This window comes from Pan paniscus, chromosome 18 (assembly GCF_029289425.2).
Source record: "Pan paniscus chromosome 18, NHGRI_mPanPan1-v2.0_pri, whole genome shotgun sequence".
Lineage (NCBI taxonomy): Eukaryota > Metazoa > Chordata > Mammalia > Primates > Hominidae > Pan > Pan paniscus.
In genome coordinates this window covers 67,684,724-67,913,370 of record NC_073267.2, presented here as the reverse complement: position 1 = coordinate 67,913,370, position 228,647 = coordinate 67,684,724, and the positions used below count along the sequence as shown (strand labels likewise).

Below are 228,647 nucleotides of genomic sequence, written 5' to 3'. Positions count from 1 at the left end.
CACATCCTTAACCCATTCAGTCCTCATAACAGCCCCGTGTGATGGCTCCCATCATTGTCCCCAGTTTACAGATTAGGAAACTGAGGCCTAGAAAGGAAGTCACTTGCCCACTCGCATAGCCAGTAATTGGGTCTGAACAAAGGCACTGTGGGCCCAGGGTCTCTGTTCTTTTTCTTTTTCTTTTTTTGAGACAGGATCTCCTACTGTCACCCATGCTGGAGTGCAGTGGTGCAATCATGGTTCATTGCAGCCTCAACCTCCTGGGCTCAAGCCATCCTCCCACCTCAGCCTCCAAGAGTACTGAGATTACAGGCCTGAGCCACCACGCTCAGCTGTGAGTCTCTTAACTACTATGCTTTACTGCCTCTCTAGATGGAATAATAATTATATCATAATTATATATCTGTTAATGTAATAGTATAATAGTACAAACATTTAATAATTAGAGTACCAAAATATGCCATTTTAGCACATTGGTTATTTTGAACTGAAGTCAACTGAGAAGAAGCAGATACAAGAAAAACTCTCTGGCCTCCCCCTATTTGCCTAAAAGCAGGATATAAATTTGTAAAAGTAGCTCTTCTTCACTCTCTGCCAGGAAGAACAGAAGTTAATCAACATAGACAACTTTGGACCTTTAGCCCAGAGAGGGCACCAGAGGAATCTACAAAACAAACCTGACTCACCCACCCTATCTTCCCTTAGCTTCTCCATACATTTACCCTCCCACAGCTTGCCTCCCTAGAAGCTCTAAATCCTTTCACTTTGTCTTGTCACTTCTCTAATAATTTATTGTTCTTTTGTCAAGAGGCTGTATAAGCCCAAGTTCTAGCCACTCTCTTGAGTTACTCATCCCTGAGTATTTCCATGTGTATGCATGATGCACATATTAATAAACTTCTGCTGGTTTTTTTTCTTGTTAATCTGTCTTTTGTCAGCCTTGTTTACAGGACCCCAGCCAGAAAATCTAGGAGGATGGAAGGAAAAGAAATCTTTTCTTCCTCCCCTACAATACCATCTCCCATTTGGATCAGGCCTTTCTGTTTATGACACATTCTCCTGTTTTCTCTTGTCATCCTCACAGTGGCTGGTTATGATGATGAGTGCCCTTGGCTCACATTTTGGGAAACAGAGCCCAGAGAGGGAGACACCCACCCATCCACCATCCAAGATGAGGGTGGGATTCCTTCTGGGGTCTCCTGCCTCCAAGTCCAGAGTCGCCCACTCCCACCGGCTGCCCCCGTCTTGTCCTGGTGCATTATTTATGGGCCATTACCCACCTCCTGCAGGCGTCCAGATGCTGCCTGCCAGAGCTGTGACCTCAGTGTCCCCTGGAGAAGATCGGTGGTGCCCCCACCAACCCCCTGCCAGCCCCACTCTCTGCTCTCCTCTCCAGCTGCTCCCTCTTTGGGTCTCTGCAGGCTCCTGGTGTGTGGCACAGCCTGTCCCCTGTCCCACCCACCAGAACCACCTTGTGAGCACAGATTCCTCTTTGCCAAGCCAGCTGACATATTCAGCAGGCTCCCGACTTGCTGAGCAAAGCAAGGGTAGTGGTGAATTCCAAGCTTGCCGTGCCCTCACCCTGACATGTGCAGGGGTGGCATAGAGGGTGTGGATGGTGTGTGTGCATGTGTGTGTATGTGTGTCTTGAGAGGAGGGTGTGTGTGTGTTGTATGTGGGAGGGGTTGTTTAAGCACTCATGGTTGAACCCATTTGCATTGCCTCTTCTGGGTCTCATAACTGAAAGTGTAACCAGCAAGGGTCATTTTCTTCTTCCCTGTCACCCAGGGGGGTGGGAAGAGGTGCTTAGATCTAGAGTTAAGGTTGGGAGCAGGGCCCCTGGGAACCCTGGGATCCCACAGCTTTGGAGCTGTGTGACGTTGAGCAAATTGCTGAATCTCTCTGAGCATTATTTTCCTTCTCTTTATATCATTGAATCATGATGAAGATTAAATGAGAGTGCATAGAACGCATTCAGCACAGAGCCTGAGGGACAGCAAACACTGAAAATGAGCTTTTGACGATGCATGCGTTTGGATCACAAACTTGTGGAAGAAAGAACACTAGGAGGAGAGGAGAAGCCCAGGGTTCCACAGGCAGAATTTGTTGGGCTTTAGGCAGGAGTTTGGTCATCTTCACCTCAGTTTCCATGTCTATAAAATGGGCAATAGCTGAATTGAGCAGTTGCTTAAAGCCATGGCTAACATTATGGAATTCTAGAAAATAAAAGTGAAAACCCCAGGTCATTGCCGAAGTTTTCCCTTCTTGAACTCTTCCCTCCCATTTCCTCAGATTTGAAGGCATTTGGCAAGTGTTAGCACATAAAGCCGAAGGACAGGCATCTTGGTTTCTCCTCCCTACTTTAAAGCCCCTGGTTGAAAGTCTCAGAATCATCTGGAGACCTTGTGACTCACAAAACCCCTGAGTCCTGACCCTGGGACCCTGGTTGGTTGGGGACAAGGGCACCAAAGCATCTGTATCCTTAATAAGTTTCCTGAGTGAGTCCAAAGCAGGTGGCCACTGTGAGAAATTAGAGACCAAGTGCTCTGTTGGGGATTGTCCAGATACCCCTGGGAAGAGTTCTAGACTTCCAGAGTCCTGTCTCCAGGCTCCTTCTCCTCCATCCTAAGACCCTGAGAATTAAAGGAAGGAGCTTTCCCAGACCTCGCCGTCTCTCTCTTCCTCCTATTGAGCATCGTTGATCTCTGTATTTTGATCAATTTCCAATCACCATAACTGTTCTTGGATCCAGGTCAATTGACGTTGGTTCTGCAGATGCCTCATCCTGGAGGCACAGGTAAGTGATGCTGGATCTACATCAAAGTCTTCCCCAGTCTCGGGAGCACAACTTGAAAAGTCTGCTGTTAGGGCGATGAGACAACTTAGATAACAGTGTGATTGGTGTCCAGGAAGCCACAAGCCCCAAGTGCCAGCATTTCGTCATTGCATCCTGTGCCTTGTTGGGCTAGTGGATGCCTGGTAAATAGGAGGCAGAGGAGGAGAATAGTCTTGCAGCAATAGCTAACTGGTTTACCAGGAGCACTCCCCCACCCACACACCGCTGCCTTTTATTTTTTCTTAAGAGATTCTGGAGGCTGGCTTCATCTGCTTTAAATCTCATTGTGTGATTTCTTTCCTATAGTGAATCAGCAAGAGTCTAAGGTCTCAAGTGATTTCAGTGACCTTCACCACATTCAATGCCCTCTTAATCCAGAATCAACTGTGCCCCTTGTGAACACACACCTGCCCTTCTTCCATCTCATTCTTCATAGGAACAAGCACAATCATCATCAGCAAGTCTCGAGGGCTCACCATGGACTGCGAATCCATCTGAAAAGTTCTATATAGTTGTCACTACAATCCTATCAAGTAGGAATTTAGATTATTCCCATTTTACAGATGAGAAAACCAAGGCTTGAGGAAGTTAAAACTTAACTTGCTGACAGTCTTAACTCAGCTGGTCAGTGGTGGAGCAAAGACTCGAGCCTGGATCTCTAAGCCCACACCTTTAACCACTCTGCCGAGAGCCTTTTCATATTAGTAGAAATGCCTGGTTTCATAGGATAGCCCCTCACCCAAGCCCTCTTCTGTACACCCCTTCCCCAGGGCTGCCTTCTAGCTAGCAGTCCTGCAGCCGTTCCCATTTGCAATGAATGTACTCCATCCCTACTGCCCGGAGTTAATTATTTCAAAAAGACATTTGGAAACTCAGCCCTGCTGTCTAATATGTTCCCTTTTGCTAATTCAATAATCCTGTTTTTCAAATATGAGTGTGTTTTTTAAACTTGTCATTGGACTGATTACTCAGCAGATATTATCTGATCATTGTTTTCTTCTTTGAACTCATGCTCACACAAGCCCGATGGATTTCAGAGCGGAGACCTGTGATTTATGACTGGGGTGTCTATTTACCAAGGGCAAGGCCTTGGCTCTCTGTATGCTGAGGCTCAGCAGTCAGCCAGGACATAAGAGAGCCAGTCTGAAACCCTGAAAAATATAACCTACCAGATCATGGCAGAAAGAAGCAGCTTGAGCTCCTACTGGTGCATTTGGTTCACCAAATGCTAAGAGTGGTTATATCCAGGTGGTGGATTTTAAGGGAATTTTTAGTTTCTTCTTTATACTTATCTGTTTTATTTTCCACTGTAGTTTCCAAAGTGTGTATAATTTTAATAATAAAATAAGAATACATTTATTGTGATTAAGGCGGGCGCAGTAGCTCAAGCCTGTAATCCCAGCACTTTGGGAGGACAAGGCAGGCAGATCACTTGATGTCACGAGTTTGACACCAGCCTGGCCAAAATGGTGAAACCCTATCTCTACTAAAAATACAAAAAAATTAGCCTGGCATTGTGGTGGGCGCCTGTAATTCAAGCTACTCAGGAGGCTGAGGCAGGAGAATCACTTGAACCCGGGAGGCGGAGGTTACAGTGATCCCAGATCGCGCCACTGCGCTTCAGCCTGCGTGATTCTCAAAAAACAACAACAACAAAACCACAAAAAACAAACCAACATTTATTGTGATTAAAAATAAAGTTAATTCAATAAGATAAATATTATCCTTTAGGCAAAGCCTCAGATGAGTCTGGCTTTTATGAACTTGTTAAAGCCATTCCCAGAAGCAGACCCCTGTGAAAATGAGCAAAACTCGATGCCAAAAGAGAAAACAAGACCATGGCTATTAATTATGTTCATATATTTCTAAAAATAGAATGAAACTTGAGCTTTTAAAATGTAAACTTTATCATTTGTTAAATCTTAGACATCACTTTTGTTTACCCTCGGGCATGACTTACATAAATTTGCAAGTGGACTGTAGTGTGGATCTGTTTGTGTGTTTTTCATTCAACAAACATGGATTGAGCTTCACCCTATACAAGTCAGTATTCTAGGCTTCAAGGATTCGAGAAGGAATGAGGATGGAGCCTCAGGATTGAGCACCTCCTAGTCTAGGGGGAGACAGTTATGCAAACAGTTACACAATTTGACAAGTGCTCTAGGAGTGCAATGGGGAAGACCAAAAGAGGCAATCTTTGCTCTGCCTGAAGAAGTCAAGGAAGGCTTCACAGAGTAGGTGACTCACACTTAGAATAGGAGTTTTCCAGGTAGAGAAGGTGGGGAAGACATTCTGGGCAAAGGGAAGAAGATATGCAAAATTACCTGGGGATGATGGTGATAGGAAAAGCTTGTGTCCATGAAATAGCAAGTTGCTGGTTGTGATTACAATTTAGAGTATATAGCATGCATTTGTAGATGTTGGTTGGATGGTTAGGAGCCTTGAATGATGGACTAAGAGGTTAACTTGAAGATAGGGAACTATTAAAAGGTTTTAAGCAGGGGAATGGCATGATTAGATTTGCCTTCTAGAATGGCTGCTCAATGGATACATCAATGAAGGTCCACCTGGGAGACAGAAATCACATCAGTTATTTGGACAGAGGGAATTTAATGTAAAGAATTATGAACTAGGTCAATCTATCTATCGATCTATCTAGCTATCCAACCATCCATCCATCCCCCTATCACATGTCATTCATTAAAGCTCACTATTTTTTCAGTTTTTTCTTTTTTTACTTTTATAAATTTAAGGGTACAATTGCAATTCTGTTACACATATATTTTGTACAGTGGTGATGTCTTGGCTTTTAGTGTATTCATCACTCAAATAATGTACCAGTTATTGTACCCATTTTTTTCTTTTAATATGAACTTTACAAATAAATGCAAAAATCTTAAATATACATTTGCTAAGTTTTGACAGATGCATACACCTGTGTAACGAAAATTTATATTGAAATATGAGACATTACCATCACCTGAAAAACATCCTTCATGCCCATTCACAGACAATCTCTGCTTTCACGGAGACAACAACCACTATTCTAGTTTTTTCTACCATAAATTAGTTTAGTTGAGGTTTCTCAACCTCAGCACTATTGACATTGTGGCCCAAATGATTACTGCTTGTTGGGAATTGTCCTGTATGTTATTTAGCCTATCCTAGAATGTCATACAAATGGAATATACTTTTTTGTTTGGCTTTTTTCACTTAATGTAATGTTGATGAGATTCTTCCATGTTGTTTTGTATATCGCTGGCTGTTCCTTTTTTTTTTTTTTGAGATGGAGTCTCGCTCTGTTGCCCAGGCTGGAGTGCAGTGGCGTGAACTCGGCTCACTGCAAGCTCTGCCTCCCGGGTTCACACCATTCTCCTGTCTCAGCCTCCCAAGTAGCTGGGACTACAGGTGCCTGCCATCACACCTGGCTATTTTTTTTTTTTTTTTTTTTTTGTATTTTTAGTAGAGACGGAGTTTCACCATGTTAGCCAGGATGGTCTCTATATCCCGACCTCATGATCCGCCCACCTCAGCCTCCCAAAGTGCTGGGATTACAGGCATGAGCCACCGCGCCTGGCCTGGTCCTTTTTTATTGCTGAGTGGTATTCCATTGTATGGCTAGATCACAGTTTGTTTATCCATACTCTTGTTAATGAACACCTGGGCAATTTCCAGTTTTTTCTTATTATAATAAAGCTGCTATGAACATTCGTGTACAATTTTCTTTGGTGAGCATATGTTTTAATTCTTATTGACTAATTAGCTAAGAGGAATTTCTGGGTCATAAGGTATAATTAGTTTAGTTTTGTTTTGTTTTGAGACAGGGTCTCGCTTTGTCACCCAGGCTGGAGTGATCCTGGCTCACTGCAGCATCGACCTTCCAGTCTGAAGCAATCCTCCCACCTCAGCCTCTCAAGTAGCTGGGACTACAGGTGTGCACCACCACTCCTGGCTAATTTTCATATTTTTCTAGAGACAGGGTCTCCCTATGTTGCCCAGACTGGTCTCAAATTCCTGGGCTCAAGTAATCCTCCTGCCTCAGCCTCCCAAAGTGTTGGGATTATAGGCATGAGCCACCATGCCCAACCTGTAATTAGTTTTATAAAATACCACCACAACTTTCTCCCAAGTGATTGAACCATTTTCCATTCCCATAAATGAGTTCTGAGATTTCCAGTAGCTCCACGTCCTTGCTAACATTTTGTCTTGTCAGGCTTTTTTTTTTTTTTTTTGAGATGGAGTCTCCCTCTATTGCCCAGGCTGGAGTGCAGTGGCGCAAACTCGGCTCACTGCAACCTCCACCTCCTGGGTTCAAGCATTCTCCTACCTCAGCCCCCTGAGTAGCTGGGACTACAGGCGTGCGCCACCACACCTGGATAGTTTTTTTTTGTATTTTTAGTAGAGACGGGGTTTCACCATTTTGGCCAGGCTGGTCTCGAACTCCTGACTTTGTGGTCCCCCTGCCTCGGCCTCCCAAAGTGTTGGGATTACAGGCATGAGACAATGTGCCTGGCCTGTCCGTCTTTTTAATTTAGCTTTTCTGGTGAAAGTAACATAGTTTTTTATTATGGTTTAAATGTGCCTTTCCCTGATGAGTAATGATGTTGAACTCTTGTCTATATTTGCTATTCATAGATCTTCTTTTGTGAGTCCTTTGTTCAAATATTTTCCTCATTTTTTACTGGATTGCTTGAGACAGGGTCTCACTCTGTCATCTAAGCTGGAGTGCAGTGGCATGAACTTGGCTCACTGCAGCCTCAGCCTCCTGGGATCAAGCAATTCTCCCTCCTCAGCCTCCCAAGTAGCTGGGACTACAGGAACACACCCCCATACCCGGCCAATTTTTGTATTTTTTGGCAGAAACAGGGTTTCACTATGTTGGCTAGGCTGGTCTTGAACTCCTGGGCTCAAGTGATCTGCCTGCCTTGGCCTTCCAAAGTGCTGGGATTACAGGCGTGAGCCACTGTGCTGAATAAAGAGCCTTTTAAGTTTTTAAAGCCTTTTACATTTTATGATTAATCCTTTGATCCATATATTCCACTTTTTTTTTCTAGACAGGGTCTCTCTCTATTGCTGCAATGCAATGGCGCAATCATGGCTCAGTGCAACCTCAACCTCCTAAGCTCAAGCAGTCCTCCCATCTCAGCTTCCTGAGTAGCTGGGACTACAGGTATGTGCCACCATACCAACTAATTTTTAAATTTTTTGTAGAGATATGGTCTCACTATATTGCCCAGGCTGGTCTTAAACACCTGGTCTCAAATGATCCTCCCACTTCAGCCTCCCAAAGTGTTGGGTGACAGGCGTGAACCACAGTGCCTAGGCCATATATTCCACTTTGTATGTCCCTCTTGGTTTGAGCCAGATCCAAGAGCACAGGGACTTCTGGGTCAGGCATTTAGGTGGTGTCTTAGCCAATTTTCTGTTGCTATAACTAAATATCACAGACTGAGTAATTTATAAAGAATAGAGGTTTATTTAGCTCATGGTTCTGGAGGTTGGGAAATCTAAGGGTGTGATGGCAACTTCTGGTGAGGGCTTTGGTACTGCATCATAACATGACAGAAAAGTGAAGGGCAAGAGAGCATGTGTGAAAGAACCTGCAAGAGCTAGCCAGGCTCATTTTACAACAATCCACTCTTGGGAGAATTAACTCACTCCTGCAATAAGGGCATTAATCTATTCATGATTCATGTGGGCTCCACCCTCATGACCCAATCCCCTCCTAAAGCCCCACCTCTTAATATTATTACATTGGCAATTAAGTTTTCAACACATGAACTTTTGGGGGATGCATCCAAACCACAGCGGGAGGCATCTATCCTCCCCCCACCCTGGGTGAGCCTCAGAGCTACACAGGTGGCTATGTCAGGATGTCCTCATTCTGGAGAGACATGAGCATTCACCTGAGTCATCAAGCTGCAATTATGTGTCCACTCTGAAGGGACAGAGAATTGGTCTGCTCACCATTGACCATCAAACCCCCTCTCTGGCTTCCAGGTCTGGTAAAAAACTAGCTTTTGTCCTAGTCCTTATTAGACCTTGAGAAAGTCTCAGCCCTTATCTGAGCTCCCCAATCTGTAAAAGGAGAGATCTTTGACATGAGGCAGCTCAGCCTAGCGATTAATCATGAGGCTGTGGGTTCAGACATCCTGCCTGGTTCAAATCCTGCTCTGTCTCTGCACCCAGTGCAAATGAATCCATCTTTGTGCTTTGGTTTGCCCATCAGCGAAGTGGGATTAACAACAGGGCCAACTTCGGAGATAAGACTCATATAGCTCTGGCTCGCAGCACTCAACAGTTTCTAGCTGGTTCTCTTGCCTGCAGCATGTCCTTGAATGAACACAACAGCCCTGGGTGGTCAGAACTATCATTGGCCTCATTGTACAAGTGAGAAAATCCAGGGTTGAGAACATTAGGGACTTATCCAAAGTCCTAAGGCTAAAAAATGGCAAAGCTGGGATTGAACTTCAAAGGTTATGAAGCTCTTGGGGAAAAGAAATCATTGAAAAAAGCTGTGCTGTATTATCCCACACCCTCTCCTCACTCCCTAGAATATCACAGCCAACTGAAAATTAAGCCTAGAAGAATATTTAAGGTTTAATTTCACAGGCAAAAGAAACAAGCCCAGAATCAGAGGAGCCACTGTCTCCCACAGCAAGATGAGGGATGCTCTGGGGATGAGAAGGACCCTGGGGGAGCCAGACAGGCTGGGTGGGGACAAACCAAGGCAGAGGCTGCCAGCTGGTGGCCCCAAGTCTGTTGCAATCCAGGGATGCATTTATTTATTTATACAATTAAAAAAATTTTTTTACTATTAATATATTAATCTGCTTTACTCAAAGTTAATTTTTTTTAAAGAATCGCAAACATTAAAAAATCAAGATTTCTCTCTGTCTCATGTACATCATATGCACATGCACACACACAATCTAGATCTCTGGCTTCTCATGAAAGCTCAGAAGATTTGGCAACACTGGGTAGCCACTAGCTGGAGCTGACAGCAGCTGGCTTTATGAGGCATGAACACCTGGGTCCCCACATTCGCCACCCCTTGCTGTCCTTTATACCTGGCTCACCGATGTCATCCACCTGACCCTGGAAGGCACTGGGTTTCAGACCTCTGACTCTCAGGTTTTAATGCTGCCATTCTCAGCTGGGGGCTTTCTCAGATAGGGTTCTTACCCTGGTGGCCACGGGTAAAAAGTGAGGGAGCCTGTGAATTTGGATGGGTGTACTAATCACATGTTTCTGATGTTTTGACATCTGAGACTTTCCTGGCCCTGGAGAGACTCCCCCTTGCAGGGCCAGCCAATTCCTAGTGATAGTAAATGACTCTCCTAACCGCCAGAGCCCGAACACCACAGCCACCTGCTGCATTGGGCTTTTACACACTGGGCCACTCTTCTCCAGCCCTAATCACCTTCAGACAACTAGAGACAGCCCCTATGCCCTAGTACCCCCTGAAATTATTCAAACTGGCAAATTCGAAGCCTGTGTACCCTGTCTCACCCATTCCTTCCTGCAAAAATCACAATAAAAGCCCTGGCCCAGTTTTCCTCCTGTTTGCTTTGCTTCCTGACAAACCCCATGTTGTCCTGCGTGGCGTGGTGTGCCTCCTCCTCTGGGATCTGTGAATAGCAAGCTATCATTTCAACAGCAGTCAGCCCCAGCTCTTGATCTGTTGGGGTCACCATAGCTAAATGATAATAAAACCTACGTTTAAAGCAAGGGACAGAAAAGTGTCCATCTTTCTTTTCACTAACCTCTAACTGCAACTGAGTATTTCCTTCAATTATCACTGTAGCAACAAACTACAGTAGTGTTAACAGTGTCAGCTGTAAGAATTAAAGAAAGAGGAAAGAAACATGAAAGGTGGCTTGGCAGTTAAGACAAGTTTATTTTAGAGAAAACAAACCTGAGAGGGGTGTTTGGCCAAGTTAGGTTAGAGGCACACTTTTTTACAGACTAAGAGTTTTTAAGGATTCAGGTTAGGAGAGTTTATTACAGGCTCGGACTGCTTTTGTGTTTTTTTATTGTGCTTATTCGGGAGAGAGAGTTGTGTGTCTCTTCCCATACATCTTTCTGCAGCTGCAGACATACCCACCGAGTCTGCCTTTACCATCCCTATTTTAGTGCACCTGAAGGGAAAGAAATGTACTTATTAAGGCCCACTGTTTTACTGGAGCCCATTGTATGAGGGTGAAGTTTAGCATTTACCCAAGAGACTTTCCCCCTACCTCCCTCTGTGCCTGAGTTGTTTTATCTGTGTTTCACTGTTTGCTCTTTCTGGCTGCTTGTAGTTAGAAGGGAAGTGATTTCCTTAAAATGCATAAGGCTAAGAAGGGAGCTGGAGCTTAAAGTGGCGGTGTTTGTCTGAGATGACGGTGCTCCTGCTCTGTCATCTGTGTCTTTGCTCCATTAGAAACCATAAATCAGCCTGGCACGGTGGATCATGCCTGTAATTCCAGCAATTTGGGAGGCTGAGATGGGAGGATTGCTTGAGCCCAAGAGTTCAAGACCAGCCTGGGAAACATAGGGAGACCCCATCTTTACAAAAAATAAAAAATTAGCTGGGTGTGGCGGTGCACGCTTATAATCCCAGCTACTTAGGGAGGCTGAGGTGGGAGGATCATTCGAGCCCAGGAGGTCAAAGCTGCAGTAGGCCATGATTGTGCCACGGCACTCCAGCCTGAGTGACAGAGCAAGACGCTGTCTCAAAATTAAAATAAATAAATAAAAATAGGCCAGATGTGGTGGCTCATGCCTGTAATCCCAGCACTTTGGGAGGCCAAGGCAGGCAGATCACCTGAGGTCAGGAGTTCAAGACCAGCTTGGCCAACATGGCCAAACCCCGTCTCTACTAAAAATACAAAAATTAGCCAGGCATGGTGATGCGTGCCTGTAGTCCCACCTACTTGGGAGTCTGAGACAGGAGGCAGAACCCAGGAGGCAGAAGTTGCAGTGAGCTGAGATCACACCACTGCACTCCAGCCTGGGCAACAGAGCAAGACTCTGTCAAAAAAAAGAGGAAGAGGAAGAAGAAGAAGAAAGAAGAAAGAAGATGTCAGTAGATGTAGAGGAAGATCAGAGATTACAGTCAGGAAGAAGGCAGACACCCTGTCCTCCAAACATACCAAATTTCCTAGAGGAAACAGGCACAAAATTCATGCATTTGATCATTCATCCATTAAAAACAAAATTGGGCTAGGCACGGTGGCTCATGCCTGTAATCCCAGCACTTTGGGAGGCCAACATGGGCAGATCATTTGAGTTCAGGAGTTCAAGACCATCCTAGCCAATATGGTGAAACACCGTCACTACTAAAAATACAAAAATTAGCTCTCATGGCAGTGTGGGCCTGTAGTCCTAGCTACTCAGGAGGCTGAGGCAGGAGAATGGCTTGAATCCAGGAGGCGGAGGTTGCAGTGAGCCAAAACTGCACCACTGCACTCTAGCCTGGGCAACAGAGCAAGTCTCTCTCTCTCTCTCTCTATATATATATATATCTCTCTCTATATATAGATATATATACACATATACATGTATACATATGTATGTATACATATATGTATATATATACGTATATGTGTGTGTATATATAGATATATATAGTTAGTGACAGTGAAGTAGCATGGAAATGTGGCAAAAATCTGAATGACAAACTTGGGGTACACTCTGCCAAATGGCATCCCAAAGTCTTGAGAAACTCCTGGATCATAGCCATCTCTATGCTGCTCCTCTGAGAGGTCTACTCGTTCCTTCGTTTGTTCTTTTGTATGTATGAGAGCACCAGTCTATTGAGCCCCTATGGGTGCCAAGTTCTGTTACTTGACTAAGAACAGATCTAGCTGCTTCCTGCCACTCCCCATCTGGACATGAAATTCCTTCTGTCACTCTGCCAACCTTCTCTTCTTTCTTTGCCCCTCTCTTGATCTAAGAATCCCATTCCCGGGTGAGTTTGGTGTGTTAATGCTGGGTAAGTGAGCCTGCCTGGACCTATGGCCATCCCAGACAGCTGCAGGGGTGGGGGTGGGGGGCAATCGAAGGTCTCTAACCTCAAAGGTCCCTCAGAGGGTGCATGGGGGCATCTCCCCTTGGGGTTCCCAAGGACCAATCTGCCAGCTTGTGCAGCACCCTCAAAAAGGAAGGGGAAAGAAAAGGTCATGCTCTATCTGGTATCCACAAAGCCACTTAGATGAGAAGCTCTTTTGTCTGCATTGGATAAGCTCCAACAGTAATCACAAATCTGCCCCTTATCAACAAATCCCTCACCTACCACAAGTAACCAAGTGCAACCTAGAGACGCCGTTGTCTTTTGTTCACACCCTATTTTTTTTAGAAATCTGCACTTGGTTTGTGTATGAACATGTATTACAACTGTTGTATGTGATAAAAATTTAAACTGGCTTATACAGAAAATAGTTTTTTTTGTTCTGTTTTTTAAAAAAGGTCATTTACAGCCAGGCACGGTGGCTCACACCTGTAATCCCAGCATTTTGGGAGGCCGAGGCGGGTGGATCACAAGGTCAGGAGATAGAGACCATCCTGGCTAACACGGTGAAACCCCATCTCTACTAAAAAATATTTAAAAATTTAGCCAGGCGTGGTGGCGGGTGCCTTTAGTCTCAGCTACTTGGGAGGCTGAGGCAGGAAAATGGTGTGAACCCGGGAGGCAGAGCTTGCAGTGAGCCGAGATTGCTGCCACTGCACTCCAGCCTGGGCGACAGAGCAAGGCTCCGTCTCACAAAAAAAACGTCATTTACTCAGTGAACTGAGAGGCCTGGGGATGCATCTGTTTCAGGCACCGCTGACCCAGAGAAGCCTTGGTTTCTCATCTCTGGCTCTTGCTTCTGTTGCGTTCACTTCAATTTCAGGCTCCATTTTGTGGCCAGATGGAGACAGGCGTTCTAGTTCCTACTTCCTCTCTGGTTTCAGGTCCAGTGAATTTGCTCGTGTCAGGAATGTGACCAGTGTTCTGAACTGGTCACATGCCTGTACCCACCATGGCTGGGAGCGTTGGAGTTATTGATTGGCTTGGGGTGAGAGGCATCATGGGCTCCTCCCCCGGAACTTATCAGCTTCTCTGGGAACATGTGAACCAATGGGATGGATCCCCAGAGGACAACAGGGGTATGGTTCCCAGAGGGATAGAAAACGGATGCGGGCAGAAATAACAGCAGATGTTTTTGGCCTCGAGCAGATGCTAAGTGGAGGGGCTGGGTTGCACCTGGGGTTGTGGACCACTAAGCCCCCATGGCCTGTGGCCTGTCTATATCCCAGAGCGCCTGCAGGGACTGGTAAACAGCAGGCCCTTCATTCATTCATGCCTGCTGCATGAGTTTCCTGTTGCTGTGCTCTGCACACCTGCTTATTGGGAGACCCTGTTTTTCTAGCTCATCCTTCTGGAGGGTCACCCATTCCCTGGCCTCTCCCCCTCCAGAAATGAGGTCTCATTTCTGTGGGTGAATCTCTTTCTGTCTCCCTTCATCTTTTGCAGCAAACCTCAGTCTGAAGTGAAACATCAGGAAATAATTCAGCCTTTTGTTTCATGGACACATACACAGAGTCTGCAGGTTCTGGACACATTCCTTAGATGAGTGGTAGTGGTGGGCAAGGCTGCAGGCATCTGTGTCATATCTTTGGGGCCTGGAGGCCAAGCAGCAGCTTCCACTGGATGCTTCCCCTAGATCAGGGTACACGGGAACAAACCTGGGTTCAAGATCCCCCGTCAGCTCAGGGCTGTGCACAGGGAGTCTGGTAACAATTGGCAGATGAGGTGGAGGAGCTGGGAGCAGAAGGGCCCTGGAGGGTCAGTCACTCCTTGGGGAAGTGCAGACAGGGGTGGTTGCAGCTCCCTGACTGATAGGTGCCTGACCCAACCTAATGATGGACATGAACCAGAGGCTTCAGAAGTGCATGCCATCACTGCTCCTGCAGCTATGCTGCCCTAGCTCAGGCTGCCATAATGAAATACCATAGACTGGGTGGCTTAACCCAAGAAGAATTTCTCACAATTATGGAGGATGGGGTGTCCAAGATCAAGGTGCTGGCAAGGTAGGTTTCATCCTGAAGCCTCTTCTTTTGGCTTACACGTGGTGGTCATCTCATTGTGTGCCCATATCACCTTTTCTTTTTCTTTTTTTTTTTTTTTGAGACAGAGTCTCACTCTGTCACCCAGGCTGGAGTGCAATGGCATGGTCACAGCTTGCTGCAGCCTTGACCTCCTGAGCTCAAGTGAGCCTCCCACCCCAGCTTCCCAAATGGCTGGGACTACAGGTATGCACCACGATGCCCAGCTAATTTTGTAAACAATTTTTGTAGAGACAAGGTCTCATTATGTTGCCCAGGCTGGTCTTGAACTCCTGGGCACAAGCGATCCTCCTGCCTCAGCCTCCTAAAGTGCTGGGATTACAGGCATGAGCCACTGCACCTGGCCAACATGACCTCTTCTTTGTGCATGGGAGAGAGAGAGAGAGTGTGTGAGTGTGTGTGTGTGTGCGTGTGTGTGTGTGTGAGAGAAAGAGAGAGAGAGCACATGCGTGCAAGCTCTTTGGTGTCTCTTCTTATAAGGGCGCTAATCCCATCATGAGGGCCCCACCCTCATACCCTCACCTAGCTATAAGCACATTCCAAAGGCCCCATCTCCAAATCCCATCACACTGGGGGTTAGGGCTTCCGTATATGAATTTTAGGGGAACATAATCCAGTGCATAGAAGACGCTAAGTCCCTTCTGTCTGTCATTCAGTCTGACCTGTCTGGCACTCTGTGCTGTTTTACAAATGGAGAAGCTAAAGCCAGAAGGGCAGAGTGACTGGCCCAGGTCTCAGAGCCTGGAGTGGTGGAGACAGGATTGGAATCCAGGGTCACCTGGCTCCAAAGTCCATTCTTTTAATCGTTGAGCTCTGCAGTTTTCCAAGGGCCAGAAATCTGAACAGACAGTGGGCTTCTGAAAGACAAATGAGGATGCAACAGATTACAGAAAACCACCACTCATAGGACATTACTAATTAGGTCAGCTGATTTGTTTGAGACAGAAAAACATGGGGCAGTTATTTCAAAGAAAAATAAAGCCACGAAACAAAATGCTTATATGCTCTCCTTTGTTACTGATGGGGCAGGAGGTCCTCCCTTGCTATCATTGCATTTCTGATGCCTCTCACTGGTACAGGACATACTTAGTGCTTGGTCAATATGGAGAAAAGGAGGGATGGATGGAAGAGGGAGGGAATCAGGAGGATCTTGTACCACGTGCTCCTGGGCCAGAGCCAACTTTTCTTTTCTTTTTTTCTGAGATGGAGACTTGCTCTGTTGTCTAGGCTGGAATGGAGTGATGTGGTCATAGCTCACTACAGCCTCTAACTCCTGGGCTCAAGCCATCCCCCTGCCTCAGTCTCCTGAGTAGCTGGGACTACAGGCATGTGCCACCATGCTGGCTAAGTTTTTAATTTTTTGTAGAGGTGAGGTCTCACTATGTTGCTCAGGCTGGTCTGGAACTCCTGGCCTCAAGCAATCCTCCTGCCTCGGCATCCCAAAATGCTGAGATTCCAAGTGTGAGCCATCATGCCTGGCCCGTAGCCTAATTTTCTTAAACTCTAATTCAGGCTTAAGGTCCAAAGAATTTTGTTTCACACTATTTTTCCTTACTTCCCCCACCCCGCCACGCTCAACTTAGAAAAATTGCAAACACAGAAAACTATAAAAAGCAAAAAACACCCACAGACCATAGCTGTCAAAATCTGTGGTTGTTTTTCCTTCCAGTCTTTTTTAAATGCCTCAATTCATTATTTTTGTCTATAATTTTAACATAGGTAGACGCATATATGCTCCATGTTTGAAGATACAATTGCTGCCAAGAGCATCTTGCCTTTCATTAGTACACCTTGCAAACTGCCAAAAGCAGCGTTTCATCACCTTCAGAAAACACTTGCTGGACTACTTCTCTGCTAGGGGCAGCAGGGGCAAAGAGCAGAGCCCAGGCCCAGGCCGGGGTTATCAGCTGGAATCCTAGTATGAGAGGGGATCTTGGTGTTCTTTGGGTTCAAATCCTTGTTTTACAGGTGAGGACACTGGCCTGAAGATTTGAAGAGCTGGGTTCTGGCTGCTCACCAGCCCTCTGGTGGCTCTCCTAGCTGGGTTTTACATGCACAGTGCCATCTGCCCAGACTTGACTGTTCTCCATTTGCCCCTCTCCACCTACCAGCTTCCCTTCAGCTTGCTCCGAACCCTGGATGGCTGACCTGGGGGTGCCCTATGGCCTGGGATCCCTTACCCTGTGGCTTCTGGTTGGCTTCAGCCAATGGGAGCACTGGTGGGAGACTGGAGGGAGGAGGAGAGACGTAAGGGTCGTTCCCCTGATGCTTTTCCTTCCAGGCCTTCGTTCCTCTTCTGAAAGTGTCTTTGCCTGTTGGGGGTGCAATAATGAAACATCATAGACTGAGTGGCTTATACACAACAGAAATGTGTTGCTCACAGTCCTGGAGACTGGGAAGTCCAAGATCAAAGCACCAGCAGATTCAGTGTCTAGTGAGGGCCTACTTTCTGATTCATGGATGGTGCCTTCTAGCTGTGTCCTATGAACTCCCTTGGGCCTCATTTACAAGGAACACTAATCCCATTCCTGAGGGCCCCACCCTTACATCTCACCCCTCAAAGGCCCACTTCCTAGTACCATCACATCGGGGACTAAGTTTTGCTATGATTTGAAAGTGTCCTCTCCAAAATCCAGGGGTTGAAACTCTTTATTTTAGAGACAAGGTCTCAGTCTGTTGCCCAGGCTGGAGTGCAGTGACATGAACATGGCTCACTATAGCCTCAACCCCCTGGGCTCAAACGATCCTCCCGACTCAGTCTCTGGAGTAGCCAAGATGACAGGCATGATGCCACGCCTAATTTTTTAATTTTTATTTTGTAGAGATGGGGTCTTGCTATGTTACCCAGGCTGGTCTTGAACTTCTGGCCTCAAGCTATCCTCCTGCCTCACCCTCCTCAAGTGCTGAGATTACAGGCCTGAGCCACTGTGTCTGGCCCAAGTATTGAAACTTAATGGCCATGTGATAGTATTAAGAGGTGGGGCCTTTAAGAGGTGATGAGGCAGTGGGGCGCGGTGGCTCATGTCTGCAATCCCAGCACTTTGGGAGGCTGAGGCGGGTGGATCACGTGAGATTGGGAGTTTGAAACCAGCTTGACCAACATGGAGAAACCCCGTCTCTACTAAAAACACAAAAAATTAGCCGGGTGTTGTGGCGGGGTCAGGGAATGGGTGCTGGTCAGGGGGATGGGTGCTGATCAGGAGGATTCGGTGCAGGTCAAGGGAGATAGGTGCTGATCAGGGGGATGGGTGCTGGTTGGGGGAAAGGTGGTAGTCTGGTTCGGGGGATGGGTGCTGATCAAGGAATGGGTGCTGGTCAGGGGGATGGGTGCTGGTCAGGGGGATGGGTCCTGGTTAGGAGGGATGGGTGCTGGCCAGGAGGGATGTGTGCTTGTCAGGGGGATGGGTCCTGGTCAGGAGGGTGGGTGCTAATTGGAGGGAATGGGTCCTGGTCAGGAGGGATGGGCGCTGATCAGTCAGGGGATGGCTGCTGGCCAGGAGAATGGGTGCTGATTCATGGATGGGTGCTGGAATGGACTGAATGCAGCAGTGAGGGTGAGCTGCGTGCCAGCCCCAGTCTTGCGTGCCTCGCTCACATGCCTGAGGTCATGAGACCAGTACCATGGAAGAACCAGGACCTGAGCCGGGGCTGATCGTGGAGCCCTGACCTTTAGTCACCCTTACTTCAGAATAGATGGCCCGGGCTTCTGGGCAGCCCAGTAATTATGGGAACTGCCAGTTATTTGTAATCTCAGACTGACAGCCTGCTGGGAGGGAACCCACTCAGACTCACCTCCTCCCAGCCATGTGACCCTTGCAGCCCGGGGAGTCCTGGGAGTGGGGGTGTGGGTAAGGGTGGGGGATGAGGGTGTTCTCTGTTCTTAGACCAAATGGAGAAAGGCGGGAAGCCAGAGCACATTAGGCCAGCTTTCCTTGTGGGCAGCGCCTCTGGCCAGCCCTTGCAGACTCTCCCCGAGGGCATTGTGAATGCCTTTCCTGGGCTGCAGAGACACCTGATGGTGCCCCCACAGCACATCCCAAGAGGGTTGTAGGCACTTATGGCATTGAGAGCTCTGGCCAGTTCAAGACCCTGGAGCATTTGACTCCCAAGTTTGAGCTAGATTATTCTGACTCCAGGCCACAAGGCACTAAGGAAGCAGGAAGCAGTGAGGCGTCCAGGTCCAGGTTCTAAATCCTAGCTGTAGAGACAAGAGCAACTCCATCTTGGATGCATCCCTAGGTTTGACTTCTGATTAGCTTAGTCCTGTGAATGCCTCCTTGTTTCTACTTTATTTCCTGTCCCTAGTGTAAGAACACATCAACCTTGATGTTATCGCATAAATTGTGGGCTGTGACGCACGCAGCGTTCTTGCCTGTTCTGGAGGGCTGCCTGTAATTTTCTTGCTGGAACACATGTACCCTTTCTCTATGGTATACAAGCCTGAGGTCTTGGGAGTAACAGTGGGAGATCTACCTGTATTATGGCCACCCAAGACCACGCTTCTGTCTGTGAGTTCCCCCAATAAATCATCCAATTCTGACAAACAGGATTTGTCTGCCTCCTTTGTTTCTCGGCTCCTTTGGCATTTGGGGATCGCTTTGCACATATGGCTCTGTGATAGTTAATACTGAGTATCAACTTGATTGGATTGAAGGATGCAAAGTATTGATCCTGGGTGTGTCTGTGAGGGTGTTGCCAAAGGAGATTAACATTTGAATCAGTGGGCTGGGAAAGGCAGACCCACTCTTAATCTGGGTGGTCACAATCTAATCTGCTGCCAGTGAGGAAAGACTATAAAGCAAGCAAAAAAAAAAAAAAAAAAAAAAAAAAAATGAAAAGACTAGACTGTCCTAGCCTCCCAGCCTACATCTTTCTCTCATGCTGGATGCTTCCTGCCCTCAAGTATCAGACTCCAGGTTCTTCAGTTTTGTGACTTGGACTGAATCTCCTTGCTCCTCATCTTGCAGACAGCCTATTGTGGGACGTTGTGATCATGTGAGTTAATTCTTAATAAACATATATATATATATCCTATTAGTCCTGTCCCTCTAGAGAACCCTAACTAATATAGGCTCTTTCACGGAACACCAGCTCTGCACATATCGGCTGTGGGAGATCTTTAGCCAGTCACTTGGCCTGCCTGGCCCTTGATTTTCTCATCTGTAAAATGGGGATAATAATAACACCAATGCTTCCGGGTGGTTGTGAGGATCATATAGGACAATGCAAGTGGGACCCTATGGAGGTTTTGAGACCCATGTGGTCCAGTCTCGGGGTAGAGTCTAAAAGAACAACAGCCCATTGGAATTCCAGTGAGTGCTCATGTCTCCTGAAGAACATGATGGGGGTCTAGGCGTATATGCCACAGCCACTCTGGGCTCGTCACCGTCCTCTGTAACACATGCAACTCCCATAAGATGCTTATCCTCCTCTACAGAAAATCTCCTTCTTCTACTCATGTCTGCTCCACCCCTGCCACCTTGCCAGGCCTCTGCCCTGCAGCCAGGGGCCCAATTACAGAAGGCAGCACTCATAGCATGTTCAATGGGTGAGTCTGCATGCAGTCCTGTTGCCACCTACCATGAGGTGTACTGCCTTTGACCTTGCTTCCTCGGGACAGTTCTTTCCCCTTCTGTCTCTCAGAACTTGTCTGGCAGTGGCAAGATGCTTTAGGGAGGGCGTGGAAGCAAACAGTAGGCAATGCCAGAGCCCTCTTAAGTGGGCCTGGGACAGCTGGGAACATTCCCACCTTCATACCTGCGCTTCTATTACACAGGGGAAGCACTCAGCACAGGTGCAAGCTCTTAGGAGGCATTTTTAGAACTGCCCAACGTAAAAGCTCTGCTGCAATTTTCTATCTAGGCCGAGAGTGGGCTTGAGAAATGCATCCAGTCACAGATGAAAGAACTTGGAAGGAAGCAGTCTGGGCTGCCTTCCCTGCCCCTGCAGAATGGATTAGCCTGAGTGGCCACACACAAACAGGACAGGCTGGGTCTTGATGTTTTCCAGGTGACAGATTAGGGTACATCTGCAAACCTTGACTGAACTAAGTCGGAGGAAGGATCAGGACAAGCAGCCCAGTGGCAATGTTTTGAAACCAGTAAGCACCCAGGCAGCAAGGCCCTGGACATGGTGCAGCCTCGTTCTCCAAGGCTGAGAGCTGCAAGCCCGAGAGCTGCCTGGGAGGCCAGTCAGTAAGGGGCACCATGACATATTGGAAATGCCATGAGAAGGAGGTGACCATGTGAATTAATCAGAGCTCTTCTCAGGGAAAGCCGTGTGTGGGGTAGGGACGGGTGCTTTGGTGAGCCTCTTGGAGCGAGGGAGGAAAGATGGCAAGGATGTGAGTAAGTAGTCATGACAATTGCTTGCTGGACCCTATGGCAGGTGGCTGAAGAACGCCAGGGCTTCTTTTTTGCTGAGTTAGGGGCTCAGGACAGTTGAGGAAAGGCTGGACCTTGTACCAGCCACTCCTTCTGCAAGCTCTGACTCAGGGACAGCCTCTTACATGCCCATTAAACATCTGGCCCAGGGATACTAGTTTCAGGGTTGCCTGTCGAGGTACTCCGCAGGATCACCAGGCTCTGGCTAAAGGAACCAGTGTCTCTGGGCCTTTGTTACCAGCTTCATTCTGTCTCCTGGTAGAAGGTGCTTGTTATGGGTTGAACTGCATCTCTAAAATATATGTTGAAGTCCTGGTGTGGTGGCTCATGCCTGTAATACCAGCACTTTGGGAGGCTGAGGTGGGTGGATCATCTGAGGTCAGGAGTTCAAGACCATCCTGGCCAACATGGTGAAACCCTGTCTCTACTAAAAATACAAAAATTAGCCAGGCACAATGGCGCATGCCTGTAGCCCCAGCTACTCGGGAGGCTGAGGCTGGAGAATCGCTTGAACCTGGGAGGTGGAGGTTGCAGTGAGCTGAGATCACACCACTGCACTCCAGCCTGGGTGACAGAATGAGAATCCATCTCAATAAATAAATAAATAATAAAAAATATATGTTGAAGTCCTCACCCCCATATCAGTAAATGTGACTTTATTTTGGGAATAGGAATTTTACAGATGTCATCAATTTAAGAAGAGCTCATTAGGGTTGGCTGTAATCTAATATGACTGGTGTCTATAAAAGGGAAAATTTGGCCACAGAGACAGACATGCACAGAACGAAGAGAGCACAGTGACACACAGCAGAAGACTGTGCGTGACGATGGAGGCAGAGATCAGACTGACGCAGCTGCGGCCAAGGAAACCACCAGAAATTAGGAAGAGGCAAGGAAGGATTCTCCCCTAGAGCCTTCAGAGGGAGCGTGGCCCCGCTGACACCTTGATTTTGGATTTCTAGCCCCTAGAACTGTGAGAGAATAAATCTCTGTTGTTATAAGCCACCTAGTTTGTGGTGTTTTGTTACGACAACCACAGGAAAGGAATCCAGTGCTTCTGACGCAAGAGTAGGGGAGCATTGTCCAGAAGCGTTCCTGTCTGGTAACACACCTGCCATTGGCCAGAGTAAAGCCTGCGCACAGAGCCCGCCCATGAGGAGGTTCTACAATGCACAGCCTGGTGAATTCTGGAGCCGATGACCCAGCCTCGGTTTCTGTCTGTAAAAGGAGGGGCCGGGATGGAATTAGCCGTCTTCAAATTCTAACTTGTTTCAGTTTTGTAAGACCTCCTATTCCTAGTCAGGACATAAAGACCCAAGGGACTGTCAACCATTGAGAGCTTGCTTGCCCTATACTGGGCGGGGTCCTAGGGGACTGATGGGGGCGTCTGTCCCATGGGGATGCAGCCTGTGGGCTCCCAGGACACCTCCTCTGCCTGCACTGGAGGAAGCTGGCAGCATCCAAGTGATATTTTGGTGGTTTGGCTGCTCTGGAACTAATGACAAAATAGAATTCCCAACATTAAACCAGTCCCTGCTGAGCTGGACTGTTCTATGGAGCTTTCCTGTATAAATATCACTTCTGATCAAGGTGCGGTGGCTCACACCTGTAATCCCAGCACTTTGGGAGGCCGAGGCAGGCGGATCGTTTGAGGTCAGGAGTTTGAGACCAGCCTGGGCAACATGGTGAAACCCTGTTTCAACAACAACAACAACAACAACAACAAAAATTAGCTGTGTGCGGTGGTGTGTGCCTGTAGTCCCAGCTACTTGAGAGGCTAAGGTGGGAGGATCACTTGAGCCCAGGAGGCCGAAGCTGCAGTGAGCCAAGATCGTGCCACTGCATTCCAGCCTGGACGACAGAGTGAGACCCTGTTTCAAAAAAATAATAAAAAATAAAAAATAAATATCACTTCTTAGGCGTTAAAATCCCTGAGGTTGAGCCATTTCTGATATGGAGGCTTTTACCCTCTCTATTATTTATGATGTTGTTTCTATTCACTTTCTTTTTCCCTATGAGATTTAAGGGCCAAATCCACCTGCTCTTTCCATTCTCCAAAAACTCATGGAAATGAAATGGCAACAAAGAACTACTCAGTAATTTGACACTGAAGATTCTCATCTCTCCCCATTTTACTTAGACAATGTGAAATTTAGGAGGGATAAAAGTAAAGTTCTGCCCCAATGTCAAAAACAAACCAATGGCACGAGAACAGGACAGCAGAGGCGTGACTGAAGACTGAAGCGCTCAGGTCATTTCTAGCTGAATGAGCACAGCTTAATGTGCAGTTCCCAAGGATGCTGATCAAACCCAGCAGAATGCTTACTATGCACGGGTCAGCAGTGTGTGGACAGGCAGGTCGTTCTGGGATTGACATTTTGAGAAGGTCATAGAAATATTAGACAGCAGCTGGAGGGCAGTGAGCGGGATGGAAACCGTTGTGTGTATGAGTGATGGTGCATGAATTTAGAAAATGAATTTAGTCTTGAGCCAGTGCTTCGGTCTGAAGGTTTACGTCTCCCCCAGCTCTCGTGACAAATTCATATCACCAAAGTGATGGTATTAGGAAGTGGGGTGCTTTGGGAGGTGATGAGGCAGAGCCCTCATGAAGGAGGCCACAGAGAGCTAACTAACTGCTTCCACCATGGGAGGACACAGCCAGAAAGTGCCATCTATGAACCAGGAAACAGGCCCTCACCAGACAAGGAATTATTGGCATCTTGATCTTGGACTTCCCAGCCTCTAGAACTGTCAAATGTAAATTTCTGCTCTTTATAAGCCACCCAGGGTATGGTGTTTTTTATAGCAGCCTGAACAGACTAAGATGCCAGCGATTTCATTTCTAGGTCTCTGGCTGAGTTTGCATCTTATTTTGGCGATAACAAATCACAATAACGAATTGGGCAGGCTAAGGAGCACAAATTCATAACCTCATAGTTCTGGAGGACAGAAGTCCAATGGGTTGGCAAGGCCACAATCCTGGAGGCTACAGGGAAGACTTCATTTCCTCGCCTTTTCCAGCTTCTAGAGGCCTCCTTTGGCTTGTAGTCCTTTCAACAATGGCATCACTCTGGCCTCTGCTTCTGTCACTGCATCTCCTTCTTCCTTTCTGCTTCTGCATCACATGGCCTGCTCTGTGACTCTCTTGCCTCTCTCTTACAAGGACCCTTATGATTATTATGGGCTTACCCCACAATCCAGGATCACCTCCCCCCACCTACCGCAAGAGCCTTAATTTAAGCACGTCTGCAAGTCTCTTGTCATGCAAGGTAACAAATTCACAGGTTCTGAGCATTAGCATGTGGGCATCTTTGGAAGGCCATTATTCTGTCCTCTACACTTGCCTACAGAATACACAAGTGTGCAAGGATGTAGGAACAATCATCTCAAATAATGAAAACACAGAGACAGCCTAACATCTGACAACAGGGTTCTGGTTGGATAATGATGCAGCCATTCTATGGAATATCACACAGCCATAAAAAGATGGAGGTAGGTGACATGGAAGGATGTCCGCGATGTATTATTTATTTGTTTATTTATTTTGAGACAGGTTCTTACTCTGTTGCCCAGGCTGGAGTGCAGTGGCGTGATCTTGGCTCACTGCAACCTCTCCCTCCTGGGTTCAAGCGATTCTCCCACCTCAGCCTCCCGGGCAGCTGGGATTACAGACTCATGCCACCAAACCCAGCTAATTTTTGTATTTTTTGAAAGAGACGGGGTTTCACCATGTTGGCCAGGCTGATTTCGAACCCCTGACCTCGAGTGATCCACCTGCCTCAGCTTTCCAAAGTGCTGGGATTACAGGCTTGAGCCACTGTGTCCGGCCCATGATGTATTTTTGAATAAGAGATAATTTTCAGAAATTCATAATTTATTTGTTCAAGAAATGCTTTCAATGCCTACTATGTGCCAGGGCTGAGAACACAGCAGTAAGTTAAACAGGAAGAATTCATATTCACTTTCTAAAAACTGTATACAGAAATATGTGTATGCATGTGGGAGAAAAGTCTTACCTGGAAAGTAAATGGTAAGTTGTTAATAGTGATTCTCAGGAGAGGAAGAGTGGGGCATGGAGATAGTGAGGATTTGCCAGGTTTATTTTGATGTTTTCATATGGTTTTATCTTTTCAACAAGCACTTGTTATTTCTGCTAAAAATGAAATTGAACTAAGGTACAGTTATCAAGACAAATTATTATGTGAACTCTAACTTCTTGATGATAAAGCTGTACCAATCTGCAAAAGAGAAAGAAGGAAGGAAAGAAGAAGAGAGGGAAGGAAGGAGAGAGAATGGAGACAAAGAAAAGGGGAAAGGAAAGGAGGAGAAAAAGAACAAGCTGATAAGTGTTAACTTGGAGAAGGGAAGGCTTGAGAGGCACTTTGCCAAGGCTCTTGTGGTTCAGAGTGTCCCTCCGTCCCCTGCAGGAACTGGCAGCTCCTCCAGATATATTTCTTTCTATCCTCTCTTTGGGCACCTGGCCCTGTGCCTGTGCACAGTAGGTGATCAGTGACATATTGTCGACAAGCAAAGCAACAAATGGAAATGCTGGTAATAGTGGAGAAGCCACTTCATCAAGCCAGGGCGCATTTTTGACCCCCTAAGCCATCAGGCACATTTACCAGCCTCAATTTTTTCTTTTCTTTTCTTTTCTTTTTTTTTTTTTGAGAAACGGTCTCGTTCTGTTATCCAGGCTGGACAGCAGTGGTGCCATCATAGCTCACTGCAGCCTCATCCTTCCAGGCTCAAGCGATCTTCCCACCTCCGCATCCCGAGTAGCTGGGACCACAACCCCAGCCTTCATACTATACCAATATTTGCTTCCTTTCTTTTCTTTTTTTTTTTTTTTTTTTTGAGACAGAGTCTCACTCTGTTGCCTAGGCTGGAGTGCAGTGGTGTGGTCTTGGCTCACTGAAACCTCCAGTTCTGAGAGTCAAGCAATTCTTCTGCCTCAGCCTCCCAAGTAGCTGGGATTACAGGCACCTGCCACCACACCCGGCTAAATTTTATATTTTTAGTAGAAACGGGGTTTTGCCATTAGCCAGGCTGGTCTCCAATTCCTGACCTCAAGTGACCCACCCTCCTCAGCCTCCCAAAGTGCTGGAATTACAGGTGTGAGCCACCTTACCTGGCCCTCCCCTCATTTATAACCATTTCAGGTCAAACTCTGGTCCTTCCCAAGCCCCTGGAACTTCCTAGTTTCTTCAAGGCACAGATTCTGCTGTTTGGGGAAGTGGGTGGAAATTTTAGCTCACTTATTTCAGCCACAGTGGTCCGCCAGATGAATCTGTGGTTTGCTGCTTCCTCACCCTGAACTGTAATCTCCGAGCTGGCCTTTCTGCCCTCTGCATGTGTCTCTGAGACTGAGGCTTTGTGGTGGGACGTGTGGCAGGAAGAGGAGGGATGAGGCCTTGGGCACGGGTACCCTCTATCATGGGCACTGTGATCTCAGCCCTACATTCCCCTGATAGACACTGCCTCAGGTTGCATGCCTGGCAGATAGTTTTTCTGAGACCACCACCCAGTAACAAACAAAACAGGCGTGTGTCTTTTCATTTTACTCTTGGTTCTTAGTGTTTTAGGAAAAAAGTATCTGGACTTGAGTATCTGAAATATTCGCATGTTTTACTGAGAAAACAAGGAACCTCTGATTTTCTTGGGAAACAATGAGAGTCGTCACTTCCTTTTAGTGCATTTAAGCACAAGTTGAAACAAGGAAAACACAATTTTGATTAGTTCTCATTGTCTCTTTGAATGCCTGCTTCACCCTTTCTAGAGCTACAGTGGTATGAAATTAACACTGCTCCCTCCCAGCACTTTGGGAGGCCAAGACGGGTGGATCATTGGAGGTCAGGAGTTCGAGACCAGCCTGGCCAACATGGCGAAACCCCGTCTTTACCCAAAATACAAAAATTAGCCATGTGTAGTGGTGTATGCCTTTAAGTCCCAGCTACTTGGGAGGCTGAGGCACCAGAAATGCATGAACCTGGAAGGTGGAGGTTACAGTGAGCCGAGATCGTGCCAGTGCACTCAAGCCTGGGCAACACAGCAACACTCTGTCTCAAACAAACAAAAAAAGTGTAGCTCGATTCAACCCACCAGGCCCTCCATGACATGTCCCACCCCTTCGCTGCTCTATCCTCTTCTCCTCCCATCCTCCCCCCTCCACTCAGGCAAGTTCCTGCCTCAGGACCTTTGCACATGCTATTCCCTCTGCCTGGAACACTCTCCCCTCAGGCGTCTGCATGTTTCCCTCCCTCCTTCAAGTCTTTGTGCTCCAATGTCACCTTCTCAGGGAAGCCCCCCTGACCACCCTCTGTAGAACTGCAGCCCCCACCCTGTCTCAGCCCTCCTAAGCCCAGCCCTGCTTTATTTTCCTCCATAGCACTTGTCACCTCCCAATAGATCACATTTTCAGTTTGACTGTCTACTCCCTTTCTAATGGAAACTCCAAGAGGGCAAGGATTTTTGTGCATTTTCTTTACCATTGTTAACCAGTCCTAGAACCATCATTGAATCTGAGGCTTTAGAGAAGAGTTTTGCATCATGTGTCCAAAATCTTATAAACATGGCCAGGCTCAGTGGCTCACGCCTATAATCCCAGAACTTTGGGAGGCCGAGGCGGGTGGATCATTTGAGGTCAGGGATTCGAGACCAGCCTGGCCAACATGGCGAAACCCCGTTTCTACTAAATACAAAAAAAAAAAAAAAAAATAGTGGGGCATGGTGGCGCATGCCTGTAATCCCAGCTACTCAGGAGGCTGAGGCAGGAGAATCACTTGAACCCAGGAGGCAGAGGTTGCAGTGAGCTGAGATTGCGCCACTGCACTCCAGCCTGGGCAACAGAGTGAGACTCTGTCTCAAACAAACAAACAAACAAAAACCCAAACCAAATCTCATAAACATGCTCATGATTCCACCCAGCTATTCTACATCTAGGAATTTATCCTTTGGAAGTAATCACAGATGTGCACAAAGATATGGTCAGAAATGTCACAAGGGCAAAACACTGGAAATAATGAGAGCTGGCATTTAATTACCACTTACTGTGTGTAGACCTTGTTGCAAACATTTTATGTGTATGAACTTATTTAAACTCCACAGCAACCCTAGAACCTGCTGATTATTGTCTGTATTTTACAAGTGAAGAAACAGGCGGAGGGTTTGAAGAGTATGTAGTAAAGCCAGGATTCAAAGTTGTGTTTCTTGTGTCTGAATCAAGAGCCCATACTCTTTTTATTTTCGAGAGAGTTTTGCTCTGTTGCCCAGGCTGGAGTGCAGGGGCGCAATCCCAGCTCACTGCAACTTCTGCCTCTGGGTTCAAGCAATTTTCCTGCCTCAGCCTCCTGAGTAGCTGGGATTACAGGTGCCTGCCACCACGCCCAGCTAATTTTTGTATTTTTAGTACAGATGAAGTTTCACCATGTTGGCCAGGCTGGTCTCGAACTCCTGGCCTCATGTGATGCACCCGCCTCAGCTTTATCAGGTTCTCAAAGACCTCCAGGAACCAGAGTTGTAGAATAATTTTCCTACATAAGCAGTTAGGAATTGTCAATGCTGCTTTTAGCATAGTCTTAAAAAATTTTTTTACCTTCCTTCCTTCCACATAAGCTTCCCTTTTCTTGTCCCTAAATGATGTTAAGAATCTGGAATGTCACCATAGATGTATCTTTAGGCCAGGTGCAGTGGCTCATGCCTGTAATCCCAGCTTTTTGGGAGGCTGAGATGGGAGGACTGCTTGAGGCCAGGAGTTCAAGACCAACCTGGTCAACCTAGTGAGAGCCCATCTTTACAAAACAAAACAAAAATAAAAACAAAATCCAAGAATCTTTAATGACTTGGAACGAGCTTTGTTGCATATAGTTAACTGCAAAAGGCAGGTTACTAAAGAGTCTACGTTCTGACCACATTTTCATTAAAAATTTATCTCTACCTATATGCATGGTAAAATGACTCAAATTGACTATGTATGTTAATATCGCCACTTCTAGGTAATGAAATTCTGGGTGTTTTAAAACTTATTTTCTGGTCTTGTTTGTATTCATTACATGTTTACAGGAATGTTACTTTTGTCATTAAACATACTTTTTGTTTTTAGAAAAAGGCAGACTTTGGGCAGAAAATTTGGTAGTCCCTATCAGAATTTTAAGAGATGGGGGTCTTGCTATGTTGCCCAGACTGGTCTCGAACTCTAGCAGTCCTCCATCTCGGCTTCCCAAAGTGCTGGCATTATAGGCATGAGCCACCGCGCCCGGCCCCCTATCAGAATTTTAAATGTACTTACTCTATGCTCCATCAATTCCACCTTTCCAGAAGTCTGCACTACAGAAATCCTTGCACATGCGGCTGCATGTAAGTCCTGTGACGTTCACCGTTAACATTGTGAAAATTTATGAACAGCCCAAATCCTTCAGAGAAGTTGAGTGGTTAAATAGAATATGATCTTTCCCTACTCTGAAAACCTCTGTGGTTGTTAAACAAGAATAAGGTAGATAGATCTCCAAGATATTGTTAGGTAAAAAAGGGAGGGCACAGAACAGAATGTATAATAGGATCCAACCTACATAAAGGACTACATGTGAGCATGAAGGCGTTGAAAGGGGCTGGAGGGAAGCCATCTGTTTGTTGATGTTGTTACCTCCCGGAGCTGGGTGTGGGTGTGGGAGGCGATGGTGGAGGGGACTTGTTTTGTTCTGGTTACTTGAATCTTTCAGAAGTCTGTACATGCAGGACCATGTATTATATATGTCATCAATTTAACACGGTAAAAATATGAAAGTTTTAAAATAAAAGCCCCTAAACTCTAAAATGTTTTCCCCTTACTGAACTGCTCAAGGACTCCATTTGCAAACTGATAGTCTTAGGAAACGGCCATGGGTTTTGGTTACTGTCTAGATAGAAACAGGCTCCATCACTGGGCCGGACACAGTGGCTCACATCTGTAATCTCAGCACTTTGGCAGGCCGAGGTAGGAGGATCATTTGAAGCCGGGAGTTTGAGACCAGCCTGGGCAACATAGCAAGACACTGTCTCTATTTAAAAAACAAACAGGCCGGGATTGGTGGCTGACACCTGTAATCCCAGCACTTTGGGAGGCCGAGGCGGGCAGATCACTTGAGGTCAGGAGTTTGAGAGCAGCCTGGCCAACATGGTGAAACCCCATCTCTACTAAAAATACAAAAATTAGCCAGGCGTGGTGGTGCATGCCTGTAACCCCAGCTACTCAGGGGTGAGGCAGGAGACTCACTTGAACCTGGGAAGCAGAGGTTGCAGTGAGCCGAGATTGTGCCACTGCACTCCAGCCTGGGTGACAGAGTAAGAGTCCGTTTCAAAACAACAACAACAACAAGAAAAAACTGTAAAAAAAACAAACAGGCTGTGTCTCCAGCAAAGGACAAATGTTATGTAAACAGTGATGCAGCCATAAGGGGCACTTTTTTTTTTTGAGACAGGGTCTTGCTCTGTTGCCCAGGTTGGAGTGCAGTGGCGCCATCACGGCTCACTGCAGCCTCGACTGCCCAGGCTCAAGCAATTCTCCTACTTCAGCCTTTCTGAATAGTTGGGACCACAGGTGCTGCCACCACACCTGGCTAATTTTTAAATTATTTGTAGAGATGTGGTCTTACTATGTTGCCCAGGCTGGTCTCAAACTCCTGGCCTCAAGTGATCCTCCCACCTCAGCCTCCCAAAGTGCTGGGATTACTGGCATGAGCTGCTGTGCCTGGCCTGGGGCACACTCTTATGTCCTAAGCAAGAACACTAGTTGTGAATATCTTGGAGCGATGTGGAAAGAAAGGGACAAAAGTCAAGTGGGAAATTATGCCAGTGCTGCTGGGCTTACAGCCAGGTGGGATGAAGCATGCCCCGGACAGAGGTAGGAGGGCTGCAGCGCACAGCCAGGTGGGGCTATGGCATCTTAGGCCAAAGCTGTTTCTCCCGGGGCTTTCTCATCCCAGCTCTGAAGCCACAAGCCTGCAAGTCATCTGGAATCCTGTCGTCACCACATCCTCTTGGCTCCCTTCACTTCTTGACATCCCCACAGTTCTCCCTCTGGCCCCAGGCACCTTCATCTCTCACCTCCTTTATCACAGAAGCCTCCCAAGGGGGGTGTCCTGGTTTCCCAAGGCCATCTGTATTAGTCTGTTCTCACACCGCTATAAGGACATACCCGAGACTAGGTAATTTATAAAGGAAAGCAGTTTAATTGACTCACAGTTCAACATGGCTGGGGAGGCCTCAGGAAACTTACGATCATGGCAGAAGGAGAAGCAAACACATCCTTCTTCACATGGCAGCAGGAAAGAGAAGTGCCAAGCAAAAGGGGGAAAGCCCCTTATAAAACTCTCAGATCTGTGAGAACTCACTCACTATCACCAGAACAGCACGGTGAAAACCGCCCCCATGATTAAATTACTTCCCACGGGGCCCCTCCCACCACACGTGGGGATTATGGGAACTACAATTCAAGATGAGACTCGGGTGGAGACATCGTCAAACTATATCACCATCCTTCTCCAGCCTGGAATGCTTACGCTGTTCCCCATTTAAAGATTTAACTTCCTGGCTCCCCTGCCTGGATGCTCCAGGCCTCTGTATGTCCGGTGGCTCCACAGACTACCCAGAGGGCCCTTCTTACAGTGCGGCCACCCCTCTTGCCTCCATTATTTACCACCTCAGCCTGCTTGTCTTCTTCATGGTTCTATCCCTGTCTGAAATCCTCATTGTTACTTGTTTATTCCCGATCTCCCCCACTAGCCAGCATTACTCAAGGGCTTAACATGTGCAGGACACTGCTTTAAGCATTTTACATAGAACCCATTTAGTGCACCTCAAAATCCTACCAGGTGAGTATAATCATGGTTCCTGTTTTACAGATGAGGAAAGTGGGGCACCGAGCTAAGCACCGTACTCCCACGTCACGTGGCTCCAAAATGGCAAAGCTGGGGTTTGAACTTGGGGGCTCCCAGCCCAGAGCCTGGACCCCTAATTACTAAATGATCCTACCTGAAACTACAGATGCACTAAAAACGGACTTTTTTTTGAGACAGCGTCTTGCTCTGTCGCCCAGGCTGGAGTGCAGTGGCGCAATCTCGGCTCACTGCAACCTCTGCTTCCTGGGTTCAAGCCATTCTCATGCCTCAGCCTCCTGAGTAGTTGGGATTACAGGTGTGAGCCACCATGCCCACCTGATTTTTGTATTTTTAGTAGAGATAGGATTATGCCATGTTGGCCAGGCTGGTCTTGAACTCCTGACCTCAGGTGATCCACCCTCCTCCATCTCCCAAAGTGCTGGGATTACAGGCGTGAGCCACCACACCTGGCCAAAAAACGGACATCTTACTTACTTTTTGAAGATTCAAATTATCTTGAGGGGCAGCCAGTGTCCTGCTCACTCCAGTGCTGGGGAGCAGGACCGCGGGCACCCCTACCCCTACCAAGCTTTTATTGCCTTTAGTGATTTGGGGCATGTGTCTTGACCTGTTTTTCCCTGGACCTAGGATAAACCAGGCTGTTGTTGACAGAGTTCTGGTTTTTGTTGAAGCTCTCAAAATATCGAATCCATAAGCTTGTTTTCCTTATTTAATTCTCACCAGGGTCTCATGGCATGGAGACCCCCCTAGCTAGCACCGATGGCATTGAAACTGTGGCAGTGCCTCTGGTTGCAAAAAACAGGGGATCAACGCCTATTTGGGTTCTATTTTTATTAAAACCCCATTAGCTTGTTTCTATCGGAGCAATTAAAGTGTCGAGGCCTGATGCTCTGCAGGGGCTGTGGAGGAGGCGCTTTCGTGAGAGCAACTGTTCTCAGGCGGAGAACTTTCTTTTCAAAAGGCCCCCTGGGGCCTGAAGTCTCAGGCTTATTCTCAGCCCCAGGTGGGTTTTCTTAGTGGATAATTTGGTAACATCCTCTGCAGCTGGGCTTGAGTTAATGAGGTTGAAGATCACCTAATTTTCCCCCTTCCTTTTTTTTTCTTTCTTTGCCTGATTTTGTAACTCACAGTCTAAAGGCTTCCAACCTGTTCCAGCAAATGTTAATTCTGTTCACACCTTGCCAAGTGTGAAATTTCACCCAGCACAGCTGTGCAGACGCATTTCTGTTTCTACCCTGGCACCTTAAAATCAGCTAAACCCACTCAAGCTGGGCTCTGTCCTCATTCCACACCGGGGTGGGCACAACCTGCTGGCTAGGTTGTGTCCCCATGACACGACTCTGTGCATCTTAACACGTCAGCACACTCTGGAACTTGACAACTTGCAATTCGGAGGCCATGAATACAGCGCGTGTTAGGCTCCGTGCTCTGTGCTCTGGAGGACTCAGTAGGTCTGGGGTGGGCGCTGGAATCTGTAGTTCTAGCAAATTCACAGGTGGTGCTGATGCAGCTGGCCTGGGGACCACACCTTTGAGAACCACTGTGGTGGGTTTATTTATTTATTTTTTTTGAGACGGAGTCTTGGTCTGTCGCCCAGGCTGGAGTGCAGTGGCACGATCTGGGCTCGCTGCAAACTCCACCTCCCGGGTTTAAGTGAGTCTCCTGCCTCAGCCTTCTGAATAGCTGGGACTACAGGCCACACCACCATGCCTGGCTATTTTTTGTATTTTTAGTGGAGACGGGGTTTGCCATGTTGGCAAGGCTGGTCTCGAATTCCTGACCTCAAGTGATCCATCTTGGCCTCCCAAAGTGCTGGGGGATTACAGGCATGAGTCACTGCAGCCAGTTCCTGTTATGGACTTTTGCTTAAAAGTTACCTTCCCCGGAGGCCCTCCAGTCACACTCAGCCTGACTTGGAAGGTGGCCCTGCCAAAGGCTCTCAAGGCAATGTGTATGGCCCATCCTGGGCTCACACTTGTGATGATCTAATAATGTCCTCCCACTCCCTGACTGTCAGCTCCACCCCTACGGCCAGCTCTATCATATTCATGCCTCAAAAGATCTGCTCTCTGCCTCCTCCTCACTCCCTCATCTCCTGTCACTCTCATCCACACCTCTGCCACCCAGGCCTGCTTTTGTTCCTTAAAGCAGGCCAACCAAGCCACACGCTTCTCACCTTTTCCTGCCCCAGGACCTCCTCTCACTGCTTGGAATGATGACCTCCTCTGAGCTCTTCACCCAGCCAGCTCTGCATCTTTCCTCAGAGAGCCCCTCTTTGGACTCACTAAAGAAGGTCCCTGAAAGCCGGGCAAAGTGGCTCACACCTGTAATCCCAATCTTTGGGAGGCTGAGGTGGGATGATTGCTTGAAGCCAGGAGTTCTAGACCAGCCTGGGCAACATAGTGAGAACTCCTTCTCTATAAAAATTAAGAACAAGAAAAATTAGCCAGATGTGGTGGCGCACACCTGTAGTACTAGCTACTTGGGAGGTTGAGGCGTGGAGATCGCTTGAGCCCAGGAGTTCAAAGCTGCAGTGAGCTAGGGTTGTGCCACTGCACTCAAGCCTGAGTGACAGAGCGAGACTCTGTCTTTATTTACACATGCCCTTTAATTCACCTCACAGATCTTATTGCAATCCCATTTATAGTCCGCCTTGCCCTTTACAGTGTAAACTCCACAGGGCAGTGAGGGATGACCATTCCACTCCCGACTTCAGACCCTCACTGGAGGGGCGAATGAATGAGTGAATGAGTGGGATTAATTTCTGCTGTCAGTGAAATTCCCAGCAGAAGAAGCCAGAAAACAGCCAAGCCTGCCCTGCAGGGGACTGGTTGAACTGTGTAGCCTCTGTTTTCTCGGATTCCCCCTTCCTCCGGACCAACCATGAGCCACCCATCACCTGTTTTGAGCAAGGCAGTTGGGGGTGAGGCAGAGAGAAGGAGGCAAGGGAGTTTTTGCAACAGCCAGAGCTGCAGATTAGACACATGTAATCAATCCGGAGAGCCACACGGTGTTCTGCCAACTGAGATACCCAGATTAAACAGACCAAGGGCCCCTGAGGCAAAATGCCATGCAAAATAACTTTTCAAAAATAGCAGCTTGCAATCTCGGGAATGAGCACGGGTTGTCAATGACATGAGCAGTCTTTTGAAACAGAAGGAGGAGTCCTGTTTTTACTGCAGATAATGGTGATATGACATAGGCATAGGTTGGGCCAATTTTGCCAAAGGAGACACTTAGAAGGGATAGCGAGTCCTATAGAAATGGCGTTGGGAGGACCAGGACTGAAGCGAGAGATGCCTGATAGTGCGGTGGGAAGAGGGGATGGCGAGTCCTATAGAAACGGTGTTGGGAGGACCAGGACTGAAGCGAGAGACGCCTGATAGTGCGGTGGGAAGAGGCTGCCGTGGCCTGCTCTGTTGCTCATTGCACAGTGCAGCAGAGCAGAGAAGAGTCGGATCTCAGGATCAGCCTGACCTGGGTTCCAGCCCTGGGCCCAGCACTGGTTGCTGTGTGACCTTCAGCACACACTTAACCTCACTGAGTCTATTTCTTTATCTGTAAAAGGGGGATAACAATAATTCATCTCTTAGGGTTTTTGTGGAAATTAAATGAGATAATACATATAAAATTAGCTGGGCATTGTGGCAGGCGCCTGTAATCCCAGCTACTCAGGAGGCTGAGGCAGGAGAATGGCTAGAACCTGGAAGGCGTAGGTTGCAGTGAGCTGAGATGGCACCACTGCACTCCAGTCTGGGTGACAGAGTGAGACTCTGTCTCCACAAAAAAAAAAAAAAAAAAAAAAAGAACACCTGTAAATCAGTAAAAAGATAAACAATCCAGTAGAACAATGGGTAAAACATGTAAACAGGCATTTCACAAAAGAGGAAGCATAAATGGCCAATGAATATATTTTAAAACCAGGGCCTGTTGTGGGGTGGGGGGAGGGGGGAGGGAAAGCATTAGGAGATATACCTAATGTAAATGACGAGTTAATGGGTGCAGCACACCAACATGGCACATGTATACATATAACAAACCTGCACGTTGTGCACATGTACCCTAGAACTTAAAATATAATAATAAAAAAAATACAGAAAAAAAAAGAAAAAAAATTTAGCCAGGTGTGGTGTTGCATGCCTGTAATCCCAGTGATTCAGGAGGCTGAGGCAGGAGGATCACTTGAGGCAAGGAGTTCAAGACTAGCCTGGGAAATACAGCAAGATTCTGTCTCTAAATAAGTAAAAGAAGTCAGGTGTGGTGGCATGTACCTATAGTCCCAGCTAGTCGGGAGGCTGAGGTGGGAGGACTGCTTGAGCCTAGGAGTTCAAGGCTGCAATGACCTATGATCCCACAACTGCACTCCAGCCTGGGTGACACAGGGAGACCTTGTTTCTAAGGAAAAATAAAAAAAGATACTACAAAGAAAATTAAAAGACAAGCTACAGAATGGGAGAATTTTGCAACACAGATAACTGACAAAGGATTAGTATAAAGAACACCTATACTGGCCAGGCGCGGTGGTTCATGCCTGTAACCCCAGCACTTTGGCAGGCCGAGGTGGGTGGATCACCTGAGGTCAGGAGTTTGTGACCAGCCTGGCCAACATAGTGAAATCCTGTCTCTACTAAAAATACAAAAATTAGCTGGGCGTTGTGGCAGGCACCTGTAATCCCAGCTACTCAGGAGGCTGAGGCAGGAGAATCGCTAGAACCCTGAAGGCATAGGTTGCAGTGAGCTGAGATGGCGCCACTGCACTCCAGCCTGGGTGACAGAGCAAGACTCTGTCTCCAAAAAAAAAAAAAAAAAAAAAAAGATCACCTATAAATCAGTAAAAAGAAGATAAACAATCCAGTAGAACAATGGGCAAAACATGTAAACAGGCATTTCACAAAAGAGGAAGCATAAATGGCCAATGAATATACTTTAAAATGTGCAACTCATTAGTACTCAGAAAAACGCAAATCAGAATAACATTTATATATATAAATTTATATATAAAAATTCTTTTGTGATAGAGTCTCATTCTGTCACCCAGGCTGCAGTGCAGTGGTATGATCAAGGCTCACTGTAGCCCTGAGCTTCTATACTCAAGCAGTCCCCCTGCCTCAGCTTCCCATGTAGCTGGGACCACAGGTGCATCCCACCATGCCTGGCTTTTTTTTTTTTTAAAGTAAAGATGGGGGTCTTGCTATATTTCCCAGACCGGTCTCAAGCAATCCTCCCACTGGCTTCTTAAAGTAGTGAGATTATAGGTGTGAGCCACTGTGCTCGGTCACAGTGAGATATTTTTTAATACCCATTAAATTGGCAAAAAAAAAAAAAAGAATTCTAATAATGGAAACTCTTATACACTGTTGATGGGTGAATAAAGTCGTGTGATTTGGTGGAAGCTTGTGAAGTAGAGCACTGGCAGACCCTATAAGCCAGCACTTTCACTTGGGCGTTCATCCCAGAGGAATGCGTGCTGTGTAAGAATCCGCACAGTGACAATGTTTGTAATAGAAAAAAAGCTTGGAAATGGACCAAATGTCTGCTGATAAGAGAACACTTATAGAAGTTGTGGCATGTTCCCACAATCGAATAATATACAGCAGTAAAAATGAGCTGCGATGACATGATTGAAAATTAAAATTGAGTGAAAGAAGCAAGATGCAGCTGACTGCATGCAACAGGAACTTAGTTTTACAAAGTTTGAAAACAAACCAGTCCTGGCATGGTGGCTCACGCCCGTAATCCCAGCACTTTGGGAGGCCAAGGCAGGTGGATCACCTGAAGTCAGTTTGAGACCAGCCCGGCCAACATGGTGAAACCCCATCTCTCCTAAAAATACAAAAATGAGCCAGGCGTGGTGACGCACGCCTGTAATCTCAGCTACTTGGGAGGCTGAGGCAGGAGAATCGCTTGAACTCAGGAGGCAGAGATTGCATTGGCCGAGATTGCGCCATTGCACTCCAGCCTGGGCAACAAGAGTGAAACTCTGTCTCAAAAACAAACAAACCAAAAAACAAAAAATCAGGCCAGGTGCAGTGGCACATCCCTGTAATCCCAGCACTTCGGGAGGCCGAGGAAGGTAGATCATCTGAGATTAGGAGTTTAAGACCAGTCTGGCCAACATGGTGAAACCCCATCTCTACTAAAAATACAAAAATTAGCTGGGCGTGGTGGTGTGCGCCTGTAATCCCAGCTACTCGGAAGGCTGAGGCAGGAGAATCACTTGAACCCAGGAGGCAGAGTTGCAGTGAGCCAAGATCATGCCACTGTACTCCAGTCTGTGTGACAGAGCAAGACTCCATTTCAAAACAAAACAAAACAAAACAAAACACCACCAAAATAATATATTCACTAGATATAAAAACTAAGGAAGTAATAAATATAAAATCCAGGATAATGATTACTCTGGGGGTAGAGGGTAGCAGAGAAACTATGCAGGAGGCAATGATCATGTTCTCAACTTAAATTAGTGGAAGTTGGTTGGTGTTCATTGTATTACACCACTTCATAACATACAGATATGTTACATATATTCTTGGCAAGTATCAAATGTAAAATAATAAAAAGTATATATATGTGTATATATATGTGTGTGTGTGTATAGATATATGTGTGTGTGTATATATGTATGTGTGTATGTGTGTCTGTGTGTATATATATACACATATATTTTAAGACCGAGTCTCACTCTGTCATCCAGGCTGCAGTGCAATGGCGCAGTCTCGGCTCACTGCAACCTCTGCCAGCCAGATTCAAGCAATTCTCATGCCTCAGCCTCCCAAGTAGCTGGGACTACAGGCGCAAGCCACCACGCCCAGCTAATTTTTGTATTTTTAGTAGAGACAGGGTTTCACCATGTTGGCCAGGCTAGTCTCGAACTCCTGACCTCAGGTGATCCATCTGCCTTGGCCTCCCAAAGTGCTGGGATTACATAAGCCACCACGCCTGGCCAAAAAGTATACATATTTTTAACAGCCCTGGAATAGTTCATCCTTCTGGGCCCCTTCGACTCTAGGCTATGATTTCTGAGCCGCTGTGTAGCCGCTCTCGGTTTAGGGAGATTTGATAACATCTCCACAGCCTCCACCATGTGGCTACCCTTGTATCAGTTTATTTGATTTTGCAGCGAATGACTGTCAGGGGCTTGAAGATATAACCTCTTTCCTGTGAGGTTTGCTCTGAGACGTGAATCCCTGAGGGACCTTGCCACATCATGTGGATGACATGAGGAGGTGGGTATGCATGAGCTGTAATTAAGCAAAGCAATAGTTTCATCTCCATTTAACTCAGCTGAACACTTTGTTCTTTCCACAGATATGTATACAATAACCTGTGACACATTGTTCTTCTATTTTTTTTCTATTTGAAGTGGCAGAAGAACCCTTTAAAATCACAAAGGCTCTTTAATTTTTTTTTTTTTTCAATTAGCCAGCCATGGTGGCACATGCCTGTAATCCCAGTGACTCCTGGAGATTGAGGCAGGAGGATCCCTTGAGGTCAGGGGTTCAAGACCAGCCCGGGTAATATAGCAAGACCCTGTCTCTAAATAAATAAAATAAGCCAGGCGTGGTGGCATGCACCTGTAGTCCCAGCTAGTCGGGAGGCTGAGGTGGGAGGATTGCTTTGTCTATGAAAATTAGAGTCTTTGAAAATGGAGTAAGGTTTTAGTTTTTATCGATTTCTTTTGAAAAAATGCCTTAAACATTGGAGAACTGGATTTTCAATCCTGGCCATACACAAACATGATGTGTTATATGGATCCCCACTCCCTAAAAATCTTTTAAAATGATCTAGGAATTCAGGCGGTAGGATCCTCTGAAATGTTGATGAAGGTCTGAGCTGGCTCAAAACCTGGGAAAAGACTTCTTAGACTGCTGAACTATTTAAAAAGAAGCATGCCGGCACGGTGGCTCACGCCTGTGGTCCCACCTATTCAGGAGGCTGAGGCAGAAGAATCACTTGAACCTGGGATGTGGAGGTTGCAGTGCACCGAGATCGCGCCACTGCACTCCAGCCTGGGAAACAGAGTGAGACTCCACCTCAAAAAAAAAAAAAAAAAAAAAAAAAAAAAAAAAAAAAAGTAAATAAGTCAAAATAAATAAATAAATAAAGAGAAGCACATTACTGCATGTTTACCTAGCATCTCAGATAGAGAAATCAGAGTGAACATGAAATGCTAAATTAGAAAACAAGTGTCCTTTGAAACAGTTTTTAAAATGTTCTGCTCCTGAACCAAAGAGATAGCTGAGTGCCAAGTCCTCTCGGTCCTATTAAGATAAGGCCACTCTCTGGGAACAACCATTGCCATCTCTCTCCTCCATGACTGGTAATGCTGGCTTTTAATACCAGTGTCTGCCTCCAGTCTAACAAGCCTCAAAACAAATCCCAAGCACACTTTCTCTTCTTCTTCCTCTTCCTCTTCTTCTTTCTTCCTTTTCTTTCTTCTTCTTGTTCTTGTTCTTCTTCCTCCTCCTCTTCTTCTTCTTTTCTTTCTTCTTCTTCTTCTTCTTCTTCTTCTTCTTTTTTTTTTTTTTTTTGGAAGACTAACTCTTCCTCACTCTGCGGCCCAGTCTGGAGCTCAGTGGTGTGATCTCTGTTCACTGCAACCTCTGCCTTTCAGGTTCAAACAATTCTCGTAACCCAGACTCCCAAGTAGCTAGAACTACAGGCGCATGCCACCACGCCTGGCTAATATTTGTATTTTTAGTGGACACAGGGTTTCACCATGTTGGCTAGGTTGGTCTCAAACTACTGACATCAAGTGATCCGCCCACTTCAGCCTCCCAAAGTGCTGGGATTACAGGTGTGAGTCACCGCGCCTGCCTACTTTCCCTTCAATGAACGGCACTTTCTTGTATGTGCCTCATTTGCTGCACTTGAATCTATACTCCTTAGCTACCTGTTTGCTTTCCTGTGTCCAAAGAAAAGAAAATGCCCTCAAGGAAGAATTTTGGTGTACAAAAGGAGACATACAAGTCACGTGAGAATCAAATAAACTTTTTTTTTTTTAAACCTGGAAATAAACTTCTCTCTCAAGGGTGATACAGGAGCAGAAAGCGCTGTAAAGGCTTGAAACTCTGGGTTCTTTCTTCTTTTTTTCTTTCTCTCTTCCTTCCTTTCTCCCTTCCTTCCTTTCTTTTTCTTCTTTCCCTCCCTCCCTTTTCTTTCTTTCTTTCTTCTCTTTCTTTCTCTCTTCCTCTCTTTCTTTTCTTTTTCTTTCTTTCTTTCTCTCTTCCTTCCTTCTTTCTCTTTCTCTTTTTCTTTCTTCTTTCTTTTTTCTTTCTTCTTTCCTGTTCTTTCTTTTTTCTTTTTTTTTTTTTTGAGACAGGGTCTTACTCCCTTCACTCAGGCTGGAGTTCAGTGGCGCTCTCACTGCTCACTGTAGCCTCAATTTCCCTGGGCTCAAGCAGTCTTCCCATCTTAGCCTCCTGAGTAGCTGGGACCACAGGCATGAGCCACCACGCTCAGCTAATGTTTTATTTTTTGCAGGGGCGAGGTCTTACCAGGTTGGCCAGGCTGGTCTCAAACACCCAGGCTCAAGCTAGCCTCCTGCTGCAGCCTCCCAAAGTGCTAGGATTATAGGCAGGAGCCACCTCGCTCGGCCTGATTTTTTCTTTGTCCTGAGCCACGGGTGGGAGATGTTTGCAGGATGAGCTGATTCCATGTGCACCATTATGAATTCTGAAACACTGGCAGTTCCCAGGCACTATTTTCAGAGCTATGCTGACACTTAATCATGTTGGTGTAGAAAGCCATGCTTGTTTTAAACTCATTTAGACACAGAGAAAATTAGCTAGAGAGTGCCAGAAGAGAAAGGAGAAGAAAATCAAGTTATTGCTGTCAAAGAGAAAGAATGCTAAAAGTTCTAAGTAAAATCAGAGGCCTTTTCCCGTCAGTTGCAAGTACTAGGGGAAAAGTAAAAATTTCAATGAAAGGCAAATATTCGACCAGGCACAGTGCCTCACACCTGTAATCCCAGCATTTTGGGAGGCCGAGGCGGGTGGATCACCTGATGTCAGGAGTTCAAGACCAGCCTGGCCAAGATGGCAAAACCCCATCTCTACTAATAATGTTAAAACTAGCCAGGCATGGTGGCAGACACCTGTAATCCCAGCTACTCAGGAGTCTGAGGCAGGAGAATCGCTTGAACCCAGGAGGCAGAGGTTACAGTGAGCTGAGATTGTGCCATTACACTCCAGCCTAGGCAACAGAGCAAGACTCCATCTCAAACAAATAAATAAATAAAAATAAAAAATTAAATTAAATTAAATTAAAAAGAAAGAAAAGCAAATATTCTTTCTCTTCTTGATGAGCTTACCAGTAGTTTCATCCTATGCAAGCTCCAACTGGCCCCAGTGCGCCTGCCTTAATGCAGTGACACCTTTCCAATAAGCTGAGCTACTGAATTAACGTAGCAAAGAGTCTGATGCAGTTTTGCTTTAAAAAATAATTGCCCTCTAAGTGCAATGTGGGACTTTGGATTGGATTCTGAAACAGGAAAAGGACATTTATGGAAAATCTGTTGAAATCTGCATAAAGCCCATGGTTTAGTTAAAAGTGTTGTAGCAATGTTAACTTCTTAGTGGTGATAAATGTACCATGATTATGTAGGACGTTAGGGAAAGTTGGGTGAAGGATATATGGGAACTCTCTGTCTTACCTTTACAACTGCCCTATAAATCTAAAATTATTTCTAAAATAAAAAGTTTGGCTGGGTGCAGTGGTTCATATCTGTAATTCCAGCACTTTGGGAGGCCAAGATGGATGTATCACTTGAGTTCAGGAGTTTGAGACCCATCTGGGCAACATAGCGAGACCCTGTCTCCACAAAAAATAAAAAAAAAATTAGCCGGTGTGGTGCCGCATGCCTGTAATTCCAGCTACTCCAGAGGGTGAGTGGGAGAATCGCTTGAGCCTGGGAGTTAAGAGGTCAAAGTGAGCTGAGATTGCACCACTGAACTCCAGCCTGGGTGACAGAGCGAGACACTGCCTCGAGAAAAAAAAAAAAGTTTAATGAAATCATGCTTACTTTGTTGATTTGACTTGATCTTGAAAAAGCAGATACAGAAAGGAGACCTCTGTTTCTGGGTGTGTCCTCATTTGCAGCTTTCCCTAGACCACAAGGCTGGCAACGGGACAGCGTAGCCCGGGAGGAGAATGCTGCTATGCTACAGTAAGGTTGCTTGGCAAGCAAGTTGTGTCTGGCTGCACTGTGTCTCCTTTGATTAACTAGGCAGAAAAGCAGAAGCCTAGAAAAACAAAATGAGCTCAAACAAAAGCAGGCTGGGCCTGTCACCTATATTAGTCATTTGCTCTCAGGAAAAGAGTGACTCTACATTTTTCCAGACTTGTCCTTGATTCACTGTACATTTTATTTGTTACTATTAACGATGAGAAATTTTCTCCTCCTCATTCAAAAGGATAATATCAAGAGTTAGCAAAACACACACACACACATACACACACACACACACACAGACACAGATTTAGCAACAGAATTCCAGCTTTCAGATACCTTTCCTTAGGTTTAGAACATTTACTTAATTATCTTTCAAACAACTGTTTCTATGTGTACTCAATATTAAAAATTTATCGGCCGGGCACGGTGGCTCACGCCTGTAATCCGAGCACTCTGGGACGACAAGGCAGGTGGACTGATTGAGCTCAGGAGTTTGAGACCAGACTGGACTACATACTGAGACCTCGTCTCTACAAAAAATACAAAAATTAGCCAGGCATGGTGGCACATGCCTGTAATCCCAGTTACTTGGGGGGCTGAGGTGGGAGGATTGTTTAAGCCTGGGAGGTCAAGGCTGCAGTGAGCTGTGATTGGGCCACTGCACTCCAGCTTGGGTGGCAAAGTGAGACCTTGTCTCAAAAATAAAATAAAATGACCTAAAAATCTGCCTTCACTAGATAAGGAATGTTTAAATTATATTTCTTAGACTAGTTCTTACAGTTGGCCTGGTGTGGTGGCTCATGCCTGTAATCCCAGCACTTTGGGAGGCCGAGGCGGGTGGATTACGAGGTCAGGAGATTGAGACCATCCTGGCTAACATGGTGAAACCTCGTCTCTATTAAAAATACAAAAATTAGCTGGACGTGGTGGCACACACCTGTAATCCCAGCTACTCAGCAGGCTGAGGCAGGAGAACTGCTTGAACCCGGGAGGCAGAGGTTGCAGTGAGCTGAGATCACACCACTGCACTCCAGCCTTGGTGACAGAGCAAGCTCTGTCTCAAAAAAAAAAAAAAAAAAAAAAAAAAAAAAATTCTTACAGTTAAGCATCTACCTTACATTTTATAGATTTTTCTCCTGAACACAAAAATATCTGTTTGAGAAATATATATACGGCCTCTGCAATTATTTTCTTTTCCAAGCTCAGTTTAAAATATTACATTTTCACGTAGACACAATTGTTTCGAGCATAAAGAACAAAAGCTCTCTTGGGGCCGGGCGCGGTGGCTCACGCCTGTCATCCCAGCACTTTGGGAGGCCGAGGCGGGTGGATCGCGAGGTCAGGAGATCGGGACCAACCTGGCTAACACGGTGAAACCCCGTCTCCACTAAAAATACAAAAAATTAGCAGGGTGCGGTGGCGGGCACCTGTAGTCCCAGCTACTCCGGAGGCTGAGGCAGGAGAATGGCGTGAACCCGGGAGGCGGAGCTTGCAGTGAGCCGAGATCGCGCCACTGCACTCCAGCCTGGGCGACAGAGCAAGACTCTGTCTCAAAAAAAAAAAAAAAAAAAAAGCTCTCTTGCGGTTTCTTGAAGGATGGGAGGGGGACAGAACAAACACACACAGAGTGGAACTGACTGCTGTTTGAACTTGAGTCACTCAGTGCTTCTGCATGCCAGTTTCACTAGTTCAGGCACAGTATTCCAGAAACCTTGGGTTCAGAGGTGCTGAGAGATTAGTGAGAAGCTCTGTAAGATGCTCAGAATTCTTAGGGAGAAGGTGGACTTTTTATTTAAAATAAGAAACAAATTATTTCTGCCATGCAAGCAATAAAGAAATTCAACATCAGATTAGCAGGGTAAAGATGACTTTTTTTTTTTTTTTGAGACGGAGTCTTGCTCTGTCACCAAGGCTGGAGTGCAGTGGTGTGATCTCAGCTCACCGCAACCTCTGTCCCCTGGGTTCAAGTGATTTCCTGCCTCAGCCTCCCGAGTAGCTGGGATTACAGGCGCCCACCATCATGCCTGGTTAATTTTTGTATTTCCAGTAGAGACAGGTTTCACTGTTGGCCAGACTGGTCTCCAACTTCTGACCTCAAGTTATCCACCTGCCTCGACCTCCCGAAGTGCTGGGATTACAGGCATGAGCCACCGCACTGGGCCCAAAGATTAGTTTTTAACAAAGTGTGCTGGGATAACTGGCTATCCTTTTTCTCTGAGATGGGAGGGTCTTGAGCAGAGAATCAACAAGATTGGATATACTTCTTAACAAGAGCACTCTGGCTGCTATGGTGAGAAGAGTCTGAAGATGGAGTGGAGGGTGAATGCAGGGAGGCAGTTAGGGGGTGACCCCAAAACTCCAGGAAAGAAACGGTAGGGGCCTGGCCCGAGTGACAGCACCACAGGTGATGGGGAGGTGGCCGGATGCTGCAAATGATTTGACGGCAGACCCAAAAGATATGGAGCGTGAGAGGAGGAAGGTCAGGGGGGACATAGCGTTTTTGTTCTAAGCAATAGGGAAGGATGGAGTTGTAAAAAATGGAGATGGGAAACATCAGAGGAGGAGCAGGCCGCGGGGAAGTAGAAACATCAAGCAGGGGATTGGATACAAGTCTGGAGTTGGAGAGAGCGATCTGAGCTGGAGATAGGAATTTGGGAGCCATCTGCGTGGAGATGGAGAGGCATGGACAGCCCAGAGCCACCCAAATCCAGAGGTCACGAACAGCAGGAGGAATCAACAGAGACAAAGCCTTGCCCCACTGCTCCTGGCAGCCCACACTGTCCCTGGGAAAAACCTATATATACTGAGGTCTTCTGTCTGTAAGGCCACAGTCATGTGGGAACAGAGTGCTTCAGGGGAAAGGGCACATCTTTACTCCCTAGAGTTTGACAGCAATTTGGTATTTGAGCCCATTTGTTGTGTTTTTTGAAAAATTAACCTCTTGAAGGGACCAAATCAAAATCTAAACGACTAACTGGAGGGCTGCTGGGGAGAGGGGAAGTCCGACAGGCTTGAAGGCAGATCTGTAATTGAAAATGAGTTCAAAAGCTACATGTAATACAATCTGTTCAAAACGTAAAATAGAGGCTAAATTTTGGACATGAATACCTACATATTCCTGACACATGGCCCCTGAGGAATTTCTTTTTTTTAGGAAGTAGGAAAAAATGGCAGCAGACTTAGAGTTGACTTTAAATATAAAGCTATGTGTGAAAAGAATGATGCCAAAAGTTAAATAATATGCTTTTCTCGCTCTATGAATGGTTTCTCGGGCCCTGGCTATATATAAATGCTGCGGTAGTAATGGAAATCTCATCTTCCTAGGACACAGCACCCTCCTACAGAGAATGTACCTCCTATTTATGTGTACCACACAAGCAAAAGAGCAGCTGCTAAAACATGGATTTATTTGTGCATTACCGTCAAATATGACCAAAGACACAATTCTGATAGCTTTGATTATCTGTAGTACTAGTGACAGAAAGAGCACTTGTACAGAACATATTCATGTACAAAGCCAATCATTTATTTAGCACTAAAATCAAATTATAAAAACAACAATTCCATCTTAAAACAGGCATTTTAAAAGCATTTCTGTGGTTCTAAGTTTGCATCAAGACAGTCTTAAGTTTGCATCTGCACAATCTGGATACCCAAATCCCTCTATAATTTCCAAAGACAAAGACAATTTTTGCTAGTTGTGAGGTGTCAGGGGGAAGCAGTGATGCCCCGCAAACAGTCTAATGGGCCCAGGGAACCCTGTTTCTTTCTCAACCTGAGGTTGCATCCTTGATCTCCAGGAAAAGAGATTAGTGCTTGCTTAACCAGGTTCCTAGTAAATGGTCAGGGATCTTCTATGCAATAATGTTGCAAAAGTTACTGAAGAGGAAAAAAAAAGCACAACGGAGGCTTCTTGCCCATTTACACTTGCAATGTTAGATTTTGAAAACAGGGCCCTTCATAGTCAGCAACCAAGTCCTGACTTCCGGATGTAATGCAGGCTGGTTAACAGCCCTTAATAACTACATTGCAATTCCAAACGACTCCCTGACAGCTTTTCTAGACAGGGAGTAGAATTAAGTGTGTGGGTGCTCTTAGGCTCTCCGAGGCAATAACAAGCTCAGTTTAACCATTTCCCTTCTGGGTTGACTGCTGAGTTATGCAGATTCCAGTTCATTAAGCCCTGAGTATAGAGTATGAGGCCAACATCTTTTCTTTAGTAAAAGCCATGCCATTCGTCTGCCTTTCCCTTTTCCTCCTTTATCTGGGCGACTGTTTTTGGAAACTGGGGTAACTCCCTGCAGGCAGGCAGCAGGAGATATCTCCAAGTCAGGCTGGCATGGTGGGGTGCTATCCTCTGTACAACCATGAGGAAGATGAGGCAAATAAGATCAAGAGAGCATTTTGTGAACAGGCGATGACCCAGTTTGTACCTGTGCTTTGTGGCTAGTGAAACTGTACATCTGAAGCTGTCCAAACTCCCAGCCACAAGGAATCTCAGTTGCAACTCTACTGTGATATATTATATGGCAGTGATTCTTATTTAGGAAGGACTTTGATTTCTCCTTGGCCATGGGTTCTTGGGTTAAAGGGCCTGGGCTGTGGGTCAGCAGGGTGGGACGGTCCTGGAAGACTCACAGAGCCAGGGACACCCACATCCTCCAGCATGTCCAGTTCCCTATAATTCTCTATGGCCACAGGAAATAAGCCATGAAATGGGACAGGATTCTGGTTCTGTACAAGGTCAACCAGCTCCTATCAAGGACACACGGAGGGATACGTGTGCGAGGAGCCATTCTGTGTTCTTCCGGCCTTCAGTCTTCCATATCAGTGAATTTTCTCTTCTTGTAATTCTGAACGAGGTTGGAAGCTGTGATCTGAGAAGCCTGCCCCTTCTCCCAACACTGAAAGTCATTCAGTCCTTTCTGCCCTGTTTGAAATAAGCCCCTCTCCATCTCGTCTAGCCTGGCTACCAGGGCTGAAGTGTCTTCGTTGTAAGCATTCTGTGAGGAGTCCATGATGCGGCGAAAACGTCCGATAAAAGTCTGGGAAACAAGGGAGTGAGACAAGTCAGGGTTGACCTCACACCCCACAAAGTCATATCCATTTTTATCTCAGAACATTTAAATGGCATGAAAAGAAAGAATGATGTGTAGGACTCAGAAGGAGGTCTGAATTCCCTCTAGCACCCAAGTAAGTTATTGCACATTGCCACGCCTCAATTTCCTCATCTGTGAAGTGGATTGTTATGAAAATCCAGTAAGTTGTTAAGAAAACCAATGAATACATGTAATGCACCTAGCAAATGGCTAGCACACAGCAAGCTCCTTGAGAAGCATCACCTATTATTGTCATTAGTAGCAAATGCTTCTGTCCCAAGAGGAAGAAATGATGGTTTCTTCTAACAGTAACAGAATAAAAAAGTAATTATGAAAAATTAAAATAAGGTTATACCATAAAGGTTGGGAACAGATGTATAACATTGTTTTGTCCTGGAAAAGTAATAACAATATGAGTTATTGTTTATTACACGGCATTACATAGTTTTACCACAACTCTATAATTTTGGCACTATTATCATCTCCATCAATTCTTACAGGTGAATTGATGTCTAGAGAGGTCAAGTAGCTTGACCAAGTCATATTGCTAGTTCATGGCAGGGCCAAGCCCTAACCCCAGAACAAAGGAAGGAAACAACCCAATAACTCTTGTATTTCCAACAGGAACCCTCAGGCCAGGCCTGGGACTGTGTATCTAAGTGCCTGTCACCTGTAATGCACCATCGCCCTTTTTTTCTCTTTTTTCTTTTTAATAGAGATGGGATCTCACTATGTTGCCCAGGTTGGTCTTGAACTCCTGGGCTCAGCGATCCTCCCGCCTTGGCCTCCCAAAGTGCTGGGATTATAGGTGTGAGCCACCATGCCTGGCCATCATCACCCTTTTCTCATTTCCTAGAGTTCCTGCTGGCCTCAACTTGTAGCAAGCAAATATGAGGAGTGGCAGACAAGTCATATTAAAAAAATGTGTGTGTGTGTGTGTGTGTGTGTGTGTATATATATAAATATATAAAATGGACAGACAGTGTAACTGTAGGCTGACCTGGAATAATAACAGACTAAATTTACAAGTCATACACTGTCCTGGGTAAAAGTAGTATCTGTGGCTGGCTCCTGAGACAAGTGCAGCACCACAGGTTTTCACACCCATTACTTGCCTGCAGCAGAGACTGGGAAATGTCTGCATTCTCGGGACTGTCAAAATGCAGGAGCTGGGAGCCAAACCCGTAGAAATGGGGCCCCATTTTGTGGAGGTCCACCACATTGGGATCTGCACTGAACACAGTCCTCCAACCCTCTTGGTAGATCTTGGGGAGTTCCACAGAAAGGATCCGTCGCTTGTTGTCAAAAAGTCCTTTTGCCAGCCACAAGGGTAGTTCAAGCTTGGAACCCTGCAGCATGCATGAATGTAGATTTTAAAAACAGACAAGTAACATAGCAAATGTGTGTGACGAAAAGGAAATATACACATCGCCTGCGCAATACTGCCTTTTCTCTTTGGGGGAGTGGCTGTCAAGCACAGAAGACCTGGTCGTGACTCGAAGCAATGAAGTGTGTGGGCTGAAGTTTTATGTGATGATGGAATGGAGAGAGAAAATGGATTTATACAACAAAAACATGGTGAACAAAAATGTAGCATAAGTGAGAGTTTTCTAACTAACACATAAAAATTGTCCAATTGTAGACACTTCAGAGCTATAGTAAACATTTCCTTTTTCTTTGAATATTCAATATTTATTCTAAATATCCACTTGCCGAGTGCCTGCTATGTACTAAGCACCCTATTGGATGCTAGGGGTCAGAAAGAAAAATAAGATCAACCTGAGCTTGAGTGGCAGCCCCTTTCCATCCCACTTCACAGCTTCAGAGATGACAGCACACATGTCTCTAGTTTTTAAAGCCTCAATAGAATTAGAAAACAAGATGAGGTGGTCATGACAGACCAGAAATTAAGAGTCATAAATCTCCAAAAAATCAAAGGCAAACAACTGGATTGAATGAAGCAGTAAGAGCCAAAACTCTCACAAGGGAGAACTGTTGCAAAAAGATGGGAGCAGCTTTGTGGGTGTGGAAGCAGAGCTTTTGGCAAACTGCACAGGACTAGACAGACCAATATTGAGTTCAAGGCTACCAACACCACCAGGACATGAGGGCCTAAGATCTGAGAAAGAAGGGAGGGAAGTAAGCCCACTATTTGACACCGAATAGCAGAGAAATTAGGCGCCAACTTTAAGATAAACTTAGAAATCAAATGGAAATTCCAGAACTGAAAAATACAATAATTGAACCTAAGAAGTCAATAGATTAAATCAAATTTAACATGTTTACTGGATTGGATTTGGATGAAGAGAGGACTGTGAATGAGAAAAGGTCAATAGAAAATATCCAGACTAAAGTATCTAGAGAAAAAACAGAGAAGAGCCTAAGAGATGTATGAAATAAGGTGTAAAAGAAAGAAAAAGTTCAACATGCATGTAATTTGATGGGCAGGAGCGATAGATTGAGGCAAAATAAATGTCTGAAGAGATAATAGCTATATATTATCCAAAATTAAAAAAAGGTATCAAACCACAGATTCAAGGAACATTATGAATAACAAGTATTAATAGAATAAATACTAATAAAATCACAACTAGGCATATATTACCTGAATTACGAGACCAAAGACAGAGAAAATCCTAAAAACAGCTGTAGATGGGAGTGAGGAACACACTGCCTTTAAAGAATGAACATTAAGAGTTAAACCCAACTTTTTGGCCGGGGCCGGTGGCTCACGCCTGTAATCCCAATAAAAGGTGAAGCTGGCTGGGCTTCTGGGTTGGGTGGGGACTTGGAGAACTTTTCTGTCTAGCTAAAGGATTGTAAATGCACCAATCAGTGCTCTGTATCTAGCTAAAGGTTTGTAAACACACCAATCAGCACTCTGTAAAAACAGACCAATCAGCACTCTGTAAAACGGACCAATCAGCACTCTGTAAAATGAACCATCAGCTCTCTGTAAAATGGACCAATCAGCAGGATGTGGGTGGGGCCAAATAAGGGAATAAAAGCAGGCCACCAAGCCACCAGCAGCAACCTGCTTGGGTCCCCTTCCACGCTGTGGAAGCTTTGTTCTTTAGCTCTTCACAGTAAGTCTTGCTGGCTGCTCACTCTTTGGATCCCCACTACCTTCATGAGCTGTAACACTCACTGCAAAGGTCTGCAGCTTCACTCCTGAAGCCAGAGAGACCACAAACCCACCAGAAGAAAGAAACTCCGGACACACCACCTTTAGGAACTGTAACACTCACCACAAGGGTCTGCGGCTTCATTCTTGAAGTCAGCGAGACCAGCGAGACCAAGAACCCACCTGAAGGAACCAATTCCAGACACACCAATAATTTGAGAGGCCAAGGCGGGCAAATCACATGGGCTCAGGGGTTCGAGACGGGCCTGACCAACATGGTGAAACCCCGTTTCTACTAAAAATACAAAAATTAGCCAGGCATAGTGGTGGGCGCCTGTAATCCTAGCTACTCAGGAGGCTGAGGCAGAAGACTCGCTTGAACACAGGAGGCAGAGGTTACAGTGAGCCGAGATCACACCATTGTACTCCAGCCTGGGCGACAGAGCAAGACTCCGTCTCAAAAAAGAAAAAAAAAAAAAGGCAACTTCTTAACAGAAACTGTGGAAGCCACAAAACAATGGAAATGGAATTTTTTTTTATGTGCTAAAAGAACATAACTGTGAGTGTAAAATCTTATACCCAGTGAAAATGTCCTTTAAAAGTAAAAGTGAAATAAAGGCATTTCCATAGAGAAAGTATGCAGGAAAGATACACAGTAGGCCTGAGACTGCTATCTTAGCAAGGCCTGCTGCAAGGTTGGCCCTTGGTTGGCATTTGGGAACTTGGATTTCAGGAGGATTCTCACCCGTCCTAGAACTGATGAGAGTGTGCCTGAACTGTTTGCGCAAACAATGTGATTCATGTTGAACACCTGCTTTCCCTCTGGAAGTCTGAATTTTGGTCTGTGCTAGACAGAAAGTGCCACATGAACAGCCTCCAATAAAACCCTGGGGACTGAGTCTTTAACAAGCTTCCCTGGGAGACAGTATTTCAAACATTTTATCAGAATTCAAATTACTGGAGAATTTAAGTGCATCCTGTGTGACTCCACTAGGAGAGGACTCTTGGAAGCTTGTGCCTGGTCTCCTCCGGACTTTACTCCATGCAACCTTTCCCTCTGCTAATTTTGCTTTATATCCTTTTGATGTAATCAATCTTAACCATGAGTGTGACTATATGCTGAATCCTTTGAGTCCTCTTAGTGAATCATCAAATCTGGGTTGGTCTTGGGCATCTGTGACACAGACAGAAACTGAGACTTATCACCAGAAGATCCAGAATAAGGGAATTCTGAAGAGAGAATGCAAACGATTCCAGAAAGAACTACGGAAATGCAGAAAGGAAAAACAAGTCATGAAAAGAATATATAAGTGGGTATATAATAATAATGTTTTACAGGGGTTTTCAATGAGTCAAACTAGAATACATCATAATAACACAAGAGAAAAAATGGGTTTAAGTGTTCTAAGATTCTAGTCATTTCTGTGAAGTGGTGAAGGTAGTAACTTATATAACATTCTTTTTGGTCAGAAATGATTGTGTAATATATTTAAGGTAGCCACTAAAATAACAGAAGAATATATAACTAAATAAACTAATAAAAAAGTAAATGAATAATAAAATAAATTTGATTAATGCAAAAGGAAGTCAAGAAAGGATAGAAAAAGAAAGCTAAAACAGATGGGACATAAGAAAATAGTAAGAAGGTAAAAATGAATACAAATATGTCAATAATTAAATGTAAATGGATTAAATATAACAATTAAAAATCAGCACACTGCACACAAAACAAAACCCAACTATATGCTGCATAAAAGAGACATACCTTAAATATGAAGGCACAGAAAAATTAAAAATAGGATAAAAAAAAGTCATGTAAACACAAATCAAAAGACAGGAGCATTAGAGATAAAGGGAGACATATGACAATAATAAAAGGGTCATTATATCTACCAGAAAATTATTAATATATGTCTAAATTAACAGAAGTAAAAGGATAAACAGACTAATCCATAATCATAATGAGAGACTTTAACATTTTTTTAATCTTTTTTTTTTTTTTTCAGAGAGGGGGTCTTCTTCTGTCACCCAGGCTGGAGTGCAGTGGTCTTCTAGGCTCAAGTAATCCTCTTGCCTCAGTCTCCTGAGTAGGTGGGACTATAGGCATGTGCCACCACACTCAGCTAATTTTTCAATTTTTCCTAGAGACAGGGTCTTGCTATGTTGCTTAGGCTGATCTCAAACTCCTGGCCTCAAGTGAGCCTCTCACCTCCACCTCCCAAAGTGCTAGGGTTACAGGCAGGAGCCACCATGCCTGGTCCACATGTTTTACAGGATAAAAAAAAAGGTAGAAAAAAAAAAATTGCAAGGATAGAGAATATCTCAACAAAACAATTAACAAATGAGCTAATTTACACATACAGATTATTTATTGCACACTATGACTTCCCATAGACATCTTTTCAAGTCCACACAGAATGGTTAAATTGGTCTTATGCTTTGCCATAGAGCAAGTCTCAGCAACTTTCAAGACTGAAATCATGTAGACTATGTTTTCTGGCCACGGTGGAATTAAGCTAGAAATAAAAAATGGTAAATGACCAAATCTCAAAATGTTTGAAATTAAGCACTAGTCTTCTAAATACCTACAGGTCAAAAAAGAAATCACAATTAAACAGTATTTTAAACAGTATTTTAAAACACAAAATTAAACAGTATTTTAAAATTTTTATTTATTTTTTTTTGAGACAGTATCTTGCTCTGTCACCTAGGCTGGAGTGCAGTGGTGTGATCACGGCTCACTGCAGTACTGACCCTCCAAGGCTTAAGTGATCCTCTTGCCTCAGCCTCCTGAGTAGCTGTGACCACAGGTGTGTGCTACCATGCTCGGCTTTTTAAAAAAATTTTTTGTAGAGATGGGGACTCACTATGTTGCCTAGGCTGGTCTCGAACTCCTGGGCTCAAGTGATCCTCCTGCCTCCACCTCCCAGTGTTGGGTCTACAGGTGTGAGCCACCATGCCTGGCCTAAAAAGTATTTTTAGTTCATTGATAATGAAAATATAACACATCAAAACTTATGAAATGCAATTAAAGTTGTGAATTGAATAGAATAATTTCACTTAAAAGAAATGAATAGCTATGAATGTATAAAAGAAGATTGAAAAATTAATGACCTAGGTTTCCATCTCAAAATGTGTGTCTGTGTGTGTGTGTGGTGGGAGAATTAAGCCCAAATAAAGTAGAAGGAAAGAACTAATTAAGAAATTAATGACCTAAAAAACAAAGGTACAAAAGAGAAAACCAACAGAGTCCTAAGTTAGTTCTTTTAAAAGAATAAAGAAATTGATAGACTCCTGGCGCAAGGGTAATCAAGAAAGGGAGAACACAATTTATTGATATTAAAAATAAAAATAAGGACACCACTGTAATCCTACTGACGTTAAAAAGATAGTAAAGGAAATTCTGAACATTGTACTGATACCATTGAAAATTTAGACAAAAAAAAAAATACAAAAATTAGCTGGACATGGTGGCATGTACCTGCAATACCAGCCACATAGGTGGCTGAGGTGGGAGGATCACTGGAGCCTGGGAGGTCAAGGCTGCAGTGAGCCATATCACACCACTGCACTCCAGCCTGGGCAACAGAGAAAGACCCTGTCTCAAAAAAAAAAAAAAAAAAAAAATTAGATAAAATGGTCAAAGTTTTAGTTAAAAACCAAATATACCAAAACTAACACAAGAAGAAGTCAAGTCTGAATAATCCTATAAATGAAATTAAATGTCATACAAACCTTCCTACACAAATCTCCCATGCAGAAGGATTCTAAAGATTTAATGTAGACACTCTGCACTCAAAGAAGTGGAACATGACTCCCTACTCCTTCAGTGTGACAGTGATAATGACTTCCATCCAAAGAGTACAGTATGAAAAGGTGGAGAAACCTAATGAACATTACCTCTGCCAAGGTTCAAATGAACAGTAAAAAGTCCTGTTGATAGTGGGCACCCTTAATATGTGATGAAAATGGCACTTTACCTCTGTGGTCTTCCTCCCTAAAGCTGATAATCAAGTCTAATGCTGAGAAAAAAAGAATAAAAAACAAAAACAAAGAAGGCTGGGCGAGGTGGCTTACGCCTGTAATCCCAGTACTTTGGGAGGCTGAGTTGGGTGGATCACTTGAAGTCAGGACTTCCAGACCAGCCTGGCCAACCTGGTGAAACCTCGTCTCTACTAAAAATACAAAAATTAGCTGGGTGTGGCGGTGGGCGCTTGTAATCTCAGCTACTTGGGAGGCTGAGGCAGAATTGCTTGAACCCAGGAGGTGGAGGAGGCTGCAGTGAGCTGAGATTATGCCACTGCACTCTGGCCCGGATGACAGGGTAACTCCATGTCAAAAAAACAAAAACAAAAAAAACAAAACCAAAAACAAAACTACCCCCAAACCAAAGATTTCCAACTGAGGAACATTTTACAAAATACCTGACCACCACTCCACAAAACCGTCAAGGTCATTAGAACAAGGAGGTCTGATTAATTGTCACAACCAAGAGAAGGCTAAGGAAACATGTCTACTAAATGCAGTGTGGTATCCTAGGTGGAATCCTGGAATAGAAAAAGGGCATTAACTAAAAACTAAGGAAATATGAATTAAGTATGGGCAGCATAGCGCCATGTTTACCAGTGTGTATGGGAACGAAATCCTCATCTGCTAGGATGAAAGTCAACAGATAATGTCTACATTAAAAAAAAACAACCCAACAAGGTAAGTTTAAGAATATTATTTAGAAATATGAAGATGAATCTTGAAGACACCACTAAAAAAGGTACATGAGCCCTGTGGACTTGGAGGGGGAAGTGGGAAAAGGAAGGCAGGACCTGCTATTTTTTTTCTTATAAATCTTTTGGTACTATTTGACTTTTTTTTTTTTTTTTTTTTTTTTTTTTTTTGAGATGGAGTCTCACTCTGTCGCCAGGCTGGAGTGCAGTGGCACAGTCGCGGCTCACTGCAACCTCTGCCTCCTGGGTTCAAGAAATTCTCCTGCCTCAGCCTCCAGAGTAGCTGAGATTACAGGCGCCTGCCACCACACCCAGCTTTCTAGTAGAGATGGGGTTTCACCATGTTGGCCAGGATGGTCTGGATCTCTTGACCTCGTGATCCGCCCGCCTCAGCCTCCCAAAGTGCTGGGATTACAGGCGTGAGCCACCGCATCCGGCCTATTTGACTTTTAAAACGTTGGTTATGTATTACTTTGATAAAAATTAACTTGAAACAAACAGACCAAACAAAAAACATCGTTCTATACAAAACTTAGGTGAAACAGGATATCCAAATTAATCATTACAAGCCATGTTCCTGGGACAATTTTATATTTGAAGCCATATGGCCTTGGTTTCCGAATCCCAGCTCACCACTAACTGAAGCCCTGGCCAAGTGACCCAACCTTTCTGGTTGTTGAAGGATTAAAGGGAAAAGCTTACTCCCCACACCCAACCATGCTGCCACTAAGTAAGCCTCAGTAGGGCTTACTGACCCTGTCATCATTATGCAGGAATGAATTTAGCAACTTGGGGTTCCTACTTATCACATGCTCTTACAGAACCCAAAGCTGTTTTAAGGCAAACATGATCAGAACTCTAATTCTTAAGTATTCAGCTGGAGCCAATCTTTAAGCATTCAACACACGTTGCAGGGGGTAAGGGGAAGACACTAATTTGGACAGTTTCAAAAAAGAAATCAATGTTGGAGGCTGCCTGGCGACCTAGGATAAATGTAGTTTCACCACAGATGGCGAACAAGAAGTCTGGAGACCACCCCGAGCGCGACGGGACCCCCGCGGAGTTTCCGAGAAGTCGTTAGCGCCTTCGGCCCTGGCTCCTCGAAAACTACAAATCCCAAAGGGCAGCGCGCCCCGATGCGGCGTCCCAGGGCCGCGGGGCCCGCCGGGAGCTGCAGTCTTTCCGGGCGGGACCCCGCACCCAAAGGCTCACCTGTGGGACCGCGTTCTCAGTCTCGGCGCCTGCGCTCCGCTCCAGGAAGAAAGCGCCAAGGCGAGGCATGGCGGTCTCCGTGCGCACCGGCAGCTTCTCGTGGGACATCAGGATGTCGTCCAAAGAAAGAAAGTTCTCCTCAGGCCCCAGCGCACCCGACTCCACTCGGAAATAAGCCTCCGACATGGCGGCCACTTGAGCTTCTCCGCTTCCACTCGCGTGATTCGGAGGAGCCTCAGGAGTTAGGGGTGTACAAGACGGGGAAGCGGAGACTGGGCAGGATGGTTGGGGTCAGGAAAGTGGATTGAAATTCGTTTCCCGCGCCCGGGGACGCATCAGACAGGAGCAGTCGATTCGGGCGGTACCGCCCAGGCAGAAGCAATCGATCAAGTCTGCAGATTTAGAGCAGCGGGGCACGGCTGGGGAGCGGTAGGTGGGGGCGCCGGAAGTTTTCTTCCCTCCGCTTGTTGCACGGTGTGGGAACGTTACGAAGAAGCTGGAACGCTCGTTGAAGCTCCTGGACCCATTTGTACTGGATTGTGTTCATGTGATCCTTAACTATTTATATGAAATTAAAAACACTTTGCAACACTTTTAGGGGTTTAAAATAAAAGCATCTTGTGCCCTTCACTCCAGGCCTAGGTCCGACCCTTTCCTACAGTTTTTTTTCACTATGCAACTCCGTTAATCTTAGTATTTGAAAGAAATGTTAAACAAACAAAAACTACCAGCACTATCCCCAGCGAGTTATTATGGTCTAGATGATGAACTAGTGTGTTGTATTTTGTTAGTATTTTGGTGGGGGTTGGACGGGGTGGGTAGAGGGGTGGAGCACTAGACTGCACATGGCTTGCTAAGGTTGTGAGTATACTTCAGGGTGTCTTAGCTCATCATCAACTGACAATCTCCTTTTGTGGCTCTGAATTTAAATCCCTGAAAATGGAAATCCAATTGGTCCAGTTTATTGATTGGTCCAGGTACGCCACAATGGTCATAGATCTCCAGCCACCCTGTAGATGGGGGTGCCTGTGTTGGGTGCGATCACTATCCAGTGACCAGGGGAAGGACCATGGTCGCATAGTACCAGGTTTGGTGGCTCTCCTAAGCCAGGGCTATGGGTGGCGGCATATTGTTGAGAGATGCACTACAGAACTTACTTCGTCTAGAGCATTTCTGGGGCTACTGGAGCCGGGAGTAAAGGGTGTGTGTGAAGGGAGGTGTGTATTAACCATGGATTTTAGTTTCGGTTTTCTGTATTTTATGATGCTTTGACATCTTGGGGCCTTGGGGACCTGGGGAGGAATTGCCCCTTTCAGAGTTAGCTAATTCCTAGAGATAGCAAACAACTTGCTTGTGAACACCCCTTTCATATACAAACCAACCAACCCAAGCCTATATCCCCACACCATCTTTATGCATCTCACACACCAATATTTTCCCTGCCCCAAGTCACTGTAATAAACCACCCCATGGCCAAGTACCAGACAACTAAAATTCACCTCTATATCCCAGAGCTTGCCAACATTATTCAAATTATTCAATCCTAAGCTTGCTCAGACTTCCCTTCCCTGCTTCGCCCATTCCTTCCCACGGCAATAAAGGCTCTGGGCTTTCTCCTCACTCTCTCTACCTCCTCATTGACCATAATACTTTCTCGTGTGGCCGTAGGCACAGCCCCTTCTCTTGAGAACTATAATAAAATTTTCAAAGGCATTGGCCACTAATTCATTGATTGTCATCACCCAGTCACCTTTATAAATGAAATTCTGAGGACAATGAAAACAAGGTGCAGTGGGGTGGAAAGGAATGGCCAAACTGGAAAATCTTGGTACCATTCTAACGAGTTAGGCCATTCCATAGAAAATGGGAGGAAAATGTAAGGTTTGGGGGCAAATAATAACATAAATCTGGGCTTCAGGAAGAGAATTCCAGCAGTAGATAAAGAAGAGAGAGATTAGATGCTTGGAAGCTGTTCAGTGGGCAGTATTTGGCAACCAATTGGATATAGGAAGTGAAGTATAGTGAGTAGTCAAAAGATTCAAGTTTTGAACGTGGCTGACCAGGTGGATGGACATGTCATGAATAGATACACAGAACACAGGAATAGGGGCAGCTGGAGGGAAGGGATGAGTTCAGTTTGGGACACATGGTGTCCAGGAGCTACTAGACAGGAAGGTCTGCAGCCCAGTGGAGAAAGCAGCCTAGAAGCTTTAGAGAGGAGGCACACTGAGAGGCAGTTATATGAAGGTTTTTTCCTTTTTCATATTTTAAATGTTCAGTTTGTGATACAGTCCAATGTAAAAATAAACACAATCTGCAGTGATAATTTAGAATTTCTCTGATGACATGCATATATGGTACTGGATGTAGTTTGAGACAGAAATATGATTTGGCTAATTGAAGGCAATGTTATTTACTGCCAAGAAGAGTAAGCTATTTTTTATGCTGATATAATTAAGATAGATGCATACTGATTTATTGATGCCAAAGAAAGGCATTATTTTTGTACAAAGACCACAATACTGGCTCCAAACTCAAATACCACTATTATTTTAATAATACAGTAACAGGCCAATGTTTAACATAAAATCAGATTGCCTTGTTTGTCTTACTTAATGTCTTGGCTCATCATGAAACTATCATTGTGTATATATTGTTCTATTTAAACTGTCCTCTCCTTGAACTAATAAACAAGTGAATAAATCAGAAAAAGGTGAAATTAGTGAATGTTTGAGCTTATGATGCTGAACTGCATCAATTCATTTAACAAAAGTGGCATGTGGTTTTCAAGCATAGATATGTGTTAATAGCTTAAATCCTAAGAACCAGGAGTATTTCTGTTCTCTGAGAAAGCTGTGTTCCTTGGCACCCAGCCAACCAATCAATGTACCAGTATTATGCTGAACAGAATTGCATTATACAGATAATATTCACAGTATATTTGGTATATTTACAATATACAAAATTTAGTATTCTGAAAAGTGACTGCTGGATTCTTGAAAACAGAGTATTTTTTCCATTGTAATCCTTTCAAGATTTCAGAATCATAGAACTACAGTGTTTTAGAACTTAGAACAAGTGTTTTGGTGAACAGGGCAGGGGCCTCTTTAGCTTTTATGACTTGCCCTCAAAAGTCATAGCCTCCAAAGAACACACAGGCTTTAGATGAGCAAAACCTCAAGCAGTTTTACATCTGTTCTTTTGAATACCAGTGCTTTCTAAATTTCTTCCATTGAGTGGGGAGGTTGTGGTGCAAGTGACAGAAATGCAAATCTGGGGGTGGGGAGAAAAAGAAGAAATATGAAAAACTGTACACATGGTTCATTGAAAGAAAAAGAAAGAAAAAAGAAATGTATTGGGCGCCATCCTTCCAGTTGCTTGGTCAGGTCAAAATTTGGGGGTTTTCCTTGATCTCCTCCCCTAACCCTTACACTTTGTAATGGCCCATCAGCTAAATGGCCCATCAGCAAATGTTGACTTAACATTCATATTTCTAGAATCTGACCATTTCTCATCATTCTGGTTTAAGCCACCATCATCTCTTGCTTGGATTTTTGCATTAGCTCTCTAGTCCTCTTGCTTCTGCCCATGACCTCCCTATTGTTCCTTAAGCATCCCAGACACACTCGGGCCTCAGTGCTTTGCCTTGTTTGTTCCACTACCTGAATTGTGTTTCTCTTGGATTTCCACATGGCTTGTCCCTTTCAGGTCTTTACTTAAAAGCCACTGTCTCGATGAGGTCTTCCCTGGCCGCCCTATCTAAAATTTTAACTATTTAACAACAATTTTAACGACTCACACACTTGATATCCCCTGCTATGGTTTGACTGTATCCCCCAAAATTCATGCATTGGAAACTTAATCCCCAATACAATAATGTTGGGATGTGAGTCCTAATGGGAGGTGTTTAGATCATGAGGGCTCTACCCTCAAGAATGGATTAATGCCATTATAGAAAGGGATTGGAGGAGTGGGTTCTCTCTCTACACATGCCATGTGAGGACACAGAATTTGTCCCATTGGCCCTTCTGACTTCCACCATGTGAGGACAGCAAGAAGGCCCTCATCAGACACTGGTGCCTTGATCTTGGACTTCCCAGCCTCCAGAATTATAAGAGAATAAATTTCTGTTCTTTAGAAATTACCCAGTCTCAGCTATTCTGTTACAGCAGCACAGAATGGACTAAGACACCCCCTTTTCCCTTCAGTACTGATCAGTCTCTAACTATATATTTTACTTATCATGTTTATTTTACTTTATTATTTTTCTTTTGAGAAGGAGTTTCTCTCTTGTTGCCCAGGCTGGAGTGCAATGGCACAATCTCTGCTCACTGCAACCTCCACCTCCAGGGTTCAAGTGATTCTCCTGCCTCAGCTTCCCGAGTGGCTGGGATTACAGGCATCAGCCACCATGCCCCGCTAACTTGTATTTTTAGTAGAGACGGGGTTTCAACATGTTGGCCAGGCTGGTCTTGAACTCCTGACCTCAAGTGATCTGCCCACCTCAGCCTCCCAAAGTGCTGGCACTACAGGTGTGAGCCACCTTGCCCGTCCTTTTATCTTGTTTATTGTCTGTCACCCCTACTAAAACATTAGCTCCATGAGGGTGGGGATATTTTTTAGTCTCTTTTTCACTGCTATATCCCCGCTGCCTAGTATGTATTAGGCACTTTGTAAATATTTATTGAGTGATTTAGTGTCTCTTTATTTAGAGCAGTGATATTAAATTTCCTTTAAAACATTAAGTAAAAGTTTTAAGTAAATAATAGTACAGATGATATGTAAATATTAGAGTGGTTACAAAATGTAGCAGTAAAACACTGAAAATACTAAGTTAAAGTGGCTAAAAAATAATTTGCCGGGCGCGGTGGCTCACGCCTGTAATTCCAGCACTTTGGGAGGCTGAGGCAGGTAGATCACAAGGTCAGGAGTTCGAGATCAGCCTGGCCAGCCTGGTGAAACCCCTCTCTACTAAAAATACAAAAAATTAGCTGAGCATGGTGGTACGCACCTGTAGTCCCAGCCACTTGGGAGGCCGAGGCAGGAGAATTGCTTGAACCCGGCAGGCGGAGGTTGCAGTGAACTGAGGTCATGTCACTGCACTCCAGCCTGGGCCACAGAGGGAGACTCTGTCTCAAAAAAAAAAAAAAATTGTTTGCCAAGGTACATGTTAATCACAATATAATTCTGTAGATCCATGCACGAGCTTAAGTCATTAGTATCATGGTGAAAGTTCATTGACTGGGCTCCAGTAATGCAGATTTTGAGTTTTGGTAGAACTGTACTGAATTTTACCTTTATATCAACTATAAAAAAGGAATGCTTAAGCAAATAAAATTTTAAATGGCTTAGTTCCCTACCTATGAAGCATTTCCAGCAGCTGTTTCTACTCAATTGCTGTGTTACTTCAGGAAGCCAACAGGCCTGAGTAGGGTCCAATTTTTACCACTTTAATTGGCTTTGTAACTTTGGGTGAGTTACCTCTCAGAAGCTTCTGTATCTGTAAAATGGAGATAATGATAGTAGCTCACAGAGTTGTGGTGCAGGTGGGACAAATAAGCTAATACACAGTTGGCCCTTGAACAATGAGAAGGTCAGGGCACTGACCCCTACACAGTCAAAAATCTACATATAACATTTTAAATTTAAAAAATTATTTTTAAAATTTTTATAGAGGTGGGATCTTGCTATGTTGCCCAGGCTGGTCCCGAACACCTGGCCTGAAGCAATCCTCCTACCTCAGCCTCCCAAAGTGCTGGGATTATAGGTGTGAGCCACTGCACCTGGCTTACATATAACTTTTAACTTCCCAAAAACTTAGCTACTACTAGCCTGCTGTTGACCAGAAGGCTTATTGATAACAGTCGATTAACAGATATTTTGCATGTTATATGTATTATATACAGAAGCCTTATTAAACAGTTGATTAACAGATTTTTTGCATGCTATATGTATTATATACCGTATTCTTACAATAAAGTAAGCCAAATAAAAGAAAATGTTAAGAAAACCATAAGGAAGAGAAAATACATTTACTATTCATTGAATGGAAGTGAGTCATGATAAAGGCCTGCATCCTTGTCGTCTTCTTGTTGTGTAGACTGAGAAGGAGGAAGAAGAGGAAGGATTGGTCTTGCTATCTCAGGGGTAGCCAAGGTGGAAGAAGTGGAGGACCTGCAAGGGGAGGCAGGAGAGTCAGACACACACGGTACAATTTTTTTTTTTTGAAATGGAGTCTCGCTCTGTTGCCCAGGCTGGGGTGCACTGGTGCAATCTCGGCCCATTGCAAGCTCCGCCTCCTGGGTTCACACCATTCTCCTGCCTCAGGGTCCAGAGTAGCTGGGACTACAGGCGCCTGCCACCATGCCTGGCTAATTTTTTGTATTTTTAGCACAGACAGGGTTTCACCATGGTCTCGATCTCCTGACCTCGTGATCTGCCCACCTCGGCCGCCCAAAGTGCTGGGATTACAGGCATGAGCCACCGCGTCCGGCCTAACCTTTGTATTTTTAGTAGAGATGGGGTTTTACCATATTGGTAAGGCTGGTCTCGAACTCCTGACCTCATGATATGCCCGCCTTGGCCTCCCAAAGTGCTGGGATTACAGGTGTGAGCCACCATGCCCGGCCCATGGTATAACTTTTATTGAAAAAAGCTTCACGTATAAGTGGGGACTCATGCAGTTCAAATCAACCAGTGTTATTCAAGGGTCAACTGTATACACAGCACTGAGCTCAGGGCCTAGCCCACAATAAGAGCTCAATCAATGTCCTTCTTATCATCATTTATTCATATGTTTGTTTAGTGCTGCATCCTTAGCACCTCAGAGAATACCTGGCACATAGCAAGCACTCAAGGAACATTTGTTAAATAGCTGTCATTATTGATGATCATCCTTGGTCTAGGCTTGGCTACACTTGTCTCCCCTTCAGTTCCAGTTACCAAATATACTTGAAGGTGATAAAGTACTGTTCTCCAACTTTTTCCTGTGAAAAATCAGGTAGAATTTACTATAGATCTAAATCATTGGAGTTCATTTTTACATAACTTAAATGTTCTTTTAGTTGAGCTATTTCTTGAGCACTGCTCCAAAACGCCTTCCATGAGATCAAAATAAATTGATGGGCATGATGCGACCTTGTGTGTGGGTAGCACCAATTTTAGATTCTTCCCACAGTCTTCAGCAGCACTAACAGGAATTGTTAACCCATCTTATATATTGAGAGATATTGCATGTGTGTGTATGTGCGTATGTGTGTGTGTGTGTGTGTGTCCCTCTTAACTTGCAAAGAAGTAGCGATTGCATCATTATAAGAGAGGTACCTGTTAATTCAACTTCATCAGGCAGGGCTAGTTTCTCTGAGGCCTCTCTCCTTGCATGCAGATGGCTGTCGTCTCGCTGCATGCTCACATGGCTGTTCCTCTGTGTGCATGCATCCTTGGAGTCTTCTCTTCTTCTAAAACACTAGTCATATTGGATTGGAGCTCTACCCTTATGATCTCATTTAACCTTAATTACCATTTTAAAGGACTCTGTATCCAAATTTAGTCACATTAAAGGTTAGGGCTTCAAACTATAAGTATTGAGGGGACACAAAACACAGTCCATAACCATCTGGTCTCTATCTTCATGTTCTGAAACTTTTTTAAAGTTTATTTTTGAAATTTTAATTGGCAAATAATAATGATATATATACATACATATACATATATATGTATAGTGCAATGTGATAACTTGATACATGTGATATTTCTTCATCGTTGCCTTGAGACATAGTTTCCCAAGAGCAAAGGTTGGCTAGAGGGGTCTGACTGAACACAAGCACACACACTACCTCCCTACTTCCTGCCTCAAATCTCCTTACACAAAACATTCTGTCTCTCAGTGGGCATTTGATATGTACATATGAAACCCACAAAAACAGGAACACAATAAAGAGGGCCACCAGAAGACCAGAAGGATACAGGAATTCCTGGAGGATAGAAAGCAGACGGATCCGATTGACAGCAAACCTGGGGCAAAGACGATCACAGCTTAACCAAAGGTAGGCAAATGACCACCAAGGAAGTGAGAGCAGGTTAGGGATATTCCCAGCTTAGTCAACAGATACCTGCAGCAGGAGCAGGTGCTGGCACAAGAGATGAAAGAGCTGTATTCACAAGAGCCAGGTCAGGACTTGCTTCCACAGTACGAACTAAAGTGGGAAGGATACTGCGATGATTAGCACAGCCCCTGTACTAGAATGACATGAATCTGTGAGGCATTTTGCATTTTTCATAGCACCACCCCACAAATCCCACGCAAATCACAAAGATCCCAAAGGTGAAAATGTACATTTTTACAGTGGAGAGATCTGGGGTCACCACTCTATGCAAGCAAAGAAACCTAACCTGTTAATAACAGGACAACCTGACATGATGTACCTATAGATATCATGCAGTATGTACACTGAATCACCTATGAAGTATTTGTACCTAAATATTTAACCTGAATCCAATTAAGCATCAAAACCTAATTTTACATGGAATATGAAGGTAAGGGAGGGGGATTTGAGAAGAAGTTCAATGTCATCAAGAGGAAACAAGCAGACAAAATCAGAATGTAGAGTATTTTACAAGGGCAATGCTAGTAAAATATTATCTCAGGGAATCCATAACTGTTAAGACCCTTGTTAATGACCTCAGAAAGATTTAGGATGGTGCTGTCTTAGTTACACAAAGGGCTAAGAATCTAAAGGGCATGACTCCTAGCACCTCTCAGCTAAACAGCAATGCTTCGAGGACTCCTGAGGGTGTAGTTGTACAGCAGCTTCACAGGGAGCCCAAGAAGGGCAGATCTCAAAGAGCCCGGTCTGATCTCACAATGGGATAAGACCTCAGCAGAGTCTTGGAAAGGGGTGCACGTTTTGCATGTGAGAGAAAGGCAAATTATCTGTGGCCAGAGGGCAGACCATGGCAGTTTTAAAAACAGGCCGGATATGGTGGCTCATGCCTAATAATCCTAGCACTTTGTGAGGCAGAGGTGTGAGGATCGCTTGAGCCCTGGAGTTCGAGACCAGCCTGGGCAACATGGTGAGATCCTGTCTCTACAAAACATCCAAAAATTAGCCAGGTATGGTGGTGTGTGTGCCTGTAGTCCCAGCTACTTGGGAGGCTGAGGTGGGAGGATCGCCTGACCCCAGAATGTTGAGGCTGCAGTGAGCTGTGATTGTGCCACTGTGTTCCAGCCTGGGTGACAGAAAAACCACAAAAAAAAAAAAAAACCCAAAAATCAAAAACATAGCTGCAAATTCTCTGAATCTGGGTGGGCTTTGTCACAGAGCATAATGGGAGCGACAACAGAGCCTGATGGAAGTGACGCTGTGTGACTCCTGATACTGGGTCATAAAGGTAATGCAGCTCCTGTCCTGTTCCCCAAAACACTCCTCCTCAGAGCCAGGAGTCAGGATGTAAGGAAACTGACCACTCTGAGGCCATGCTAGCCAGGGAGGCTACATAGACATGCTCTGGTGGGCAGTCCCAGCTAATCACAGCCTTCCTGCCATCCCAACCAAGGTCTCAGACATGAGTGTACAGAAGCCATCTTGGAGCCTCCAGACCAGTCCAAATGACAAGTAGATACCACCAAGTGACCCTGTCAATGTCATGTGAAAAAGAAGAATTGCTTAACTGGGCTCTGCCTGAATTCACGATCGACAAAATTGTAAAATATAATAAAATAATCGTTTTAGGCCAATAAAGTTTTGGAGTGTTTTTTTTCTTAAATCTTTATATAGACTTCTAGAACAGAATTTGGCTCTCCAAACAGTCAATGTCATGGGTGGGGGATGGGGAAAATGGCGGGGGGGGGGGTTGTCTGTTTAAAGTGCTGTAACAATCAAATGCAAGGATTTGGCCTTGATTGGCTTCTGGTTCATAAAAGTAGATTACAGGTACTTTGGGGACAACTGAGGAGACTTGCACACAGACCATTACATAGTATTTTTAGGAAATTACTGTGAATTATGTATTAGCCTGTTTTTGCACTGCTATAAATAACTTCCCTGAGACTGGATAATTTATGAAGGAAAGAGGTTTAATTGACTCACAGTTCTGCATGGCTGGGGAGGCCTCAGGAAACTTACAATCATGACAGAGGGGGAAGCAGTCACCTTCTTCACAAGGCAGCAGGAGGGAGAAGAGAGAAGGAAAAAACTGTCACTTTTCACACCATCAAATCTTGTGAGAACACACTCACTATCATGAGAGCAGCATGGGGGAAAACTGCCCCCATGATCCAATCACCTCCCTTCCTTGACCCATAGGGATTACAATTCAAGATGAGATTTGGGTGGGGACATAGAGCCAAACCATATCAATTGCGTTAGATATGATCATGGTTTTATGGTCACGTAGAAAAATGTCTATTTGTAGGAGATACTGGTGTATAGGTCAAGTGTCATTATGATTGTAACTTACTTTACAATGGATCAGCAAAACAATTATACACACACACACATACACGAAGCAAATATAGCAAAAAGCTAACAACTGTTTGAATCTAGGTACTAAGTATACACATGTTCACTATGCCAGCCTTTCAACTTTTCTGTGGGTGAAGATTTTCATAATAAAAAGCTGAGAAAAAAAGATCAGAGAAAATTAACTCATAAAAATGTTTCCAACTTCAGTAGTCATGAAGACAATGTAAATTAAAACCCAAATTCAATACCACCCACCAGAATGGCTAAAATGAAAAGGACAGAAAAGCGTTGGCAAGGCTGTGAATCAAGTGGAACCTCCTCACAGAAGTGTAAAATGGTCCAACCACTGTGGAAAACTGTTGGCTGTGGCTACTCAAGCCAACATATGTAAACATATTGCATCATTATTATAGAGGTACTTGTTCATCCAAGTTTTGTTTTTCTGTGTTTTCAATCCTACAAAATTACCCTTTCCTACTATTCCTATATTTTCAGATTTTTCTGATAACTTGATAAGTAATTTATTTGCTGGTCTGATAGTGGGTTTCTCTCAGTCCAAATGAATTTTGTGGTGAGCAGATTCATTAGTTTGAGGAGAAAATGGGGGAAACAGCATTTATTTACTCATCAAGATGTTTAGGTGCCTATTAGATGCATTGGGGCTGCAAACCTGTACATATAGATGAGTATGATATGTCCTGGACTGTTAGGGAGGTCAGTCAGCACCCAGGGGAGAACATGGTAACATGAGGTGATAAAAGCAGCAATAGGCGGGTGTAGTGGCTCATGCCTGTAATCCCAGAACTTTGGGAGGCTGAGGCAGAAGGATCACTTGAGCCCAGGAGTTTGGGACCAACCTGGGCAACATAGCAAGATCCCATCTATAAAAATAATTTTTAAAAAAAATTATCTGAGTGTGGTGATGCATGCCTGTAGTAGCAGCTGCTCAGGAGGTTGAGGTGGGAGGACTACTTGAACCCAGAAGGTTGAGGCTGCAATGAGCTGTGAACGTGCCACACCACTGCACTTCAGCTTGGGCAACAGAGCAAGACTTAAAAAAAAAGCAACGATAGAGCCATGTCCAAAATGTATGGAGGTTCAGAAGGCATGGTGAATTCTCAGCTGGATATAAGAGGGGATTACAATGTTTTAGAGGAAGGATCATCAGAATAGGGCCTTAGAGTATGAGTAGGACTTTCCAGGCCCAAGGATCAACATCAAGCAAAGATGTGGGATTGTGCAAGTTCAGGACAAAGCATCTCTCCTTTCAAACCAGTCCCTCTTTTTGCTTTGCATTTCCTGGTTAATGGCTCCACCATCTACCCAATGACCTGTATCTTTATGAGACTGATGCGCTGCCTACTGTGCTAAAGCAGTAACTAACCTGTATCTTTATATGACAAGTAACATAAAAATCGAATTTGAACTGGCTTAAAGAAGAAGGGGGTTTCTAGGCTTTATAACAGGAGAGTTAAGGACTTCATGGTTGGTTGATCCAATAGCCCGAGGATACCACTGGGGGTCTATCCTTGCTTTGGTCTGCTTAAGGTCAGCTCCAGTCTATGGCTCATTTTCCTGGGGCCTTGGGTCACAAGACGGTTGCCAATTAAGTCAGGTCTATCCACCTCCCTGTTCTTGTCAAGTGGGAAAGGGCACTTCAGTCCCAGTATTCCAATAAACAGTTCTGGCATTCACTGATTGGCAGATTTAGATCACATTTTTACTCCTGAACCAAAAACTAGAGTGACAGCCATGGAATGTGCTAATTAGTGTAAGTCAGTCCAGGCCCACCTCTAAAGCAAAGGCAGAGTTCAGTTTCTCCAAAGCACATGGGCTGTACGACAAGAGAGGTTGGGAGATTGTATTGAGTGACAATCTGGAAGCTCTTAGGAAGAAGGAAGCTGGATAGAAAACAAATAAATGTTCATTGCAGTTACTACCTGCAATGAACAAATAAATGTTCATTTCAATTACTAGCTGCAATTCAGGAGACTGGGAAGAATTTGGTATTTCTTACTCTCTTACCTCCCCACATCCAACCAGTCAACAAATTCTGCTGATTCTACCTCCTTGTTATTATATTATCTGCCCCAACTGCCTTTGTTCAACCGCCATCATTTCTCACCCATATGCTTAAAATGCCTTCTAATTGGTGTCCCTGCCTCTACTGTCTCCTCGCTCTGGAGTTCCTTTGAACAACTCTGAGAATGATCTTCCTACTTCCAAGTTCTGATCCTGTTACTCCCCTGCTTATGACCCAAATGGCTTCCCACTGGTTACAGAATAAATTCTGAATTCCTGGATAAGTCACTTCCTGGGGGTCACGTCTTTCATGTTGTGTGTATTAGTCTGCTGGAGTCATAACAACGTATCACAGACTGAGTGGCTTAATAACAGAAATTAGTTTTCCCACAGTTCTGGAGGCTGGAAGTCCAATATCAAGGTGTCCACAGGGTTTGTTTCTGGTGAGGCCTCCCACCTTGGCTTGCAGATGGCCACCTTCTTGCTCTGTCCTAACATAGGCTTTCCTCTGTGCATACTCATCCATGGAGTCTCTTTCTCTTCTTTTAAGACACCAGTCACGTTGGGTTAGGGCTCCACCCTTATGATGTCATTTAACCTTAATTACCTTTTTAAGGATGCTATCTCCAAATATAGTCATTGGGAATTAGGGCTTCAAACTATGAATTTAGGGAGAGCATAATATAATCCATAACAACCTGGTTTCTATCTTCATCCCCTGATATTTATCTTTTATTTAATTTAAATTAAAAAAATTTTTTTTGAGATGGAGTCTCACTCCATCACCAAGGCTGGAGTGCAGTGGTGCACTCTGCTCACTGCAACTTCCACCACCTGGGTTCAAGCGATTCTCCTGCCTCAGCCTCCCAAGTAGCTGGGACTACAGGTGCATGTCACCACACCCAGCTAATTTTTTTTTTTGTATTTTTAGTAGAGACAGGGTTTCACCATGTTGGCCAGGCTGGTCTTGAACTCCTGACCTCAAATGATCCACCTGTCTCAGCCTCCCAAAGTGCTGGGATTACAGGCATGAGCCACCATACCTGGCCCTTTTAAAAATTTTTAATTGACAAATAATAATGGTATATATTTATGGGATACAACGTAATGATTTGATACATGTGACACTTCCTCATTTCTGCCCTGGGATATAGTTTCTCAAAAGCAAAGGTTGGCCAGAGATGTCTGACTGAACACAAGCACATACACTACCTCCCTACTTCCTGCCTCAAATCTCCTTACACAACACATTCTGTCTCTCTGTGAGTATTTCCTATGTACACATGAAACCCACAAAAACACATGAACAAAATAAAGAGGGCCACCAGAAGACCAGAAGGATACAGGAATTTCTGGAGGATAGAGAGCAGGTGAGATCTGATTGACAGCAAATCTGGAGCAAAGACGAACACGGCTTAACCAAAGGTAGGCAAAATGACCACCAAGGAGTGAGGGCGGTTCAGGGATATTTTAAGCCTAAGTCAACAGACACCTGGAGCAGGAGCAGGTGCTGGCACAAGAGATAGAAGAGCTGTATTTGAAGCTGTCCTCACAGGGTTAACAAGAGTTCTGGACAGAAATATAGTTATAATTAAGCATTAGTCAGGCTGCAATTTGACTCATTTCCTTGTAGCCAGAATTCTTGGAGCACTAGATGTTGACCATTTGTATCCCCATTGTTTCTACAGATGAAATTTCTGATGTTAGAATCATAAGGGTTTTGTTTAAGAATGACTTAAACAGATCCTTAATTCTAGTGGAGTAGCTGATGCCAACCACTTCAAAGATCCCACAGAAGAACCAAATCAATGTACAGATACAGTTTCTTTATCTCCCTGCCCCATGACATCACCCTGGACTCGCTGACCAATCGACCATCTCCACACTTTGGCCCATTCCAAAACCCTTAACATCCCTAGCCCCAAACTCCTCACGGAGACAGATTTGGGATTTTCTCCTATCTTATTATTTGGTGGCCCTATGATTAAACCTCTTTCTCTGCTGCAACCCAATGTCTTAGCATACTGACTTGCCACGTGCGTCAGGCAAAGAACCGATTACAGTTACAAATTCTCGAGAGCCAGGGCAGGACATGCTTCCATAGCACAGACTAAAATTGGAAGGATGCCAAGATGATTAGCATGGTCCCTGCACAAGGATGACATGAATTTTTGAAACATTTCGTATTTTTCCTGGCATCACCCCACAAATTCCATGAAAGTCACAAGGAAGAAAATGTACATTTTTACAATGGAGAGGCCTGGGGGTCACCACCATATGCAAGTGATGGAACCTAACGTATTAATAGTAGGACAACCTGCCATGATATACCTATAGATATCATGCAGTATAATGTATTCAAAATCACCTACAAAGTATTCTTGCCAAAATATTCAACCTTAATCAAATCAAGCCTCTAGACCCAATTTTGCAGGAAATATGGAGGTGAGGGAAGGGGATTTGAAAAAAGTTAAATGACACCAAGAGGAAACAAGCAGACAAAATCAAAATGGGGAACATTCTACAAGAGTAATACTAGGAAAATAGTCTCAGGAAATCCAGTGCGTAACTGTAAGACCCTTGTTAATGGCCTCACAAAGACTTAAAATGGTGCTTTTTGTGTGTCCTCTTAGTTATATCCGAAATTCCTGAAGAATCCAAAGGGCATGCCTCTTAGCCCATGTCAGCTAGACAATAATACTTCTAAGACTTCTACAGCAGCCTCATGGGGATCCCACAATAAAGAAGGGCTGATCTCAAACAGCCTGAGCCTGGTGTCCTAATGGAATGAGAGTCTGGAGGAATCTTGGAAAAAGGTGTGTGTTTTGCATGTGAGAAAAAGGCAAATTATTTGTGACTGAAGAACAGATCATTGCAGCTTTAAAAACGTAGCTGCAAATTCTCTGCATCTGGGTGGGTTTTGTGACTGCTTCAAACAACAGAGCCTGATGGAAGTGATGCTGTGTGACTCCTGATACTGGGTCATGAAAGGTAGTGTGGCTCCTGTTCTGGTCTCCAAAACACTTGTCCTCAGAGCCAGGAGACAGGATGTAAGGAAACTGACCATTCTGGGGCCATGCTAGCCAGAGAGGCTACATGGACATGCTCTGGTGGACAGTCCCAGCTGATCACAGCCTTCCTGCCATCCCAACCAAGGTCTTGGACATGAGTGTGCAGAAGCCATCTTGGAGCCTCCAGACCAGTCCATATGACAAGTGGATACCACCAAGTGACCCTGTCAATGTCATGTGAAAAAGAAGAATCACTTGACTGGGCCCTGCCTGATTATGATCGACAAAATTGTAAAATATAATAAAATAATTGTTTTAAGCCACTAAGGTTTTGGGGTTTTAAAAAATTTTATATAGACAACTGGAACAGAATTTGGCTCTCCAAAAAATCAATGTCGTGGGTGGGAGGTGGGGAAAATCAGGGATCTGTTTAAAGTGCTATAACAATCAAATGCAAGGATTTGGCCTTGATTAGCTTCTGGTTCAAAAAAGTAGATTACCGGTACTTTGGGGACAACTGAGGAGACTTGCACACAGACTGTTACATAGTATTTTTAGGAAATCATTGTTAATTATGTTATATATGATCATGGTTTTATGGTTATGTAGAAAATATCTATTTCTAGGAGATAATGGTGTAATTATGAGTCAAGTGTAATTATGACTGCAACTTCCTTTACAATGGATCAGCGAAACAATTATATATATGTATGTATATGTGTATATATATATATACACACACACATGCACAAGAAGCAAATATAGCAAAAGGCTAACAATTGTTTAACTCTAAGTACTAAGTATATGCATTTTCATTATGCCAGCCTTTCAACTTTTCTGTGTTTTAAGATTTTCATAATAAAAAGCTGAGAAAAAAAGAGCATAGAAAATTTAACTCCTAAAAATGCCTCCAACTTCATTAGTCATGAAGAAAATTTAAATTAAAACCCAAATGCAATACCACCCACAAGAATGGCTAAAATGAAAGGGACAGAAAAGCGTTGGCAAGGCTGTGAATCAAGTGGAACCCCCTCACAGAAGTGTAAAATGGTCCAATCACTGTAGAAAACTGTTGGCCCTATCTTCTAAAGCCAACATGTAGCTACCCTATGACCCAACAACTCCCGTTCCAAAAGAAGTCCATACATATGTTCATCAAAATATATGAGTAAGTACTGCTAACAATAGCCTCAAGCTGAAAACTACCCAAATGTACATCAACAGGAAAAGGAATAGATAAATGTTTGTTCATAAAGTGAAATGCTATACATCAACAAGCATGAAGAAACCACAACCACACAGAACAAGGTGGATTAATCTCACAAACATGCTACATGAAAGAAGTCAGATATGAAAGAATATGATTCCATTGATAATATTTTAATAGAGATAATATTTTAATCAAATAATATTTAATAAATCTACAGTAATAGATGTTAAGGCAATGATTACCCTTGGAGGTGCAGTGACTGGAAGGGGATGCAAGGCCCCTAGTTGTTCTGTTTCTTGATCTTGGTGCTGGTTATAAGAATATGTTAACTTTGAGGAACTTTCCAATATATGCTACATTTTAATACAAAGTTAAGAAAAATAAAAGAAAAAGATCTTCTCCCACATATGCTGACTCAGAAGCTGTCATTACCTTCCCCACCCCCACCACCAGGATAAAGCCTTGAGTAGAGCTCTCTGAAATGGGACTTCTGAAACTGGGGCCAAAGAAGGAGGGAGGTATTTCAGGTAAGTTACAATGACCCTGAGAGCTCCTCTTACTTAGAAGGCAAACATATTATCCTTTCCTAATTTAGTGGTCTGTCATTAGGAGACCCAATATTTACTTTTGAACTACAAAATAGATAAATGATAGATGGACTGATATAGACAGATATTCAATTACAACTTCCAAGGATAAGTATTAATAGATACCTAAGAATTATCAACAGTTGGGAAACACAACACACACACAAAAGCATCAAACTCAACAAATAGAAAAATGAGTATCCAAAAAACAGAATTCATAAAGCAATCAAAAGACTTTAAAATAATTATAATTAATATTATCAGAGAGAAGAAACCGCTAATAAATAAACCACTCTGTTTTTGGAAATTAAAAATATTAAAAATATTATCACCACCATAAAATAAACCCTCCACAACTTAATAGGTAGGGTACATAGCAGAATAGACTCAGCTGAAAATGAGCTAAAAGATCAAGTTGAGAGATTTTCCAACCTCCTGAATAGCTGGGATTACAAGCGTGTATCACCATGTCTGGCTAGTTTTTGTATTTTTGGTAGAGATGGGGTTTCATCATGTTGGCCAGGCTGGTCTTGAACTCCTGGCCTCAAGTGATCTGCCTGTCTTTGCCTCCCAAAGTGCTGGGATTACAAGTGTGAGCCACTGCACCCGGCCATTCCCCCTGAGTCTTGATGAAATCTTTTGAGACCAGGGACCATGTCTTTTTTCATCTTTGATTCTCCAGTTTGTGACAGGGTGCTTAGCCCATAGTAGTTATTCAATAGGTGTTGAATGAGTCATCTAGAGTAGTCAAATTCAGAGATAGAATGTGGAATGATGGTGGCTAGGGGATGGGAGGTGGAGGGGAGAATGAGGAATTATTTTTTAAGGAGTACAGAGTTTCAGCTTGGGAAGATTAAAAAGTCCTAGAGATGGATGTTGCTGATAGTTGTACAACAATGTGAATGTACTTAATGCCACTGAACTCTACTCTTAAAATGGTAAATTTTATGTTATGCATCTTTTTACCACCATTACATTTTTTTAAAATGTTGAATAAATAAATGATGGTGTGACAGGCAGAATAATTGTTCTCCCCAAAGATGTCCAAGTCATAGTTCCTGGAACCTGGGAATCTATTATGTTACCCATCAAAGGATAATTAAGGTTACAGATGGAATTAAAGTTGCTAATCAGTTGAGTTTGAGCTGAAGAGATTATGCCGGGTCATTTGTGTTAGCCCAATGGACTCACATTGATTCTTCTAAGTGAAAGAGGGAGGCAAGAGCAGAAGTCAGGGGTTTGGAAATGCAACATTGCTGGCTTTGAAGATAGAGGAAGGGCCATGACCCAAGGAATGTAGGTGGCCTCTGGAAGGTGGAAACAGCAAGGAAATGGATTATCCAGAATCACACAGCTCTGCTGACACCGTGATTTTAGCCCAGTGAGACCCATCTCAGACTTTTGCCCCCTAGAACTGTAAGATAATAAATTTATATAGTTGTAAACCACTAAGTGGGTGATAATTTGTTATTGCAATAATAGGAAATGAATACAAATGGCAATGACATGATTAGAAAAAGTTTTTATGTATAAGAACATTCAGTTTTTATTATCATGAACTACTTCAGGCACACCAAAAAGGCATATTTTTCTGAATGCCTATATATCCAGGTCTGCACAACACACAAACAGTAAGCAATTAAAATGCGAAACTGACTATTTTCTCCTTAAAACCATCAATGGTCCCTGCAGCCTGCAGGAGAGAGCCTAAATCTTTGCTTCTAACTGGGCTCCTGCCTGCAGCTTTGGCCTAATCCTCTGCCTGCCCCTCTGGAAATACTGAATTTCTGGCATTCTCACTCAAGTTCATTCATGCAGTTCCCTCTGCCTGGAGTGCCTTCACTCCTCAGCTCAGATGTTCTCTCCTCCTCAAAGCATTCTCTAACCTCCAGCTTCAACTAAATTCCTCTTCTCTCTATACTGTAGATACAGCATCTGCTCTAGATAGTTATCCTAGTACTTACTGCAATACAATGAAGTTATTTCAACCCTGTTGCTATACTGCAAGCTCCTCGAAGACAGGAGCAGTACTAGCATTTGGGGATTGTTTGCTAAAATGTCTCAACTGAAGCATCCCCTAGATACTTAAAAGAAATGTGAAACGAGCCCAATTTTGTTTTAAAAACACAGCCTGAAGAATTTGGTTGAATAAAAAATAGTAATATTATCTAACTTTGGTACATAAAAAGATAATATAGCACTTTTCTATTTTTACAAAGCCACTTTTTAGTTCTATAAATTTGGTTTCATTTTAAGCAAAGTTTAAACTTATCTCAAAATTTAGCAAGTATAACCAGAATATATTCTTTTTTCACCTTTCAGGCTAGCAATGATATTTAAAGTTTGAGAAGGCAATATATTGGATAGGATTATAAATTGAGTCAAACTCTTTGGAGGGCAATTCAGCACTGTCAAAATGTTAAATGAATATACTCTTTGATGCAGGAATTCTATTTCTAGAATTTTTTTCTGTAACACCCTGCACATGTGTGAAAAGAGATGTATAAGGATATCCATTGAAGCATTGTTCCTAATAGCAAAAGATTGAAATCAACTAAAAGCCTATCAATAGGACACTAGCAAAATAAATTTTGGTGATTTTACTATGGAACACTACAAAGCCATTAAAAACATGAGGTTGATCTAAGTGGCTGATCTGATATGATCCCCAAGTAATATATTAAGTGAGAAAAAGCACTGTGATAAGTAAGAAAAAGAAATAGAAAGCATACAGTTTGAGAAGAAATAAAACTGTCCTTATTTGTAGGAGAAATAGTGACAACACCAAATGCTGGTGAGGATGCAAAGAAACTGGATTGCTGATGGGAACACAAAATGGTACAATCACTCTGGAAAACAGATTGGTAATTTCTTATAAAATTAAATATGCAATTACCATATGACCTAGTAATTGTACTCTTGGGCATTAATTCCAGAGAAATGAGAACTTATGTTCATGCAAAAACTTGTACATGAATGCTCCTGGAAACTTTATTCATAATAATCCAAATCCGCAAACAACCTAGATGTCCTTCAACAGGTTGATGGCTAAACAAACTGTAGTACATTCATATCATGGAATACTATTCATCAATAAAAAGTAATAAGCTATTGCATGACTAATAGTTGTGCATTTATTATGCAACAACTTGGATGAATCTCCAGGAAATTGTGTTGGGAGAAAAAAAGGCCAATACCAAAAGATAATACACTGCATATTTTAATTTATATAACATTTCTGAAAAGACAAAATTTCGGAAATGGAGAATAGATTGGTGGTTTCCAGGGGGTTCAGGATGGGGGAAGGGACAGGGAAAAGCTGGGTATGGTTATAAAAGGGAAACATAAGAGATCCCTATTGGGATGGAACTGTTCTGAACTTTGACTTTGGTGGTGGATCCCAAACCTACACATGTGATAAAATTGTATAAAGATAAGTACATATATAGAAGAGTACCAGTAAAAGTGGGGAAATCTGAATAAGGTCAATGGATTATATCAATGTCAATATCCTGGTTGTGATATTGTACAACAGTTTTGCAAGATGTTACCATTGGGGGAAACTGGATAAAGAGTACCCAGGTCTCCCTATATTACAGTGAGTCCCTGAGTTACAAAGGCTTGATACAATTTTTCCAACTTTACCATGCTGTGAAAGTGATAACTATTTAGTAGAAACCGTACTTCAAATTTTGCATCTTGATCCTTTCTCGGGCTAGTGATATGCAGTATGATACTCTCTTTTGATGCTGGGCAAGGGGGAGTGAGCCGCAGCTCCCAGTCAGCTGTGCCACCATGAGGGTAACCAACCAATATTCTACAGGGTCTTGTCTTGCCAGATGATTTTGCCCAAATGTAGGCCAATGTAACTGCTCTAAGCATGTTTAAGGTAGGCTAGGCTAAGCCATGATGTTTAGTAGGTTAGGCGTATTAAATGCATTTCTGACTTATTATATTCTCAACTTATGATGGGTCTACTGCGATGTAACCCCGTCATAAGTCTAGGAGTGTCTATATTTCTTTCTTTCTTTTTTTTTTTTTTGAGATGGAGTTTCGCTCTGTCGCCCATGCTGGAGTGCAGTGGCACAATCTCGGCTCACTGCAAGCTCCGCCTCCCAGGTTCACGCCATTCTCCTGCCTCAGCCTCCCGAGTAGCTGGGACTACAGGCGCCCACTGCCACGCCTGGCTAATTTTTTGTATTTTTAGTAGAGATGGGGTTTCACCGTGTTAGCCAGGATGGTCTTGATCTCCTGACCTCGTGATCCACCCGCCTCGTTCTCCCAAAGTGCTGGGATTACAGGCGTGAGCCACTGCACCCGGCCAAGTGTCTGTATTTCTTATATTTGCAATATGAACCAACAAATACCTTTAAAAGTTTAATTAAAAAAATCAAGGTACAGAACAATGTGTGTAGCATACTACCAATTCTGTAAAAACAGGGGCTATATATTTATAACTGTGCTTGTATTAGCATAGAATATTTCTAGAAATCTATTAATAAAAATGGTAACAGTGGCTTCCTCTAGGGAGGAGAACTAAGAACCTGAGGGTCAAGGGAGGAGGGAGACTTACTTTCCACCGTATATATTTTTTTGCATGGTTTAACATTTAAAACCTGTGCATGTATCGTTTTTACATTTGAAACTCGAAAAAACTGTAAAGCAAATGTGAAATTTAAATAATTTTTTGTAGTGAATGCAAAGATGAGAGCTTACAAACCATCAGTTTGTGTACCACAATGATCCTACACCCCTTTCAGTGAGGGACATCAGGGCTTTAATGGTAGGAGAGGGAAAAGAACCCAGGCTAGTGCCAGCAATATGCACCCACCTCAGAAGTCCACCTGAATCTCCTGATTAATAAGTTTGGGGTGGGAAGGGGTGTCACTGTACCCCACGAAGTGACAAAGCACGGTTCCCCAACATTCTGCTACTGGATGTATAGATGGCTCTGTGACTCCACTACAAATCACCATGGTTGAGCCCCAGGGGAGCTTTTATCTTCTGAAATGTCATTACACATAATTTAAATTTTTAAATCATTAATTTGTGAAATATCATTACACATAATTTAAAATTTTAAATCATTAACAGTCCCAGCCACGTAGGTGTTGTTATTGCATTAATGTGTTGAGCTGGAGGGTGTGCTGTAGGTAAAGCAGACTCACACTTCAGCAGGAATCAGGAATGCCCCCTGACAATTCTGATCCCTTGAAGTGAAGCTACTTACAGCTGTCTGATCCTGAGAAACAGGCCCGGTTGCCTGTTTACTTTATTTATGACGATCAATATCACATCACTATCACTGAGTTCTTTCAACTTCCTTACAGCTTATCCTGTTCACCTAATATTTGATGGTGAAACCTCTTTTTAGGAGATAAAGGTTTTTACTTAATGAAAATAGAAAAATTAACTAAAGAGTCTATAAAAATACGCTTTAAAAAATCCTGCATCCCACACTATCTCCATAAACGCAAGACAATATAATGCAGTTGAAATTTAGAATGTGAGACTTAAAGTACAGAAAGTATGGTTTGATCCCATGCTAAACAGATTAAGCATGTATTTTAGAAAAAAGACACTTTTTCCCTCCACCCATCTCCAATGCCATGAAAGATCTAAAATATTTCAGACCTGAAAGATGCTCAAATCTGTCAGCACTAGCAGTTGGGAAAGCAATGCAAATAGAACATTACACCTCTCCAAAACCTACCATTCTCATTCTTACCACACAACAAACCTCGTTACAGACCATGAAAAACAGACGCCTTGTCAATTGTACTGACGCTAATACCAAAAAAAAAAAAAAAAGTGTTTAATGCCAGGAACTGAGCATTCTGTTTTCTTGTAAGCAATGCAGTGTGAAAAAAATATACAGAAAAGTGGTACATTTGGCAGCTAGCACATTTAAGAAATAGTGCCCAAAAAACAGGAGGACTGGGCACGGTGGTTCATGCCTATAATCCCAGCACTTTGGGAGGGGGAGGCGGGTGAATAACTTGAGCCCAGGAATTCGAGACCAGCCTGGGAAACATGGTGATACCCCATCTCTATTTAAAAAAAAAAATTAGCTGGGTGTGTGGTGCAAACCTGTAGTACAAAAAACTCGGGAGGCTAAGATGGAAGGATTGCTTGAGCCTGGGAAGTTGAGGCTGCAGTGAGCTGTGATCACGCCACTGCACTCCAGCCTGGGCAATAGAGTGAGACCTTGTCTCAAAAAAAAAAAAAACAAAAAAACAGGAGAGAAGAAGCAGATCTCTGATTTACTGAAAAATGCATGATTTTTATAAGGTCTATTGTGAATGGAAAACCCTCCCAGCTTTGTAGGAGTTAGATCATTGATGCACTTTGGTATTTAAGAATAAGGCGAGGCTTAGGCAAAACCAAATCCCGTGGACTGTGAGGATGTGTGTGTGTGAGAGGGTATTATGTTCAGTGTCCCATTTGGATAATGAATTCTGTCACTGAGAATTGGCTGCTCCATTAAGGATCTCTGATAACTGCCTCTCTTTAGCCTGCTTAGTTCTCAGAGGCTGTGTGGGAAGAGTCACCTTTCCTGGGACACCAAAATCATGCCCTGTGCAGGTGGAGTTTCCCTGGTGATGATGCCCTTGGCTGCTTGTGCTGGTGTCCTGGTTTTGGGGATGCTAGCTGGGTCTATGTCTGGGATGACCAACTGTCCCAGTTTGCCCAGGACTGAGAAGTTTCTTGGGACACAAGACTTTTAGTGTTAAAACTGAGCCGGTCCTACCCACAACAGCCTAAAAGGCAGAACTAACTCAAGGGTCCATTGATGAATAAATGAGCAAACAAAATGTGGAATATTGTTCAGCTTGCAAAAGGAAAGAAATTCTGACACATGCTACAACATAGAGGAACCCCGAGGACATTATGCTACATGAAATAAGCCAGTCACAAAAGGACAAATGCTATATGATTCCACCTATAGGAGGTACTTAGAGTAGTGAGATTTATAGAGGCAGAGAGGAGATGGTTGCCAGGGGCTGGGGAGAGGGGAAATGGGGAATTAGTGTATAATGTGTGCAGTTTTAGTTTGGAAAGATGAGAAGTTCTAGAGATTGATGGTGGTGATGTTTGCACAATGACACCACAGACCAGCATGCTTGAAAGCCATTAGAATGATAAATGTTATGACATATACGTTTCACTACTATTAAAAATTTAAACCTAGTCCCAGGTAAACTGGGACAGTTGGCCACTCATGTCTTACACCTGCCTGCCTTTTCTCCTCCATTCCTCCAACAGATAGATATAACTCAGGATGCTGCTTACTCAGTGTGGTCTCATCCATGGCAGATTTCATGGTCTCAGCTCCTGTTATACGAAAGGGCAGGTTCTGAAGCATGGGATTCCACTTTCCCTCTAGTCCTGGATACAGCTGATTGGATGGGCAAACCCCTGTTCCAAGCAGAGCACAACTCATGGGCTTGGCTTGAAAGGATTAACTGAACCAATCAGAGTCCTCCCTTGAATACTGGTTGACACAAAGTACAGTTGCAGCTGACATGGACACTGGAGTGGAGAAACAGAAACAGGTTAGTGTGGTGGCTCACACCTGTAATCCCAGCACTTTGGGAGGCCGAGGGGGACAGATCATCTGAGGTCAGGAGTTTTAGACCAGCCTGGCCAACATGGCGAAACCCTGTCTCTACTAAAAATACAAAAATTAGCCAGGCGTGGTGGTGGGTGCCTGTAATCCAGCTACTTAGGAGGCTGAGGCAGGAGAATCACTTGAGCCCAGGAGGAGGAGGTTGCAGTGAGCTGAGATTGCAGGACTGCACTCCAGCCTGGGTGACAGGGTGAGACCCCATCTCCAAAAAAAAAAAAAGATACAGTGGCTCAGGAAATATCCCTGTAATAATAGGTTTAGCAAAGCACAGAAAAGACTCTGGTGGTAACACGTAGTGTATACGTATGTGTAGATATAGAATATATATATATATATGCATATATAAAATAACAATACTATTTGAAGCTTTGCTATAGGATTTTTTTTCCCCAACAGAAGATCCATATACCTTGTTACTGCTCTGCCTATCTCATTTTCTGTCAGTTTTCACCCACATCCTCTCCTCTCCAAGCTCAGCCACAGTTATTATTGCCTTTAGCCCTTTGTGCCTGAGGTTCCCTTCCTAGCAGGGTCTCCCTGTTGGCCCCAGTGAATTGAATTTCATCTCATGCTCACTGAGCCTCTACTAGGTGTCATATACTGTGCCAAGCACTGCATATGCATGACCTCACTTTCACCTGCATAACAACTCTCTGTGGTGGGAACTATTATTTTCCTCATTTTACAAATTAGGAATTTACCTGCTATGCTTTGAAAGTGTCCTACAAAGTTCATGTCTTGGAAGCTTAATCCCCAGTGCAACAGTGTTAAGAGGTAGAAACTTTAAGAAGAGATTAGGTCATGAAGACTCTGCCCTTATCTATGGATTAACCCAGAAGAGTGGGTTTGTTATAAAAGCAAGTTCAGCCCTCTTCCTGTGTGCCTGGGTTCTCTTTTGCCCTTCCACCTTCTGCCATGGGATGATACAGCAAGAAGGCCCTCACCGGATACCAGCACCTTGATCTTGGACTTCCCAGTTTCCAGAACAGTGAGAAAATAAATTTATGTTCTTTATAAATTACCCAGTCTGTGGTTACTCTGTTACAGCAGCACGAAATAGACTAAGACATTACCCAAGATCTCATAGCTCATAAGTGGTTGACCTTGTATTCAAAACACAAGTCTATTGAAGTTCATTGCTTGTGCTGTTAATCACTACATCACACTAGCATCTGCTTAGAAGAATTAATCACTTGAACCAATAAAAAAAGTTATATGAAATTAAATTAATACATTTTTCTTACAGAGGCTGTGATATGAAGAAAGCTATGCTGTAAGTTTTCTGTATCTGCCGATTGGATTTATAATCTCAAGGCATTTTGTAATCAAATACAAGTTCCCAAAATTTCCACAAAGAGAAACGTAACTTATATAGTTCTGAGCTGTTCTGCCAGCCATATACCACAATGCAATCTTTCTAATCACTGTGTGACAATGCATAAGCACTGCTTAGTAATATATTGTACCACATGGCTTTGTGTCAGCATTTCTGAGTCATGGCTGTGTACCTATAACAGTCAAGTGACATATGCTCTAATGGGGTCTGACTCACTTAAATAAGTCCATTAACTTGACAAGTTTGATTTTATAAAGCTGAAGAGGACTCTCTGAGCTCTGGGTTTTTTTCATCTCTATATAAAACTATGGTATGAGTTCAAAAATATCCCTATGACGCTGTGTGGCCTTAACCATTGCTTAACTCCTCTCCTTTTTCATCTTGAATTAAATTTCTCAAACATATAGTGTGCCCTTGCTGTGTCCACCTCTTACTCCACACTCACTTCTACATCCCCTGAGCCTGTACTCTGGCTTCTGCTCCCTCCATGTCACTGAACTTACCCACGACCTCCTACACCCTTTTCAGATATTACCTGACTTGGTTTCTCTGCAGAATTTGATGCTATTTGGCTCTCTATTCTTCCTGATATTTTCTCTCCTCTTGCATTCCACTATGGCATTCCACCTTGGTACTTCTCTTACCTTTTGCTAGTTTTTGGTCTCTCTTGCTGGTCACATTTTTTCTTCTTTTTTGATGAGGATATAGTATACTTACTCCCCTTTCTCTTTCAAGTCTACACACATCCCTAGATGATCTCATCAGCTGTCATGGCTTCCAATATGACCTTCATGGTGGTGACTCCCAGGTTGATGCCTCCTGAATTCACACCAACATTCCAATCACCCCTATATGGATGGCTGGGGCCACGTAAACTCTACCAAGTCCCAGAAGTGAATTTATTACCTTCCTTTATTCTTGTGTCCATGAATGGTGCCATCTCCCTATTACCCACAATAAAACCTAAAATTCTCTTTAGATGTTTTCTACTGTGTCCTCCACATCCAACCAGTCACCATGTCTTGTTGCTTCTAATTCCTAAACATCTGGGGACCCCATAATCTCCTTTCTGAGTATTGATTATGTTTCACCTGAAATATTGAGCTATCTCCATAAAGAGTCTCTTAATTGAACTCACCATCTGTCTCATTTCCATGAATCTATCCTCCACCCTTCTGCCTTGGGGATCTTTCTAATGGAATCTGAATAAATCTTAGGGTGCCCAATGCCCATCTGAGCTTGATGTGGCATTCAAAGAACTATACCCCAATGACCAAAGGTAATTAAAAATACTTTCAATTTTCACTTATATATCTGGAAAAACATCAAAAGAGGCCCTGTTCTTCATTCTAGACACTGCCTCCCGAAATCCTTTTTCTCAGCTTTGCATTAATTTAAAGAACAAGGTAAATTTATATACACTGGCCTGAACAGCTAAAGTGATTGGTATACTCTTAAGTAAAAAAACACAAGTTGGCAGGGCGTGGTGGCTCATGCCTGTAATCCCAGCACTTTGGGAGGCTGAGGTGGGTGGATCATGAGGTCAGGAGTTTGAGACCAGCCTGGCCAATATGGTGAAACCCCATCTCTACTAAAAATACAAAAAAACTAGCCAGCTGTGATGGCATGCACCTGTAGTCCCAGCTACTCAGGAGGCTGAGGGAGGAGAATTGCTTGAACCCAGGAGGCAGAGGTTGCAGTGAGCTGAGATTGTGTCACTGCACTCCAGCCTGGGCAATAGAGGGAGACTCCATCTCAAAAAACAAACAAACAAACAAAAAACCAACAACAAAAACACAAGTTGAAGACAAAGATGTATATCAAAATTCCATTTTTGTTTTCCAAAAAGTGCATGTGGGCCAAGCGTGGTGGCTCATGCCTGTAATCCCAGCACTTTGGGAGGCTGAGGCAGGCAGATCACTTGAGGTCAGGAGTTGCAAGACCAGCCTGGCCAACATGGTGAAACCCTGTCTCTACCAAAAACATAAAAATTAGCCAGGTGTGGTGGTGTGCACCTGTATACCAGCTACTCGGGAGGCTGAGGCAGAAGAATCACTTGAACCTGGGAGGCGGAGTTTGCAGTGAGCCAAGATTGTGCCACTGCACTCCAGCCTGGGCAACACAAGAAGACTCCATCTCAAAAAAAAAAAAAAAAAAAAAAGTGTATGTGGAATCCACCCCACCTGCTCACCACTGGGTGCCTGTGCACATTGTCCACTGGATGCCACCAGTGCCCCTGTGCATCACTGGGGAGACCTAAAGACAGCATGCCCCTCCTGCCACCAGCATCCATGCAGGGATTGACCCCTGCCACCTGCCACTGCTGATGTGCAACATCCAGGGTCCTGAGAAGAAGCCCACCCCACCTGTTGCTGCTGGTACTAGTGTGCATTGTCTGAGGCCTGGGGATAGATCAGCTCCACCCACAACTACCGGCATATGCACACACCATCAGGGAACCTGAAGACAGGTATGTTCCACCTGCCACTGGCATCCACACATGTTGTCTGGCAGCTTGTGGATCGACCCACCCTGCCCACTCCACAGGTGTCTGTGCATGCCATCTAGGGGCCTGAGGACAGGCCCACCCTTACCCACCACCACCACAACTGGCACCTGAGAACTGGCCTGCTGACTGTTTCTATTCCCAGCAAAGTCTCACCACAGCCTCTGCTAACAACCATGGTCTAAGCCACTGAAGAACTCACAGACACCACTGATGCTGATTATAGTTTACAAAACCACATGGCAACTATAACACTGTGTCCACCCAGAATCACAGCCAAAGCACTCTACCCAACCAATGCTATAGTTAAATCTATAGGAAAAAGTCTTCCTATGACAGCCAATTCATAAAATTGGATGAAACAGCTATTACACCAGATGCATAGACATCAACATAAGGACATAAGAAACATGAAAAGGCAAGAAAACATGACCACTGCAAAGGAAAGCAATAACTCTCCAGTAATGGATCCCTCAAAAAAGGAAGTTTATGAAGTGCCTGAAAAAGAATTCAAGATAATGATATTAAAGAAACTCAGTGAGATATGAGAGAACACAGATAAACAATGCAAAGAAATCAGAAAAACAATTTATGATCTGAATTAGAAATTCAAAAAAGAGATAGATGTAATTTAAAAACAGAGACAACAGAAATGTTGGGCTGAAGAATTTATTGAATAATATAAAAAATACAATTGTAAAACTTCAACAATAGACAAGATCAAACATAAGAATTTCTGATTTCAAAGACAGCCCTTTTGAAATAACCCAAGCAAGCAAAAAGAAATAAATAAATAAGAATAAAAAACAATGAAAAAAGCCTACATGATCCATGGCACACCATAATGTGACCAAATATTTAATTTTTAGGAATTCCACAGGAAGAAAAGATAGGCAAAGTCATAGAAAGCCTATTTAACTAAATAAAAGCTGAAAACTTCCCAAGTCTTGCAAGACATATAGACATCTAGATATAGGAAGCTTAAAGATCACCAAATAGATTCAACCCAAAAAGGGTTTCTCCAAGACATATTATTGTCAAACTGTCAAACATCAAAGACAAAACGAGATTTCAAAAAACAGCAAGAGAAAAGCATCACATCACATATAAAGGAAATTCCTATTACACTAACAGTTGATTTCTCAGCAGAAACCTTACAGGCCAGGAGAGACTGGGATGATATATTCAAAGTGCTAAGAGAGGCAGAGATGGAGCAAGATGGTAAAATAGAAGGCTCCACTGATCGTCCTTCCCACAAGGACATCAATTTAACAACTACCTATATACAAGAAACAAAAAAAAACCTTCATAAGAACCAAAATCAGATGAGGGCTCGTGGTACCTGATTTTAACTTTGTATCACTGAATGAGGCACTGAAGAGGTAGAAAAAAAATAGTCTTAAATCTCTGACACCACCTCTCCTTAACTCCTGGTAGTAGCAGCGATGTGGTGTGGTCAGTGTTACTATGTGCTGGGGGAGGGACAGCACAGCAATTGTAAGGCACTAAACTCAGTGCTTTCCTGTTATGGCAGAAAGGAAAGCCAGACCAAACTCGGCTGATGCCCACCCAGGGAGGGAGCATTTAAACCAGCCCTAGCCAGAAGGGAATAGCTGATCCCAGTGGTCAGAACTTGAGTTCCTACAAACCTCACCACTGTGAGCTAAAGTACTCAAGAGCTCTAAATAAAGTTGAAAGGCAGTCTAGGCCACAAGAACTGCAACTTTTAGGTAGTCCTAGTGCTAAACTTGGCCCACAACCAGTAGACTGGGTGCAGGAGGGGGGCACACAACCTACTGACACACAGCTGGGGCAGCTAAGGGGGTGCTGGCACCACCTTTCCCCTAGCCCCAGGCCACACAGCTCTCCAAAAGAGATCCTCCCTTCTGCCTGAGGAGAGGAGAGGGAAGAGCGGGGAGGATTTTGTCTTGTATCTATCTTGGATACCAGCTCAGCCATGAGAGGATAGGGCACCAGAGTTGGGAGGCCCCAATTCCAGGGCCTAGCTTCCAGATGATATTTCAAGATATACCCTGGGCCAAAAGGGAACCCACTGTCTTGAAGGGAAGGACCCAGTCATGGCAGCATTCATCACCTGCTAACTGAAGAGCCCTTGGGCCTTGAGTAACCACCGTGATACCCACATACTATGTCAAGGGCCTTGGGTAAGACTTTGAGACTTGCTGGCTTCAAGTGAGACTCAGCACATTCCCATGGTGGCTATGGGGCAATACTTCTACTTGAGAAAAGCAGAGGAAAAAATAGAGGGGACTTTGTCTTGCACTTTAAGTACCAGCTCAGCCACACTGGGTTGGAGCACCAAGCAGGTTCTTGGAGTCCCTGATTCCAGGACTTGGCTCTTGGATGACATTTCTGGACCTTTACTGGGCCAGAGAGAAGCCCACTGCCCTGAAGGGTGAGTCCCAGCCCAGGCAGTATTCACCACAAGCTGACTGAAGAGTGCTTGGGCCTTAAGGGAACATCAGCAGTAGTCTGGCCGTACTCCCCCACAGGCCTGTGGTAGTGGTGGCCATGGGATGAGGCTTCTCTGCTTTTGGAAAGGGGAGAGAAGAGTGGGAAGGGCTATGTCTTGTAGTTTGAGTGCCAGCTCAGCTGCAATGCAGTAGAACACCAGGTAGACTTCTAAGGTTTTTGACTCTAGTCCCTGGTTCCTGGACAGCACCTCTCAATCCACCTGGGGCCTGGGGGAACTCATTGCCCTGAAGGGAGGATCATAGGACTGGCTTTGCCACCTGCTGATTTTAGAGCCCCAGAGCCTTGAGCAAACATAAACAGTAGCCAGGGAGTATTTCCTTGGGCAAGACCCAGTGCTGTGCTGGCTTTAGGGCTGACCCAGCACAGTCACAGTAGTGGTGGCCATGGAGGTGCTTGTGTCACTCCACCTCCAGCTCCAGGTGGCTAAGAAGAGAGAGAGAGACTCTGTTTGGGAGAAAGTAAGGGAAGAGAATAAGAATCTCTGTTTGGTAATCCAGAGAATTCTCCTAGATCTTGTCCAAGACCATCAAGGCAGTGCCTCTACAAATCTGCAGGAACTACAGTGTTACTGGGCTTTGGGTGCCCCCTAAAGCAGATCCAGCTTAGATCACAACATCCAAGACCTTTTGAACATATGGAAATCCCTCTCAAGAAGGATGGGTATGAACAAGCCCAAACTGTGAAGACTATAATAAATACCTAACTGTTCAATGCTCAGACACAGACACACATCTACAACTATCAAGATGATCCAGGAAAACATGACCTCACCAAATGAACTAAATAAGCCACCAGAGACCAATTCTGGAGAAAGAGAGAAATGTGACCTTTCTGACAGAGAAATCAACATAGTTATTTTGAGGAAACTCAACGAAATTAAAGATAACACTGAGAAGAAACTCAGAATTCTATCAGATAAATTTACCAAAGAGATTGAAATAATTAAAAAGAATTAAGCAGAAATTATTGAGCTGAACAATGCAATTGGCATACTGAAGAATTCATCAGACTCTTTCAATAGCAGAATTGATCAAGCAGAAGGAAGAATTATTGAGCTTGAAGATAGGTTATTTGAAAATACAGTCAGAGGAGACAAAGTAAAAAGAATAAAAAACAGTGAAGCACACCTACAGAATCTAGAATATAGCCTCAAAAGGGTAAATCTAAGGGTTATTGGCCTTAAAAAGTAGGTTGAGAAAGAGATGGCATAGAAAGTTTATTCAAAGGAATAATAACAGAGAACTTCCCAAACCTATAGAAAGCTATCAAAGTGCTAAAGGAAAACAACAACCAATCTGTCAACCAAGATTACTGTGGCAAGCAAAGCTGTTTTTCCCAGATAAGCAAATGTTGAGGGAATTTATTATCACTAGACCAGTCCTACAAGAAATGTTTAAGGGAGTCCTACATCTGGAAGTGAAGGACAATATCTACCACCATAAAAACACATGAACATGTAAAACTCACAGGTAGAGCAGATATACAAATGAGAAAGAGAAAAGAGTCAAATGTTACCACTACAGAAAATTACAAAATCACAATGATAAACAATAACAGAGGAAGAAAGAAACAAAGCATATACAAAACAACCAGAAAACAATTAACAAAATGACAGGCATAAGTTCTCATCTATCAGTAATAAACTTGAATATAAATGGGTTAAATACACCACTTAAAAAATACAGACTGCTGAATGGATTAAAAAAAGAATGATCTAAGTCTATGCTGCTTACAAGAAACTGGCTTCACCCATATAGTCACATATAGATTGAAAGTGACTTCACCCATATAGACACATATAGACTGAAAGTGAAAGGATGGAAAAAGATATTCCTCAAAGACAGAAACCAAAAGCAAGTAAGAGTATCTATACTTACCTCAGATAAAACAGACTTTAAGTCAATAACTGCAAAAAGAGCCAAACCAATTAGACAGGAGAAAGAAATAAAGGGCATCCGAATTGGTAAAGAGGAAGCCAAACTGTTACTGTTCACTGATAAAATGATCGTATACTTAGAAAATCCTAAAGGCTCATCCAAAAAGCTTCTAGATCTGATAAATGAATTCAGTAAAGTTTCAGGGTACAAAATCAGTGTACACAAAGCAGTAGCACTGGTATCCACCAACAATGACCAAGCTGAGAATCAAATCAAGAACTCAACCCTTTTTACAATAGCTGCAAAAAATTAAAATACTTATGAATATACCTAAGCAAGGGGGTGAAAAATCTATACAAGGAAAACAATAAAACACTGCTGAAAGAAATCATAGACAACACAAACAAATGGAAACACATCCCATGCTCATGGATGAGTAGAATCAATATTGTGAAAATGACCTTACTGCCAAAAGCAATCTACAAATTCAATGCAATTCCCATCAAAATACCATCATCATTATTTACAGAACTAGAAAAAAAATCCTAAAATTCATATGGAACCAAAAAAGAGCCTGCATAGATAAAGCAAGACTAAGCGAAAAGAACAAATCTGGAGGCATCACATTACCCAGCTTCAAACTATACTACAAGGCTATAGTCACCAAAACACCATGTATAAAAATAGGCATGTAGACCAATGGAATATAACAGAGAACCCAGAAATAATGCCAAATACTTACAGCCAACTGATCTTTGACAAAGCAAACAAAAACATAAAGTGGGGAAAGGACACCCTATTCAACAAATGGTGCTGGGCTAAATGGCAAGCCACATGTAGAAGAATGAAGCTGAATCCTCATCTCTTACCTCATATAAAAATCCACTCAAGATGGATCAAAGACTTAAATCTTAGACCTGAAACCATAAAAATTCTAGAAGATAACATTGGCGAAATTCTTCCAGACATTGGCTTAGGCAAAGAGTTCATGACCAAGAAACGAAAAGCAAATGCAACAAAACAAAGATAAATAGATGGAACCTAATTAAACTAAAAAGCTCCTACACAGCAAAAGAAATAATCAGCAGAGTAAACAGACAACTTACAGAGTGGGAGAAAATATCCACAAATTTGCATCCAACAATATCCAGGAAATAGCCTCAAAAGGGCAAATCAAGACCCTGGATATTGTCCAGGATCTACAAGGAACTCAAACAAATCAGCAAGAAAAGAACAAATAATCCCATCAAAAAGTGAGCAAAGGACATGAATAGACAATTCTCAAAAGAAGATATACAAATGGACAACAAACATGAAAAAATACTCAACATCACTAATTATCAGTGAAATGCAAATCAAAACCACAATGAGATACCGCCTGACTCCTGCAAGAATGGCCATAATTAAAATATATATAAAAAATAGATGTTTGTGGATGTGGTGAAAAGGGAACACTTTTACACTGCTGGTAGAAATGTAAACTAGTACAACCAATATGGAAAGCAGTATGGAGATTCTTTAAAGAACTAAAAGTAGAACTACCATTTGATCCAGCAATTCCACTACCAGGTATCTACCAAGAGGAAAATCAGTCATTTTATGAAAAAGACACTTGCACACACATGTTTATGGTGGCACAATTGCAAAAATATGGAACCAGCCTAAATGCTCATCAACCAACAAGTGGATAAAGAAAATGTGGTTTATATATACCACGGAATACTACTCAGCCATAAAAAGGAACAATTAGTGGGAGCTAAGCTATGAGGATGCAAAGGCCTAAGAATGATATAATGGACTTTGGGGACCCAGGGAGGAGAGTGTGAAGAGGGTGAGAGATAAAAGACTACATATTGGGTACAGTGTACACTGCTCAGGTGACGGGTGCAACAAAATCTCAGAAATCACCACTAAAGAACTTTTTCATGTAACCAAACTCCACCTGTTCCACCAAAAACTATTGAAATTTTAAAAATGAAATTTAAAAAATAGAATTTAAAAATTAAAAAAACTGTAAAAAGAGACATTATTATATAATGACAAAGAGATCAATTTAACAAGAGGATATAATAATTCTAAATATATATGCACCTAACCCTGGAGCAGCCAGATATATAAAGCAAATGTTATTCGATCTAAAGGGAGAGAGAAGCCGGGCATGGTGGCTCTCGCCTGTGATCCCAGCACTTTGGGAGGCTGAGGTGAGGTGGGCAAATCACTTGAGGAGGCTGAGGAGTTCGAGACCAGCCTGGCCTACATGGTGAAACCCCATCTCTACTAAAAAATAAACTAAATAAAATGAAATAAAATAAAATAAAATAAAGGGAGAGATAGACTCTAATACAATAGTAGCTGGGAACTTCAACCCCACTCTCGTGTTGGACATATCATCCAGAAAAAAAATCAACAAAGAAATAGTGTGTTTTTTGTTTTGTTTTGTTTTTCTGAAATGGAATCTTGCTCTGTCACCCAGGCTGGAGTACAGTGGCATGATCTTGGCTCACCGCAACCTCCGCCTCCAGGGTTCAAGTGATTTCTGGCTAATTTTTGTATTTTTTAGTAGAGATGGGGTTTCACCATGTTGGCCAGGCTGGTTTCGAAGTCCTGACCTCAAGTGATCCACCCGCCTCAGCTTCCCAAAGTTCTGGGATTACAGGTGTGAGCCACAGTGCCTGGCCTCAACAAACTTTTAAAAACCAAAATCTTGTCATGTATCTACTCAGACCACACTTGGAATAAAACTAGAAATCAATACCAAGAGGAACTCTGGAAACTGCACAAATACATGGAAATTAAACAACATGCTCCTGAATGACCACTGGGTTAATGAAGAAATTAAGAAGAAAAAGAAATTGAAATAAATGAAAATGGAAACACAACATACCTATGGGATACAGAAAAACAGTGCTAAGAGGGAAGTTTATAGTAGTAAATGCCTACATCAACAAAAGTAGAAATATTTCAAATAAGCAATCTGAGGATGCACCTCAAGGAAATGGAAAAACAAAAACAAACCAAATCCAACATTAGAAGAAGGAAAGAAATAATGAAGAACAGAGCAGAACTAAACAATATCAAGACAATATCAAGCAATACAATATCAAGCAATACAATCAACCAATGAAATGTAAAGCTGGTTTTTTGAAAGGATAAACAAAATGGATAAACTGCTAGCTAGACTAACCAAGAAAAATAAGAGAGAAGACCCAAAGAAACAAAATCAGGAATGAAAAAGGAGACATTGCAACGGATTACCACAGAAATAAGAAAGATCATTAGAGACTATTATGAACAACTATATGCTAACGAATTGGAAAAGCAAATTGTTTTGGGAGGAAGTGGATAAATTCCTGGACATATACAACTTACCAAGATTGAATAAGGAAGAAGTAGAAAACCTGAACAGACCAATAATGAGAAATGAGATCGAATCAATAATGAAAAGTCTCCTAAACAAAGCAAAGCACAGGACAAGATTGCTCTACTGCTGAATACTACCAAACTTATAGAGAACTAATACTAATACTTTTCAAACAATTTTTAAAAATTGAATGGGAGGAAATTATTCCTGACTCATTCTATAAGGCCAGCATTACCCTGATACCAAAACCAGGTAGGGACACAACAAAATAAGAAAACTACAAGCCACTATCTCTGATGAATATAGATGCAAAAATCCTCAACAAAACACTAGCAAACTGAGTCCAACAGCACATCAAAAAGATAGTATAGTGATCAAGTCATATTTATTCAGGGATGCAAGAATGGTTTAACATGTGCCAATCAATAAATATGATATATCATGTCAACAGAACGAAGGACAAAAACCATATGATCATCTCACTAGATGCAGAGAATGCATTTGATAAAATTCAACATCCCCTCATGATGAAAACTCTTAACAAATTAGGCATAAAAGAAACATACTTCAACATAATGAAGGCCACATATGATAAACCCGTACCTAACATCCTACTGAAAGGAGAAAAGCTGACAGCCTTTCTCTATGAACTGGAACAAGACAAGGATGCCCAGTTCCACCATATTATTCAACATGGCACTGGAAGTCCTTGCCAGAGCAATCAGGCAAGAGAAAGGAATGAAGTGCATCCATTTGGAAAAAAGGAAGTCAAAATGTCCTTCTTTGCAGAAAGTACTCTTATATATAGAAAAACCCATCAAAAAACTCAGAATTGATAAACAAATTTAGTAAAGTTGCAGGATACAAAATCAACTTATAACAATCAGTAGCATTTCTGGCTGCGCGTGGTGGCTCACGCCTGTAATCCCAGCACTTTGGGGGGCCAAGGCGGGTGGATCACCTGAGGTCAGGAGTTCAAGACCAGCCTGGCCAACATGATGAAACTCTGTCTCTACCAAAATACAAAAATTAGCCAGGCATGATGGTGGGTGCCTATAATCCCAGCTACTCAAGAGGCTGAGGCGGAAGAATTGCTTGAACCTAGGAGGTGGAGGTTGCAGTAAGCCAAGATTGTACCATTGCACTCCAGACTGGGCGACAGAGTGAGATTCCATCTCAAAAAAAAAAAAAAAATCAGCAGCATTTCTAAACACCAATAATGAACTAGCTGAAAAAGAAATTGAGAAGCTATCCCCCATCTACAATAGCTACAAAAAAGTAAATAAAATACCTAGGAATAAATTTAACCAAGGAGGTGAAAGAACCCTACAATGACAACTACAAAATACTGATGAAAGAAATTGAAGAGAACACAAACAAATGGAAAGACATCACGTGCCCATGAATAAGAATTTATATTATTAAAATAACTATACTACACAAAGCAATCTATAGATTCAATGCAATCCCTATAAAATACCAATAACATTCTTCACAGATATAGAAAGAAAATTGTAAATTTTTCTGGAACCACAAAAGAACTTGACCTTGAATATTCAAAGCAATCATGAGTAAAAAGAACAAAGCTGGAGGCATCACACTACCTGACTTCAAAATATAGCACAAAGCTATAGTAAACAAAACAGCCTAATACTGGAATAAAAGCAGACACATAGCCCAAAGGAACACAATAGAATACCCAGAAATAAACCCACCTATTTACAGACAACTGATTTTCAACAAAGGTGTCAAGAACATACACTGGGGAAAGCACAGTCTCTTTAATAAATGGGAAATGCTGGGAAAACTGGATATCTATATGCACAAGAATGAAACTAGATCCCTGTCTCTCACTAGATATAAAAATCAACTAAGAAGGGATTAAAAACTTAAACATAAGACTCAAAACTATAAAACTACAAGAAGAAAACATACAGAAAATGCGTTAGAACATTGGTCTAGAGCCTAGACAAAGGTTTTATGGCAAAGACTTCAAAAGCACAGGCAACAAAATCAAAAATAGACAAATAGGACTATATTAAACTACAAAGCTTCTGCACAGCAAAGAAAACAATCAACAGAGTGAAGAGACAACCTGTAGAATGGGAGAAAATGTTTGCAAAATATTCATCCAACAAGGAACTAATATCCAGAATATAGAAGGAACTCAATCAACAATAAAAACAAAAACAAAACAAAATAATCCCATTAAAAATTGGACAAAGACATTTCAAATAGACATTTCTCAAAAGAAGACATATGAATGGCCAACATATCTATGCAAAAATGCTCAACATCACTAATAATCAGAGAAATGCAAATCAAAACCATGATGAGATAACAGCTCACCCCAGTTAGAATGGCTACTATCAAGAAGACGAAAAATAGCAAATGCTGGTGAGAATGCAGAGAAAAGGGAACTCTTATACACTGTTCATAGGAATGTAAATTAGTACAGCCATTACGGAAGACACTATGAAAACTTCTTAAGAAACAAAAAATCGAACTACCATAAAATCCAGCAATCCCACTACTGGGCATTTACCCAAAGGAAAGGAAATCAGTATATCAAAGGGATACCTGCACCCGCATGTTTATTGCAGCACTATTGACAATAGCCAAGATATGGAATCAACCTCAGAGTTCATCAGTGGATGAATGGATAGACAAAATGTGATACATACATGCACACACACACACACACACACACACACAGAGGAATACTGTTCAGCCATTTGCAGCATCATGGATGAAACTGGAGGTTGTTATGCTAAGTGAAATAAGCCAGGCACAGAAAGACAGATATTGTGTGTTCTCACTCATATGTGGGTGCTAAAAAAGTTCATTTCATGGAGGTAGAGAGTAGAATGATGGTTACTGTTGTGGGAAGTCAGGGACCCCGAAAGGAGGGACTGGCTGAAGTATGGCAGAAGAACGTAAATTGTGAAGATTTCATGAACATTTATTAGTTCCCCAAATTAATACTTTTATAATTTCTTACGCCTGTCTTTACTGCAGTCTCTGAACATAAATTGTGAAGATTTCATGGACATTTATCACTTCCCCAATCAATACTCTTGTCATTTCCTCTGCCTGTCTTTACTTTAATCTCTTAATCCTGTCATCTTCATTAGCTGAGGATGTACGTCGACTCAGGACCCTGTGATGATTGCGTTAACTGCACAAATTGTTTAAACAATATGAAATCTGGGCACCTTGAGAAAAGAACAGGATAACAGCAGCGTTCAGGGAACAAGGAAGATAACCATTAGGTCTGGCTTTCTGAGAGCCACGCAGAACAGAGCCATATTTCTCTTCTTTCAAAAGCAAATAGGAGAAATATCACTGAATTCTTTTTCTCAGCAAGGAACAGCCCTGAGAAAGAGAATGCGTTCCCAGGGGATAGGTCTCTGAAATGGCCACTCTGGGAATGTCCGTCTTTTAAGGTTGAAGATAAGGGATGAAATAAGCCCCGGTCTCCGGTAGCGCTCCCAGGCCTATTAGGACAAGGAAATTCGTAATCCTAGCTACTCAGAAGGCTAAGGCAGGAGAATTGCTTGAACCTGGCGGTGGAGGTTGCAGTGAACTGAGACCCTGCCACCGTACTCCAGCCTGGGCAACAGGTGCAAAACTGCATCTCAAAAATAAATAAAATAAAATGAAATAAAATAAAAAAGATAAGAGGAAACACATGCTGAATGCCTACTGTACAGGTGGGCATTGAGCTAGGTCAAGATAGTACCTGTCATAATCTCGGTGCTCCTCTCCTCGAAAACAGCTCTGCCCTAGTCCTGTGCAGAGGGATCAGTCACTTTCCACACCATGAAACTCCACTCCTGGACCACTGATGCCCCAACCAGGGATGAGAGCTGACGCCAGATCACCCCACCCCTGAAGGATCAGCAGGCTGTGAAAGGCCCCACTGAAACCGTTCCACCCAATCAGGGTTGATGGTGATTAGCTGGGCATATCAGATTCTCTGCAGAGAATTTTAACTCAAAAATACAAGGGGAGACAGGATTAGTGGCAAAAGCAGAAGATAGAAAGATGCATGGCAGGAGCCCATCAGGCACAGATTGCCATGAATAAACAGAAGCAATGAGGTAGAGAAAGGTGCAGAGTGGAGAAGGAGGTTGGATGGGAAAGGGGTGGGGACTGACCCAAACAAGGCAGGGGGAGGGAAGAGGGAGGCAAAATATTCTGTTCTCAGAGCCAGGCTTCACTCATACTACGTCTCCATCAGGCCCAGCTGTGGCCGTTTCTGTGCAGTCTGGTAGGCAGGACCTGGCTGGGTGTATCTGATCTTTCTGTTGCAGATGCCTTCATGATAAACCCCTAATAAATCACCTGATAAGCCTCCATGATAAGCTTCATAAGGCTTCATGATAAGCCTTTATGTTAAGCTTCATAAGGCTTCATGATAACTCTTCCCATTAAACCCCAATAAATCGTCTTCGGTCCTCCAAAGCCTGCCTAACACAGGGGCTCTACTTTGCCACCTGGGTTAAAATTTTCTCAGGCACTTGGAGGTGCCCAGGAGTGAAATGGCCTGCAAGGTGGTGGAGCTGGGCTGTGAACTCAGTTTCCAAAGCTCGTGGTGGTGGGGATCTGTTCATGGCATCCTAATGTCTAATGCCTTAATTGATAAGGCAATGAATAAAGCTAACTGAGTCAACCGCAGCCTCTTCCCAGGTTATGCAATGCAGGCTCTTATTCAAAACAGGCTTAGTTTTTATAAATCATATGTTTCCCTTTGCAGAAGACTGCAACTCTTCAGTAATCTTCAGGACGGTACCAGATGGTATCCCAACCCCTGTGTGTATGTAGCCAGCTCATTTCAACTTGGTGACAGTGATATAGGAGGCAAGGAGGACAGAAAACGACTAGATTATGTTTATGGTGGTTGGTATTGTATGATTAAGTCATTGTTTTGTCTGCCCTGAACCTCTTTCTCCCTCCTCTTTCTTGAAAATTAATGATTTATAATTGATGCATAATTGTATATATTTATGGGGTATCATTTGATGTTTCTGTGCATGTGTACATTTGCACAATGATCAAATCAGGCTAATTGCCATATCCATCACTTTCAACATTTATCATTTCTTTGTGATGACAACATTCAAAATATTATATTTTAGCTATCTTGAAATATACACTACATTGTTTTTTGCTGTAGTCACCCTACTGTGTAAGAGAACACCAGAAATTATTCTTCCTGTCTAACTGTGATTTTGTACCCATTGACCAACTTCTTCTGGTACCCCTCCTTCTCTCTACTCTCTCCAGCCTCTGGTAAGCACTATTCTACTCTATACTTCTATTAAATCAACTATTTAAGATTCCACATATGAGTGAGATCATGCAGTGTCTGTCTTTTTGTGCCTGGCTTATTTCAGTTAACATAATGTCCTCCGGGTTAATTTATATTGCTGCAGATGACAGGATTTCCTTCTGTTTTGTGGCTGAATAGTATCCCATTGTGTATATCTAGCACATTTATTTTATCCATTCATCTCTTGAGGTACACCCAGGTTGATTCCATATCATGGTCATTGTGAATAGTTCTGCAATAAACATGGGGGTGCAGATGTCTCTTCATTGCACTGATTTCCTTTCCTTTGGATAAATTCCCAGTAATGGGATTGCTGGATCATATGGTAGTTCTATTTTTAATTTTTTGAGGAACCTCCATACTTTTTTCCATAACGGCCATACTAATCTACATTCTGACCAATGGTGTATGAGCATTCCCTTTTCTCTGCATCCTCGCCAGCATTTGCTATTTTTTGTCTTTTTTATAACAGCCATTTAACTGGGATGAAGTGATATTTCATCATGGTTTTGATTTGCACTTCTGTGATGATTAGTGATGTTGAGCATTTTTTCATATACCTGTTGACCATTTGTATGTCTTCTTTGGAGAAATGTCTATTCAGGTCTTTTGTCCATTTTAAAAATCACATTATTTGGGGATTTTTGCTTTGAGTTCCTTATATATTCTGGATATGAACCCCTTGTCAGATGTATAGTTTGCAAGTACTTTCTCCCAATCTGTAGGTTGTCTCTTCATTTTATGGTTTTCTTTGCTGTGCAGAAGCTTTTTAGTTTGAGGTAATCTCATTTGTCTGTTTTGGTTGCCTGTGCTTTTGAGGTTTTATTTTTTTAAAAAGCCTCGCCCAGTTCAATATCATGAAGAAGTTCTTCTAGTAGTTTCTTCTAGCAGTTCCTGGTCTTACATTTAACACTGTAGTCCATTTAGAACTGATTTTTGCATGAAACATGCTTCTCTGTCCACACCAGCAATGTGGTTTGAATGGGAGCTGGCAATTGCAGACTCCAGACTCCTGGCTAGAGTTAAATTGGATCGGGAATGGGTATCTGCTCTTTCTTCTCTCCTACATCCTGGGAAAATAATGATAGCCCCATCCTATTCACCTTTCATTAGTCCAGGCATGGACCAGTCCAAGGCCAGGCCAATCACAGCACTTCTCTGGGTTTGTCAACTTGGAGCTAATGAGGATGTTCAAACGTGTGGAGAATGTTCACTCCCTCCACTCCCTTCACTCCGCTCCTTCCACCAAAAAAAAAAAAAAAAAAAACAAAAGTGGAAAAATCAATTTGTAACATAAAATTAATACCTTAATCATTCTAGATGTATAACTCAGTAGTGCTAAGTTCTGATTGTTTCAGGTTGCTGTGTAAACAATCTCCAGGACGCTTTTCAGCTTGCAAAATGGAAACTGTGTACCCATTAAACATCTTCCCATTTCCCCTTCCCCTCAGTCCCTAGTAACCACCATTCTACTTTTTGTCTGTATGAATTTGACTATTCTGAGTACCTCATATGAGTGCAATCATACAAAATCCATAGTTTTGTAGTTCTCATTTACACTAAAAGAATGATTTTAAGAAACTCTACTGAACTGAAATTGCTTGCTTACAGTTTATAAATTCTCTGAATATATTATAGTCTGATTATTTAACTGCCGTAGGATGATCAGTCCTATTTTACTTTTTGGAATTTCCCAAATGAGCCATGGTAGACAGCCTCTTCATTAATCTTCATAATGACTGTACCAGATGGTATCCTGAGTCCTATGTGGATGTAACCAGCTCAGTTTCAACTCGATTACAGTTCTGCTTCAGTGGCTGAATCTGTACACTAGCTGTCCTTCAGTGAGGACAATTTGCCCCCAGGGGACACCTGGTAATGTTTGGAGACATTTTTGGCCATCATAACTGGGGGACGGTGCTGCTGAACATCTTGCTGTACACTCAGCAGTCCTCTTCAGCAAGGAATTACCCAGTGAAAACGTCCAGAGTATCACAGTTGAGAAATCCTGATCTACACAGTAGTGATGTTTCTCTGCTTCACACTGACCACGATTTTCCAATCAAGGAATCATAGGGAACATAATGGAACTGAAAAGCGTCTGCTTGTCCCGAAAAGAGACCTAGGGAGGTTCTAACTGCTTCAGTCTACAAACAACAAAAAGATTTCTGAATGGTCCTTTTCCCTGTTTAGTGATTCCAAGACTTCAGCTTAGGTGAAAGTTTTATAACCTTTTCCTACATCTTACTTTAAATTTGTGGCATTTTGTGATAGAACCACAAATTGTACCAGTATTCTGGTTTTTTTGGAGAGAACTTTTTGGTTAGAATTCCTTCTTTTAGTTATTATGCAAGATTGAAACTCTCCCCTCTCAAGTGGTCTGGAAGATGAATATAATCCACAAATTTATCTCTTTGCAGCAAATATCTCCATATTAGTACAACCATGTAAAAATTAATCCAAAATATATAGTGCCCAGATAATTCTCTCTACTTGGTAGCCAACGTCTTGCAATAGAAATCTTCAAAATTCCAAGTACTAGTATTTCCCTGATTTCCCAGAAGAGGAAGTGAAACTAGGCATGTTAGATGTTATTTAACAGTCTAATTTAGAAGTAATCAAGAGAAGTCACGGAATCTAATAAGCTAGTTAGCAACTAAATGAATCCCTGAGTTTAAGTTAGATACCTAGTGATGTAGTTAACTTCTCTGTATTGTTAAACAAAAATCCTGGGAGGCCACTGTTTTGGGCTGAGCTCCTACACTATGACCCCAACAGACAAGACCAAACCAAAATGGAATCACTCATGCTAAATGCCAATAATTAAACTGAAACATTAAGGAAGCAGGGAGATTCCAAACAGACCAGTTTCCCCTGAAAACATGGGATTCCAGTCTATCTGAGTTAGAACGATAAGAAGGTTTCCTCTGCTTCAACCCTTCCAAAAAAGTAACCAGAAGTGACCTGATGTTAACCAATCAGTCCTTTTTTTCTCGAGACAGGGTCTCCTTCTGTCACCGAGGCTGAAATGCAATGGTGTGATCACGGTTCACTCCACCTCCCAGGCTCAAGTGATCCTCCCACCTCAGCCTCCTGAGTAGCTGGGACCACAGGCACGTGCCATCATGCCCAGCTAATTTTTAAATTTTTCGTTAGAGACAGAGTCTCCTTATGTTGCCCAGGCTGGTCTCGAACTCCTGGGCTCCAGCCATCCTGCCTCCTTGTTCTCCCAAAGTGCTTGGATTACAGCATGAGCTACCATGCCCAGCCTCAGAGTGTTTTTATGATGTTTTGTTTCCTTGGTCTCCCTGTGACTTAGGGCAAGTACGGCTACCCCCTCTTAGGAGAGGACACTAAAGGCCTGAGTGTCCTGTCTCAGGTCCTCAGTCACTCCAGGACAGAGGCCCAAACAGAAGCCAGATCTTGGGCTGTTGAAGTTGCCCTTTGTTCATCCTGAGGGCACGACTGCTGTGTTTACAGATTATCACAGAGGGATTTTTTAAAAGTATAATTGGCTAAGTTTCTTCTTCAGATGCGTAAAAGAATCTGCCACCCAGGTGCCTGAAGGTGTGGTACCTGGGCAACTAAAGGTCTATGGGTAATCAATTTATTCCCAGAGTTAGGATTGGAAAAGCTCAAAGAGTATGATGAAGATGTAAGTAGTGTGTGCTAGACTTCTAGACTGTCTGTGAAATCAGCAAAATCTCAGAAAAGCATAGAAAACATAAAAGACTTTAAAGAGGTGCATCCTGTCTGCCCTTGGTTTTCATCCGAGCTGTCATTCAAGGGCAGCCCTCTGTAGAGAAACGACCCTGGACTCAGTAAGCAGCAAGGTTTAGGGAAGCACACAGCCCCTGAATGATCAACCTGGCGGTTGCTTGCCTTGTATTCTTTTAGGAGTTAAAAATCTTTCTGAAAGGTGCTGGGTGAATTGTGCCTTTGTGATTTGTTTGGTGGTGCTCTGAAAATTCCTTGTCTCCGTTCCTAATTTTAGAGCCAGCAGCTGTCACTGCTTTGTTCTAACAAGTCAGTAATTTTCCATTCTCCTTGCTTCCTTGGATTTCCTTTCTATATCTAATCACTTACTCTGCAGGGGCTTCTAACTTGGTCTTCTCACTTAAAAATTTTTATTATTAATTTTTAAATTTATAATTGGACCTTGTCATTTTTTTAAAAACCCCAAAGTAGGATGTGCATGTCACATATTCTGTCATTTGGTGTATTGTTATTTCTGTAAGTTAGTAATTGCTTTTATTTTTGTATTTTTAGTAGAGACGGGGTTTTGCCAAGTTGGCCAGGCTGATCTTGAACTCCTGACCTCAAGTGATCCTCCCACCTCAACTTTCCAGTGTTGGGTTTACAGGCTTGCCCACCGCGACAGGCCTAGTAATTGCTTTTAAAAAGTTAAAGTATTACCTTTTATTTTACCTGTATACATTGTACTTATATAAACCTTCTTACAGTGTGTGATAGACATAAAGTTTTATCATAAAATGTTATGGCATTCGGTGTTTTGTTTGTTCGTTTGTTTGTTTGAGACGGAGTCTCGCTCTGTCGCCCAGGCTGGAGTGCAGTGGCGCGATCTCGGCCCACTGCAAACTCCGCCTCCTGGGTTCACGCCATTCTCCTGCCTCAGCCTCCCAAGTAGCTGGGACTGCAGGCGCCCGCCACTGCGCCTGGCTAATTTTTTTTGTATTTTTAGTAGAGACGGGGTTTCACTGGGTTAGCCAGGATGGTTTCGATCTCCTGACCTCGTGATCCGCCCGTCTCGGTCCCCCAAAGTGCTAGGATTACAGGCGTGAGCCACCGTATCCAGCCGGCATTCAGTGTTTTTTATCTTCACTGCGCCCAGCCGGCATTCAGTGTTTTTTATCTTCATTGCAGCAGGGTTGCTTTTGTTTGTTTCTTATTTGGCCATTTATTTATTTTTAGGATTCTATGGGTACCAACAGAATTCCTTGAAGGTGTTTTGCAGGTGGTATCATAACTTTATTTTTCTATTTTAATTTTGCAGTAGTCTGGGATTTGCTTCAAATTAATCCAGATGGAGGGGAAGGGGATGTAGGTTAATGAAACAAGACTGGCCATGGTAACTGTTGACGTGGATCGTGGGAGCATGGTGGTTCATTATACTACTCTGTCTACCTTTGGGTATGCTGGAAGTTTTCCATTATAAAAAGCTTTGAAGATCTTTACATCAAGATTATTTCTAATAATCTTCCTTTAATTAAGATAAACTCATTGTACAAATATTGCCATCTATAGGTGGAAAATATATTTGTTTTGATTTGGATAGACTGCAACATCAAAAAAAGGAAAAAAATTATTGTAATCTTGATCTCTAAACTGACTCTGAAATATTATTAATATTACTACTCTTTTCTCAAAACTCGCCATTAATATGAATCACTAGGTCTAACGCACATAAATTTCTTTATAAATCTCTGTTCTATATATAGTAAAACTCATGTTTGAAAAAGGTCAAATTACATTTTAGTGTAAAGGCTCAGGACTTTTTAAAAAATGGCTTGTGATTTTTGAAGGTTTGAAAACTCCAAGTCAGAATATAATTTAAAAATGTAGTTTTGACCCTTTACATATTTTTGATGACTTGAGAATGTATCTGTATTTTAAGTCTCATATTCGTGTGAACTTGACATTTTCACACAGGTCCACAGAACGGAAAGTTGCTGCTTTCAAATTTGGGGAAAATATAAGAGAAACTTCTTTAAATCATATACAGTAGACAAAGATACCTTATGAATACTAGAAACAGGTGACAAAAATAAATACCCTAGGGGTTAAGCAGAATGTTCTGGATATCGAACTTGAAGCTTATGAGCATTCTTTGTTTGCTTGTTTGTTTTTTGGTTTTTTTTTTAGATGGAGTCTCACTCTGTCACCCAGGCTGGAGTGCAGTGGCGTGATCCCGGCTCACTGCAACCTCCACCTCCCGGTTCAAGGGATTCTCGTGCCCGGGTTCAAGCGATTCTCGTGCCTCAGTCTCCTAAGTAGCTGGGATTACAGGTGCACGCCACCACACCTGGCTAACTTTTGTATTTTATGTAGAGACGGGGTTTCACCACGTTGGCCAGGCTGGTATTGAAATCCTGACCTCAAGTGATCAGCCCACCTCGGCTTCCCAAAGTGCTGGGATTACAGGCGTGAGCCACCGCGCCTGCCCGGCCTAAAGCATGTGATCATTCTGATACCAAGATAAGCACAGAGTCGCCATCAGAGCATATTTCAGGCCTCCTTTCCTGTCCTGTGGTTACAGTTGCATGTTCACTCAATCCTCCATTGTATTTTGAAGAATAAATTGTACTCTACATAGTTGTTGTCCTTTCAGATACAATTTATAATACAGTTGGGCCTATTAAAATTCCAAGAGTAACAACCTTTTCCAAGATGACCTTGCCCAACATTTTTGTGTTATTAATTGTGTCTGTAGGACCTCACCTGCCCCCTTCTGCTCTGACAAGGTATTCTGAGAAGGACAGAGTTGCACTCAGTAACAAAAACATGTTACACGGATCCCGTAAGCCAAATCTATTGACCAGGAGAGTTGGGACGCACACTTTCACATTTTCTGGAACAACTTGTACTTTCTGGAAAAACCTATATAACTGGCTGGCCCAGGCTCTCTTATTAGAATTTCTAATATTTTAGGGTGACAGCTCATTTTAAGGGACCGCATCACACTGTCAGACTGTCAGGGTCTTCTTGGGTGTGATACCAACAGCAGAGGCAACAAAGAAGAAACAGGTAAATTGGGCTAAAATAAAAATTTAAAACTTTTGTGCATCAAAGAATGCTATCACCAGAGTGAAAAGGAAACTAATGAAATGGGAGAAAATGTCTGCAAATCATATATCTTAAAAGATGCTAATATCCAGAACATTTTTTAAAAACCACTATAACTCAACAACAAAAAAACCAAGTAACCAGATTTAAAAATGGACAAAGGACTTGAATCAATATTTCTCTAAAGAAGACATAGACACATACCCGTTTAGCACATGAAAAGATGCTTGGTGTCATTAACCATTAGGGGAATGCAAATCAAAACCACAATGAGATACCACCTCATACCCATTAGGAGGTCTATTATAGAAAGAAAAGTAAACAGACAAACAAGCAAAAACCCAACACAGAATATAACTGTTGATGAGGATGTGGAGAAATTGGAAGCCTTGTGGGCTGCTGGTGGGAGTGTGAAATGATGCAGCTGCTGTGGAAAACAAGATGGCAGTTCCTCAAAAAATTAAACACAGATTTACCATATGACCCAGCAATTCCACTTCCGGGTATATACCCAAAATCGCTGAAACAGATTGGGACTGGAATAGACATTTGTAAACCAATGTTCATAGCTGTAGTAATCACAAATAGCCGAAAGGTAGACGCGACCCTAGTTGAATGAATGGATAAACCGAATGTGGTTTATAAGCACAATGGAACATTATTCAGCCTTAAAATAGAAGGAAATTCTGACACATACTACAACGTGGATAAACCTTCAGGATGTTATGGTAAGTGAAATAAGCCAATCACAAAAAGGCAAATAGTGTATGATTCCACTAATATAAGGTACCTAGAGTAGTCAAATTCACAGAGACAAAAAGTAGGATGGTGGCTGCCAGGAGGGCTGGGGAGAGTGGGAATGAGGAGTTAGTGTTTAATAAATGCAGAATTTCAGTTTTGCAAGATTAAAAAGTTCTGGAGATGGATGGTGGTGATGACTGCCCAATTCTGTGAATGTGCTTAATGCTACTGAACTATACACTTAAGAGGGTTAAAATGGTAAATTTCATGTCATGTAAATTTTACAACTAAAAATAAAATAAATTTAAAAATGTAAAATAACCTTGAACAAAATTTGCAAATAAAAAAAATTGTCTGGTTGTTGAAAAAGGACTGATTTTTGAGAGAGACAACTTCTAAAATAAATGTTACTTAATTTTAGAAGTTAATACTTATCGTGTTAATTCTTATCAATTTTGAGACAATGCTTTTTAACAGCATCCTCAGAATTTCTCTATTTGCCTAGCAGTGTACCAGATACTGCTGTGGATGGTGTAGGTACGTGAAAGATTAGCTTAGCCTTCCGGGAGAGACAATCTTGGTGGGAAAATAAGATATGTATATAAAAAAGTGAGTAACCAGAAAAGACTGCATGACACTAGGCTTCATATGAGTGTTAGAGAGAATAAGTTTAAGAGAGAAGAGAAGGCTGGGGCCGATGGCTTACGCCTATAATCCCAGCACTTTGGGAGGCCGAAGCAGGTGGATCACTTGAGGCCAGGAGTTCGAGACCAGCCTGGCCATCATGGGGAAACCCTGTCTCTACCAAAAACACAAAAATTAGCCAGGTGTGAGGGCGGGTGCCTGTAATCCCATCTACTCTGGAGGCTGAGGCATGAGAATCACTTGAACCCGGGAGGTGGAGGTTGCAGTGAGCCAAGATCACAACACTGCACTCCAGTCTGGGCATCAGAGTGAGACTGTCTCAAAAAAAAAAAAAAAAAAGAAAGAAAGAAAAGAAAGAAAAAGAAAAAAGTTCCATGGGGACAGGGCAGGGGGAATGAAGGGGGGGTGCTGTCTAGGGGTGAAAAGGACCTAAAATTGAGAATTATGACAAATTTTGACATTGCTGTGAATTTATATCATGTAGTGCAGAAAGTAACAAATACCATAAGAAAGCCAAGAAGTAATAAAGAGAGCTAAACACTGGCACCTGAGTGGCCACGAAAATCAATGGGACAGACTAGAGGGCTCACAAAAACCCAAAAGATGATTTGTTTTTTGATAACATGGCATTTCAAATCAGTAGGGAAAAGGTAGATTATTTAATAAGTGGGTTGGGAAATTTTTATGTTGAATTCCAGTGTACTCTTCACACCCAAATATGTTCCAAACGGAGGAAAAATTTCAATACCGTAAAACCATTAAAAGTACTTGAAAAAATGTTAGAAAAAAAGAGTGTTTTTAAAATCTTGAAGTCAGGAATATTTTTCCAAGCTAGATTGAAAATCGAGGAGCCTTAAAGAAAAAGACTGATAAATTTTACTATAGAAAGGTTAAAACATATGCACGGGAAAAACTTATATCACAGATTTATGGTATAAACTATGTATTTATATATATTCAGAGACAGGGTCTCACTCTGTCACCCAGGCTGGTAGCCATACTCACTGCAGTGAGTTTGAGCTCATTGCAGCCTCAAACCCCTGGGCTCAGGCAATCCTCCCACCCCAGCCTCCTGAGTATCTTTGACTACAGGTGCATGCTAATGCACTCAGCTAATTTTTAAAATTTTTTCATTTTTATTTTAGAGACAGGGTCTCAAACTCCTGAGATTATAGGGATGAGCCCCTTTACTTGGCGTTAATTAAACATTTTTTTTAGGCTGGGCACAGTGGCTCACGCCTGTAATCCCAGCACTTTCGGGGGCCAGGGTAGGCAGATCGCCTGAGTCCAGAAGTTTCAGAATAGCCTGGGCAACATGGCAAAACCCCATCTCTATGAAAAATAAGAAAAGTTAGCTGGGTATGGTGGTGCAAGCCTGTAGCCCCAGCTATTCAGGAGGCTGAGGTGGGAGGATCACTTGAGTCCAGGAGGTGGAGGTTGCAGTGAGCCGTGATTGCACCACTGCACCCCAGCCTGGGTGACAGGGTGAGACCCTGTCTCAAAAATTAAATAAATAAATAAATTTTTTTAAATGGCATGATCTATTTTAAAGAATTTATTTAATACATAACCAGTTCCTGTTAATTAATAAGGTCAACAAATCAATAGAAAAATGGACAAAGTGCAAGAATAAGCAGCCCCAGAAAAAGAAGCAAAAATGGCTTATGATGTCTGACTGAAAAAAAAAAGGCTGATAAACTCTTACTGAAAGAAAAAAATAGCATTAATTTTTTTTACTTATCAGAACGGCAAAGATAGAGACGTCAATGATACATGCATGAGGGGGAAAGACACTCATATATCGACTGAAGAAACGAGTGGATTTGGGCTGTGGGCTGGGAAAGGTAGTTTTAATACAATTTTTTTTTTTTTTTTTGAGATGAGTCTCTCTCTGTCGCCCAGGCTGGAATGCAGTGGCGCGATCTTGGCTCACTGCAAGCTCCGCCTCCCGGGTTCACACCATTCTTCTGCCTCAGCCTCCTGAGTAGCTGGGACTACAGGCGCCCACCACCACGCCCGGCTAATTTTTTGCATTTTTAGTAGAGATGGGGTTTCACCGTGTTAGCCAGGATGGTCTTGATCTCCTGACCTCGTGATCCACCTGCCTCGGCCTCCCAAAGTGCTGGGATTACAGGCGTGAGCCACCGTGCCCAGCCTTTAATACCATTTTTAATATGAGAGAGAGGAAGAAAGATTTTGAATGAGAGAAGTTCCAGCACTGTGTGGAAGGAAGACAGTCACCTTACTTGGGTTAATTGAGGGAGATCTTGTAGGGATGTTGTGGGGGAAACATTTAACTGGGGCTGGAAAAATGGGGAGGTTTTGAGAAGAAGAGAGGAAGAGCCTTCTGAGTTTGAAACAATGTCTAACTTAAATTCTACATTTTCTTTTTCTTTTCATTCTTTTTTTTTTTTTTTTTTTTTTTTCTGAGACAGAGTCTTGCTCTGTCACCCAGGCTGGAGTGCAGCGGTACGATCTTGGCTTACTGCAACCTCTGTCCCCTAGGTTCAAGCGATTCTCCTGCCTCAACCTCTTGAGTAGCTGAGATTACAGGCACATGCCACCACACTCAGCTAATTTTTGTATTTTTAGTAGAGACAAGGTTTCACCATGTTGGCCAGGCCAGCCTTGAACTCCTGACCGCAGGTGATCCGCCTGCCTCGGCCTCCTAAAATGCTGGGATTACAGGCGTGAGCCACTGCGCCTGGCCTAAATTCTACATTTTCAAAAACTGAATCAAGCTGGGAGGTTGAAAAGCTCTTTTATTAAACAGAGTAGGGCCATGAAAACAACAGAATATTCTAAAATCTCAACATTCTTTTGGCTTTCAGATCACAGGAAGTAAGTTCTGTGAGCAGCCAAAAAAAGAACTCTCTGGGGACTTGGTCATAAGAAGTTCCAAGGCAATTTCCGACGTGCATGGTCCCGCCAGTCTTGATCCCTTGGGATGCAATGGGAAAAACTCCTAACTAAATACCAGATCAGCTGCCTCTAGCCACAGCTGTGCTACCAAAGGTGGCGCAGGCAACTCACCAACCCCCGCTTCTGCAAACTGAGGGAACTGGACCATCCGAGCTCTGTCCTTTCCAATACCAAAATTATCCACTGTGGCCTTGACCACCTGTTGTCAGGGCTAGAGCAGAAACAGTGACTGTGGTTTTCCCGGTGGCAACAATGTGGAGTGCAATCCAGATTTGAGGAAAGGGAAGGAAAGGAGAGAAGGAGCCCTCTGCAGGCTATTATTCTTTTTTATTTTTTGAGACAGTCTCCAGGCTGGAGTGCAGTGATGCAATCTCTGCTCACTGCAACCTCCGCCTCCCAGGTTCAAGCTATTCTTGTGCCTCAGCCTCCCAAGTAGCTGGGATTACAGGTGTATGCCACCAGGCCTAGCTAATTTTTGTATTTTTAGTGGAGAGGGGGTTTCGCCATGTTGGCCAGGCTGGTCTTGAACTGTTGACCTCAAGTGATCCTCCCACTTTGGCCTCCCAAAGTGCTAGGATTACAGGCATGAGACACCATGCCCAGCCCACAGACTATTATTCTTTCTTTTTTTCTTTTTCTTTTTCTTGAGATGGAGTTTCACTCTTGTGGCCCTGGCTGGAGTGCAATTTCATGATCTTGGCTCACTGCAACCTCCGCTGCCTCCTGGGTTCAAGCGATTCTCCTGCCTCAGCCTCCCAAGTAGCTGGGATTACAGGTACCTGCCACCACATCTGGCTAAGTTTTTTAATTTTTTATTTTTAGTAGAGACAGGATTTCATCATGTTGGCCAGGCTGGTCTCAAACTCCTGATCTCAGGTGATATGCCCACCTCGGCCTCCGAAAGTGCTGGGATTACAGGTATGAGCCACCGTGCCGGCCCACAGAGTAATATTCTAAATGAAGTAACTCAGAAATGGAAAACTAAACATTGTATGTTCTCATTCAAAACGGGGAGCTAAGCTGTGAGGATGCAAAGGCATAAGAATGATACAATGGACTTTAGGTACTCTGGGTAGTTGGGGAAGGGTGGGAAGGAGGTGAGGGATAAAAGACTACAAACTGGGTTCAGTGTATACTGCTGGGGTGGTGGGTGTGCCAAAATCTCACAAATCACTACTAAAGAACTTACTCATGTAACCAAATACCACCTGTTCCCCAAAAACATATGAAAATAATTTTTTCTTTCCACCGTGGGGAGTGGCCCCACCCTGCCCATTAGGGAAGGACAGAATTCTCCCCCAGGAGAAAAGTCTGTATGAGACAAGCAGATGTCCATTGTCTGTTCACATGGAAATCCTCCATCCAGGCATTTCCTCTGGCTCAAAACTGTTCTGTAACTTCGCGGACGTTGTGCAATTACATTGCCAGGTGTGCTCCTGAAACCTCATCTGTGCTATAAGTAGTGAGGCCTGTTTTCATCTTCCCAAACAAAAGAGTTTAGGGTCATGTGTCGGTCATCTTTCAAAAATAGTTGTGGGCTGGGCACTGTGGCTCATGCCTATAATCCCAGCACTTTGGGAGGACGAGGTGGGAGGATTGCTTGAGCCCAGGAGTTTGAGACCCCATCTCTACAAAAAATAAAAATAAAAGTAGCCGGGTGTGGTGGCACACACCTGTAGTCCTCACTCCTTGGGAGGCTGAGGTGGGAGGACTGCTTGAGGTAGGAGTTCAAGGCTGCTGTGAGCCAAGATTGCACCGCTGCACTCCAGCCTAGGCAACAAAGCAAGACACTGTCTCTTTAAAAATTAGTAAATAATTATGATTACAGTTTTCCACTCTGAAGCTTGGATTTCTTGGACTTCCATTTAGAATTCAAGTTTACCAACACAAATTTTTGAGAACATCTTCAAATGGATTAACAAGGCTTAAATGCCATCTATATCAAGAGCTTTATCTTTGTCAACTTGATTTATTTTTCGAGTCAAGAGACTTGGAGCTTAAATTCCAGCTGCCTCTCGTGCCACCTGACACCTCTGGGCCTCTGTAACATAGCAGTTTTAGAGTATTGGTTGGTTTACTTTTTTTTTTTTTTTTGAGACCTGGTCTCACTCTGTCTCCCAGGCTGGAGTGCAATAGCATAATCTTGGCTCACTGCAACCTCCGCCTCCCAGGTTCAAGTAATTCTCCTGCCTCAGCCTCCCAAGGAACTAGGACTACAGGACTACAGGTGTGCACCACCACACCTGGCTAATTTTTTTTTTTTTTTTTTTTTAGTAGAGACAGGGTACCATGTTGGCCAGGCTGGTCTAGAACTCCTTGCCTCAAGTGATCCGCCCGCCTTGGCCTCCCAAAGTGCTGGGATTACAGGTGTGAGCCACTGCGCCCGGCCTGGTTGGTTTGCTTTTAAAGCAACAGAGACTTTCCATTGCATGAAATCTTACCTTTGAGCTCCAAGACAAAACCGGTGCTAAGGCTGAAAAGGGCCTTGTTTAGTCTCCTGGGTTCACTCAGGTCTGTAAGAGGCTGCAAGGGAAGCCAGAGAATGGCTAGAAGCCCAAGTTTCAGAGATGAGGAAATAACGCTCCAAACACGGTCACCCAGCAAGGGTGGCACCTCCTGCACGGCCCATCGGCTGTGACAGTTCATTTCACAGAAAGGATGAGTTTGCCACTTTGCCTCATTGGAAATGCGGCCGATGAAAAAGCCACCTGACATCAATGAAGAAAAGGCACCGAAACAAAACAGCTGACATGTTAATTAAAGTTTTAACATTTGCAACAAGTTGACAAAAACAGGCAGTTTTTTCTTTCTTTCTTTTCTACAGCAGTTACTCCTATAAACAGCGATCAGAAACCAGGGAAAGCGCTTTGGCTTTTGAGCACGTTTCTCTTGCTGTTTGCAAATAGTTTCTCCGCCAAGGAATCGTCAGCATAGAAACCTTTTACCTTAATTTTGTTGAGTGCCACGTTCAGACAGCTGGAGGAAGCGTCAATATAGAATGCGGCGAGCAAGATTGCCCCCTGCCGGCAGAAATGATCATCGCACGGAAGCACCAGTGTGGCATTTGGTTGACGGGGCTGCTTGGGGGAGGACGGAAATATTTAACTTTCTTGGGCGATGCATAGGTGACAACGTTTATGTGGTCACCACAGGAAACGAATGAGAGCTTCACATTCACCCAGTTGAGAAAAAAAATGTTCCCACGTCTACTGCAACTGTCCTGGAATTCTCTGTACCTCTGGAGTGAGGTGTGTTGTTCAGTGAATGATACTTTAAATAATAATATTTTTCTTATAATAAAAATTAAAATATTAAATTAAATATTAATGTTTAATAAAATAAATATTCTATCATATTATTATAAATAATATTTTAAATAATATATAAAACAACGTTTTAAATAACATATTTTTAAGCTCATCGTCTTGTGAAATAGAAGCTCTAAAAAGACATTTTATTGGAGATCGAGACCATCCTGGCTAACGCGGTGAAACCCTGTCTCTACTAGAAATACAAAAACATTAGCCGGGCATGGTGGCGGGCGCCTGTAGTCCCAGCTACTCGGGAGGCTGAAGTAGGAGAATGGCGTGAACCTGGGAGGAGGAGCTTGCAGTGAGCCGAGATCGCGCCACTGCACTCCAGCCTGGGCAACAGAGTAAGACTCCGTCTCAAAAAAAAAAAAAAAAAGACATTTTATTGATTTATGGTTTATTAAATTCTTTTTTTTCTAGATGGAGTGTCACTCTGTCACCCAGGCTGGAGTGCAGTAGTGCGAGGTCGGCTCACTGCAACCTCCCCTCCCGGATTCAAGCGATTCGCTGACTTAGCTTCCTGAGTAGCTGGGACTACAGGCGCGAGCCACCACGCCCGGCTAATTTTCGTATTTTTAGTAGAGATGGAGTTTCGCCATGTTGGCAAGGCCGGTCTCCAACTCCTGACCTCAAGTGATCTGCCCGCCTCGGCCTCCTAGAGTGCTGGGATTACAGGCATGAGCCAACGCACCCGGTCTATGGTTTATTCAATTTTAAAGAGCAATCCAACACATAACTTCTTTTACAAAACATGTTGCTTTGAGGGCCACTGGAGTAACTAGCCCCCTCATATGGGAATAAGATGTCGATAGTGGCCAGTTTCTACCCAGCACTGCTTCTACCCAGGGCCACACTCGGTGTTGTGAACACAAGGATGTTCACCACGTCCCTCACCTCGGAGACTGCCAACCTAGTAGTTAGCTTACAGCATGTTCTTTCCATTTTTAAAACATGCCCAGTGACTATCTCTTACATCCTTACCACTCTGAGCGATTGCAGCATTTATGCAGATCGGTAGGTCATTATTTTCCAACAGATGTTTTTTCTTTTTCTTTTCTTTCTTTCTTTTTTTTTTTTTTGAGACAGGGTCTCGTTCTGTTGCCCAAGCTGGAGTGCAGTGGCGCTATCTCACCTCACTGCAACCGCCGCCTCCCAGGTTCAAGCGATTCTCTGACTTAGCGTCCCAAGTAGCTGGGACTTCAGGTGTGCACCACCATGCCGGGCTAATTTTTGTATTTTTAGTAGAGATGGGGTCTTGCCATGTTGGCCAGGCTGGTCTCAAACACCTAACCTCAAGTGATCTGCCCGCCTCAGCCTCCCAAAGACCAACAGATGTTTTTTCAAGATATTTGTAATTGAGAACGCACACACTTTGAAGTCAGACGTATCTGGATTTGCATCCCAGCTCCCCTGCTTACCAGCTGTGTGGCCTTGGGCACGTCATTTAACCTCTCTAGGCCTCAGCTGCCTCATCTTTAACATTCTACCCACATGGTTGTTGTGAGAATTAAATGGGTGAATATGTGTTAACACATTAAGTTCAGAGTTTGGCCCATAGGAGAAATAAATATTGGTATAAGTATTTCAATATTTAGATTAAGTGTATTTTTTTTGAGACAGGGTCTTGCTCTGTGGTCCAGGCTGGAGTGCAGTGGTGCAATCTCAGCTCACTGCAGCCTCGACCTCCTGGCCTCAAGTGATCCTCCCACCTCAGTCTCCTGAGTAACTGGGACCACAGGCACATACCATCATGCCTGGCTTTTTTTTTTTTTAAGACGGAGTCTCTGTCACCCAGGCTGGAGTGCAGTGGCACGGTCTTAGTGCACCACAACCTTTGGCTCACTGCAACCTCTGCCTCCCAGGTTCAAGTGATTCTCCTGCCTCGACCTCCCGAGTAGCTAGGACTACAGGCATGCACCACCGCACCTGGCTAATTTTTTGTAATTTTAGTGGAAATGGGGTTTCACTGTGTTGGCCAGGCTGGTCTTGAACTCCTGGCCTCAAGTGATCTGTCTGCCTCAGCCTCCAAAGTGCTGGGATTACAGGTGTGAGCCACCATGCCTGGCCTACGCCTGGCTATTTTAAAAATTCCTTTTGTAGAGATGGGGTTCTCACTGTTTTTCCCAGGCTGGTCTTGAACTCCTGAGCTCATGCGATCCTTCTGCCTTGGCCTCCCAAAGTGCTGGGACTACAGACATGAGCCACCATGCCTGCCCGGATTAAATATATTAAACTGGCTTTGTTCCCTGACTTGTAGAATGGGACTTGGTTGTCACAAGAGTATTTCCAGAAGTTTTGCCTTTTATTGTGCAAGTTTTTTATAGCCACTTTGACCTTTCCTACTCAGGCAAACAAGTCTGCTTCGTCCCGGTTTTCTAGTTCTTAAGTGAGGGAAGTGGCTACCTCACTCCTGGAGAGGTCACACCAGGTAAGTTTGTACACTCATAGAGGCCCCTCGATGTCCTTGAATTTGACACTGGTGCCAGAGTCTATACCATTTTGGTTTATCTAAATAACCAGTGCTCTGTGGGCTCTAATTTTTCTGAGGCTGAGAAGGGCTATTTGAAAATTGTTGGCATAGCTCTGTTTCTGGAGGTTAAGGGATCGTTTCTCTTTTTTTTTTCCTTTTTTTTTTTTTTTTTTGAGACGGAGTCTTGCTCTGTCACCCAGGCTGGAGTGCAGCGGCATGATCTCTGCTCACTGCAACCTCCGCCTCCCAGGTTCAAGCGATTCTCCTTCCTCAGCCTCCTGAGTAGCATGTGCCATAACGCCTGGCTAATTTTTGTATTTTTAGTAGAGACGGGGTTTTGTCATGTTGGCCAGGCTGGTCTCAAACTCCTGACCTCAGTGATCTGCCCACCTCGGCCTCCCAAAGTGTTGGGGTTACAGGCGTGAGCCACCATGCCCGCCCAAGGGATCACTTTTGAAGCAGCTTCCTTTGCTTGGGGGAAAATCTACAGGATAGGCCCGTTAGTCACACAAATATAAAAGGTTCTTGGTGACAACTGTGTCGTGGCTCATAACCGGAATACCAATGCTTTAGACCAAGATCTAAAGACCTGTCGAGCCACAAGAATGGTGGAGGCATCTTTAGCCAGACTGTGTCCTTACAGGGTTAGAGGGCACTAGGCCTTAAAGATCCATTCAGGCTGCCCTGTCTCTAAACAGGGTCATTTGTTCTTGGGGGATTTGGGTGCCCAAGTCTGGCCCACGGATCAGGAGCAGAGGCTGACCCAAGTAGGAAGAATGGGGGAGTGGAACCAGGCAGGGGCGCCAGGGGCCCTGAGCTGGGAGAGAGGGACCTCTCTCTGGAGGGAAAGGGGCTATTCTTGGCCTTCACAAAGGGACATTGACCAAGGCTCTCCTGTGGGCTGATAGGTAGGCTGACCTGTCAATCAGGGAAGAGAGAGATTCCAGGAGAGACAGACCCCTGAGTTCACTAAATCAGACTCTCCAGAGCCATGACCTGGGAACCTAATTTCTCAAACCAGAGCCACAGGGTAGGGACATTGCTTGGACTGAGTGCTTCACAGCCTTGGCTGCATTTTAGAATCATTAGGGGAGCTTTAAAAAACACAGATGCAGCCGGGTGCTGTGGTTCACACCTGTAATCCCAGCACTCTGGGAGGCCGAGTCGGGCCGATCACTTGAGGTCAGGAGTTCGAGACCAGTCTGCACAACATGGCGAGATACCTGTCTCTACTAAAACTACAAAAATTAGCCGGGCATGGTGGTGTGTGCCTGCAGCCTCAGCTGCTCAGGAGGCTAAGGCAGGAAAATCACTGGCACCGGAGAGGTGGAGGTTGCAATGAGTGGAGATCGCACCACTGCACTCCAGCCTGGGCAACAGAGCGAGACTCTGTCTCAAAAAACAAACAAACAAACAAAACCAAGAAAACTATAGATGCCCAGTATATACCTCAAGTGATAATGGAAAACAGATACCAAACAAACATGTGTACACTCACGTTCATAGTAGCACTACTCACAATAGCCACAAAAGGCGGAAATAACCCCAATGTCCATCAACAAATGAATGAATAAAAAATTGTGGTGCACCCAATACTATTCAGCTGTAAAAAGGAACGAAGGCTGACTCATGCTGCAACACGGTGGAACCGTGGAGCATTAAGCCAAGTGAAAGAAGCAATGGAAAAGGTCACATTTTGGATGATTCCTTTTCTATGAAATATCCAGAGTAGTTAAATCCGTAAAGAGAGGACCAGGCGCGGTGGCTCACGCCCGTAATCCTAGTACTTTGGGAGGCCAAGGCGGGTGGATCACGAGGTCAGGAGATCAAGACCATCCTGGCTAACACGGTGAAACCCCATCTCTACTAAAAATACAAAAAATTAGCCGGGCGTGGTGTTGGATGCCTGTAATCCCAGCTACTCGGGAGGCTGAGGCAGGAGAATGGCGTGAACCCAGGAGGCGGAGCCTGCAGTGAGCCGAGATCGTGCCACTGCACTCCAGCTTGGGAGACAGTGAGACTCTGTCTCAAAAATAAATAAATAAATAAATAAATAAATAAATCCATAACGAGAGAAAGCAGATTTGTGGTCACCAGGGATTGGGGGAAGGTGGAATGGGCACTTGTTGTTTAATGGGTACACAGGGTCTTATTTTGGGGGTGATAAAAATGTTTTGAAACCAAGTAGAGGGGGTGGTTGTGTGAATGTGCTGAATGCCACTGCATTGTTCACTTTAAAATGGTGAATTTTATGCTTTGTGAATTTCACTTCAATTTAAAAATTTTATGCTATGTGAATTTCACTTCAATTTAAAAAAATCATGATATTTTAAAAGCATGCGAATGCCCGAGCCCCACTGTAGCCCCGTGAAACCTGAGTGTCTCGGGGTGGAGCCAGACAGGAAGGAATCTCCCAGGGGCAGCCAGGCTGACAGCCACACTCACAGGGGATTTGTTGCAGATGGGCTCACACCTGCTCAGGTGTCCTCCCCCTAGAAAGTTGTTTTCAAGGGAGCCCCCTCCTCCACCGCCTCACCACTCAGCAGGGTGACACACCCCTTCCCCCCACACTTCATCACACCCAGGACAGGCTTCTTCCTGAGCACCCTGAACTCAATTGCCACCATCTGTTACCCCTCACCCTCATCCCAGATCACAAGCTTTCTTAGGGGGGGCACCATCCTTCCTTCTATTTCAGTTTCTCCAGGACTTGGCACAGAGGGGAGCCTAAGAAATGTTGCATGAATGACTGAGTGAAGGAATAAATAACAGTGATAAATGACTTTGCGAGTGAATCGGTGAACGAATAAATGAATGAATGAATGAGTGATTGAATGGAAGCGAGGTTCACAAGTCCCTTGTAGCATTTCTTTCATCCATGTAGCTTGCCCAGAGCTTTCAAAACAACTTCTGAAACGTTCTTTTGGGAACAGGACTTTGATTTCTCTTACATGTTTATTTCTGCAAAATTGAGTAGCTTTACCGCTGGCAGATAGAAGGTGTTCCCAATTTATTTTCTTTCTTTTTTTTTTTTTGAAACAGAGTTTCACTCTTGTTGCCCAGGCTGGAGTGCAATGGCATGATCTCAGCTCACCACAACCTCCACCTCCCAGGTTCAAGCGATTCTCCTGCCTCTGCTTCCCGAGTAGCTGGGATTACAGGCATGTGCCATGATGCCTGGCTAATTTTGTATTTTTAGTAGAGATGGGGTTTCTCCATGTTGGTCGGGCTGGCCTTGAACTCCCGACCTCAGGTGATCTGCCTGCCTCGGCCTCCCAAAGTGCTGGGATTACAGGCGTGAGCCACCGCCTCCGGCCAGGTGTTCCCAATTTCTTAATTGTCAAGCATCTCTTGCCATGACAGCCAGCCTCTGCACATTGGACTCACCTGGGGGGCTTTAAAGCCATACTGATGCCTGGGTGTCACACCCAATGTCTGAGTCAATTGGTCTGGTGTAGTCAGAATGGCAATTATTAAAAAGTCAAGAAACAACAGATGCTGGCGAAACTGCAGAGAAATAGGAACGCTTTTACCCTGTTGGTGGGAATGTAAATTAATTCAACAACTGTGGATGGCAGTGTGGCAATTCCTCAAGGATCTAGAACCAGAAATATTTGACCCAGCAATCCCATTACGGGGTATATATTTGGGTATATACCCAAAGGAATATATATCATTATATTATAAAGATACATGCACATGTATGTTTATTGCAGCCCTATTCACAATAGCAAAGACTTGGAACCAACCCAAATGCCCATCAATGATAGACTGGATAAAGAAAATGTGGTACATATACAGCATAGAATACTATGTAGCCATAAAAAGCAATGAGATCATGTTCTTTGCAGTGACATAGATAAAGCTGGAAGCCATCATCCTCAGCAAACTAACACAGGAACAGAAAACCAAACACCTCTATATTCTCACTCATAAGTGGGAGACGAACAATGAGAATACGTGGACACAGGGAGGGGAACAACACACACTGGGGCCTGTTGATGAGGCAGGGGAGGGAAAGCGTCAGGACTAATAGCTAATGCATGCTGGGCTTAATACTTACATAATGGGTTGATAGGTACAGCAAACCACCATGGCACATGTTTACCTATGTAACAAACCTGCATGTTCTGCACATGTATCCCGGAACCTAAAATAAAATAAAATTTTTTTTAAAAAATTGGTCTTGGGTGTGACCAGGACATGGGAGATTCTAAAAGCCCTTAGATGATTCTAATGTGCCTCCAAGTTCACAAACCACTGCATTAATGCTTGGTTGCAGTTTTCTTAAATGGTTTTTTGAAAAATAGAGACTGGGTCTTGCTCTGTCACTCAGGCTAGAGTGCAGTGGCACAATCATGTTCACTGCAGCCTTGATCTCCTGGGCTCAAGCAATCTTCCCACCTCAGCCTCCAGAGTAGCTGGGACTACAGGTGTGTGCCACTACGCCTGGTTACTTTTATTTTTAAAGTCGCAAGCCATGACTCTAATGTTCCCTTATGTGGAAACAGGAGGATATTCAGCACAACCATGGTAGATGCTTGATTTTGCTCTAGAATTTGATGCCATTTCTTTGAGTCTTATTATATTTGGGACCTGAAAGCTGGTAGCTTGTTGGGATTATAGGCATGAGTCACACAGCCTGACCCCACTTGCTCTTGCACAATAGTTTAAGGCTGCCAAAGTGAGAAATTTTTAGGAGCTCGATAAACCTGGAGGCTTATCTTTCTCTCTTTCCTAGTCTGTAAATAAACAGAGCAAGGTGAAGCCAGCATCATAATGTGACATTCCAAGCTTTACATAGTCACTTAGGTAACAATCTATTAAAATTTTATATTTCTAGCTAAAACATCTTTTTTAGCTCCATATGTTTGATTTGTTAAAATTATTATACCTTGCTTTTGAAGAAACAAAATGCCTAACCTCCATGTTTTGGTTAAATAAGCTTAAATATTTGTTGTTGTGGGTGATATTTTGTTGGCAATGTTTGTTGTTTCTCTTAGTACAATGTGACAAAAAGTAATCCACTTCAATATTCATGACTAATTCTTAAATTAGATATGGTTCTGTCTAATGACTTCACAAATACTAGCCTTCCTTAGTCTGGATTTTAAAAATTATTATGGTAAAAAACACATTACATAAAATCGACCATAACATAAAATCGACCACTGTATTATAGATTTTTTTATTAATTTTTTTTTTTGAGACAGAGTCTCATTCTATTACCCAGGCTGGAGTGCAGTAGAGCAGTCTCAGCTCACTGCAGCTTCAACCTCCTGGACTCAAGCAATCCTCTCACCTCAGCCTCCCAAGTAGCTGGGACCACCATGCCTGGCTATTATTTATTTATTTGTTTGTATTTTTTGTAGAGACAGGGTTTCACTATGTTGCCCAGACTGGTTAACCATTTTAAAGTGTACGACTTAGGCATGTTAAATACATTCTCAATGTTTTGCAACCATCCCCACTATCCAGCTCCAGAACTTTTTCATCATTCCTGTACTCCATTAAGCAGTCATTCTCCATTCTCTCTCTCCACAGGATTCCATTTATATAAAATTTCCAGAACAGGCAAATCCACAGATGCAGAAAGCAGATTAGTGGTTGCCGGCGGGGTGGGGATGGGGAGAAATGGGGAATGGCTGTTAATGAGGATGGGATTTCTTTCCTTTTCTTTTCTTTTTCTTTCTTTCTTTCTTTTTTCTTTCTTTTTTTTTTGAGACAGAGTCTCTTACTGTCGCCCAGGCTAGAATGCAGTGGCGCCATCTTGGCTGACTGCAACCTCCACCTCCTGGGCTCAAGCGATCCTCCCACCTCAGCCTCCCAAGTAGCCGGGACTACAGGCGTGCATCAGCATGTCCAGCTAATTTTTGTATTTTTTAGTAGAGACGGGATTTCATCATATTGGCCAGGCTGGTCTCAAACTCCTTACCTCAGGTGATCCTCCCACTTCAGCCTCCCAAAGTGCTGGGATTAAAGGCGTGTGCCACCACCTGGCCAAGGGATGGAGTTTTTTCAGTGGTAATAAAAATGTTCTGGCCAGGCATGGTGGCTCACGCCTGTAATCCCAGCACTTCGGGAAGCTGAGGTGGGCGGATCACCTGAGGTCTGACCAGCCTGACCAACATCGAGAAACCCCGTCTCTACCAAAAATACAAAATTAGCCAGGCGTGGTGGCGCATGCCTGTAATCCCAGCTACTCGGGAGGCTGAGGCAGGAGAATCACTTGAACCCGGGAGGCAGAGGTTGTGGTGAGCTGAGATCGTGCCACTGCACTCCAGCCCGGGCAACAAGAGTGAAACTCCGTCTCAAAAAAATAAAAATAAAAATAAAAATAAAACAAAAATGTTCTAAAACTGGTTATAGTGATGGATGCACCAACCTGTGAATATGGTAAAAAACATTTTTGCACCTTAAGTGGGTAAATTGTATGGTGGGATGTGAATTATATCTCAGTATATCTGCTTTTTAACAAAACCAACAAAACACCTTATGTCTAACTTGTTGAGCTCCAAATAAGCCTTTGAGTTGTGATATTTATTGTTTTGCTAAAGTGTTTGACTCTGGGGAGTTTAACAAAATGAGCACCTCACCTCAGGCAGCTCTCAAAGGGAAAACAAAGTTCCTCATCCCTACTTCTTGGGCAGACTTAACTGACTGCTGTATTTTATTTTTCTTACTTCCAGAGTGTTTTAAGAGTAGGCATTTTCCTCTGAGTACAGCTCTAGTGTTATCCATGAGTTTTTATATGGAGTGTTTTTATTAGCATTATTTCCCAAATATCTTATAAATGTATTTTTGCTCTAGAGCAGTTCCATAGAAAGGCTTGACATTCTCAAACGTCTTTCTGCATCTACTTTTTATTTTATTTTATTTGTTGCCAACTACAAAAGACATCCAATGCTTCTACTTTTAACTTATTTCCTGCGTTCTTGCATTATGATCAGGAATATGACTGTACAATTTCCAATTTCGTATATACAATGGGCTTTCCTTTTTATTTTATCTCATTGTGTCAAGAACACTTAACATGAGAGCTACCCTCTTAATAGATTTTAAAGTGTACAACACAATACTGTTATTTATAGCTACATTGTTATACGGAGGATCTCTAGAACTTTTTCCTCTTGAATAACTGAAATTTTATATCCACTGACTAGCAACTCCCCATTCCCTCCTCCCTCCAGCCTCTGGCAACCACCATTTTATTCTTTCTTTCTATGAGTTTGACACCATATAAGTAGAATCATGTATTTGTCCTTCTGTGATTTGCTTATTTCTCTTGGCATCCTGTTCTCCAGGTTCATCCATGTTGTCACATAACAGGATTTCTTTATTTTAAAGGCAGAATACTATTCCATTGTGTGTATTATTTATTTATTTAGAGAGAGGATCTTGCTCTGTCACCCAGGCTGGAGTGCACCCAGGTTGCTCGGCACACTGCAACCTCTGCCTCCCAGGCTCAGGTGATCCACCCGCCTCGGCCTCCCAAAGTGCTGGGATTACAGGTGTGAACCACCACTCTGGCCTCCATTGTATGTATATACCACATTTTGTTTACCCATTCATCAGTGGACATCATTATACCTTTTTCCATTTAATTGAAAAGAAGTCTACTCTTTTCAAAAGATACAGTTCAGAACATTTAGTCATTATATTCTCCTCCTCTGTGATATCCTTACTTTCTTTTCTCTATTTAGTCCAACAAAGACTGAAACAAGTGGGTGAAAGTCTACCACCACTGTTGTATTTTTATTAATTTGTCTTAGTTATTCCCTCCAATTTTACATATGGAACAGGATGCTAAAATGGGACTCTTGTTTTGGCTTCAGCTGAGACTCCAAAGTGGAGTGAGATCAGTGCAACAGATGCCAAGAACTCTACCTCCTAAACTGGGGAGCTAGATTGCCTATGTAGGGCATGCTGACGGGCTGTAAAAATGACTAATCCCACAATGCGGAGTAAAAGAGATAAAGTACAAAGATAACTTATAGGAGATTTATATGGTAACATTTTCTGCCATTGTTAAAAGCTGTACTTCTGAAGAACAATAATATGGAAAAAAAGATCATAACATACTATTAATGGGAAAAAAGCACAGGACGCAAAACTATATGCTTAATCTTAGTTGTTTGAAATACACGTACAGAAAAAAGACAGGAAACAAATAACCTAATTGGGACTTCAGGTACTTTTTCTTTTCTTCTTGACATTTGTCTGAATTTTAGAAATTTTCTACAATAAATATGTGTTGGTTTCTTTTTAAAAATTTTTTTTTTTTTTGAGATGGAGTCTCAGTCTGTCACCCAGGCCAGAGTGCAGTGGTGTGATCTCAGCTTACTGCAACCTCCGTGTCCGGGTTCAACTGGTTCTCCTGCCTCAGCCTCCCAGGTAGCTGGGATTACAGGCATATGCCACTGCTTCTGGCTAATTTTTGTATTTTTTAGTAGAGACGGGGTTTCATCATGTTGGCCAGGCTGGTCTCAAATTCCTGACCTCAAGTGATCTGCCTGCCTTGGCCTCCCAAAGTATTGGGATTACAGGTGTGAGCCACTGTGCCTGGTCATTTTTAATCATTTTTGAGATTAGAAAAAAATACTTTTAAAAAGATAATTCAAATATCCAAATAATCACCTTTTTTTGCTACCTTTGCTCTCCAGCTTACAACCAATATATGAATGACAAGCAATTGATTTGTGATCAGTCTTCCTCTTACACAAGGTCCCAGAGGCAGGTTGGTGGGCCAGCAACCTGGCCTCATTAGCAGCAGATTTAACAGCAGCTTCTGTTGCTTGTTTTCCCAGTAAATGGCCAGAATATTCCAAAAGGGCGCATCAAGTTTGCCTACTTTGTTCTCGTATATTTATTTGCAGCTGATGCTGGGACCAATGCAGTAGTTGTAGCTTTATGTTTAATTACAGCTGAGAAATTCAGTTGCCATAGATACGGAGGGCTAGGATGATGTTACTGTTGCCATTTACCTCACGAGCTGGTTAAAATTGACCTTTAAAAATCTAAGCTTAATTATCTTTACTACCAAAGTAGGCCCCCTGGGGCTGTACCTTATGAAGTCATATTTTGACAATCATTTCCTTCTTTTCTCATCATTAAACCTTATTTTCTGGATCTGCCATGAAATGCACATGGGGCCTCTCTAAATTGCACATTTTCCAAATTCACACAAGGCCAAAAACTGTATTTGCATCCTGCTTTTTCCCTGGAGAAGACGGAGCTGAAGGAGGTCCCAGGAAGACTTACTGGCTTATTTCCAATGGGCTCATCTGTCAGGGGCAAAAAAGTGGGGGTAGGAGGTTGGGGGTGGAGTGAAGATTTTGGTGATCCTAGGTGCCCCCCATTTCTTCCTCAACACAGCACTATCTTGTTATATACGTGCTCTGGAAAACAGGTTCTATAAAGAAGTTTGCTGTGGTTTGAAACATTAAGCATTCTTAGAAGTCAGGCGATGCACCAGCCACGCTCCCACACTGCATGCCTGTGTGCACTGCTGCAGAGCCCCTGACTCCACCAGTAGTTTCTGCTAGTCCACAGGCAGTTGAATGCACATCTTCATTCATTCATTCTTTGAACAAATGTCCTAGAAACTGAGGACATTGCAATGAACAAGAGAGACAAGGACACTAGCTTTATAGATCTCCTTTGAATGGGGGAGGCTGAACTAATACTCTCAGAAGCAACTCTACAATCCCCCTGGTAGGTGCTATGAGGGAAGAACACAGGGTGCCATAAGAACCTCTTTCTTTCTTTTCTCTTTCTTTCTTCTTTCTTTCTTTCCCTCCCTTCCTTCCTTCCTTCCTTCCTTCCTTCCTTCCTTCCTTCCTTCCTTCCATCCTTCCTTCCTTTCTTTCTTTTTATTTGAGATGGAGTCTTGCTCTGTCACCCAGGCTGGAGTACAATGGCGCAATCTTGGCTCACTGCAACCTCTGCCTCCCAGGTTCAACCAATTCTCCTGCCTCAGCCTTCCAAGTAGCTGGGATTACAGGCACCCGCCATCACGCCTGGTTAATTTTTGTATTTTTAGTAAAGATGGGGTTTCACCATGTTGGCCAGGCTGGTCTTGAATTCCTGACCTCAGGTGATCTGCCCATCTGAGCCTCCCAAGGTGCTGAGATTATAGGTTTGAGCCACCGCGCCTGGCCAAGAACTTATTTCTGATCTATGGCATGGGTTATGGGTTTTAGGCGGCCTCTCCCAGGAAGTGACATTTCAATTAAGACCTGAACAATGACACTCCAGATTTTCTGTATAGGAGATGATTCAGGACAGTATTCAGAGTAGATGAAAGGGGTTGAAGCTGTATGTCTTTGAGAAAACAACAATTACTGTCAAGAAAGGAAGGTGATGGATAAGGGCCCCTCAGATACATCTTTATCGCAATACAGGGCATGACAAATAAGATATTAAAAGAGCAAGTGCAAATGCCCTGAGGTCAGTCTCCTAGTGGGATATTTGGATAAAAGATCTAAACACAAATTATCATCACTGTAAACCAGTGATTCTTCTTGGTCTCAGGACCCCTTTACTCTATACAAATTATTGAGAACTCCAAAGAGCTTTTATTTATACAGATTATATCTACCAAAAAAAAATACCTATTAGAAATTAAAACTGAGGCCAGGTATGGAGGCTCACAACTGTAGTCCCAACTCATTGGGAGGAGGAGGCATAGGCAGGAGGATTGCTTGAGCCCAGTGGTGGAGGCTGCAATGACCTACGATTATACCACTGTGCTGTAGCTTGGTGGGGACAGAGTGAGACCCTGTGTCTTAAAAAAAAAAAAAAAAAAGGGCTGGGCACAGTGGCTCATACTTGTAATCCCAGACGATCACTGGAGTTTGAGGCTAGCCTGGGCAACATAGTGAGACCCTATCTCTCCAAAATATACAAAAAAAAAAAAAAATAGCTGGGTGTGGAGTTGTGGAGCTGTAGCCCCAGTTACTTGGGAAGCTGAGGTGAAAAGATCGCTTGAGCCTGGGAGGCGGAGGCTGCTGTGAGCCACTGCACTCCAGCCTGGGCTACAGTGCAAGACTCTATCTCAAGGAAAAAATAAACTGAGAAAGTTTAAAAACCATTATTTATTAATTCTTCTAAAAATAATAAACCAACTACATATTAACACAACTTTTTTTTGTGGAAAATATATTTTCCACAAAATATATTTTGGGCAAATAAATTTTGGGCAAAGTGTAGCATTACTTTACATTTTTATCAATATTCTAAATATCTGGCTTAATAGAAGACAACTGAATTCTTATATCGGCCTCTACATTTAACCTCTTGTAATATGTTATTATTTAGTTGAAGTATATTGTTACAGTCTGCATTATGTCCCCACTACCTCAGAATGTGACTGTATTTGGACATTAGGTCTTTACAGGTATAATTAAGTTGAAAATGAAAATATTAGGATGGACCCTAATCTACTATGACTGGTGTCCTTATCAGAGATGGATGTTTGGACCCTGGCATAGAGTGAAGACCACATAGAGACACCAGAAGCGTGCAGACATCAGAAGCCAACGAGGGAGGTCTCAGGAGAAACCAGCCCTTGGGATACCCCGATCTTGGACTTTCACCCTCTAGAATTGTGAGAAAATAAATTTCTGCTCTTTAAGCTACCTGGTCTGTGGTATTTTGTTAGGGCAGCCCTATCAGGCTGATGTATATATGAAGAAAGTTTGGCCTCATACAGATAGGTGTAGTTGGAAAAGTTCAGATATTTTAATGGCCTTTTTAGATCATTGTAGATAGCCTTGAGTATACCCAAACTTTTTTTTTTTTTTTTTTTTTTTTTGAGATGTAGTCTTGCTCTGTCTCCCAGGCTGGAGTGCAGTGGCGCAATCTCAGCTCACCGCAACCTCCGTCTCCTGGGTTCAACCAATTCTCCTGCCTCAGCCTCCTGAGTAGCTGGGATTACAGATGCACACCACCATGACCAGCTAATTTTTGTATTTTTAGCAGAGGCAGGGTTTCACCATGTTGGCCAGGCTGGTCTTGAACTCCTGACCTCAGGTGATCTGCCCATCTCAGCCTCCCAAAGTTCTGGGATTATAGGCGTGAGCCACCGTGCCCTGCCCTACCATACTGAAACTTGACAATTGATGCTTTATCTTATAGGTTAGCTGCATGTGGACTCTGAAGCCACATCAATGACTTTTTCATATTATCTTATATTAAAATCCATTATTTTGCTTTGCTTTCTTTTTTTGTCTTTTGAGACGGAGTCTCACTTTGTTGCCCAGGCTGGAGTGCAGTGGTGCAATCTTGGCTCACTGCAACCTCTACCTCCCGGGCTGAAGCTACTCTCCTGCCTCAGCCTCCTGTGTACCTGGAATTACAGGCCTGCACCACCATGCCTGGCTAATTTTTGTATTTTTAGTAGAGACGGGATTTCGGCATGCTGGCCAGGTTAGTCTCGGGCTCCTGACCTCAGGTTATCCACCCGCCTCTGCCTCCCAACGTGCTGGGATTGCAGGCATGAGCCGCTGTACCCAGCCTGCACTTGCTCTTTCGACGGATCTTTACTCATGCATGGTTTTGTCACATTGTGTTTTGGTCATTTGGGAAATATCAGTTCGTGGAGTGATGCAGATTTTCCAAATGTTATACAAAATTTAAAACTCATGTTTGGTAATGTCACCACCAATCTCATCAGAAAAGTATGTAAAGTATTGGAAAGTGCCCACCCTTACAGTGGTGGATACAAGTTTCCCAAATGCTAATTTTCATTTGAAAGCTCAACTTTTATCATTGCCCACAAATATTTCAGTTGTTCTCCTTGAAGTGACGGCTCATTCCTTTTATTTTCAAGAAAATGTCGACCAAATACCCAAGTCTGAGTAACCATGGCTTGTCTGTCAGTCATTCTGCTAAGTAAAAATGAAGTTCCATCACCAAGGGGGCTGGGAGGCTGGCAGCTCAGGCACAGAGTATGCTGCCTGGAGGTAATATTGTCCTCTGGTTTGCAGAAGGGCTTCCCATTTCATCACACAGAATATTAAAAAATTGTGTACTCCAAAGTCAAGATGTCATAGAATTAATAATCTTAATGGTTTCATCACAGACATTTTTAAGTGGGACTAGCTTTTCCTCTCTCCATGAGGTGTACTGTGGTGAAAAAACAGGCCAAGTTCAGCTTTGGATTCCTGGCCTGTCTGTTTTACTTTCAAAATAGATCTTGAATCTGACCGCTTCTCACTAAAACCCACTTTTACCCCCCGGCTTGAGCCTCCACCATCTCCTCGGATTGCTGCAGAGCTTTCAGACTGAAGTCCCCACTCCACCACTGTAGTCCATTCCAAGCTACTCTCCACCCAGCAACCTCCTCCCCTGAACACCCTCTCCAAAACAGCACACACACACCATCCCTAGTCTGGCTTTATTTTTCTTCCCAGCACTTTAGAAGGTGAGCTCCCTCAGGAAGGACTTTGTTTGGTGCATCTGTCTAGAGCCATGTCCGGCCCCTAGTAGTTGCTCAATAAACATTGGGTGAATGAAAAACAGAATGCCCAAGAGTGCCAGTTCCCAGTGACACCTCCCCTAAATGTGAAAAAGACTCCCCTCCTCTTGCTTTTCCTCTCTCCCTCCATCCTTGTGCTTTTGGGCCAGGTCTGGTGCTTGACCTTGGGAATATAAAGGCAAATAAAACACACAGCCCCTGCGTTCGGGAACCTCCTGTTCCAGTGCAGAGGATAGAACCAATTTTATCCACTGAGCCACAAGCTATCCCATCACACTGATGGGATTCAGTGGATAAAAGCCCAGGACTTGGGGTGGCAGAGACCTGGCTTCAAAGCCCGGGTCTTAACTTTTCTGAGCCTCAGTTTCCTCATCTGTAAAATGGCAATAATTGTTCATTGCGAAAATTAAATAATAATATAATTAGATGTTTTGCATATTGATTATTAATGGTAGCTGTTTTTAAGTGGTGAAGGTGGAATTCATGTCTTGAGGACTAGATTTTTTTTTTTTTTTTTTAGACAGGGTCTTGCTCTGTCACCCAGGCTGAAGTGCAGTGGTGCGATGTCAGCTCACTGCAACCTCCGCCTCCTGGGCTCAAGTGTTTTTCGTGCCTCAGCCTCCTGAGTAGCTGGGACTTCAGACGTGCGCCACAACGTCTGGCTAATTTTTGTATTTTCAGTAGAGACAGGGTTTCACCATGTTGGCCAGGCTAGTCTCAAACTCCTGACCTCAAGTGATCTGCCTGCTTTGGCCTCCCAAAGTACTGGGATTACAAGCGTGAGCCACCAGGCCTGACTGAGGACTAGATTTTTAAAAAACACACCCAGAGAATTCACCAGAGAGGCGGGTACAAGGGTGGAGACAGGGTAGAAGAGCTTCCGGGAGCAAGGCACGTGGGCCCATGTCTGGGGTCTTGCTGACATTGTAAAATGCGGTGTGGTGAGTGGCTGAGGTCCAGAGGGACTGGGATGGCGCTAGACGGGTTGGCAGGAGCTGGTGACCAGGCCTAGAGGGCCTCTTGCCAGCAGGCAGGGAGGGGAGACCTAGGCAAAGCTGCCTGGAGCCAGATGTCTGGCAGCAAGGTGGAGGGTGGATTGGAGGAGGCAGGGAGACCAGTGAGGGGCAGGACCCACAGGATGCCATGAGGGTGAGGACAGAGGCGGGGTGGCAGACAAGGAGGCTGGGGAAGAAAACTGCACTGGGAAGAAACTCAAGCACCGTGCTGAGAACTGGGACACTCTTCCTGCCTTTCCCCCATCTCTTGCAACTGTCAGTTGAGGTACACAGAGGTAAGCTCCAAGTCCCCCAGTGGATGCCTGAAACCATGAATAGTACCAAACTCCATATAGATGACTTTTTTTCCATATATATAGCTTTGATAAAGTTAAATTTATAAATTAGACACAGTAAGAGAGTAACAACAATAATAAAATAGAACAATTACCTGGGCACAGTGGCTCACGCCTGTAATCCCAGCACTTTGGGAAGCCAACGCGGGTGGATTACTTGAGGTCAGGAGTTCGAGACCAGCTTGGCCAACATGGTGAAACCCCATGTCTACTAAAAATACAAAAATTAACCAGGCATGTGGCGCACGCCTGTAATCCCAGCTACTCAGGAGGCTGAGGCAGGAGAATCGCTTGAACTCGGGAGGTGAAGGTTGCAGTGAGCTGATATCATGCCACTGCACTCCAGCCTGGGTGACAGAGTGAGATTCTGTCTCAGAAAAATAAATAAATAAAATAGAGAAATTATAACAATATACTGTAATAAAAGTTATGTGAATGTGGACTGTCTCTCTCTAAAAATATCTTATTGTCCTGGACTTGCCCTTTTTCTTGTGATGAAGAAGGGGTGGAGCAGGGTGGTGCGAGATTTCGTCACTACTCAGAAGGATGCACCATTTCAAACTTACAAATTGTTTATTTCTGGAATTTTTCATTTAATAGTTTTGGACCATTATTGACTGTGGGTAACTGAAACCATGGACAAGGTGCGGTCGGGGGTGGCTACTGTATTTGTTGCCTGGAATTTCCTGTCCCTCCTGTCTATCTCAGTAAGATGATACGGGTAATCCAGGATGTCTATTTCTGCAATGAGGCAGAATATTTTAACAGCCAGTCTGACAGATGGGTCTCCGGTCTCTTAACGTTGCTTTATTTTACAGCGAGGGACACATGGAGCCCTTCGTTATTTAGTTAGTTTAGACACATCACACTTGGTTCTAAAAAAAGACCTCCTTCTAACTTTTATTCAATAAGTGCTTATTGGCTGATAAATGTTAAAGATATCATATATTGTTTGAAATACAATAATGTTTGTTACTAATTATTTGTAATACAATGTTCTTAAAATTAACTGCGCTCCTCTGAGCTCCACAGAAAGGCCAGAAGCACTACAGCCTGCCTTCCGCAAATGTTCCTTATTGTATAAAAGTAACACATGCCTATGAAAGAAAGCACAAAATTAAATGGAGTCAAAAGTAAAAGATCTCTATCTCCTCCCCACCATCCCTGCATTCTTAACCCACCCCTCAGAGGGGAGGCTGTAGCCTGACAGACATTTTCTGTGTATATCTTTTTATAATGTAGTTTTTAAAAAACCAGAAATGAGCTCACACTCTATTTCCTGTTTTGTAGCTTGCTTTTCTCTTCAACAATAGATCGCCTTTTGGAGGTCCAGGCATTGAATTGCACCCCATTCTATGTTTTGGCAGAAGAGTCCTCTCTATGCGGAGTTTTTTCTTACAGGGAAGGGTGGCCTTGAGCCCAGCCATCGTTAGTAGAAAAAGCAGACTTCAAATACACCAACTTAATTTGCAAGGGGATCCTTGGAAAAATGGCAGTTTTTGTCCTACATTTGTAGCGCATCGGCCTGTGGCTGGATATGTGCCTGGAACTCATGGAAACTCCAAGTGTCCCCAGGCAGCAAGGGGGTCCCAGGAGGAACTGGGCAATGGCCAGACCCAGAGAGCAGAAATGGGGTTTGTGGCTAGATCAGATTCTTACTGTAGGGAATCCTCAGAGCCCAAATAGAACATATTTAGACACGTTTTCCACTTCCTCCAGGGCTTTCATCATTGACATTGGGATATAGAATGGCAAATTGATTTATGTCAAGGAAAAGTTCCTCCCAGGAAAACTCATTGTAGCATTCACTCAGCAGGCTCTAGCAAAGATGTTTCTTTGGTATAATAGGTTAGCTTGTGGAACACAAAGAAAATCCTTGTTGACAAAAAGAGTCAAAGTCTGTAGAATATTTGATGAGATTTATTCTGAGCCAAATATGAGTGACCCTGAGAACATGTGTCCAACGTGGTCAGGCTTGGTTTTACACATTTTAGTGAGATATAAGACATCAATTAATACACATAAGATGTATATTGGTTTGGTCCAAAAAGGCAGGACAACTGGGGGTTTCCAGGTCATAGGTGGATTCAAAGATTTTCAAATTGGCAATCAGTCGAAAGACTTACTATCTAGGACCAGGCATGGTGGCTCACGCCTGTAATCCCAGCATTTTGGGAGGCTGAGGTGGGTGGACCACTTTAGGCCAGGAGTTCAAGGTCAACCTGGCCAAACAGGGTGAAATCCCATCTCTACTGAAAATACAAAAATTAGCTGGGCATGGTGGCGCATGCCTGTAATCCCAGCTACTCAGGAGGCCGAGGCAGGAGAATCGTTTGAATCCAGGAGGCAGAGGCTGCAGTGAGCTGAGATCTCACCACTGCACTCCAGCCTGGGTGACAGAGTGAGACTAAGTCTAAAAAAAAAAAAAAATTTACTATCTACAGACCTGGAATCAATAGAAAGGAATGTCTGGGTTATAGTAAGGGATTGTAGAGATCAAGGTTTTATAATGTCATGCAGATAAAGCCTCCAGGTAGTAGGCTTCATAGAGAATACATTGTGTTTCTTATCAGACTTAAAGAGTCTGTTCTGTCAGTCTTAAGGTCTGTGTTGATATTAATGCTGGTCAGCTGGGCCTGAATTCCAGAAGGGAGGAGGGTATAAGGAAGCCTGTCGGCCTGTCTGACCCCCGCTTCCCATCATGGCCTAAGCTAGTTTTTCAGATTAACTTTGAAATGTCCTTAGCTGAAAGGAGGGGTCCATTCAGATGGTTAGGGGGCTTAGAATTTTATTTTTGGTTTACATTCTCCCCCTCCTGGCCAAAATTTGCCAGAGGCAACATCAATGGTCACCAAACTTTTATTTTGTCCCACAGTGTAGCCAGGGTGACATGGCTGCCTGCCCCAGGTCCATCTTGTCCTTTGGTGGGATCCCTATGGCCAAGGGACTTCAAGTCAAAAGACTTAACAGCCAATTTAAATGTTCTAGGCCAGACAAGAATGGACATGGACTGGCATTCATTAAACCTCACATTTTTTTTTTTTTTTTTTTTGAGATGGAGTCTCCCTCTGCGCCCAAGCTGGAGTGCAGTGGCGCCATCTCGGCTCACTGCAAGCTCCGCCCCCTAAGTTCACGCATTCTCCTGCCTCAGCCTCCTGAGTAGCTGGGACTACAGGTATCCACCACCACGCCCGGCTAATTTTTTGTATTTTTAGTAGAGACGGGGTTTCACCTTGTTAGCCAGGATGGTCTGGATCTCCTGACCTCGTGATACGTCTGCCTCGGCCTCCCAAAGTGCTGGGATTATAGGCGTGAGTCACCGCGCCCAGCCAACCCTCACATTCTTTAAAGTAATATAAAAGCCAACAAACAAAATGCCAAAGGCAGGGTTATACAATTCACTTATCTTTAACTTCTATGCATTGAGCTACTGTAATCTTGGTTTTAGTTACAGACTTAAAGCTTCTGTAATCTTGATTTTAGTTAAACAATTAGCTATACAAAACATAAAATCTTTTAAGCTGGCCGGGCACGGTGGCTCACGCCTGTAATCCCAGCACTTTGGGAGGCTGAGGCGGGTGGATCACAAGGTCAGGAGATCGAGACCATCCTGGCTAACACGGTGAAACCCCGTCTCTACTAAAAATACAAAAAATTAGCCAGGCGTGGTGGCAGGCACCTGTAGTCCTCGGGAGGCTGAGACAGGAGAATGGCGTGAACCCGGGAGGCGGAGCTTGCAGTGAGCTGAGATCGTTACCAGTGCACTCCAGCCTGGGTGACAAAGTAAGACTCCGTCTCAAAAAACAAACAAAAAAAACCCCCAAAAACCTTCTAAGCTAAGGCATTTAGAGACTTTTGTTGTGCTGCAATGCTTTTTTGTGATCTTTTAGTAATTTGTCCTAAGGTGGCTGATGTAAAAATTTTTTTAAACATATATCTATCTGCATAAACTCATAACTGGGTGTATTATACTCAGGAGGTGTTGTCATAAGGTATCTTTATATCCTTTTAGTAATAATTTTCTTTTAATTCTATAGGAAGCAGGAAATTGTTTATGGTTGGGATGAATGAAAAGGTGCCATGAATCCAGTAACCCAGGAGGCAGAATCCCTTATTTTACCTGCTGTTTAGGCATCTGTGTACCCATCCTTGATTTGGAGGGTCTGAACTAACTCTGTCCCTCAAAACCAGCCCTTACAATCTCATGATTTTGGAGGACCAGGCATTGAATTGGACCCCATTCCCTGTTTTGGTGGAACACCTCTTCCACGATAGTCCCTGGGACTCGAGGTGGGGTGCTGGTAGAGTTTTAGCAGTAGGGCATTTACAGTAAGAAACAAATGGGCCCCAGGGGGATTCCAAATAAGGGAGATTCGCAGACTTTGTCCAATCATCTCTAGTCTTCAGAATCCCATGATTCTGGTTTTCTGGGAAGAAGTACAACTATGAGAGATAAATAACATTAATAATTTGACAATCAAAAGAGAATCCATGTGTCAGATCAGAAAAAAAGGAACCTATTTCATTAGGGTGCCAACTAAAAACATTTAGAAAATGATATCCTGATACTCTCCAAAGGATTACTGTAGCCAAGAAGTAATTCATGATTCAATCTTCACTCAAAAACAAATGTCAGGGCTGGAATCTAGTATCAGGTGTTATAATTTTTCTTTGAAACAATTTATCTTTCTCTAGCCCTCCTTTTCTACTAAAGAGAAACTATAGTAAGATCAATTTTGTGCAAAATAAGTTTTAGGCTTATTATACTTGGCCTGATTATTTACATAAAATGCAGCAATGATTGATTGGCCATATAGGCTCTTTTAAGGTTGGCTTTGCTGGAACTTTAACTAAAAATATGTTATTCTAGGCAAAGCGCTGGTAGAATAACCAATGTCTCCAATTGCTTTGTTTTAAAAGGAAAAAGACTCTTACTAAACTTATGCAAATAACGATATTGATATAAAATCAGAATACTCATGAACAGTTTCCAAATTTTGGAGAACTCAGGTAGAGAGAAAGGTAAATTTGCTCACAAAAATATTCTTTACCCAATTGCTCTAAACTATAAATAATTCAAAAGAAAAAGATTTCCTTGACTCATCTTTAACCAGAGCAGCAGGCTTCCAAACAAGATGTTGTTTGTTCACCTTGGAACTGCCATTCACAAGTCAAGCAGCTCTTGTCAGATGAGAGCTGTTTATCAGGCACTGTAAAATCTACCAGCTGCTTACATGGTTAGATCAGTCCTAGGGGAAAAAGAGGCTCCCTGCTCATGAATACCTCCACTTTGCATCCCCAGGTAGCAAGATGCTATATAAACCATTTTTTTTTATCATGGAATTATTTTGGGCACGATTATTTCCATTAGCATACGGGAAGTTTCAGTTAACATCCCATAGCAAGGCAGTAAATGTACCTCAAGTGGAAATTCTCTACTCCAGAGTCTCAGTAGTTGTCATTGGGAGGTGCTCACAGCTTTTGCCATAAGCCCCAGTGAACACTCCACAAAGAGCTACCAGTGGAGGATTTGTCCCAACCAGTACTCCAGCTTTTACCCAATATTCTGTGGGCTCAGGCAATCTTACTAGTTCCCATTTAGCACGTCCAATGAACATTTCTCAAAGGGCAGTGATATGGTTTGGATGTGTCCCCGCCCAAATCTCATCTTGAATTGTAGCCCCCATAATTCCTACATGTCGTGGGAGGGGTATCATGGGAGGTAATTGAATCACAGGGGTGGGTCTTTCCTGTGCTGTTCTCCTGATAGTGAATAAGTCTCATGAGATCTGATGGTTTTATAAAGTGGAGTTCCCTTGCACACGCTCTCTTTGCCTGCTGCCATGTAAGACATGATTTTGCTCCTTCTTCGCCTTCCGCCATGATTGTGAGGCCTCCTGAGCCATGTGGAACTGTGAGTCCATTAAACCTCTTTCCTTTATAAATTACCCAGTCTTACGTATGTCTTTATTAGTAGTGTAAGAACAGACTAATACAGGTAGATTTACATGCCTTCAGTTTTATAGTACTAGGTAGGAGAAACATCCCCCAGTCAGATACGATACCCATTTTCATAAGACATTTAGGTAAGGGAGTTGCAACTATATTACATAAAGCCTGTTTAAACATCTCAAATTTCATAATCCTGTAAATCTTTACATTCTTATGTTCTGGTACCAGGGACTTTTCTTCTCCACCCCCAAACTATTTTACCTTTTCTGGTGAAAAAGGACTTGGGTTCCCAGCAGGGAGTTGAGCCAAGGGACTCAGACTCTTTTGTCAATTTTTTATTTAATTTGTGTCAGTATTGCTCCAGGCAATGTCAGCTTTCTCATTATAACCTTTGCCTCTTGATTTTTCTCAAATCTCCCCAATCTGGGGCACATGCAGAAAACTAGTGTGGGGCCCTTGAATGTTGGTGTCACAGGTGTTTGAACCAGAGCTACTCCATCTTTAATAGGGGCTGGGTAAAATGAGGCTGAGACCTGCTGGGCTGCATTCATAGGAGATTAAGGCATTCTTAGTTACAGGATGAGACAGGAGGTCAGCACAAGATACAGGTCATAAAGACCCTGCTGATAAAACAGGTTGCTTTAAAGAAGCCGGCTAAAACCCACCAAAACCAAGACGGTGACGAGAGTGACCTCTGGTCATCTTCACTGCTACACTCCCACCAGCGCCATGACGGCTTACAGATGCCATGGCAACATCAGGCAGTTACCCTATGTGGTCTAAAAAGGGGAAGCATGAATAATCCACCCCTTGTATAGCATATCATCAAGAAATAACCATAAAAATGGGCAACCAACAGCCCTCGGGTCTGCTCTGACTATGGCATAGCCATTCTTTATTCCTTTACTTTCTTAATAAACTTGCTTTCACTTTACACTATGGACTCACCTCGAATTCTTTCTTGCATGGGATCCAAGAATGCCCTCTTGGGGTCTGGATCCGGACCCCTTTCCAGTAACATTGGGAGACCAGTAGTGGCTCCCTTTGGTCCACCCAAGCTTTGGTAAGTGTTATAAAGACCTTTGTTTTAACCTCCATCAATTTTCATTTTATTTATTTCATTTCTTAATGGCCATCTAAAGATTTTCACCCTTCTAGAACTAGTCCTTTGAGTTTCTTTTGCCTTTCCCATTTTTTTTGTTAATTAATGTTTTATTAGCATCTATAAGACCCATGAGGGACAGCAAATTTGGTAAGGCTTCTCAATCAGTCATTTGGCTGTGCAGGAGTAATGTCACCTGGGGTTCGCATGTAGAAGGGGCCCCCTAACCATGGCATTTACCATGACCTGGGAAAGGCATATTCACTGGGAGAATATCCTGATCACCATAAAGCCAGGCCCACATGGTTTGCATATGAAGCATACCAGCTGCTTCATCTGGGGTGCTCCACATGGCATTTTATAGGGAAAGTTAGGAAGTCCACTTCTCAGGGTAAACAGACCTTACAGTGGCATTTATCCAGTCTACTGGGCTGGTTGTTCTCTCAGGAATAACCTCCTATGTGTCTGAATCACATATACTCATCAGAGATTGTTCAATAGTGAGCTGTGGGTCCTGCATCAACCCAAACATGCTCTTTCATTCTGTAGCATTTGAAATTATAGATATGGTCCTTAAAGTAGTTATTTTTATAACCCATTACAGTAAAGGTTTCTCAGGAAACTGATGATACCAATCTACAAAGTGGAACAATTATTTTACATTATATCCTCTGATTTTAATAGTTACTTGGTTTTGCCCTTCCCCCACACTGACTATCATCTTGGTATAATAACTACAGGTCTCAGAGGTAACTTTTGTTGCCCTGGCTTAATCTTAACTTTTGTGGGTAGCTAAGGGACTAGTGGCCTGACCTGAGAGAGACCCACAACTGAGCTTGGTCCAGCCTTAAGGCCCAATTCAGCTCTCTTTGACTTTCATTTTGGCTATTACAGATAACAATAACCAGTTGAATATTTTGTTTTTTCCTTATTAGTCTGCATTTCCTTATGCATCCAGTGAACTAACTTCCTGGGAGTAGGAGTATGATCCATCTCTAAATTCCACAGTAACCTTTACCTTTAGTAAATGAATGCAGCCCAGCTGCAGCCCCTAAAGATGGGTTGACCATATGGCCACCCAAGAGTCAAAGGTTTCTCATATCTCACCTTTAAAAATTTCTCTTTATTCATTTAGTTTTATGTATATAATTTTCCCTTTACTTAAATAAATATCCTCTAAACTAAAATAAAAAATTACATTTTCTTTAACAAAAACCACATCCTGTGTTTTTATAAACTTTACCCAAAACACAATTTATTTTTCTACGATTTTAACTCTTAGTAACCCAAATTACCAGTGAGAAAAACAGAGGATTACTTAATTTAACATAACGTGACTTTAAGATTTTAAACTACTGAAGAAAATGTTTGCAATTATATTTACCAAATTAATCTTACCAAATATTACTAAAGTCATGTGAACTAAAAGGCATCTGAGCTAGCTGTTATTAGTCTGATAAATACTTATTTTAAGCCAACTGATTAGAGCTCTTTTTATAGTTTGGTAGTGAAATATTACTTCCACATGACACATACAAGCATATAGACATAGCAGACATACAAAGGCAGATCCCATAATATTTTTCATTTGCCTGTTTCCAAAATTATCTCCCTTACATTAGACTATTTAAAAAAAAATTATAGGAGCCAACAAAAGTTGAAAGAGAGAGTTCCCATCCCAGGCCTTCCTAAAAGAGAGAAAGAGCTGAGGCAGTGGAGTACGGCAGAAATTGAACTTATGAGATATCAATCTGAAGAATTTTCAAAAAGAAAAAGATTATGGAATTTAAAAATTTAAAACTTCTTGCATTAAGAATAAGTCAATATTTTAAATAAAATCTTATTCTAACCAATCCTTTAGTTTTGTATTGGTGTATTTTTGATATCAAAGTCCAATTTCTAGAAAGACTTACATTTCCCAATTTTTTTTTTTTTTTGTGATGGAGTCTTGCTCTGTCACTCAGGCTGGAGCACAATGGCATGATCTCAGCTCACTGCAACCTCCGCCTCCAGAGTTCAAGTGATTCTCCTGCCTCAGCCTCCTGAGTAGCTGGGATTACAGGCGCCTGCCACCACGCCCAGCTAATTTTTGTATATTTAGTAGAGACGGAGTTTCACCAGGTTTTGCCAGGTTGGTCTTGAACTCCTGACCTCAGGTGATCCACCCACCTCGGCCTCCCAAAGTTCTGGGATTACAGGCATGAGCCACTACACCTGGCCATATATTTCCCTTTTAATTATAGCCAACTTAATCGTAACATTTTAAAAATAAATTCCTTTTTGGCTAGGCATGTTGGCTCATGCCTGTAATCCCAACACTTTGGGAGGCCAAGGCAGGTGGATCACGAGGTCAGGAGATCCAGACCATCCTGGCTAACACGGTGAAACCCCATCTTTACTAAAAAAAATACAAAAAAATTAGCTGGGTGTGGTGGCGGGCACCTGTAGTCCCAGCTACTCGGGAGGCAGAAGCAGGAGAATGGCGTGAACCCAGGAGGCAGAGCTTACAGTAAGCCAAGATCGCACCACTGCACTCCAGCCCAGGCAACAGAGTGAGACTCCGTCTCAAAAAAAAAAAAAAAAAATTCCTTTTTTACTAACCTTATTACGACTTACACGATCATTCATAACATGCTTGGGCTTTCTGGTTTGTCCTAAACATCCCTCTTTCTTTTTCTTTTTCTTTTTTTTTTTTTTTTTTTTTGAGACGGAGTCTGGCTCTGTCACCCAGGCTGGAATGCAGTGATGCAATCTTGGCTCATTGCAACCTCTGCCTCCCGGGTTCAAGTGATTCTCATGTCTCATTCAAGTGATTCTCATGCCTCAGCCTCCTGAGTAGCTGGGATTACAGGTGCCCACCACCAAGGCTGGCTAATTTTTGTATTTTTAGTAGAGATGGGGTTTTGCCATGTTGGCCAGGCTGGTCTTGAACTTCTAACCTCAGTTGATCTGCCTGCCTCGGCCCTCCAAAGTGCTAGGATTACAGGCATGAGCCACTGTGCTTGGCCAACATCCCTCTTTTTTAAACAACCAGTCATTTTATTTTAAGACACAAATTTGCAATATACGATTCTCTGTCATACAAAGTTATTTTTCTTTTAACCTTTCTTACCAAAAGTACCTCTTTATATCTATAACTTTCTTTATAGATATAAAAATATATAGATATAAAGTTATTTTTCTGGTTCTTTTCACCTTGTTTTATATATAACCTTTAAATGACCTTTGAATTAGACAGAAATTACCTTTTAACAAGAGTACTTTTTTTAGAAAAAGGTTTTCCTATAATCTTTTAAATTTGAAATTACTCAGAAATTTAATGAATATTTTTTAATATAACCTTAGATTCTATATTATATGACATTTGTTTACAAGCATTTATTCCATTACATTTACCTGATTACTTATTTTGTTTTTAATAGTTTACCTAGATTATTATGAAAACTGTGATAGTCATCATTTAAAGTTATTTTTCTCTTAACAACCTTTATGGCCTGTGAATTTCACTGTTTAAGTAAAAAACTTAAGGTTAAATATATGGGCATTTTACCAATAACATAGGATTTAGTTGTTTTCATTGAACCAGTGATATTAGATGTCTTATTTATCAAAAATTACACAAGCAGGGCAGGTGCAGTGGCTCACACCTGTAATCCCAGCACTTTGGGAGCCTGAGGTGGGTGGGTCACCTGAGGTCAGGAGTTTGAGACCAGCCTGGCCAACATTGCAAAACCCTGTCTCTACTAAAAACACAACAATTATCCAGGTGTGGTGGCACGTGCCTGTAGTCCCAGCTACTCGGGAGGCCGAGGCAGGAGACGCTTGAACCTGGGAGGCTAAGGTTGCAGTGAGCCAAGATTGCACCACTGCACTCTAGCCTGGGCAGCAGAGGGAGACTCTCTCTCAAAAAAAAAAAAAAAAAAAATTACACAAGCAAAGAATCATTCTGTCATGGGCTGGTTTCATACTTTTCTAGCCCTTATGTCAAATTTTGACACAGTGTAGTGTTTAGCAGAGATAAGTATGAAACTGCTTAATAAATGCAAACAAAAAATGCTGACAATTCTTAAGACATTCCTAATATTACTTTACCAATAATTTCAAAGCTTCAAGGTCATAGGCAGATTCAAAGATTTTCTGATTGGCAATTGGTTGAAAGAGTTATTATCTAAAGACCTGGAATCAATAGGAAGGAATGTCTGGGTTATAATAGGGGTTGTAGAGACCAAGGTTTTATGCAGATGAAGCCTCCAGATAGCAGGCTTCAGAAAGAATAGATTGTAAATGTTTCTTATCAGACTTAAAGAGTCTGTTCTATCAGTCTTAAGGTCTGTGTTGATATCAGTACTGGTCAGCTGGGTCTGAATTCCAAGACAGAAAGGTATAATGAGGCCTGTCTGACTCCCCCTTCCCATCATGGCCTGAGCTAGTTTTTCAGGTTAACTTTGGAATGCCCTGTCCATTCAGATGGTTAGCAAGCTTAGAATTTTATTTTTGGTTTACATCCTTTACACTTGCATATGGATAATGGTACAACAATGTTTACTACAGGATTATTTGTTAATATTTTAGAAATTGGCAACAATGCAAATGTCCATGGGCAGGGGAATGAATCAATAAATTGAGGTGTGTTTATGGGATAGAATACTTGACAGCAATGAAAATGAATGGACTAAATCTTGAAATAATGATGAAAGAGCAAGCAGTAGGCCGGGCGTGGTGGCTCACAACTGTAATCCCAGCACTTTGGGAGGCCGGGGCAGGCGAATCACTTGAAATCAGGAGTTTGAGACCAGCCTGGCCAACATGGTGAAACCCCATCTCAACTAAAAATACAAAAAATTAGCCAGGCGTGGTGGCAGGCACCTGTAATCCCAGCTACTTGGGAGGCTGAGGCAGGAAAATTGCTTGAACCTGGGAGGCAGATGTTGCAGTGAGCCGATTTGCCACTGCACTGCAGCCTGGGTGACAGAATGAGACTTCATCTCAAAAAAGAAAAAAGAAAAAAAAAAAAGAGCAAGCAGCAGAATGATATGTATGGTGTGAGCCCATTTAAAAAACACACACAATGCAGCATGTTGTTTATGGATACATGTAATTTGTAGTAAAAGTGTAAAAACAGCAGTGTTGTTGTTGTAGTGATGACCTTGGGGAGGGAGAAGGGAAAAAGGCTGCCTGTCTCGGCCATGCTAGAGACTTCACCTTCACCAATAATGTCAATTTTTTTCTTTTTTTTTGAAATGTTAGAGGAATTTATTATATTATATTATTTATTAGAATCTCCTTTTTTGTCCTTTTATTTTTTCTCAGCTTTATTGAGGTATAATTGACAAATGAAAAGTGTGTATATTTGGCCAGGCATGGTAGCTCACGCTTATAATCCCAGCATTTTGGGAGGCCAAGGCACGGCTCACCTGAGGTCAGGAGTTTGAGACCAGCCTGGCCAACATGGAGAAACCTCGTCCCTACTGAAAATACAAAAATTAGCTGGGCATGGTGGTGCGCTCCTGTAATTTCAGCTACTGGGGAGGCTGAGGCAGGAGAATCACTTGAACCAGGTAGGTGGAAGTTGCAGTGAGCCAGGAGATGGCGCCACTGTACTCCAGCCTGTTGACAGAGCAAGACTCAATCTCAAAAAAAAAAAAAAAAAAAATTGTGTATATTTACAGTGTACAATGTGATCTTTAAATATATGTATATGTTGTGAAATGATTATACCACAATTAAGTAAATTAACATATCCATGATCTCACATAGTTATCTTTGTGTGTGGTGAGAACATTCAATATCTCCTCTCTTAGTAATTTTCAATAACATAATACATTATTATTAACTATAGCAACCATACTGTACAATAGATCTCCAGGTATTCATCCTACCTAACTCAAATTTTTGTACTCTTTGAGCAACATCTCCCCAGGTCCCCACCCCCAGCCCCTGGCAACCACCATTGTGTTCTCTGCTCCTGAGTTTGACTTTTTTTAGATTCCACATATAAACAAGATCATGCAGCATTTGTCATTCTGTGTCTGGCTTATTTCATTTAGCATAATATCCTACAGATTCGTTCATGCAGTTGAAAATGAATTTTTTAAACCCATAGCCAACATTATACTGAATGGGAAAAGTTGAGAGCATTACCTCTGAGAACTGGAACAAGACAAGGATGCACACTTTCACCACTTCTATTCAACACAGTACTGGAAGTTCTAGGCAGAGCAATCAGACAAGAGATGCTCTTTATTTCTTTAAAGGAGATATTTATTTCTTTATTTCTCTCCACTTTAAATCAGTGAAGTGGAAGTCAAACTGTCACTGTTTGCTGATGATATGATTATATACCTAGAAAACCCTAAAGACTCATTTAAAAAGCTCCTAGAACTAATAAATGAATTCAGTAAAGTTTCAGGATACAAAATTAATGTACACAAATTAGTAGCACTGCTTTACACCAACAATGACCAAGCCGAGAATCAAATTAAGGACTCAACCCCTTTTACAATAGCTATAATAGCTACAAAAAACTAAAATACTTAGGAATATACCTAACCAAGGAGGCAAAAGACCTCTACAAGGAAAACTACAAAACGCTGCTGAAAGAAATAATAGATGACACAAACAAATGGAAACATATCCCATACTCATGGATGGGTAGAATCAATACTGTGAAAATGACCAAACTGCCAAAAGCAATCTACAAATTTAATGCAATGCCCATGAGAATGCCACCATCATTCTTCGCAGAACAGAAAAAAACAATCCTAAAACTCATATGGAACCAAAAAAGAGCCCACATAGCCAAAGCAAGACTAAGCAAAAAGAACAAACTTGGAGGCATCACATTACCCAGCTTCAAACTATACTATCAGGCTATAGTCACCAAAACAGCATGGTACTGGTATAAAAATAGGCACACAGACCAATGGAACAGAATAAAGAACCCAGAAACAAAGCCAAATACTTACAGCCAACTGATCTTCAACAAAGCAAATGAAAACATAAAGTGGAGAAAGGACATCCTATTCAACAAATGGTGCTGGGATAATTGGCAAGCCACATGTAGAAGAATGAAACTGCATCCTCATCTTTCACCTTATACAAAAGTCAACTCAATACGGATCAAAGACTTAAATATAAGACCTGAAACCATAAAAATCCTAGAAGATAACATCAGAAAAACCCTTCTAGACATTGTATTAGGCAAAGACTTATTGATCAAGAATCCAAAGCAAATGCAACAAAAACAAAGTTAAATAGATGGGACTTAATTAAACTAAAAAGCTTCTGCACAACAAAATAATAATAATAATGATAATAACAGACAACGCACAGAGTGAGAGAAAATCTTTGCAAGCTATGCATCTGACAAAGGACTAATATCCAGAATCTGCAAGGAACTCAAAGAAATCATCAAGAAAAAAAAAACAATCCCATCAAAAAGTAGGCTAAGAACATGAACAGACAATTCTCAAAAGAAGATATACAAATGACCAACAAACATATGAAAAAATGCTCAACATCACTAATTATTGGGGAAATGCAAATCAAAACCCACAATGCAATACCACCTTACTCCTGCAAGAATAGCTGTAATAAAAAAAAATCAAAAATTAATAGATGTTGGTGCAAATGTGATAAAAAGGGAACACTTTTACACCGTTGGTTGGAATGTAAACTTTCCACTATGGAAAGCAGAGTGAAGATTCCTTAAAGAACTAAAAGTAGATCTACCATTTGATCCAGCAATGCCACTACTGAGTATCTACCCAGAGGAAAAGAAGTCATTATACAAAAGAGATATTTGCATATGCATGTTTATAGCAGCACAATTTAAAATTGCAAAAATATGGAACCAACCCAAAGTGGATAAAGGAAATGTTATATCTATCTATATATAGATATAGATCATATATAAAATGTTATATATATACATACATACATATATTTATGTGTGTGTGTGCGCATATATATATATATATATATATGAGTGGATAAAAAGGAAGGAAATAATGAGCATTCGCAGCAACCTGGATGGAATTGGAGACCATTATTCTAAGTGAAGTAACTCAGGAATGGAAAACCAAGCATCGTATGTTCTCACTTATAACTGGGAGCTGATCTATGTGGATGCAAAGGCATAAGAATGATACAGTGGACTTTGGGGACTCAGGAAAAGGCAGTGAGGAATAAAAGACTACACATTGGGTACAGTGCGTACTGTTCAGGTGATGGGTGCACCAAAATCTCAGAAATCACCACTAAAGAACATATCCATGTTTAAAAAAAAGAAAGAAAATGAATTTTCTTCTTTCTTAAGGCTGAATAGCATTCTATTGGGTGTATATGTACTACGGGTTTTTTAAAATCCATTTATCCATTGATGAACACTTAGGTTGCTTTCATATCTTGGCTATTGTGAATAATGCTGCAATGAACACAGGAGTGCAGATATCTCGTTGACACAGTGATTTCATTTGTATACACACCCAGAAGTGGGATTGCTAGATCATAGGGTAGTTCTATTTTTAATATTTTGAGGAACTTCCATATTCCTTCCCATAATGGGTTTTATATTCCCACCAATAGTGTACAAGATTTCCTTTTTTTCCACATCCTTGCCAACACTTGTTAGTTTTTGTCTTTTTGATAATAACAGGTGTGAGATGATTTATAGTTTTGATTGGCATTTCTCTGATGATTAGTGATGTTGAACATTTTTTCCATATACCTGTGGGCCATTTGTGTGTCTTCTTTTGAGAAATATCTATTTCAGGTTCTTTGTCAATTTTTTAATTGGGTGATTTATTTTCTTGTTATTGAGTTGTTTGAGTTTCTCATGTATTTTGGATATTAACCTCTTATCAGAATGTATGGTTTGAAAATATTTTTTCCCATTTCATAGTTGTCTCTTTACTCTGTTGGTATTTTATCTTTTTTTTTTTTTTTTTTTTTTGAGATGGAGTCTTTGCTCTTGTTGCTCAGGCTGGAGTGCAATGGTGCGATCTCGGCTCACCGCAACCTCTGCCTCCCAGGTTCAAGCTATTCTCCTGCCTCAGCCTCCCGAGTAGCTGGGATTACAGGCATGCGCCACCACGCCTGGCTAATTTTGTATTTTTAGTAGAGACAGGGTTTCTCCATGTTGGTCAGGCTGGTCTCAAACTCCCAACCTCAGGTGATCCGCCCACCTCGGCCTACCAAAGTGCTGGGATTACAGGTGTGAGCCACCGTGCCCGGCCCTGTTTTGTTTTATTTCTTGTGAAAAACAAACAAACAAACAAATAAACAAAAACGCTTTTTAGTTTGATGCAATCTCATTTGTCTATTTTGGCTTTTGTTGCCTGTGTTTTCAAGTCAAATCCAAAAAATCATCACCCAGGCCAATGTCAAGAAGCTTTTCCTCTATGTTTTTGTCTAATCATTTTATAGTTTCAGGTCTTAAGTTTAAGTCTCTAATCCATTTTGAATTTATTTTTATGTGGCATGAGATAATGGCCTAATTTTATTCTTCTACATGTAGACATCCAATTTTCCCAAGACCATTTATTGAAAAGACTATTCTTTTCCTATTGCATGTTCTTGCCATCTTTGCTGAAGATAAATTGACCATAAATGTACAAATTTATTCCTGGGTGCTCTATTCTATTCTATTGGTCTATATGTCTATTTTATGGTACCATACATATATTTTGAAGTCAGATAGTATGACGTCTCCAGCTTTGTTCTTTTTGCTTAAGATTGCTTTGGCTATTCAGGGTCTTCTGTGGTTCCATACCAATTTTAGGATTTTTTTTCCATTTGTATGAAAAATGTCACTGGAGCTCTCTCCTGATGCCATGTAAGACATGCCTTGCTTCCCCTTGGCCCTCCACCACGATTGTAAGTTTCCTGAGGCATCCCCAGCCATGCAGAACTGTGAGTCAATTAAACCTCTTTTGTTTATATATTTAAAAAAAAAGAAAAGAAAAATGTCATTGGAATTTTGATAGGGATTGCATTTGATCTATAGATTACGTGGAACTTTTAACAATATTAATTCTTTCAATCCATGAATATGGGGTATCTTTCCATTCATTTGTGTCTTCTTCATTTTTTTCAGCAACATTTTATAGTTTTTAGCATACAGATCATTCAGCTCCTTAGTTAAATTTATTCCTAAGTAATTTTTATGCTATTATACATGGGATTGTTTTCTTGATTTCTTTTTTAGATAGTTTATTCTTAGTGGACAGAAATGCTACTGGTTTTTGTATGTTGATTTTGTATCCTGCCACTCTACTGAATTTGTTTATTAGTCCTAACAGGTTTTTTTTGTTTTCTCCTTTCCTGAGGCTCAAACCTAACATTTTTTTGGTAGAATATTTAGGGTTTTCTATATATATAAAGTCATGTCATCTGCCAACAAAGACAACTTTACTTCTTTCTTTCTGATCTGGATGCTTTTTATTTCTTTTTCTTGCCTACTTGTTCTGGCTAGGACCTCCAGTACTATTAATATATTTAATTGAAACGGTAAAAGTGGGCATCCTTGTCTTGTTCCTGATCCTAGAGGAAAAGCTTTCAGCTTTTCACTGTTGAGTATGATATTAGTTGTGGGCTTGATAATAATATTATCTCATAATATGACTTTTATTATATTGAGCTATATTCCTTCTATACTTAATTTGTTGTGAGTTTTTTTAATCATGAAAGGGTGTTGAATTTTATTAAATTCTTTTCTCCATGTATCGAGATGATAACAATTTCTATGCTTCATTCTGTTAATGTGGTATATCAGATTTATAGACTTGTGGTTGATGAACCATCCTTGCATTCCAGAGGTAAATCCTACTAGATGATGGTGAATGAAAGAAACCTGTGCTGTTCTCCTCGGAGAGGAAGAGGAACATGATGGGGAAGGGCCAACAAGGGGCTTCATATATACTCCGTGGTGATGTTCTAACATAATTCATAAACTGGGTTGCAGGTACCTCAGAATGTTGTTGCTTTTGTGTTTATGCTGTTATTGATATACATTAAATGTATTCTTTTGTATATACAAAATGTTCCACAACGTGTTTTTATAAAAACTCTATGAACATTAACCATGATGAAACACAAGTCTACTCTAACAAATAATTGTTTTCCAATGACTGCTGCTCTTTTTATTGTTGAAAAGACCTTACTGGCACTAGTCATTGATCAGACTTGGAATTAAAATGTTTAGGCATGAAAGATACTCCAAGCACAAGACCCGTGGATCAGTAAGGGTTTTTTTTGGTCAGAAGCAACACAAACTGTCTCTGACTAGCATGCAGAAAAGAAATGTGCTGGTGGGATTTGAGATAGAACATAGAAGCTCCAACTCTCAGGGAGGACAGGACAGGGAAGAGCTCCTGATGTGGCAGTGGAGCCAAAGAACCTGCTGTTGGCCTAGCGTGGCAGCTCCAGCTGTTACACTCTTTCTGTCCCTTGGCTCAAGACTCAAATTCCAGAGATGAGGGAATCTGGTAGGGCTGGTTGCAGGTTTACCCTGGGCCTGTGGGACTATCAGCTCTGCATGGCATTATAGCCCCAACTCACAAAAATGAGGGGAAGGTTAAAAGAGGTTCAGTGAAGTGTAAAAACAGTGATGAAAAACAGAAGTGTAAATACTGTAACTCAGAAAAAGAGTGGCTGAGACTCTAATGTGAATCACTTTCACTGGGACATATGAATCTGAGAGTAGGATGAGTTCAAGCAAGCAGCCAAAAATTTGAGTGAATAAAGCCAAACAATAGAAACCAAAAATCCAGAAGTACAAACAGGAAGCACGATGACTACCTGGAAATTATGTTTTGCTCGACTGGGCATCCATTAGTCCAGCTTTGAGTGTGTACTATGTTGTGAGGCTCAGCCCCTTCAGCTTTGAGCATCACTGCAGACTAGGTGATCTGAGATGACCTCTCACTGCAAAACAGTGCAGAGGACACACCCTTTGAGTTATCCTTGCTCCCACTAACTTTAGGAGAAGATTCCAAGAAAAATGAGCTGCTAACCTCTGGGAGAGGAGGGGTTGCCTTAGGGGCAGCAGCACAGCTGTTGAAACACTTTACCAGCAGAGAGGGTAGGAAGCCAAGTCACAGTCCCTGGTTAGTGGCGCCCTCTGGTGACCAGTAGAGGCAGAAGCAACTTCTGTCTGGAAGAAAGTGTATCCAAGTTAGAGCCCTATATTAGGAACAAAAAATGAATTCACAATTATTAGGAAGGCACACAGGAAATGCAAGCCACATTGTGTGAGAGTAGATGAAACTAAAAACATTTGGAATCCCCCTCTCCCCCAAATAGCAGATCTTGGAACTGTCGAATACCAAATATAGAGCAGATATATATGAAATGGTTGCAGAAATAATGGATGTAATGACACAGATGAGCTCCTGACAAGATGCAACCAGAAACAAACAGGGAGATTTAAAAACATGTCTTCTAGAAATAAAAAAAAATTGAATGTTGAATTTTTAAAAACCTCCAGAGGATGGTTGAACAGAAAATTAGACAAAGATGAAGAGAGAATTAATAAACTGGAAGATATGTCTACAGTAATCACCCAAAATGCAACACAAAGTGATAAAAAATTAAAATATGAAGGCTTTGATGAGATATATGAAGGATGGAATGAGAAAGTCTAACATATATCTATTTGAAATCCCAAAAGTAAAGAATAGAGAGCCTGAAGAAGAGTCAATATTTGCAAAGATAATGGCTGAGATTGTTTCAGAACTTATGAAAAAATTTAAATACACAAAGCTAGAAAGCATAATGTATCCTACAATAATAAATTCAAAATAAATTAATGCTTAAAGTATCATAGTAAAACCATAGTACACCAAAAATGAAAGAAGTTCTTAACAGGGGCCAGAGGAAAAGGACAGAGCACCTGTAATGGAAAAACAATTGGATTTCAGGGAGACCTTAAACAATGGTACTCAGAAGACAGAGAAAAAGCACCTCCAGAGAACTGAGAGAAAATAACTCTTAACCTAGAGTTGTATACCCACAAAACCATTTTTCAGAAAGGGATACAAAAAAATACATTTTTACATTAGGAAAAACAAAAACATTTGTCATCAAGAAGCTTGTACTAAAATTTCTAAAGACTATTCATGGAAGAGATACTCAAATCTAAATAATTATTATCTGAATAAAATGATAAAGTATAATGTATGGAACTAAAATATGGAATGAGAGCATGAGCAGAAGTTTAAAGTATTTTAAGCTTGTCGTATTATCATGAAAGAGTTAAGATAGTAATTAATGTTAGAGGTGATTAAGTTAAATGTGCATTTCGAATGTTCATTGCAGCACTATTCACAATAGTAAAGACATGGAATCAACCTAAATTCCCATCAATGATAGATTGGATTTTAAAAATGTGGTACATATATACCATGGAATATACACAATGGAATACCATGCAACCATAAAAAAGAATGATACCATGTCTTTTGCAGAAACAAACGGATGGAGCTGGAGGCCATTATCCTTAGCAAACCAATGCAGGAACAGAAAACCAAATACCGCATGTTCTCACTTATAAGTGGGAGCTAAATGGTGAGAATACATGGACACCAAGAGTGGGGCAACAGACACTGGGGCCTTCTTGAGGGTGAGAGGTGGGAGGAGGGAGAGGAGCAGAAAAAATAAATCAATAATCCCAATAAACATAAGAGGAGTATGCGTATCAATTAAAAAGACAGAGGCCCGGCACGGTGGCTCACACCTATAATCCCAGCACTGTGGGAGCCTGAAGCAGGTGGATTGCTTGAGCTCAAGAGTTCAAGACCAGCCTGGGCAAAACCCTGTCTCTACAAAAAAAAGAAAAAAAAATTATCCAGGAGGATCACTTGAGCCCAGGACGTTGAGGTTGCAGTGAGCCGAGATTGCATCATTGTACTCCATTTTATAAAACTGTTGTGACCAGAGGCTTTCAGGAACCTACTCTTGTTATTTCCCCAAGGAACAAAAGTTCAGTACTCATTAATTCAGTGTTTGTCAGGACTTTATAAAACATAGCTACAGCGAATAATGAGAATCAACCATAGTTCAATTTACCAAGAATAGTTGACAATTCTAAACTTGTGTATCTGGGTGAAAATGGCTTCAAAACACATAAAGCAAAAATTGCTATAACTATAGGGAGAAATGGGCAAATACACTAGTATAATAGGAGGCACCTTTCTGAATGATCGATAGGTCAAGTAGACAAAAAATCAGGAATAATTCAGAAAATTTGAATAGCACAGTCAACAAGTTGGAGGATAATTGACAGATATTGACAGTACATTTTCCTCAAGCAAATATGGTACAGGTACGACAATTCTTATCACATATTAGGCCACAAAGCACGTCTCAGAGATTTTGAAGATTTGTATTACAGAGATCACATTCTCCAACCAACTGGGTTAGAAGTCTGTATCAAAGAGGTAAATAAAACTAGTCATATGTTTGGGAAATTTAAGAACACATTTGTAAGTAGCTCAAGAGTCAAACAATAATCACAATGGAAATGTAAAAATAGAACTGAATGATAAGGAAATCACAAGGTATCAAAAGTTAAGAGCTACAGAGAAATGGTACTTAGGGGAAATACAGTGCCTTAAAGACTTATATTAGAAAGGAGGGCTAAAGTTAACACACTAAATGCCAGCTAAAAATTTTAGGAAAATAGGCCGGGCGTGGTGGCTCCCGCCTATAATCCCAGCACTTTGGGAGGTCGAGGTGGGTGGATCACGAGGTCAAGAGTTTGAGACCAGTCTGATCAACATGGTGAAACCCTGTCTCTACTAAAAATACAAAAATTAGCCAGGAGGCTGAGGTGGGAGAATTGCTTAAATCTGGGAGGTGGAGGTTGCAGTCAGCCGAGATCATGCCACTGCACACTAGCCTGGGCAACAGAGCGACACTCTGTCTAAAAAAAAAAAAATTAGGAAAATAACACAAACTCAAAGAAGGTAGAAGAAAACAGACAATAAAAGATAAGGGCAGAAAATAATAAACTAGAAAACTAAGTACAAAGAGAAGTTCAACAAAGAAATGTATACTTTGATATGTGCTGGAGTCACATTGGAGACTTGTGACAAATGATGCTGGCATAACTAAGTATCCACACCATGCACAAAAAATGAATCCATACAGTTGAGGACTTACATGTGAAAAACAAGACTTCAAGGGTTTGAGAAGAAGATAGAGTAGAATAGATCTCTGATGCTGAGCTACGGAAGAATTTCTTAAACAAGACACAAAGAGTCCTAACTGAATAAGATGAATACATGTGAGTTCATGAAAATTAAGACTTCTGGTCTTAAGTGGAGACAGGGTTTCACCGTGTTAGCCAGGATGGTCTCGATCTCCTGACCTCGTGATCCGCCTGTCTCGGCCTCCCAAAGTGCTGGGATTACAGGTGAGAGCCACCGTGCCCGGCTGGATATGGGTATTAAGCAAAGAACAACCGAATGAGAAACACATTCCGGGCCACCACGTTCTCACCCGGAAAGCTCAGGAAATGCCTTTGTCCTGCCAGGGTGACTGGGGATTGTGAGGGAGGAAACATATGGTAATGAAAGCTCTTTGAGGGCCGGGTGCAGTGGCTCATATCTATATAATGGCTAATGCTTTGGGAGGTTTAGGTGGGAGGATCACTTGAGCCCAAGAGTTTGAGACCAGCGTGGGCAACACAGTGAGACCCCATCTCTTCAAAAAAATATAATATGAAAAATTAGCCAGACTTGGTGGCACAGGCCTGTAGTTCCAGCTACTTGGGAGGCTGAGGCTGGAGGATCACTTGAGCCCAGGAGTTCGAGGCTGCAGTGAGCTGTGATTGCACCACTGCACTCTAGCCTGGACAACAGAGCAAGAACTTGTCTCTAAAAACAATAAAAAATAAAAATTTAAAATACAGCTCTTTGAGACCTGTGATGTGGAACAAATTAAAGAATCAACTCCCACTTCTCCCACTGCCAAAAATTTTCTGTTCTTGTAGCAGAAGCCAATACCCCCGCCCCCCTGCCCAGGGTTAAAGGTGAGGGAGGGTGGTGAAGCCGGCAGGACATCAGGGGAACCATGGGGGAAGGAGGTAGCGGCTCCCTTTGGACTCAGGCCTCACTTTATTATTATTATTATTATTATTATTATTATTATTATTATTATTTTGAGACGGGCTGTCACTCTGTCGCCCAAGCTGTAGTGCAGTGGTGCGATCTCAGCTCACTGCAACCTCCACCTCAGCTTCCCAAGTACCTGGGACTATAGGTGTGTGCCACCACGCCTGGCTAAATTTTTGTATTTTTGGTAAAAGACAGGGTCTCACCATGTTACCCAGTCTGGCCTCAAACTCCTGAGCTCAAGCAATTTGCCTGCCTCGGCTTTGCAAAGTGCTGGGATTATAGGCGTGAGCCACCGTGCCCAGCCAGGCTCCACTTTCTCACCAGCCTTCCTGCCTTCCATCAGCCATTCATCTACCCATCCAGTAAGGATCTTCTGAGCGTCTGCACCAGAGGCCTGTGCACCCACCCTCCCTCTGTGGCTCCGTGGAATTAACATCTTACCTCAACCTTGTCGACACTTCTCGAGTCCTGGCATTTGGGCTGAAACCAAAGCTGCTCACAGTGGCTGGAGTGGCAGATCCCATCTGGGCCTCTGGTTTGGCAGAGCTGGTCTGGTAGCTTAGATTGGACCCGGAAACTGAGAGGCTAAAGAAAACTGGGCTAAGTCTGAAAGAAACCACCCTGGGAGTGTAAGATGCTGATGGGGACTGGAAATTCCAAACCCACCCCAGTTGTGGGCTTCCTCAGTCCAGTCTGACAAGCATGTGTGGACACAGGGCGGGCGCTGAGTGGGGTAGACAGACCGTGGCCACGACCAGAGAAGACTTTGTAATCCAGCAAAAAGCTTGCCTTCTCAGACTAGGAGAGAGCCTGGCTTCCAGAAGAGCCCTGCCAAGGCTAAGCAACAAGGAGGCCTTTCATCCTAGCTCCTCGTAAGTCCCCATGTCCAGACAGTTGCTTGGTGGTGCCATGGTAACCGTGATGCCACAATGGAACATTCTTCCCAAGGCAGTAGAAGAAATCCTTCTGTTGAACTCTACTGTGTCAGGCCAGCCTGAGTTCATTTCTCCTTGAGCAGGAACGGTTCATGGACGAACTCTGAGGACCATTCTGAGGACAAGAGGCATCCAGTGTCATGAGTGGAACATGGTGACTTAGAACTGTGCACATGGGTTCCTTGGGCTTCTGTGCATTGCTTGACAGCTGTGTGACCTTGGACTGGCTAGTTGATGTCTCTGAGTATCAGTTTCTGAACCTGTAAAATGGCGATAACTCGAGTGTCTACTTCCTACCGCGGTTTTGCAAACTAAGCTAAATGCTGGGGCTGTTCCTATGTAAAGATACAGGCTATTGGCCGGGCACGGTGGCTCACGCTGGTAATCCCAGCACTTTGGGAGACTGAGGCGGGTGGATCACCTGAGGTCAGGAGTTCGAGACCAGCCTGGCCAACGTGGCGAAACCCCATCTGTACTAAAAATACAAATATTACAAAATATTACAAAATAATACAAAAATTAGCTGGGCGTGGTGGCGCACATCTGTAGTCCCAGCTACTCAGGAAGCTGAGGCAGGAAAATCGCTTGAACCTGGGAGGCAGAGGTTGCAGTGAGCCAAGCTCGTGCCACTGCACTCCAGCCTGCCAAGAGAGCGAGACTCAGTCTCAAAAAAAATAAAATAAAATAAAAAACAAAAAAACAGGCTGTTAACAGTTAACAGAAGCCCTAGCGTTCTTTTAGCCAGCAGAGTTTAGAAGGGTAAAACCACAGCAGAGGCATTAATCCCAGGGTGGCCTTCCACTAAAACTCTACTTTTCTTTCAGCAGCATTTTATGGCTACAGAGTTAAGGCAAGGGTTGAATTCCACGAGTCAAAAAGCAGCCCTTTTCAGAGACCCAACTCTCTGGGGTGCTCAGGGGCTTGGGCTGGATTGAGAAGAAAACTGACAAGAGTAAGCTGCCCTCTCTTCTCTGGCCATCTCACAAACCACAGTGCGGGCCAACTGGTCCTGCCTCTTTACTACACAGAACCAAGCACTAGGGATGAGACAGGTCAGTGCCCTACATCTTGGAACCTTTGTTAGTAGAAAGAGGGGGAGCCTCCGATGTTTGGGAGGGAACATGTGTGTTTGGGAAGAGGATGGATAAAAGAGGCTTAGAAAACCCCGCATGGTTTGGGAAGAGGATGGAGTCATTGGGTTTTGTTTCCCCAGCTGCCCATGGTGTCCGCGGCGGGTCTTTCTGGGGATGGCAAGATGCGAGGGGTGCTCCTGGTGCTGCTCGGCCTTCTCTACTCTTCCACCAGTGAGTGTGCTGCTTTCCTCCCTCTGACTTTAGCTGCACACGTGGCACAGAAGGGGATCATCCGGGAAGATGAAGTGGTCCTTAATGTCCAAGGAGGGGCTCAGGGAAGATGACTCACGGCACTTTGCACCGGGCGGCCTGCATTGGTGGCAGGAACCAGGCAAAGAAGTGAATCATGGGACGTGGATGGAGGAAACTAAAGTCAGGGCCAATCCTTAGGGTGGGAGTGTGGTTAGGAAAATAAGGCCCTCTGGGTACGGGGGTGAGCAAGAGGCCTGCCTCTTCACTCCCAGCCCCTGCCCTGTCCTTCCTGGAGAATACTGCTCTTTTGCAAACTACAACCCCCAACTGCGGGGCTGGTCCCGGGAGCAGGGGGTTTCTACTGCTGCAGGTGTCTTGGAGGCGGCCACAGCCTCAGATGGCAGAAGTGGCAGCTGCGGTCCCCTCCTCCCTTGACCTCTAGGCTGCCCAGGACTAAGAATTCCAGCCTACAGAGGGCAGGTGGAGAGGAGACAGCTAGCTAAAGCAGGCTCTGTCCCACCTTGCTGCCATCCCAGCCCGCCCTGCCCTGCCTCCCTGGGGTTAGAAGGGAGACATGAGAAAGTCCACACACACCCTCACATACACACACGCACACACACACTCTCAAACACACACATGCACACACACATTCACACACGCATGCACACACAGTCACACACACATGCACACACACACACACACACATAGAGGGGAGTCCTCCAGCTCCCTCAGCCTCCTGCAGCTCTCTGTCTTCTTGCAGCCCCAAAGAGACCAGGGGATACCCAGAAAACACAGAAAGGTCCTCTCCCTCCTTAAAAAGCCACAGCTAAGGGGCCAAGACAAGCATTTCATCTCTGGGTCAGATTTCCTCATTACATCTTGGCTTTCCAAGGGTTTTGTGAGGTCAGATAAACTAGCCAACTAGAGCTTTGAAAAAGCAAAAGTCATCACACACTCATAAGCTCTTGTGGGGTTAGGGAAGGTTGGCAAATGCCTTGCACCATAGATTGCCAATGTCCCAAAAAGAAATCAGACCAAAGATAAGGAATCTTGTCTCTAGTGGTTCTGATGCACTTAGTGACCTTCCAGACATCATCTTGCTAAAATCAGTCTGTCATTGTTCCAGCAAAGTCATCAAGTGTCAATTAATGGAGATGTCTGGTCATATGATGCTCCATCATGGAGAGGTCCTCTGTGCTCCTTTAATGATAATTCTATATGTTACAATCAGTTCTTAGGGTCATGGTTTGGAAACTGTTTTTGGCGCTCATATGCAAGGTTGCCCTCAGGGGGAAGCCCTCCGAGACTTTATGTCCTGGGCAGAATTCGTGACCCCTCCTCTTATACTTTGGGCACACTTCCTGTGTCACATATCCCTCTATATGGCCATCACTCTTCAGCATGTCACTCTGATGGGCTCCTGAAATCCATCCTTGGAATCCCAGGCCCTACCTCAGCACCTGCCAGGGCCGAGTGTGGTTGGATGCATGGCTGAAAAAGGAGTCACCGGTAGGGTGTGGTGGCTCACGCCTGTAATCCCAGCACTTTGGGAGGCCGAGGCAAGCAGATCACTTGAGGTGAGGAGTTCAAGACCAGCCTGGCCAACATGGCAAAACCTCATCTCTGCTAAAAATAGAAAAATTAGCTGGGCATTGTGCCATGCGTCTATAATCCCAGCTACTCAGGAGGCTGAGGCAGGGGAGTCGCTTGAACCCAGGAGGCAGAGGTTGCAGTGAGCCGAGATTGAACCATTGTACTCCAGCCGGGCGACAGAGTGAGACTCCATCTTAAAAAAATATAAAAATAAAAAATAAAAAAGGAATACACAAGGCCACACATACTACTAGCCATCACAGTGATGACATCCTATAGCCTCTGGAAAATTCTACTATACATTAATGAAGAGAGCAAAAATGCAAATAATGTCTTCACATTCTTATGAAACTAGTTTTAAATTTCGGCGCAGTGGCTCATGCCTGTAATCCCAACACTTTGGGAGGCTGAGGAGGGAGGATCTCTTGAGCTAGGGGGCTCTAGATCAGCCTGGGAACATAGCAAGACCTCATCTCTACTAAATATAAAAGAATTTAGCCAGGGGGTAGTGGCAGGCACTTGTAGTCACAACTACTCCAGAGGCTGAGGCAGGAGAATTGCTTGAACCCGGGAGGTTGAGGCCACAGAGAGCTATGATCCCACCACTGCACTCTAGCCTGGGCAACACAGTGAGATCCTGTCTCAAAAAAGAAAAAAAGAAAAGAAAAGAAAATGAAAATAGCTTTAACCTTGCAGATCCCAAAAGTATGTTGAGGACTCCCAGGGGTCCCAGACCAGGCTTTGAGAACTGCTGATGAATATGAAAGGTGGCAGACACTGCCAATGTGTACCGTTATGTGTTCAATAGATGAGAGTTTTTATTTGTAGTCTAACATAATTTTGGGATTCAAAAATGCCACCGAGCATCTTTTAGGGTGAAGAAGACACACTAGGCAAAAGAAAGAAGAGGGGTTGCGGATAGCGTTAGTGATGATCGAGACAGACAGCCCACAGGAGAGAGGGTCCTGAGGTCTCCTTGCCCCGGCAGTGAGGCCCCGCACCTGCTCCACAGGTTGTGGCGTCCAGAAAGCTTCCGTTTTCTACGGTCCTGACCCCAAGGAGGGCTTGGTCAGCAGCATGGAGTTCCCGTGGGTGGTGTCGCTGCAGGACTCCCAGTACACACACCTGGCTTTCGGCTGCATCCTGAGCGAGTTCTGGGTCCTCAGCATCGCATCCGCCATTCAGAACAGGCCAGTGCCCCTGCCTTTGGGGCCCGCAACATCGCCGGGGGTGAGGGTGGGGGCGGCCCTGTTTCCTGCTCAGCCTGGGGAGGCCCTGAAAGGTGCATTCTGGGGGACAGGGCTTTTTACCAGCTCAGCGCTTGCTCTGTTGTGAGCCCTAAATTCACCAGTTGCCAAGGCTGATCTCTGCTGTGAGGACTGCAGGCCTTGCAACGGAAAAATGCAATGATGAGTCCTCCATTCAATGCAGGTGGGATATTCTTTCTGATTTTACTGCCATCACGGAGGCACTGGCTCCTAACACTAGGGTCCCTACCACTTATCAACTGTTCAGCCAGTCAATAGGAGCCCTTACCTTAAAACACTTGGGCCTTACAAACGTTACTGCCACAAATACATGTACAGAGAGAAAAGCCTCGGAAAAAATACAGAAGCGCTTTTAAGAGTGCTTATCTCTGAATGCTCAGAACGCACGATTTCTACTTTCTTCTTTTAGCTTCTCTGTATTCTGCAAATTCTGTAGTACAAATATGCATTCTTTTAAACCAGGGAAAATCATAAATATTATTAAAAGAATAATGTTTTTGGTAAATATTTCTCACTCTTTGACCCAGTGACTTCATTTTTGGGAATCAACATTAAGGAAATAATTTCAACCACTGGAAAATTTGTATGTACAAAGCTGTTCCTAGGATGGTTAATTACACACAAAACACTGAAAAGAAACCTAATGTCCCACTACCGCGATGAAATTATAATTTTTCATATATATACATGCTATACATATAAATATATATTATACATAATATATAGTGTATACTATACATGTAATTATATGCTATATTATATGTAATATACATGATATTGTAATATATGTATATATGTATATGGAATATCTATGTATACAATATTATATGTAACATATAGTATATAATCTATAATTACGTATATACACACACAGAGTATTGGGGGAGAGAGAATAATGACTATAACTGGCTAAATAAATTATAATATAAATCCTTGATGGAATATTATGCAGCTGGTGAATAGTTTAACATAGGATTTGTATTTTTAATTAAAAATACATGTGTAGCCCGGTGCAATGGCTCACACCTGTAATCCCAGCACTTTGGGAGGCTGAGACGGGTGGATCACTTGAGGTCAGGAGTTCTCGTGAGACCAGCCTGATCAACATGGCAAAAACCTGTCTCTACTAAAAAATACAAAAATTACCGGGGCATAGTGGCATACACCTGTAATCACAGCTACTCGGAAAGGCCGAGATAGGAGAATCACTTGAACCTGGGAGGTGGAGGTTGCAGTGAGCTAAGATTGTGCCACTGCACTCCAGCCTGGGTGACAGAGCGAGATTCCATGTCCAAAAAAAAAAAAAAGTATGTAGTAAAATGTTCACAAGAAACCAAAGGATGTACAGTTAAAAGCAGCTCCTTCCCTCCCCCGCCCCTCAGTCACTAGTTTTTCTCCCTTGAGCCACATTCTGTCACCAATTTCTTGCCTATTCCTTCTTAAATACTCAAAGCACTCATGGATATCTATATACCTATAGGTCTGGCTATATTGATTCTTATATCTATTGACAGAGAATTTTCTTTCCCCTTGTATTAGTCTACTTAGGCTGTTATAACAAATATCACAGACTGGGTGGCTTAAACAACAGAAATTTATTTCTCACAGTTTTGGAGGCTGGAAGTCTAAGATCCAGGTGTCAGTAGATTTGGTTTCTCCTGAGGCCTCTCTCCTGGGCTTGCAGATGGCCACCTTCTCACTGTGTCCTCACGTGGCCTTCCCTCTGTGCCTGTGCACTCTTGGTGTCTCTTTCTCTTCTTATAGGGACACCAGTCCTCTTAGATTACAGCCCCAGCCTTATACCTCATTTAATCTTAATTATCTCCTTAAAGGCCCTATCTCCAAATATATGGTCAAATTGGGGGTTAGAACTTCAACCTACAAATTTTCAAGAGAACGCAGTTGAGTTCATAACGCACTCCCGACACACCCACAATGCAACTGGTAGCACATCATACACATTAATTCACTCACAGCCTTTTTTCACTTTATCATAAATTTTGGAGACCTTTTCTTATTGGTACATAAAGGGCTAATGCATTCTTTTTTCAGCTGCACAATAACCTGTTATGGAAGTACCATAACTACACAGTCCTCTGTTAATGGAAATTTAGGCTGTTTCTAATCTTTTACTACTGCCAAAAGTGCTGCAACAGAAATACTTGTACACGCATTATTTCACACACATGCAAGTGTACCATAGTGTAGATATCCCAGGAGTAGAAAGACTGGGCTAAAAAAGACATGCATTTAAAATCCTGAGAGCTACTGCCAACTAGCCCTCCATGGAAGTTCTGTTTTCTATGTAGTGTTTTCATTATGGCTATTTTCTATCTGGCCTATTCTTTTGGTTTTGATTTTCTCTTTGACTCAAGGGTTTTATTAAAGTCAGAGCTTTATTTTTTAATTTTATATAATTTAATTTTTTTTGAGACAATCTTGCTCTGTTGCCCAGGCTGCAGTATAGCAGTGCGATCTCAGCTCACTGCAGTCTCCGTCTCCTGGATTCAAGCAATCCTCTTGCCTCAGCCTCCCGAGTAGCTGGGACTACAGGCGCATGCCACCATGCCCAGCTAATTTTTGTATTTTTAGTAGAGACGAGGTTTTGCCATGATAGCCAGGCTGGTCTCGAACTCCTGGTCTCAGGTGATCCACCCGCCTTGGCATCCCAAAGTGCTGGGATTATAGACGTGAGCCATCATGCATGGCCAAGACAGAGTTTTAAAATGTCCAGGTGCTAGGGTTTTTTGTTTTGTTTTCTAACATTATTGAATTATACCACGTGGTGATCTATTTAGGATTTGTTGAGGTTGTCCTGTCTGTCTACTATGGGTGGTCTATGTGAATATTTTCACAGGTAAATTAAAAAGTTCATTCTCCATGCTTGGTGTATAATTCAATATATAAAATTGGGCAAGGAAGTCTACTTGATCTGTCCTAGACTGTCAGAGGTGAATTAAAATCGCCTACCAGCCAGGTGCAATAACTCACACCTGTAATGCCAGTACTTTGGTTAGACAATACAGCCAAACTTAATTAAGATGACCTCATCTTTGTTAGTCTGGATGTCCAAGGATTCCTTCTTTGTCACTCAAGTCCAGCAACTTTACTAGTTGTGCTGGATTTCCCCCACCTGCCCCTTCAGGTCCACTCTACTCTTCTACCCTGCCAGGCCCCAGGAGGCTCACCTGTATGGGTTATACCAGTGGTCTTTCTTGCCTTCTGGATTCCAGTTGGTTTTGGCCAACATGCATAAAAGAGGCAACAGATCAGAGGGAGTGGGGAAAGTGAAGTCAGTGTCCTTATTCCTTTGAGGGCTACTGCATATTGGCTGCTGGTTGGCTGCTTTTACCAGCTAAGTGACCCACTCTACACAGCTCTGTCTGATCACATCCTCCCCTCACCTAGAGCCCAGAGATGGTGTCAGCACAGCGTTGTTACCTCAGCAGGAGCTGCCTATAGCATGCAGTGCCCAGCACTGTCCTTGTGGTTTCCCTGCATCCTGCCAAGACCTTTGTAAAGAGTCCCTTTATTAAACACACCCCAATTTATCTTATTTGAGTAGAACATTTATTTCCTGCTGGGACCTGACCAGAACTATGTCTCAGTGTTAACTACTCCAAACTATAAAGATAGTGGACACGCAACACTACTGGAGATAGGTTAGCTGTCTCCAAACTATAGAGTCAAGTCTTAGTTCTGAAAAGTTTTCTTAAATTATATCTTGAAATATTTTTCCTGTTTCATCATTTTGGTTACTTTCTTTGTGGTCAGCTGGTTCTCCTGTGACTGCCTTATCTTTCATTTTCCTCTCAAGCCTTTAAAAATCTTTGTTCATTTTCATTTCATTTTGGTCATATTTCTCAATGCCCCCAATTGTGTTTTCTGTGGGCCCTATTCTCCTTTATGCTGCTTTTGATTTGGCCTTCATTTTGGTGATGGTCTTGTTTCTTTCCTTTTCGCTTCTTTGCTGAGAACATGCTCAACAAGCTTTTTCTGAGCTCTGTGGCAGTCAGTGTCATCTATAACTCTTGCACTCCTGCCATCCTTCCTTTCATCAGCCCTTCCTTTGACTCTGAGATTTGGATTCTTTAGTATCTCTTGGTTTTACGGTGTTTGTATTTGTTCCTCATTCTCATAGTTTCTTGGGTGATTCCCAAGAGGAGAAAGGGAAAACATCCAACTCAATTCTATTGTTATTAGAACTTCAATTTCTCCAAAATGTATTTACAGAATATATAATAAGGAAAGATGCCTGTTTTAAAATGTAAATACTAAAAGCAGGAGTCAAGATGACATGTTTGGTAGAACTGCAATTACTACTTTTGCAAACTACAATATGTAAAAAAAAAACAAAAAACCTATTCATAGAAAAAACATTAATCAGCAATAACATGTTAACAGATTTTCTTTAGTGGTGGGGCAAATGGTGTTAAGATTAAAGAATCTCCAGGATTCTGCAGGCTCACAAAAGAGGGCACAAGCCTAGGGGTTCATAAAAGATTTCCTAGAAACTTGAGTCCAAAGGGGTGAGGAAGAATTAACACAGGGAATATGAGCTGGATGAGTGTTCCAGGCTGAAAAAACTTAAATGGGAAAACAGGGAAGCGTGAAACTTCCTTGCTGTCTTGGCTTCTCAAGATTCTCTTGCTCTCTCTCCAGGAAGGACATTGTCGTTATAGTGGGTATAAGTAACATGGATCCTAGCAAGATTGCTCACGCAGAGTATCCAGTCAATACCATCATCATCCATGAGGACTTTGATAACAACTCCATGAGCAACAACATAGCCCTCCTGAAGACAGACACAGCGATGCATTTTGGCAACCTGGTCCAGTCCATCTGCTTCCTCGGCAGGATGCCGCATACACCACCAGTCTTGCAGAACTGCTGGGTGTCAGGATGGAATCCCACATCTGCAGTTAAGGCATTCCTCCTCCCAGAGGAGGCTGCGTGTGTGCTGGCAGTGGGGGTGACCTGGATAATCCAATCTAGGGCCTATCTTAATTTAATAATGGAGCTTGCTTGAGGTTCTAGAGTTTGGCTGAAACCCTTACCTAATCAGTCAAGACTCCCAGGGCTTTCTCTTTCTGTAGCCACTCTTCTTCTTCTTCTTTTTTTTTTTTTTTTTTTTTTTTTTTTGAGACAGGGTCTTTTCCATGCAGTGGTGCCATCACGGCTCACTGCAGCCTTGAACTCCTGGGCTCAAGTGATCCTCCTGCCTCAGCCCCGAGTAGCTGGGACTACAGGCACATGTCACCATGCCTGGTTAATTGTTTTAAATTTATTTTTGTGGAAATGGGGTCTTGCTATGTTGCCCAGGCTTGTATCGAACTCCTGGGCTCAAGCAAGCCTCCCACCTCAGCCTTCCAAAGTGTTGGGATTACAGGCGTGAGCCACTGCGCCCATCCGGTGGCCATTCTTACATCACATTGGTCCTTTACCCTCTAGCCCTACACCAAAACTGGAAGTACAGAGGCAGTGGACACCCTGGAATGAATACAAGTGTACAGAGAGGTGAGGGGATGTTAGTCCCCGAACTAGGGCTGATTGTCCTCTTGTCTAAGCCATCGTTGTTTTCTTTCATTTTGGGGAAAGAAAGAAACAAGGAAATGGATACTCTCTAGAAGAGGAGGAAGGGTGTTCTCTGCCTGTTTGCACATTCAAGTTCAAAGTGGAGGTAGTTTTCAGTAAAAACTCAGTCACAGGTTCTTATTTCTATGAAAAAAAGGGATTTATAAGAACATTCCTGGCAGGGCACAGCGGCTCATGCCTGTAATCCCAGCACTTAGGGAAGCCAAGGCAGGTGGATCACTTGAGGTCAGGAGTTCGAGACCAGCCTGACCAACATGGTGAAACTCCATCTCTATTAAAAATACCAAAATTAGCTGGGCATTGTGGTGCATGCCTATAATCCCAGCTACTCCGGAAGCTGAGGCAGGAGAATTGCTTGAACCCGAAAGGCAGAAGTTGCAGTGAGCCAAGATCACACCACTGTACTCCAGCCTGCGTGACAGAACAAGACTCCAACTCAAAAAAAAAAAAAAAAATTCTCACTCTCGTTTGGCTATATGAGTGGGAGTTGTGTTGACATAGGGGACTGCCTTCTCGTTAATAATCCCTGGGCTCTCTGTTGCATGGTCCAGACAGGAAATCACATGACGATGAGTGTCCTGAGGAAAATCTTCGTGAAAGATCTTGACATGTGTCCCCTATACAAACTCCAGAAGACAGAATGCGGCAGCCACACGAAAGAGGAAACCAAGACTGCCTGCTTGGTAAGAACATCATGGAGTAGAAGCTAAGTGTTGAGAGTAAGCCTTGGTCACATCCAGGGGAGCCTCAGGACTCCCCCTCCCTAGATGGGGAGCTCTGTGAGGGCAGGGCTTGGGATGAGTGGCTGTCTCTGGAGTGAATAGCACTTGGCAGACAGTATGCGCTCAATAAAAATCTGCTGAATGAACTAACCAGTCACGATTTTCAGTGTAACATGATGAAGCTTGTCTAAGTCACAGGTGCTTTTTAACTAGCTAAAAATTTGAAAGTCTGAGTCCAAACCACAGAGGCCGATATGCTTTGAGCAGGTCTACAGTGTGGGGCTGCTGTATTCAGCTTCTAGGGAACCTAGACTCCCCTCTGATGCTATCAGTTACTGAGTTTTTCTTCTCTGAGAAGCCCTGCCCTCCACCCAGATGAGGGCTGTACGGATGTGGCTGTCCTACTGCCTCAAAAAAAATGTGTAGAAGTCACACACACCTGGTTCAGGCCCCTTCATATCCAAATCTGGAGAAAGTGTGGCTTACTAGGGTCACACAGTCAATAAAAGTTACAGCAAAGACAAGGACCTAGGTCTACCAGATATCCAGACAGCGTTTATCTCCTCTACTCTAGAATTGCTTTTCTATGAGGCTTATCACACACCCTCCTCTAAATAACCTTCAGGACACCTGATGGGGAATTTTTCTTCCCCATAGGATCCAGAAAGGCAGGATTTTTAGAGCAAGGGGAAAAAATACATATATACAGACAATTTTTTTAAAAAGTCATTTTATTGCAAAACATGAAGGACTGCCTCTCATTAAGAAATATGTTTGCCCTTCCACAGTTGGTGTAACATCTATTGAGTGCCTATTTTGTACTGGGTCCTCTGCCAGGTGGGGGATCTTAACAATTTCTTAAATTAGATAATGTGTTAAAATACAGTGAAGATATAGCTTTTTAACAAACTTCTGCCCTCAACCATTCCGTCAAACAAGTATAATACTTCCTCAGATCTAGGATGCTGCCAATTATAGAATGCACCATCATTTTTTGTAATCCCAAGAAAGAAAAAAATGCTGCCCGTTAAACTCTGACATCAACTGATTAAAAGACACACCCTAATTTCAAAGATGTTGATTTCTAACTGTATCTTAGACTCAATGGAATATTCTAAGCTATTTCTACTCTAACTGACCATCTTTTAAAATCTAACTGCAAAGTTCAGGTTGGTTTTTAACTGTGACACACCTCTAAACAGGCCTTCATTTTTGAACAGAATTATGCTTGCACACCATTTAATGGTGACCTGTCCCCATAGAATCCTCTGTCTTGGAAATATGTTCTCATGTCCAGAGGTCTTCAAAGCCACAATTCCCACATGTAGAATCAACCACCAGGTTCAGAATCTGCCTATGGGTTTCCCTGAAACCCAACAAAAGCAGAATCACTCTGCACTCACCCATCCTGCCTTTATTCTACCACTGTTAGGGCTTTTGCTGAATGTCAAGGGAAAAGATCACAAAATGAAAGACCCCACTCTGGGCTGTGGCTGCTCCCTTGGGAGATGAGGTAGGGTAGCTCCAGAGGGGCACCTGGAGCTGTTCACCTCTGCCTCTTGTGCTTCAGAAGTTGCAGCCCCTACAGGATTATGGGGAAGAGAAAAAGCGTATATGCTGTGCCCAGGTGGGTGGAACAGTGACCTGCAAAACCACGCCATAGCTGAGGACATCTACCAATCACTCATCCAATCATTTGTCCTAAATCACATTCTTTTTCTTGCTCTGGCTATACCACTACAGTTAAGACAAACTGCGAATCGGACTGATGAAAGGGGGAACCACGTCATTCTTGGCCAGGGAGCCCCCATGACCTAGGCAGACATAGTGAGGTGCACACAAGGGCCTCTTCACCAGTCAATTGAAAAGTCAAGAGTGCCACACTAAAGCACCCCCTTCCATCCAAGGAGAGGCACAGAATGAAGTCCTCAAGGCCTTCCTCACATGTCTGGCCTTGGCCTGCTGAGAGATCACCAGGGAATCACGGCAGCTTTGCAGCATGGCCTCCCCGCTGCCCTGCCCACGGAGTTGCTCCCATGTTTTCCCACTGGTCTTCATCTCTGTTCTGGTGTGGCTTCCTTGGAAAAGAGGAGCTTTATTGAAAGAGAATACCCCACTGGGCATGGTAGTTCATGATGATCTGCCGAGGCGGGCAGATCACTTGAAGTTAGATTAAGACCAGCCTGGCCAACATCGTGAAACCCCATCTCTACTAAAAATACAGAAATTAGGCCGGGTGCAGTGGCTCATGCCTGTAATCCCAACACTTGGGGAGGCCGAGGCGGGTGGATCATGAGGTCAGGAGTTCGAGACCAGCCTGGCCAACATGGTGAAACCCCATCTCTACTAAAAATAAAAATTAGCCAGGTGTGGTGGTGGGCGCCTGTAATCCCAGCTACTGGGGAGGCTGAGGTAGGAGAATCGCTTGAACCCAGGAGGAGGAGGTTGCAGCGAGCCAAGATCATGCCACTGCACTCCAGCATGGGGGACAGAGCAAGACTCCATCTCAAAAAAAAAAAAAAAAAAAAATTAGCTGGGCATGGTGGCGCATAGCTGTAGCCCCAGCTACTCGAGAGGCTGAGGTGGGAGAATTGCTTGAATCCTGGAGGTGGAGGTTGCAGTGAGCCAAGACTGCACCACTGCACTCCAGCCTTGGGGACAGAGAAAGAAAGAGAGAGAGACAGAGAGAGCGAGAAATACCCAAGACAGACCACACACCCAGGCCTCGGATGGTAAGGGGCTGAAGCGGCTGCTCTTCTGCCTTTCTGCTGCTCGTGGTTCAGTCTGTTCAGATTGTTTCCTGTTGTTAATTGCAGCCCCATTCCATGTCTCAGTCCAAACCGCGAGAGCAACATGTCATTGCCCGGGCCTTCCAGCCAGGCAGGCCACACAGGTCAGAAGTGGCTGGCTAGCCTGGGGATGACCACCCCCTTCTCGGACCAAGATGGGCCATGGGAGGGGCAGGAATTCCTTTGAGAGGAGACCTAGGGGTGTGGGGTCTGGGCAGGTAAGGTAAGTGATACCTACTAGTTGCCTTGTTGCTTTTCCCATTTTCCCCAACTTTTCAGAAAAATGCTGGCCTTTATAGCGACATCAAGATGATGGTAGCTAATATTCTATTGAGTGTTTGCTGTGTGCCAGGCACTGTGCTGTGCTCAGCACGTGTTACAGGCATTAACTGTGTTCCCACCTTGGCTCAGAGAGGATTTGGTCACTTGCCAGGGTCCCATATCTAGCTAATGATGCCAAGCTTCTACTCCGTCACTTTAAGTTAGATAAAGTGTATGTGGCAGAATTCCCAAGTCCCAGAGGACTGCTCCGTTGGGAGTAGGGAAGACCAAGAGCACGGCCAGCCAGGCTGGTAAGCAGCTGCCAGGTGGCAGGAAGTGGCTTAAACTAAGGGTTGAAGCAAGGCAGAGAAGGGAAAATGTGAGCATTTCAGGACAAAACAGAAACAAACACCAACATTTCAGGAATGAGAAGCCAGAAGAGAGGGAAGGTTTGGCCAAAGGACTGGAAGGAGGCAAGAAAATGAAATATGAACCAGGAAGCTATAGGCAATCAGCAGAAGTCCACAGCTAATTTGCATAATAAAAGGAAAAGTCATCTTGTTGGAATTTGTGGTGGTGGCTGCCTAGATTTGAAATTGTATCCTATAATTTGCCCCATTTCCAGTGAGAACCAGCGTAAAACATTTCTAGAACAAACAGTATATTGCACAAGGATAGATTTACAACAAAAACTAGTTTTTCTAAGACTTGAAGCCTTCTGTCTTTTATCACAGGGGGACCCAGGAAGCCCAATGATGTGCCAGCTACAGCAGTTCGATCTGTGGGTTCTGAGAGGAGTCCTGAACTTCGGTGGTGAGACGTGCCCTGGCCTGTTTCTGTACACCAAGGTGGAAGACTACAGCAAATGGATCACATCCAAGGCTGAGAGGGCCGGCCCTCCCCTGTCCTCACTCCACTGGGAAAAGTTGATTTCTTTCTCCCACCATGGACCAAATGCCGCCATGACACAGAAGACATATTCTGATTCTGAACTGCGCCATGTTGGATCATACTTGCAGGGACAAAGAAGGACCATCACGCATTCACGACTAGGAAACAGCTCTAGAGATAGTCTAGATGTTAGGGAGAAGGATGTAAAGGAATCAGGCAGGTCTCCTGAGGCGTCTGTACAACCCTTATACTATGACTATTATGGTGGGGAGGTGGGGGAAGGTAGGATTTTTGCAGGTCAGAACAGGTTGCATCAGCCCGAAGAAATCATCTTGGTTTCCTTCGTGCTTGTTTTCTTTTGCAGCAGTATCTAGTCCAGGAGCTACCCCACCAAACTGAAGAGTAAACTCAGAATGCTGAGTGCCAGGCATTCACCATGCTGTTTTGATGTCTGTTTTTGATAGTTGCACACTGGGGCTGCCACGGATAAGCCCATGGCATACACTGGGCTGGCTCTCCCTCCTCTATCCCTCTCGCAGGTGTGGGAAGGTCACTTTCACTATGCTTGTGAACTAAATGCTGGCTAACAAGTGTCAAACCATTAGAGTGCCCTGTGGTTCTTTCAGTGGTAACAGTTCCAGGGGCCAGGCTGTGAAAACACTCCCCATGGGCAGATGTGGCCCAGGAGATGATGCTCAGCCTGGGTGGGGGGTTGGGAACACCAGGCAGACAGGGAACAGTGAGAGGAGCCCGTGACTAGAAAGGAGCTGATTACTTTTATAGGTCATGTCATGGTCTGTAAGCCGTGGCCTGCCTCTGGCTACTTCCCAGCAAGGTAATCTGCCTGCAACTGCTCATTGGTTGTTTTCATTCGATTCCAAGCCTTACGATGGCCTTTTAAGGACATCTGCAAAAAAAAAGAAAAAAAGAAAAAAAAAATGATAAAGGAGATGGGGGAGAAAGTCACTTGGGGAAAACTGATTGTGGCTACTGAGAATGCAGCCCTCATCCAGCCCCGTGATGGTACAGGCAACCCTGTGTGGGGCAGCGTGTCCTCCATGCATGCTGCTGTGCAGGGGCCACCAAGGGGCAGCACCCACCAGAAGATTTTTCTATAGAGCATGTTTCTTCTGTTCAGTAAAGTGAGAAGTTGCATGTTCCTGCCACGATTCTGCTACTTCTCAGCTTCAGATCTGAGGGGCCCAAATTTGGATCCTAATTTACTCTCTGCTGCAAAATGGCCGCAGGAGAGGCAGGAGAAAGTAACACAGGAAATGGGAGCCAGGGTCTAGATGTGAAAACGCCAAGGTCCCAGTTTTCCAAGTGACCTGACTGGCTTTCTAAGCTACTCTGATGATGTCCTGCATGACCTCAGTTTGCAACCTGGCCATGGCAGCCTAGGTGCTTGTCTTTCTTCTGACACCAGCATATGGTTTCCCATTGCCCATTTATCTCCCGCAGCTCACAGGAGCAAGGGTGCTTCCTGTCACATGGTACCATATTCAAAGTCTGCGGGATTCGTTCAAAAGCAGAAAGACCCATGGCGACTGCGTACATGCATGGAATGAGGTCCTGAGTGATATTAAAAAATCCATCACTATCTCATTTAAAAAAAAAAACGGACTTCTCCATGTATAAAGTAGCAATCACTAAATTACCAGTGCAGAGGGATTCAGAAGCTTCTAGAATTCATTAAGATAACAAGCAACTAAAAACACACTATTACTACAGAGTTTCTCCCTGAAAATGGAAAAGACTCTGCCCCTAACAATGCAAAAGGGGGAACTTTCAAAAAAAACAAAAAAAATCATCCTTCGTCTTGGTTTAATAGTTAAAGCAACTGCTGAGGTTTCTCCCAGAAATTACATATCCAAACATCTGTATTCTTACCCCAAAGAACAAAATCCTAAGTGAAAACGTTGAAGACATAAAAGACTGCCCATCTTGGGGCTCCCCGTGGCTCACCTCTGCTATCTCCACTTTCCTTTCCCACATCCTGATGCTCTTCTCCAGGTCCGCATTTAAGATCTTCTCCCGGACGTAAGTCATCACCTGTGGTGCCCGGAACTCGGCCAGCTGCTTCCGGAGCCTCTTGTTCACTGCCTCGGCTTTGGCCCGGTCCTGGGTTGGGAAGGACCAGTTACAACCAGGGAACCCCAGCAGCTCTTGCTTTGAGAACTCACTGGCCCTGCCATCTCTCCCCATAGTTCCAATAGAGTTCCAAAAATAATGTTTACATTTTCAAAGAGGTTGGGAAGGGGTGGGAATCACAAGATTCTGATTTTTTTCCCAAACATATTTTAAGCCAGTTCAGAAACACCTAGTGCAGTCTAAATAGTCTTGTTTCTTTCATTCCTTTCCCTTTTCCTTTCCTTTCCTTCCCTCCTTCCTCTTCCTCTCCTTTATTAAGGAATATGTTGTACTCATTTTGACTTCTTAGGGTTTTTCTGTGTGTGAAAAATTGTGTATTTAAGTATACTTTGATCAGACTCAATTCACTTCCATGTCTTTTTTAATTATAAGATATATATATAACATAAAATTTATCATCTTAACCATTTTTAACTATACAGTTCTGTGGCATTAAGTACATTCACATTCTTGTGCAACTGTCACCACCATCTATCTCCAGAACTCTTTTTGTCTTGTAAAACAGAAATTCTGTACCCATTATACAATCACTCCTCCTTCCCTCCTCTCCCAGCCCCTGGCACCCACCATTCCACTTTCTGTCTCTATGAATTTGACTACTCTGGGTACCTCATATAAGTGGAATCAAACAGTACTTGTCCTTTTGTGACTGGCTTATTTCACTTAGCATAATGTCCTTGAGTTTCCTACACATGGTAGTATGTGTCAGAATGTCCTTCCTTTCTAAGGTGGAATGATTTTCCGTTGTATGAATATACCACATTTTATTTATTTGGTTTATCCATTCATCCTTCGATAGACACTTGGGTTGCTTCCACTTCTTGGCTATTGTGAAGAATGGTGCTGTCAACATGGGTGTACAAAAATCTGTTCAATTCCCCTCTCAATTCTTTTGGGTATATTCCCAGACGCAGAATGGCTAGAACCTATGGTAATTCAATTTCGTGAGTAATCCTTGTCTTTTAAATATTTATTTAAAAAATTATCATGCAGTAAAAATTAGCCCTTTTAATAGAATGCATTTTTTAAAAATTAACATCAGCAGGGGAGAGTGGCTCACACCTGTAATCCCAGCACTTTGGGAGGCTAAGGCGGGCGGATCACTTGAGGTCAGGAGTTTGAGACCAGCCTGGCCAACATGGTGAAACCCCATCTCTATTAAAAATACAAAACTGAGTCGGGCATGGTGACTTAGGCCTGTAAACCCAGCTACTTGGGAGGCTGAGGCAGGAGAATCGCTTGAACCCTGGAGGTGGAGGTTGCAGTAAGCCGAGATCACGATGCTGCACTCCAGCCTGAGTGATAGAGCGAAACTGTCTCAAAAATAAAAAATAAAAAATAAATTTTAACATTATCCTTTTAACTTTTATTTTACTAATTCTTTTGTTTAGGCAATACATTCAGTTCAAATGGTACACTGTGGCAAGCTCCCATCCCACTCCTGTCACCCCATCAGGAAGATCTCCTGCCCAGAAGCATACACTGTTTTTAGGTTTTGTGCATCCTTCCAGAAATCTAGGCTTATACAAACATGTTTCCTTTTTTTGACCTAAATAGTAGCATACTCTATTCACTTTTATTCATCCAGATGTTTTCACTCAATAAATCTTGAAGATCTTTGTGTATCAACACATGAAGAATTTACTCATTCTTTTTAAGCTGCATAATTTTCCACATGGATGTACCATAATTTAACAATTCTCCCACAGTCACTTAACTGTTTAATCTCTTGCTATTACAATAAACAGTGCTGCAATTACTAACTATCTGGGTATACATCATATTATCATTATGCAAGTGAATCAGTAGGATAAACTGCTAAAAGTGAAATTGCTTGTTCCAGGCAGTGGTTCTCAACCAGAGGCAATTTTGCCCCCAAGGGGACATTTGGCAATGCCTAAAGACATTTTTGTGGGAATTAGAGGGCTGCTGCTGGCATCTAGTAGGTAGAGGGCAGCGATGCAACTGAAAACCCTACAATACACAAGACATCCCCCTACAAGAAAGAATTATCCAGCCCCAAATGTCAGTAATGTGTTTAGGGTGCAAAACCCAGCCTTAAGCATATGTGCATGTTAATGTTTGGTAAACAGTGCTAAATTCCCCTTTATAATAATCAAGACAATTACACTTCTCCAGTAATGTTTGAGACTGCCGGTTTTCCCTCATTCTCTCACTACAGTTTTATCGACTCTTTGATCTTTGTCAATCTAAGAGAAGGAAAATAATATCCCATCATAGCTTTCTTTTGTATTCCTTGTATTACGAGTGAGGTAGAATATTTTTCACATTTCAGTCTTTTAGCTTTTCAGTAAACTCTTGACAACTTTTGTCCATTTTTTCTATTAGTTATTAGTTTTTTCTTGTTGATCTATAGAAGTTATTTATTTGGAGTTATTAGCTCCTTGTGGTTTTAGATACATTTTTCCAGTTATTTACCTTTTGACTTTGCTTATGATCATTTTTGCTATGCAAAAAACTTTCATTTTTATATAACTCACTTTATTGATGTCATGGTTTCTAGGTTTTATATTTTGAAAGACCTCTTCATTCCAAGATTATATTAAAAATTTTCCCAGTATTTATTTTAGGATTTTAATGGTTTTATTACTTACATTTAAATCTCTGATATACCTGAATTAATTTCAGCGGAAGGCATAGTTCCAACTTAATTTTTTCCTTAATGGTTGCCCAGTTACCCCAGTTACCCCATGTCATTTATTCAATAATCTGGCTGTCCCTTGATTAATGCCATGCCACTTTTATCATAAAGGTATCAATATCAAAGCTTTATCAAATATTTATATACTTATGTGATCTGTATCAGGGCTCATTATAGGACCTTATAAATTTTTCTTTGATCTTCCAGCCTATTCCTGAGCGTGTGTTAAATATTGTAACTTTATAACATATTTCATTATCTGATAGGGCTACTCCACTCATTTACTCATTCAGAATTTGGGGATACTCTTTTTTTACCCCCCAAAGGAATTTTTGAGTCAGTTGATTTAGATCCTTAACAACAAACAAACAAAAAAAACCTTCCTTGGTATTTTAATTGGAATATCATATTTCACAGATCAACTTAAAGAGAACTAACATTTTTATTATGTTGAATCTTCCCAATATGGTATTGTCTTTTAATTCCTTGCTTCACAAAGCACAATCTGTGGCACTAGAAACACTTGGGAGCTGCAGACTCCCAGGCTACCCGAGACCTACCCACTCAGAATCTGCATTTTAACATGATCCCCAGGTAATTGGTTTGCACCTTCCATTGTTTCAATACACTATAAAACAAACCAATAATTTAATTTTTATTAACTTGTTTTCAGAATGCAATAAAAAATTGTCAAGTGTTCAGTGAATAGCTCCTGTCTGTTTAGCCTAAACAAACAACTGTGGAGAGACCCAAAGATGTGGGCAGAACCATCAATGCATACTCCCGTCCAGATGGTGATTTGAGAATACCTAAGATAAGTATAATGAAGTAGCAAGAATGAAGGCATTAAAACGTAAGTACTACAGCTGTGAGGGACATGCTGAGAAGACCAGAGACTATGATCCCCACCCAGCAACCCACTTGTAGAGCAGCAATGTCACTACGGGAAAAGTTGTCCACTGTCCCACCCCAGTTCCAGGGCAGCAGTGCAGAAGTTTTGCCCAGGGAGAGAGGCTGTGTTTTGTCTGTTTTCACACTGCTATAAAGAATTACCCAAGACTGGACAATTTTATAAAGAAAAGAAGATTTGATTGACTCACAGTTCTGCATGGCTAGGGAGGCCTCAGGAAACTTACAATCATGGTGGAAAGTGAAGGAGAAGCAAGGCACATTTTCGCAAGGTAGCAGGAGTGAGAGCACATGCAGGGGAAACTGCCACTTTAAAAACCATCAGATCTCATGAGAACTCCCTCACTATCATGAGAACAGCATTGGGCAAACTGCACCCATGATCCAATCACCTTCCACCAGGTCCCTCCTTTGACAAATGGGAATTACAATTTGAGATGAGACTTGCGTGGGGACACAGAGCCAAACAAAATCAGCCTGTAAATCAGAGGGCTCTGGAATGCTGCCCAAGGGGACTCTATTTGGAACAGAGATGGGGAGCTCATGCCTAAGAACTGTGTGGGAAACAATGGAGTTTTTTAAGGTAAGCAATTTAGAGGAGGCTGGTAGTTCCATAATGTTAGTAGCAGCTAGTAAAATAATAAACCAGCTATATGTTTAACAGAACAGCAAAAGAGACCACTAAGAAGAGCCCTCTGAGAGTTGGAGCAAGCCTCAAAGACTGGCAACACCTTGCCCCTGCAAAGGGTTCTGACTTTAATTGGATCAGAATGTAAAACAATTAATGTCTCAGGGTATTGTTGAAAGCAATAGAGCAATTAGCTAACAATTAATGAAGGCTGATGGCTGAGTGTGATGCCAATAGAGTAGACCAGCTGTAAGCTTAGTAGGAAGATGCAGAGTCAAAGAGAACTCAGCAGAAGCAACAATTATCCCTGGTCGTCAGGGCAATTGTATCCATGACTAAGGCTGTACCATGTGAGGAGAAACATTAGAGAGTACTAACAGCAGGGGAACAGATCTAGTTTACTGATCTAGTCCAGCCAAGTCACTAAACAAGTAACAAGCAAAAACAATGACAAGCCCAAGAAAGGGATGGGAGGGACCAATATCAAGAATTGCTATATCACCTAAAATATACAGCTTCCAACAAAAATTATGAGATAGGCAAAGAAATAAGAAACCATGATCCACCCAGGGAAGGCAAAATAAACTGCCTTTGAGGGACAGCAGATGGTGGACTTAGCAGATGAAGTCTTCAAAGGAGCTATTCAAAGAACCAAAGGAAACCATGTTTAAAGAATTAAAGTAATAATAATAATGTCTCATCAAGTAAAGAAAATCAACAAAGAGGTAGAAATTCATTTTTTTAAACATAGAAAATCTGGAATCTTTTCAATATGATGACTAAAATGAAAAAGTCACCACAGGAGATTGACAGCAGATTTAAGCCAGTAGAATAAAGCATCAGTAAACTTGTAGATTGATAGAGATTATGTAGATTGAGGAGCAGAGAGAAAAGAGAACCAAGAAAAATTAACAGTCTCGGAGAAATGTGGAACACCACTAAGTGTACCAACATACAGGTAATGGGAGTAACAGAGAGAGAAAAGAAAGAGAAAGGAGTAGAAAAAATTATTCAGATATAATGGCTGAAAATTTCACTAATTTGTTGAAAAACAGTAAGCTACACATACAAAGGGCTCAACAAACTCCAAACAGAAGAAATGCAAATAAATCCACACCCAGACTCATCATATTCAAAATGTTAAATGGCAAAGCAAAGAGAAAATGTTGAAAACAGCAAGAGAAAACAATTCATTACATACAAGGGAAGCCCAACAAGATTAACAGCTGATTTCTTATCAGAAACAATGAAGGCCAGAAGGCAATGGGCTGAAAGAAAAAAAACCTGCCACTCAAGAATATTATATCCTCAAAATGATCTTTCAAAATGAAAGCAAGCAATCAACACACTCAGATCTTGGTTTCCAATGTCATTCTCAAATAAAAGACACCAAGCCTCCTTGGAGAAATGGTGGATTCTAGGACTGAGGCAGAAAATATCTAAGATGAGCCTAGAGCATCTTCTGGTGCCAGAAAGGAAGTGCTCAAAAAAAAAAAAAAGCCATTAAGATGAAGAGAGTCAAGGGACACAAAATTCAACTGAAAGAGCTCCCAATGGCCAACCTGGAACAATTTGAGCAACAAAATAAATAATGTAATACAGTCATATGCTACAGAAAACATTTCGGTCAACAATGAACCACTTATGAAGATGGTCCCATAAGATTATAATGCCGTATCTTTACTGTACCTTTTCTATGTTTAGATATGTTTGGATACACAAATACTTAGCATTGTATTATAATTTCCTACAGCATTCAGTACAATAACATGCTTTTGTATGTAGCCTAGGTGTACAGTAGGCTACACCATCTAGGTATACCATCATAGGGTACACTCTATAATGTTCACACAATGATGACATTGCCTAACAATGCATTTCTCAGAATGTATCCCCATCATTAAACAATGCATGGCTTATGATATTATAAGCCAACATACAAAACAAATATCTGGCCGGGTGCGGTGGCTCACGCTTGTAATCCCAGCACTTTGGGAGGCTGAGGCGGGTGGATCACGAGGTCAGGAGATCGAGACCATCCTGGCTAACATGGTGAAACCCCGTCTCTACTAAAAATACAAAAAAATTAGCCGGGCGTGGTGGCGGGTGCCTGCAGTCCCAGCTACTTGGAGAGGCTGAGGCAGGAGAATGGTGTGAACCCAGGAGGTGGAGGTTGCAGTGAGCCGAGATCACGCCACTGCACTCCAGCCTGGGCGACAGAGTGAGACTCTGTCTCAAAAAAAAAAAAAAAAAAAAATCTATGAGTGGAAACTGATATAAATAAATGATGTTAAAAATAAATAAATGGAGGAGAATAGATAAATCTCCTATACAGAAGAATTCCAAATAAATTATGTGGAGCATAAATCCCCACTCCTTAAGTATGGGCTGTACATAGTGACTTCCTTCCGAAGAGTATGGTATGGAAAGGAGGGAAAGTAACTTCACAGTGAAGAAATCTATAACATACTATCCATCTAGGTGATCAAGGTTCACATCAATGATGAGTCATGTTGACAGTAGACTCCCTTGATATGATGTGATGTGAATGGCACTTTATGTCTGTGGTATTCCTCCTCAAAACACATAAACCCCAATGTAATTATGAGAAAAATATCAAACAAATCCCAGTGGAGGAACATTCTACAAAAACCTGACAAGTACTCCTCAAAACTGTCAAGGTCATCAACATCAAGGAAATTCTGAGAAACTGTCTCAGCCAAGAGGAGCTTAAGGAGACATAGCAGTAAATGTAACGTGGATATCCTGGGTGGGATCCTGGAACAGTTAAAGGACGTCAGGTAAGAACTAAGGAAATGTGACAAAAGCACAGACTTTGGTTAATAATACTGTATCAATACTGGTTCATTAATAGTAATAAACACATTGTACTGATGTAAGAGGTTAAAATAAGGGAAACTGGGTATGAGGTATATGTTGGTTCGCTGTACTATCTTCACAATTTTCCTGTAAATCTAAAATTTCTAAAATAAAAAGTTTATTTTTGAAAAATAAAGGAAAAATAAAGACATTCCCAGATTAACAAAAACCTACAGAAGTCATTGCTGGCAGACCTGCCTTACAAGAAATACTACAGGAAGTTCTTCAAGCTGAAAACAAGTGAGACCAGACAGGAATATGAAATCAACATTTAAAAAGTAGTGCAAATAAAATTAACTGTATAATAGGTAATTATAAAAGACAGTATAATTGCATATTTCTTCACTTAACTGATTTAAAAATCAAATGTATAAAAATACATATATAATTGTATTTGGGGAACTATAACATATAAACATGGAGTGCATTTGACAGTAATAGCACGAAGGAGGCAGGCTGAAACAAAGCTGTATTTGCATAAGAAACGCCAGATAGTAACTCAAATTCACAGGAAGAAATGTAAATAACAAGGTTAATAAGACAAACTCTGTGAACATATTTCATCTCCTTTCTTCTTTCAGCTTTTGAACCCCTTGCTCACGCTATTTAAAAAATTAACTCAAAATCGATTATAAAACCTAAACATAAGAGCTAAAATTATAAAACTCTTAAAAGAAGACAGAGGAGTAAATCTTCATGATATTGGGTAAGGCAATGGTTTCTTATATATGACACCAAAAGCACAAGCTCAAAAGAAAAAAAATGGATAAACTGGACTTGTATCAAAATTAAAAACATTTGTGTTGCAGACAAAACTATCAAGAAAGTGAAAGAAAATCCACAGAATGGGAGAAAATATTTGTGAATCTTATACAGATGATCTTTGACTTACAATGGGTCAACTTAAGTTTTTTTCTTTACTTTAAGATAGTGCAAAAACAATACACATTCAGTAGAAACCATACTTCGAGTACCGATATAACCCTTCTGTTTTTCACTTTCAGTACAGTGTTCGATAAATTACATGGGACAGTCAACATCCTATTATAAAACAGACTTTGTGTTCGATGATTTTTCCCAGTTGTAGGCTAATGTAAGTGGTCTGAGCATATTTAAGATAGGCTAGGCTAAGCTATAATGTTGAGTAGGTCAGGTATGTTAAATGCATTTTTAACTTATGATATTTTCAACTTACAATGGGTAAGTTAAAAAGATAAATAACCCAATTATAAACTAAGCAAAGGACTTGACTAGACATTTCTCAAAGAAAGATAGACAAGTGGCCAATAAGCACATGAAAAGATGCTCCATGTCATTAGGGAAATTCAAATAAAAACCACAACGAGCTATCACTTCATAGCAAGTAGGATGGGCATTTTTTTAAAAAAACTGAGAATAACAAAGATGTACAAAAACTGGAACCCTCTCATACATTGTGGGAATACAAAATGGGGCAGCCACTTTCAAAAACAGATTTGTAGTTTTTCTAGGTGTTAGACATAGAATTACCATGTATAACCCACAATTCCACTTTTAGGTGTATGTCCAAGAGAAAAGAAAACATGTCAAGAGAAAAGAAAACATGTATCCACAGAAAAACTTGTACCAGAATGTTCATATCAGGATGACTCATGATAATCCCTAAGTGGAAACCCAAATGTCCACCAACTGATGAATGGATAAATAAAATGTGGTCTATCCACACAATGGAATGTTATTCAGCCATAAAAATAAACAAATGATACATGATACAAGTGAACCTTGAAATGTTATTCCAAGTGGAAAAAGCCACTCATAAAAGACCACCTATTGTATAATCTCTTTTAAATGAAATGTCCAGAATAGGCAAATCCACAGAGGCAGAAAGTAGATTAGTGGCCGCTGAGAGCTGGAGGGTGGGAGTGGAGTGTGGGGAATGGAGAAGGATCTTTTCTTTTCTTTCCTTCCTTCTTTTCTTTCCTTTCTTTCCTCCCTTCCTTTCTTTCCTCTTTCCTTTCTTTCTTTCTTTCTTTCTTTCTTTCTTTCTTTCTTTCTTTCTTTCTTTCTTTCTTTTCTTTCTTCTTTCTTCTATAAATAAATGTATTTAAGTAGTTTTTTTTGTTTTGTTTTGAGACAGAGTCTCCCTCTGTCACTGAGGCTGGAGTGCAGTGGCACGATCTTGGCTCACTGCAACCTCCACCTCCTAGGCTCAGGCAATTCTCCTCCCTCAGCCTCCCGAGTAGATGGGACTATAGGTGCCCACCACCATGCCTGGCTAATTTTTGTATTTTTAGTAGGGCGGGGTTTCACCATGTTGGCCAGGCTGGTCTTGAACTCCTGACCTCAAATGATGTGCCCACCTCAGCCTCCCAAAGTGCTAGGATTACAGCATGAGCCACTGCACCTGTCCTGTGGGGAAGGATTTCTAATGGCTGCAGGGTTTTTTTCTGGGGTGATGAAAATGTTCTAAAATTATTGTGTTGATGGTTACACAACTCTGTGAATATATTATAATCCACTGAACTGTACACTTTAAATGGGTGATTATATGGTATATAAATTAAATCCCAATAAAGCTATTTTCAAAATGTTAACAAGAAAACTAAAATATACTAAGCAGTGAATGTCAGGCTTTAAAAAAAATCAATTTTAAGTTTTACTTGTAATCTAATAACTATCAACACAAGGAAAAAATAAATAAGGACCACAGCAATTCTGCATTAAGAGAGTTCACAGGTTTTTGCTTTAACTTTGCTACTTGCCACTCTGTACTGAAATTGGGGGTTTTTTTCAGAAGGTATTGGTTGTCCATCGAGAAAATGATGTGCATGTTATGACAAAACTTAGATGTGAATAATCCTGTGGCTTTGGGGCTATTGTAGGCAAATTTGGGGCAGCACAAGACAATGACACTAATAATCATACAAACAGTTTTAGAGGTTGACAAAGCGTCATTATATGTGGTCCTCTCTAGCCACTATAACAAGGGCAGTAGATCTATTTCACAGATGTGGAAACAGTCCTGTCTATTTAAAAGCTTGTTCAAGTCCAGAAATTGGCAGCACCAAACCTGATGCCAGGCCTTCTGATCACGAGTCCAGCACTCTTTCTCCTGTGCCCTCCCCAAAAAGTTCTCTTTGCATCACATCCTATGTGCATTTAAGTTAGGGAAATTCAGCTATCAATGCTCAGCAAAGTAATGAGAGAGGTAAATTGCAATTTACACAGGCAAGGAGCTCAGATGACTCCATTCACCTCTTCACACAGTGACCACAGGCCTTGGAGTGAGCCCAGGACAGAGGTCACAGGTCTGCTGTCCTTCAGCCGGTCTCTGCTGCAGGCTACTCAGGATGTAAGTGTACAGCCTGGGTATCGGCGAGATGTCATATGGTTATGACCTCTCTCTCTCTCTCTCTCTCTCTTCCTCTCTCTCTTTCTTCTCTCTTTCTCTCTCTCTCTCTTTCCTCTCTCTGTCTCTCCTTTACATCAAACATTCTATTTTGGCATATGCACTTTTTTTCCTATCAGGTACATTACTACAGGCATTAAACATTTTTCCTGGGGTTGTAGACACGAAACATCGAATATTGTACTTTATGGGTCACTTAAGGAATTCCCAAATGTTATTTGGACTGTACGAAATTTTTGTTTTCTGAGCTGACTCTAGAACCCAACCCAGCAGTAAAATGCGACACACCTGGACTGTAGGTCTCCAGGTGCCACTTTGTGCTTTGATGGCCTAGAGCTATTTTGATTTTTATGGTCTAGGCTTTTCTAGATAAACCAGCAAGGTGGCTTAGATCTTGGTGGACCTTGACTCAAGCCCGTATAAACACAAGGAGACAAACATCAGAAATACCACATTTTGCTCTCTCCTACCTCCTCTACTTGTAGTGTTTCTTTTTCAATTTTTTCAAGTAGCTCTTTTCTCAGCAAGATCTCCTTGTCCAGATTGAGGTATATTTCCATTGCCCTGTGAAGCTTGCTCTGAAATATAACAACACAGCAAGTCTTGAGCTAAGATGACCTCTCAGAACCGCAGGAAGGGGAGACATCTCTTTGTTAACGAACAGAAAAGCAGGACCATCCAGAAAGTCCAAATTGCCTTTCTCATGGTTGCCCAGATTTTCCAAATCCTGATGTCTGAGAACTGGTGGGGGAGGAGAGGACCTTGGAGTCTTGTCCTCAGCTGGAGAGGCAAAGAAGTCAGGCACACGGGGACCTAAATCCTGCCCTACTACTCACTAAGGAGATCTCTGGGGAGGTCCCAGAACCTCTCTAAACTTGGGTCCAGTCACCATGTAGGGTTGTGGAGAGGCTTACAGGAGACAGCCTGGTAGAGTGCTGAACACAGTGCCTGGCACATGGAGAACATACGACAAACAGCTGCCATGACTATCTCATGTGGATGGAGAGTGGGGAATACTCCTCATGAGGTGGGTGCTACTGCTATCTCCATTTATAGGTGAGAGAACTGACCTTTAGGGAGGTAAAACCATTTCCCCAAGGTCACAGAGACCAGGGGGAGCCGGGAATTGAGCCCATACAGAGATTCCACAGCCCACAGGCTCCACCACCGTCTCATCGCCTAACGAGGCCGGACCTGCTAGTTTTAGAGGAGTCCTGCGGGAGCACAGCCTTGCAGATTCCCACTGCATCATCTGCCCTTCACCGGCTTCTGCAGGCCCCACCCCTGCTTCTTAGATTGGCCCCCTTTTGACCACTCTCTGTCAGTGGGGAAGAGTCATCCAGAGGAGCTGGGATGTGCTTTGCTGGGCAGAGGAGTGGGCCAAGGGAAAGACGCAGTGATTTGGGGAGCTTGCTCAACAAACCCTGAAAACCCACCCACCAGGCACCAGTCCCTGCACCAAGCACTGGCCAGCGAAGCAAACTAGGCTCTGCCACCAGAAGGCTGGCTCACAGCCCGGACAGTAGGGGAGAGGCAGTAAAATAATTTCAAGAAGAAATGTAAGACTGCAATTGTGCCAAGCTGTGAGAATGCCAGGACAGTGGTTGGAGAAGGTTTTCCTGAAAAAAAAAAAAAAAAAATATATATATATATATATATATATATATGCTGGAAAGAGAGCTGAAAGATTGAATCAGTATGTCTAGGTGAAGAGAGAAGAGAACATTCCAAGCTAAGGAAAGAACTGAGGAGAGGAGGATCTAATAGGAGCTGGGAGAGTGGGTAGAGAGCAGCAGGGCCACAGTCAAAGTGAAGGCAGGAGGAGGGGGCAAGGGCATTGCCCCGGGGTGTCAAAACAGAGGAGCCTAGAACCACCTGCCTGGGGGAACTTCTGGCACCCAGGGGCCATTCTCTTCCCCACTCCTATTTTCAGACCTCACTTCTTTAAGGCTCATTTCCTGTTCCATGTCCTGCATGAAAGTTGCTCTGCTAAGGAAAGCAAAAGTGAATGAGACCACACTGATGGGGTCAGACGTGGGGCCGGGGAGATGGGGCAGGACTTTGCCGCAAGTCCAGCAATTCAGGTGGAAGGAAGGAGAGCGGAGGGAAGACAAGCGGTCACCAACTTAGAACGGCAGGGCAGGAAGGAATGGAGGTACAAGAGCAGCAGCGAGGCCATCACTGGCTCTGCCGGGGCAGGTATCCACGAAGGCTGATGAGAGCGAAATTGGTGACGCTGAGTCAAGATGTGGGTCCCTTGAGGAGGCCACTTCTGTAAAGGACTGCATTCACTTCCTATCGCTACATAACAAATTACCACAGACTTTTGTGGCTTAGAGCCACACCCATTTATTATCTCACAGCTTCCATAGGCCGGAAGTCTGCGCACAGTGTGGCTGGACTCTCCCCCATGGTCACATCTGGCTGAAATCAAGGTGTCTGCCAGAGCTGTGGTTCTTGTCAAGGGCTCAGGGTCCTCTTCCAAGCTCACTTATTGTTGGCAGAAGGCACTTCCTTGAAGCTGTAGGACCAAGGCCCTTGTTTTCTTTTGGGCTGTCAGCAGGAGGTCGCTCTCAGCTCCCAGAGGCCCCTCTTGAATCCCTTCCATGTGGCCCCTCTGTCTTCTAGCCCACAATGGAGAAGACCTCCTCCAGCCATTTCTCCTCATGCTTCACATCTATGACTTCCTCTTCCAGAGAAACTCTGTTCTTTGAAAGGACTCGTGTGATTAGATCAGGCCCAAGTGGGTGATCTCCCTGTCTTTAGATCAACTGTGCCATACAGTATAACCGAATCATTGAACAGAACAGAACTTAACTGAATCCATCATATTCACAGTCCTGGCCAGAGATTATACAGGGGGTAGACACCAAGGGCCAGGGATTCTTGGGGACATCTTAGAATTCTACCTACAAGGCCCCAGATCACTAGTTTACAGGCAGTCTGGAGTGACTCATCGCAGCTGTAGTCACATGCTTACATTTTACCAGACTCCACCAGGCAGGGCTTGAGGGCATAAAGTCAGAGAAAAAGCTGCCACCTTGACTCAGGCTCACACATGAAACTCACAGAAGAGAAGAGCCCATTTCTGCCTGGTGCTGTCTAAATGCTGTACCCTTAGCACTCAGCCCAGTGCCTACCCTTGTGGAGTTACTGGTACTTTTGGTATAGAGGAAAATTATTCTGCATGTCTTTAACAAGGTTTCACACTTCAGTGTTTGATATTTATTTCTTTATTTTCATTTTCTGATTGCTGGGAGAATGAATGTTTCATATTTATATCAAAGTGGCCCCTCCTGTCACCCTCCCACCCCTACCAAATACACACCTGTTCTGCAAGCAGTTCATTCAACAATATTGGCTAAGCACTTGCTTTAGCCAGGCACTGTCCTTGATGCTGGGGACGCAACACTTACTAGACAGAGCACCATCTTGGTGACACAAAACTTGCCTCCAAGAGGTGAAGAATCTTGCCCAGATGAAGCACCTCCCGCAGTAGAGCCCCCATTCAAGCACAGGCAAGGTCTGACTCCACAACTCAGTTGTTCTGCCTCCATTTCCCCCAGGAATGGCTCTCACTCTGCCCACTGTGGCCTGCGCTGCTGATCTCGGATACTGCAAGCAATCTGCACTGTGTGTTTAGACCCATCCTAAAGAGATCAGGCCCTGCCACCTGGCAGTTTGATTTTAAAAATCAGTAGCTCCATTTCCAAAACCCTTGGCTTTTCCCCCACAAGACCAGGCAGGCCCTGTGCTGCTTAACTGATTCCACAGGATAAGATCGAGGTCCAATGTGATCAAGTACAACCTGCTCTCCAGGCAGTGAGGGCCTGGAAGTCACAGGAACTGGCTTCCTCTATAAATAACAGTGATCAGATAAGCTAAAAACTGATGAGAGAAGCTAAAAGTAGAGGATCTGTTGGATGTTTATGACACATAAATTTCAGAATGCCAGCACGTTGTTTTCTACATACTTTATGCTGGAAAAGGCAGTAGAGTGGGATACACACTGAGTTAGGTGGGATGCATACTGGACTGGGAGTCCCAGCTCTGTCAGTAACTTGTTGCTTGAATTTGGCCAATACTCTGCATCTTTTTTTTTTTTTTTTTTTTTTTTTGAGACAGAATCTTGTTCTGTTGCCCAGGCTGGAGTGCAATGGCATGATCTCAGCTCACTGCAACCTCTGCCCCCAGGAGTTCAAGCAATCCTTATGCCTCAGCCTCCCAAGTAGCCGAGATTACAGGTGTGCACCACCACGCCCAGATAATTTTTTGTATTTTTAGTAGAGACAGCGTTTTGCCATGTTGGCCAGGCTGGTCTTGAACTCCTGGCCTCAGGTGATGTGCCTGCCTAGGCCTCCCAAAGTGCTGGGATTGCAGGTGTGAGCCACTGCACCCTGTCTACTTTGCATCTTTGACTCCCGGTTTTTTCATTTGTAAAAGGAAAATGTTGAACAAACATAAACCTGGTCTAAAGACATTCATATTCACATTTTTAAACTGTGTGGGCCAAACAAAGCCCACCTGCGAGCTACCTAAGCCCACAGCCACCATTGCCACCTGAGCACTATGCGAGGGGTCGGCAAAACTTTTCTGTAAAGGACCAGATAGTAAATATTTTAGGTTTTGCAAGCCCAGAAGCAAAATTGTGGGTATTGTGTACTTACATTAACAAGAGAAAAAAATCCTACCAATGTTTTATTGATTCAATTCAAAATATAATAACTGAGTACAATACTGTAGAATATAGGTCTACTAATGAAAGAAATGGAATTTCTGGGGGAAGAAACCAATTTTGCTTCATTTGGTTTCAAGTTAGTGTTTTCTATAATCAAATTGGTTATAAAGGTTCTTCTGTAATATCATTCTTAGCTCACAGGGCAGTGGGTGGGGACACACTGGCCTGCAGTTGCTGAATACCGCATTAGATGGTCTCTAGCAGGGTGACCAGATAGCCTAGTCTGCTGGGGCCAGGCCCTTTGTGTGCCTATAGTCTCTGCTTAATTATTAATAGTGCCTCTTTTCCCTCCCAAAAGGGTTCTGTTTGGATGATAAATTATTTAGTAGTTTTCTGATTTATAGCTAAGACTGCTTTCTTTTGCAAGGTTTTAAGCAGGAAAGTGCTTATAATGTGCTCAAATTAAACAGGGCTCTAAATGTGGTTAGTTCTCAAAACTTGCCATGCATAAAAATCACTTGGGGAATTAGTAACAGCAATAAAAAACAAAATAAATAAGAGGCATGGCCCTCACCTCCTAATTCAATTAGTCAGGGTGAGACTAGGCATCTATCTATCTATCTATCTACCTATCATCTATCTATATGTTTGTTTGTTTTTTAAAGAAAAACTCTGGTTCTCATGCACAGCCAGGGTTGTGGGAGCATTCAGGGAATTTTAGGACACATGGCTTGACAGCGAGGGGGCACCTAAGCGCTGTGTGAAACTGGAATGCACAAGAACCTCCCTGTGGCCAGAAAGGTGAGTGTGGAAAGCCTTGGGGGAGCCCTGGGTATCAGGGATGGCCTTACTTTGTAGGCATTGAGAACCTGCAGAGTGTTTCCAGATGACAGCTTTAGCTGGGTCAGTTCTTGATTCCTTGCTTCAATTGTCTCAAGAAATTGAGCGTTCTCTATCTTCAACTGCTGAAAATCAACATCGTGAAGGGCCTCACTCACCTCTTCCTTCTACAGCTCAGAAAGATGAAAGAAAAGATGATACGTCAGTTGTGATTCTGAATGTATGGCTCACATCTTGCAACTCTTGACAAGACTTTGGAGGTCAGTCATCATTCAGTCATTCAACAAACACATATTGGGCATCTGTTTGGTCCCAGGCATGGTGTTAGGCACTGGGTGTAGAGATTTAAGTAAATACAATGTTCCCTGGCCCCAGGCAGTGCATAAGAGGGTTTACCAACAAGCCATTGACTCAACAGTGTGGTGCAGTGCGATGTGTTGTTTGGGGGGCATGTGGGGGAGTGGGGGCAGAGGGCACACAGAAGTCCCTAAGCCAGGCCAGGGGAGGAAGAAAGACCGAGTCACGCACAGAGGGCATCCCACAGTGGGTGTTGCCTAAACAGGGCCATGAAGGAAGAGTAAGAATCAGGCCATTTAAAAGTTGTTTTTAACATGAAAAACCCAGGACAAGCAGCCCACAGATTTCCCCCTCCTTTGACCATCTGATATTTCTGCACTGCAGTGCATGAGTGTATAAGGTTCCCTCCCTGACCTGGCCCACCTTACCAGCCCTGCCAGGTCTATGCCATTTTATATCTGTGGTAGACAACAGCCCAACTTGGGAACTGCTGTTCCTCACTCCCATGCCTCACTCATGCTGTCTGTGCTATCTCCTGGGATTCATCTTCTTCCCCTTCCCAAAACAACACAACTTCCTTAAGCCCCAGTACAACCATTCCTCCAGCTCCAATGCTCCCAACCTGTTTTCCACACCAGAGGGTGATCCCTCTCTCTGCTGAGCCCCTGGAAGCTTTAGCTCTGTGGTCCTTGGTATGTAGCTTCTGTATACAATTACACATATACACCTTTTCTCGTGACACTGCTGCCCACTAGTCTATGAGCTCGCAAAGGCAGGGCCCGTGTCTGTGTTATCTTTGTGTAGCAGCGGCATTAAGGTTAAAGATCATCCATCTACTCCCCATCTCCAGCTTAAAGCCCCTCTTCCTGATGCCCATGCTTGCATGAACCTCCAAGTACCAGGAACTGATGATCTGCAGACAGTTCCACTGGGACCACTCACGGCAGAATTTTTTCTTGCACTGAACTCAAATCTCCTTCCTTGACACCTCCATCCACAGCCCCAGCTCTGCTCTCCCTTCCTGCTGCAGCCCTGAGCACTTGGAGACAGTGGCTGTGGCCCTCCTGGACCCTCTCTCCTTGGGCACATCAGTCCCAGGCTCTTGGATATGTTTTCTATTCCTGACATCTGGCTTGCTCTCCGATGTGAACTCTAGTTTACCAATTCTTTCAAGGGTGGGGATCACCTTGTGACATGACACTCCAGGTAGGGGCCGCTCAGACAGAGTAGAGAAACGCTACCCCTTCCTTGGTCTGGGCACTGTGTTTCTATGAACGCAGCCTAGGCCATAGCATCACCACCACCTGAGCTGACTTTATCAGGTACTCTACAGCTAAGCCATCCTGTACCTGAACAGATATTTTGGGGGATCAAAAGTGCAGGGTGTTACACTTGTCCTTCATCGCTTCATGCTGTTAAATCTGTCCCAGCTTGCTGAGGTCTTTCTGGATCCCGAGTCACTCAAGCAATAGTCCCCCAACATGTTAATTCTCCTGCCCAGTTTTGTGTCCTTGTCAGTAGCCCCCTTTGATGAGCATGCCACCAGTGCCCAAATTCAAGTTAATAATAAAAATATTGAGCTAGGAAAGGATGGAACCATGTTTGCCTTACTGCCTTTCATCAGGAGCCATTAGGGTCAGCCGATGGCGATGCTAGACACACCAAAGCACATATAACTGTGCCACCAGGCCATATTCCCAGAAAGGGCCAACAAGTATGTCTTGAGGGTCTTTTAAATTCACGCCAACTCTGTCTACAGAAAACCTCTGATTTGCCTGCACAGTCATCGTATGAGTTTCCTATTGCTGCTGTAACAAATCACCACAAACCTCGTGGTTTTAATGCAAATTTATTAACTTACAGTTCTGGAGGTCAGGAGTCTGAAATGGGTTGGGAGGCTCAAATCAGGATCTCAGCAGGGCTGCATTTCTTCCTAAGGCTCTAGGGGAGACTCTGTTTCCTTGTCATTTCCAGCTTCTAGAGGCTGTCTGCAGTCCTTGACTCCTGGCCCCTTCTCCCTATCATGAAAGCTCATCACTCTGATCTCTGCTTCTGTTATCATAGCTTCTCCCACCCTCCTGCTTCCCACTGATAAGGAGGGAGATTATATAGGGCCCACCCAGGTAATTCAAGACCATCTCCCCATCTCAAGATCCTAAATTAATCACATCTGCAAAATCCTTTTTGCCATGTAAGTTAATGTATTCACAGATTCCAGGGTTTAGGATATGGATATTTTGGGGTGGGGGTGGGAACCTTATTCAGCCTACCACAGTAACCTTAAAAAGAAACAGAGAGAGAGAGAAAAAGGACCACATACCTGCCTCAATTGTAAAAGCATTTTTTTCCTCTGAACTTTGAGAGAAACATTTTTCAAACGTAATTTCTCCTTCATATTATCCTAAAACATAAAGGCATATTTTAATGCATTTAATCCATTTCTCTCCTTTTTCCCATTGGTTTGAAAAGTGGATGGTTCTGGGGCTGCAAACCAAACCTTGAGCCCTAACATTCTGTCACTTATTTTAGGTCCTTTTACTTCTACTCAAGCTGGGGCTGGTATGACATTTCATGACCAAGAAGCAGAGGACACTGGTTTTGCACCATGCAAATTTTATATTGCTTTCAAATTCAAGATTATTTGGGAGCATGCTACTGTAGGGGCCTTTCCTGACAAAATGATCTTACGATTTTTTGGTCTTGTATTCCCACGGTAGTTTACATAATTTTTATTACTCTTAACATATTAGGATTAGTAATAACCCTACCTTGTCTCCAGGATCTAAAGCTTGACGTGTTGTAAAAATCTCTGGAAATGAAGGTTACCCCCCAAATTCTCCTTTTTTCTCATAACAGCCCAAGGTCCATCTCCTGATAACAAAAGATCTCAAAGAGCTTGAGATTCACCCTGTAATCCCAGCACTTTGGGAGGCCAAGGTGGGTGGACTGTTGGAGCCCAAGAGTTCAAGACCAGCCTGGGCAACACAGTGAGACCTCATCTCTATAACAATTTTTTTAAAGGTTTTTTTAAAATTTTGAAAAAGAGATTTACCTGTCCTACTCCACAGTCACCTCTCTAGACAGGCTGGACCAGACTAGTCTCATACCTTTCTCAAGAAAATATATCAGATCTTGAAACAAATAACAAAACAAAAAACAGAGATCAATCTGAGGTACTGTTAATATACCTCCTGCCTGGCTGGTGTTAGCCTTGATAAACACGCATTTATTTATTTATTTATTTATTTTTTCTGAGACAGAGTCTTGCTCTGCTGCCCAGGCTGGAGTGCAGTGGCATGATCTTGGCTCACCGCAACCTCCGCCTCCCAGGCTCAAGCGATTCTCCTGCCTCAGCCTCCCGAGCAGCTGGGATTACAGGCACAAACACCTCGCCCAGCTAATTTTTGTATTTTTAGTAGAGATGGGGTTTCACCATGTTGGCCAGGCTGGTCCTCCAGCTCAGATGATCCACCCGCCTCAGCCTCCCAAAGTGCTGGGATTACAGGCGTGGGCCACTGCATCTAGCCATAAACATACATTTTAAAACATGCATATACACATACACTTTCGGGGATGCAAAGAAAATCCGCATATGTGGGCAACATTTATGGTGGACCAAAGGGAGCTAGGCTGCTTCACATGGATGATTTCCATAACATCCCTGTAAGAATGTTTTTTCCCTTTCTAAGCTCTGTCTGCCAACTTACCCTCCGGCGGTTCATGTCCTCAATGTATTTCATCACTTTCTGAGTGGCCAAAATACTCCCTTTCTTCTTGGATATGGCTTTTAGAATATCTTTTTCAAACTCATGCACTGCTCTCGAAACTTCACTCCATCGAATTTCAGCCTCCTCAATGATCGCCTGGGGGAGTCAGCACAAAGAGAGAACAACGTTTCCAGCAATCTTCAAGGATGTGTCCTCTAAGAAAACCTAAGTTCCCAGGCCTCTTTGTGTCCCAAAATATTATGTTTCTTCTTAGTCTTAGGAACATATCCTTAAGATACAAACTTGACTATATCAATGTTATTAGTTAAAAGCATTCTTCGAAAAAATAGAATCCATAAAAAGAGAGCAAACAAAAACAGGTGTCAGGTATCTATCTTTTTTTTTTTTTTGAGACAGAGTCTCGCTCTATTGCCCAGGCTGGAGTGCAGTGATACAATCTCACCTCATTGCAACCTCCGCCTCCTCGGTTCAAGCAATTCTCCTGCCTCAGCCTCCTGAGTAGCTGGGACTATAGGCACCCGCCACCACGCCTGGCTAATTTGTGTATTTTTAGTAGAGAAGGAGTTTCACCAAGTTGGCCCAGCTGGTCTTGAACTCCTGACCTCAGGTGATCCGCCCACCTCGGCCTCCCAAAGTGCTGGGACTACAGGCATGAGCCACCGCGCCTGGCCAAGCTATCTATCTAAATATGTATTTCCATATTTGAAATTATTTATCCATTAAAAATATCTGGAAGGATATACATCAAAACATGAATGACAGTTACATCTAGAGAGATGGATTAGTGGGGAAATAAATAGGCACTCTTATTATATTTCTGTTATTAAAAAAAAAAAAGACTTTATATTTCCAAGCCTGAGTATTGGGGGGAAAAATGGAAAAAAAAATAAAGAAGATATTATAAAGTCAGGTATGGTGCCTGTAGTCCCAGCTGCTCAGGAGGCTGAGGCAAGAGGATTGCTGGAGGCCAGAAGTTCGAGGCTGTCGTGTGCTATGATTGCGACCGCGAATAGCCACTGCACTCCAGCCTGAGCAACGCAGTGAGGCCCCATCTCTTAAAAATAAAAAAAAGATGTTATAAAATGAAAATATGTATTGACGTAAAGAGATGTTGTTAAGTGAAAAATACAGTTTACAAAATAACATGATACTATTTTTGGAAGAAATTCATATATGCATAGAAAATTATCTAAACTGTAGGAGGTAAATGGAAAGTCAACAGAAATTACCTCTGAGTGGTAAATTGTGAATGTTTTCAAATGTTCTTTTAGCTTAACTGTATTTTTCAACATTCTACAACATAGATTGCCTTGAAATAAGAACACACACACACACGTATTACTATAAAAAATAAAATGGAATGGTATCTCTAGCCAGACTGCAAATCATCCTAGTTCAGACTTTTTTTCTGAACACCAAGAGGCAAAAGCATTTTCACTGGCTGGCCTCAGGCTCCAGCCCCATCATCTCCACATGGTAGAACATCAATCCACCTGAAATGCTACTTTCAACACATTGCTCTCCTGCTCAAGTATCCTCAGTGGGGTCCAGCTTTCTAAGACATCAAAGATAAACTCCTTGGCATGGCTGTCAAGAAATCATTGCCTTACTCAACCTGACTTCCTAAAGCAGCCTCCAAAGTAGCGTCTTCTCTAATCACACCAGCCTCCTCAATGTCATGAGCTCACCATGCTTGTGCCCACCTCCACTGCCTTGCCCATGTCATTCTCCTTACCTGGGGTGCCCTTCTTTCCCTGTGCTTTAAACAGATGCCATCATTCTTCAAGATCATGCCAAGCCCCTTTTAAGCCCTACCTCCTCAACAAATTCTTTTTGACCACTCTAGCCCATACTGATCTCTGATCTCTGCACTTGATGCTCACATTGCACAACCTAGCGGGTCAGGATAATGCTACCACATCCCAAGCTCCTTTAACTTGCTAGAATTCAACAATGCATGTTTGGAAAGAGAGAGAGGAGGGGTGGGAGAGCAAGATCAGCTGATGTGATACAGACGGTTGCATCAATGGGAGACATGAGTCTACTGACTGGTCCCTCTTGAGACGAGCGTGATTCTGCGAATGCCCACATTTAGAAACAGAAAAATAGAAAACTTTAGAAATAGAACAGAAGTATCTACTTTTCATACAACATGGCTCTCAAATGCAAGCCAACAACGTCATCCTGTGGGCAACCGAATTAACAGTGATGTTTCTTCTCTGGAGGAAACTGACTGTATTGGACTCACTAAGAGACACTACTATATTGTTCTGTAACAGGGCACGAATCATGGGCACGTGTGCCGTATAGAAATGCTGACCTAGGGGCCGGGCGCGATGGCTCACACCTGTAATCCCAGCACTTTGGGAGGCTGAGGCGGGTGGATCACGAGGTCAGGAGATCGAGACCATCCTGGCTAACATGGTGAAACCCCGTCTCTACTAAAAATACAAAAAAAATTAGCTGGGTGTGGTGGCGGCAGGAGCCTGTAGTCCCAGCTACTCGGGAGGCTGAGGCAGGAGAATGGTGTGAACCTGGGAGGCGGAGGTGGGATCGCACCACTGCACTCCAGCCTGGGCAACTGAGCAAGACTCCGTCCCAAAAAAAAAAAAAAAAAAGAAAGAAATGCTGACCTAGGGACTTTTTACTCAATTCACTGACTGTGATGGTTAATATTAGGTGTCAACTTGACTGGATTCAGGGATGCCTAGATGGCTGGTAAAGTATTGTTTCTGGGTGTGACTGTGAGGGTGTTGCCAGAAGAGACTGATATTTGAGTCAGTGGACTGGGCGGGGGGAAGATCGACCCTCAGTGTGGGTGGGCACCATCCAATTGGCTGCCACAGCAGCTAGAGCAAAGCAGGTGGAAGAAGGTGGACAAGCTTGTGTACTGAGTCTTCTGGCTCTCCCTCTTCTTCCCATGCCCGACAATTGCTTCTGCTCCTCCTGCCCTCGGACATCAGACTCCAGGTTCTTTGCCTTTAGACCCTCGGACTTGTACCAGCGGCTTCCTGGGGGCTCTAGGGCCTTCGGCCACAGAACGAAGGCTGCACCATTGGCTTCCCTGGTTTTGAAGCTTTCAGACTTGGACTGAGCCACTACCGGCTTCTCTCTTTTCCCAGCCTGCAGACAGCCGATCAATTGTGTGGGACTTTGCCTTGTAATCACGTGAGCCAATTCTCCCTAATTAACTCCCTTTCATATATACATGTATACTCTTGGTTCTGTCCCTCTCAAGAACCCTAATATACTGACTTAAACCTCAAACCCCGTGTATTATGAAGAAATTATGTAGGCCCGGCGCAGTGGCTCATGCCTGTAATCCCAGCACTTTGGGAGGCCGAGGCAGGCGGATCATGAGGTCAGGAGATCGAGACCATTGGCTAATATGGTGAAAACCTCATGTCTACTAAAAATACAAAAAAAATTAGCCGGGTGTGGTGGCGGGCGCCTGTAGTACCAGCTACTAGGGAGGCTGAGGCAGGAGAATGGTGTGAACCCGGGAGGCGGAGCTTGCAGTGAGCTGAGATCACGCCACTGCACTCCAGCCTGGGTAACAGAGCGAGACTCCATCTCAAAAAAAAAAAAAAAGAAATTACTGTAAAATTTTAAGAGCATTTAGGGTTATCATGGTTATATCTTCTAAAAGAATTCATATATTAAAGATATATACTGAAATATGTACAGAGATTCACTAGGATTCACTTCCTAGTAACCCAGCCAGATGAAGGGAAAGTTGATCAACCAAAAGAGGCCATATGTTGATGATCATTCCACCCAGGTGTTGAATACATAGGGGTTTGTTGTGCTAGCCTCTCTACATTCGTGTATTTTTGAAATTTCCCATTAAAAAAATGTTCAAAAATGTGTTGTCCCCACAAGCAGGTGGTAAGTTCCTTGAAGATAGGCCCTGGATTCGCTTCATCCTACCTGTGTTTCTTCCAAAGCCCCAACAATCACATGAACCCACTCTAGATACCTCTCAATGGGGTAGAGGTGGGGAGCCCGGGCAGGACAGGCTGCGCTGGGAGGAAGGTGTACCTCGTGATGCTGCAGGTCGCGTTCCGCATTTGCCCTCGTGTGTCGTAAGTCATCCTTCATGTCCTCAACCTCTTTTTGTACCAGCTCAAGTTTTTGGTCGGCAGTCAGGCCTACCCCACGGTCCATACCTGTCCGGGATTTGGATCTACGCCTGCCTCGAAACTGCAACCCAAGAGAAACAAAGCCATTGTCAAAGAGGAATTGGTAATGAACCAGCCCAAGATAGGCATCAGAATGATCCTCTGACCTGCTAGAAGTTCCCCAGAGTGACAGCCAGGGAGAACAAATTCATGGTAAAAGGATGCTGGATATCAGGCCTGAGCTGACATTTATTTCTCAAGTCATCCTAAGCCCCTGCACTAAATACTTCAAAGGCCTATGTTTGACAATGAAGTGAAAATAAATAAGGGTAAACGTCTTGAAGGTGGAAAGGCTGTGAACCTGCTATAGACTAGCATTCAAGTCAAAGACAGGGGAAAGCTCAGAGGTACTTCCTGAGCTGAACACAGGAAAGAAACTGCATCCGTGGGGGACTGTGTTCAGCAAAACAGACAAACAAACATCTTGGACTTTCTATGCATTTAAGGCAAAGGTCAGAAGCGGGTGGTCCAGGGTACATATGGGTTTGCTTGGCCCTCAAAGGATAAGACTATACAGATAACCCCTTTGAGACAAGGGCCTGTGCTAGGCCCACTTTCCTCATTTAGGTGGCTGGCTGGGCCTTGTAAACAGTTGAGTCCCTCAATTTAAATGAATTCTTTTTTTTTTAAATTTTTTTGAGACAGAGTCTTGCTCTGTTGCCCAGGCTGGAGTGTAGCAGTGTGATCATAGCTCACTGCAGCCTCAAACTCCTGGGCTCAAGCAATCCTCCCACCTCAGTCTCCCAAGTAGCTAAAACTACAGGTGCATATCACCACATCTGGCTAATTTAAGAATTTTCTTTTGCAAAGATGGGGTCTTGCAATATTGCCCAGGCAGGTCTCGAACTCCTGGTCTCATGTGATCCTCCCACCTTAGCCTCCCAAAGCACTGGGACAGGCCTAAGCCACTGCACCTAGCCAAAGGGAATTCTTTCAAGTAAACTAAGATATGCTGGGAGAGTCAATCCACTATTAACTGAACCCAGTTTCTTTCACAGTCACTTGAAAGAGAAACCCTAGAGGGCAAAGAAAAATCAAAAGTAAAACAGGGAGAAGGTCCCATGGTCAATTGGCCACAGAGGGCGCACCAAAGGCAGATAAACAAATACCACTTGCATTTAAGGTGACAAACAATAAAAGAATGATCTAGATCTCCATTGTGTACCTGTGCATAATCTGCTGCTGATATTTTAATTTCTGATAATCGTGGAGGTCGCTGATCCCTGGGCTCCAGTTTAGCGTAATATTTCTCAAACATCTCAGTCTCAGTTTTGAGAGCAGAGTTTACATAGCTGCAAGACAGGGTACCTGAGTAAGTTCTAGTAATAAGAGTTTAAACCTCAAATAACTAGTGTTTAATAACTAGTAGACCTGCAAAACCCGTTAGCCCCTTGGTGCCTTAGTTTCCTCACCTATAAAATGGGTATAAGAATAGCACTTAACTTTTAGGGTTCCAATAAGGAAGACAAAGCCTCTGGCACAGTGCCTGACACATAGTAAGTGCTATATATTTGATATTTTTATTAATATGTTTAATGAGCCACAAAATTCAGAACACTAGTATTACATTGAAAATTCTCATAGGTTTCATCTTCAAGTATCATTGAACCCATGTGGGAGATTATTTCTGAATTACTATATATTATATATATACATATATATTTTTTATTTGTTTAAGAGACAGGGTCTTACTCTGTTGCACTCACTGTAACCTGGAACTCCTGGGATCAAGCAATCCTCCTGCCTCAGCCTCCCAAGTAGCTAGGACTGCAGGTGCACAATGCCATGCCTGGCTAATTTATAATTTTTTTTGTAGAGGTGGTATCTTGCTATGTTGTCAAGGCTGGCCATGAACTCCTGGCCTAAAGTGATCCTCCCACCTTGGTTTCCCAAAGTGCTGAGATTATAGGCAATAATAGCCACTGTGCCCAACCTGAATTACTATATTCTTGAAGTTAAACACACCCACAATCTTCAGATGTTTCCTTTGGTTTATGTTTTTCAGTTCTTTTATTTTCAGTACCCAATAGATGAAAAGTATCAACCGGAAGTTTATCATAAACTCTGGAAAACTTTGAACAGAGGAAGAGATAACATACCTAGTTTATCCTGTATATGCCAAGGTTATAACCTTTTTAACTTCTTAACTTCTCGTATGTGTGTATGTGTGTGTGTGTTACACACAAATATGTATGTATATGTATATGAGAGAGAGAACAACTTTGATGTTTTCATGTGTTATTAATCTATTAGGTTGGTACAAAAGTAATTGTAGTTTTTGCTATTATTTTTAATAATTCCTGTTTGGCTGAATTTTAAGACTAGTGGGGCCAGGTGTGGTGGCTCACACCTGTAATCCCAGCACTTTGGGAAGCCGAGGCAGGTGGATCACCTGAGGTCAGGAGTTTGAGACCAGCCTGATCAACATTGTGAAACCCCATCTCTACTAAAAGTACAAAAATTAGCTGGGTGTGGTGGCAGGTGCCTGTAATCCCAGCTATTCAGGGGTCTGAGGCAGGAGAATCACTTGAACCTGGGAAGCAGAGGTTGCAGTGAGCCGAGATCATGCCATTGTACTTCAGCCTGGGCGACAGAGCGAGTGAGATTCCGTATCAAAAACAAACAAAACAAAACAAAACAAAACAAACTAGTGGAAAAAGCTGAATGGAAAACACAATCTATCAAAGTAGCTTGCTTTTTCAGCATAGAGCATGCTCCAGGTGTATGTAGTCTGTGGAGTCACACCTGAGTTTGAATCCCAGCACTACCACTGACTGTGTGAACTTAGGGAAGTGACTTCACCTCTGTGTCTTTGTTTCCTTACCCACTTCCTAGGGTTGCAGTGTCATCATATAAGATCATATATGTAAATGCATGGTACATAGAAACACTCAAAAATGAGAGCTGTTAGTAATAATACCTCAGTTCTGACCTAAAGTATTTGTAGATGTATAGAAGTAACATCTATTCAGCTGCTAGAGCTAGGATATTCTGTGCAAGACCAGTAAGTTGTACAACTAATCTTGACTACATCATGGAATCTTTATATCCAATTTACTTGCTATAGTAGTAGATATAAAGCAGACTGCAAAATAAAATAAAATAAAATAAACGCAGACTATCGGGCCATTCTTTACTGTCCATCTCCATGCTTATATCCAGGTTCAGGCACACATTGCCTCATACTAAAACCATCTCAATAGCTTGCTTTCTATTCTGCTGCCGTGTTAGTTTTATCATAGAATTTTTTTTTTTTTTTTGAGACTTAGTCCCTCTCTGTTGCCCAGGCTGGGGTGCAGTGGCACAATCTCGGCTCACTGCAACCTCCGCCTCCCAAGTTCAAGTGATTCTCCTGCCTCAGCCTCCAGAGTAGATGGGATTACAGGCACGCGCCACCACGCCTGGCTAATTTTTGTATCTTTAGTAGATACGGGGTTTCACCATGTTGGCCAGGCTGGTCTCGAACTCCTGACCTCAAGTGATCCGTCCGCCTCGGCCTCCTAAAGTGCTGAGATTACAGGCGTGAGCCACCGCGCCCAGCCTTATCACAGAATCTTAGCATCAGAAAAGGGCTTAGAAGTCACCTGGTCCAAATTGCTGCTGTAGAATTGTGGATCGGCTAAGCACACCGTCTGGCATGAGAGAGACTCCTCCGGCTGAAACTCTCACTTCCCCAATTACCCTCTGGGCTTCTCACCACCGGCCCCATCCCCTCGCCCTACCACCCCGTTCTAGCTCCACCAACGGCTTGTTGGCTCAGTGGTGGTGGAGTAAGGAGTAAAGTCTCTTCACTCGCAGGAGTAAAGAGGCAAAGTCTCCCCAGTGCTCAGTGAGGGCTTGGATCTTCTCCATGCTGGTCCCCAAGTCCGAGGCCGCCCAGGGAGGAGGGCCCAGGAGGAAGAGGGGCGGCCCCCAGGCGCGGGCGGCGGTACCTGAGCTCCTCCACCAGCCCGCACAGCTGGATAACAGGCAGCTCCAGCTCCGACCCTTCATGGGAGTCGGAGAGGACGCTCTCGGTCTCATCATCAGTCATCACTCTGCCGAAGCGGCCCCTGCCAATGCCGTGTGCCCAGGAGCTCCGGGTGCCGGCGGCCACGCGTCACTCCGGCTGCGACGCGGTGGCGCGTTGCCCGGGCGACCGGACGCGAGGAAAGGGGTGGGGCTTCCGGTGGCCCCTCCCCGCGCTGCCCCACCTGTCTCCGTGCGGACCCAGCCAGGTTGCTGGCTTTGAGCGCACACCTAAGCGCGTTCAGTTTCACTTCTTTAACAATAACTCTTAAATTGATAGTAATAATAGCAGCTGCTGTTTCGCAGCCCTTACTGTGTCCTTAGCAGCGTGTTAAGCATAGTTTATGAAAGCCTTCGCCACAACCTTGTAATGGTATCTATCAATCTCTCCATTCTCCCAATAAGGAAACTGGGGCCTAGAAAATTAACACGATTTATCATAGTGTCCTTCTTCCCCTGTCCCACTGGGAGGCCCCTGCTCTGTTCACCACCTGGTGCTTCCTACATGCTAACAGCAGCTCCTCTCAGATATTAACATCCTGCATTTCTGGAAGGAAAAAACGTGGCTGATAAAAATGGGTATACATTCAAGAGACATCCCTAAATAGTTACTGAATATCTACTGTGTCCTTAGTATCCTAGGGGGAATGTCTGGAAAAGACCATTCTGATCCTCAAGGAGCTTCCAATTAAATGAGTGAAGCAGCCTCTAAACAAGCCGCTGGAACCTGGGGTGATGACAGCAACATCATGCGTCACACTGTGCATCGTAGTCATCTCCTTAAATCCTCAAAACAATCTGGTACAATTGGTATTACTGCCGTCATCTTACAGATCAGAAAACCAAGGAATGGAGTAGCTTAGGTTCCATTCCACTCAAGAATGGAATCAAGCTCCGGTGGAACCCAAAGTCCATGCTGTTAACTTCTACACTGATGTGGGACATGGTAAGGATCAGGGAGGCAACACAGGAGCTCTCTCTCTGCTCCCCATGGGGATGAAAGAGGACAGAGGGCAGGACGGGGAGACTTCTCCTAGGGAGGGTGAACTCTGGATGTGCTTAGAAAGCAAGCTGTGATGAAGTGCTTGGGGAGCGGGCCAGCCCCCTTCCCCTGCAAGGGGCATGCATTAGCATTGACAGGCACTCCCTGGATCTGAGGGAGGGTTTTTGTTTTGCTGCTCAGGGTGCACAAGGTTGGGGCCAGAATAGAATCACTGGAGATGACAGCAGAGAGCTGGAGCCCTACCACCTTCTCTCTGGTGGTAGGCCTCTTTAGGTTCTAGGGACAATGCAGACCACATTTAGCAATACTTAATATGTCCATATACAAGGTGACACAAATGGATGCTATCCCCAGGTGACATAAATAGATGCCAGCTCCAAGTGAACCCAGAGCAAGAATGGGCTCTGTAGCAATTCGAGGCTATGATGCAAACAGCCCTGCCAACTGGGCTGTGTGATACAACAGACTCTATGGCATTGGGGGTGTCAGTGGTGAAAAAAGATGCAGCAGGAATCTTAAAGCAAGACCCAGCAGGAGAATCACAATAAAGGACCCAGGATTCTGAAACAAGACCATGCAATCCACAGCAGAGAATTACGTGTCTTTTGAGAAATAACTCCTGGCCTGTTACTATACCCTGGTAGAGACAGAACGCTGGATATATGGGGTACCAAGTGACCATGCATCCAGTCCTGCCCTCTACCAGCTGAGTTATTAAGTAGGACAGGCCCAGCCTCAGTCCACTGCAAATGGAAATGGTTAATCCAGGATTGGGCTCCAGCAGGACCAGAAAGCATGAGTAAGCTGCATGAGCAGGTAGCCCAGACCAACATGGCACCCACCATATTTGCACCAGGATCCCTCCCCCAGCTCAAATTTATGACTATATTTGCAGGGGCTTGGGGAGTTCATGACCACTTGGAAGAGAAGGCAAAGGCTTGAGCTCAGTTTACAGATGGGCTGGCTTGGAAGCCAAAAATGGACAGTGGCTGCATTACAACCACTTCACGAAAGGTAGTGAAAGACAGTAGAGAGGGAAAGCTTCCCAACTGGCAGAGTTGTAAGTGGTGGTGTGGCTGGTCATCTATTTTGTGTGGAGAGAGAAATGGCCCCAGGGGACACATCTAATTGGAAACTTTGTTCTTTTTTTTTTTTGGAAGGGAGAGTTTATTTTTACTTTTTTGAGACAGGATCACACTCTGCTGCCCAGGCTGGAGTGCGGTGCAGTGGCACGATCATAGATCAATGCAGCCTTGAACTCCTGGGCTCAATCAATCTTCCTACCTCACCTTCCAGAGTTGCTGGGACTACAGATGCATGCCACCATGCCTGGCTAATTTTTTTTTTCTTTCTCTCTCTGTTTTTTGTTTTGTTTTGTTTTTTGTTTTTTGTTTTTCTGTAGAAATGGGGGTCTCGCTATGTTGCCCATGTTAGTCTGGAACTCTACCCTTCAGCGCTCCTCCTGCCTTAGCCTCTCAAAGTGTTGGGATCACAGGCATTAGCCACTGTACCTGGCCTAATTGGCATCATGGACTCAAAGACTCCCGATCAGGCTGGCTGGAACTTTGTTAGCGCCGTGCTTTGATCTGGGATGCCTGCTCCCTGGCCCTCACTCCGTCCTCTCCCAGATGTCATCACAGTGGGAGGCTGTCCTTGTCTACTCCAGCTTCCTCTCCTTTGTCCATCACAGACGCTTTCCCCAAGAAAGATATCTCTTCATGTCTAATTTTATCTTGGTTTGGAGGACTCAAACCAACACAAAGAATAAATTTCAATCTTAAAGATATTATTCTAATTTGGTAACATATTACATGTATGAACTAAAGTTTGCATTTGCCAAACAAAAATATTGTTTGGATCACCTTGCTGGTCAAGCTGCTTTACATGTTTTAAAAATTGTGGTTAAAAAATACATAACATGGCCGGGCGCAGTGGCTCACGCCTCTAAATCCTAGCACGTTGGGAGGCTGAGGCAGGTGAAAAGAAAAAGAAAAAAATAATAATATAAAATTTACCATCTTTTTTTTTTAGATGGATTCTCACTCTTGTTGCCCGGGCTGGAGGGCAATGGCGTGATCTCAGCTCACTGCAACCTCCACCTCCTGGGTTCAAGCGATTCTCCTGCCCGAGCCTCCCGAGTAGTTGGGATTACAGGCACCTGCCACCATGCCTGAGTAATTTTTTGTATTTTTAGTAGAGACGGGGTTTCACCATGTTGGTCAGGCTGGTCTCAAACTCTTGACCTCGTGATCCACCCGCCTTGGCCTCCCAAAGTGCTGGGATTAGAGGTGTGAGCCACTGCACCCGGCCTGTAAAATTTACCATCTTAACCACTTCTTTTTTTTTTTTTTGAGATGGAGTCTCGCTCTGTCGCCCCGACTGGAGTGCAGTGGCGCGATCTCGGCTCACTGCAAGCTCCCCTTTCCGGGTTCATGCCATTCTCCTTCCTCAGCCTCCCGAGTAGCTGGGACTACAGGCACTCGCCACCATGCCCAGCTAATTTTTTGTATTTTTAGTAGAGATGGGGTTTCACCGTGTTAGCCAGGATGGTCCTGATCTCCTGACCTCGTGATCCACCCGCCTCGGCCTCCCAAAGTGCTGGGATTACAGGCGTGAGCCACAGCGCCCAGCCCATCTTAACCACTTCTAAGTGTACAATACAGTAGTGTTAAGTATGATCACATGGTTGTGCAACCAATCCCCAGAACTTTTTTATCTTGCAAAATGGAAACTCTGTATTCATTATAAAACTCTATACCTGCTTCCCCCTCCCTCCAGTCCCTGGCAACCACAGTTCTACTTTCTGTCTCTATGAATTTGACTACTCTAGGTACCTTACATTAGCAGGGTCATATACTATCGTCTTTTTGTGACTGGCTTATTTCACTTAGCATGTCTTTAAGGTTCATTTGTATGGCAGCATGTGTCAGAATTTCCTTTCTTTTTAAGGCTTAATAATATTCTGTTGTATAGATATACCACTTCTGTTTATCCATTCATCCGTTGATGGACACTTGAATTGCTTCCATCACTGCCTTATTTATTTATTTATTTATTTATTTATTTATTTTGTGAGATGGAGTCTCACTCTGTTGCCCAGGCTGGAATATAATGGTGCCATCTCGGCTCACTGCAACCTCTGCCTCCCTGGTTCAAGCGATTCTCCTGCCTCAGCCTCCTGAGTAGCTGGGATTACAGGCACATGCCACCACACCCAGCTAATTTTTGTATTTTTAGTAGAGACTGGGTTTCACCATGTTGATCAGGCTGATCTCGAACTCCTGACCTCGTGATCTGCCTGCCTTGGCCTACCAAACTGCTAGGATTGCAGGTGTGAGCCACCACGCCCGGCCACTGCCTTAGCTTTTAAACACAAATTAAAATTCCAAAAAAGTCACACAGAATAACAAAACTGAAGTAACTCAAGTTCCATTTCTTTGTCTTTGCAATCACTGCACTATCATCACTTATTTTGAACCATTGTTCAAATGCAAGAATATATTATACCACAGGAGCTGGAGATGAGAACTTTACCCAAAACAAGCCCAAACTTTTCCAAACCTATAGAAACTTATTCACAAAATAAATGAGTGTAACTGAGTCTGTGAGTTTCAGGGGATGATTGTATAGCAAGGAGTTCTCTGAATCAAAATATGCCGATTTGAAGCCAAAATGTGTATCATAAAAGCTCAACATTAACCGTAGCAGTTATTTAGGACTTAGACCCACACATGATTTTTAGGGGCAGGAGAATTTTGTTGCTGTCATTGTTTAGAATTGCCAGCACCCAGTAATAATTTTTAAAAGACCAACTTTTGGTTGATTTTATTATTGTTTTAAAGGTCTTTATGGACTTTGCAATTCTAAATTATTTCCTACACCGTAGGTAGAACCACCCACTGCCCTGCTCTTGGTACACCATTGAGAAGTGACAATTCCTTTGGCGACAGCTGTCCTAGTACTGTGGACTTTCCTGTAAGGAAAGGCATAGGAGGGGTTACTACAGGAGGGGTTTCACATACCAAATGAGGGGTCTCCAGACTGTCACCAGATGAGCTTATTGAGGCTCTGGAGTTTGGGGGCAAGGGGCTGACATCTGCCTCATGCCCCAAGAAGTTAAAAGTAGAGGCTGGAGGGATATGTACATCTAAGTGGGAGGCAGGGGCAAGGGCTCCCAGGGAGCAGACTGCTCTGACACCAAGATGGGGCAAGATAAAGGATTTTCACAAGTCAGATGTCTCCACAGAAAGAGGCTGGAGGCATATCATAAAATGCAGAAGATCAAGAGGAATCTTAAGAAAAAACACTGTGGGATCAGGGAATCAGTGGGATTCATCAGTGGGAGAATCATTAGGGAACCCACAGTAGGCCTTGGGAGTGAGAAGCTTTGGGGCACAAGCTGGTCACAAGAGCATAAGTCCGAAATCACTGCTGTCATGTGAGACCTCCTCTGCCTCTTAACGTCTCCCCTTGTGCTCTCGGGCTCTACCCTGGAAAATCCAGAGGCAACAGAGTGGAGAAGAGGAGGGGAGAAAAGCAAGATGGGAAAAGGAGACTGAGGCTGATCTGAGCTGGGTATCTCATCCAGTTATTAATCCTGAAAACCTCCATATCCCAGGGACAGCTCCAGAGACGTGGATCTGAAAAAGGAAATAAACAGACCCTGGCTCAATCCTCAATCAGTAGAGTCTGTCACAGCTGAGCAACATATATTGCTTTAATCGATGAATTGAGTTAGTAAGGAAGAGGGATATTTCAAATATTGGCAAACGAAAAAATAATAGTAATAACAGCAAACATTCGAGTGCTTTGTCCCCTAACCCTGTAAAATAAGTACTATTGTAACCAAGTATCCCAGCCTCAAACTGCGTTTTAAAACATTTTTCCCTTCTTGCTTCCAGCCTTGAAACATACTTTGAAACTTTTTGTTTTGCCTTTCCCCACCAGCCACTTCTATGAACAGTACTCGCTTATCTAATTATGTGCTTGCTTAGAAATTCCAGGGATCGATTTTGAAACAAGCCAGGCAGAGAGACCCAGCTGCAGAACCCTCTGATTAGGGGGAGTTAGGAGCAGTTAGCCCACCACTACTGCAGTCAGCATGATGCAAACCGGTCCTCCAGACAGGCGATGACTCAAGATAACAAGACCTCCTGCTGCACCACTCCCGCGTTTCTCTCACCTTTTTCCTTCTTAAACCCCTTCACTCAGCCCAAAAAGTTAGAATGGTCTTTCAGAGGCATGGGCCTGTCCATTCCCCAACTGCTAGCATTTGAATAAAGTTGCTTTCCTTTCACCACAACTTGCTTCTTGTGTTTTTGGCCTCCAAGCGGTGAGCAGCTGGACTTGGCCAGTTACACTATTACTCACCTCATTTGTATAGGTGAGGAAGTGAAAGCCAGAGAGGCGATGTGAATTACTCAGTCAAACAGCAGGTGACATGCAGAGCTAGAGCCGAAAGCTTGTACCTTTAATCATTTCTCATTCCTTCCCATCCCAGTCCTTCTCCTATCCATCCAAAGCCATTCCCACTAAGGTGTTGGAAGAGTTCATTGAGATTACATTTAACCAGGTACCAGGCATGGAGCAAGCTCTGGGTTATTATTTTCCTAGATTAAAGGCCTGACTATGCAAATGTGCATCTCTAAAATGTAAGAAGTTTAGTACATTTTCCTTTGTACTGCCTTCTCTTGATATTTTCCTTTGTAGTGTCTTTCCTTGATCCTGCTCGTCTTCAGAAGTGAGGAGGAGACAGAAAAAATATTTGAAGAAATAATGGCTGAATTTTTCCACATTTGATGAAAATTACAAACCTATAGATCTAAGAAGTTCAACCAACCTCATATAACAATAAACATGAGGAAAATGACACCAAAGATACCATAACTAAATTGCTTACAACTAGGGATAAACAGAAAACCTTAGAAGCAGCCAGGAAAAAAAAAAAAAAGACACAGTATATACAAAGAATCAAGGATTAAAATGATAGCAGATTTCTTGTAGGTAACAATTCAAGCTGGTAGAGTTCTGAAAGAAAAAAAAACACCTGTCAAACTAGAATACTTTACACAGCAAAAATATCTTTTAAAAATAAAGACAAAATAAATATTTTTTTCAGATATTCAAAAGCTTGAAAGAATTTGTCGCCAGAAGGCTTCACTATACAAGATATGTTAAAGGACGTCCTTCAGGCAGAAAGAAGATGATACCAGATGGAAATCTGGATCAACACAAAGAAATGAAGAGCACTAGAAATGGTAACTAAGTGGATAAGTAAATATATTTCTCTCATTATTTAATTTTCTTTGAAAGATAAATAACTTTATATAACAAAAATTATGTATTGTAGAGTTTACAACATTTACATTGTAGCTAAGCACGGTGGCTCATGCCTGTAATCCCAGCACTTTGGGAGGCAGAGGCCAGTGGATCACTTGAGGTCAGGAGTTTGAGATCAGCCTGACCAACATGGTGAAACCTTGTCTCTACTAAAAAAAATATGAAATTAGCCGGGCGTGGTGGCACATACCTGTAATCTCAGCTACTTGGGAGTCTGAGGCAGGAGAATTGCTTGAACCCAGGAGGCAGAGGTTGCAGTGAGCCCAGATCGGGCCATTGCATTCCAGCCAGGGTGACAAGAGCAAAAAACTCCATCTCAAAAGAAAGAAAGAAAGAAAGAAAAAACATTTACATTGTAGAGTTTATAAGTGAAATGTATGACAATGATAGCAGAGGAGAAATGGGAGTGTGATGGTATAAAGTTCTTATACTATACATAAAGTGGTATAATAACACTTGAAGATAGACTGTACTAAGTTAAAGAAATGTACCATAAACCCCAAAGCAATGACAAAAATGACACAGCAAAGACATAAAACTAAAAGAGTAGCTTTAACTCTAGACTGAATGTCTAGACAATGTGGTAGACAGAACAATGGCCCACAAAGATATCCAGGTTCTAATCATTGGAACCTATGAATATTACCTTGTAAAGGGGGAAAAGGTCTTAACAATTTTAGCGATTAAGTTAAAGGTCTTAAAATGGAGTGGTTATCCTGGATTATGTAAGTGGGCCCTAAAAGCAATCACAAGTGTCCTTACAAGAGGGAGGCAGAAGGAGATTCTACTACAGAAGAGAGAAAGCAATGTGACAACCTCAGCAGAGAGAGACTTGAAGATGCTATGCTGTGGACTTTGAAGATGGAGGAGAGGGCCTAGGAGCCAAGGAATGCAAGGAATGAAGCTCTAAAAACTGGAGAATTCTCCCCCTAAACCTCTAGAGAAAATACAGCCCTGCTGAGTGAGACCCATTTTGGACTTCTGGCCTCTGGAACTATAAGAGAATATATTTGTGTTGTTTTAAGCCACAAAGTTTGTGGCAATATATCACAATAGCCTATGAAACTAATACAGCTAAGTCAACAAAGGAGATAAAGTGGAATTATAAAATATTCGAATGGATCCAAAAGAAGGCAGAAAAAGGAAAATATAAACAAAAAGAACAAATAGAAGCAAAGCAATAAAGAAAAAATAGATAAGTTGGACTTATTAAAAACTTTTGTGCTTCATAGAACACCATCAAGAAAATGAAAAGACAATCCATAGAATGAGAGAAAAATTGCAAATCATATATATGATGAGAGATTTATATCCAGGATACATAAAGAACTATTATTACAACTCAATAATTAAAAGATAAGCAAATAGGCCAGGCTCAGTGGCTCACACCGGTAATCCCAGCACTTTGGGAGGCTGAGGCGGGCAGATCACTTGAGGTCAGGAGTTCAAAACCAGCCTAGCCAACATGGTGAAACCCTGTCTCTACTAAAAACACAAAATTTAGCCAGGTGTGGTGGCGGACATCACTTGAACCCGGGAGGCGGAAGTTGCAGTGAGCCGAGATCACGCCATTGCATTCCAGCCTGGCAATAAGAGCGAAACTCCGTCTCAAAAAAGTAATAAATAAATAAGCAAATGATTTGAATGGACATTTATCCAAAAAAGATATACAAGTGATCAATAAGCACATGAAAAGATGCCCAACATCATTAGTCATCATGGAAGCATAATATATAATAAAACATATAGTATATAATTAAAAAGACAGATAAAAACAAGTATCAGTAAGAATGTGGAGAAATTGGAACCCCCATAAACTGCTGGTGGGAATGGAAAATGGTGCAGCTCCTTCAGAAAACAAAGTTTGGTTGTTACTAAAAGGCTAAACATAGAGTTACCATGTGATCCACCAATTCTACTCCTAGTATATACTCAAAAGAAATTAAAACACATATCCATGCATGAACTTGTACATGAATGTGCACAGTGGTATTATTTAAACTAACCAAAAAGACACAAATGCCTATCAACTGATGAGCAGATGAACAAATGTTGTATCTATAAAATGTAATATTATTTGGCAATAAAAAACGAATGAAGTATGGATACATACAACAAGGACAAAGCATGAAAACATTACGATAAGTAAAAAGAAAGAAAATCACAAAGGACCACATATTGTATGATTTTATGTATATGAAATGTCAAAAATAAGCAGATACATGGAGACAAGAAATAGATTAGTGGTTGTTTATGGCCGGGATAGGGAAAATGAGGGATAAGTGATGAATAAGGCATGTGGAGTTTCTTCTGGGGTAAGAAAAACGTTCTACAATTGACTGGGGTGATAGATGCACAACTTTTGAATATAGTAACAGTCACTGAATTTACTCTTTAAGTGGGTGAATTGTTAAGTATGTGAATTATATATCAATAAAGCTGTTTTTAAAAAAGAATAAGTAGAAAATATCAAGATGGTAGATTAAAATCCAACCATATCAATAATTACACCAAATGGAATTGGTCTAAACATTCTGATTAAAAGGCAAAGGTTATCTGATTGAATAAAAAAGCAAAACCTAAATACATGCTGCCTATAAAAAATACACTTTAAATATAAAGACACAAGTGGGTTAAAAGTAAAAGGGAAAAAGATGCAAACACTAGTCAAACAATAATACAAACACTAAAGAAAGGTGAAGTAATTATGTTAATATCAGACATAGTAGATTTCAGAGCAAAGGATATTACCTGTAATAAATAGGGTCAGTTTATAATAATAAAGCGATGAATTCATAAAGACATGATATTTATGCATCCAATAAGAGAGCTTCAAAATCCATGAAGCAAAAACCAATAGAACTGCAAGAAGAAACGGACAGACGAATTCACAATTAAAGACTTCAAAGATATCAACACCAATCTCTCAAAAATTGATAGGCTAAATGGACATAAAAATAAGTAAGGAAATAGAAGATTTGAGCAGCTTTATTAACTGAAGTGTCCTAACGGACGTTTCTAAAACACTCCACCCAACAACAGCAGAACTCACATTCTTTCCAAGTGCACACAGAACATTACTAAGAAGACCATATTCGTTAAACAATAAATTTCAATACATTTAAAAGTATTTGCCATACAAAGTTATGTTCTCTCACCACAATAGAATTAAATTAGAAATGAAACAGAAAGACATTTGTAAAAACCTGTAATATTTAGAAACAAGATAACACACTCTTAAATCACAAGTAGGTTAAAAAAATCAATAAGGAAATTAGAAAGTACTTTAAATTGAATAAAAATTAAACACCATATATTAAAATCAATAGTATGCATCCAAAGCAGTATTTAGACACAAATTTAAAATACTAAAATGCCTGTACTGCAGAGAGAGAGAGAGAGAGAGAGAGAGAGAGAGAGAGACCACCTTCATGGATCACAGCGCTAAATATTAAGCTATCAGTTATCCTGTAATTAATCTGTAGAGTCAATGCAACTGTAATTAAAATCCCATCAGACTTTACTTTTGTGAATTGATAAGCTGATTCTAACAGCCACACGGAAATTCAAAGAACAAAGAAAAAACAACTTTAGAAGAAAGAACAAAGGAAGAGGAAGAACAAAGTTGAATGACTTACATTACCTGACTGTAAGACTTGTTATAATGCTACAGTAATTGAGACAGCATGCCATTGGTGACAAATCAACAATGGATCAATGGAATAAAATAGAGTCCAGAAACAAATCCACACATATATATGAGCCATAGAACGCTATACATCATCCAAAAAAAAAGGAAAGGAATGAACCATGGACGCAGGCAACAACATGCATAAATCTCAAAATAGTTTGAGTGAAAGAAGTCAGATTTTAGAAACAGTATATGCTGTATGATTCTATTTGTATAAAATGCTAGAAAGTGTAAACTAATTTACAATGATGAAGAGCAGATTAATGGCTGCTTGGGATATGGAGGGGGCAGGGAAGTGGGAATATGGTGGAGGGGATCACACAGGGGCACAAGGAAGCTTTTGGGAGCGATTTCATGGGTATAAACATATATCAAAACTTATCATCCAGACGCGGTGGCTCACACCTGTAACCCCAGCACTTCGGGAGACCAAGGCAGGCAGATCACGAGGTCAAGAGATCTAGACCATCCTCGCCAACATGGTGAAGCCCTGTCTCTACTAAAAATACAAAACTTAGCTGGGCGTGGTGGCGTGCGCCTGTAGTCCCAGCTACTTGGGAGGCTAAGGCAGGAGAATCACTTGAACCAGGGAGGCAAAGGTTGCAGTAAGCCAAGATCGTACCGCTGCACTCCAGCCTGGTGACAGAGTGAGACTCCAGCTGAAAAAAAAAAAAAGAAAAAAAAAAAACTTTGTCAAGTTGTACACTGTACAATATTTATATACTTGCAGTTTGTTTTATTTCAATTACACCTCAATAAAGCTGTAAAGCAAACAAATAAACATGCTGTCTTCTCTACTCCAGCCTTGTCTACATCTAATCACCTACTCAACATCTGCACTTGCATGTGTAATGGACATGTAAAACTTAACATACCTCCACTAAACTCATGACTTTCCCCCTCCCTCCAAACCCATTCTTCCCCATCTCAGTATCTGACAACTTCATCCTTCCAGGACAACGTCATTACTCCTTCCAACAAACCTGGGAGTAATCCTTGACTAACTCTTAACTCTCCTCCTTCTCTCACCTCCACATCTGATCTGTAAGCAGATCCCACTGGCCCAACCTTCAGAGCAAAGCTAGAACTTGACCTCTTCTCATTACTACAACCACCCCAGTCCAAGCCACCATCATCTTTTGTCTACATTATTGCAGTTATCTCCTCACTCTGCAGTTTGTTGTGGGTCAATAAAACTGCAAGATGAGGCCGGGCGCAATGGCTGATGCCTGTAATCCCAGCACTTTGGGAGGCTGAGGTGGGCAGATCACCTGAGGTCAGGAGTTCGAGACCAGCCTGACCAACATGGTGAAACCCCATCTCTACTAAAAATACAAAAATTAGCCAGGTATGGTGTCGCGTTTCTGTAATCCCAGGTACTTGGGAGGCTGAAGCAGGAGAATTGCTTGAACCAGGGAGGCAGAGGTTGCAGTGAGCCAAGATCACGCCACTGCACTCCAGCCTGGGCAACAGAGTGAGCCTGTCTCAAAAAAAAAAAAAAAAAGCAAAAAAAAAAAAACCTGAAAGAAGAAAAAGAGGAGGGGAAGGGGGAGGAGAAGAAAAGGAAGAGAAAGAAGAGGGGAAGGGAAGGAAGAGAAAGGAAGAAGGAAGGAAGGAAGGAAGGAAGGAAGGAAGGAAGGAAGGAAGGAAGGAAAGGAGGGAGGGAGGGAAATGCTGCTAAATCCCAAATTCTTATCCCCTTTTGTTCTCACCTCCACCTCCTGTAGTGCATTCACCACACAACAGCCAGAGGGATCCTGTTAAACATAAGTTAGATTATGCCTCTTCCTAACAGAGCCTTCCAATGACTTCTCAACTCATTCAGAGTAAAACCCAAAGTGCTTTACTATGGCTGACCTTGTCTATCACCCAGCTATTTCCTCTCTGACCTCGTCTCCTCTCCTACCCCGACCCTTTCACTTAGTCCTTTCTAGCCACACTGGTCTCCTGGCTGTTTCTCAATCGTGACAGGCATCCTCCTGCCTCCCAGCCTTCATCCCGGTAGTTCCTCTGCCTGGACACTCTTCCCCCAGACAAACACATGGCTCATCCCTTCACCTCCTTCAGATTCAACTATCTTCCAAGGAGGTCTCCTCCTCCTTTCTGCCCCCTTCTCGGTCCTGGCAACTTAGCAAGCAAAGTTGTTTGATTTTTAAAGCAAGCACCAAGAATACAAAGTCAGTACGTTTCCAGGCGTTCTGTTCTAGCAGAAGAGTTCATACAAATATGGTTATCACCACATCAGCACTTCGCCTGTGCTGCTGATTTTCCCTTTACCCCTTCAAATCACCACCCCACCCATCCGTGTGCTAGTGATGCTCCCTCCCTCAACCCCCTTCCCCATAATCCTGTCCCTCCCTGCCCTAAGCCCTGGGAGGCTGGTTCCTGTGGACTCCATTTCCCAGGCTCCCTTGCGGCTGACTTCGGGTTGGTTTCAGCCAATAAGAGGCATCCAAGGAGACAGGAGGGCGGGAAGGGAGAGCGCCCTGTGTATTTCTTCTCCGCTTTCCCACCCCAGTTTTGGCGGCGCACAGCCTCTCCTTGATCATACCTCGTGTCTGGCTGACCCTCACGCACAATGCCAGCCCTGCTCGACTCTGCTTTTATCATCCCTCCCCTTCCCCGTCTCACCTAGAATTACCTGGAATGCTGCTGGTCCCTGGGTGCCACAACCATCTTCGCAGGTTCCCTTATTCACAGTCCCATGTGAATGTAAACAGTCCCATCAGTAAGGTCTCTTCAGCTGAACGGAGTAGGGTTCTGTTTCCTACAGGACCCCGACTAATAAATACACCTGGACTCCACCTACCTGAGGATTTCACGTCAGCTCCAAAAACTACCTGTCTGCCCACTAGACAGAGGTTCACTGTGCAAATATCCCTCGAAAAGATGACTATTGAATATAAAGTCACTCTAAGCTGTAGGGTATCTGCTTCTTTTCTTGGAGCCAGGCTTTGTAAGGGGAGGTGGGTAGTAACAGGTGTCTCAAAGAAGTGGGAAAGGGGATGCCTTGGAGGTAGGGGAGTCAGGAGCAGATCGTGTTTAAACGGCCCAGGGTTCCAGCCCTGGCTTGGCTACTGGTAATTACTTTGGTAATAACTTAATGTTTTTGTGCCTTAGTGTCCACCTCTGTAAAGCGGGGATGACATTTTAAGCGTTTACCCTATGCATGTTACAAGGATATCATCAGGCTAATATACCATCAAATGGGATAAAGTAAGAAGAGGCAGCAGTTTGGAAAGTATGACACCAAGATGGGCACCCCAGCACCTCCTCCTCTGAGAGGAGCCACTGCCCCAGTTTGGCAGCAGTCTATAGTAGATTACTACCTGAGAAACTGAGTCAGCTTGCAGGCTTTAAATGATAATAATGATAATTTAATTGTCATTGTTATTTCTTAATATATTTATTACCAATTAGGTAATATTATTATTGCTTAATAAAAAACACTTATAACAAGTATTGTTTCAGGTACTATATTTCTCGAGTGCTAGCTGTGTGCTAAGCACCTTCTGCACATTATCTCATTTCATCAGCATAATGATTCTGCGAGATACAGGTACCTGCATTAGCCTCGTTTTACTCATACGCAGACTGAGGTTCAGAGAAGTTAAGCAACTTGTCCAAGGTCACGTAGCCATTCGGGGTGGGGCCGAAATTCAAATCCAGGCTTATCCCACATTGCTCTGTCTTTTCCACAAATCCACTCTGTTAGAGCAGGGGTTCTCAGCGAGTTGGCAAGAAAGATTTGGCCCCCTCTCCCCAGGCGACATTTGGCAATGTCTGAGGCATTTTTGTTTGTCCTAACTGAGGGGGTGAGATTGGCATTTCGTGGGTGGAGCCAGAGATGCTGTAGGTATTAGTTTACTAGGGTTGCTGTAACAAATTACCATAAGAACAACAGAAATGTATCATCTCACAGTTCCGGAGGCCAGAAGTCTGGAGGCAAGGTGTCTGCACAGCCACTCTCCCTCTGAAGGCTCTAGGAGGAATCTTTTCTTGCCTCTTCCCAGCTTCTGGTGGCTCCTGGCAATCTTGTCATTCCTTAGATTGTAGCTACATCACTCCAATCTCTGCCTCCATCTTTGCATGGACTTCTTCCCTGTGGCTTTGTGTGTCCCCTCCTCTTCTTATAAGGACACCAGTCATAAGATTTATTTTTCTTTAATTGACAAATAATAATTGTGCATCATTAGATTTACAGCCAACCCTAAACCCAGAATTCTTTCATCTTGAGATCCTTAGCTAATTACATCTGCTAAGACCCTTATTCCAGAGTCACAGTTATTATTTACTGAGTGCTAGCTGTATGCTCAACACTGTGCTAAGCACAGTCTATGCATTATCTCATTTCATTAGCCTGAGGATTCTGTGAAATTCAGGTACCTTCATTAACCCCCGTTTTACTCACAGGGAGGCTGAGGTTCCAAGAAATTAAGCAACTTGCTGAAGGTCACATAGCTATTCCCAGGGTGGGGCTGAAATCAGACCAGATGGGCATGAATTTTGGAAGAAAACTATTCAACCCGCTACACTGAACACCCTTCAACACACAGAACAGCTCCCACAGCAAAGAATTATCTGGCCCCAAATATCAGTAGTGCTGAGGTTGAGAAACCCTGCTTCAGAGAGGCATTTCTTCTCTGGCAAGCAATGAGAATTGCCTCTGCTTATCTTGACAGCTACAAACAGAAAGGGGCTCAGAGTGTGTGAGACCGCCCTCTCTGAGTGAGTCCAGAAGCCACCCTCTCCTGCCCACTCAGTCCCTCCACCTTTTTGGGCCCATTTCCTCTGATTTAGCCTCCAGTATCTTTATGGGGATGTTGTTCCCGCCTGCATTTTTGTGGGATTTTATGTTTTGAACAATAGGGTCTGATCCATTCTAAGTATTAAGCTTCAACCATAAGTAAGAAGTACCTGGCCTCTTCTTTCCCAAATGGGAAGCTGCTCAAAAATCAGATAAAGGGACCGGGTGCAGTGGCTCATGCCTGTAATTCCAGCACTTTGGGAAGCCAAGGTGGGAGAATCACTTGAGGTCAGAAGTTGGAGACCAGCCTGGGCAATAAAGTGAGACCTTGTCTCTACAAAAAAAAAAAAAATTTTTTTTTAATCCACCGGCCATGGTGGCACGCACCTCTAGTCCCGGCTACTTGAGAGACTGAGGCAGGAGGATCACTCGAGCCCAGGAATTTGAAGCTGCAGTGAGCTATGATCATGCTACTGCACTCTAGCCTGGGCAACAGAGCAAGACCGTGTCTCTAAAAACAAACAAAAACAACACAATATCAGATAAAGGAACTCAGGCTCATGGGCAAGTTGTGAAAATTATCATCTGATGGCTGCCAGAGACCCTGTCTCTACCAAAAATAAAAATAAAAAAAAGACTCTTTCAGTCTTCCAACAAATATTTATTGAGCAACTGCTATGTGCTTGGTCCTGGACATGCAGCAGTGGGCAGCAAAGCTGATGGTGTCCCTGCTCACATGGAGCTTCCACTCTGATATAGACCATTACAATTTAGGGTGATAAATGCTGTAATGGAAGAAGTTCAAGGTGTACCAGATTTCAAGGCACCAAGGAAGGTTTCCTGGAGTAAGTAAGGTCTTAGCTGAGATGTGAAGACCGAGTCGAATTCGAATCCAGGTGAGCCAAACTCCACCACAACCTTAGCCCCCAAGCAAAGGCCAAAGGAAGAGTGGTATTTAGAAAGGGATGAGCTTGTGCAAAGGCCCAGAGAGAAAAGAGAGAGCATTTGAAGAATTGAAGGAAAGTCAGTCTATGCTTCACTATTTTATTTTATTTTATTTTTGAGACAGTGTCTCACTGTGTTGCCCGGGCTGGAGTGTAGTGGTGCAATCACAGCTCACTATATCCTCGAACTCCTGGGTTCAAGTGATCTGCCCACCTCAGCCTCCCAAGTAGCTGAGATTACAGACGCACACCACCATGCCTGGCTAATTTTTGTTTTGTTTTTGTTTTGTTTTGTTTCGTAGAGACAGGGTCTTGCTATGTTGCCCAGGCTTATCTCAAAATCCTAGCCTCAGGCGATCCTCCAGTCTTGGCCTCCCAAAGTGCTGGGATTACAGGCGTGAGCCACCACGTCCAGCTGATTCACCCTTTTAGACAAAAAAAAAAAATGCTGAGATGGTGATTACTAATATCCACCTTTTGGTTTTTCTCTCCGTTATCTGGGGGCTGCCTTTTGACCTTCCTTTCTACTGTGAGCTGTTTGGATATTTTCTTTTCTTTTCTTTTCTTTGAGACAGAGTCTTGCTCTGTTGCTCATGCTGGAGTGCAGTGGTGCGATCTTGGCTCACTGCAACCTCCACCTCCCAAGTTCAAGCAATTCTTGTGCCTCAGCCTCCCGAGTAGCTGGAATTGCAGGCGTGCACCACCACACCCAGCTAAATTTTGCATTTTTTGTAGAGACAGGGTTTCACTATGTTGGCCAGGCTGGTCTTGAACTCCTGACCTCAAGTTATCCACCTGCCTCGGCCTCCCAAAGTGCTGGGATTACAGGCATAAGCCACCGAGCCCAGCTGGATGCTTTCTCTTGGTGTTCATGTTGAACTTGGTTCTCTTTTTCCTGAAGTTACAGGGACTCATGTCTAGGCCTGACCTAGGCCAGGACAAAGCCTTTGGACTTCATTTAGAGAGGGACATCAGGCATCTTTGGTGTCTAGAAATTACTTAGTCCCAGCGAGGATGAGGCAGAGGCGCAAAGTCCCCAGAAAGCGTCAGAGCTGGGGCCTGTTCACTGACAAGGTAGTTCCTATTTTAAAAATCAGAATCAGAGACCAGGAGCCATAGTCATTAGCTGTGTCTCCCGTTTCCTCTGGATCTTAGAGGAACAAAGGGATGAGGAGCCTGGCCTGGGGAGTTTGGAGGTGACCTGCATTCAAATCCTGCCCCACACACTTATTAGTTGTGTGATGTGAAGCAAGTCACCTCACCTCTCCAACCTCATTCCTCATAACCATGATGCTGTCCCCTCGGGGTTATACCTGTGTGTTACAGATGGGTCATTGGACCATTCTCCTAAGGGTTCAGCACAGGACTTGGCACCCAAAAAGAGCCCAGTCCTTTGGGTTCATTTCTTTCTCACCTCTGAACCCAGCCTCCTCCTTCATCAGGTTTCCAGGGAGGCTCACTAGAGAAAGCAGGACGTAGGAAAAGAGAACAGTCCTTCCATTAGGGTATTCATTTTTTATTAAAGAATTACAGGCCGGGCATGGTCGCTCATGCCTGTAATCCCAACACTTTGGGAGGCCTAAGGGGGCAGATCAGTTGAGGTCAGGAGTTCAAGACCAGCCTGGCCAACATGGTAAAACCCTGTCTCTACTAAAAATACAAAAATTAGCTGGGCATGGTGGTACGCACCTGTAGTCCAAGCTACTCGGGAGGCTGAGGCAGGAGAATCGCTTCAACCTAGGAGGCAGAGGTTGCAGTGAGCCGAGATCACACCACGGCACTCTAGCCTGGGCGACAGAGTGAGACTCAATCTCAAAAAAAAAAAAAAAGAAAAAGAGAAAGAAAAAGAAAAAGAAAAAAAAAAGAATTACGTACAAGAAGCTGCATGCAAATTATAAGTACAACTTGACATAATTTCAAAAACTGAGCGCACCGTGTAACCTGCACGTGGTTGAAGAAACAGAACATTGCCGGTGCCTCAGAAGCCCCTCAAATACTCCTTCACTGTCACCACCACCCCCAAGGGTGAACGCTAGCCTGACTTCTGAAGCGGACATTAGTGTTGCCTGCCTTTCTTTTTTTTTTTTTTTTTTTTTTGAGACGGAGTCTCGCTCTGTCGCCCAGGCTGGAGTGCAGTGGCGCGATCTCGGCTCACTGCAAGCTCCGCCTCCCGGGTTCACGCCATTCTCCTGCCTCAGCCTCCCGAGTAGCTGGGACTACAGGCGCCCGCTACCACGCCCGGCTAATTTTTTTGTATTTTTAGTAGAGACGGGGTTTCACCGTGTTAGCCAGGATGGTCTCGATCTCCTGACCTCGTGATCCGCCCGCCTCGGCCTCCCAAAGTGCTGGGATTACAGGCGTGAGCCACCGCGCCCGGCCTGTTGCCTGCCTTTCTATTTATGATACCTAGAATCATGCCGTGCATTCTCCTTTGTCACTGGCTTCGTTCATTCAACATCATGTTAATGAGAGTTATCCACTTTGATGAAGGTTAATTATAGATCGTTCATGCTTGTTGCTGTACAGTATTCCATTTTGTTTATCCGTTCCACTCTTGATGAGTATCTGGGGAGTTCCCAGTTTGGGGCTATTGCAGTAAGCACTGCTATGATCACTCCAGTGTGTGTGTGTGTGTGTATGTCTTTCAGTGAGCACACAGACACGTCTCTGCTAGGTATACACTTAGGAGTAGAATTGCTAGGTCATAAAATGTTCCACTTTAGTAGCTGCTGCCAAATAGTTGTCCAGGGTGATTATACCAGGCACTCACCTAAAAAAAAAAAAAAAAAAAAAAAAATCAGTGACGGGAGGTACTGTGCCCTCTTTCCCCAACAGTCAATCATTTGTTCAACCCATTTATGGAACTCAAATCTGGGCCAGGCCCAGGCCAGGGTGGGTAATTGGAATGCTCAGGTGGAAAGGCCAGGGGCTGGTGCTGGCCTCATGTGCCCTGAGATCTATTCCTCACCCTTCTCCTCCCCTGTATCTGTGAGTGTTGTGGTAGTGGGTGGATGGGTGGATCAGGGGTCGAGGTTGGCGCCGAGCCCTTCAGGCTAGGTTTCCCAGGCCCCTGGGTCAGCTGGACGGTGCTGCCTAGAGCCCAGCAGTAGGAGAATGGAAGAAGCTTACAGGCTGTAGCTGCGTCTCTTCCATGGGGTGCAGTAGCATCACCTGTCTCCTTGTTCCTGCAGCCAGGCGCAGGAGAGTGGGGGAGGGGAAGGCAGCAGTGGCTTCCTACTGTCATGCCTCTTTGGTTTCCCCACTCTTCCATCACCTGAGTATCCAATTTCCTACAATCACCGCCAGTTTTAGATGCTTTTAGAAAAGTTTCTCTCTTTCTGGTTAGATGCTCACTGATCCTGGCAGGGACCACCAGGGCCAGTGGGGAGATCTCCAGGCAAAAGGCCAAGTCTCATTCACTAAGACCATTCCACTGGTGGTGGCAGACCCAGGGGGATGATGGAGGGCCTAGATAAGCTCTAGATTGCCTGGGGAGTCACCAAAAGGATGGCTGCCAAATAAGTGCAGTAGCTCCTCTCAGACCAAGGAGCAATACGGGGAGGCCGCCTTCTGTCCTGCTGGCTAAGGCTGCTCCCTCCAAGGCATCCCTCTGTTTGGTTCTGTGGACCGGAGATCCACGGGCCAGTCCTCAGTGTGAATTGCCTGGGATGGCTTCCTGGATAGACAGTAGCCCCAGGAGTGGAGAATGGCATCTTGGACCTCATGGTATTCCCAGTGCCTTATGCACAGTAGGTGATAATAATAACTCACATGTGAGCATTTACTATATGTAGGCACTGTTCTGAGCACTTCGCATGTCTTAACTTATTAAGCATGTATTGTTGTGATCCCATTTTACAAATCAAAAAACTGGGGCACAGGGACTTAAAGTAACTGGTACCCAGTCAATATTGGTTGATGACAATAGCATCAATAATTAGTGTAGCAGAGTGCTTTAAAACACTGGCTTTGGAATTCCAAGGATAATGGTTCAAATCTGAGTTCTGTCCCTTGCTAGTGTGGAAACTTCTTTAGTTTCCTTCATTCTTGTAAAATAAAAATAATGATGCCCACCTGACCAGGTTCCTGGGAGGATTAAATAATGAATGAGCATCAGTCAAGTAGTATGTGTGTGCGTGTGTGTGTACATACATATATACATGCACACACATAACACAAAATTGTCCTTTACCACATGTACATTACACTTCAATTTTTTTCAGTTGTATACTTATTTGTTTATAATTAGTAATAACCCGAAAACAAGTCATAACCTTCAGCTTTAACAAATTAACAATTAGCTCAATTTATCTGATAAAATAATGTATATGATGAATTTGCCTATGATAATCTAGACCTTTGCCTCTAGTCATAAATTGCCCCTTTGGGGATCATATTAATAATCCCAGTGTATGAAATATATTTTTAACACTGCATTATTTTTAACTTTTTATGTTGAAATAGTTTCAGGTGCAAAATAGAATAAAGAATTGCCATACACCCTTTACCCAGATTCTCCAAATTCCCCAAATGTTAACATTTCACTACCTTCGTTTTATCATTCTTTCTCTGCTTCTCTCTCTCTGTTTTTTTCTGAAACATTGAAGAGTAACTTACAAATCCAATGACTTTTTATTCCTAAATACTTTGGTGTATATTTCCTAGAAATGAGGATATTTTCTTAAAAGATTATAAAAACCCAAAATATTAACATTGATATAATAGCATTATCTAATGAGATAACTTACTTAAATTTTGTCAGCTGGGCGCGGTGGCTCACGCCTGTAATCTCAACACTTTGGGAGGCCGAAGCAGGTGGATCACCTGAGGTCAGGAGTTTGAGACCAGCCTAGCCAACATGGTGAAACCGTGTCTCTACTAAAAAAAAAAAAAAAATAGCTGGATGTGGTGGCACATGCCTGTAATCCCACCTACTCATCTACTGGGGAGGCTGAGACAGGAGAATCGCTTGCACCTGGGAAGCGGAGGTTGCAGTGAGCTGAGATCGCGCCATTGCATTCCAGCCTGTGCAACGAGAGGACAAAACTCCATCTCAAAAAAAAAAAAAATTGTCAATTGTCCTACTAATATCCTTTAGAGTACAATAAATGAATGGATTTTTCTGTTCCAGGATTTTGTTTCGTGGTCATGTCTTTTTAGCATTCTTTGATCTGGAGCAGTTCATTGGTCTTTGTCTTGTGACCTTGACATTTTTGAAGAGTAAAGGCCAGTTATTTTTGAACAGTGCTTCTCAATTTGGGCTTGTCTGATGCTTCCTCGTGACCTGAGTCAGGTTGTGCATTGTGGGCAGGAATACCACCAAAGTGAAGCATCATTCTCAGTGCAGTGCATCAGGAGGCATTTGATATCTATGTGGTGATTTTCACTTTGATCACTTGGTTAGATGGTGCCTGCCAGATTTCTCTACTGTAAAATTACTGTTTTTCCTTGTAATTTATAAATATCTTGTGGGAAGACACTTTGAGTCTATGTAAATATCCTGTTTCTCATTGTACTTTCACCCACCTGTTTCAGCATTCATTGGTGATGCTTGCTTAAATACACTATGACAGCTGTCAAATGATGATTTTTCTAATTCCATCATTCTTTTACATTTCGTAGTCAGGATTCTACACTTATTTTTATCAGTATCGATAAAAAATTTTATGCTATAAGCTGTAATCTCTTACTACCATTATTCCATTTGATGCTCAAATTGTGCCAAATTGGGCCAATGGGAGCCCCTTCAAGCTGGGTCCTGTGTCCTTTTGACATGTTCCCATCATTTTTTGTGTACTCACTTACTTTTGGCAAGCTAGATGTGCATCTGTATTTCCCTCGTCCAAATCTGGAATCAGCCATTTCTCCAAACATTCCTGGTTCTTTTTGGTAGAGAATTTATACCTCAACTTTTAAAAAAGGAAGAAGCATGAGGAGGAGGAGGAGGAAGAGGAGGAGGAGGACTAGGAGGAGGAGGAGAACGAGGAGGACAAGGAGGAAGAAGAGAAATGCCCAAATTAAGAATTATACACATTGCAGTATATTTTAAGTGTTTACATTTTATAAAACCAATGGTTTTTAACCACCCCCCACAAAAAGTGATGCAAGTATAATTGTGTTCCCCCATAAGATAGTTAAAACAAAAGCCTATGTTTGAGGTTCTTCTTGAATGTGGGTTTGAATAACTTCTCTTCTTCCCTGTCACACTCCATGATGGGCCTATCCTAGGGATACTCAAATGGGGAGGTATAGGGAATTCCACAGTGTCACGGTGAACCTCAGGGAGCTCTGCTTGAGTTCTCTGAACCCTGACTTTGACTTCCAAACCCAGGCCAGCTTTAAAAAGGTATCTGTTTTATATACTGGTATATTGGGATTTTGAATTTTATTTTATTTTATTTATTTTTTGAGACAGGGTCTCACTGTGTCACCCCAGCTGGAGTGCAGTGGCAGAATCATAGCTCACTTCAACCTCGGACTCTTGGGCTCAAGCAATTCCTCCACTGTGGCCTCCTGAGTAGCTGGAACTATAGGCACGTGCCACCACTCCCAGCCAATTTTTTAATTTTTATTTTGTAGAGATGGGGTCTTGCTATGTTGCCCAGCCTGGTCTCAAGGGAACTTCCTGGCCTCCTGGCCTCAAGGGAACCTCCACCTCAGCCTTTCAGTCACTGGGATTATGGTCATGAGCCACCATGTCTGACCTGGTGTATTGGGATTTTACTTTGTTTTGCTTGGGGAAGTTTGCAGGGAGCGGGGTGGGGAAGGTGGTTAAGAAGGGCCAAGACATCTGATTTCAAATCTTGGCTCTGGCAAGTGACTTAACATCTCTATGGATCAGCCTCCTCATCTGTAAAATGGGGATGTGGTGCCTCTGGAGGATCTTGCAGAGGGTGACATTATTCAATGCAGCCACTGGCACGTAAGAGCTGTAGATATGATGTTGGTGGTTGTCATGACTTCACATAAAGGCTGTGGCCTTTGGAGACGTCTACCCATTCTTAGATTCATCGCTTAAAATGATCCCTGAGAACCCCCACTACCCCCAGGGATTGTTGTTCACAAGTATCTCTCATGGCCCAGACCTGCAAGACCTCCATGCTGACCTGACGTTAGTCAAGCACTTGTATGCGTCTGTGCATCAGGCATCTGTGTCAGTCAGGACACTTTCTGGTGCAAATGACAGAATTCCAACGCCTGTCAAGTTAAACAAAACAAGGATCTATAGGCTCTTCCTCCACCTTCAGGCATGGCTGAATCCAGGGACACAATTAATGATGTCACCAAGTTACCAACTCTCTTCGTCTCTTCTGGGACTCAGTTTTCCTCTGTGTTGGCTTCACCTTGAGGCAGGCTCTTGTGCAGCAGCAAGATGTTCGATGGCCACGGGCTCATATCCCACCAGCTGTGCAACCCCCAAAAGGAGAGAGTGGCTTTTTCCCAGTCTGCAACTGTCTCAGGACTGATGCTTATTGGTCTGCTTGGGTCACGTGCCATCTCTGAACAAATCCCAGGTCATGTTCTGTGCTGGATCACTTCTGTTTGCCTCTCGATAGCCACTCTCCACCTTTTCCACCCTGCTCTGTGCCTTGGGAGGGCGACCCTTAGAGATGACAAAAACAAGCTCCCCTGCCTTCTGGGTTAAGTTGGGTTGAGCAAATGGGAGGCACAAGAAGGAGACTGGAGGGCAAGAAGAGTAAGGTCAGAGTGTGCATTTTCCAGCTACTTCTCTCCCATGTCTCCATGCGCTGGCTGTGTGTGTCCACTGAAGGTCGCAGCTCCTGCTAAGGTGCTTTCTTCATACAGCACCATTCTTCATGGGTCCAGTAATCCCTCCCTCCTTGCCCCTTCAGATATGGGAGGTGATGGCTTCCTGCTATTATTGCAAGACCCAAGACAGTGCACCAACTCTTGTTTGTTTCCCTAAATCCTGCCTTCACCTTAGTAAAGGACCCTATATAACACTCTCCTCAGTGACAGAGTTGAATGTGCCACCTATGTCCTGCTAATACAAACGCTCGCTTCTGGAACACAGGTGAGGTCTGCCTTAACGGACCACAAAAAGAAGAGACAGAACAGTGCTACCGGAAAGAGAGCATCAAAGTGCTTTGTAAACCTCCAAGCATCAGACCATGTTGTGGGTCAGTATGGAAAGTCAGAGTCCTTTTTTTTTTTTTCTGAAACAGAGTCTTACTCTGTCGCCCAGGCTGGAGTGCAGTGGCGTGATCTGGGCTCACTGCAACCTCTGCCTTCCAGGTTCAAGCAATTCTCCTGCCTCAGCCTCCCAAGTAGCTAGGACTACAGGCTTGTGCCACCACACCCAGCTAATTTCTGTATTTCTCTTTAGTAGATACGGGGTTTTACCATATTGACCAGGCTGGTCTTGAACTCCCCACCTCATGATCCACCCACCTCGGCCTCCCAAAGTGCTGGGATTACAGGCATGGCCACTGCGCCCAGCCTCTTTTGTTTGTTTGTTTGTTTTTTGGGGTTTTTGTTTTGTTTTGTTTTGTTTTGTTTTGAGACAGTCACACTCTGCCATCCAGGCTGGAATGCAGTGGTATGATCTTAGCTCACTGCAACCTCCGCTTCCCAGATTCAAGTGATTCTTCTGCCTCAGCCTCCCGAGTAACTGAAATTATAGGTACGCGCCACCACACCGGCTAATTTTTTGTATTTTTGGTAGAGATGGGGTTTCACCATGTTGGCCAGGCTGGTCTCGAACTCCTGGCCTCAAGTGATCTCCCCACCTCAGCCTCCCAAAGTGCTGAGATTACAGGCATGAGCCACCCAGCCTGGCCCAGAGTCCCTTCTAATCTTGGTTTCATCCTCCTTCCTCTGAGCTTCACCAAATGATGGAACGAGGAAGGGAACTGGGTTTGGAGTCCCCTCTCTCTTCTATCTCCCTCTCTCTTATATTTCCCACTAGCTGTGTGACCTGAGCGAGCTTTTCTGAGCCTCTCTTAAATGAAGAAGCATTGCCTGCTTCCCCCACATGGTTGTGAACAGAATGAGATAAAATGATGGCCACGGGGAAGGATGCTGGCATCTAGAGTTCCCTGGTCACTGTGTGTTAAAACCTCAGGACTTTGTGACACTCTCAGGTGTCCCCTTCCTTCTTGTTTGTGATTCCTCTTGTTTCCATTGTGGCTACGGAAGATTCTAGTCCTCTGCCAGCCACTTTCTGCATGACCTTAGAGAAGACCACCTATACCTCCCATCCACTCCTCGCCAGTATGTTATGAAGATCAAAAGTGATAACACACTTTCACGGTCTTTCTGTCTCACCCCAACCTGCAGGAGGCCAAAAGCTCCTTGAAGGCAGGGATGTCATCTCTTTTGTCCCCTGTGTTTTCCCCATGCCAAGGAGAGAGCAGCACAGACCAAGTGCCCAATAAGCAGGTGCTGAATAAACCAAGCCAAACAGAAATCAAGAAAGACCTGGTCATTGTTGTTGTTTTACTCCTGGATATTAAAAGCAAAATGTGCCGGGCACGGTGGTTCAGCCTGTAATCTCAGCACTTTGGGAGGCCGAGGCGGGTGGATCATCTGAGGTCAGGAGATCGAGACCAGCCTGGCCAACATGGTGAAACCCCGTCTCTACTAAAACAAAAATTAGCTGGGCTTGGTGGCGCACACCTGTAATCCCAGCTACTTGGGAGGCTGAGACAGGAGAATCACTTGAACCCAGGAGGCAGAGATTGCAGTGACCTGAGATCGCACCATTGCACTCCAGCCTAGGCAACAAGAGCAAAGCTCAGTCTCAAAAAAAAAAAAAGCAAAATGGAGAAATGTAAAAACAGGGTTACAAACTGCCCAAATGGCCAGCCTCGCCGTGGGTGATAATAATAATATCACCTACACTACAGGCTTGTTTCAAGATTGAAATGAGATCATGTATGGAAGGCACTGGGCACGGTACCACCCTGCAGCCAACGATGGGCGGATTCTCTGGGAAGGAGTGACTTGGAGGACCAGCGCCTGGCTGAGAGGCCAACATGGGCTGAGCATGTCTCTGTCCCTGCCGGTCTGGCACTCGCTGCTGAGTTAATCGTGGATCTCAAGGAGGGAGGCTGTTGTCTTGGAGGAAGTTGTGTCTCTCTGTTTCCCTCAGGAGGGACACTGTGGCTGATAAAAAGGCAAAGAGAGGCTGGGTGCGGTGGCTTATGCCTGTAATCCCAGCACTTTGGGAGGCCAAGGTGGGGGAATCACTTGAGGTCAGGAGTTCGAGACAAGCCTGGCCAACATGGCAAAACCCCATCTCTACTGAAAATACAAAAATTAGCTGGGTGTGGTGGCGCATGCCTGTAATTTCAGCTATGCGGGAGGCTGAGGCAGGAGAATTGCTTGAATCTGGGAGGTGGAAGTTGCAGTGAGCCAAGACTGTACCACTGCACTCCAGCCTGGGTGGCAGAGTGATACTCTGTCTCAAAAAAAAGCAAACAGAGACTCTGGGTTGGGCTGAGAGGACGAGAGGACACTAGACTCAGCTACTAACTTGAGCATCTGATGAATGATCTAATTTGTCTGGGCCTCAGTCTCCTCATCTGGAAAACGGAGATATTTACACCAGTTCCATCTACTTCACAAGTAGTCCTGGGGAGCAAATTTTAAAAATGGCTAGAATTAGGAGCTCCTGGAAAATATAGGATCCCTAAAGAAGCTCAAGGGATCATTAAAACCTTTCCCTCCCTCCAAAACACACTTAGGCCCGAGGGCCCCCAGAGCCTCATTTCCAAGACTCTTCCTCTACTTTCCGCCATCCCTTCCTCTCACCCTTTGCTCTAATCAATGAACCTTGCACAACTTCCCCAGGCTGGCTGCAAGAGAACTCTGTGCAAAGGCCTGGATTGAAATGTCCCTGGTTTCTATTGATCTGGAAGGGACTCCTCCTCTAGGATTGCTGAAACAGGGCACCCCGCAGGCGACAGCTCCGCAGGCAGCTCCTGTGAAGGGAGGAGAGGAGCCATCTCCACCCTCCTGGAAAGTGAGTCACCCTATCAACATGCCCTTCTGACATCACAGCTGGTTCTACCAGATCCCCCTAGAGCTGAGGCCTGCCCTTGCCAAGCCGGCCCTTGCCAACCCTGGCCCTCCTCCCTTCTCTGGAATCAGAAGCAGAAGACACAGACGGACCAGGCCAGAACTATCAGGACCCCAGAACCCCACTCTATTCAAAAGTCTTCCCAATGATCACCTTTGTAAAACAAAAACAATGATTACTGAATAACACAGAGTAAAAAGAGAAAATGTCCCCTCCCTGCCCGCCATCCAGGTCCACGCACCCAAAGAAACCATTATTAATAGCTCAATGTGGAAACATTCCAGATTTTGTCTAATGCATATTCAATGTTTAAAATTAACATTTAATTTTGCAACTAATACAGAAATCTTTCTTTTTTGAGGAAAAAAAAATGAAGCAGAGCAAAATCTGCTTTGACCTTTACCCACCACCTGAATCCACTCTTGCCACAGCCCGTGGGTTATCTTCACCTTTCTCTATGTGCTTTTATGTGTACATATGTCTATGTCCATGGGAAATAGAAAGCTGTATTTTGTGTACATGTGTTTTATATAAATGCTGACATATATCACACCTATTATTTGCCAGTCCCAGTCACACTGAGTCTAAGGATCTCTTCAATGTTGGACATACATAGCTACCTTGCTCTAAGCATGTCAATGGTATTCTTTTACATAAATATATCAACATTTATTTATCCTTTTCTTATTGATAAATATTTAGGTTGTTTCCAATTTTTCTTAGATCTTTTATAAAAATTTTTTTCAACTTTGACCAAATTCATTCATGTTCATGGTATTAATAAGTCAAATAATACAAGGCTTATAGAAAAAAATCAGTAATCAACCCCCAATTACATCCACTTCCGAGTCCTGCTCTGGTAAGAAAACGATTTGCCACTTTCAGGCCAGGCACAGTGGCTTAAGCCT

At 43.3% G+C, this 228,647-nt stretch overlaps 3 protein-coding genes, 2 long non-coding RNA genes and 2 pseudogenes across 9 annotated transcripts; 3 read left to right on the top strand and 4 right to left on the bottom strand.

Moving 5' to 3' along the window:
• Positions 1-10,711: 10,711 nt before the first annotated feature.
• Positions 10,712-31,702, bottom strand: LOC129394079 (uncharacterized). Its single transcript, XR_010110272.1, has 3 exons — positions 31,526-31,702; positions 17,110-17,241; positions 10,712-15,786 (listed from the first exon to the last, which is right to left on the bottom strand). It is a non-coding gene; the product is annotated as an uncharacterized LOC129394079 (long non-coding RNA).
• Positions 31,703-46,860: 15,158 nt separating this feature from the next.
• On the bottom strand, positions 46,861-61,617 carry GINS3 (GINS complex subunit 3). Of its 3 annotated transcripts, XM_055099176.2 has the most exons (4): positions 57,513-61,616; positions 55,061-55,177; positions 49,571-49,804; positions 46,861-48,401 (listed from the first exon to the last, which is right to left on the bottom strand). In XM_055099176.2, the coding sequence occupies exons 1-4, from the start codon at positions 57,696-57,698 to the stop codon at positions 48,171-48,173; spliced, it is 768 nt and encodes a 255-aa protein (XP_054955151.1). In that variant the 5' UTR covers positions 57,699-61,616; the 3' UTR covers positions 46,861-48,170. The 3 variants fall into 3 exon arrangements, with proteins under 3 accessions (XP_054955151.1, XP_034796219.1, XP_008975614.1); XM_034940328.3 differs by lacking the exon at positions 55,061-55,177 and having other exon boundaries at positions 57,513-61,601; XM_008977366.4 differs by lacking the exons at positions 49,571-49,804; positions 55,061-55,177 and having other exon boundaries at positions 57,513-61,617.
• Positions 61,618-62,253: 636 nt separating this feature from the next.
• Positions 62,254-155,164, bottom strand: LOC129394081 (uncharacterized). Its single transcript, XR_008621277.1, has 4 exons — positions 154,909-155,164; positions 154,684-154,827; positions 120,303-120,389; positions 62,254-63,686 (listed from the first exon to the last, which is right to left on the bottom strand). It is a non-coding gene; the product is annotated as an uncharacterized LOC129394081 (long non-coding RNA).
• On the top strand, positions 65,688-65,788 carry LOC112437519 (U6 spliceosomal RNA; annotated as a pseudogene).
• LOC112437514 (U6 spliceosomal RNA) lies at positions 72,092-72,188 on the top strand (annotated as a pseudogene).
• A 3-nt stretch (positions 155,165-155,167) lies between the features above and the next one.
• On the top strand, positions 155,168-170,226 carry PRSS54 (serine protease 54). Of its 2 annotated transcripts, none has more exons than XM_055099173.2 (7): positions 155,168-155,331; positions 156,002-156,229; positions 156,391-156,481; positions 159,108-159,285; positions 164,026-164,284; positions 165,510-165,641; positions 169,465-170,224. In XM_055099173.2, the coding sequence occupies exons 2-7, from the start codon at positions 156,221-156,223 to the stop codon at positions 169,993-169,995; spliced, it is 1,200 nt and encodes a 399-aa protein (XP_054955148.2). In that variant the 5' UTR covers positions 155,168-155,331; positions 156,002-156,220; the 3' UTR covers positions 169,996-170,224. The 2 variants fall into 2 exon arrangements, with proteins under 2 accessions (XP_054955148.2, XP_054955147.2); XM_055099172.2 differs by having other exon boundaries at positions 155,174-155,331; positions 156,005-156,229; positions 169,465-170,226.
• On the bottom strand, positions 169,263-200,086 carry CFAP263 (cilia and flagella associated protein 263). 2 transcript variants are annotated; one of them, XM_003823705.5, is made up of 9 exons: positions 199,896-200,086; positions 197,129-197,255; positions 195,824-195,985; positions 191,762-191,917; positions 190,375-190,455; positions 187,769-187,924; positions 182,710-182,817; positions 171,587-171,742; positions 169,263-170,528 (listed from the first exon to the last, which is right to left on the bottom strand). In XM_003823705.5, exons 1-9 carry the CDS (start codon positions 199,994-199,996, stop codon positions 170,442-170,444), a joined length of 1,134 nt encoding a protein of 377 aa, XP_003823753.1. In that variant the 5' UTR covers positions 199,997-200,086; the 3' UTR covers positions 169,263-170,441. The 2 variants fall into 2 exon arrangements, with proteins under 2 accessions (XP_003823753.1, XP_008975616.1); XM_008977368.3 differs by lacking the exon at positions 182,710-182,817 and having other exon boundaries at positions 170,379-170,528; positions 199,896-200,075.
• Positions 200,087-228,647: the final 28,561 nt, after the last annotated feature.

What these genes read in the sequence shown, in the direction of transcription:
- GINS3 (XM_055099176.2), bottom strand. Translation starts at nt 57,698, where the DNA reads ATGTCGGAGGCTTATTTCCGAGTGGAGTCGGGTGCGCTGGGGCCTGAG. An exon ending in CTGAGAACGCGGTCCCACAG is followed by an intron (nt 55,178 to 57,512) that starts GTGAGCCTTTGG and finishes TTTTTGAGACAG; the next exon opens with GGTCTTTCTCTGTTGCCCAG. An exon ending in CTATGTGGCTGGTATTGCAG is followed by an intron (nt 49,805 to 55,060) that starts GTACATGCCACC and finishes TGCATGCTGCAG; the next exon opens with GGTTCCAAGCTTGAACTACC.
- PRSS54 (XM_055099172.2), top strand. An exon ending in GATGGAATCCCACATCTGCA is followed by an intron (nt 164,285 to 165,509) that starts GTTAAGGCATTC and finishes TGCATGGTCCAG; the next exon opens with ACAGGAAATCACATGACGAT. An exon ending in AAACCAAGACTGCCTGCTTG is followed by an intron (nt 165,642 to 169,464) that starts GTAAGAACATCA and finishes CTTTTATCACAG; the next exon opens with GGGGACCCAGGAAGCCCAAT.
- CFAP263 (XM_003823705.5), bottom strand. Translation starts at nt 199,996, where the DNA reads ATGACTGATGATGAGACCGAGAGCGTCCTCTCCGACTCCCATGAAGGG. An exon ending in CAGCAGCAGATTATGCACAG is followed by an intron (nt 195,986 to 197,128) that starts GTACACAATGGA and finishes CTTGGGTTGCAG; the next exon opens with TTTCGAGGCAGGCGTAGATC. An exon ending in AAACACTACAAGTAGAGGAG is followed by an intron (nt 171,743 to 182,709) that starts GTAGGAGAGAGC and finishes TTCCCAACCCAG; the next exon opens with GACCGGGCCAAAGCCGAGGC.